Source organism: Balaenoptera ricei, chromosome 17, assembly GCF_028023285.1.
Source record: "Balaenoptera ricei isolate mBalRic1 chromosome 17, mBalRic1.hap2, whole genome shotgun sequence".
Taxonomy (NCBI): Eukaryota; Metazoa; Chordata; class Mammalia; order Artiodactyla; family Balaenopteridae; genus Balaenoptera; species Balaenoptera ricei.
In genome coordinates, this window is record NC_082655.1 from 60,189,104 (window position 1) to 60,407,021 (window position 217,918).

General features: G+C 34.9%; 2 protein-coding genes and 1 long non-coding RNA gene across 5 annotated transcripts; 1 reads left to right on the forward strand and 2 right to left on the reverse strand.

Annotated features, from left to right (window-relative positions):
* Positions 1-22,037: 22,037 nt before the first annotated feature.
* On the reverse strand, positions 22,038-93,613 carry LOC132351871 (uncharacterized). Its single transcript, XR_009498507.1, has 3 exons — positions 93,504-93,613; positions 27,002-27,177; positions 22,038-22,804 (listed from the first exon to the last, which is right to left on the reverse strand). It is a non-coding gene; the product is annotated as an uncharacterized LOC132351871 (long non-coding RNA).
* On the forward strand, positions 48,698-99,342 carry IL7 (interleukin 7). 2 transcript variants are annotated; one of them, XM_059901951.1, is made up of 5 exons: positions 48,698-49,358; positions 54,803-54,942; positions 92,687-92,767; positions 93,860-93,991; positions 98,540-99,342. In XM_059901951.1, the coding sequence occupies exons 1-5, from the start codon at positions 49,349-49,351 to the stop codon at positions 98,657-98,659; spliced, it is 483 nt and encodes a 160-aa protein (XP_059757934.1). In that variant the 5' UTR covers positions 48,698-49,348; the 3' UTR covers positions 98,660-99,342. The 2 variants fall into 2 exon arrangements, with proteins under 2 accessions (XP_059757934.1, XP_059757933.1); XM_059901950.1 differs by lacking the exon at positions 93,860-93,991.
* Positions 99,343-115,138: 15,796 nt separating this feature from the next.
* On the reverse strand, positions 115,139-172,286 carry ZC2HC1A (zinc finger C2HC-type containing 1A). 2 transcript variants are annotated; one of them, XM_059901955.1, is made up of 10 exons: positions 172,210-172,286; positions 157,107-157,180; positions 154,872-154,988; positions 150,080-150,221; positions 147,807-147,955; positions 136,064-136,163; positions 135,337-135,436; positions 125,661-125,777; positions 121,937-122,044; positions 115,139-115,516 (listed from the first exon to the last, which is right to left on the reverse strand). In XM_059901955.1, exons 1-10 carry the CDS (start codon positions 172,223-172,225, stop codon positions 115,351-115,353), a joined length of 1,089 nt encoding a protein of 362 aa, XP_059757938.1. In that variant the 5' UTR covers positions 172,226-172,286; the 3' UTR covers positions 115,139-115,350. The 2 variants fall into 2 exon arrangements, with proteins under 2 accessions (XP_059757938.1, XP_059757939.1); XM_059901956.1 differs by lacking the exon at positions 125,661-125,777.
* Positions 172,287-217,918: the final 45,632 nt, after the last annotated feature.

The window sequence follows — 217,918 nt, forward strand, 5'->3', positions numbered from 1 at the left end:
TCACAGCTTTCAGAGGAACCAACCCTACCAACATCTTGATTTTAGACTTTTTGCCTTTGGAACAGTGAGACAATTCACTTCTATCATTTAAGCCACCCGGTTTGTAGTACTTTGTTATGGAAGCTCTAGCAAACTAACAGTCATTTTAAGAGATAGTCTCTATTTCTGCAGGTTGCATAAATTCATCCCAAAGAAAGGAACAGTTTGAAGAGTCAGGCCACCTAGATTACTATATGACTTCAGGAAAGCCACTTCAATTTTTGGGGCACCAATTTCTTCATCTTCAGAGGAGCCATGATGCCTCAACTACCTACAATTTGTTAAGTTTTGAGGACGAATGAAGACATTGTATTCAAAAGTTCTCTAAAGAATGTGAAGCAATCTGACAAGAATACGTTTTTCTGCTATAAAAAAAAAATAGACAAAGTTGCATCTATTTTACTTCTAACAGTTTAATACAAGCATATTAAACAGATAATGGGAAAAATTAGAATAGAGTCATTTTAAGCGTTATTACTTTCACAATTGTACATTTAAAAAGTGGAAGGAAATGTAGGAAGTCTTCAATTCGCAATGGCAAGAAAACCTAAGTTTATAATACCACTTGCTTTAATGTTTAGTTATTTTCTTCTGATCTGTTAGGATTACTGTCCCCCTTATTTCTTAAAACTTTTCCATTTTACCTAGTGAGAGTTGAATAATCTAGTGATTAATAAGAATCAACATTTAAAGAACCTGGAAGTACCCTGTTACATTATCTTATATCAAAATACATTATAACACTTTCAAGATAGAAATATCCCTCCACATTACCTCTAGCTTGGAGCTTTTTATGGTAACTTTGAATAACTATGAATGCCATAGATTGGATTTCAGCTTCATAAAACTGATGCGTGTACACAGGCTTGCTCTCTTTTGGGTCATGTTCTTGATCTAATTTAACTGTTATTACTGACCAGTGACATGCTTTTACTGGTGTAATACTAGATCAGAAGGCATCTCATCTCCATGCTGGATAAAGATTCAATTACTGAGTCTGTTACACTTGACTTTGTGGAACTTGCCTGAGAGATTTTTGTGGGAGATTGCTTTGTGGCAACTCCCTAAAAATCCACAGTGAAACTTGAGCTTGGAAAGGGGCTTTCTGCTACATCTTTGCAAAGCCTCAGATAAATAAAATGCAGTTTCACTGTTCGATAAGTTAAACTTAACAGGATTCCAAGTATTGTTCAAATATGTCCTTTTTTGAGGAGGTTTTTATTATAACTATGTTCATTGCGCTTTTTAAGTTAAAGAGATAAATTCAATTTCATTTTTTAATTAATTTAAAAACAAACTACAAACCTAACACACATCCTTAGAATGATCAAACTATTTCCAGTTTTTTCTAAATAATAAATCCATTTAGTATTAAGTTCACTAGTAGCACTTAAAAAATGATCTATATCCAGCATCATAAAAATAGCTCTTCTTGTATTTTCTCCTTATTATTTCTCTGTTAGGTAATTGAACCAAATATCTAATAGCACTGTTGACAGACTTGCCAGAACAGTTGTTTTGTTATAACTTTCCTCATACTCATAGACCCTCCACACAGCTGCTATGCAGTGTGCCGAAAAGTTAGCCCTTCATGTTTCCTTATATAAACAGGTAATTTGACTTCCCTCATACATATTCTTAAGTTTACCAATATATTCCTCTCACTAAATTGGGCATTTCTTAATGTATGCACTATTGTATTTGTTATACAATGGAATAAATGATATCCAACATATATCTCTTGTATCCATATATTTGTGTGATTATTTGATTGTCTTCTCCACTAGACTGTAAGATCATGGAGAACATAAAATTTTCTTTTTTGCTTGCTCTGTAATTTCACTATGTAGTGCACTGCCTGGCACATTATAGATACTTAAAAACATGTTTGATCAATAAACAAAAGTTGAATTCAGGTACACATTCCTAAATTCTAAATTCTAAATGTGATACCAAACATTAGAATCATCATCCCATTGACATTTCATTCCTTCACATGGAAAAGCTAATTGGCCAACATAATTTTATACAGTCACTTTGCTGTATCATCTATTTTAGTGCTGGTTTGTTGGTATTGATACAGTATGCATCATATGACCCGGCATATGCATACAACTGATGAAAATGACAACAACTTCATAATCAACAGAGGAAATACAATTCTGTATCCAGGAATCATTTTCCCAGAATGATTCAATATTCAGAGCTTCTAAAATCCCCTTCCTCTTGCTCCCAAACATTCTCTATTTTCTCCATCGTATACAGAAAAACTCTTCCTGTAAAAAAAGAGATTAGCTGTTTTAGACAACCAACACCCAACTGCATTTTCTCTTTGATAATGAAAAGAACTCAAATTGTACTGAAAAAAAAAAAAAGAAATCAATAGAAAGTAGCATCATATAGGAAGCATTTTCCTTAGGGATAGATGCTAACACAATTTGTGTAGTCTAGAAACCTCGAGGGTCCTATTTCCTAGGAAGGACAAACATTACCCACATATTATATTTTTTTAATCATGTATCTCTGGTCTTTTTCTTTTAATAATCATTTTATATTGTTTGTGGATTCTGTATATCAGAAATTGGGAAAGGGCTCAGTGGGGATGCCTTAACTCAGTTCCGCGATGTCTGGAGCCTTAACTGGGAAGACTCAAAGCCTGGGGGTGACTATATGTGGCTGGAATCATTTGAAGCCTCGTTCATTCTTATGTCTTGTGGTTAATGCTAGCTGTCAGCTGAGACCTCAGCTGGGGCTCTATATTACCTGAGGTCCCTCCAAGTAACTGTGTGGGTTTATTTATAGCATGGTGACAGCATGAGTTGAAAGAGCAGGTATCCTCAAAGCACAAGGCAGAATGCATAGCACTTTTATAATCTAGCCTCAGAAGTCATAAAGAGTCACTTCTACTATACTCTGCTGGTTGAGATAGTCACACAGGTCCACCTGGGTTCATGGTAAGTGAGCATAAACCTAAAGCTAAATGAAAGAAATGACAAGGTCATATTATAAGAAGAACGTCTGGGATGGGGATATTTCTGTGGTCATTACTGGAAAATACAATCTGTCACAGCATCACTACTCTGACTTTGGTATTTACCATTTTCATATATTTTTACAATTTTAGTATATATGCATGTGGAAATGAAAATATAATATTATATTTCAAGCTATCTGAGGTTTTTTCCTCAATTTTGTCTTTAAAATTGATCCAGATTGATATATGTAGCTCTAGTTCTTTTAACTTCAGTACAATAACCTTTTGTATAAGAATACCACAATTTGTTTGTTCCTACTCCTGCTTCTCTGGTCTTTTAAAGGCCCAGCAAAAGTGAATTTTCAGCACTCTGCCTGCAATGATGTCATGGCTCTCAATATGTTCGTTATAAGTTGGTGTAACATATTAACAGAAGGAAACAAAATAAAAATCGAAACAGGTTTATTTTCAAAAGTCCAGGTGAATGTTTAATTTATGTGTTCAATCTAAAAGATTTTTTTTTTTAGGTTTTAAAATGTAATGCTTGTAATGTCATTTTAAAATGACAATATGCTCACTGAATGAATGAATGAATCAATGGGCCAATAAATGTCCTGATGATTAGCCAAGCAGTCAATGAATTCAAGACCCTCCATTATCTGGAGACACACTTCCTGACCTGACATCACATTTCTTCCTCCTTCTGCTGACATCGGTGCCTCCTTTGGAATGTCTTCCATCCCAATTTCTGTCAGTTGCAAACCTTTCCATTCTTCAAGCTGCCTCAGAAAGTCAGTCTGGCAAAGTGACAAAGGCTCAGGCTCCAGATTCAGACAAATCAAGTTTTAAATATATACCTGCTCAGCCACTTTTAGACACTATGAGCTTGATCAAGTTTTCTAAAGTTCGTTTTTTTATCTATGAAATACAGATAATAATCGTATTAACCTGATAGGTTTATTTTAAAAATTAAAAGACCTAATATATGAAAAATGCCTATCATGTGGTAGGTTTTCAATAGATATTAATTTAAAAAGTTCTTCTTTGGCATTTCCTTCATGATACCTTCCTTGAGCACCATGTCCCTGTAGTATAGTGAAGTAGTTCCCATGATTTTTTGTTCCTTAGAATCATCTGGAGGATTTTTAAAACTCCAAATCGCTGGCTGTGTCTCAGAACAATTAGTCAAAGGACAGTCCCTGGGGGTGGGAAAGAAGAATTTTTAGTTTTTGAAGTTCACTAGGTGATTCCAATGTGCAGACAAACTTGGGAAATATGGCAATAGTGTCTACCCAATCTGCCTGATCATAAGAATCATTTGGAATATTAATTTAAAAAGTAAAAGAGCCTCCACTCCAGACCTAAGAATCTTAATCTCCAAGGCAGAGACACAGGACTCTTTACTTTTAATGTGTCATAGGTAAATCTCATTATCAGGCAGGTATGGAAACAAGCTATTGGTATGTTAGATGTACTTCTATATTAGAGTCTCTTAATAATTTATATTATTAATCTCTTTTTCAGTGCAAGGACAGTGCCTCTCTTAACTTTGTTTCTTAACGTAGAGCTTACATATATTGGGTGTGTGATAAATGTTCTGAGTTGAACTGAATTAAGAATCATCAAAGTCGAGTAATTATTATAAGCCCAGCTCTGAACTGAAACATTTCCAATTTGTATTAAAAATTGAAGGTGGACAATTAGTATCCAAAGTACAAACAGTTGTCTATAATCTGACAAGTGTTGGCATTAGTCGCAGCTTTGCCACTATCCAGCTTCAGGAACTTGGAAAGTTACATAACTTCTCTGGGTCTCAGTTTCCTTCTATGTATAATGCTGTATATATGCATATGGACGATAAGCTCTCAAAGTTCGCTCCTATTGAATACCAAACTAAGTCCAAATTTTATTCAGGATGCATGAGGAGAAACTGAAGCTACTATTTCCCTGTTTTAAGCTGCTTCTCTTAATTATTCTTCCTGGAAACAATTCCATCACTTTTCTGTAACCAAACATTCTTTCACATTTTAGTTTGCTTTTTAGTATCTACAAATGAAGTGTGCTTAGAGCCTCGATGCCCCTGCCCTTCCCACAGGGACGACAGCCTCCATCGTTACACTCTGCCATCGACACATATGCCTACATTTATTTTCATTCTGAGGCTTCTCTCTCACTGTCTGGTTTGTGAATTATGTGTCTGCTTTCTGTTTCCTGCCAGAGTGTTCACTCCTCACCAGTCAGCCACTTTTCATCAGTAGAGACACACAGTCCTCACCCTCATTGGTAATCCTCTCACTATACCAAATGAAAAACGTATTTATTTTTGTTCCTGTATTTAACCCCATCTCTTTTCACTTTTCTGTGAATCTGGCTTTAAGATTAAGATGACCAGATTAAGAGAACAGTTATGGAATGTTTATTCTCTGGTCTTCCTATTCACAGATTATAACAGAATCACCTTCAGAAAAGATAGAATAATTAGCTATTAACTGCCAATTTATTTCTCATGAATTATATGGAATAAAAATAGTTTGATATTGAAATACACTTGATCTCAATAAACTTAAATGACTGTAATACCACTCATAAGTATAATAAGTATAAGTATAATATTTATAGTTAACTGATATAACTAAAATTGTTACTGTTTCTATTATTTAAAAATATTATGTGCTTAAAGATGATTAATTTTTAACATTTAGGACAAAATGGATATTAAAGGAAATAATAATAACCAAAATATAAATAATATCTGATGTCAAAATATTTTTAAAAGAAAAATAATATAGGACTACAATCATAGTGCCTGTCTCTTGAATAAGAGCATGCTTGTTTTCAGTACTGTCTTTTAGGAGATGTGATTGAAAAAGCTATCAAAAGAGGAGTTAAATTTTTATTACTAAATCTAATCTCACATTGGGACCAACACCTGTTTCATTTTGTCAATTGATGACCTAAATGATAGGTACAGGTCAAATGTCCCTGATCATTCTGTAGGTCATTCAACTACCCACAGTCACAGTGAGTCATACAGCTTACAGAACAGATGGAGGTATTTTATGGTGATCCTGCTTCTGTATCTGGATGAAACTAGCAGTGAGATTTTTCAGGAAGATATCTGTAATCATTGCCCTAAGTTTGAACAAATCAATAAATCTCTGTTCAATGCTAGTAAATAGTACAGATGAAAAAGTAGAAGATGAAGAAGAGCAAAGAATAACTGTCATTTCAATTTTTAAATGCATTTTGAGGACTGGTCATACAGGGATGGCTGCTGAAGATACACAGATAACTGGCATATCAGACAGATGGTTTTAATAAACTTTAGGACTATAATCCAATTGAGTCCTGTTCCCATATCCACTGAGCGCTGGTCCTCAGGATAATCACTTTGAACAGATCCACAATATTCTCCATAACTGCCATTGTTCAAAACAGTTTTGAAATACTTCTTTAGGCAGAGATATGTATCTTCCATATGACCGAATGACTTGCTTGTGATGGGCCCTAATTTTTTCACTGTCTTTGGTATATAGATTGTTAGCATATACGCATGCATAGCAAAATGGTTACGAACATGGAATCTGAATTAAAAACACCTGGGTTTAAATCCCAGCCCTACTAATTCCTACCTGTAAGACTTTGAATAAGTTACTTAACCCATCTATACATAGATTTCCTTTTCTCTAACTCTACACATAATTTATTGAGAGATTGTGAGGATTAAACATATACAGGTGAATATGTGTGTATACTATAGACATGCATATATGACAGGCTAAATAAGTATTTGCTACTACTACTACTATTATTATTATTAAATAATTAAAGAACATCCTTCTCTTGATATTTTATTTCTCTGAAGTTATTTTACTTTTCACTTTGTAAATAATACTTTTAACCATGTCAAGTATATTTTCAAAATACTGCAAGATTTACTAGAAATACGTTTAATATAACCATTTCAATAAAAATTTTGACATGGTAATCTGAGTATGGTGAATAGTATTATTATGTCTTAATTCTTCCATTTGTTTTAGAATAAATTTGTAATGGCTTTAATTTTTATATAAATTTAGGATAAAATATTTATATGATATTTAATCTTCCTATGTAAGTCCATAGCCTGTCTCTCCATTTTCAAGCCTTCTTTTAAATAATACTCACTAACATTTTTATCGTTTAATTCATATTGTTATTTATAAGCATTTTACATTTTTGTTGTGATTTATTATGAACGGAATTATAGTTTTCCATCATATTTTCCAGCAGGTAATCGCTGATGTCTTAGGTTGGCTCCCCCAAAAGCAGATGCTGAAACAAGGGTTCATAGGCAAGTAATTTATTAAGAAAGTGTTCACATGGAAAACTAGCCAGGGAGTGGGGGGAAGGAGATAGGGAAGGGGTAAAAGTCCAGCAAGGATACAAACTCAGATTAAGTCCTGAATAAAGTACCTTCAAGTTGATCCCACAGGGAACTGTGATGTGTAAGCGAAGACCCATGGCAAGGAAGCTATTGCTTTCATATGCCCAGACATGTCAGTCTATGGTAATTGGACACACGCAGGAAATATACATTCCCAGACACTTCTTCGTGTTCACTCAGGCAATGTAAGGCACAAGTAGCCTTAAGGCAATTATACAAATACTATATAATGGTCACCAATGCTGGCTATTGGAAACAAAAGCACACTAAGGCCATGGCACATAAAAATAGTAAAAAGAGGATCCAAGAAGATCTTGGCAAAGTACCAAAATTGTCCACTTTGGTCCCAGCCTTGCCCTTCTCATGTCTACTCCTATCACACAATTAAGTTCACTCCATCCCGTAAAAGATTCTTCAAAATGATGGCTGGTCAAAATTTCTGAGGAAAAAATACTTAGAAAAAACCTCAATATCTGGAAGAGTAGCTGCAATTGCAGTTATACCTGATGAAGTTTAAATAATGCAGTTATTTCCAAAGACCCATCACCTTCTGTACAAGCTAGGAGGAAGAGATAAATGGGAATGTGAACAGCATCACTACCCTGCATCTTTCAAGCCTTTCACCTTGGCACTCACTTCTGCAATTCCCTGCAGGGATGCAGTGCTGCTTTCAGTTAAATATCCTGGCAGGGAGGGAAAGTTCAGAGGCTTCCACTTACCCTTCCTACCATAATAACCCTCACTTCCTGGATCAGGGGACCACTGCAGAGATTCTGCCAGATGCCAAGTGTGTCTGCCAGAGGTCAATTACGCATTTAGGAATGGGAGAAATAACAACCAGGTGAGTGTGTGGACTTTATTGGGCACTTGGTGATTCAAACTTGGAACATAATTTATTACCTGATTATTTATAAACCCCACGTTGGTATTCTGAGTCCCCAAGGATTAGTGTCAATCCCCAAGAGTTTAGATATTTCACTTTCTCTAATGCACAATTACTGTAGTAATTGGTCTCAGATCTCTTTTGACAAGGTTGGATGAAAGATAAGCGGTAGATTTCTACTGGTAGTGTTTCAGGGGACCCAAAACTCTCCTTCAATCAAAAAGCGCTTGGTCTGTGAACTGCCTTCAGTCTGGAATTAAGGGAGAACACGTGATTTTCCACTGTAGTGAGTCAAATCATAAATTTGGCACACTACTTGGAATTTTTCTTGTTCTACATCAAGTAATGTTTTGCTGGTCTGCATTTACTTTGTTTTTAGGGACATGAAATTGATTATCACCTGCAAAAGATTTCTGTGGATTAAAACTTCAGTGCGTATGTATATTACACTAATATGCCCACTTAGTCTCTGGCAGTTAAATGTTGCATTATTCTCATGAGGAACGCAACTCAATGATGCCATCTTCCAACATTATACCTGGTCTATCAAAGACATTCCCATATTTTAACGATATGGATGTTCCACTCACCTATGTAATTTCTCAGTGACTTAGTGAAGGGAGTGTCTTTTGGGCCCTTTCAGAAAAAGCAATGTGGGAAGGACTGGTTGCACATGATAAATCCATTCCAACTTGCCTATTTCCCTAAGCCCTCGGATTTTATCTCTATATTGTACCAAGGAAGTGCTGATATTTCAACTTCACTGAGTAACCTCTGCATCAAATTTTTACTCAACCAACCAGGGTAAAGTGTTAGAGCCCCTTCCACCTGCCACAACCAACACATTACATTCAAACTCACTTGTAGGTGCACCATAATTTGACTTTATCCATTCATAAACATTTTGCAATTCATTTTGGAGTACAAAATATTTCCTCCCAGGTCACTTTAAGCATAACCCCTTGGACCATAATGAGAATAGACCCTAGTTACAAGATGGTTGAGGTAAATCTTGAGAAAAAAAGAGGTGTTCCATATAAGATAACTGTACTGGGAAACGTTATTAAAGAATCTTTCATAAGAGAAGGCTAATCTCCTCAAACACAGAAGTGAGGGCTGCTTCCACTAGCAAAGAAACTTCAGAGTGTTCAGATGTTCAACATTCTTAACATTAACCAAGTCTTTCCAAATGGTCTATTCCAAGTTTCAGGGTCTATTCCTTCCCGACGGATGCCCTGATTTTCATATGAGAGACTTGATGAGGCTGTGAATTTACCTTCTGTAACCCATACAATTAAATTTTCTTTCTGATTTTTCAGAGGGATTATCATAGAACTTTAGGAAGTAAGGTATAATGTTTAGATTCACTATAGAAATTCTTTGGCTCTCCAAATGTGACTTGGCTGAAAGTCACATGACTTGAGATTTTAAAGATCTGAGAGACATCATTTTTTTTCTGAAAGTGCCTCATTGCACTGAGGAACAGCCATCTCACTCCAAGTGTTTTTGGTTATCACCGGAGCCGTAACAGTTAGAAGCAGCAGCCGCTTCAGTTCTCCAAACATGTGCTTCCCTGGATACTTTATCACAATCAACCGTAAATGATAAGTTTGTTAGTCATGATGTCACTAGATGCCATGAATTATTTGGATCCCATTTCCTTTTGGTAAGGATCTCAGCACTAAATTCAAAGTTAGTTCAAAGAGAAAACTGAACCAAGTCCTAAAGCAGGGGTCCTTAACCCCTGGGCCACGGACCGCTACCGTTCCTGTTAGGAACCAGCCTGCACAGCAAGAGGTGAGCAGCGGGCAAGTAAGTGAAGCTTCATCTGTATTTACAGCCGCTCCCCATCGCTTGCGTCACCGCCTGAGCTCTGCCTCCTGTCAGATCAGCAGTGGCATTAGATTATCATAGGAGCGGGAACCCTACTGTGAACTGCGCATGCAAGGGATCTAGGTTTCGCGCTCCTTATGAGAATCTAATGCCTGATGATCTGAGGTGGAGCTGAGGCGGTGATGCTAGCGCTGGGGAGTGGCTGCAAATACAGATTATCATTAGCAGAGAGGTTTGACTGCACAGAGACCATAATAAATCAACTGCTTGCAGACTCATATCAAGACCCTATCAGTGAGTGGCCAGTGACAATTACATTGCATCTGGTGGCAGGCGTTATAGTGGCAAGTGAGTTGATGTACTTCAATTGTACAGCTGCATCTGGTGACAGGCTTTAAGTCAGAATCCGACACTTATTTTAGTCCGTGCGTGGCCCACCTATTATTTTATTTACCATTTCCATCCACGCCTCTTTCCCACACACTTGACTCAGTCACAGTTTCGGTAAGCCCACGAGCTAACCCTAGCCAAAATGAGTTAAAAAGCAATCATCGCTGGAGAGCTTCTTTGAAAATGGAGAAAGACCCAGTGATGAGACAACAGAAGACTCTAAGACTGCCAACAAAAAGAAAGCTGCATTTAAAAGAAAATACCAAGAGTCCTACTTAAATTACGGGTTCATTGCAACAGGTGATTCACATTCCCCAGGCCTGCTTTGTATAATATGTGGCGATCTGCTATCCAGTGAAGCCATGAAACCTTCAAAACTGCTCCACCACATGGAGACCAAACACTCTACATTAAAAGACAAGGCTTTGGAATTTTTCAAAAGAAAAAAATGTGAACACGAAGAACAGAAGCAATTATTGAAGGTCACCTCTTCATCAAATGTGTCTGCACTGAGAGCATCATTCTTAGTGGCTAACCGCATTGCTAAAGCTAAGAAGACCTTTCCTATTGGGGAAGAGTTGATCCTGCCTGCTGCTGAGGACATTTGTCATGAACTTTTATGAGAGGCTGCAGTTCAAAAGGGGGCACATGTTTCTCTTTCAGCTAGCACCATAACTAGATGAATTGATGAAACAACAGAGGATATTGAGGCACAATTGTTAGAGAGGATTAATGAGTCACTGTGGTACGCAATCCAGGTTGACGAGTCTACCAGTGTGGACAAGAAGGCAACAATGCTTGTTTTTGTGTGATATATTTTTCAGGAGGATGTGCATGAGGATATGTTATGTGCACTTTTGTTGCCAACCAACACCACAGATGCAGAACTATTCAAGTCTTTGAATGAATACATATCAGGGAACCTGAATTGGTCATTTTGGTTCAGCATATGCACGGACGGAGTGGCTGCCATGACCGGACGTCTTTCTGGTTTCACTACTCGGGTCAAAGAGGTCGCTTCTGAATGTGAGTCTACGCACTGGGTCATCCATACAGAAATGCTGGCTAGCCGAAAAATGTCACCTGAACTTAACAACATTTTGCAGGATGTGATTAAATTTATCAACCACATTAAAGTACATGCCCTTAACTCACATCTGCTCGTGCAGCTCTGTGAGGAGATGGACGCAGAGCACACACGTCTTCTCTTATACAAAGAAGTGAGATGGCTTTCTAAAGGTAGATCACTGGCCAGAGTTTTTGAGTTACGAGAGCGGCGCCAGAGATTTCTGTTAGAAAAACAGTCACCACTGGCAGCACATTTCAGTGACACAGAATGGGTCACAAAACTTGCTTACTTCTGTGACATATTCAACCTGCTCAATGAACTCAATCTGTCACTTCAGGGGAGAATGACAGCTGTGTTCAAGTCAGCAGATAAAGTGGCTGCATTCAAATCCAAACTGGAATTATGGGGGCAAAGAGTGAACATTAGGAATTTTGACATGTTTCAAACATTAGCAGAGATTTTGAAAGAGACTGAGCCAGGGCCTTCTTTCTCCCAGCTGGTGCATGATCACCTATCTCAGCTTTCAAAAGAGATTGAGCATTACTTCCCGTCCACAAAAGACCCCTGAACTGGGAAGGAATGGATCCACGACCCATTTGTGAATAAGCCAGGTGAATCGACTTTGTCCGTGCTAGAAGAGGATCCACTGCTTGAGATCGCAAATGACGGTGGCCTTAAAAGTATGTCTGAGACAACTTCAGATCTCCATACCTTCTGGATTAAAGTCAGGGCGGAATATCCTGAGATTGCCACAAAAGTACTGAAAAGACTGTTTCCATTTCCAACATCCTATCTTTGTGAAACAGGGTTTTCTGCAGCGACAACAACCAAAACGAGATTACGGAGTAGACTGGACCTAAGCAACACACTTCGGGTGTCACTGCCTCCCATCACCCCTGGATGGAACCATCTAGTTGTAGGAAAACAAGCTCAGGGCTCCCACTGATTCTGCATTATGGTGAGTTGTATAATTATTTCATTATATATTACAATGTAATAATAATAGAAATAAAGTGCACAATAAATGTAATGTGCTTGAATCATTCCGAAACCATCCTCCCTGCCCCCAGTCTGTGGAAGAATCATCTTCCACGAAACCGGTCCCTGGTTCCAAAAAGGTTGGGGACCGCTGTCATACAGTATTTGTCTTTCTTTGTCTGACTTATATGACTTAGCATAATAATGCTCTCCAAGTCCAATGTTGTTGCAAATGGCGAAATTTCATTCTTTTTTATGCTGACTAGTATTCCACTGTGTGTGTGTGTGTGTGTGTGTGTGTATACCACATCTTTTTATCCATTCATCTGTTGATGGACAGTTAGTTTGCTTCCATATCTTGACAATTGTAAATAATGCTCCTATGAACACTGGGATGCATGTGTTTTTTTCAAATTAGTGCTTTTGGTTTTTTGGATATATACCCAGAAATGGAATTACTGGGTCATATGGTAGTTCTATTTCTAGTTTTTTGAGAAACCTCCTTACTATTTTCCCCAGTGGCTGCACAAATTTACATTCCCACCAACAGTGTAAAAGGGTTCCCTTTTCTCCACATCCTCACCAATATTTGTTATTTGTGTTCTTTTTGATGATAGCCATTCTGACAGGTGTGAGGTGTTAGCTCATTGTAGTTTTGATTTGCTTTTCCCTGACGATTGGCAATGTTGAGCAGCTTTTCATGTGCCTGTTGGCCACTGCATTTCCTCTTTGGAAAAATGTCTATTTGGTTCTTCTTCTTTTTTTTTTAAACATCTTTTTTGGAGTATAATTGCTTTACAATATTGTGTTAGTTTCTGTTTTATAACAAAGTGAATCAGTTATACATATACATATATCCCCATATCTCCTCCCTCTTGCGTCTCCCTCCCACCCTCACTATCCTACCCCTCTAGGTGGTCACAAAGCACCGAGCTGATCTCCTTGTGCTATGCAGCTGCTTCCCACTAGCTATCGGTTTTATATTTGGTAGTGTATATATGTCCATGCTACTCTCTCACTTTGTCCCAGCTTACCCTTCCCCCTCCCTGTGTCCTCAAGTCCATTCTCTAGTAGGTCTGCGTCTTTATTCCCATCCTGCCCCTAGGTTCTTCATGACCATCTTTTTTTTTAATCGGGTTTTTTTGTTTTTTTGTTTTTTTTGATGTTGAGTTCTATCAGCTGTTTAAATATGCGGCTATTAACCCCTTATCGGTCATATCATTTGCAAATATTTTATCCCATTCAGTGGGTTGTCCTTTCATTTGTAAAGAGCCCTTTACCTTTGGTGATCTCTGAGGAAACTCTGATGCATTTAGGTATTGATATCATCTTCCTTTTACCTGTTTAAGGTTCATTTATGCTTCTTGAATACAAAGATTCATGTCTTTAATCAATTATAGAAAATCTTAAGCTTTATCTCTTTAAATAGATCCTGTCCTTCACTGGTTCAATTCTCTTCTAAAATTCCTATTGGTTTGAGTAAATGTTTCATGACAAATATGTTTGATTAGCTTTTTCATTACAAGTTTTTTGTTTGTTTGTTTCCTTCTAAAACATGTTTGTTCTTTTTATTATTTGTGCTTCTTTCTTACATTTTCTATATTGCAGTTGTTCTCATTCACTATGGCTAATTTCCTTGTGTTTTAATTTTAATTGTGAATTTATATTCGGTGGACTTTTTCTGTGAAATTTCACCTGGCCTGGGATAAGGCATCCTTCTTCAGAGGACAAACGTTTTTTCTTAGAGCATATGTGCAACATCTTATTTCATGCTGTTTTATTTTGTCCATTTTTCTGTTTTTTTTACTTGTCTTTTGCTATGTATATTATGTTTTGTTTGCTTTTGAATCAACTTAAGTTCAGTTCTCAGCTTGTGGTTCCCTAAAACACAGGAGTTGTGTAAATTTGAACTCCAAACCAATGTGGTCACGCATTCTCAGTGGAGACATTTTTGCTCATGTTTTGCCCACTGAAAGTAATGGCCAAAACAAATAATCTAGTCTTCTACCTTTGCTCACAAGAAACATTTCTTTTTTGTTGTTTTTAGTTTGTTTTGTTTTATTTTTTCCATCTAATCTTTTACTAATGATACTTTAACCCTTTTTTTGCATTTTTATTTATTTATTTAAATTTTTATTTTATATTGGAGTATAGTTGATTAACAATGTAGTGTTAGTTTCAGTTGTACATCAAAGTGATTCTGTTATACATATACATGTATCTATTCTTTTTCAAATTCTTTCCCCATTTAGGTTATTACAGAATATTGAGCAGAGTTCCTTGTGCTATACATTAGGTCCTTGTTGGATATCTGCTTTAAATATAGCAGTGTGTACATGTCAATCCCAAACTCCTTTTTCAGTTTAGGTTCAAGGCCTTGTCTCCTGAGAGAGCTTCTTGGTTTTCTGGAACTATTCTGCAGGAAAGTTATGGATTTCCTAATCAGTTTTCTAACTATTTTTTACCTCTAGGGATTTCCTTCCATTATAGTGAACACATTAAAAATGATTTGTTACATTTCATCCACATAGAAGTGTACATTGTAGTGAAGCTTTTCAGGGTATGTCTTTTCATTATTGACAAAAATACAAGTGCTGAAATTTTCTCTTTAACTTCCTCTTTAATAAAGAGCTCCTTAAAGGATAATTTTAAATTTCTACACAGTAGTGAATATTATTGTTTAATTTTGAGATTTATTGAAGGATTATTCTTTTTTTTTATTATTAATTAATTTATTTATTTTTGGCTGTGTTGGGCCTTCGTTTCTGTGCGAGGGCTTTCTCTAGTTGTGGCAAGCGGGGGCCACTCTTCATCGCGGTGCGCGGGCCTCTCACTATCGCAGCCTCTCTTGTTGCAGAGCACAGGCTCCAAACACGCAGGCTCAGTAGTTGTGGCTCACGGGCCCAGTTGTTCCGCGGCATGTGGGATCTTCCCAGACCAGGGCTCGAACCCGTGTCCCCTGCATTAGCAGGCAGATTCTCAACCATTGCGCCACCAGGGAAGCCCCCTGAAGGATTATTCTTAAACAGTGGTCCCCAATCCCCAGGCTGTGAACCGGTACTGGTCTGAGGCCTGTTAGGAACTGGGCTTCACAGCAGGAAGTGAGCAGAGGGCGAGCAAGCAAAGCTTCACCTGCCGCTCCCCATCGCTTGCATTTCCGCCTGGACCATCCCCCCTCCCCCTGCCCCCAGTCCGTGGAAAAATTGTCTTCTACGAAACTGGTCCCTGGTGCCAAAAATGTTGGGGACCACTGATCTAAAATATTACCCAACTGGGGAATTTATCGGGATTTCTTGTGTGGTTTAGTGTATCATCAATTTGATAAATGTTGTAAGGAAAATGAAAAGGATGAAATATCTTTAAAGGAAGAAATGTCGGCTATCAGTCTAATAATTAAATCTACTAATTAGACTGCTCTATGTCTTTATTTTATGTCTTATCACTTGTCAAAAATTGAAAGTGGTCATAACATGTCCCAAAGCCATTGCACTGTCTTATTTTCTTCCCATTTCCTCTAGCAGTTTCTGCTTTGTATATGTTAATACCATGTTATTTGCTGCTTAGATTTTGATTCTATCATATCTTCAATGTGAATAGTAGCTTTTGTCTTTCTTCCATTTACTGTTTTTGTTTTGGAATTATGTCTCAGCGGCTATTCATAGTCTCACTCTATAGTCTATAGAGTCATAGTCTCTACTCTCTAATCTATTATTATAAATAATAGACTTTGTTTGCTGAATATACCTTTGCCCATCCTTTTATTGTTTACTTTTTCTATTATTTTGTTTTGGGTTCTCTTTTCTGCATATTTATATATTTTGGAGTGACCAAATTTTAATCTTTGTGTTTTAATAGTGAGTTTGAACTTTTTTTCATTTATGGTTGTATATGAAATATTTAGTCATATGCGCATCACTGTGTTTCATGCTCTGTTTATTTCGTGTTTTCTTTCTGTTCCCTTTTCACTTGTCTTTCTCTATACAGATATTTTCTTTGCTTAGTTTCTGTAGTGATTTAGACACCACCCTATTTTTATGTTTCTACTAATTACTTAAAAATTAACATTTAAAAAAAATGTATTGTAATATATATATATATATTTAAATTTTTCTACATTAGTGTAGAAGTGCCATCCACTGACTTCCTCCTATGAAAGATAAGAAACCTAGCAGGCTTTACTTCCCCTCCTCCTGCCATCAACCCCACCCCACTGCCTAGTTTTAGTAAAAGATAATCTGGATTCTGAGGTTCAATTTGGTATTAATGCATGATATGTATCTTCCCTTAATTTTTTTTTGTATTTACATGAATTTTTACAGCTGTTGATTAAAAAAAAAAAAAAAAAAACAATGTTTGAATAGTTTCAATGCTTACTGGCTGACGTTTTATACCACAACTTCCTCATTTTTGTGATCTCTATTTTAATTAATCTCTTGTTTGGTGAATTTCTTTTTTTTCAGAAGTGAATGTTGGCAGCCTATTTTCTGAGAGTTTGCATATGAGAAAAGAACTTTCTGTTGCCAAAGCACATGACCAATAATCTGGCTGAGTACAGGATTTTTCAGTGGCAACATTGTCCCTCAAAAAAACTATTCCTCCTTTTTTTTCCCAGACATTTAGCGATGGAGGGTTAATTCTTATGTCCTGATGGGTTTTTATTTTGATCTTTTAAAAATATATATTAGGTCACAGATCCAGTTGTCCTTAGAGAAAAAGCAAGATAATCAGCTCCCTGCATAGTTCAAGCAGGGCCTTTGCCTCTCTACCATTCTTCCCTGCCATCTTTGCCTGCAAAAGAAACAAGCCCTGACAGGATACAGCTTACCGTTTGCCTAGCTGCTCACATCAGAGATGCTTGGCCACACTGGGGTCCATCTATGTCAGGAGCCAACCTCCATGCTGTCAACTCTCTGCTTGGTTTGAACTGTCCATGCCAGGAGCAAATTCTGCAGCTCTCTAATTCTACTGGTGGAACCCAAAACCATATGTTTGAAAAAGAGAAAAGTAATTCAAGTGTAACGCTACAAGTCTACTTTGCCTCCATCATTCACCTCTTGATTTAGATAATAAAAATTATTTTACTTCCTATCCTCATCTTTCCATATTCATGTATTTCTGTCCAACAATTTCTCTTCATAAGAAGAGATGTACGGCCCAACCTCTTAATTCTTGATATTACCAACACAAAACAAAAACTCCGTGGCATAAAAGTCGATCATATATATCCATGGAATACATGCTGAATGGCCCTGCTTTGACTTTTACTGAACTGCACTTGATTTCCTATGCCATCTGCCTTTGTGAAGGATATTAAAGGAAATCATCTTATGAAACTTGTAAGTGTACTCACTGTAGGATATTTGTGAAATAGTGTTCATTACATTGCACAGTAAGGCTGTCAACTGTAAGTTCAGCCTTAACCTAGGTTTTAAAACATACCCTTTCCTTAAGCAGGGACATTTCTAATCTTGTTCTCATGGTATATCTTCATCTCTAAAATTAAGCTTTTGTCTTGCAGCTCAGTTTCAGTAACTTTATTCTGCCCTAGTAAGGCTGTATCTTTTCTACCAGGTCTTTGTGCTGCCTTGTCCTTATCAGTCTGCCTAAGTATTAGAGCGCTGCCCTGAAACTCCACGCCCTGTGATAGGATGAAGTCTATCTGGTGCTAGATAGACTGCCCTGACATAAACTCTTCCAACACATAGTTCTCAGCCTACTATTCTCCATCAACGCTTGGCCATTGATCATACATTTCCTCAGAGCCTTCTCATTTCCTTCCAATTGCCTACTTTAGAGGCTTTCCAAAAAACCCTGCCACACCTCAGTGGCCTATGTGGTCCTAAGAACCTACATTCCTAAATTCAATCTGTCCTACCATCCACCAAGCCCCCAGTTTTAGCATAATACTTCTTTTTCACCAGAACTAAGTCAGTTCTCAAGGCTTTATCTGGAATTGCCTGTAGATGCCAAAGTCTTCTGTGAAGGCAATAAATATTTGCACTGTGACTAACTGAACATGCCATAATGTATGAGTGGAGGTTTGTAGGACACATTCCCAGTCATTTGATACTGAAATTCAGTTCTTTCAAAGTAAGATGGAGTCTCCTCCACACCACATAGTTTTACCCCTTTTTTGTATGTAAATAATTCATGTGTCCTTTGGCATGTTTTTCATTTTTTCTCTAGTCATCCTGACAAAAGAAACCATGAATAGTTATTCCTCCACCACTGAGTAGCACAAAGAAGAGAGAAACACACAAGTATCTCCATTTGTTTTGCATGCATCTAAGTAAACCTTAACAGTGTTTCTACAAGGCTTTCCAATAAGTAGAAATTCATTATCAATATATTGGCAATTTTTATTAAGTCAAGAAATGGCTACAAAAGCCAGAAGAAGAGGTTTTATAATATGTGCATTCAATTTTTTTCCTGGAAAAGGTTTTGATACTAAAATATTAAAACTAATAATGATAAGAAAAAAAATCCAGAGGAAGAAATTTTTCAGAAATTCTGTCTCAATAATCTCTTTTGAAAGTATGGATTGAAAAGTTCTAATTTGAATCTGATAAATCAAACAACAAAACTAACTAAACCTTTTAACAGACAAGTGTTTCTTTTCTGTGATACTCATTTTATCTCCTTGAATCTTTATGTGGGTTGTCTGAGCTTTTCTGATGACTTTGCACATCGTTATTTCTATTTATCAGTGAGAATTTATTACGTGCCTATTATAGCCTAACTTTTCCCAAGCATTTCACATGTGCTCTCTCACTATATCTCATATCAGACCTCCAAGACAAGATCATCATCACCATTTCATAGATGAGAAAACTGAGACCAGACAGCTCCAGAATGTATTTCATGTCCAATGAACTTCTAATACAAGCATTCTGGGTGGACAGGGAAAAAGAGACCCAATTGTTAATATGAAAATGTTGACCTAGCGCATAGTGATGCTATGAAAAAACACATATGTGTTTTATTTAAACAAATTCCACTGCCAGGCACTGTTCTATTTTAAAATAAATATCCATAATGAACAAATATTAACTCATTTAATCCTCAGAACAGCATGATAAGTACTGTTATTATCTCCATTTTACAGATGAGAAAACTGAGGCACAGAAATATTATTACATGTTTAAGATAATTCAGTAAGAGGTGACGCAAAATTTCAGATCCTAGCAGTCAGGCTTCAGTGTCCATGCTCATCACCATCATGCTAAAAAGTAAAGTTAAGACAGCATAGGCAAGTCTGTATAGAGCAATAACCAGTAATGCTATACTTCTTCATAATGCTTTCCACAGATTTGAGATTTTTTTACTTTTGCATATAGTTTATCTCATTGCAAATAACAATGCTTTATGCCCTTTGCTCAGGTTTTTAGAAAGTATAGTAAAGGATAAAAATCAATGACTGGCAAGGGAAGTTAAAATGTTCATGGCCTTTCTCCCTTGGGAAGAATATTTTCTAAGAATGTATTATTTGGGGGATTAGAACATCTGAGTGAAACATATTCATAGAATTATTAAATTTGAAATGCAAAGTGTAAAAAAGGGAACACTAACCAGAAGTATTTTTCTGCAGAAAAATTTTATCACCCTAGCTTCAAACCTTAAGTTCATACATCTTTAGCATTAATGAAGAGTTGTTTTTTTTTAAATAAGTAAAATAAACACCATCTCATGTGATGTACTATTAAAGGTGGCACCAGAAAACACATTTGAAAATTTATTCTTTTCATTTTTCTACATTTTTGTAGCTCCCTGCTTGTCCTTGGGAATTTGTTTCTTTAAACACTTGATCTGTCGGCGTCTGCCCCCTGCGGTAAGCCAAGGAGACAGCAGCCTTAAGTGTATTTCAGTTCAGGTTACAGAATGTGTGTAATTGAGGACCCCAGTCCTTCAGCACAAAATCAGCCCTGTGGCTTTTTAAGCTGTGGCAGAGCCAGTGGAGGACAAGGGGAGGTGAACACAGCACTCAGGATGCCCCATGCTTCTGAAGGAGCTAGAATATTGCAGGGCCTGACTGGGATATATTTCCTGGGCACCTGTGACTACAGCTGTGAAAACACTGGCCCAGGGGATAATCATTGTGGGTGAAAGAGCTTATTACTTTCTTGGGAGTCTGGGAGACCTTATGTATTTAATACTTTATTCACAAATAGTGTTTTAATTACCTAGTTCAAATGCGGAGTTATGCTAACATCAAATAGAATACCTTTTTTGTCCAAAATGCTAATATTGAGGCAGTGTCTTTGTTAACACTTGTTGATACATTGAATATATTTGTAAGCAGCCTGGAGAGAATAAGAGGTTAAAGGAGATGAGGAAGGAAGAATATATCAATGCTGACTCTGAATGAATATATTTCACCGCTATTCAGTGTTTGTAACTTATTTTTTGATTGAGACAACATTCTAGTTACGGTGGTGAAATTGACTTCAACTCAGAAATGGGAATTAAAATACCTGATTCTAATTAAGCATGATGGGAAGAAGCAGGCCAGCTTGCAGCCTTGGGAAGCAATGGAAGGCAATATACCAACCAACGCAGCTAAGAGTCCTGGATGCAACCCCAGGTCTCTCACTCATCTGCTTCATGGCCTCAGGTAATCTGCTTAACCTCTGTGCACAACAATTGCTGTGGCCATGAAGTAGGGCTGATGAAGTTAGTATGTGAGAAAACTCTGAGAAGCTTTAAAGTCAGGTACAGAGGCAATAGAGAAATGCCACGGTGCTCCCAGGAAGTGCCCCTCCCAAGAATTGTCCTACTACAAGATACTTGGCAAGCGGCAGGAAAATGTGACTCAGAGGCTTGCTTACGAGATGCTTGACATTTGAAAGAGAGGTTTTTCTGGGAGATCCAAGACCATTCCTTCCTGGAGAGAACCAGTGTGGTTGGCCTGCTCTGCCTGCAGGAAACATTTGCATAATTTCCTCTCCCAATCCACACCCGCATAATATTTGTGGAAAAAAATACGTAGAACACTTGATTCTCCTAGGGGAAAAAAATCCATAGCCTATTATTTAATAACTGTTAATTAAAATGATGTGGAATCTCTAGTAGAACGAGGTTTTAGGTTCTTGATGTACCAAAGACCCAATAAGTGAGTCCACATGCCGTAACACACAGCTGTTAGAATTGTTTATTTTCAACCATAAAAGATATAAAATTTACTACTTACTTATTTTAAGTAGATTTGGGGACTCCCTCTGGTGGTTAAATAAAATATTATTTTTATATTAGTAAAACTAAACAAATAAAAAGAAAAAAATGGTAGCTTCTACATAAAAGACCTTCTTGTAGAATATGAAAGTTCTTTGATTTTTAAGACACGACACCCATTAAGGTATGGTGATGATGAGGAAGATTTTATTCAGCTCTGACTTGGGTTGATTGCCACAATCACAGATAAAAACAATCTGGCAAAAACAAGTAGAAAAGGCAAAGCAAACTATAAATTTTAAAAAATGCATAAAATTCAGAAATGAACAAAATTCTAGAAAGCAATATGGAAATTGAAAAAACATTAAAACATTCTGGGGTTCACAAACAGTACCAAAAATTCCAAAGTGCTTAAATATCAACAAATGCAGCATCAACAACAATAAAGATACTAATAACACTTTCATCGTTACAGCCAAAATGTTGTCTCTACAACTTTATTATTTTGTCCAAGTTTTTCTGTCCCCAGTTTTGTTTTGTCCCAGAGTCAAACTGATCATTGCTTTACTAATGAAGTCATCATTTGAAAGTCTGTTTGATAGATGGATTTATTTCTCTCTCATTCTTTACTAGTCCTCATAAAAGAACGGGATTTGTTTTTCAGCTTTTCCTTAGCTCCTCTCTCCTTTCCTCTGATCAGGGATGGAATATTATTACCGTTATCAGTGTCCTTTAGAAAGTGGAGTGAGCTCCCTAACTGCTTGCAGGATCATGGGGCGGTGGAGCTAAAAACTCCCTTCTGCTGAAGTTATAGGGAGCATCAATTTTCTACCATTGTCAAGGTTCTTTATCAAATACATTTTCTTGGCTGATGACATAAATAGCACTTAACATGGTGGCATGTGGGTGTTCTGGAAGTAGAGATGGAAATGAGACAGTGGGTCTTATTTCTGGAAAATTTTCCAAGAATATCAAGAATACCTCCTCCTCCCAATTATCGCAGTCTTCACCAAATTCTTCATGCTTATTTTTTCAAATGACCTGCTAAGGGACACCATAAAAAGAACAAGTTACATTAATCTCCTCCTCCTTTGTACCTGATTGAAATGAATTTTTATTATTGTACTTTAAGAACTAAAAGCAGTTTTTTCAGAGAGAAGTGGTCTCAAATATAGAAGAATAAACTCATTTTTTCAGGTTTATAAGATCAGCTTTAAAATTTTGAGCATTCTCAGAAATCATCAAACACTCCCATGTGAGGAAAACATATTTGCCCCTCATTTCTGAGTTCGTATATATTTACATAACTATACCTGTACATCCATCTTTATGTAGCCCAGGTCACTTCTAGGGCAAACACAGCAAAAAGGGAAGAAGGAATATCTGTCTCACCAGGTCACATTACCCCGGATCCCTCCTGCCCTGGAGAAATCTACTGAGCTATAAACGAGAAATATGAGAAGAATCTTAAGAATGAATTTCAGAGCTAAACTGAGGCTGAGAACCACTCCTGAGATGGAAAGCTGGCAAACATTTAAGGAGGCAGCCACAGGCAGCAAAGACCACCCTCCAAATGGATATTTTCATCCCTTCTCTCAGCCTCTAACTGCAGTGTTACATTCCCAAGTATGATGCCCCAGGACACTTGTAGAGCAATGTTCTAAGGGAGAAAAAATACATTCAAAATCAATTGAGTTGGGAAATGTTTCATGTTATATGATTGGAATGAATAAGAAGAAGAAGAGGAAGGACGGGGGGGAAGAAATGTTCAGTCAGTAAAATATATATAATATATAAATAATTTTTTTACTGAATCTAAAAAAGAGAGAGAGAGAATGAAAGGGAGAAAAAGAGGCTTGGGGCTAGGAGGATTCCTTTACATTCCACTTTCCTACAAATGTATGTGGGTGAAATGGGTAGACACAGGAAGTACCATGGCCACAGTATGAAAGCATGGCACTCCCCACTGTAAACACCAGCCTATAAACATTGCATGGAACTAGTATCCTACAGAGCATACTTTGGGGAAAACTTCACAACAGAATCATAAAAATGTCATAGATAAGTGAAAAACTAATAAGAGGATTATGTATATATTATATATATATATATATATAAAATATATACATAAAGATTTCCCCAAAGTTTTACTATCCAGGTTCTTGTACCCAATTTATAATTCTTATGTGTCTTTGAAATTGCCTATTCATAGTTCACTAGATCTTAACCCTGGCTGCATATCATAATCACCTGGGGAGCTTTTAAAAAATCACTAGGCAATTAAAAAAAGAAATTACCTAGTGACTCTGGTAATAATGTTCCAGGATGACTAATATATTTAGAAGTACCCAGATAGTCAAGTTGCAACCCCAACATAAACAGTCAAAAGACACCGCCTTTCCTTTTGGTTACAGCTCCTTGATTTTCTTCCTCTTCTTGCCCAATGTTGTTTTTGAGGAAACATCACCATTTCCCTCCTTTACTAAGAGCTGGTTCAAAGGGGCAAGAGTAGTGGTGACAAAAGAAGTAAAAACAAGGAGAGGCAGGAGGGACCCACCTGCTCTTCTGGACTAACCTCCTTCCCACACTGCCATGGTTCTAAGCCCTCATGTGAGTCCTCCCATAATTCTTATATGCAACTTCAGTTTCTTGGTCAGTCCTTAGAGTAAGCAGAATAAGGTACCCCAGTGATACGTTTCTTAACCCTGAAATTCCCTGGGAAAAGCCTAATGTACACAGATACATTAGAAAACTAACAGCCTCTGTCCTTCAATTTGACCGGGTCTTGTCTTCAAGACACTTTTCTATAGGGGCTCCACCATGACTTCTGGACTTAGGGATTGTGGGTTCCAAACAGAGATGCCTGGAAGCATTTGCAGCATTGGTCTTTGATCTCCCCAAGCATAGGACCCAGTTGTCTCCTGAAATGCTGATTCCCTAGTCTGGCCTGTTCTTCTACCTAATTTTCTTGCTTTCCCTCTAGGACTTGAAGACTTTCCTGGACTCCTGGTCATGTCGCTGAGTTCTGCGACCTATGTAATTCTTTTCAGGCCCTTCCTTTGTGTGCCCAAACCAAGGCTTGGTTCTCTAGGAAAGGCACATGCCACGAGGTCTCCACCTTTCCATAGGACTGTAGAGCTTGGTATACGTACCTCCAGAGTTAGAACTGAGATAGATTCATCACCGTCTCACTGCCCTCCACTGAGCCAACCCCAATAGCAAGATAAGTGTCCCTGAACCCAGCTCTGGCTCACTTTGCAGCTCTCAACAAAACCTCAACAGGCCTAACACCTTTTAGAATATACCTGCATCCAAGCGTATGACTTTAACCTCTCTACCCCAAAAACATTGAGAGCAAGTGTAAGAAAAACATTCTGTAAACTGTAAAACCCCATGCACATTATGTATTAACACCAATTAGCTTTGCATTTCCATTAATACCGCAGTAATGTCAGAGATATTTTGTATTAAATAGGATCTGTGAGTCTTCTTGAGATGCTGAATGCCATGATGAGGGTTGTTTCTATGAACAACATGCATTGAATTCAAAAGCATCCACTGGCATATTTGGATCCCCAAAATCAGTAGCCCTTGGTAGACATAGGTAAAATGTGCTTTGTTGGCAGTTTCCAAAAGGAATCTTGAATGATCAGACACAGATTTTTACTGTATCTAAAAGAATACGTGCCAGTCAAGATAATAAAGGGTAATTCAGTGTGGAGAACTGGCACATAAAAGTCTACGTGGCTTTGCATTTCTGGCACTGTCTGCAGGAGGGTGTGCCCTGATGACATCTGCCCAAAAGGGGTTGTGCTGTGTCACAACTTTATATACTGCAGCACCAATATGCAGGCACAATGCACTTATTCTTGATGTTAGATGACCTTAGGTTAGTGGATGGGCAGAATCAGTCTGCCCTTAATCATAAAACCTGCTGCATTGAAACCAAGTAGAAAAGTCACTGTGCCCTTTCCCTTTAAGTGCTAAGGATGGCTTCTCCTCACTGGATACGTGTGCTCAGCATCTATTTTCCAATAAGTTTTGATTTCATCTGCTCTGACCATTAGTTCCAGTCAGTTTATAACTCTTCCCCTATATAAAATCTTTAACCCAAAAAGAAAAATCTAGGATGGCAAAGTGCCGTCATGGTTTCTGTTAACATCACCTTATGCACATAAAAATTCTCCTTAAGGGGCTTCCCTGGTGGCGCAGTGGTTGAGAATCTGCCTGCCAATTCAGGGGACACGGGTTCGAGCCCTGGTCCAGGAAGATCCCACATGCCGCGGAGCAACTGGGCCCGTGAGCCACAATTACTGAGCCTGCGCGTCTGGAGCCTGTGCTCTGCAACAAGAGAGGCCGCGATAGTGAGAGGCCCGCGCACCGCGATGAAGAGTGGCCCCCGCTTGCCACAACTAGAGAAAGCCCTCGCACAGAAACGAAGACACAACACAGCCATAAATAAATAAATAAATAAACCCAAAGTTAAAAAAATTCTCCTTAAAATATTCATACTTCACTCACAGCAAAATTGTGGTAGCCAAGCAAGTGCCTTCATCCCATGTTGTTCACAGAAATATTTGAATAAGCTTTGGACTTTCTCTCAAATCACGTTTCTTTCAAGAGCTCTTAAACTCAGTCAACACCAAGTGATTCATTCTCTACTATCCAGCCTCGTGGGATTAAATCCATGTCTCAGCAACATTTCAAGTCACCACATCATGCACTTTGGAAACTGTTCTTAATTTACCAAAATGATGAATGTCCACTATGCCAAGGCCCAGGGTCTTCTGCTTCAGTTCGCAATCTTTATGTGCTATCCCCACATGCTACATAACAACGGCAGAGACAGTCCATCCCCAGGGCAATTCCCACAAGATTGGCGAGAACACTTTCCCTTTTTCTCCCACTTGAAAAATCATGTCAGAAATCAAATGAATGACAATGATGTTATTTTCAGTATAACCTGGAGGACAGTATATTTTGTCTTTAAAAAGAAAACTGTATAATATCACACACTTGGATATATTAAGAACTTGCAACATATTTCACAATGAAGCTCAACACGTCTGTGTATTACAACAGCACGTTTGAAAAGTGCTGGTCCGTAGATTTCATTATCGGGCAATCGGATTTTTATAGCACTTTACATGCATTGCTTCATTCAGTTTTCACAATATTACTGTAAAGTGGGAGATGAACATATTATTTCCTTCATATTAAAAGTTCCTTTTATATACATACCAGAGAGCATGAGTCAAGTATGCAGTTCTGTGGTGCGTATCAGGGGCATTTAAGCATCTGCTGCATGAACAGAGGGAGGGAGGGAGCAGAGAAGGAGGGGGAATGAAGGGTGTTTTATGATGAAGTTGGCAAGGCTCGCATATGAAAGGCTTTTCCTTTATTCTTAACTTCTTCACCTGCAATTAGGAAAAGATGCTGTTATACCAGTGTTTTACATAATCTGTTCTTCAAATTTATTTTTCCTCTGTGATGATTTATAGAAAAAAAGGTACTGAATTCAAATAAGTTCTGGGAAACTCTGCGTATTATGTCTGTCCTATACACTCACAATGCCCTTTTGCATGTTAAAGGTGCTAAAAGTCCTTCAGTAAAAAATTTTTTAATTGTTTAATTTTGTTTCACTTGTGTTATTAACATTTATTTGATCATGAAAAACTTTTCTCCTTTAACTCCTATTAACATGATGTAGAACTGGGTTCCAAAGAACACACTTTGAGAACTGCTGCATAAGGAGTTAATTGTCTCATGGTTCAAATAACCAAGTGCCTTATGGATGTTTTACTCACTCATTTTTATTTGAAAGAAAAAAATGGACAATTCCTTAGGAGAACCTCTTATAAAGGCCTCCCCTTGGAAACTGACAGATATAACCAAAAAGAAATAAAAATGAGAAAGAAAATGTTTATCAGTTCTGAAACCAGTAAATACTGCCAATGATACAGTTTCACAAATCTTTGGCAGGAATTACTACCAGGTACAGTAAATTTTAATCATTGTGAAGAAAAACATCAAAGGTTGATGAGCAACTTCTCTTCCTGAAAAGGTGCAGTTTTCAGAGAAGTAACTAAAGCAAATTCTGCCAGTTCTCACTAATAGAGAGTAAATGCAGAACAGGACTGGAAACAGAGGAGACCTTGCAAGAAACAGATTTCTGCCCTAGAATGTCCCTGCCCCAAGGCTAAGCAAATGCAGAAAAATAACAGCCACTCCTTAGCATATTGTTATTGTTTATTTAATGATAACACTCTTTTTAAAAGTAACATATTTCTCCAACATGGCAATGGGGAAGAGATTCTCATCATCTAGAGACTCTAGAAGCAAGGGTGAGTAATTTTTACAGATGCAAATGTGGTTATGCAAGAAACAGGAAAAAAAAAAAAACAACATGGCCTCACCAAACTAAAAGCCCTTAGGCCCTGTAACTTTTCTCCATCCTGACTTCTTACCTCTTAGTTTTCTTGGGCTCCTGGAACAAAATACTACAGACTGAGTGGCTTAAACCACAGACATTTATTTTCTCAGAGTCTGGAAGCTGGAAATCTAAGATCAGGGTGCTGGCATAGTGGGTATCACAAATGTTCTCTTCCTGCCTCACAGATGGTCACCTTCTCACTGTGTGCTCACATGGCCTTTCCTTGGTGTGTATGCTTTCTCCTCCTCTTCTCATAGGGGCACTAATTTCATCATGAGGGTCCCACCCTCATGACCATATCAAAACCTAATCACCTCCCAAAAACCCACCTCCAAATACGACCCACATTGGGAGTTCAACATATGAATTTTGAGGTAAGACAAGCATTCAGTCCATAACACTTGCCCAGCTACCATAGGTGAACAATCCAAAGTCAAAGAACTACTCCTTCATACCCTTAATGTAAAACATACACAAAATCCACCCCCAACCCCCCACCACCAATCCACACACACTGGAACTCACACAACTCACTAGAAGTGAAGTTTGTTGCATTTTTCCCCATCACATATAGAGAGCAAAACATTCAGAAATAAAGATTTCTAACAAAAGAACACATCACGACAACGGTCTGGCCATGGAAATCAAAACAGTGTTATCAAGCATGTGAATCCAGTTGCCAACTTACAGGAAATGCAGAAGATAAAGAAATATGGTGATATGTAAAAAACTTTATACATCTAATTCCTTGGGTTCTTCAAGATATTTATTATGATGGAACAAAAGGGAAAGAGAGAGAATGTGTAGATTTAAAAAACACTTTAAAAGTAATATAAAGTTTTAAAAAGTGGGCCTACACTCTTGGATGATAAAATCATAAAGAAAAGCAGGGAAGTACTTCTTATAAAAGTCAGGATAGTGGGTACTTTTGGAAGGAGAGGAGACATGATTAAGATGGGACAATAAGATAAATAAGTCCTGGGATGTAATGTACAGGATGGTGACTACAGGTAATAATACTGTATTGTATATTTGCAAGTTGCTAAGAGGGTAGATCTTAAAAATTCACATCACAAGAATAAAAAAAAAAAAAAATTGTAACTATACGAGGTGATGGATGTTACCTAAACTTATCATCGTAATTATTCTACAATATATACATATATCAAATCAATTTTTTGTACACCTAAAACTAATACAATGTTATATGTCAGTTATATCTCAATAAAAAATAAGATTCAAAAACAACAAAATGAAAACAGGAAAATGAAGGGGCTTCTTGCATGGCTACTAAAATTCTATTTCTTGACCTAAGTAATGGTTATAAGATAATTCATTTTATTTCAGTTATGTAAGATAGGTAAGTTCTTGAGATCTTTACTGCATAGTGCCTATAGCTAATTTCATATTCATATTAGTTTTGTATACTTAAACCTTGCTAAGAGGGTAGATCTTATGTTAAGTGCTCTTACCACAGATAAATAAATAAGTAAACATAATAATAAATGAGGTAGGAGGAAACTTTGATAGGTAATGGATATGTTTATGGCCTTAAAGGTGGTGATAGTTTCACGAGTGTCTACTTATCCCCAAACTCATTAAATTGTATGCATTAATTATGTACAGATTTTTTATGTCAACAATACCTTAATAAAGTGGTTTTAAAAATTATTCTGTTTACAATCATTCATTAATCTCTGCATTCCTTTTTTGCTTTCTTTGTGGTTTATTTTACAATAAAATAGTTTAAAAATGTGACAGAAAGCACAGCATGCAAAACATAGACTAACATATTCTTTGCAAACAGATTAACTCCAGAAACAAGATGAATTTTTAAAGAGGAACTATAGTCTTAAGAGAATTATAAATATACGAAATAATATAAACTATTGTCTACAGGTAATTCCCCACCTTTTCAAGTTCCCAGAGAAGTTATTAAATTTATATAGGCATAGGTATTCAACCCTATGATTATAAGTTTGAAAATCTATTTGAAAGAAATTCTTCCCAGAAAATAAGTGAAGTAAGTTGTCTCAAAACAAATCAAGAACAAAATAAAGCACTGATGAAGCTATTATACAACAACAAAGAATGTATTACAAAAGAATTCTTTCAGATTTCAAGGAAAAGTTTACTTCTATGAGCACAAAGAAAGAAGGAAAGCTTCACTTTATGTAAAGTTAATTTAACCCTGAAACAAAACCTGGCCAAAATAGTGATAATAAAATCACAGTCGCATGTCAATAAAAATTCAACAGCAAAAATTGTTAATAAAATGTTAATATTTTTAATCCATTGCTGATTGAAATTCTACTATTATATGACTAGAATGAGAATTCTACTATTCTCATTCCCAGAGTATAAGAATGATTTAATACTAGAAGTCTTGTTAATATAATTTCTCTCTAAAAAAAAAAAATGATGAAGGGAAAAACACTCTGTAATCATAATAGGTGCCAAAAAGTCATCAAACTCTTATTTTACACTTTGAAAAATTCTTAATAAAGATCTTTAACATGATTTAAAAAAAAAACTCACTAACAGAACTTTTTACTCTCAACACTGCTATTAATACTGTTCTAGAAATGACATATTGTTCTAGAAATAGCAAAGGAATTGTTAAAAATGTTTTCTAAGAATATGAAATATAATTTCATAATAATTGAAAGGACTCCTTACATAGTAGGGGCTCAGAATTTGTTAAATCGTTTTATTTGCAGATAAAAAATTGACATATGTGCACTGCCATGTGTAAAACAGATACCTAGTGGGAACCTGCTAGATAATGCAGGGAGCTCAGCTCAGTGTTCTGTGGTGGCCTAGATGGATGGGATTGCGGGGAGAGTTGTCCAAGGGAGGGACTATATGTATGCATATATCTGCTTCACTTCGTTGTACAGCAGAAACTAACACAACGTTGTAAAGCAACTATACCCCAATTAAAAAAAAAAAAGTTTCTACATGAAGAAAACAAAATATTGACTAAAATGACTTAAGAGAGTTTCACAAAGGCATCCAGTTACAAAATTAATATTTTTAAATGTAACTTTCCTATATCAGTAAATAACTACTTTAAAGAAAATAAACATACTCCAATCAAAATAGCTACTGTTATTCAATAGCCTTATAGACATCAAATGTTAATAGTGAGAGATGGGATTACATGTGCTTTTTTTCCACTCCTTTGTTAGTTTTCTATGCTGCTTTTAAAAGAGACATGTATTAATTTTATTATCAAAAAACTAAAGATCTATTTTCTTTAAAAATTGAAGAAACATATCAACAAATTTTACCTTTGTATTTTAATAGATGATACTTTTAAAAGGAGTCTTTAGTAAAGACTCACTTGGTAGAATTATTTTTTAGTACTAGAAGAGTTTTTAGAAGGTGTCTAACTCAAGCTCTCATTTTCAAACTGGAAATTTAGGGCCTCACAGTTTACAAGGTTTGTTTCAGGTTTCTAGTCAATGACAAAGGCAGGATTAAAACCCAAGACTTCTGGTTTCGAGTCCATATTTCCTTTACTTTTACCTAATTTCTCTTATCCATTTCACTCACATTATATTAAGAATAATGTCTTGGCTATTAATGGTCTTTGTTGAATTGGATTTAGATTTTAGAGTATTAATAAAACACTTCTTTCAACTCACACTGATACTTTGAGCTTGGAGCCAAGATTTATCAGTGGAAATTTAGAGATTCAGTCTAGCCTGGTATCAAAAATTCTTGCAGGTGTGTTTTCTCATTTGACACTGACCATTCTGCCACAGCCATGAGATATTTATTTTCTGCTGTCCATAAAAACTAAAAATGGGAAAACGTTCCCCTTTCCAGTGGCTTCTCTGCCCCCTGCTCTCCTTTCTACCCATCTAAGAACAGAAACAGATAAAGGTGACATATCTATTCACAAAAATACATGTCCTCCTTGCCCGTTTGTGAAAACTCTTTAAACAGAATTAAAGGTTTTGTGGCCAGATGCTAGATATTGTTTTATTAACAAAGTGGTTGTACTAATTTATAATCATGTTTTCATGATTCCAATCTACAGACTTGATTCAGAAACATATTCTTCTTGTAAATCTAGTCTTAAATCCTAGCATAGCTAAACATAGCCACCATGGTCAACATTAATTATTAATAAAATAGGGTAATAAGTTACAAGTTGCAAATCATTAGTACCTAGGACCATAAGTAAATCACAAGAGTGCAGGCAGTATGGGTTAGACTAGGAAAGGATGAGTAATTACAGGTCTAATAATCAGGAAGCAGAGGCAGATGAGGAGAGAGGCTAGGGATCCAGCAGTTTCTGACTAACTTTACAGTATGTACCAAATTGCTCTGTACTTATAGGATGAGAAGGACACCTCCCACCTACCTGTACTTCTGCATTATGATTATATAATCCGCTCTTCTACATGACTTTTTTTCATAAATATCTCCCTCCATATGCACCCAAAACACCTCTCCTGTCATCACTCTCAACTCATGGTTGTGCTTCCTCCTTTGCTGAAAAGACTGAAAAAATCAGAAGGCACCCTCACAGGCTACCACCATCATATTTGCCATAGTAACTACCCTCCTATGCTCTGTTTTCCTATTTTTATAGGTGAACTGCCTGCATCCTTATCTAAGACAACCTCTTAGTTAGCCACTAGGTCATATCCAGCCCAGCTATTCAAGGATACAGCGCCTCAAATCTCTCTTCTACTTGCAACATCAATTTCTCACTCTATACCAAATCATTTCCATCAGCGTTCAAGCACTTTGTTATTTCTTCCATACTAAATTAAAAAAAAAAAAAGAACACACACATTCAACTCTCTTGACCCCATCTCTCCATTCAGATTCTACCCCACCACTCTGCTCCTTGTGTATGCTATCCAGCCCCTGTTCCTTTCCTTCTCTGGCCTTTTCCACTCCATGGAACGACATTCAGATCAGGGTCTCCACTGACCCCCATGTTACTAAATCCCCTGATCAACTCTCAATTTTCATCTTATTTGATCAACTAGAAGCATTTAAAGTGGTTCTATACTTGGCTTTCAAGACATGCTCTTGAGAAAAGGGTACCCTCCTACACTGTTGGTGGGAATGTAAGTTGGTTCCACCACTACAGAGAACAGTGTGGAGATTCCTCAAAAAACTAAAAATAGAGTTGCCATATGATCCAGACAACTTCCACTCCTGGGCATGTATCTGGACAAAACTCTAATTCGAAAAGATGTACGCACCCTTATGTTCACAGCAGCACTATTTACAACAGCCAAGACATGGAAGCGACCAAAATGTGTGTCAACAGATGAACGGATAAAGAAGATTTGATATATTACTCAGCCATAAAAAAGAATGAAATAATGCCATTTGCAGCTACATGGATGGACCTAGAGATTATCATACTAAGCAAAGTAAGTCAGCAAGAGAAAGACAAATACCATACGATATCACTTACATGTAGAGTCTAAAATATGACTCCAATGAACTTATCTAAGAAACAGAAACAGACTCACAGACATAGAGAAGAGACTTGTGGTTGCCAAGGGGCAGAGGGGATTGGTGGAGGGTTAGATTGGGAATTTGGGACAAGCAGATGCAAACTATTATATATAGAATGGATAAACAAGGTCCTACTGTATAGCACAGGGAACTATATTCAATATCCTGTAATGAACCTTAATGGAAAGGAATATGAAAAAGAATATATATATATATATATATATATATATATATATATATATATATTTATATATATAAAACTGAATCACTTTGCTATACACCAGAAACTAACATAACATTGTAAATCACCTATACTTCAAAAAAAAAAAAAAAAACAAGACATGCTCCTGATTTTCTTCCCCCTCAATGGTTATTCCTACTCTGTTTCTTTTACAGCCCTTCCTCTTCTCTCAGACCTTTTAATTCTTAAGAGCCTCACACTCAGTCCTTTAACCTCACCGCCTTGGTGATTTTATCCTCATTCATGGCTTTCAGTAACACCCTGTAATGGGCAACACTCAAATCTATATCTGCAGCTCACAATTTTCCCCTGAACTACATATTCATATATCTAAGGTTCTAAAGTGACATTCAGAATTGAGATTAACATATCCACAACAGAGCCTTTCTTCTCTCCCAAATGATGCTCCCACTTTCCAACCCAGTTAATGGAATTGCCACTTATTCAGGTCCTCAGATCAAAATCTTTAGGCTTATCTTGATTCCTCTCTTTGCTTCACACCCTACATCCAATCCGTTAACACATTCTGATGACTCAACCTTCAGATTATATATAGGACCTAACCTCTCCCTAAAACTCTCACTATTGTCACCCTGGACTGTCACTAACTTCTTGCACCTGACTTACAACATCTTCCAAACTGGTTTTCCTGCTTTCATGCTTAAGCCAGTCCAGTCTGTTTCTCAATAAGGCAGCCAGAGTATCATTTTAAAATGTAAGTCGTATCCTATCACTCTTCTGCTTAAAACCCTGCATAGAAAATAAATATCTCCCCACTTAAGAGCAAAAGCTAAATTCTTAATATTGCCTACAAAGCCCCACACATCTGGTCCCACCATGCCTCTCTGACCTCCTCATTGCTTCCCCTTGGTCCTTCTGCTTCAGCTACAATGGATTCCCTGGTGTTCCTGGAAGAAATGAGGAACACTTTTACCTCAGGGCCTTTTCACCTGCTGTTCTCACAGCTTACATATACAATCTGTTCACAAATTCTGATAACTCTACATTCAAATTAACTCTAGAAGCTGATCTCTTCTTAACACAAAAGTGTTCTCACATATTCCCCCCAAATATCTATAGGGCTCAATCTGCTCAGAATTAGGCCTACCCTCATTGCAACCCCTAACTCTTTGGATATTCCCAAACCCTCTTACTTTCTTTATTTTTTTCATTGTACTTAGAATCTTCTTACATAGCACGCAACTTATTTATTATATTTTATTTTCTCTCCCCACCTACCAGAATGAAAGCTCTGTAAGGGCAGGATATTTGTTGTTTTGTTCACTGCTTTATTTATTTTTTTTTTTAACTTTTTATTTTATATTGGAGTATAATTGATTAACAATGTTGTGATAGTTTCAGGCGTACAGCAAAGTGATTCAGTTATACATTTTCCCACTCTATTCATACTATTCAGAACTATACCTGGCACATAGTAAACAAATAGACAATTAAGTGAGTGAATGAATGAATCTAATTGAGTAGCTCATTACCACGATGGGATTTACAAGAAGGATTTGTGCTGTCAGAATACCCTGTTACTAATATCAAAAATAATATCTTACATTTGTTTAGCATTTTATTTATTGTTTGTATAAAGTTTTTGTACCATAGGTCTTTACACTCTTACAGTTAGCAAAATGGTTTTCTAGAGAAATCGGTACTGAATTTAAGGCTGATGCAATCAACAAGATATTTCCAAATAGCTGAATCTTTGTTGAAACCCAAGCTTGGTTTGTGATACCCCAGGATTCGGGAGCTATGATATTTCCACCCGACTTTCCTCAGATCCTCAGATTGTTAACTGATCCCATTCTTTCCTTTTGATTGTCACAGTATATTTTAAATTTATTTAATAAAACATGTAGCTCAAGGTATCATAATTTAATCTGTAAGCCCACCTGCTCTGTGACCTCTGGTACAGATAACTCGCCTGGAGAGGTACTTGGAGGCTACAAGTATAAACTGCCCCAAGGTAATTTCCCACACAACACTGGAAGTATTTAGACCATCTGCTGACTTTGGGTAGACATGTTGCAACTAAATTTTTATGTTAAAACAAGTATCAATTTGTGCTAAAAGATGATAATCATTTCTGATTTGTGGAATATACAAACCTGTCTTCAAAGATATCAAATTGGAGAAATGAGACCAGATTATTAAAAGAACTGATCTGTGTCTTGAGAAGCTTAGAAATTTGACCCTGTCAATATTTGGAAGACCTGTTTTTAATGCACAAAAACATCACTGATGCATGTGTTTAGTTTGGGTTTGTTTTCCCCTCTTCCAGATGTTAAAATACAAGGGATTTCAAAAGAACAATAACTATAAAACAAATGCCAATATTTTTCAGTTCTCTCTAATACTAAACCAAAAGACCAGTTCTATGGAGAGTTCCAATTGCAATTTCCTGGGGAATTATAATGGACAAGAGTATTTTAACCTGGCACTGTAGGACCTGATGTTTCTACAAATGCAGAAAACTGGTAACATGGCTGTTATTATCAGCTCTCTGTGTTGGTGGTACTAAAAAGATTCATCTTCCTTTTCTCTTAGAACCATTGTAAACCAGAGCCACCAAAAATTCTTTGCAAGATGTCAGACTAAGACAGGGTAGAGGATCCATCTTATGAAAGGTAAAACCCACTACTAAAGCAAAAGACTGTAGACCAACCTGGGAAAAAACCTGACTCTGGCCTGGCTGCATCTGGTTAGGTACTCTCTCTCTCTCTTTCACACACACACACACACACACACACATACACCTTTATCCCACCACCATCACTCAGACACATTTCTGATTGCAGTTTGTAGAATCTCGGTCTTGTAGGCTCTTACACATCTCATGGTTCTGATCAGAACTTTTTGTTAAGGGAGGAGCATCTACAGGTTCTTGGTTAGAGAACCGAGTATTACTCCAGCCTAGTATAAATCTTAGAACACATGACATGCAACTGCAAAAAAAACAGTGAGATAATTTTTCACTCTCTATACCGTGATTATCTCCAAGTATAGTGAAAGTTCCCACGATTGTAAATTACTGGACTGTTTTGCCTACACAACTGAGAAAAAAAACAAGGGTGTTTCCCATTAGCCTGGCAAAATGCTTCTCAGCCCTCAATCTATATTTTACTATTGCGTAGAAGGCTGAATTACTAAGTGAAAAAGTAAAGTGCTAACTACACAGGTACCGAGGAAGAGAGTTGCTTCCTGTCTAGTTCCAGACTGCTTGCATCACTGAATCAGGCATTTCCCCTCATGACTGGAAATGTCTCTGCTTCCTGCCTGTCCTCCTTTGATGTGCTCTGCATCCCTGGAGTAGACAGACCTTCAGTGAAGTGTTAAATGACCAAGTCATCCTGAATGTGCTGAATGGATATTTAATGTCATGAGGATGTTAAGAAATAATTCAAAAGCACACCCTCAAACTGTCTTTTTAATTTAGAAAGGAGAGCAAAGTGTTTTAAGATGCATGTATTTATTACAAAGCTATATCCCTACCCAACACCATGCATAAACAAAAATTACAGTAAATTACATTTCATGTTTTAAAAATAGGAATTAATTAAACTAGAGAAATGGGTGAAGGTGGTCAGAAGATACAAACTTCCAGTTATAAAATAAATCATTCCTGGGGATGTAATGTACAGCATGATGACTATAGCTAACAATACTGTTTTGTATGTCTGAAAGTTTCTAAGACAGTAGATCTTAAAAGTTCTCATCAAAAGATGAAAACTCTAATTCAAAAAGATACATGCACCCCAATGTTTATAGCAGCACTATTTATAATAGCCAAGACATAGAAGCAACCTAAGTGTCCATTGACAGATGAATGGATAAAGAAGATGTAGTTTATAAATATACAATGGAATAGTACTCATCCATAAAAGAGAATGAAATAATGCCATTTGCAGCAACGTGGATGGATGTAGAGATTGTCATACTAAATGAAGTAAGTCAGAAAGAGAAAGACAAATATCACATGATATCACTTATATGTGGAATCTAAAATATGACACAAATGAACTTATCTACGAAACAGAAACAGACTCACGGACATAGAGAACAGACTTGTGTTTGCCAAAGGGGAGAGGTGGGGGGAGGGATTAATTAGGAGTTTGGGATTAACAGTTACACACTATTGCATATAAAATAGATAAACAATAAGGACCTACTGTATAGTACGGGGAACTATATTTGATATCTTGTAATAAACTATGATGGAAAGGAATCTGAAAAAGAATATAGATATTATATATATATATATATATAAAACTCAATCACTTTGCTGTACACCTGAAACTAACAAACATTGCAAATCAGCCATACTTCAATTAAAAGAAAGTTCTCATCACAAGAAAAATATTTGTAACTATGTGTAGTGATGGACTAAACTTATTGTGGTAATTATATTTCGATATGTACATGTATCAGATCAGTACACCTAAAACTAATATACTTTTATATGTAAATTATAGCTCAATTAAAAATAAATAAAACTGAAGAAAAATCAATCTATCAAATTTCAGATAGCCTTTCTCATCTTAAAATGAGGAAAAGAAATTTTCAAAGATTTATAGATTACTCTATATATATTTTAACACTTTTGAAGGTGAAAATACATTATAAAGTCAAAAGGCAATTAATAAACTGGCAAAACTATTTCAGTATAAATGACATAAAAAGGTTGATGTCTATGTTAATGTATAACATATAAAGATGTCTTATAAATCAATGTGAATAGCCTAGTAGAAAAATAGGCAAAGGACATGAAGAGGAATTTTACCAAAGAACTAAATAAATACTAGGTTATGATGTGGCACTTTATTAATCTCCAAATCTCAGTAATTTAGCACAAGAAAATTGATTTCTCATTCGTGTGACAAGTTTATCACAGATTGGGGGGGAGCTCTGTTTCACATAGTCACTTAGGGATCTAGCCTAAAGAAGGTCCCACCAATTTACAGCTGTTCCATTTGAAACCTGTGCCCTTCTTAGCCAACAAAGAAGTATGAGAAGAGGGAAGAGAATCACCTGTAATCTTTTCTCTGCCTTGGCCCAGAAGTAACACAGGTCACACTTTTGCTCCCAACTTCCTTGGCTAGTACTAATAATGTACCTTTCCAATTCCAGCACTGCTGTCTCTGCCAGCCTCTCAAATTGGCAAAGGTTAAGAAAAAAGAAGAAAGAGGGAAGGAGGGAAGGAAGGAAGGTAAGAAAAAGAAAGACAGGAAAAAAGAAAGAAGGAATCTGTGTTGATCAAGGTATTTCTTGTCAAAACAGCAGTGTGAGCAAAGGGAACGAGACATGAAAGTGTATGACATATTTGGAATTCTGCAAGGTCTTTAGCTGGGAGAGAAAGGACAGCAAGAAATAGGTTGGGAGGCAAAGAGAGGCCATCTGATAAAGGACCTTACAAAATTTAGGCTTCACTCTGAAGGGATTACTGATGACTTTTAAGCAGAAAGTGCTATGATCAAATATGTATTTTGAAAAATTGCTCTGGTTGCTGTAAAAAAAAATGGAGGTGGAAAAACTGGAGACTGAGATCAAGGAAGACACTGTGGCAGGGACTAATAAAAGTATAAATTAAAAATTAAGAATATCCACTATATAACACATTTGAGGATACCTATTAACTTAACTCAGGAGGGGGAGATCATATTCCCATGTCAATTTCATACAAAAACTAAGCATTATAAACCAACTTAATTAACCAAGCTACAAGATTTACAGTTAATCTTACAGCTGGTACAAGAAGTTGCAAAATCATTTCCCCAACTGTTCATACCACCAAGATCTTATCATTGTGAATTTTTTTGGATACTGTGCTCTCCTTCAGGTTACTGTAATGAAATGGGTTCTAATAAGCTCCAGACTCCAGAAAGCCAGCTACCTTCAACAGTATGCCTTCTCTCCTTCCAAAACCCAGAGGCTACATGCAAACCTTTCTCTGATTTCACAAAGGGAGGAGGGTTCTTAGTGTCATCTTCTTGCAGTAAACTTTTGTCTTCTATGGGGCATGTTCATTTTTTCTCTCTATAGAATTACTCCAAAGTCCCTTTGATATCTTTTGCCTTTCTTTCTCTATCATCTCTTCAACTGATTCAATATACCACTTGCGAGAGAGTAAATCGTAGGAGTTAAGGACACAGACTAAAGTCAGACGGTCTGAATTCAAATACTAGTGCCACCATCTAATTCCTCCATGACCTTGAGCTGGCTACTTAGCCTCTCCATATAGCCTCAGTTCCTTCTAAAATGAGGATAATAATAATGCCTATTTGTGGATCCATACACTTAGCACTTTTTTTTTTTCACTTAGCACTTTGACTTTGTAGTTGTTCTCAGTAAGAAGCAGAGTCTATTCCCCTCCTTTTGAACTTGGACTAGTGTTTTGATTTGCTTTGTCTAATAGAATATTAGAAAGTGATTGTGTGCAGTGTAAACTTAGGTTACAAGAAGCATTGCATGCGTCCACTCTTTCTCTTGGAATCTTGGTGTGGCCATGGGAATACTCCTAGGTTAGCCTTTTGAAAAATCAGAGACCACATAGAAAAGAGCCAGGTTGTCCTATCTAAGGCCATCCTAGACCCACAACTCCCATTCCAACTTGACAGCTGACTGCAGACAAATGAGCAAACAAAGCCAAGGTCTTTTGAGCTTAGTCCAGATCAGCAGAAACAGTGACTTGTAAAAAACAATGCGTTGCTATTGTTGTAAATTGTTTTACATTTTTAAGTTTTTGAGTGGTTTGTCATACAATATTATTGTTGCAATAGACAACTGATACGCTGTCTCATAGTGTTGAGGTTTAAATGAGTTGATACATGTCAAGTATTTAAAACAATGGTTGACATTTAGTAAGTCTTATATAAATGTTGATTTTATTATTATTTGTAGTAGTAATAGTAGTAGTAGAGAAATGGGACTTGGATTGGAAAGACAGATCTAAGAACAAGAATAAAGGTGGCTACAGAAAACATGACAATAGATGGGGCTCATAGAAAGCATTTAAAAACCTAATTTCATCTGCTTTTTAAAACTTGGTAGATTGAAAAGTGCCTTTATTTTTGCCAAGTCTAGAAACATTCCCAAAATTAAAGGAATAAAAAATTGTAAAATTCCACAAAGACAATGAGAACAAGAGGTTAGCAAATGAAAAAAGTTACATCAATTAGAAGAGAACAGGTTCTTCTTAGCAAAAATTCTTTCATCAGATTCTATGCATGGAAGGCGGCGGTAAGAAGTGTGGCTAACAGAGAAGCATTGGAGACAAATGTCTGTGCAACTTAGTTTGATTCCAGTCCCACAACCCTACCAAGCAAAGAAAGACTACTACTATTTCCACCCATCTCCCCAGCCCCTCATAGGAGTTTGAAGATAATTTTCTTGGGGAACAGGACCTAAGGGACTGAACTTTGAACAATAAGCAAAGTAGAAGGAGGTACTATGGTAAAGAGAAGAGATGAAGAAATCTGCATGCTTAAAAGAGTAGATCTCCAGACCCCTCCTTTCCACCTTAGCATTTGTAGATAGCTTTACACTAACTACCCTCTTCTAAGAGATAAGAAGACTTTTCTCTGCTTTTAGCAAGAGACACCATGAACAAAACAAAACAAAACAAAAAAAGAGGGGAGAAAAACTCAAGTGTAAATAATGCAGGTAAAAACCGGACATTTAAATCTCTCTGTCTCACAGCATAAAAGAAAATATTGCAACCACAAATCAAGACTAGGTTTCTATACAAAAAAAAAAAAAAAAAAAATAGGGAGAATCAGAGAATAAGAACTCAAAATGGAGGCTCTAATTAGTCACTCACTACTTTAAACTAAGACACCAAAAAAGTGTACCCTTATTGTAAACAGGCATTGTAAGTAACACAACCTTTGATAGACTTATATAGCCAAGCTTTTCGTCATTGGGATGGTCCAAGAAATCTCATACCTGGAACTCAGATTAAGATGATCCCAGACTGGAAGTGCCTTCAGTTGCCTGACAAAAGAGAACAAAAGTCCTTTCTAGGGGATGATATTCATCATTCTGGACTTCAAATTATTCTTACAAATGAGGTTTCTAAAACAATGTCTAGCACACAATGTGATGTGCCATAGCCAGACACACAAAGAAATAAGACCCCATGAGTGAAAATAAGCAGAAAAACAGGAGATAGAAACATACCCACAAATACTTGATATTCTACCCTTATCATAAACAACTAGTGGAGGTATAAGAAGACTACAAAGCATACGTGCTTACTCTATTCAATAAAAAAATAAAAGACCAAGCTTAAATATTTCAGCAGGCACTATAAACTATAAAAAGTGGCACAGCACATTAAAAAAGAACCAAATATAAAATCAAGAACAGAAGAACATAATAAATTTGGAAAGGAATTTCTATGGGATTTATCGTTTGATTAGACAATATTAAAGAAAAAATTAGTAAACTAGAAGAAAGATTTGAAGAAACTAAACAGTGTGAAGCACTGAAAGACAAAGGGATGAAAAATATGGAGGAAATGGTAAGAGATTTTGAGAGTATAATGATAAAGTATAACATCTCAGAAGTAGAATATAGAGAACATGGCAGAGAAAATATTTGAAGAAATAAGATCTAAGATTTTCTAGAACTGATAAAAGATAGCAACGCACAATCAAGAAGCTTCAAAAATCTAAAACAGGATAAACAAAAAGAAATCCATATCTGGAAACACCGTAGTAAAACTTTATAAAAATTAACACCAATAGGCAAAATTTTTAGAGTCATAGGGAAAGGGACAGATTATTTTCAGAATAGCAACGTATCCTATTACCAGCAACTCTACATGCCTGAGTAAGTTTTACAATGTATATCCTCAATAAGCAGATCTCTAAAATAGACCTAAATACCACCTGTGAGGTAGGCCATTCCATTGTTGGATAGCTCTAAATGTTAAAAAGTGCTTTCTTTCGCTAAGCCATTATCTGACAACTTGTGCCCAATGGTGTACTGGTAAATGATACATTTTTAGTATTTGCTGGTTTCTGTGGCAGAAGTACTCTCACCATGGCTTGTTTCAGGCAAACAATGGGATGTCACTGAATGCAGAGCTGAGAAGAGATGCTTGTCATCAGCTCTCCCAGGCCAGTAGGAGCCAGTACTGGAACATTCTTGATTGTACTCCTGATTATGTCTTTTCTTGTCAAGGTGAAATATGCCTAATTCTTTAATTATTTCCCTGATGTAGTCAATTATCTGTAGAATATTCATTCATTCAATGGTTATTTATTAAGAACTTACTATTTGCCAGGAAAGGTTCTAGGAACTAAGTATACATCAGTGAACCAAAAAAATGTCTTCATGGAGCTTATGTTATAGTGAGAAGAAAAAGATGAACAAACAAGGAAACATGCAATCTGTCAAATGTTGATAAATGACATGGAGAAAAATATATGGGAATATGGTAGGGGGAATTGCTATTTTATAAGGGGGAAGACCTCACAGATAAAAGACCATCATATATTTCTTCTCTACTCTCACTCTTTGCCATAATACTATTGATTAATTCGAGAGCAAAACAGTTGGCATGAAGAAAGTTGAATTTATGAAAACTTTAAGACGAGCTTACATAGAGTATGTAATAATAATTATAATAAATAATAATACATAGAGTATTATTTTTGTCTGTTTTGTGCACTGAAATATCCCACACAACTAGAACAGTGATTGGCACGTAGTATTACTTGATAACTATGTGCTGAATTTTTAAAAAAGGGTTATTTAGGGTTGAGAGAGACTTGAGCACATTTGTGTGCTGACCTTGACTATTTCTAGGAAGATACAATGATTTCTTCAAACAATGCAGTGGAGTATTATATATTTCTTGAGTAACATGCCCTGTGAAATGGCGGCTCTATGCTTTGATTTGCTTGTTTGTTTTACTATGTTAGCAGTTCTCCCTAATATTTAACAGGTTTTCTAACCATGTCTTCCTCATTAGATTTTTTTTTTTTTTTTTTTTTTTTTGGCTGATCTGTCTTAACTAAGACATTGTTTTTGCCAGTGAAATGTAATATTTTCTATTTCTTGTTATTTCCCTCTTTTCAAAATGATATTCTGTGTCATTTTCATTCTCTGAGATTTCTAAACTTCTATTCAGATTAGAAAAGGAAGGCTCCTTTGATTCTAACTCTAAACTAACCCATACTATAACTTTTTTTATCCTAAAGTAAGCTTGTGAAATTAGGACTGTTTACCAAATACAAATATGTCCTTAATATATTAAGCTATTTCAATTTATGTTTTAAGTTTTCAGTATATATATTTTCATTTTGTAATACATGCTCTAAGTGGCCTACAATGAGACCTAATAAAAAAATAGGACAAAAAAATGGCTGTTGTGTGTACTGGTACATTGGTCATTTAAGAATGATCCTCTGAAACTAGCAGTTTTTGCAAGCATTCTCCAATAACCGCCAGATTTAAATCAGTGACTTTAAAGTAAAATCTAAAAACAAACAAAACAAAACAAAATTGAGGATTTTCAGTAGCCACAAAGATCACTATCAGAAAGAAAAAAAAAAAGATTAGAGGCCCAAAGAAATTTTGGGAAGTTGAATCTAGAAAAGTGATGGAGTTGATCAAATTCGTACTTTGCTGGTGTTATTGTTATAGTTGCTTTGTGTTAATCCTGAGTGAGACTACCATCTTTATGACTAGTTTTATCGAGGTCTTTTGAGGCCCTTGAGAAATATTTGTTTTGCTGACGTAAATTTGACTTAATACAATTCTTTCTTTTCTTTCTCCTGATAAATCTTTATCAAACATTAAACTGTAAAAGGAAATTAACCTAAAGGCAAACCTGTTCTTACAAGTAAATCTCCTTGGCAGTTCTCTTTCGGTACTTTTCCTTTTATGTAGGTGCAGCTAATTCAATATACCATTTCAGTAAATGGAATTAACTGGACCTCCGATTGCCAACAACACATCCATTAGTGTACAAACAGATTGGATAATGCAAACTACATAAGCTACAGCTGTTCCTTCTGAAAGGCAATTTGGGCAGTATTTTTCTCTTAGACTAGCCAAAACTCAATCCAGAAGTAGACAAGTGAGTGCCCTAGAGAACGTTTCAATAAGGAACATAAAATTAGCCATAGCGGATTTATAGTGGATTCTGATTATTTAGAATTACAGAATTTAAGGAATGAAATGAAAGCAGAGGGGACATAAGGGGAAAAAAATAAATCTGCTGTCTTGGGTTTCTCGGTTCCAACCTTTCCTACTCTTCAGAAAAACCCAGTTTTAGCCATTAATATATAAATATGTTCTAGTACCTCTCATACATGAAAACAGAAACTTCTATTATGCTTTACATGCTTTTCAAACCATTATCTGATTCCTTTCATCTTCACCAGACATCTTAAAAAGCTGTCTCCTCTCACTTTCTTTGCATCTTCCCTTAACGTCCCAGAAACTGGAATATTGCGTCTAACTACACTGTTCTTCTCAAATTGTTGTCATGAGGACCACAGACAATCTCTACTATGCCAAACTCAGTGGGCACACTTTTCAAACTTCATTTTGTTCAATCTCTTTGTGACATCTGGAAATACTGACTACTTAATCTGTTTTGAAATTCTATCTCTCTTTGCTTTCTGGGATGCTAATTCCTCTCCTACTTCACGGCCTATTATTTGTCAGTTTGTTAGTTGGCACCAAATTCTCCATCTACCCTTAATGCCCATGTCTCAAGATTCCTCCTGGCACTGACTGTCTCTCTTTTCTCTCTTTGAAGTTGCAGGTTGGATGATTTCATTCATTTCCATGGCTCAAGCAATCATGGATATGCTGACATACACATTTCCAGCAGTTCCTGATATTTTGATGGGGCCATTTTGATTCAGCCTTCGGAAGAAACCTTTCTATTTTCACTCTTGCAATGCTTGAAACTGGTAGTCACATCCTATCCCTGGGCTGCATCCCATGAAATTAAATATGTTTCATTGTTAAACTCAAATCAATCATATAATACTTAAACATTACAGTTTCTAGAAAACAACAGAATGCCCAAATCCTTTTATGAAACCAAGAAAATCGGACAAAAATGGCCCTGGTTCAGTCGAATATAATATGAAGAACAAACACACCAATTATGAATATAATTGCAAACTTCTAAGTAAAATATTAACAACTTGAATTTAGCATTATGGTAAATTTGTGGTTTATTCAGGAATGCAACAACAAAAAAACATTACCATGTAAATAGATGCTAGGTAGTCAGTTGACAAAATTTAAAATTCATCCTCAAGCTTAGGCTTGAAAATCAAACATATCTGATTTAGAATTATAGGTTATTCACTTATAGCTATCTTTCCATTGGATGTAAATTAACGTATTTTGGAGGCTAGTTCCACTAATTTTTAAAATTAGTCTAGACTGCCTTAACCCTCTGGTTTGAAATACATCTCAAACTTTCCTTTACATAATATTCTTTATCCTTGAAATTACATGTTTAACATCTGTTTTCTCCACCAGACTGAAAGCACCTTGAAGACATGCCTTGCTATTCACCATGTGTAGCTTAGTATGTGTGAGTATGCATGACCAATTATAGAATTTGTGGGGTCCAATGCAAAGTGAAAATGAGAGTCTCCTTGTCTAAAAATAATTAAGAATTTCAAGACAGTGACTGCAGAGCATTAAATCAAACCCAGAGCCCTTTCTAAGCACAGGCCCCATGTGTTCTACACAGAACACATGCCCATGAAGAAGTCCTTCGTGTGTGTGTGTGTGTGTGTGTGTGTGTGTGTGTGTGTGTGTGTGTTTGAAATACGTTGAATATTATGCCTGGAAAATTAAGTTATAGGAACTTCAGAAAAATCTCTATAGACAGAATGATATCTAGCATTCAGATTTCAGACTACAAAGAATGGTCATATTAAGTTGGGTAAAAATACTACAGATAATTATCAAGAAAAGATTTTCAGGTTACCCATAATGAACTATTTAGATTGAAGATTGCAGAACATTTAAAAAGACATTAGTTAATCTTTAACAATTCTCTCTTTAAGTTGACATTCATATTGCTTTATTTCCATTTTTTTTCAGTACATTGTACTAATCATTCTGAAAATGTTGTCTTCCTTCTTAATGTTTATTGGTTATAATTCATAAACTTTATATACTACTTTGTTTACATATTGGCTTTTCTGCACAATTCTTGTGTCTATGAGTGAACATAATGGTAACCACTCCATTTCTGTATTACAAAACATTGGCATATAAAAATTCATAAAACATTTCTTTTTTCCTTATCTGTCTTATGAAAAATAATGTTCAGTTTATCAAAATATCAAACGCGCATTTAAGACAACATTTGGATTTTTTTTTCAAATGGTATTAATTCTGTCATAGAAGAAAATAACTTGATGTAGTTAGAATGTGCCAATTTTCATATAACAATAAAAATGCCAAATGCTTTATGAATATTGTCTTCCGAGTGATTCTCCACGTTTGGGGTCAGAGTCCAGTGTGGAATTTACATCTCCTCTCCTGGAGCTCTGAATAATTTCCGTTCATGCTCCCCAAAAGTTCAGTTATGCACAAGCCCTTGTTCAACCATGTTTTATGGTGATTGCATGAAAAAGGAAGATGGATTTCCTGTTGAGCAAGTTATTGGTGGATGATCTTTTATCTGTCCCTGAGAAGTTAAAAAAATAAAAAAAACCTGCAGGCTGTGTGCAATTACATACCTCAATGCTGCTGTCAGGCATTTTAAATAAATCAATAGCCAAGCTAGTTGTGTTTAGTTACAGCATTCATTTTTACCAGTTACTCCAGCCTCCTGTTTCTCTACTCCCCACCTCCAGGCTAGGTTCCATTTTCTTTTCCTCTTTTCTTTGTTCACACTATAGCAGAATCTGGAATGTTCACATGGCCAAGTTAACTGACCTGTTTGGGTCTCAATTCAGAATTCACGAACTCCAGAAACTTTCCCTGAGGTCCCCATACTGGGGCAAAGGCACATTCACATGATATGTGACCCTGTCTCTCTCCTGGCATCAATGTCTGTATTGTTCACAGGACTTCTAATACAGGGGTTCCAAGTGCAGACTTTAGAGCTGGTTTACAGCAGGTTTGTGTCCCAACTCTGTTACTAACCAGCAGAGTGAATCTGGCAGATACTTAAGGAAGTCTCAGTTCCTACATCTGTGAAGCGCAGATAACAAAATTGTCTACCACATAGAAAATTTTGCTTGAGATGACATACATAAAAGACTTAGCACAATACTAGTACAGAGCAAATGTTAGATAAATGATAGCCATAATACTATTATCACTGTTATTACTTTACATTACCCACCTTCATTTAAGCAGGATTTCTGCAGAATATCAGAAATCAAACGAAAACAGAAAATACCTAAATAATTCAGACCTAGAAAAAAAAATTAACTCTTCTGTAACAGACAGTCAAGATGGATAAATTGATTTATTAGCCAATTCAGATAAATGCACACGAGGCAGTCATTGGTACCATCTATTGTCAGTCTCCACTTTCTCCACCTAATTTGGGCTTTGATTTTCAGGTCCAAAGATAGCACTTACCAGATTAGGTGGACACACCGGGTTATTTTTCTTGGAAGTCTCACCTGGGCAGGTGCATGTACAAAAGACAGAGAGGAAGGAGACTAGAGAGGTTAGAGAGGCTGAGGGCGTGGCCCGTGGCCCTCTTAATCATTCTTTACTTCCTTTTTTTTTTTTAATTTTACACAAGACGACTGACTTGGCGTCGTCCACCACCACATCCGCGGCAAGAACTGCGACGCCTCCTCCCTGGCGTCCGCTTGCAATAGCCCAGTTTTCGCCCTACACCTTTGTGGCTTCTGTGGACACATTAGCAACCGATGCTTTTAGATCCTAGTCGCCCGCCTTTGCCAAGGCGGCTTAGAGGTCATCTGGAAAGTCTTTGCCTCGAATCGCCCCCATTCAGAAGGCCAACTCATTCCTTCTGCGGTGCTTTGGGACTCCGCGCCCTCCTCTGGTCCTGGTCCAGGAAGCGCTAGGGGAGGACGCAGGTGACCAGGAGAAGGAGGCGTGCGGGGAGGAGAAGGTGCCCCAGTGATTAACTACTCAGAGATCGAACCTGCAGACCAAGCGCAAAGTAGAAACTGAAAGTACACTGTCGGCTGATCCTACGGAAGTTATGGGAAAGGCGAAGCGCAGAGCCGGGCGGTGGTGTGTGCCGCCCCCCTTGGGATGGATGAAACAGCAGGCGCGGCGTGGGTAGGAGGAACCAGCTGCAGAGACGGCCCTAGCCGGCACGGACTCCCGGCAACTCCGCGGAAGACCAGGGTCCTGGGAGTGACTATGGGCGGTGAGAGCTTGCTCCTGCTGCAGTTGCGGTCATCATGACCACGCCCGCCTCCCGCAGACCATGTTCCATGGTAAGCGCTCCTCTCCCGGGCGCATAAATTCGCGCGCCCGGCATGCCAGGGGACTCTGGGACATGCTGCGGGGCCCCGCGCCCAGGCGCGTCCGGGAACAGCCCGGCCTTGCACTTTGGACCTGCGGAGAGCCTTGGCTCTGCCCCTGGGCAGCCGGCAGCCTCACCCGAGTACTCTGGCCCATCGCCACTTGCACCTGGGGCTGCTGAGCCTGGCGGGCTGCGTGGGAGAAGCAGTCCCCGACGCCTGCTTTCTGTCCCGAGACCGGGCGCTGCAGCCTCCGAGCCGCTCAGCGGTGGCAGCCCGCGCCCAGGTCCCAATGCTCTCCGTCAGTCTCCCCTGGCCAGCGCTGCCCGCTGTCAACCCGGCGCCCAGCCCACCCTCCCCGGGCTCCTGGTCGCGCCACGGTACTCACAGGCGCCCCGGGATCGGCGAGGATCTGGGCTCTTGCAGCTCCAACTCCTTAGAGAAGCGAAAGCGAAGCTCCCACGGGACACGCTTTTAAACCTCAAGGGGACAGGTCTCTGGAAAACCCCGTTTTCCCTCATTGAGGCTGGGAGTTTCCAACTGGGGCTGTACCTTGTGTCTTTTGCTGGGAACCCAAGTGCTCGGGCTGGCACTGAGAAAGGCCAGTTTCGGGTTTTGGTTTCTTTCCTATATGGGTACTCCTGGACGGAAGCAGGATTAACAGGCATAATTCTAAATTCTAGACCCTTGCCGAGATTTAATCTATTTTATTTGTGCGAAATACGGACTTAAAATGGACAAGGGCAGAGTTGAGGCGAGCTGGATTCCCGTTGGCAGCCATATGGCCAAGGTAAAGGGTCCAGAAGTTGACTGGAAGAAAGAAGGGGGAAAGAGATGTGAGTGGAGAGGATCTGAGGAGGGAAATTCTACTGTTTTATAGTAAATACTTCCTTAAGCAAAAGGAGACGGGTGGGGGAGGGTGCCAGAATAGGCAGCAGATTGTTCTTGTGTTTGATGCCTGGTCTGTGCCCTTTCCTGGCGGCACCGTTAGATCAAAAGAGCCCTATCCCCACTCACAGGTATTAAAGCATCAAAAATTGACATAGTCAAGAAGTACCTGATCAGTAGCAAAGTAAAGGGGGGGTGGGGAGCGGGTAGAAGATTTGTAATGGGCGTCCTCCAGAAGTTTAATATAGAATTAGAAATTAGGTATATCCCTGTTTTCCTTACAATGCCCATGGATCTCCTGCAATTGCTTTTTCCTGGGCCACTCCCAGTTCTAATCTTTCCATCACCTCTGATCTAGAGTGGAGAGGTAAAACAAGAAATGGAAGCTAAGGTGCCCATTATGAACAAGGAACCTCTATTTCCTGAAGTATATCTATACTAATCATGCGTCATAAGTTATCAGCAACCAAAATATTAGAATTCTAAACTCCTAATAATAATAATTATGAGTGATTTTGATAATTTTTTTTTCCAGTAGATTTCACTGGAAGCTTAAGGATAGGGTTACTTTTTGTCCTTTTACTTTGCCACTTCTTTTGGGAGTTGAAGTAGTTGAGGACCTACTATGTGGTCCTCAACTGTGCTATCTAGTTTCGATAATTTAATCATATTTGAGGACCCAAAAAGGGAACAGTAATAAAAACAGAGAACTGAGAAAGATTAAAAAGCCTGAACAAGTATAAAGGAGGGTTACACAGGGTACCACATTAGTGTTGCAACACCTTAAGCAAAAATGGAAAATGTTATTTTGTAGGACCAACTTACATGTTGATGTCACACACGTGATGTGAGATTGCTTTTCTGGCCTCATCTCTGACACATAACCTAATGCAATAAAGCAAATAATCCGTGTCTTTTTTCCTGAAATAGGAGTACGTGATGCCGTGTTTCAGGAACTGGCCAAGGAAGCGCTGTAGTGAGGTTCATCTGGAGGAAGATGGACTTTTGTACATTTCCCTTGACTACACACATGCAGTTATTTTTATAGGAAGCAGTGCAGCTCAGTGGCTAAAAGCTTACTTTCTAGACTCTTGGATTTGAATCATGCCTCTTACAAGACATATTTTATATGGGGGAAAAATGTTTGGGCCCCGATTCTCCATCTGCAAAAATGTTAGTGATTGGTAGTACTTATCTCAAGAAACGGTTATGGTATTAAATGAAATATTGTAGGTAGTATTATAGGATGGCTTCAGAAATGTCTTTAACTGTTGTTTATCATGAGACTTGTGGATAGAATTTATAATCCAATCTTAATATGTTTGTGGAATGTATTAGAATTCTTTATGCGAGCATAATCACATTCAATTTTGTAACCTTAAAAAGCTGATTTTCATATAACATATGGTTATTGCCTACTGTTTATTAACTTTTTCTTTTTTACTCACTTACTTGTGCCAATTGTTCATATTAAAGCCAAGTCTTATATATTCAGATAATGTCTTTCATTCCATCCTGAATGTCTTTTGACCATTTCTTTAAAATCCCAGTGAAAATAGGTCTATGTAATGTCTATAATAGACAATCAGTAAACACTGATTGGTCTTAAACACTAATGAAAGATTGGATTTGAAGGACTGTTGAAACTAATTTGTTCATGTTCACTTTGACCCCATAACTTAAGCATCTGAGGATTAAATGTATTATTTGGCTTAATTTAAAAACCAACAAGAATTTTTTTTAGACAGCCATCATTCTGGTTTAACCAAATTCCCTACTGAAAACAAATTCTCCAGTTTCAATCCCTTCCGGAAATCTGAAGAAAATTCCACAAGCCCGAGCTTGCCTTGCATTATTCTTTATGGTTTGTCTTTTTTGTAACCTAAGGGAAAGTTCAAGGTGGGGGGAAGGAATGGGTATCTATGTATAATCTAAAACAAAACAAAAATAAAAGCAGAGTCTTTTTCTATTGTGACAACAATGTCAAAAGCAGGCTCAAACTAGGCAATACTAATATGTTACTGTCTATGTGGTGTGGAGAAAAGACTTCAATTGCAGACCAAACTGTAAGTCATTAATGAGAAAGCTGGGAACCTCTGAGATGTGGGTTTGAAGCCCTGGGTGTGTCTGCAACATTGTTGGTCAGGCGATTTCAAATCTAAAGAGTTATTGTATTTGGATGGCTAGGTAGATTCTTAGAATTAAGGTGCTTGAGAGTTGAAAGCGACATTAAGAGATCATTTAGTCTAAAGTGAAGCTTTTAAGAGGCTCTGTCCTTCAGTCAGTCACACAACTCATTGGCATACCAACAAAAAACCCCACGTCTTCCTCTGTACTTTGCATTGCCCTAGTCTATCTGGGGCTAGCCTATTTAACAACGAAGATGGCAACCAAAGACATGCTTTACAGATAAGGCAAATATTGTTTTAGAATTGAGAAACTAGTTACTCAAAAAAGACTGAATTTTCCACTAAGCCATCATTTGAAAGCATTGACAAAATGCCATCAAATGAATAAATGGGTGGATGTGAATTTTGGGAGCACTAATTACTGAAATTTGGAGTGAAGAGGGCAAAACAACTAGTGCTCATAGAAAATAAAACCACCTCCTTTATTAAAACATAAAATGTGGACCTTTGAAATGACGTTTATGTATAATAGTAAAAATGTCTCTTTTTCATTCTAATATTTAATTACTTTGTTATATTTCTTTTAAAGCTCATTTCAAGTTATATGCTGTATAAATTTTCCTCACCATCTACTCCTCGCAAAGTATCCCTGCTGGACATCTGTAAGGTGACAGAGAAAGTAAAACGTTTGGCTCTATGCAATCTATACAATCTATACAAAGCTAGGACTCAGTAAATAATTAGCAATGGACCATTGTTTGAGAATCTTCAGGATGAAGGGACTGTGGTAGAAGAAAGAGAGGTAGGGCTGTATAATAGTACATGGAAGTGGTTTTCATTCAGAAGACCAAAGTGATGACATGTTATCAGAAGATAATGGGCATTTCTGATCAAATCCTGGTGAAGCAACCAGCTCAGGTTAGGATCCAGACCTGGCACCTTACTATTTATGTTTTATAAAAAGATTAACTAGCAGGTAGGACCCTTTTGATCCTTAGATAGTAAGTATAAGGCACTGAACAGTGCTTGGTACATGACAGGTACTCAATTAAAGGTAACTAGCATCACCATCATTATTAATCTCCACAGTGAATTCTTGCTCATCATGCATATAGAAATTTAGTGGCAGAGCTATGAATAGACTCCACATCTCATTTTGTTTCTCTTACCTTGTTAAGTGTCAGTGACATATGAAGATTAGATGTAGGATTCCTGTTTGTTCCCCTATCTGCTGCCCAGCCTACATTCTCTATTGTAAAAATATAGGTCACTAATGGCACATAATTTACTGGGGAGAGCTACTAATTTTTATATGACAGATAATGATGGAATAGATGAGAATGTTATGGGAAATTTATGATATATTTGACAGTTTTTAGGTTGTTGACACAATATTAGTTCCTTGGGTTCCAAGGAGTATTGTTTGTAATCTTAATCAGGAGAAGGCATACATGCGAAATATCTTGCACTCAACAAGAACAGTTAATGTTCACTGGGGAAAATCACAGGAAATATATTGTCAACAATATTCGAGGGTTTACAGAAACATGCAAACAAGACACTCCAACAGGCTTATGAAGAAATAAAGTCAGTCCCTATAAAACCAGATTTTAATGCCTCAGGGTATCACTGGCTTTCTATCAGTGTATTACTACTGCCCACAATGATACCATTTATAATTTCATTCCTTTTGATTAACAGTTGCCCCTAAATGAGAAGACTTATTTAAAAACAGATATAAATCATTAGTTAACAGGGTATGAATTTATTTATTGGGTTTTCCTAACATGTCAAGAAGCTAAACAGGGCTGTGTTTGAAGAGAATGTGGGTCTCTGGACATTTAGAAAAAGAAGATACTGAAAAGATAAGGAGTCTCATAATATAAATATCAACTTTGTCACAGTTCTGAGGAGGGTAAGCCTTCTAGGATCCATCATTAAAAAGAAAGAATATAATCACAGTGCCGTACCATGCAGATAAACTTCCTGCAATGTTGTTTCCAGGAAGCAGCTGGACACTTGAACAACCATCAAGTTTTACATAAATATACAATCACGTGCCATAGATCATAAAATTTCAAAAATGTATAATTGTTAACCTGTAGTTTACCTGTTTTTCTGTTGATGAAGCAAAGAGATTTTGCTGTCATCACACTTGTTCTGCACATTCCCAAAGACTTATATCTGAATAAAAAGTGAAAGAAACCTAGACTCTAAAATATTGCCTTTCTTTTGTAGTTATATAATATTGAACTTTAGAGTTCTTCCTACACTATGTAAAACCAAGATACATTTTAAAAATTATTAGAAATAAGTGGTCAGGCCAATTGAAATACCACCATCAAATGATATAATATGACTTATGGCATTTAGCTTATTCTTACTTACTGTTGAATTTAGTTTCTTTTAGGTATATCTTTGGAATTCCTCCCCTGATCCTTGTTCTGTTGCCAGTAGCATCATTTGATTGTGATATTGAAGGTAAAGACGGCGGAGCCTATCAGAATGTTCTAATGGTCAACATCAATGATTTGGTATGTGTTTGTTTTCCTCACGTTTTAACTCATTGGGAAAATTTGAAATATACTGTTGCTATGCAGCTTTTTATTATAATATTTATTTATCTTCCTTGAAATAGGCTGCTAACAATATTTCTTTTTAAGTTGGCATTATTATATCCTGTAATAAGAATTCTTTCCTAGACATCAGACTCCCACAGCTGTCCTCCTCAATCCTAGTTCCCTTCACTACCAAAATTTTTCTGAACATAATTTAGCATAATTATCTGCATTTCCTCACCTCCCATTGATGGTCCCTGTAAAAACATATTAGGAGAAGGAAAATAACAGAATATAATGTTTAAAAATTATCATGAAAAAGTTGTATACTTATTTTATCTGAAAGTGTGTACATGCATATCCTTAGGTATTTTTATACGTATGTGTATATATATATAAAATTTGCTGTTTTTTTTTTTACTTACTATGGACTTTTTAAATAATAGCTATTATTCTTTAGAGTAGTTTTAGGTTTACAGAAAAGTTGAGGAAAAAGTAGAGAATTCCCATATACCCACTTTCCTTCTACACAATTTCCCCTAGTGTTAACATCTGGCATTTGTGAGCTACATTAGTTACAATTGATGAACCAATATTGATACATTGTTATTAACTAAGTTCCGTAGTTGACATTAGGGTTTACTTTTTGTGCAGCACAGTTCTATGGGTTTTGACAAACGCATAAGGTTGTGGATCCACCATTATAGTATAATACAGAATAGTTGCACTGCCCTTAAAAATTGCCTGTGTTCCACTGATTCATCCCTCCCTCCCTGCCTCTGAACCCATGGCAACCACTGATCTGTTATGGTCTCTGTGGTTAGCCTTTCTAGAATGTCATATAGTTGGAGTCATGCAGTATGTAGCTTTTTTAGACTGGATTCTTTCACTTAGCAACGTGTATTTAAGGTTCTTCCATGACTTTTTGTGGCTCGATGGCTCATTTCTTTTTATTTTTAAATAAAATTCCATTGAATGGATGTACTACAGTTTGTTTATCCATTCACTGATTAAAGGATATGTCTTGGTTGCTTCTAATTTTTGGCAGTCATGAATAAAGCTTCTGTAAACATTCATGTGCAGGGTTTTGTGTGGACATACGTTTTCAACTCATTTGGATAAATTCCTAGGAGAATGATTGCTGGATCATATGGTAAGACTATGTTTAGCTTTGTATTAAACTGCCATACTGTCTTCCAAAGTGTACCATTTTGCATTCTCACCAGCAATGAATGAGAACTCCTGACATTTGGTGTTGTCAGTGTTTTAAGTTCTAGCCATTCTAATAGGTGTGTCTTGGTACCTCATTGTAGTCTTAATTAGCAATTCCCTAATGTCATATGATGTTGAACATCTTTTCATATACTATTGCCATCTATATATCTTCTTTGGTGGGTCTGAACTCACATCTTACCTATCTTAACAATATTGAATCTTACTATCCATGATCATGGAATATCTTTCTATTTATTTAATTTTTTAATTTCTTTCATCGGAATTTTGTACTTTTCCTTGTGTTGATCTTGTTAGTATTTTGTTAGAGTTATATCTAAGTATTTTGTACTTTTGGTACTTTTGTAAACGGTGTTGTGTTTTGAATTTCAAATTCCAATTATTTATTGCAGGTATATAGGAGAGCAATTGACTTTTGTATATTAACCTTGTATCCTGAAACTTTTCTATAATTGCTTTTTAGTTCCAGGAGGTGGTATTGTTGTTGTTGTTGGTTCTTCGGGATTTTCAACATAGACAAATAAGTCATCTACCAAAATTAATTTTTTTACAGTTTAAGAGCTGTATTAAAATAATGGGATGTGTTGTTTTAACAGTGACCAGTACTTGAAACCCCAAATGACAAAGGAAAACCCTCTCAAATGTTCATAAGATGGGAGGAAATTGTCTAACCTTTCCCCTCCTTCCACTCTACTGTCTTCTCCTCATACTCATAGAGAAGCGGCATGACACCTTGGGAAATTCAATGTTATACCTCTTGGAGGGATATGGGAAACTCAAGATGATATGTATTGAACATTGTATCACAGAGAACTGCTGATTTTGTCCACTGACAAAAAAAAAAAAAAAGTGCTCACTACATGGTAATTGCCCCCATTTTATATTTCATTAATTGGGGCATTTTTTTGCATTAAATTATGCTACTAAATTAATCATTTTGAGTTAAGATAATGTTTTTTACTTGTTACTTACTCTTATTACCTTCATTTCACAGAGGAAAAATCTGAGACCCAGGGCCACCCAGTTAAGTGACAGAGCCAAGATCTGAGCCTCTGCTGTTAACCAGCACACTCTCCTGCCTTCCAGTAGCAATCTCTCTGCCAGTTTATTCATTCAGCAAACATTTATGTGGAGCCTTTTACGTGCCAGTTATTATGGAAAACTCTTTTTTGTGCTGGGGTGGTGGAGGTGTGGCAGTAGACACAAAGGTGGACCAGATACAGACCCTTCTTTTAAGAAGCTTACATTTGGTGATGGTTAAGTCTTGGTGTGAAGAATGCAAGTTGTAGCTTGAAAAGGAGTGGCTGCCATACTCTCATTTCAGACAGACTGGTTGTGAGTCAGATTTGGAAACAAAGAGATATAAACTGTGTTCTAGGAGGAGTTGAATAGATCAGCTTGACGCTAGGAGATAAACCATATTGTGGGATAGTGTGCTGATCTCCAGACTTTTTTAGACAGTACACCCTTTAGTAAAACTATCTTGAGCCTGAACTTCCAATACACATTAGCATTTATTTATATGTCATAGCATTTTCATAGTAATTTTGCACACATTAGTAATGATAAATACCAAATAATGAAAATTTACAGAAGATGAGGAAAAAATGTAGATAGAGTTCCTAAAAATTTTCCTCCCATACTTGCAGTGGATTGTCCATTGTGGACTCCACTTTGAAAAGACTGCTGACATAGTGGAAGACACAAGTGGATATATGTTATAACAAGATTGTCAGTGGTCTTGATGTGATGGTATTTAGACAACCAAAAGTCAATAGTGATTTGATCATAAAAGTAACATTGAATTACAATGCAAATTTTGAGCATTTACTATGTGCAATGTGAGCCATTAAAAAATAAGATAGTCCTTGTTCTTCTATAATTTATGAGGATAAGGTATACACATGTCACTATAATACGAAATGATAATAGCAGTGCATTAGAAAACAGCTTCATACACATTATTTTATTTGAGCTTCATAATATCTCTGTGAGGTGATAATAATAATAACAACTAACACAGATTCAGGGTTTACTATGTGCCAGAACTGCTCTGACTACTTTCCATGTAATAATTATATAATTCTTATGATAATTCTATGTAATGAGGAAACTGAGACCTGTACCACATAGCTGGCAAGTGGCAAGGCTGGAATTCAAACCCAAGCAATCTGGTTCCAGAAAAAGCCCTCATTATTATGAGGCAAAGCAGATAATAGCCCTGGTTTTTTGTTTGTTTGGTTTTTTGTTTTTTGAGGGAAAACACAAGATAGTTATGATGATAACATAATGAAAGAAGAGTATCAGGGACACTAGATGGTGACTGAACTGGTTGAATTGTAGGGAAGGTGATGGAGAGCTGCACAGATGTTCTGAATACTGTTAAAATCATCCAGAGCAGGTCAATAAGGTAGAATTGAGTTGTAGAAGTAAGAACATAGAAATGATGGGAACTATTACATAGAGTCCAAATAGGGCCCAGGGTAAGGGTGAGACTCATTTTTCTACCTAGCTCAGAGGGAATGGGAGGGTCATAATAAATAACAAAGGTCCTTTTTCTATATGGTCTACTAAATAAGGAATTCAGATTCCTAGAACTGGGATGACTAGGTTGAATAGAATCAGCACTTTAAGCTTCTTAATACATATTACCAAATTATTTTCCAGAAAGGACCCATCAGTTTACAGTTCTTACAACAATATATGAGAGCATCATTTTTGTCAGCAGTGAGTATTTTTATTTTTGATAATATCTGCCAGGGTAATGGAAAAATAACCTTTTGTTTTGATTTACATTTCTTTGACTGCTAGTGACATTGACTGGTTTTTTTTCAACATGTATTCATCGTTTATGTTTTCTGTGTTTATTTTGCATTGAGCTAAAATTCAATGTACTCTCTAAAGTGTACAATTTAGTGACTTTTAGTATATTCACAAGCTGTGCAATCATCACCATTATCTACTTCCAGAACATTTTCATCACCTCAAAGAGTGATAAAACCATTTGCTATAGCTTTCCATTCCTCATCACCAGACCCTGGTAGCTACTAATCTACTTTCTGTTTCTATGGATCTGCCTTTTCTAGGTGATTCATACAAATGGAATCATACCATATAGAGCCTTTTGTACTGGACTTCTTTCACTGAGCGTAATGTTTTCAAGATTCACCCATATTATAGCATGAATCAGTACCTCATTTCTTCTTATAGATCAATAATCTGTTGAATGGATATACCACATTTCTGTTTATCCATTCATCAATTGAATGGATAAGTTGTTTCCACTCTTTAGTTATTACAAGTAATGCTTCTTCAAATGTTAGTTGTACAAGTTTTTGTGGAATACTCTTTGATATACACCTACAAGTGGAATTGCTGGGTCACATGGTAACTCTATTTTTAACTTTTGAGGAAATGCCAAACTATTTCCAAAGTGACTGCACCATTTTACACTCACACCATCAGTGTATGAGGGTTCCAATTCCCCCTCACTGAAACTTGTTGTCTGACTTTTTTACTCTAGTCATCCTAGTGGGTGTGAAGTGGTATCTCACTTTTCCTTTGATTTACATTTCCCTGATGACTGATGATGTCAAGCATCTTTTCAATATTGACCATTCTTCCTGGCCATTTGTGTATCTTCTTTGAAGAAATTTTTTTTTTCAAATACATTGCTCACTTTTAAATTGGGTCATCTTTTTATTGTTTGGTTGTGAGAGTTTTTTATATATTCTGGATACCAGACCTTTATCAGATGTACAATTTGCAAATATTTTTTCCCATTCTCTGTGTTTCTTTTCACTTTCGTTATGGTGTCCTTTAAAGCACAAAAGTTGATTTTGATGAAGTCCAATTTATTTATTTTTTCTTTTTTTGTTAATGCTTTTGGTGTCATATTTAAGAAACTATTGCCTATTCCAAGGTCACAAAGATTTACACTTACATTTTTTCTAAGAGTTTTATAGCTTTAGTTCATATTTAGGTCTTTGATCTATTTTTAGTTAATCTTTGTACGTGATATGAGATAGGGGTCCAAGTTCATTTTTTTCCAGTTGTTCCTGCACCTTTTGTTGAAAAGACTATTTCCCCCCTTTGAATTGTCTTGGCACCTTTATTGAAAATCAATTGTACCAAAATGTATGTGTATATTTTTAGATTTCCAATTCCATTCCATTGTCTATATGCCCATCCTTTTGTCAGTACGACACAGTCTTGATCACTGTAGCTCAGTAGTTAGTTTTAAAATTGGAAGTGTGATTCTTCCAACTATGTTCTTTTTTAAGATTGTTTTGGCCCTTATGGTTCTTCATCACTTATATTAAATCAATTGTTGATATTTATTCTACTTAGGGATTCTGTTGTTAAACAGCTTTAGAATTTAAATGCAGTGCAAAACTCTGGTGATGCCATTCCTCTGTGCAATAATTATACCACATAACTCCACACACCTGTAATCATGGCCGAGTCAGTGGCATGGACAGAGGCAATGACAGTGGACAAGGTGGAGACCAGCTTAAGGATATCTTCTCCCTTATAGCCCTCAAGATCCTTTGCCATTCTCTTATTGACTTTTATTGATATTCCCATCATTTGGTTGGAGCTTATTATATACTAAGTATGATACGACTGTCATATTTGATGAAAACATTTTCCAGTTTATCATTTACTTTTTATCTTGTTTTTTTGATATACAGATTTTATTTTATGTAGCCACATCTATAAAGTAGAATTACATATAAAATAGGGCACAATGTAGGCATCAAAATGGGAGCTGCCATTTCCCTTTTTAGGGAGGAGGTCAGTCAAGACTTCATAGAACACATGAATATTTTTTGTCTTGACTTTTTTTTCAAAGACAACTTTTTAGAGCAGTTTTAGGTTTACAACAAAATTGAGAGAAAGGTACATATTTCTTATGTACCCATGCTCCCACGCATGCATAGCCACCCCTATTATCAACATCACTCACTTTTTTATGAAGTACATATTTTATGAAGGATGCACCTACATTGACTTATCATAATCACCCAAAGTCCACAGTTTTCCCTTAGGGTTCACTCTTGTACATTCTATGGATTTGGAGAAAGTATAATGTCATATATCCATCATTGTATTGTAATATCATACAGAGTATTTTCACTTCTCTAAAAGTCCTTTTATGCTCTGCGTATTTATCTTTCCATTCCCCCCAACCTCTGGCAACCACTGACCTTTATATTGTCTCATTGTTTTGCCTTTTCCAGCTTTATGCCTCCTTTTCCAATCTGTATACCTTTTATTTCCTTGCCTTATTGCATTAACAAGGACTTATTGCATTAGCAAGTACTTCCAGTACAGTTTTGAAAAGGAGTGGTGTGAGGGGATATCCTTGCTTTCTACCTGATCTTAGTGGGAAAACTTCGAGTTCCTCACCATTAAGTAAGATGTTAGCTGTAGTTTTTTTGCATAGTCTTTATCAAGGTGAGGAAGTTCCCTCTTTTCCTAGTTTGTTGAGAGTTTTTTTTCATGAATGGGTGTTAGATTTTGTCAAATGCTTTTTCTGCATCAAATGATAAGATCATGTGATTTTTTTTTAAAAACTATGTTGATGTGGTGGATTAAATTAATTGATTTTCCAATGTTGAATCAGCCTTGCATGCTGCGAATAAATCCCCTTTGGTTTTGGTGTATAATTCTTTTTGTATTTTACAGGATTGGATATGCTAATATTTTATTGAGGATTTTTACATCTATGTTGATGAGAGATATTGGCCTGTAGTTTTCTTTTCTTGTCATGTCTTAATCTGATTTTGCTATTAAAGTAATGGTAGCCTCATAGAGTGAGTTAGAAAGTGTTCCCTCTACTTCTATCCTCTGAAAGAGATTGTAGAAATTTGGTCTAATTTCTTTCTTAAATGTTTGTTAGAATTCACCAGTGAACCCATCTGGACCTGGTGCTTTCTGTTTTGGAAGGTTATTAATTACTGATTCAATTTCTTCAATAGCTATAGGCCTATTCAGATCATCTATTTCTTCTTGTGAATTTTGGTCACAAATAATTCTTGAATCTTGAAATGCATGTAGGTTTTGCCAAATGGAGCAGAACAGGGTTGGGGGGCTCCCCCAGGAAGGGGATAGATCACCTTGCAAATGAATGTAAATAAGAAAGCAACTGCATGGTGTGGTTGGGTTATAGGATACAAGAAGAGAACCAAATCCTCAGAGGAAGCCTGGACCACTGAGTGCTGGGCCTATTATACAAAGGAGTTTGGATATTTTATCTAAGCACTAGGAAGTCACTGAGGAATTTGGAGGGGAATAAAAGGCACTGAATATAACCACCACAAGAATAGAAATCTTTGTTCTTTGTGTTCACTGCTGTACCCTGAAGGGTTAGAAGTCTCAATAAATATTTGATGAATGAATGAAGAATGAAATAACATCATCAGATTTTTATCTTATAACTGTTTTCTGGCAACCACGTAGATAATTTGTGGGTTAGGATGGAAAGCAAGGAGACAGTGGGAAACAACTTCAGTGATTTAAGTGTAAGTCATTGATGGTTGTAGACTAAGGCAGTGATTCATAACTTTAGGGTCTTTCAGATGAACTGAAAGCCTTGTTAAAACACAAATTTCTGGGCCCTACTCCCAGAGACTCCTATTTTTGAGGAATTTTGGCGATCTGGGAATTCCACTGGATAACTTCACGTATGTCCTTGATGCATATGGAAAGAATTCATAAACTTAAAGGAAAAATTAGAATAGTACGCTGATTTTAATCTGATACCTAAATTCTATTGCATCAAATCTGCAAAGTCATATATTACGCTCTGGGGGTATCAGCTGCTATGAGGTTTCTTTGTTTTTTTCAGTATTTAGCTCAACCACAGTAAGAAAAGCTACACAATAAATTCAATTAGCCATTATTTTAAAGTTATCCATTTTATTTTAGAATCCATGATTAAACATCTATTTTAAGGATAAATAAAGCAATCTTTTGCAGCATGGAAAAATATATTTTCATTGATAGCCTTGATTAGATTTCTTTTCAGTGAAATAGCATTGCAGTGCAGTGTAAAGGACACTGAGTGAAGGATCAGAAGACCTAATTTGTTACTAGCTTTGTTATTAGCAAGCACTGTGATCTTGGATAGCTCATTTAACCTCTTTGGTACTTTTCAATCCCCTATAAAATGTGAAAATTGAATTATCTCTGGGGTCCATTGTAGTGCTCAAATTTTTTGAGACAGGGAAAAAAAATCATGTTTTATTTTCTTCTTCCTCTTCCTCCCTTCCTTCATTACTGGCCTTAAATTGATTATTTTCCTCCTTTTATAAATATTTATCAATCTTCCACTACGTGGAATGCTCTGTGTCAAACATTATGCCTCTAAGTTAATAATAATAATAATAATAAAAATTAATAATAAGCTATCTGTTGCCAATAGATATATAATCAAGGACTGGAGTGAAATTTATTCAAAAATAATTATCTTATAAAGCAACAAATAAACCATATTTGTAGAAGAAAAGACTATTCTTTCCCCCATTGATTAGTCCTAGCACCTTGTCAAAAATCAATCAGTTAAATGTAGATGTATGGGTTTATTTCCAGACTCTTCAATTCTATTCCATTCATATACATATTTATCCTGTACCAGTACCAGAGTTTTATTATCATTGCTTTGGATTAAATTTTGAAAGCAGAAAGTGTGAATCCTTCTGGTTTGTTCTTTTTCAAGATTGTTTTGGCTGTTTCAGTCCCTTGCAATTCCATAAGACTTTTAGAATCATCTCTTTAATTTCTCAGAAGTAGTCAGCTGGGATTCTGCTAAGGATTTTGTTGCCCCTATAGATCAATTTGATGGGTATTGTCTTTTTAACAATGCATAACAATGCTTCTTATCCATGAATATAGGATATTTTCCCATTTATTTAGATCTTCTTTAATTTCTTTCAACAATGTTTTGTAGTTTCCAGACTGTAAGCTTTGAACTTATTTTGTTAAATTTATTCCTAAATATTTTATGTGGCTCTGATGCTATTGCAAATAAGATTGTTCTCTTAACTTCCTTTTAAAATTGTCTGTGATTCTTAACTCTGTACTCCTTGTATACTTACCTAAGTCTGTGTCTTAGTTCCCCATGCAAGTCTCTAAGTATCTTAAGGACAGTTTACATCTGATTCATCTTTGTATCCCACAGAATGCTCAGCACAATACGATGCACGTTGTAGTTTTTCATGTAAATAATAATATGAATTGTGATAATGTATAATAAATAACTTATGAATTGTAAATTGACACCATAAGTTGATGGAAACCCAGAACTTGTTTCAAATAGGCTAAGAAGTCTTTTTTTGTTGAACATCTGTTTGTTTAGAAATTTGTTATGAATCAAATGTCAGGTACTTTTCTGATATCCAATATGAGCTGGTTTTAGATGTTATACAACATTATTTTATCCATAAAAAATCGTTTTGCCTAAATATGACTCATATGATTGAATGATGTAACTCTTAGTCACCAGAACAGAGTCTGGTAAAAATAATAAAGGCTGCTAAAGATGGCCAAATACTTTCTAGGAATAATACAGCCTAATTGCAGGCATATAAAGGGCTGTCCTTTAAGTTATTAAATTATAAAATCTAATGACTAATAGGTTATAATTGGCTTTTATCATTTCTAATATCTTTAATTCTGTCTCTATCTCTATTCCAGGGGCCCTCACAGATTTAAATTCCATACATAGCTCTCAAATACCCTCAAGTCTATACCTCTTTTGTGAACTTTAAAACCATTCAAGTCAAATACCAATTAGAAATCTCTACCCAGATGTATGTAGCACAATGGAAGACTGATTATCATCACTTTTAGCCTGTCCCTCCTTCTACATTCTCTGTCTTAGGGAACAACATTTGCCCAATCATTTAGTCATCAAAGCCTGGACTCACTCTTTTTTTTTTTTTTTTTTTTTTAATAATAATGCTTTTTGCATTGTTTTAACTTTGGGTTTATTTATTTATTTATTTATTTATGGCTGTGTTGGGTCTTCGTTTCTGTGTGAGGGCTTTCTCTAGTTGCTGCAGGCGGGGGCCACTCTTCATCGCGGTGCGCGGGCCTCTCACTATCGCGGCCTCTCTTGTTGCAGAGCACAGGCTCCAGACGCGCAGGCTCAGTAATTGTGGCTCACGGGCCTAGATGCTCCGCGGCATGTGGGATTTTCCCAGACCAGGGCTCGAACCCGTGTTCCCTGCATTGGCAGGCAGATTCTCAACCACTGCGCCACCAGGGAAGACCTGCACTCACTCTTGATACCTTTGCTCCTTCATCTCATCCATCACCAAATCCTACAGAGTAGTATGTCTCCTTAACACCTGTATAAGTAATTCACTCTGTTGACTTCCACTAGCTTAGTCTTAGTTCAGGCAATCATCAAATTTCACTGAAACCACTTCTATAGACATCAGTAAGCCCCAGCTGATTTCCCTGTCACCTGAGTGCATCTGTCCTCTTTACTGGCACTTGAGTTATCTTTCCAAAATTAAATCTAATACTCTTTCTCTCTCCTTTTCAAAAACTTTTTAATTCTTTAAAGTCTCTCTCCCCTAATACCTGTTGATCTTGCATTTGATTGGTTTGTTAACAGAGGCAACTAAGAAAATAAATGATCAAATTCTAGTCGAATATTACTTTAGAAATACGTCTAGTATGTTTAAATAGCTGTAATTAACAGAGAAAAGATTTAAATTGACTAAATAAAGACTAAATTAGTTCTCTATTAAACAAGTTATGCTAGAAGATAAACCAAATTTCCTGTGTATATAATTTAGCAGCACAACTGAATCAGTTACAATTTAACAAGAGAAGTAACCTTTTAAGAGGTAAGTCTTTTTGTTCTATTAATGACTTTTTTCTTTTTATGATATTGGAACTTCTTGGAACCATTCTATTTATTTCTTTAACATCTTTATTGGTGTATAATTGCTTTACAATGGTGTGTTAGTTTCTGCTGTATAACAAAGTGAATCAGCTATATGTATACATATATCCCCATATCCCCTCCCTCTTGCATCTCCCTATCACCCTCCCTATCCCACCTTTGTAGGTGGTCACAAAGCACTGAGCTGATGTCCCTGGGCTATGCAGCTGCTTCCCATTAGCTATCTATTTTACATTTGGTAGTGTATATATGTCAGTGCTACTCTCTCACTTTGTCCCAGCTTACCCTTCCCCCTCCCCATGTCCTCAAGTCCATTCTCTATGTCTGCAGTCTTTATTCCTGTCCTGCCCCTAGGTTCTTCAGAACCTTTTTTATTTTTATTTTTTTAGATTCCATATATATGTGTTAGCATATGGTGTTTGTTTTTCTCTTTCTGACTTACTTCACTCTGTATGATAGACTCTAGGTCCATCCACCTCACTACAAATAACTCAATTTCATTTCTTTTTATGGCTGAGTAATATTCCATTATATATATGTGCCACATCTTCTTTATCCATTCATCTGTCAGTGAACACTTAGGTTGTTTCCATGTCCTGCCTATTGTAAATAGTGCTGCAATGAACATTGTGGTACATGACTCTTTTTGAATTATGGTTTTCTCAGGGTATATGCCCAGTAGTGGGATTGCTGGGTCATGTGGTAGATCTATCTTTGATAAAGGAAGCAAGAATATACAATGGAGAAAAGACAGCATCTTCAATAAGTGGTACTGGGAAAACTGGGCAGCTACATGTAAAAGAATGAAATTAGAATACTTCCTAACACCATACAAAAAAATAAACTCAAAATGGATTAAAGACCTAAATGTAAGATCAGACACTATAAAACTCTTAGAGGAAAACATAGGAAGAACACTCTATGACATAAATCACAACAAGATCCTTTTTGATCCACTTCCTAGAGAAATGGAAATAAAAACAAAAATAAACAAATGGGACCTAATGTAACTTAAAAGTTTTTGCACAGCAAAGGAAACCATAAACAAGATGAAAAGACAACCCTCAGAATGGGAGAAAATAATGGCAAATGAAGCAACTGACAAAGGATTAATCTCCAAAATATACAAGTAGCTCATGCAGCTCAATACCAAAAAAACAAACAACCCAATCCAAAAATGGGCAGAAGACCTAAGTAGACATTTCTCCAAAGAAGATATACAGATTGCCAACAAACACATGAAAGGACGCTCAACATCACTAGTCATTAGAGAAATGCAAATCAAAACTACAAGGAGGTATCACCTCACACTGGTCAGAATGGCCATCATCAAAAAATCTACAAACAATGAATGCTGGAGAGGGTGTGGAGAAAAGGGAACCCTCTTGCACTGTTGGTGGGAATGTAAACTGATACAGCCACTATGGAGAACAGTATGGAGGGTCCTTAAAAAACTAAAAATTAATGACCTTTTAAAGTTGCAAAAATGAAATAAAAATACACCAGTTAAAAGACAGAGACTCTCTGAGTGGATAAAAAAAATGAGACCCAATTATATGTTGTCTACAAGAAACCCACTTTAAATATAAAGACACATAAAGATTAAAAGTGAAAAGATGGAGAATGATATGTCATGTTAACCTTAATCAAAAGAAAGCTGAAGTAGCTATATTCATTTCAGACAAAGCTGACTTCAGAGCAAGGAAGACTCTCAGGAATAAACAGGGGAATTACATAATAATAAAGAGGTCAATTCTCTAAGAAAACATAACAATTCTTAATGTGATTGTGCCTAACAACTGCATTGAAATCTTGGGAGCAAAAACTGATAAAATGCAAGAAGAAATAGATAAAACCACTGTTATAATTGGAGATTTCAACACTCCTCTAGCAGTAATTGACAGATTCAGCAGACAGAAAATCAGTAAGGATGTAATTGAACTAAAAAACACTGTAAATTAACCAGACCTACTTGACATTTGTAAAATAATTAATTCAACAACTACACGATACACACTTTGTGCAAGTTTACGTGGAATTTTCAATAGGGTTGAACACATTCTGAGTCACAAAATATACCTTAACAAGTTTTTAAAAAACAGAAGTCATGCAAACTATGCTCTCAAACCAAAATGTAATTAAACTAGAAATCAACAACAGAAAAATAGATGGAAAATTCCAAAATATTTGGAGATTAAAAAACACACTTTTAGATAACATATGGATCAAAGAAGAAGTCTGAAGAGAAATTTTAAAATATTTTGAACTAAATGAAAATAAAATACATATTAACAAAATGTGTGTAACACAGTAAAAGCAGTGGCTAGAGCATTGAATGCATATATTAGAAAAGAAGAAAGATGTAAGTTAATTCTCTAAGATTCCATATTAGGCAAATGGAAAAAAGAGAGCAAATTAAAACTAAATTAATCATTCAGATGACATGATACTATACATAGAGAATCCTAAAGATGCTACCAGAAAACTAGTAGAGCTAATCAATGAATTTGGTAAAGTAGCAGGATACAAAATTAATGCACAGAGATCACATGCTTTCCTATACACAATGATGAAAAATCTGAAAGAGAAATTAAGGAAACACTCCCATTTACCATTGCAATGAAAAGAAAAAAATACCTAGGAATAAACCTACCAAGGGAGATGAAAGACCTGTATGCAGAAAACTATAAGACACTGATGAAAGTAATTAAAGATGATACAAACAGGTGGAGAGATATATCATGTTCTTGGATCGGAAGAATCAATACTGTGAAAATGACTCTACTACCCAAAGCAATCTACAGTTTCAATGCAATCCCTATCAAACTACCAATGGCACTTTTTACAGAACTAGAACAAAAACTTTCACAATTTGTATGGAAACGCAAAAGACCCCGAATAGCCAAAGCAATCTTGAGAAAGAAAAATGGAGCTGGAGAAATCAGGCTCCCTGATTTCAGATGATACTACAAAGCTACAGTAGTCAAGAGAGTATGGTACTGGCACAAAAACAGAAATATAGATCAATGGAACAGGATAGAAAGCCAAGAGATAAACCCATGCACATATGATCACCTTATTTTTGATAAAGGAGGCAAGAATATACAATGGAGAAAAGACAGCCTCTTCAATAAGTGGTGCTGGGAAAACTGGACAGCTACATGTAAAAGAATGAAATTAGAACACTCCCTAACACCATACACAAAAATGAACTCAAAATGGATTAAAGACTTAAATGTAAGGCCAGACACTATAAAATTCTTAGAGGAAAACATAGGCAGAACACTCTACGACATAAACCACAGCAAGATCCTTTTGACCCACCTCCTAGAGAAATGGAAATAAAAACAAAAATAAACAAATGGGACCTAATGTAACTTAAAAGCTTTTGCACAGCAAAGGAAACCATTAACAAGACGAAAAGACAACCCTCAAAATGGGAGAAAATATTTGCAATTGAAGTAACTGGCAAAGGATTTTTCTTCAAAATTTACAAGCAGCTCATGTAGCTCAATATCAAAAATACAAACAACCCAATCCAAAAATGGGCAGAAGACCTAAGTAGACATTTCTCCAAAGAAGATATACAGATTGCCAACAGACACATGAAAGGATGCTCAACATCACTAATCATTAGAGAAATGCAAATCAAAACTACAATGAGGTATCACCTCACACCAGTCAGAATGGCCATCATCAAAAATCTAGAAACAATAAATGCTGAGAAAACCATAATTCAAAAAGAGTCATGTACCACAATGTTCATTGCAGCTCTATTTACAATAGCCAGGACATGGAAGCGACCTAAGTGTCCATCAACAGATGAATGGATAAAGAAGATGTGGCACATATATACATGGAATATTACTCAGCCATAAAAAGAAACGAAATTGAGTTATTTGTAGTGAGGTGGATGGACTTAGAGACTGTCACACAGAGTGAAGTAAGCCAGAAAGAGAAAAATAAATACTGTATGCTAACACATATATATGGAATCTAAAAAAGAAAAAAAAAATGGTCATGAAGAACCTAGGGGCAAGATGGGAATAAAGACGCAGACCTACTAGAGAACGGACTTGAGGATACGGGGAGGGGAAAGGGTAAGCTGGGACGAAGTGAGAGCGTGGCATGGACATATATACACTACCAAATGTAAAATAGATAGCTAGTGGGAAGCAGCCGCATAGCACAGGTAGATCAGCTCAGTGCTTTGTGACCACCTAGAGGTGTGGGATAGGGAGGGTGGGAGGGAGACACAAGAGGGAGGAGATATGGGAATATATGTATATGTATAGCTGATTCACTTTGTTATAAAGCAGAAACTAACACACCATTGTAAAGCAATTATACTCCAATAAAGATGTTAAAAAAAATAATAATAAAAAAATAAATAAATGTTGGAGAGGGTGTGGAGAAAAGCGAACACTCTTGCACTGTTGGTGGGAATGTAAATTGATACAGCCACTATGGAGAACATTATGGAGGTTCCTTAAAAAACTAAAAATAGAACTACCATACGACCCAGCAATCCCACTACTGGGTATATACCCTGAGAAAACCATAATTCAAAAAGAGTCATGTACCACAATGTTCATTGAAGCTCTATTTACAATAGCCAGAACATGGAAGCAACCTAAGTGTCCACTGACAGATGAATGGATAAAGAAGATGTGGCACATATATACAATGGAATATTACTCAGCCATAAAAAAGAAACGAAATTGAGTTATTTGTAGTGAGGTTGACGGACCTAAAGTCTGTCATACAGAGTTAAGTAAGTCAGAAAGAGAAAAACAAATACCACATGCTAACACAGATATATGGAATCAAAAAAAAAAAATGGTTCTGAAGAACCTAGGGACAGAACAGGAATAAAAACACAGACGTAGAGAATGGACTTGAGGACACAGGGAGGGGGAAGGGTAAGCTGGGATGAAGTGAGAGAGTGGCATGAACATATATACACTACCAAATGTGAAATAGCTAGCTAGTGGAAAGCAGCTGCATAGCACAGGGACATCAGCTCAGTGCTTTGTGACCACCTAGAGGGGTGGGATAGGGAGGATGGGAGGGAGATGCAAGAGGGAGGAGATATGGGAATATATGTATAAGTATAGCTGATTCACTTTGTTATAAAGCAGAAACTAACACACCATTGTAAAGCAATTATACTCCAATAAAGATGTTTAAAAAAAGCCTAAATTAATCAGAAGAAAAGCATTAACAAAATTTAGAGAACAAATTGAAAACAAAAAATTAATAGAGAAACTCATTGAAACTGATATCTGGTTCTTTGAAAGATGAATAAAATTGGTAAACTGCTCTCCAGCCAGGCTCACCAAGAAAATAAGAAAGAAGACAAATTACTAACATTAGAAATAAGATGGGTCATTACTACTAATTCCATAGATATTAAAAGAATAATAAAGGAATATTACTGTGATGGTTAATTTTATGGGTCAACTTGGCTTGGCTATGGTATCAGTTGCTTGGTCAAACACCAGCCCATATGTTGCTGTGAAGGTATATTTTAGATGATATTAACATTTAAATCTATAGACCATGAAGAAAACAGGTTAAGTTACCTTCATGATGTGGATGATCCTCATTTGTTATGGACTAAATGCCTGTATTATTCCCAAAATTCATATATTGAAGCCCTAAACTCAACTGTGATGGTATTAGGTTGGGACTTCAGGAGGTAATTTTAGATGAGGTCATGAAAGTAGGATACTCATGATGGGATTAGTGCCCTTATAAGAAGTGGAAGAGACACCAGAGCTTCCTCTCTCCATCATGTGAGGACATAGTGAGAAGATGGTCCTCTGCAAGCCAGGAAGATTCTCACCAGGAACCAACTTGACTGGCACCTTGATCTTGGACTCTCCAGCCTCCAGAACTGTGAGAAATAAATATCTATTGTTTAAGCCACCTAGTCTGTGGTATTTTGTTATAGCAACCTGAGCAGACTAAGACATCATTCAGTCTCTTGAAGACTGTACGAGTAAAGACTGTGTTCTCCCAAGGAAGAAGGAATTCTGCCTCCAGATTGCCTTCAGATACAAGATTCCAACATCAACTTCCCTGGACCGCCAGCCTACTGACCTATCCCACGAATTTTGAACTTCCCAGTCCCCCAAATCACATGACCTAATTACTTAAATATATATATATATATATACACCCTATTGGTTCTGTTTTTCTAGAGAACCTTGCCTAATGAATTATGAACAATTCTATGTCCACAAATTTGATAATTTAGATGAATGAACCAATTCCTTAAAAGACACAGTGACCAAAACTCACACATGAAGAAATAGATGATCTGGATAGGTCTATTTTCTTTATTAGAGAAATTGAATCAACAATTAATAATTTTCCAAAACACAAAATTCCAGGTTCAGATGGTCTCACTGGTGAATTCTACCAAACATTTAGGGAAGAAAGTATACCAACTCTCTACAAACTCTTGTAGAAGTAAAAACAGAGAGAATATTTACTAACTCATTCTATGAGGCCAGCATCACCCTAATACCAAAACCTGATGATGACATTACATGGTAGGAAATCTCCAGATGAATATTTCCATGAACATAGGTGGGAAAAAAACTCAACAAAATATTAGCAAATTAATTCCAACAGTGTATTAATTATGCATCATGACTAACTGGAATTTATTCCAGGTATGCAAGGTTGGTTCCATAACTGAAAATCAGTTAATTTAATCAATTAATCAATAACATCAACAGGCTAAAAAGAAAAATCATGTAAATAAATGCAGAAAAAGGATTTTACAGAATCCAACAGGGATTCATTATAAACACTTGCAGCAAACTAGGAATAGAGAGTAATTTATGCAACCTGGTAAAATTTATTTACAAAACACCTACAGCCAACACCATACTTAATTGTAAGAAACTAGATGCTTTCCTTTAAGACTAAGAACAAGTTAATGATGTAACCCTCTCACCACTCGTATCAACATTATTTGAGAAATATAGCTAATCTAATTAAATGAGAAAAAGAAGTAAAATACATACAGAAGAAATAACAAAGTTTTCTGTTTCTAGATGACATGATTGTCTTGATAAAAAAAAACCCAAAAGAATCAACAAAAGAACTCCTGGAACTAATAAGCAATTATAGAAAGGTACAGTTACAAGATACAAGGTTAATTACAAAAGACTATTGCTTTCTATATACCAGTAATGAACAATTGTCATTTGAAATTCAAAACACAACACCATTTACATTAGCATGAAAATGAAGTAATCAGGTAAAAATAAGTACAATAACAAAATAAGTACTATATATATATGAGTAAAACAATAAAACTCTGATGAAAGAAATAAAAAAGAACTAAGTAAATAGATATTCCATATTTATCAATAGTAAGACTCACTATTGTTAAGATGTCAATTCTTCCCAACTGTCATGCTAATGTTCATAGAGGTTTTATTTATTTATAATTGCCAAACATGGAAACAACCAAGATGCCCTTCAACAGGTAAATGGATAAACAAATGTGGTATATCCATTCAGTGGAATATAATCAGTGATAAAAAGAAATGAACTATCAAGCCACAGAAGGACATGGTGGTATCTCAAATGCATATTGTGCAAAAGAATCCAGTGTTAAAGGGCTACCTGCTGTGTGATTCCAACTATATGACATTCTAGAAATGACAAAACTATGGAGACAGTAAAAAGATTAACGGTTCCAGGGATTGAGAAGGGAGGGAGGAAGGAAAGAATAGGTGCTGCACAGGAGAATTTTAGAGCAGTGAAACTGTTCAGTATGACACTTTCATGGTGAACATATGGCATACATTTGTCAACACCCATAGAACTTTACAGCGCAAAGAGTGAACCCAAATGTAAACAATGAACTTAAGTTAATAATAATGTAACAATATTGATTCATGAATTGTAACAAAGCCGCCAATAATGCAAGACATCAATAATAGAGGAAACTGTGGATGGAGGGGAGGGGATATATGTGAACTTTGTCCTTTTTTTAGGTAAACAAGGTCCTCTGCATAACACAGGGAACTATATTCAATATCCTGTAATAAACCATAATGGAAAAGAGTATGAAAAGGTATAAGGTATATATATGAATCACTTTGCTGTACACCAGAAACTAACACAGCATTGTAAATCAACTATACTTCAATTTAAAAAGAAAGTACAGTTTATTTCTTTTACCAAAAGATGCAAAATACAATAATTAATTAAAAATAAAAGAAGACTAGTAATACTTATTTTATGGTGACGTAAATTCTACAAGTCCAATATGCTTTTTTATGCACAACTGGTTGCTAAGGAGGAAATAATTACATTTCCATAGATAGTTTCCTGGGCAGAATGAGACTAAGAACCCAACCTCTTATTTTTTGAGGTCCCATGATAGTCTTTATGAAAGAGTGAATTGCTCCTGACTGATATTCACTGACAGGGTGAATTCATCATGAGAGAAAGGAAGGAATACTGACTGGTCACCTGGACTCAACGCCAAGTTCAAGTTATCTGTTGGGAAAAGTTTACTCTGGAAAAGAGTGTAAGGATTGGCATCACTTTCAGATTCAAGAACCCTGACATTGCAGATCTCTTTGGAGACAATGCTGGGCATATAAGTATGAATTAGATAATTATAAATTTGGGACTCAGACCTGTGCACCGTTGGAGCTTGTACAGGTATCTGGACCAGCAAGAACATCAAACTATGTTACACTGGTTTTCTGTGTTGATACCTTTTTAGCTGCAACAAAAATTTGAAAAAAACAAAAACAAAAACAGGAAAAGCATAAACCAAAAGCTGTGAATGGATCAGATAATCTTGTTTTCTCTAGATGGCATTTGGAAAGAAACTTAGTTTGTTCTCACTGAACAAACTCTGTATTCTTGGACAATTCAGGAGACCAAAGAGATTTCTACAAATTTAGCAAGTGGAGATAGAACTAGTTTAATTGGAAAAATTGAAAAGATATGACATCATGAGTACTCTCAATCTGCTGAAGTATGTCATACCTATTTTGATGGCATATCATGCTCTTTTTAAAACTACTCATTACAGCAAAGAAATGATATAACATAGATTCTGACCTTCATAATGGACTTTAACATACTATTCTAATGATTACACAATAGAGTCTAAAGGTATATGTATCCCTGTCATTCATAAAGTAAAATTTACTGGTAGGGTAAGATGACAGATGGAAGCACATTAAAATGAGCTAAAATTGGGTACCTAAAACCTTACAAAAGTGTAAAGTAGAGAATCAAACTAAGTAAAAGACACTTTATGCAAAAAAGTCATTGAAAGCTGGCAGCCTGAGAGTGAGAAAAATCTTTCAAGAACCCACATGACTAACAGCATCTCCTAAAATGACACCCCTCCAAAAATAATAATATAGGTAGTGTAGTGAGTTGAGTGGTGGCACCCCAAATGATATGTTCACCTAGAACCTGTGAATGTGACCTGATGTGGAAAAAAGGTCTGTTCAGATATAGTTAATTTAAGAATCTCCAGATGAGATAGTCCTGGATTAGGTGGGTCCTAAATCCAATGACAAGCGTCCTTGGAAATGAAGAACAGGGGAAAAGAGTCAAAGAGGAAAAGGCCATGTGAAGACAGAGGCAGAAATCGGAGTTAGGCAGTTACAAGCTAAGGAACCCCAGCAGTCTCCTAAAGCTAGGAGAGAGGCATGGAATTCTGTCAACACTTTGATTTCAAACTTTGGCTTCCAGAACTGTGAGAGAATAAATTTCTATTGTTTTAAGCCACCCAATTTGCGGACATTTGTTATGGCAGTCATAGAAAACTTATATAGATGGTAACAAAAGTGGGTAAAATTCTGAAAAAGATCTCAGTAGCACTCCACCTTGGAGAGAGGCAGTGGACATGTCTGCTGGAGAGAGGCAAGTGAAGTGGGCAGATGACCCCTGAATATCATAGTCTCTGTCAAAAGCAAAACACTTCACTCTTAATTGGAAGGAAATCTTGAAGACCAAGTGACCACTCTCTCACCAAGAAAGGCAGCTCATCAAACCCCACAATGAACTTAAAAAAATAAATTATTAAAAAGGGGCACAGTCCTTGTTCACCAATACAACTGACCATAACTTTGCCTTCTTGCATCCCCCTGCTTTACTACCACCCTCACCCCTATCCATCCACCCTGTGTTCCCAGGCTTCATAAGAGCAGATAGAAGAGACAATACCATGTTCTCATTTAGAAGTGCTGAGAAAAGACAATGTTGTCTGGTAGGTGAGAAGAGCTTCATGAGATAAGGAGTAGAGAATAAATATTAGCACAGAGTTGGCCACTGTAAATTTCAGATGAAAACAACAGGGCAACTGTATAGAAATATCAGGGACAGTAATAAGGCAATTTATAGATAAATGTTCCTACAAAAGATAACCCTCAAATGGAAAAGTAAAATAATCTGTGACAGGGGAAAATTTTCCTCCAAATGACTGAAACAATGGAATTAACAAAGGGGAATATCATATACTATTTAAAAATTAATATAAAATGCTTGCCAGTACATTATATCATGGTAGCATGACTGAACTTCAAGATAAAAGAATAATTCAAGCGTTCAGGTAGAAATGTCATGTCATCCTGGGGCAGGAGGGGGCGGTGATCAGAGTGGCTTCAGATTTTCCACACCTAAATACAAAAGATAATGGAATAATGGCCACAAAATTCCGAGGGAAATACAATGTGACTTGAAGAATTTTATACCTAGCCAAGTTATTGCTTAAGTATAAAGTGCATGGGTAGAAAATTATGCAGCCATGTCAGAATGTAGGGGACAGAGCACTCATGAGCCTTTTCTTAAAGAAAAAGAAAAAAAACTACTACAGTAGCCACAAAATCCAACCAACTAAAAGAAAAATGCAGACTCTGCGGTGAAAGGTGAATTGATGAGCATAAAATTCACTTCCTTCTAGAAATGAGAGTGGCCTCTCCTCTCCCTGCAATGTCTTATATTTTCATTTTCCTCATGCCTCTTGCTACTATCTGAAATTTTCTTATTTGTGAGGGCAGAGACTCTCTTGTTAATCACTATCCCCCAGCATCTAGAATATTACCTAGCACAGAGTAGACGCCTCAAAAACAGTTATTGACTGAATGAATGAATGCACATACTTTACTATATTTCTATAAAAAATTTGAAATGTCATTTTTAAATTATAGTGTAAAGATGTTAATGTACATGAGTGACATTGTAAAATTTATTACATGACTTATAGTTTTTACCATATTGGCTATACTCATGACTTCTTACCACTCTTGGTTTATGTGCTACCAATACACGCACATGTAACTTACCTAATGTCTTGCTTATTGTTGCTGGACCAGGCATTGTTTACAGTTTTGCTTTCAGAATAAAGCACTCCCTTGTGACTCCGCACGATAGTTTGGTTTACCATGCTTGGTTATATTGCTTTGCTTGACATTTTTCTTCAGTAAATCTCTATCTTTGTTCTACCTGTGACCATCCCACTTCAGCTCACCAGAATCTTTAAATAGATTCAGTCTAGTACTTGGCCACTCATTTTCTCTCATTCATAAAATCCTATGAGTCCTATAGTTGGACCATGATATATAAAGTTCAGGCAAGTAGTAAGGCAGTTAGAGAATAGAGTATACAAGCACTGGTGATTAGAATTTTATATTTGGCACATTTGTTAATTGCTGATTGCCGTGCTTATGACATAATATGTAACCATTACTGCATATTAACCTTAAGACTGATGAGTGATTAAAATCTCCTAAAATTATCATTGTGCATACGTTGACAGATTTGCAATGAGTTTTTCTAGATCTCTGTAAAATCTTAACTTCTGTTCCTTAATAGTTCAGTAAGCATTTATTAAGCATCTGCCAATTATAATCTGCCAATTCAAAGATGTATGATATGGACTCTCTCTAAGAACTCTAGTGACTGGAGAATTACAATTTTAATAGGACTTTGAAAAATGGGTAGGTCTTAAGGAAGTAAGATTGGAGTCCAGGTTTTAATGCAATTTTTTATGCATCTACAAAATGTCTTCTAGTCATTACATGCAAGTTGTTAATTTTTTTCAGTTATACATATATAGATAGAGATATAGATATATATCTCTCTATACATTCCTTTTCAGATTCTTTTCCATTATAGGTTATTACAAGATATTGAGTATAGTTCCCGGTGCTATACAGTAGGTCCTTGTTGGTTATCTATTTTATATATAGTAGTGTGTATATGTTAATCCCAAACTCCTAATTTATCTCTCCTCCCCTCCCCCCATCCCCTTTGGTAACCATAAGTTTGTTTTCTATGTCTGTGAGTATATTTCTGTTTTGTAAATAAGTTCATTTGTATCATTTTTAAAGATTCCACGTATAAGTGATATCATGTGATATTTGTCTTGTCTGACTTCACTTAATATGATAATCTCTAGGTCCATCCCTGTTGCTGCAGATGGAATTATTTCATTCTTTTTTATGGCTGAATGATATTCCATTCTATATATATACTACATCTTCTTTATCCATTCATCTGTTGATGGACATTTAGGTTGTTTCCATGCCTTGGCTATTGTAAATAGTGCTACTATGAACACTGGGGTGCATGTATCTTTTCGAATTAAGAGTTTTCTCTGGATACATGCCCAGGAGTGGCTGGATCATATGGTAGTTCTATTTTTAGTTTTTTCAGAAGCCTCCATACTGTTCTCCTCAGTGGCTACACCAATTTACATTCCCACCAACAGTATAGGAGGGTTCCCTTTTCTCCACACTCTCTTCAGCATTTATTATTTGTGGACTTTTTAATGGTGGCCATTCTGACTGGTGTGAGGTGATACCTCATTGTGGTTTCGATTTGCATTTCTCTAATAATTAGTGAAATTGATCATCTTTTCATGTGCCTGTTGGCCACCTGTATGTCTTCTTTAGAGAAATGTCTTTTTAGATCTTCTGCCCATTTTTTGATTGGGTTGTTTGTTTTTTGATATTAAGCTATATGAGCTGTTTGTATATTTTGGAAATTAATCCCTTGCTGGTAAGCTGTTAGATATTGAACATGAGTATAAAAAAGACCAGTCTATGAGACAAAGTCCCAGTCCTGTAAGATCACAGTTTTGAAGGAAAGACAAACTTTTAAATAAAGAATTACAACACAATGGGATAATACTGATATTAAAGATAAAAATATTTAGAGACAGAAACTTATTAAGTATGGGAGCTGGGGAGTTGTCTTTAACGGTCAATGGCCTATGTGGCTTGAGCTTTGGTTGAGATGTGAGTGTATAAAGTTTGGAAGTTAGGCTGTGATCAGATCTTGGAAGGCCTTGTGTGGCAACCTGAGGAATGTGAACTTGATTTTCTAGGACTAGGTAATAGGGAGCCATTGATGGCTTTTTAAACTTCATAATGGTAGAATTAGATCTGGGATATAGAAAGATAATTCATATGGCTCATATAAAATAAATTAGAGATGAGAAACATTCAGAAAGATGGTTATTTCAGTATTCAGAGTTTACATATGACAGTGGATGTCCTCTGAAAGTTTGGGAATGTGTGACTATTGATACTGTCAATCAAGCAGTGACTTTTTGATTTTATGAAGATACAATGGAAAACTTAAAGACTGATAAAATGTAGTTCTTGCACCAGAAACAAGTAAATAAAAAGTAGTAAATACTAAATGAGTGGATGGAGTTCTTAGAGCAAAGTTCCCAAAAGGAGTAGTGGGACTGAAATAGCCCCCAGCAGCTGGAGAGAAAAAGAGGAGACTATAAATTGCTTGATTTATCAGGGTGAAATTCTACTGAACTTCAAACTTATGCATGATGATTTTGCATCTATAGAACTTAGAAGTAAATCATTAATAACTGTGATTTCAAATTTTTATTTATCCATGAAATTTTTTTTTCAAATGACCCCTACATAGAACTCCAATGAGGCCCTGAACCTTGACTATTATGCATCATCTCATGCCTATTTATAAGGGCCCCCCAAGTCATCCTGTGGAACCCCAGGATTACCTGGGGTAATCCTGTGTGAAAACTACTGCTCAAGTTCAATGAACTCAGTTTTACAGATGAGGAAATTCAAGGAGAGGCTACCATATGTCAGCATGGTGTTATAGGTCTACTGGTCTGGAATGAAAATGTTTGGGCCAGAGTCCCAGCTTTGCCACTTTGGCTTTGAGACTTTGGACAAGTCAGTTAACTGCTGTTGTGCCTGACTTTTCTAATTCATAAGATTAGAAATTTGGCTTGCATAATCTCTGAAGTCCATTACTGAAAAATTATTTAATATAAATAGTGGAAATGTTAAGATGTAGTTATCCACACCTCAGTTTCAGTGTTCTTCCCATTGCACTGATGTAGGACTACAGTCTATTTAGAAGAAACAGAGAATGGATGCCCTGTATGAAACTTTTATATATGTCTCATAATAACATTCCTACACATCCAGAGTAGATATGCACAACTTCTTGATCTGTGGCACTACACCAGCTATAGGTGAATATTCTGCCAGGTTTCAGTAATTATTCAGTGTTTCTATTTGACATGAACATTGATATCTAGGGAAATCTGCCAATTGCTGAATAATACCAGTCCTGGAACACTGTTTCTTATCCCCAAGCTTACCTAGCCACACCTTGATTAACACAAATGAATAAAATATCAAGTTATGTATCTAAGGTGTGTTGGTAACACTGAAAAGGCATCCCATACATATAGCAAATATATTCACTTCCAGAAAAGACATGCAAGGCATATACAATTTTACACAAGATAAAGAATGGGTTTAAAACTAAGATTTATTCATTAAATCTTAGTTTTCGTGGTATCCCCCTTTGTTTCGTATTCATAACACTATAAGAGCTTCTAATGAATTTTGCTGGCTGATTGGCTTTTAATTTTTTTTATTGAAGTACAGTTGATTTACAGTGTTGTGTTAGTTTCTGGTGTACAGCAAAGCAATTCCATTATACATATATATATTTTTCCCATATTCTTTTTCACTACAGGTTATTGTGAGATATTGAATATATTCTCTATGCTATATAGTAGGATCTTGTTTTTTATCTATTTTATATATAGTATTTTGTATGACTGACTTTTTTATAATTGTGCCTTATCAAAGAAATTCTATAGAGGTATTTTCACAAGTTGAAATTCACATTAACAAATTTTCTAACTTTTCTGCATAAAAAAGCATATTATTTTGACACACTATATTTGATAATATAGTCATTTTCAATGTTATTTTTGGACTGGTGTTTTTTGCTTTTATTCCTGGCCTGTTCTCTACAGAACGACCATCAATATTAATCGTTAAAGCACTTAACTTTCTATTTCTGCTATTGTTTATGTACTATGAAGACACACAATATAAAACATACTATTTTATGAATGTAAATTAAATGAGAAGCAAAATGACAATAAACTTCATTAGAATTGCTTTACTTTGGTTACTCTTGGTTATAGGAAGGACTGGAAATAACATAATCACACTTTGGTAGCCTCAGAGCTTTGATTAATTAACTTATAGTTGTTAATTAATAGTACTGTATATTCACCTTAGAATTTTAGCATAAAATTTAGTAGGAAACATTTTAGCTATTAAATTACTGTATTAAATATCTCCCCCATTTCTTGAATATCAGAGCATAGTTAGTCATAAAAAAGAATAAATGCTAAAGCCAACAATATACCAAAATTAAAAAACAAATGAAAAGGAGCATAAAGAAATAGTAAAGAATATCTGATAATAAATATGAATTATTTTAATCTCTGAACTTAAAACCAATTGTATAAAAAATATGCATTATGTAAGAAATACACCTGAAATGAAACATAGGAAGTTTTCAAAAATTCCTTATATAAAATGTAGAAACTGATCAGTAAAAGACAGACAACCTAAGAAAATTGTTAAGAACAGGCTATTCATAGAAAAGGAAATGCAAACTGTCAATTAACATGAAATGATGCTCATTCTCTAGTAGTCATGGAAATGCAAATTTAAGCTATAATGAGGCACAAATTTTCACATATCTGGATTGGTAAAATTGTGAAAGGCTTATGACATTTGGTGCTGACAAAGATGTGACAAAATGGGTTCCCTTATTTGCTGGTGGAAGCATGAATCATTTTTACTGAACGTAATAATTTTTAAATGAATATACCATTTCCTTCAGCAAGTCTCAATTATGGGAACCAATTCTACAAAAATGCAAACATTAATATAAAAGGAGATAATGTACACATACAAATATATACACACACATACACATACAAAGATGTCTATTGTAGCATTGTTTGTTGGAGCAAATATTGACTTTTTTCATCAATAAGTGTTGAATAAACCTTGGAATACACTTAGTGTAGAATATTATGTAGTTATTTTTAAAAGCTGTTCTAGATATGTTTGACGTAGAATGATGATCATAATATAAAGTGAAAATAATACATAACAAGTTGAAGAGTAATGAATATATTATGATCCTATATTTTTAAATGGTAAAGGAAAGTGCCTTCATAATGCCTAAATATGCATGTATATATGTGAATTTTGTATGCATGTATGTACATTACACATATGCATAGGTTTTTTGAGCAAGAAGGGTATTCTTATCAAACTGCTAATATGAATCACCTCAGGTAGGTGATTCTAGTGGGGGCAGTGGAGAAAAATTTTAAGGTTTTCATTATATATCTCAGTATTGTTTGAATAGTGATAAGCAAGCAATACATATGACATTAAAATATTTTTATGTTCAAAATAATTTAAAAAGTTAAAAGATAGGAAAACCATATCATGCAAACCAAAATCAAAACACCACAGTACAAATAGGGTGAGAAAATACATTATTGCCCAAACTGAAACACTTTTAAGAGTGCAAGGGGAGCTACAAACAGGTTGTAATTCTGGTATAATCCAGAATGATCCCAGAAAACTGGGAATTATGTCTTGGGGATGTAATGTACAGCACAGTGACTACAGTTAATAATACTGTATTGTATATTTTGAAAATAGCTAATAGAGTAAACCTCAAAAGTTCTCATCACAAGATAAAAATTGTAACTATGTGTAGTGATGGATGTTAACTAAACTTATCGAACTAGACTGATTGTGGTGATCATTTTGCAATGTATAAAGATATCAAATTATTGTTGAACACCTGAAACAAATGTTATATGTCAATTATGTCTCAATTTTTAAAATGTCTGAGGTTTGATATAGCTAAGGCAGGAATCTATGGTTTCAATGTATGCTGGGCCACTTTATGGGACCCTAGGTGGCAAGAGAATGTTACACTCCTATCTCATTATTCACCTTGTCTAGGTAAAATCACCTCTGGCTGGAAGACTGATATTAAATTATATTTAAAAACATTTAAGTTCTTAAGAAATCAGTCACTGTGGATGTAAGGCTAATCACAAATGCAGTCATTAAATGATAGAATGTTAATCTTCTATTGATTCCCCACCTGTCTGTATGAACAACCTTAGTAAACAAGTCCTCTCCTTGCCTCTCCATATAAGTTTTAGAATCAGGTTGTTGATATCACAAAATAACTTGCTGAGATTTTTGAGATTATGATAAATCTGTAGGTCAAGTTGGGATAACATCTTGACAACGTTGAGTCTTCCAATCCATGAACATGGACTATCTTTCCATTTATATAGGTCTCCTTTGATCTTTCACTAGAGTTGTGTAGTTTTCCTCATAAAGATCGTGTACATATTTTGTTACATTTATACCTAAGTACTCTAAACAGTGTTGTGTTTTTAATTTCAAATTCCATTTGTTCATTGCTGGTATAGAAGAAAACTATTAACTTTTGTCTAATTTTGTATACTGCAACCTCGCATAATCATTTATTAGTTCCAGGAGGTTTTTTGTTTTGTTTTGTTTTGTTTTTCTGTTGATTCTTTAGGATTGTCTGCATAAATTACAATGTCATCTACTAAAAAAGACAGTTATATTTCATCCTTCCTAATTTGTATATCTTTTTTTTTTCCTTTTCTTGTCATATTGAATCACCTAGGTTTTTTCATATAATGTTGATAAGCAATGGTGAGAGGGACATATTTGCCTTGTTCTGATCATAGGAAAGTTCTGAGATTCTCACCATTAACTATGCTATTAGCTATAGGATTTTGTAGATGCTCTTTATCAAACTGGGGAAGTTCCCCTCTAGTCCTTGTTTACAGAGAGGATTTTTTGTGTTTTGGGGTTTTTTTTTGTAATGAATGCATGTTGGATTTTGTCAACTGGTTTTTCTGCATCTATTAATTTGATCATGTGATTTTTCTTCTTTATCCTCTTAAAGTGATAGATTACATTCTTTGATTTTTTTGAATGTTGAACCAGTCTTACATATATGGGTAAATATCACTTGGTTATGGTGTATAATTATTTTATACATTGTTGGATTCAATTTCTTATATTTTGTTGAGGATTTTTGCGTCTATTTTCACAAGATATATTGATCTGTGGTTTTCTTTTCTTGTACTGTCTTCATTTGGTTTTGGTATTAGGGTAAGCCTGGTCTCATAGAACAAGATAGGAAGTATTCCCTCTGCTTCTCTCTTCTGGAAGAGATTATAGAGAATAGCTATGATTTCTCCCTTAAGAGTTTGATAGAAATAATCAGTGAACCCATCTGGGCCTGGTGCTTCTGTTTTGTAAGCTTATTGACAATTGATTGAATTGCTTTAATAGATATAGGCCTATTCAGATTGCCTATTTCTTGGTAAATTTTGGCAGATTGTGTCTTTTAAGGAATTGGTCAATTTCATCTAGATTATCAATTATCATCTAGAGTATCTATTATCCTTGTTAATGTTCATGGGATCTGTAATGATGTCCCCTCTTTCATTTTTGATATTAGGAAATTTGTGTCTTTTTTTTTTTTTTCTTAGTTAATCTGGCTAAGGTTTATCAATTTTATTTATATTTCCAAAGGAGAAGTTTTTTGTTTTGTTGAGTTTATTGATATCCTGTTTTCAATTTAATTGATCTCTGCTTTAACTTTTATTATTACTTTTTTTTTTATCTTTTGCTTACTTTGGATTTAATTTTCTCTTCTTTTGTAGTTTCCTAAGGTGGAAGCTTAGATTATTGATTTTAGATACTTTCCTTATTTAACACATGCAGTCAATACTATACATTTCCCTCTAAGCACTGCTTTCACTGAATCCCACAGATTTCAATGTTATATTTTTATTTATTTCAAATATTTTAAAATTTCTCTTGAAATTTCTTCTTCAATCCACATATAACTTCAAAGTGTATTGTTTAATCTCCAAATACTTTGGGATGTCCCAGCTGTCTTTCTGTTATTGATTTCTAATTTGATTCTATTGTGATCTAATAGCAGACATTACATGATTTCTATTCTTTTAAACTTGTTAAGATTCAATTTATGGCCCATAATTTGCTCTCTTTTGGAGGATATTCCATGTGTTCTTGAGAAAACTATGTAATCTGCTGTTGGTGGATGAAATATGAAGTTGTCTATGCATGCCACCTATATAGAGTTAACTGATTGTGCTGTCAAGTTCAACTATGTCCTTACTGATTTTCTGCCTGCTGGATCTGTCCATTTATGATAGAAAGATATTAAAGTTTTCAACTATAATAGTGGATTCATCTATTTCTCTTAGTATTCTATCAGTTTTCCCTCATGTATTTAGACTCTTTGCTGTTAGCTGCGTACCCATTAAGAATTGTCATATCTTCTTGGACAGTTGTCTCCATTATCATTATGTATTGTCCATTTCATTCTGATAACCTTCCTTGCTCTGAAGTTGGCTCTGTTTAAAATTCATATAGCTACGCTGCTTTCATTTCATTAATGTTAGCATTGTATATATTTCTTCATTTTACTTTTAATCTATACGTGTCTTTATATTAAAAGTAGGTTTTTTATAGACAATATATAATTAGGTTGTGTTTTTTGACCCACTCTGACAATCTCTGTCTTTTAACTGGTGTATTTAGACTGTTGACATTTTAAAGTGATTATTGATATAGTTGGACCAATATTTACCATATGTTTTTTACTGTTTTCTATTTGTTGCTCTTATTCTTTGTTCCTATTTTTGTCTTCACACTTTATTTGTCTTTTATGGTTGTGACATTTTATATGATTCCATTTCTGTCCTTTCTTAGCATAACAATTATACTTCTTTTTAAACTTTTATTAGTGGTTGCCCTAGAGTTTGGTATGTATATTTGCAATTAATCAAAGTCCACTTTGAAATAACTCTGTGCCACTTCACAAGTAGTACAAGTACCTTAAAAATAACAAAATATTCCTAGTTCCTCTTTTCTTTCCTCCTGTCCCTCATATCACTGCTTCATTGATTTCACTTATATATAAGCATGCATTTTATATATATGTGTGTATATATGTATATATATAATCAAATTAGATATAGTCAAATGCATTGTTGTCATTATTATTTTAATCAAAGTGTTAGACCAATTCAGAATAAGAAAATAAAAGTTTTTATTTTTTTCTTCATTTATTCATCCTCTCATGCTCCTCCTTTTTCTACGTAGCTCTGAGTTTCTGATCTGTATCATTTTTCTTCTCTCTAAAGACCTTTTTTTTAACATTCCTTTCATGGCAGTTCTACTGGCAACAAATTACCTCAATTTTTGTTTGAGAAAGTCTTTATTTCTTTTTCCCCTTTGAAGGCTAATTTCTCAGGGTACAGAACTCTAGGTTGGTGGGTTTTTTCTCTCAACATTTTAAATATTTCACTTCACTTTTTTCTTGTTTGAATAATTTCAGAAGAGAAATTGGATGCAATTTTTATCTTTGCTTTTTTGTAAGTAAGTTTCCCCCCCTGACCCCCGTGGCTTATTTCAAAATGTTTTCTTTATCTTTGATTTTCTAAAGTTTGAATATGATACGCCTAAGTATATGATTTGGGGCATTTATCCTGCTTGGTGTTCTGTGAGCTTTCTGGATGTGTGGTTTGATGTCTGGCATTGATTTGGGAAAAATTCTCAGCCATTATTGCTTCAAATATTGCTTCTGTTCCTTTCTCTCTTTCTTCTGATATTCTTGCTATGCATATGTTACACATTTTGTAGTTGTCCACAGTCTTAGATATTCTGTTCGATTTTTTCCCCTGGTATTTTTTCTTTTTTCTTTTCAGTTTTGGAAGTTCTATTGTCATATGCTCAAGCTCAGAGATTCTTTCCTCAGCCATGTCTAATTTAATAAAGAGCCCATAATTCTATTACAGTGCTTTTTATCTCTAGCATTTCTTTTTGATTCTTTCTTAGAATTTCCATCTCTCTGTTTACATTACCCATTTTTTCCTGCATATTTTCCCACTAAAGGCCATAGCATAATAATAATATTTTTTAAAATTCCCAGTCAGATAATTTCAACATCACTGCTGTATCTATCTCTGGTTCTGATGCTTGCTCTGTCTCTTCAAATTGTGTTTTGTGCCTTTTAGTATTCTTTGTAATTTTTTGTTGGAAGGTGGACATGATGTTCTGCATAAATAAACCTGTGGTAAATGGGCTTTTAGTAATATAGTGATAAGGTGTGGGGAGATGGGAAGCTTTTTATAGTCCTTTGATTAGGTCTCAGTCTTTTGATGAGTCTGTGCCCCTGGACTGTAAACTTTACCAGTGCCTCAATACCTCCCCACTTAGGTGAGAAAGGATGTCTAGCAAGGACTGGAGTTTGGTATTTCCCTTACCCCAGATAGGTTAGGCTCTGATAAAATTCCAGTAGGTTAGGTTCTCCTAAGGGGAGGCCTTGTTAAGAATAACATAACACTCTGGCATATTTCAAAATCAATGCTTTTTCCCTCTCTCTGCGAGAAGCACATGGGGATTTTTCTCATATTCACTGTGAGGACCTCATAGAACTCCTGTAAGTAAAGATCAGAAAAAGTGTGAGCAAAGGGGGACCTCCAGTGATAGGTCCCCTTGGAATTTTAACTCTAAGACTTGTCCATTCTGAGCTTCCAGTAATTCATCAATTACAGTTCAGGTTTTTCTATCCCAGCACTGGTTCACATGGAGGTTTCTGCTCCTGGGTTTCTGGTTCTGTAAATTGTAATTATTGTATCAGCTGTCTGTTTCTCCAATATTTGGGGAGGCAGTTTATCCTGTGACCTCACTTCTCTGACAGATATAAGAAGAGTTGCTGATTCTTCCATTTGTTCAGCATTTTACTTGTTGTTATGATGGAACGGTGACTTCTAAGCTCCTTACCTCCCAGACTGGAAACTGGAAGTCCTACACACACTGTATTTTCATTCTAATATTCTTTGATTTATATAGTATTTAATTAAGTGATCTAATTAAATAATAAGTATCTTAGTGTTAAGGAATTGACTTAGTAAATATGCACCTCAAATTGTGAATGCAAAAACACATGAGTATATCAGAAACTGGAGTTGGGAGTCTTTGGTATACTGTGGGCATTAGTCAATATGTTTTACAGAAGGAGAAGAATATTGATTATCCCAGCAAGTCAAATGAAGATTAATTAATCAAGTCTTATACATATGTTCATGTTTGTGCATATGCATATACATTTGAATATATGCTTATATATAACACCTTTTTCTTTTGAAAGATTTTTATTATAAGCATGTTTTATCATAAGCATATGCTCTTGCTTATAAATATTATCTCAAAACAAATATCATATCTGCTTAATACTTCATTTTACCATCTATTTTCAGCTGTTTTTCTAATTTAATTTTGTTTTCTTTATGTGAATAGATTTTGTACAAGACAACTTACTTGACCTTTCGGTTGGCATTGTACATTATGGAACACCACCTTCTTAAAACAGTCTATTCCCCAGGTTTTCTAACTTTCTGGCTACTTTATGTATGTTCTTGGATCTCTGAATGTCAACTCAAACTTCATCTGTTTAAAACCAAACATATTTTATTCACACCACCTCTACTACTATTCCCTATCTCAGTGAATGGCAACACAGTATATCCTGCTGCACACACCAGAAACCCAGGAATCAGCCCTGGTCTGTCAATCTTCCTTAACTTTAACTCTCAAATAATGTTATATTTGCTTTCTAAATATTTCTCAAGTCTATTCACCTATCTCTACATTCTTTCCCACCAACCAGTCCAATAAACCATTATCTCAAGCACTATGTACTAGCCTCCTAAAGATTCACACACATACTTTCTTGAACCCTTCCAAACCATTTACCATGCTGCTATTAATATGATGTTTGAAAAAGGCATTTAGTCATTAATTATTGATTTTAGGATCAAGACAAAGCTCCTTAACATGTCCTTAAGCCCCAGCATAATTTAGTTTCCTCCAGATCTCTTTCGTATGAAACCGGTGATTTCTCTTGCTTTCTCAGCTATGTACCGGCTTTCCCTTGTTCTCTTTCATCCAGCAGCCTATCTGCCATTATTCCCTCCCACTTAACTGAAGCCATACATGCTGTTTTCTACATCTTTAATCCTCCTCTATTTTCTTTTTCTCTAGTTTACTCATGCTTCAGATCTCAGTTGAAGTGTTCCTTTCTTAGGGAAGGCTTTACTGAGGTTCCTAAGTAAAATCCTTCTTTATAGGCTTTATGGTAGCATATACTTTTTATTCATGACAATTATTAATTTGAGATTTGATTGTGATTATTGGATTGATGTCTGTCTTTACCAGCAGACAGTAAATTTCTTGAAGGAAGGAACCCTCTGTGATTTTGATCACAGTTCTCTCTCCACTACTATATGGCACATGGTAGATGTTCGACAAGTATTTGATTGAAGAATAAATGAATGACTTTTAATTTAAGCAAGGAATTAACTACCAATTCTTACAATAATCTGGTAAGCTACCTAATGGTAAAATTTGTAACATTTGAAATAGGATTCCAAGAACAATACAGACCTTTTTAATTTTCATACAGGCTACAGATTTCATTAAAAATAAGTTTCACTTTTCAAAAGGTCCTCCAAATGAGTCTTTATATGCCATAAGACTTTGGGCCGTGAGTGTGCTGTGATAGTGATAATCAGAAATGAAAAATATTTCTGTAGGGACCAAGTTCATTTACAAAGAATAGTAAGACACGAGACTGAATCTTTCTTCTTCATATCAAAACCCCAATCCTCAGGCCCAGACCTACAAAATAGAAGGAGAATAGAAAGGAGACAGCTATCAGTAATGTAGCTGCCAATGAGAATCATTTATGGGCAGTAAATAGACATTAGTTCTCTTAGAGCACATGTGACCATGAGTGCCCCACTAGAACAGGCATATGGAAGACATGTTGGAGAAAACCACACAAAATTGAATCTTAAAAAATCAAAGATAAATATATAAAAGAAAAAAGTGAAATAGAAAATCAACTGTGTATATAATTAGTGTTTCTGGGTAAGGGGCTGCTGTGCATGCATTAGAAAAAAATTTAAAGATAGAAGAAAACTATGCTAAAATGAAAGAAGATGGAATTCTACAAATCGAAAGAACATTAGGTATTTTAGGAACAACTTATGTAACATAATTTTTTTAACTGGAAAATACTGAGTTCACAGTCAATGTGATCTTGGCTTGTCTCTTGTTTCTTTCATATTCATAATAAATATGAAGAAATATTCAAATATGTCAAGATGCCTGTAAGAAACTATTACTGATAAAGTAATTCTACTATTTGTTAAATCAAAAGATGGATATATAAGGTTCTTTCCAACTCCATGATTCTACATATCTTAGTCTGAGCCATCCTTCTCACAGGGCTTAAATGGAAACAATTTCAGAAAGCAACTGTAGTTGGCACTCATGTATGCTCATGTTGAATCTGTTCATAAAATGCACTAAAGTCAACTAGTCAACTATAATTGTGACTTTTATAGGAGTCAACCTTTTAAGTGAACCTTTTAAGTGAAAATTTTATCTACTGCTGTACACATTTGGCAAACAAATTACCTGGTATAAAAACATACTTTCTGTATCTGCCAAAAATGAGTTTTGTTAAATACCTGGAGCAATGGCTTAACCAATATGGCTTTTCAAATATTCGTGTGTCAAGCAATTTGTTAAAATGCTCCAAGAAATAGGTACTAGTTCATATAATATTTTTGGTAAATTGGAAAACATCATACAGATTAGCTGCACATTTATCTTCTTTTTTTGATGGATGGCATGGCAAAAATGAAAAGCATGTTTTATCAGAGAGAAATGTATACATGATTTATTGTCCTTCTTAGGGTTAAATGCAAGTCAATAGGAAAATGATTTAACAGGCAAACATTAATTTTCCACTATCTTTTCAGGAATATGTATAATGGCAACATGAGGATAGTTATAGAAAAATATATCTATTTGCACTTGAGATATTTGCGGTATGACTGGGATGTTTGGCACTAACAAATCTTCTGTTTACATAAGCATACTTTTACAAATATAAGAAGCGATGTACAAGTGTCCAAGGATGCATCATCTGCCCTTTACATCAAATGGCATAAGAAAATGGGACTGTGTTTTCTTGTCTCTTTTCCCCTATCAAGCTTGGCAGAGGACTTTGCCCATTGGCCTGTAGTAAGTGTTGAATGGTGAAATGAATGATTATGGGTTCAGGCTGTAATTCCTATAGGTAAAACAGATACATTTAAAGTCAGGATAAATCCAAAGACCATTTATGCTTTTCAATGGTGAGAAGAGTAATGCATATTTTTCTGAGAGGCAGATGAAGATTAGAAGCCCATGATTACATCCTGCCATTACTCCACTTTTTATCTGTTCCTTAGTTGACAACACATAGGCTAAGATTGATTGAAGTCCTTCTAGAAACTCTGATAGCATGGAATGGCTAGTTTGCTGGACAGAGCTAGTCCAATCCTGTGCATAAAGAATCTGAATCCTTAGGAAATTCTTCCTAATATGTCAAGTACATTCTTGATTCAGCTAATCCCCACCTTCTAATACTACATTCCTTAGAAAAGGAAAATGAGAATGTGCCAGTCTGCCTTCCCCCCTCTTACATGACAATGACAATGCACATATTCAATCTCACTTTTTTCTCAGCAAAATTCTACCTCAAACATCCCCAGCTGGATTATTTAAAATGCTGCAGAATGAATTTCAACTTTACTTACTGTCAAGAGGCTTTCCCTTCATTCTAAAGTAAATTCCCTTTGTCGCTGTTTGATAGTGGCAGGAAATTGGACCAAATAACCTCTTAAATGCATCTTAACTTCATGATTTCAAAATTTATAGTACGTTGTCTATGTAGTATAACTTCTAAAATAGGTACTTTTATTTCCTCAAAAAAGCCAGTTTCTCTCAATGATTTCTGAGATTAACCTATGGAGTCTGGGGGAAGCTCTAAATACGTGAGGGTTTGTGTATATACTTGTTTATTCTTCAACTATAGACAACTATTCTTCCTGCCTAGTCAGCTAAGTCAGACTAAAGTTATTTTCCTTAAAGCGCACATATAAATACCAAGTATTATAACATTGTTATTTTTATAATTACTACATGCTAGAAAGGTCCCCAGTTTAACCATATTATTTTATATTTATTACAGGACAGCATGATAGACTTTGATAGCAATTGCCTGAATAACGAACCTAACTTTTTTAAAAAACATTCATGTGATGATAATAAGGTAATGATAATTATTTGGAGTTTATATGTCATTCAAGCTTGGTTTCATAGAAGCTTATATTTTTTGTATCTCTGTTAATTATATTGATTATATTAATAACACAGTCTTTTGGCTTTAACCCGACAATTCCCATTGATATGTTAAGTTATACTATGGTCTTTTATACTTTTATTTTATAAATAGCCCTATGCTTATTTGATAAATATTCCTTTTAATTTTAGCATTTCATTTTCACCTTGAAAATACTAGAAGAACTGCTGAATTCAAAGACACATATCTCTTATTTCCGAAATTTTTATGCAGGAAAATGCTTGTCAGAGTGACTGCTTGCACACACACACACACACACACACACACACACACACACAAGTAATGGGAGTAATTTAGTTGTAGGCATTTTGGAATTTTTTCTTTCAATATTTGCTTATCTTCAAACCACTACCATTTCTATTTGGTATAATATTACAATCTACAGAACTTCCAACACAAATTTGTGTCATCTGTTTCTGCAGAAACTAGTGTGCTATTCAATAGACTTTTTTAAAACTCACAATACCTGAGTTAACCTCATGGCATTTAAGAGTATATCCATAAATTCTTTTTTTTTTAAATTTCTTACATTAAATATATGAAAAACTTGTTTTAGGTGAATAGGCCCTTTATTTTCTTATTGCCAGCTATTCGTCCATAGCTCAAAAAGGGCAAAAATAATAACAATAAGAAAAATCGCACATACCTTTCACTATTGTTGCTTCCAGAAGCCCTCTCCTTTAGTTTCCTTGTTTAAAATTGAATAAACTTGTTATATGTTCACTCATAAGCAAGAAGATCACACATAGCAAAGAAAAGAGACTTTTAAAAATCAGATAATCATTAAACTGGGTTCTAGGCACTTTAGGCTGTCACCTGGGAGCTAAACAGTTTCAGTCTAGTGGCTCTTCAGTCATGCGATTAACTGGAATAGAAGAAAACTGGGGTGGAGGTGGGGTGTTACTTAGCAATACAGTTCTGGCCTTAGCCTCCTTAGGAAAGGCTATCACTTCTTAATATTTTATTTGAAACACAGCCCTTCTGATGTTTTTTCTGTAATAGGAAGCTTCGTTTTTATATCGTGCTGCTCGAAAGTTGAAGCAATTCCTTAAAATGAATATCAGTGATGATTTCAATCTTCACCTATCAACAGTTTCACAGGGCACATTAACACTGTTGAACTGCACCAGCAAGGTAAGCTGAGGACTGTTTGAACAAAAATGTAAACAACTCCAGTGATAAGATACTATCATTCTCTGATGATCAAGTCTGTTAGCATAGAAATCTAAGTGCTTATAAGAAAATTGAAATACATTTACTCAATTCTAGAAGAGGAAAGCCTCAACTTGTAAAGTACCTATTAATCTCTTGGCTAGGGCAAATAAATCATTTTTAAAAAGGTACTAAAAATAAATGAAAGCAACATTGTAAGTCAACTATACTTCAATTAAAAAAAGAAAATAAATAAATGAAAGAAAATAATAAATTTTATTGCCATAATAACTTTCAAGGAGGCTAGTGTAATAAGTTGGGTGAGGAATGGTAAATTTTTATTTCTAAAATGTCTTAATAATTTTAATCCATATATGTACACACTTATAAGAACTCATAGCCAATAAAATGGGTAATCAAATGTATTTAACAAATATATTTGTATGTAAAAATTGGGCATATTTATGTCCAACAATTTTCAAGTTTTTTGCCTCAGTAATTTTGATAAGTATAGGGCTAAGTTTTTCCTACTTCTCTGCTAGTGGTCATGAAATGTAAACAATAAAACAAAATTTGGAAAACATTATCTTGACACTAGACAACAGTTTCTTCACCTGCAAAGTGGAGAAAAATATAGTACCTACATTATAGGATGTGAAAATGACATAATATAGAGTGCTTAGTACTAAAAAGTTTCAATAAATGTTTTATAATTACTATTATTATTATTATTTTTACTCCCTCCTCAGGAATTTTACCAGCTGCCACATAAAGCCAAAAAATATTTCTTATAATTTTTAAAAGAAAATTTTAACATTTTTATGATAGAAAAAGGATTGTGTGTGTTTTTAATTTTTAATACTAGTAGTTGCCCACAGAAGGGAAAATGGTAAGATTGTCCTTGAGCCCTACTGACAGTGATGAAAATATATGTTGGACCGTATAAGTTGGTTGGACCACTTCATTTATCATTACATTATCTACTTGATGCAAGCCAGTGCCCTCTTGGTGTTGTGGATTTGCCAAGCTTATTTCCAATCTTGTCCCCTTACTAATGTTAGTTCCTTATATGGAATTTCTACTGTTCTCTTTTCTGAAAATCTGATCTCTCTTGTTCTATGCATCCTTCAAGGCCAAGCTTAAGATTCATGAAGACTTTACATTCTAGCCTACCATCTCTTAATCCTTATTTATAGTGATTTAAAGTACAGTCAGCCTTTCATATCCATGGGTTCTGCATCCTCAGATTCAACCAACTGTGGATCAAAAATATTCGAAAAAAAATCTCTAGAAAGTTCCAAGAAGCAAAACTCGAATTTGTCAAGCCACATCGACAACTATTGACACAGCATTTATTTTGTGTTTACAACTATTTACATAGCATTTACATTGTATTAGGTATTGTAAGTAATTTAGAGATGATTTAAAGTATACAGGAGCATGTGCCTGGTTATATGCAAATTCAGCGCTATTTTATATAAGGGACTTGAGCATCCATCCTTGGATTTTGGTATCCACCGGGGTCCTGTAACCAATCCCCCACAAATACAGAGGGACTACTGTACTATCTAATGCAGGAATAGCAAGTTCGTTTCATGTTGCTTACACATCCAGTTGCTTAGTAATGGCTTATGCTGAGTATAAGCTTCAAGTCAGGGCTTAACTGAAAAGACTGCAGAGCAAACTAGCGATATCACCTCTTGGCCTAGAAAGGGTTAAAGGTTATAGGTATGCTGTATATTTGCAATTCTTTCTCTCATGTGTTGAGCTTTGCATTGATTACCATATTCCAAAATCAACTAATTGTAGAAAAAGAAAATACACAAATAATTTAAATCTTGAAATTAAATAAAATTATGTTACAAAATTAACCTGCTACAATCCACATTTTTCTTGAAATGAGAAGGCAAGATGTTAAAGATGGTCAGCTATATTGAATTTTCTTCGTGAGTTAGGCATGCTACAGGCTTTTTATAGTTATTTCATTTTGCTTCTGTTGGGTAAAGCTGAATAAAATTTATGGTAAGGATTTAACAACTTAATGCTAATGTTATTTTCATGTTGATTAAAATTCTACTTTTGTCTCTGTTAGTATACTCTTCTATATTAGTTTTTCATACCTCACAGCAATTAACACAGTGCTGGGCATATTTGCAAAATTATGAATCCAGGTTATTCAGAAGACTAACCTCTCTTTTTTCTCCCTTTTCTCTGATATTCTATTTCTAAATGAAATTAGTATTCTGCCATACTAACAATAAATAATTTAAAGTAGATATTCAAATAGATTAGATGAGCTGAGCGTAATATGAAAATTAGCAATTACATTAATGGAAGGAGTAATAAAGGATTAATAATCAATATTGTAAATATGACTTGGTTTTTAAGGGTAAAGGAAGAAAACCAACTTCCCTGGGTGAAGCCCAACCCACTAAGAATTTGGTAAGAGTGATTGTATAGTTTTCTTTTCTTATCAGCTTTTTACTCAACTTAATTCCTTAATATTTCTCTTTGAATTGTTTCCTTTTATATGCTCGATTTTGAAAATATTCATTATAATGTTGGTAAAAGGAGAAGGGAGGTACCCCTTAGACATTGGATCCCTTTAAACTGCATTTTTAAAAATCACTATTTTAAAATTAAAGAAGCTAGGGGAAATGTCAGAGCATTGATTTTTTAAAAAGAAACAAAATTAAAACCTCAGTAGGTAACAGCAAAGGAAATGAACAATATAGGAGAAAATAAACTAGACAACAAGATACAAAGAAAAAAAGTTACTATAGTAAAGAAATACATATTAAAAATGAGAACCCATTTTATACCTATTTTATTAGTATAGATTGTACAGTATATACTGTATATGTATAATAGTATTTGAATAGTCTATATTTATATATATTTATACATTCTATTAGATTATTACACAAAATTATATAACAATGTAGAAAATATGAATGAAAAAGTCAGAATATTTAATTAAATCTGATTATACATTACAATGATATAAATATTAACTAGGATGAGACATAGAAAAATGAACACACCTGGTTCATGAGAGTGATAGATTCCTTTTTCACACTTCCGTTATGTAATTTGACCACTATATATATATATATATATATATATATATATATATATATATATATATATATATATATATATGGAAATTCCTTATTCCTCCTAGAGAAGCAGGGTGAGTCTGCATACCCTGGGACTCAGGAAACCCTAGGAATTCCACCTGAAGTGGAATAGTTGAAATGAATAACTGAGCAACATAAATAAATACATTGAGGGCCTCTGGCTAAGGGAATTTAGAAAGAAAGTTTAGAAAAAGGAGATAACATCTGTGTTCCCAGGATTACAGAGGCAAAATCATGGTTCTTTGTTTTTTTGTCTTTTTAATGAATGTTCAGTCTTGATCTTTGAGGAAAAGTCATGAAATATTCACATCTATGTATTTCAAACCTGCTTAGTCACATAAACTTCAATTTGTACTTTTTAAAGATGTCCTGGGACCCTCATTAAAGAGAAGAATATGACAAATTCTCCTTCATATTTATCTTTGAAATCTGTCCTCTAATCTTTTAAATGCATTATTTAAAGGGTATGTGTTACTGTCACTAAATATATAGCTAAAAGAGATCTGAATGTGACTAAACTAAAAATAGGACAAACAAGCTCAAGACCCAATCATTATACTTACTTGATGTGTGACTATGGCAGCTTATTTATCCTCTTTACATCTCAGTTGCCTCAAATGTGAAAGGTGAAATCATCAATTTCATAATTATTAAGTAGATAAAATGAAATACTGTATGTATAGCACTGAGCACAATATCCAACCTAGAAAACACCCAATAATTGGTTGTTATCTAAATGAAGAAATTACTCAACCCTGTACTAATCCACTTCCCAGAGACTCGCGGAAATATAACTGAGTATATGCACAGCTACTCTCTTATATGTCTTTTCTGTGTGAGGTATCTCTTTCTCCACTTTCTGTAGGTTGTACAGGTAGCCCTTTTTAAGATTTTTGTCAGGGACTGAAAACTAGCTTATAAGCCAGGCATCCTCCATACTCTAGGGAAGGCTAGGGAACAAGCTTAACCAGGTATATCCTTATTAATCATCTTTGACAAAATAAACTGAATATTTTCAGTATTAATTATTCCTTCCATAAAAGCATTTTTTCCATTGTAAAAAACTCAATTGAATAATGTACAAACCTTTCTCACAGAAGTTTAAATAGCACTCTTTATGTCCACTGTTGCAGTGGTGAGAATGACATCCACCGAACAGCTCTTTAATTAATCCTAAACCTTAAACCATAACAACCTTGACTTTCCTACACATCAATGATCACAATTATGGTTAGAAACCATAGTTTTAAAAAATATCATTCAAGATTCTTTTTAATTAAACCAAATTTTTAGTATAACCTAGCATAATGGATATTAAAGATTAAATATTTTAAAATGTGTATTTTTATAAAAATGTGAACTTAAAAACTTTTTTTATATATTTCTCTAGGAAGAGAATAAGTCTTTAAAGGAACAGAAAAAACAGAATGACCTGTGTTTCCTAAAGATACTACTACAAAAGATAAAAACTTGCTGGAATAAAATTTTGAGGGGCGCTAAAGAACATTGAAAAATACGGAGTGGCAATATAAAAACTTAAGAGCTTTATTTGTATCCTCCAAGAATCTATCTGCTTATGCAATTTTCCAGGGTAGAATGCCTTCTGGAAGTTACTGAATGCATCCTGGTAAAAACGGATTACAGCAATTGAGAAATCCTTACTGCAGTACTAGAAGATGGACATAAACAGTGGAAACCAAACGCTGCAATCAACAAACTATTTCACATGCATGAGGATATATATCAATCGGTATTAATTCTGAACTGATTTTTGTAAGACAATCCATGTAAGATATTAGTTGTAATAATACTTTTTAAACCTGTTTAAAATTTTCAGAAGACATATAAATTCTGTGAAATGTATAAAGTTTACAAGGATTAAAAATTAACATTTCATTATTACCAAAATAATTTTATGGCCCACTATGCATCAGCATACTGCAATGAGAGTGGAAATTGTTGTCATCTGTGCTGGAAATGTTTCAGAGTTACAGTGAGATATGGATAAGGCCCATGAGAACAAGAGTCATACAGCTTACAGGAGCAGTAGCATAAAGGAGTCCAAGATAATTGAGAGATGTAATTAAACATGAATGTATAACATAGTGCCTTTAATAAATGATATAACAGATGTTTTAAAATGAGGATAGAGAATAATTTCACAAAATAGAAAGTCATCTGTTCTAAGGATGCTAAACCATAGTACTGAGTTACTTTTGTCATTTATATGTAATAAAATTTGTCTAAATGAGTTTGCAATTTGAGAAGTATATTTTTAAGAGAATAATATATGTTGGCTTTTTAATTAATGGAATGTATATATTTAATTTTGACACTCTATCTGTATATAAAAATATTTTCATACAGTATTACAATTTACTTTGGATAACATTTCTCCTTTGATAATAAATGACCTATGTATTAACACTGTCAGATTCACTTAATGAATCCCAATAGGAGTTTTGTTTGTTTGTTTTTTGGCTGTACCATGTGGCTTGCAGGATCTTAGGTCCCCAAGTAGGGATCGAACCTGGGCCCCCTGCAGTGGAAGTGTGGAGTCCTAACCACTGGACCGCCCAGGAATTCCCCCAACAGAATTTTTTAAGATCAAGATTTTTAATACTATACCACTATTTGATTTCTCACTTTCACTGAAATATAACCTTTAATCTCTTATTATTGAGAATGTACATGAGACCGGGACCGCCAAACTATACAAGAACAGGAACACTACTTTACTTCCTATGTTAAATTTTAGTCTTTTTAAAGAAACTTTTGTATATACCAGATGCAGCTTAGAAAGGTTTGCCAACAGTCTTCACTTACTTATGAAGGGAACTGAAACCACTATTCTAGGCAAGCCAAGAGTTCTAAAACAGCCACCACGGCCTCATCACCACCTGGTTAAGAGCTGACTGGCTTTATTTGATCTACTGACGATACTCAGGTGCCATCCTCAATGTGTGGAGGTAAGACCTTCCTCTCAGTTCGTGTCTGTCTCTCTGCATCTCTTTCTCACTCTCCCCAACCTATATGGAGTTTCTTCCTCACTGGTGCAGATAGCTGTATAGAATTGTACAGACTATTGTATAGAATTCACTGTTTACCCCATTAATGAGGTGTTGACCCAACTATGTTTTTTGTTTGGTTTTCATTATTAACTCCAGAAAAGGGAGTTTACTAATACTTCTCAGGAGCAAATGATTCTTCACCAAGCTTTTTCTTCAGATGGACTTTTCAAAGTAGGCTATTATTCCTTCCACCACTAAACAGGTCAACTATGTGGTACATTTCCACCCTGATGAACTGGTGCTATTGGTAAACCATCAGCTATGAAATGGTGAAATTTTAAATTTCTAAAGGGAAACTTAAAACTGTTCTTTAAGATGTTTCCTTGAAGGCTGTCTATAATGTTCCCAACAGTGTTGAAAAAATGCTGAGATTGTGGCAAAATAAGGAACAATATTTTAAAATGCTTTATTAAAATTTTCTTCCATTTTAACCTTTGACCTTGATTTTTATCATTTGTTTATGATAGAATTGAATTTTACAGAAAATTCACACTCAAAAATTTTTATTCAGCATGGTGTGTCAAATGCTTGGAAAAAAATATCCAGGCTTTTATGGTTATATTTCCCTTCTATGTTTCCTAGCTACTAGCAAGGTAAGTAAAGACAAGGTAGGTTGGTTAATAATGATCTTGGATACTATATTTTTTTATTATTTCTATCCCCCAATTAGACTTGTTTTATCTCAATGAACATTTTCTTTCAAATATGTATGTGGATGCTTTCAATCAGCATTTTCTAAAGTTTGTCTCAAGAAACCCTAAAACTTATTGATTCTTAAAAATAATGACAATAATAATAATAATAATAATAATAATTAAAACCCCAGAGAATTCTGAGTTCTGAGGTCAGATAATTTTCTCTTGGTGACTCATAATGCATGTAATTTAAAACCCTGTAAACTCATAAAGCTTTTTTAAAAAAAGTTTAACACTAACATAGCATTTCCAAAATTTGACTACAGAACACTTTTATGTAAAAACCATTAACCTATCACACTTTGAGGACTATTGCTTTATACAAAGGAACTCTGTTAAAAGTCTTTTAAAATAAGCTTTAAAGGGATCTGCTGAAGGAAATACTCCTTTCAGGATTAAGATAGTTCTTAACAACTAGAAGTTCTTACAACTAGTTCTTACAACTAGTTCTAGTTCTTACAACTAGAAGTGTTTCTTTTCTTTAAGCCATTCTTTCATTGACAGCCAGTTTAAGGACATCTCATCAAATATACTGTAAATATTTCTCTAGAAACACACATTTCTACTCTACAGTCTGTATAGTACTCTGTCCATGCAATCTTCATATCTTTAGTCATTATGTTCTTACTGCTTAGAAAGTTCTTCCAAATTCTATGCAGATCCTGCTCAAACTTCAAGGGGCATCTTAATTCCTTTCTTCTCAATTGCTGTGACTTCCATGGTAGTTGTAGATAAGGGATAAACTTGTTTTATTGTGCTTCGCTTTATTGTGCTTCACAGATACTGGGTTTTTTACAGATTGAAAATGTGTGGCAACCCTGTGTCAAACAAGTTTATCTGTACCATTTTTTGCGACAGAATTTGCTCACTTCACATCTCTGGTTACATTTTGGTGAATCTCGCAATATTTCAAACTTTTTTATTATTATTATATGTTATGGTAATCTGTGATTTCTGACGTTACTATTGTAAAAAGATTATGACTCACTGAAAGCTCAGGTGATGCTTAGCATTTTTTATCAATAAAGTATTTAATTAAGGTATGTACATTGTTTTTTTTTTTTAGACACAATGCTATTGAGCACTTTTTAGACTACAGGATAGTGTAAACATAATTTTTACATGCACTGGGAAACCAAAAACATTTATGTGACTCGCTTTATTGCAGTGGTCTGGAACTGAACATGCAATATGTCAATAGTCTGCCTCTAATGCTAATATTTCCTCCTTTAGTTGCCCGTAGAACTTAATTGCCTGCATTGTGCATTATTATTTGATCATATTCCTCTTACTACTTTATCTTAAATACAATTATTATTAATTTTTCTATTCACAGTTGTTTAAAATGTTTTCTCTCCCCTGAAAGAATGTATGACCTTTTGTTTCCTTCAGCACTTAATGGATAAAGCCACACATATGGTAGTTAATAAAGATGAATTGTAAATTAATTAATAAAACCTATTTAAATAATCCAGAAAATACATTTCTACAATATAATTACTTAAAGATAGATAAGGGCCATAAAACATAACTAATTTAAATGAACATGGCCTCTCAACTTCATCTTCTCACAATCTCAATGGAACTTTCTTTGATTTCTAAACGTTATTAGTTGTGAAACATCTTTCAGTCTTGATTCTGACCTAATAGGAAATCTTTTAGAATAAGAGAAAAAAAATAGGTAGATATATTGATAATTGCCAATTCCAACAGTTTTTAATGTCTAAATATCAAAATATATGTATTCATCTAGATCCACAAAATTAGTATTTGAGAAAGATGCAAAAATGGTTATTTTCATTTAGGAATAAACTGGGGTTTGTTTTTCTACCTCTCCATACAAAATGGTAAGAAAGAAGTACACTTTTCTGTATAAGAAATTTTCTAAGTGGGGGATTGGTTAGTGTTTTTTAAGATACTATCCTGAAGGTGAATTAATTTTCTATCACATTTAAAATGAAGAAAATGTAGACAAGTGGCAAAATTCACAATTTAAGTTTTGTTACTCTTGCATGCTGATTTATTCCTTTTCTTTCAAGACTCATTCTAAGGGTCCCATCCTTTCTGAAGTCTTTTCACACCTTCCCAGGTGGGGTTGACGATTCCTTTGTTTGTGTCTCTACTGCTAAGCTCAGCAAATAACTCAATCACCAGATGCTACCATGTGGAAAATGGACATGTGTTTGCCAATTTCCATCTTTGATGCTTATCACAAATTTTCTTATGTCTGAAATAATCTGGTTCCAACAGGAGCATTTTACTTAAAAATTTAATTAAACAGAAGAAAATCTAATAAATTGTCCTGGAAGTGGTCCAAATACTATCACAAATAAAAGGAGTTTAGTTTGCAGAGCATCCCATATGGTGAGATAAAAGCCTTCTAGTAGAACCAGAAAGATCTGACAGAAAAGTACAAAACAACAGTTATTTACTCTGTCATCTCCTTGCCTTCTTCCCAACAGAAAGTCTTTTGCTGTGAAAAATCTTAAATGTGTAGACCAATACATCTTTCTGCTTAGGAAAGAGTTTCACTCAGGGGAAATTACTAGGGTTGGGACTAATATATTCAGAGCCAATGGGTCTAAAGAAGAAGCTCCAACTTTTGAATACTGACCACTTAACAGGAAGATGCAACACAAATACAGATAATTCATTCACTCAACAAAGACTTGTTAAGCATCTAATGTGATAGTTCTGATCCTATTGGTACAATAGAGTCTGTGCTTTCATGAAGCATATATTCTAGGAGAGGAAACAGTAAACAATAAATAAACACAATTACTACAGAAAACAAGTTCTAATGGAAAAGAAAAAAAAAAACAGACTGGTGGAAAGAGGTGGTATTTTAGGTTAGATAATCAAAGAAGACCCCCTTTTAAGAGAAGACTTTTGAAAATATTTTCTTAGTCTCAAAAATTTTAGCATTTAATACATGACTGGCAATATTTACACATTTAATAAATTTCATTGAAGGATTCAAGTCATTTTGCAACAGAAATCAAAACAGAATGCTTCAACTATAGTACATGATGCTGTCATAGAAATAAATTATGAAATTACCAAATGTTTGACTTTGAAGTAGTCTGCTACCCTAAAGTAGTGATACACAAGCTTTACTTTTTAGTTTGAAATAATTTCAGATGCATAGAAGAGATACAAAAAGAGTACAGCATGTTCCCATATCCCCTTTACCAAGTTTCCTCTAATGCTAATATCTTACAAAACCATAGTACATTTATCCAAACTGAAACATTAGCATTGTTTGTTGTGGGTGTGGTTGTGCTGTACATTGTGGGATGTTTAGCAGCATCCCTGGTCTCTACTCACTTGACACCAACAGCATCCTCCGCCAAGCAGTGACAATCACAAATGTCTCTAGCCATTGCTGAACTGTCTCAGAGAGACAGTTGAAACCACTGTCCTAAAAGTTTTTAGAGTCATATGTTTTACAGTTAGGTCTATGACTCATTTTGAGTTATTTTTTTTTTTTATTGGAGTGTAGTTGTTTTACAATATTGTGTTAGTTTATACTGTACAGCAAAGTGAATCAGCTATACGTAGACATATATCCCCTCTTTTGGATTTCCTTATCATTTAAGTCACCGCAGAGCACTGAGTTCCCTGTGCTATATAGTAGGTTCTCATTAGTCATCAATTTTATACATAGTATCTATAGTATATATATGTCAATCCCAATCTCCCAGTTCATCCCACACCCTCTTCCCCCTTAGTATCCATACATTTGTTCTCTACATCTGTGTCTCTATTTCTGCTTTGTAAATAAAATCATCTATACCAAATTTTTCAGATTCCACATATATGCGTTAATATATGATATTTGTTTTTCTCTTTCTGACTTACTTCACTCTGTATGAATATAAGGTGTGTATTAAGGTTCATTTTTTTGCATATGGACAATCATTTGCCATTTGTTGAAAAGACTATACTTTATCAACTGAATTACTTTTGTGCTTTTGTAAATTTCAGTTGACTGTTTTTGTGTGGATTGAGTTATGGATGTTCTATTCTGTTCCAGTGATCTAAATGTCTATTTTTTCTACAAAACCACACTGACTTGATTACTATGGCCTTATAATATCTAGAAATTGGGTTGAATGAGTCCTCCAAGTTTTTCTTTTTCAGAATTGTTTTGGCTATTCTAGTTATTTTGCCTTTCCATATACATTTTAGGATCAGGCTGTCAAACCACAAACTCCACCACCCCCCCAAAAAAAAACCCAAAAACTTAATGGAATTTTGATTGAGATTGCATTGAGTCAACTGGGGAGAACTGACATCTATGCTATGTTTATTCTTTGAATTAATAAACACAGTATATATATCCTTAGATTTTTGTGTTCTTTCATCAGTGCTTTATAGTTTTCAGCATACACACATTTTGTTACATTTATGCATAACTTTGTGTGTGTGTGTGTGTGCGTGCCTGCATGCTATTGTATTTAAAATTCAAATCCCTATTGTTTATTGCTGCTATATAGGATTAACTGAGTTTTGTATATTGTCCTTGGATCCTATGACCTTGTTAGAACTAAACTTATAAGTTCTAGGTTTTTTTGGTAGATTCCTTGAGATTTTCTACATAGAAAATCATGTCATCTGTAAATAGAAGTCATGTGTTCCATGAATGTAGAAACTTCTAAAATCTCACTTTTTAAATTCTTAATTTACCTTCAGCATAACCCCACCAGCCAAGATTTTGTCAAGCTTTACTTTTTGAGGTATTATGAAAGAGATACAATGAATTTGCTTTTTTAAACTATACGTTACTCCACTCCATCATCAGAAAATTTGGATACGTATTTCCCAGAGGTTTGTCTCTTTACTGCCATTGAGAATCTTGGCACCAGATTAATACTAATAAAGAGTTATTAACACATTTTCTACATAAAATATTTCACTTCAGTTTTCAAATTTGCTAGTTTGAAGACTATTACAAATATAAACAAATACTTGTTTTCCAAACATGTCAGTCATTCCCTGGCATATCCACGCCTCCTGTAAGGGAGTAGTCTACACCACCCATGACTTCTGCTAAGTGACTCTGTTCTTAACCACGTGAACTCATGCCTCTATCCCTACTAATGGGAAGAAGGTATAGGGCATCTGCTCAAAGTACAACTAATTGGTAGACTGGGTAATGATCTGTGATGTATGTCACATAGCTTGAGAAGAGGAACTAGTTCAGGTGCTCTGTTCCAGAAATTTGAGCCACAATCCTAAATAAATTTGCCCAAAGTTAAGTCTGAAATAGCACGTTTTAAGGTTTTATTAAGTTGGGCATTGGCAAGCTAAGGAATGGGAGAACAAGAAAGGTACATAGTAGTGAGTGAAGAAGATAGGCAATTAGAGAATGGACAGATGAGCTAAGAGAAGCATAGAGGCTGGCAGATGGACCAATACTTAGAGCTTCCTCAGGACCTAATGACTTTCCAGTTTTAGCCCACATGCATCTTTTATTAACCCTCCCTCCTGCTTTTCAAGGTATCTTAGAAGGATCTCTGTTCCACACATTTGAAGGTTATGTTGAGATTATTTTACATTGATGAATGAGGAAATAGGAATGAAATATAAGTTTATGAATATTAGGTACTATATTAAGAAGGTAAAATTAATGACTAAACTTTGCCTCCCTAAGTAAGACAAAATAGCTGAGTCAATAACAAATAGGGCTTCATTTCTAGTGAGTGGAAACCTGTGAAATGAAGAAGCAGCTCATTTTGTGTTACACTCAAGTGGGGTTGGAAAGTTTCAGTTTGTTTCAACTCTAAATTGTATCACGTAATGCTTTCACGAAAGCTGAGTGTTAAGAGAACTTAATTTAATCGATACACATGGACATTTTAGGATAGAATGGGTGACGACTATTTTCGTTTGCCTTTTATTTCTCATTCATTTAGGGGCCAAAGAACACATATTCAGAGTATATGTTTAAGGCAGATCACATCACTCCCTATTCCTATCTTACTCTGAGTAAGCCAAAATCATTTTGGTGGCCTCTACAGCATGAACAATCTGGCTACCTTAAATTTCTAATCTTCTGTTCCTTGCTCACACCATTCCACATTTCCAGGGGTCCTACCTCAGAGCCTTTGTTCTTTTTTATCTTCTGCATGAAATACTCTTTTCTCTCTTGTCCACCTGCATGCTTCAAGATATTAAATACTCTTAACAGAAAGCACTTAAAATTAGGGGGAACGATCCAACAAACAATTCAACGCAGTAAGCAAAAAGGGCAAACAGTAAGGGCTCACCCCTCTTGAAGTTGTGGGCTCAAATGTCACTTTCTCAGTCATCATCCTTCAACACCCTACTTAAAACTGCAACTCATGTCCACTCTCCCTCCTATCTCATTCTAACCACCTCTTCCCCGCTTCATTTTTCTCCATAGCACTCATCACATTCTAATGCAACATATATTTATTGATTTAGCTTCTTTATTTTCAATCTTCCTCCACTAGAATGTAAACTTCAAAAGGTCAGGGACTTTTGACTGTTTTGTTCACTGCCCCTAGAATAGTGCCTGGCACATAATAGGAATTAAATAAATATTTGAGGAACATATAACATGTACATATATCCAAAATTATATAATAAGCAATTTATATCATTTATTGCGAACCTGTTAAGTGTCAGACCTTGTGGCAAAGATTTTATACACATTACTGATAATCCTAAAATTAGCCCTGCCAGATGGATATAATTACATTAACTTAAAGTACATTTCTTAAAATTCAGTTTGTGATTATCTAACACCACGCTTGGGATGAGGAAAGGTGTCTTAACTCAGTACATTGAAGAGACCTGCTGTAGAATATGGTTTTAAGCACTTTTCAAACGGGAAGCACAAGGTCATAACAAATTCTACCTTTGAAAAGTTTTTTAGTTCAAATAACAGATACCAGTCTACTTAGTTTAAGCAAAAAAGAATTTATTAAAAGCTATTGGGTAACTCACAGAATCTCTGGAAGAGCCCGCTAATCAAGTCTGGCAGTTGTTCAGCCAGAAACAATGCCCAAATCATAATGAAAGACTACTCCAGTGGAGGACAATCAGCTGAAGTGCCACCATGGGGACATGTGACTTTAAATTTTCAAGTTAAAAGTAAAACAACTTTAAATCATTTAGCATTTGGACTGAGATCTGAAGCTCTGGACTCACATTTTAGTGCTGCTGTCACAGATATTGTGTATACAAATGTAAAGAGAAAGATTCCCAATTGCCTTTGAAAAAGCATCATTTAGCACTGATATTTTAATAACCCATTCCCTTTAATGCATTTGATGTCATTTGACTTCTTCAGATGAATCAGTGTGTTCTTCCTGCTTTTCCCCTTGGCATAGTCACTGGTTCAGAGTTAAAGAGTAACAAGTCACATCTTGCAATAAGGGTGCCATTTCTTGACTCTGCCACAGTTCCCTTCAAAGCCCAGTGTCTCCCCACCATCCTCAATAGTAAAAGATGCTATACAGCGTCTGCATTACTTGTTTCAGAATCTGAGTCTGGTCGGTAGTTCCCAAGTCACATGACTACTCCCTAGCCACAAGAAAGGATGGAAAACTAAACTCTGACTACAATTTTGAAGCAGTGGGATTCAATACAGCAAACTCACCAAACACAGGATTTTCAAAAGATGCTGTCCATAAACAGGGAAAATGCCCATTACAGATAGTAAGAACATTTAGGTTTAAAATTAGATCAAGATAATTTTTCACTACTATGTTTTGAGCAGTGTTTAACTTCTAGTATTGTTCAAAGTTTTCTACTTAAATTATAGTAAAATATCTAAGGCAGTGAGTGATAAGTGCCCCTCCTCCTCATATCAGCTTTCTGGTAATGGCATCACTGAGAAACAATCTTTCTAGAAATACTTGAGGGAGAATCATAACACTGTTTATCAAAAGCAAAGACCATGAGAATACAGTGCCTCACGAAGGATACAGAGGTGATCTAGCAGACGTGTTGCGTATTCAAATGGTGTTTTGATTTTGTCTGTAGTAAGAAATAAATTGAAAAACAAACCTATTGTTTTAAATTTTCAATTTAACAGTTAGAATAGCATGTTTCCAAAGAGAATCACCCTTGAAGAATAAGTGTTCAAAATAAAGAATTTCTGATGTTTCTTGTGAGGTACATATGAGTTTTCCCTATAAGGACTCTTAAGTTTGGGAAATTAGTAAAAATGGAAAGCTATTTTTAAAACGTTCTGGTTTTTCAAGTATTCTTCTTAATTAAAATAACGAGAAGATAACTAAAAAAATCTTTAAAGTTTTAAAGTATAGTAGGTATGTGAAAATAGATGTGAATGTTTCAAATACACACACACACACACACATACACACACGCGCACACACACACCCATATACATACATGCACACATACACACATATACACACACATACACACACAGATATACACACATATACACACACATATACACACACAGATATACCCACATATACACACACATACACATATATACAAACACATACACACACAGATATACACACATATACACACACATATACACACACAGATATACCCACATATACACACACATACACACATATACAAACACACACACAGATATACACACATATACACACACACATACACACATATACAAACACACACACATACACATATACAAACACACACACGCACACACATACAAATACACACACGCACACACACACACATACACACACACACACACAACAGGCACATACACACATACACACGTGCACACAGAGACACGCACATACACACACATACACACACACATACACACACACATACACACACACATACACACACACATACACCAACAGGCACATACACACATATGCACACACACATACACACACACATACACACGCACACGCACACATACAAGCACACACAGATATACACACATATACACGTACATACACATACACGCACACACATACACACACACACATACACGCACATACACACACATACACGCACATATATTTTTTGCTCCCACAGCTCAACACAATGGCAAAAAACAAAAAAAAGAATAAACCTCTAAAATATATAGACAAGGTTTCATTTTTACTTTATGCTCTATAAATTAAAAATTCACTTGTATTCCTTGGACTCTTCAAATCACAGGTGATAAACAGTTAAGGGAGGGAGGGCTATATGAGAATATAATACGAATAAAATTCAAGAAAAATTATCATATTAATATTATACATAGAGTTGACACAAACCACTTTCAGCAACAGAGGTATCAGAAACAAACTAGCTTAACTATATTACAAGGGCTATCATCTACATTTGTGAATGTCGGAAAACAAATGAAGATGAGGTAGTGATTTTAAATAAACGATTATCACATACAAGTGATTCTGAAAAACACAACCCTCTTCATTTTTTAAAGATTAAAAAAGTATTACATATTCATTTAAAAATTGACAATACAAAAAATATAAAGAATATGTAACATCACAAATACTTAGTAGAAACAAGGAAAATATGATGAGGAATATATTTCAAGCCTTTTTATTTGTGCAATCTTTTATATAGCTGGAATCATTTTTACACACATTCCCTATTTTAGGCTATTTGTCCTAATAATAAAACATAACCTCATCATGCCATTAAAAATTATTTGAAAGTGATTTATTAACTTACTAAATTAATTTTTATCGCTACAAATAGTAGTACTATTAAATGTATTCTGCATAAATATTTTTCTTTAGATTACTCCTTCAAGAAGAAATACATCTTAGAAATAAAATTACTGGGGTATGAGGTATGTGTATTTTAAAGGCTTTTAAAGTAAATTTAGTCAACTTCTTCAAAAAGTATCAATTTATATCTCCGCCATCAGTAGGTAAGGACATTTATCTTAATGCCCCAGACGGTTTTCAGTTTTATTATAATTTAAGATCACTGATTTGATGAGTGAAAATCAGCATTTCATTGTCAAGTATAATCTACTCACCACTACTGGCAGCCTCCTATCCCCGGCCTTACTGTTGCAGATTCAAAATAGGCATAGAAACGGAGCAAAGAGAGGGAAAAAAAAAAAGGACAGTGAAAGTGAAAGTGAAGAGTTACGTGAGATAAGATTGAACAGCTGGAATGGTCAGTAACTTTTACTCAACACTGATTTTCCTCAGTCCTCAGGACAGTCCATGTACTTCACATTTTACAGCTCTGACAAACCCCACCACACACATATCCTTCTCCACTGCCACTTGCCTTTTCCCCACTAAAAGGTGGTGCAGCTCTCACTTATATTCTACCAAGTTTTCTCCTAAGCACTGGGACAAGGAAGGAAAAAAAAAGAAAATAGGAAATGGTGAACTGTATGACTTGTGATAAGAAGCTTCAACACTTAATAAAGCATTTTATTGGTACTTTTACAAGGAAAAGTTCCATTAAGATGAATCCTTTCACAACATTGTAAATCAACTATACTTCAATTTTAAAAAATCCTTCTTTTTGTCCTAAGTTGTAATTGTCTGTTTATATAACAGCTTTTCCAAATACTTCAGGACACGGACTAAATCACATTTTACTTATATCTCTTGATTCTTAGCATTTCATAGATTTAAGAACATGTAAAGCATTTTTTTAACCGTTTGGAAAGGTTTAGCTTTGTGCATCTTACATTAGTTGGTCTAACCACTTATTTAGCTCCTATCTAAATCGATGTCACTTGCGTATGTTAGATATAATGTTAAGGCTAGCTGACTGAAGGAAAAAAAAATCCCCATCTTAAAGGAGATTGTAACTGCTTTACAATTAAGATGAAATGTTAAAGTAATAGTACAAGAATTACTTGGTAATGTGCATAAGTAATATGTTTGAGATGCATAATTTTGCTAACAAAATTATGTGAGGTGTTAATATGAAATATTTCTATCAAAAACTGCCAGGCTGGTGCCCAAAATGAGCTACACTAGGTTTCCTAAAAACAAACAAACAAACAAAAAGCATATAGGATATTAAAATCATGACAAAATAAACAGCAAAAAACTACATCTTATAAATCTCTGTAATTTCACATTATCAAAAAAAAAATCATACTTATTGCTGAGAGGCCTTCAAGTAGTAACTGGAGGCTGGCAATATAAATTATCCAAAAGCACCCTCTAGTGGCAAAAAAGCAATTCACATATAAAAGCAAAATTGTATAGAAATAATGAATTATCATGACAATAATATTTAACTAAAAATTTTCTAAATGAAAATAAAAATGAGTGTGGCTACCATAAACTTTGTTTCAATGATTCTCCACTGCTCTACGCAATAACATAGTCAGCTGGAAAAATCAACCTATCATAGTACTAAAAATACACTGACCATTAAAAACACGAAAATATACTTAGCATATAAAAATACATATATCTGCAATGCTAATAAAGACATAAGAGTTCTGCTGACTTTCTGTAGCTATGTACCTATTCTATTATTTTTTCATTCCCTGAGCTTCTACTCATGGTAGAAAGTGCCCACCTCTAGCCTAAGGAAAATTGAGTGCAAATTAAACATGTCTAATCTGATCATATTTTCACTAGAGACAGCTCCTGTTTAAAATTTTAAATATGATGATCTAAATCACTAAGTATTCATCACAAATACTTTCTGCCATTGAACTGTATATTACCTAATTAGAAATATACATAATGTTTCCTATCAACCTTGATTTCCCTAATGTTTTCAACTGCTAAATTTTATTGGCTATGAAGAGAATGTTTCTATGCCTTAAAAATCTTGTGAAGAAACATATTTATAATGCTTTGAAGTTATAAAACACTTCAATTCAATAAAATGGTAATAATTCCTTTAAAAGCTGACAGCACAAAAAAACTGCCAATGAAAACTCTTTTCTCATTAAAAAGTCTATATTCTGACTTCAAACATTTTCTTTATGTTTCAGTACATTCTTATCTTTCTACCTGTTTCTGGATAAAAGATAAGACATCAATGAATACCAATTGGCATTTTTTTGCTTCATGTCTTTATTGAATAGATTCAAAAATGAAGACATTATTTGTAATTAAAAAAACAGTGAACAAGAGACAACAGCAGCCATAATAATCTTACTTTTCTAAGCTAATAACTTTCAGAATATTACATAAGCAATTTTTACATTTTTAATTTATGCTTACAATCATCTTTTTATCCTACCACAATGGAAAATACTTGTGAAAATAAATAAAAATAAAATAAATGATGCATAGATCAAGGAAAATTTCTTAAAAACTGAACTATTGCACAACAATTCAACATGAGAATAATATATGCAAGTAATATAAAAATGCATTTAAATACATTGCATCATGTTTCATTTCATAAATATATTTCACCTACTTACTGTTTATAATAATCTCTGGGTTCTGGAATTAGATGATTTCTTACCAACCCATTTCCATGTAGTACATTATAACATTTACTTGCCACAGTAAAATTCAGTGAGAAACAAGCATGTGCCACTTTAAGCTCATTCACCTATCCCTTCCTTGGGCAGACAAAAAATGTGATGTTTAAAAATATATTTGAAAGAAGACAGTGCTCAATTCTAGATCAAGACAAGAGTTTGAAGTTCTTCTTCATATGATTTATAATAATTAGAAGAACAAACTATTGAAATGGAATCCTAATATGTACATTATTCTAAATTTATTACAGCTTATTCTAGTTGATGGAATAAGCTGCAATAAATTTTTTTGACTTTTGACCCTTCCTTTTGACCAGTATGATTGAATAAAGGCAACCAGAAAAAAAATTAATAGAAAGAAACTATAAGGTAAATAATTCCCATTACTACTAAGTTATCCCCTGCCCAAATGAAAAAAACAAAAAAAAAACCCCAAAACAAAAAAACTAATGAATAAAATTATAAAGTATATGTATAAATAAATTTCAGAGAAAGTTATAAGCCACAAATTTCTACACTGATCCTTACAACTGAACAGAATCATAAATAAGAAGTTAGAAATTGCCTATAAAAGATCTGCTTGTACCTTTATAATAAGATCAAGGCTCTGTTAGGTTTGATTCGACAAACTACTACTGAATTACTGAATATGGCTGCACAAGCAATCAAAGATGTCTACTACTAAATACTATGTTACACTGAAAGTGACAATGATTAAAAGCGGTATTTTAGTCAAAGTTAAAGAGGAAGTATAATTACATTTTTGTGAATGTTTAATTACATAATAAATCAGCTATCCATTAAAGCAATGCATTTTCAGTGGCTTTTTATTGTGATGTGAATGGTGATTCAGTGCTAAACACTAGAAAGGAAATATGAGTAGGAAAAATTAGATGTTCTCTTAACCTACCCATAACTACATATAACTACACTTCAAGTGACTAAAATTCAAATCCGTTTAAACCTGCATGCCCTGCACTAATGATTAATTATTGAAGTTACTGTCTATTAGGTGAGATGGTTTGTTTTAAAATCCATTAATACGATTTCTTCTAAATCAAGTACATAGATATAAATGCAAGATTTTGCAAGGAATTTTTTGCATCTTCTATTAAATAATTAATATGCAAACTTTGCAAAAATGAAGTAGCAAATTAAAACTACTGTTCAGACATGAGTTTATGGAAAAGAAAGAAAAAAAGTGAAATTTGAAGACAATTAGCAGTAGAAAGAATATATGTTCAACTAATACACACTGAGTTAAAAAATCATTCAGCTATACCTAGAATAAGATACATCTGTATTTTCAGCCTTGTGTCTCTGAAAACAAAAATTGCATAATTACATTTTAAAGAACTGAGTAAAGATCTCTAAATTATATAATCAATAATACACCAAGTAAAGGGCAACAGAGACCATAGGGGTTTTTTTCCCCTCTCTTTTTAAAAAACATTTATAAAATTAATTATTAAAGAGCTCTACAGGAAAATGACCTCACCTAACTAACTGTAACTAAAAATATTCTCTTCAGTTCCAAAATTCCAAGCATCCCATCCTAAATGATACTATCTGAAAATAGGCACCAATAATAAAAATGTTTATTCTGAATTTTTGCTCAAAGTAATGATCATCCTAAAGCTTAAAGGGCTAAGCACTAGTGTTTGAGAGTTTGTGGAGGTATGCTTAATGTGCTTTAACAACAACAGAAAAGTAATACCTAAGTTAATGATTCCACTTGAAATTATTTTCTGACTGATAAGTGAATATCTCCTTGTGTGGCACAGTTTAGGTTGTCAGGTATTTATTATATACAGTATATGTACACACACATATATACACACACACATTACACAGCCAAAGGATTATGCTCCAAAAACTGTTGAAAAAAGTATTATGAATGATTTTAGCACAAAATCACTAGAGGAAGTGCTCTAGATGTCCAAGCAGCAACAGTCATAAAATTCTGGACTTAGCTCTTTTTCTTTTTGGATTCTGTTCACAGAACCATTCTTCGAACGCCACATTCACAGCAGAACTTTGCCCATTCTACAGGGTATTTAGTCCCACACTCATGGCAGAATTTTGGTAAGTGTACCACTGAATTTCCTTCAATGCCTTTAATGTTTCCACCATTAAGTGAAGAGACATAGTCTCCATCTGGCCTGGAGAGGTACAGAAAGAAAGTAGAAACACAAAGTTCATGTCAGTAGTTTTCAATCTGTAAGCTTTGGGAAACAGAACATAATATTAAGTGTAACTAAAAGCTTGCTTAATCTCATTGTTAATATTCTTCTAGTTCAGATTAAACAAAATCCATGGGGTCTTTTTCTAACCACTACATCATGATCCATTGTTCTATCTGTCTACCCTTGAATCAGTATCACACTAATTACTATAGCTTCATAAATCATTCATGCATTATTCTTTAACTTGTCCTGGCTAATGTTAGGCTTTTGTTCTTTCATATGAAAAGAACATGTCAGGATTCATAAACTTTGTTTGAAAATTGCACAGAATTTATACACTGATTTAGGAGAGAAGAGATAGCTTTATAATATTGAATTTTCTATTTTATAAAGAAGGTATATTTCTACTTAGGTTTTAACATCTTTGAAGTTTTGTAATTTTCTCCATCAAAATTAAACTTCTTGCTTGGTTTTTAAATTGATTCCTAAATACCTTGAGTGTGTGTGTGTGTGTGTGTGTGTGTGTGTGTGTGTGTGTGTATTTCTAAAGACTGCATTTTCTGTTTGTTGCTGATAAACAGACTGCAATAACTTTCAATATAATGATAACAAAACCAGCAAATTTATAAAAGACTTCATTATTATTTATTCATTGTCTTTTTTTGGGTATTCTATATATAACCATAATATATATGTAAATGTAACAGTTTTGTGTCCTTATTTCCATGTCTTGTAATTTTAATTTTGTTTTTACTACACTAGCTAGATTAAAATAGAAATTATAGCCGACATTCTTGTGTTATTTCTGCTTTTATAGAAAATGCTTCTTACATGCCACCACTAAATATGAAGAGTGATGTAGGGTTCTAGTAAATCTAGCGTTCTTGTCAATTTAATGACATTCCCTTCTATTCCCAATTTTCTAAGAGCTTTTTTTAAAAAATCAAAAATAGGTGGTAAATCATATATTATTATTTGATGAATATTTTTTAATCCTTTCATCTGTTGATGTGAAAAATTATATTAATAGACTTTCTAATGTTAAATCAATCATTTTCTGTGATGAATCTACAGTGTCATGAATTTCACATCTGTGGCTTGGGTTTGATAAATTTCTTGGAGATTTTTATGTGTATTTTCAAGTTTATAAGTAAGCTTGATCATAATTTTGCATTCTCTCATTAGTCTGGATATCAAGATTTCACTAACCTTTGAAAAGAAGTTGAAGAATGTTGTTTTTCACCTCACTCCCCTGGAAAAGTTTGGTAGAACTTACTATATAAAACTATCATGAGCCCATTTTGTGTGTGTGTGTGTGTGTGTGTGGGTGTGTACTGTATGTGTGTACGTGCACTCGTGTAGTGAGGAAGCAAGCATAGTTTAATTACTGATCCAATTTCTTTAATGATTATAGTTTCTAGTTCATTTGAAATCAGTTTTCAAAAGTTATATTTTTCTAGGAAATTGTGCATTTTATCTGTTTCAAGTTACTGGCAAAAAGTTGTTCTTATAATTTTAAATCTCTGCTGCATCTGTGGTTGCATTCCTCTTTTCATTCTGCATATTATTTGTACCGTCTCTCCTTTTTTGTTGATCCATCTTGAGAAGTTTGATTTATCATTTTAAATCAACCAACTTTCTCGTTTTATGGGTCTTCATCATGTATTATTCATTCACTTATTCATTTAAAAATATTTACTGGGAGCCTAGTTTATGTAAAGTACTCCTCTTGATCCTAGAGTTAAGAGCAGTAACAAAACAGATAAAAATCCCTGTGCCTAGGGAGCTTAGTTTTATGGAGAAGACAAGAAACAACATAAATAACATATATAGCATGTCAGCTAGAAAGCAATAAAGCAAAGAGGACATGGTACAGGGTGGCAGAGATTGGTCAGAGCCATTAGGATTGCAGTAGACGGGATGAAGAATGAAAGAGTTTGGAGCATGTTGTGAAACAAAGTAAATTAGAACAAAGGGCCTGACAAAATTCAACCTGATGACAGCAGGTTGATGAGAATTTGAATTAATTAAAGGTGAAGTACCACACAGAATCCTGAAGCTCCCTCTCTACCTCCTGCCAGCAAAGATACAGAAGCCAAGATTCGGATCTACTGGTCTAATCAGGATCTCTAGCAGTTGGTAAGCACCATCTGGGAGGAAGCTCCTATTTGACCACCAGTTTTTTTTCCTTAATGCTCTCCATTATAATCTTTTTATTTCATTAATTTCTGTTTTATCTTTATTATTTCATGTACTCACTATTAGTTTAGATTTACTTAATTAGTGATTTCTTCACCAGTCCGCCTTGCAAAATTCCTCCTCTTCTGGACACTTTACTCTTTCCCAAGGTACTGGCTTTGAATGTTCTTTTAGTCACGGTCTATAGCTGGTAAATTTTCTCAATATTTTTTGTCTGAAAATAGCTTTATTTCATTTTCATTCTTGGACTGACAGTATAGCTCAGTGGTTCACAAAGTGATGTCCTTAATCTGGCAGCATCAGCATCACGTGAGAATTTACCATAAATGCAAACCTGTGCCCCACTCCAGACCCACTGAATCTGAAATCCTCAGGTGGGGACAACGAGCTGTGTTGAAATTCGTGCTCCAGGGGATTCTGATGCACATTAAAGCTCGAGAACCACTGGTTCAGCTGGTGAACAATCAAAGGTCCACAGTTATTTTCCCTCAGCACCCTGAATGTGTCCATCGATTCCACTGTCTTTTGGCTCCAAGTGTTGCAAGTGAGCTCTGTACTAGCTGGGTGATCCTCACGTTGTCTAAGTAACGTCTTTTCTCTGTGGCTGCTTTTAAGACCTTCTCATGGTCTGTCTTCCCAAGTTTCATTACAATGCATCTACATGTTGTTTTCATTTTATTTGTCCTGCTTGGGATTGTTGTTCTTTGATTATGAAAACTCATGTTTTTCATTAATTCTGGATTATTTTCAGGTATAAACTATTCAAATGTTGCCTCTCACTCACTCTAGTTTCTTCTTTTGACCTCTGACTCAACAAATCTTAGACCTTATTTTACCACCTATGATTTTTAATCTCTCTCACGCCTTCCTTCTCTCTTAGGACTACACTCTAGATAATGTCTTTGAATCTTTCCTCTAGTTCACTCCTCTCTTCTTCAGCTGAGTCTAATCTACAATTTAAACACCATCTTTTGAGGGGTTTTTTCCCTTATATTGAGTTGTTTGGTTCTTTTGTAAAGATGCTCTAATCTTTTTTTGATAGTATATTATCACTGTCAATGACTTCAATTCCCTGCCTTATTTCCTTATATACTTGAAACTGACTTATTTTATAAGTCATAATTATGATGATTTCAGTATCATAAGTCATGGGCACATGTGTTCGTTTTTTTGCTCTCATTCATGACTGATTCCTTGTTTCCTTGTACAGTTTGAAATTTCCATGTGTGTTCTGTAATTCAGAATTGCAAGCTCGTGTTTGTTTACCTGTGAGAATCAGGAGGCCTGGGTTAACAGCATTTCACACCAGAGATGATTCTTTTTGCTTTTGCTTTTACAAGCTCCGAGGAAGCTCTTAAACCAAGAGTATCTAAGTTATTTTTTCAGTTAAGAATTTCTTAGAATATGCAGATGTTGTGCTTTCAAACCTTAAACTCATGGGAAGGTGCGCCTATAGTTATGAATTATCGGTGGGAATTCTCACATCCCTCTGAGCCATGGCTGAGAGAGACAAGTTTCCTTGGAGTCTCTTATTCCTGGGTGGTAAAAAAAAATTTTTTTTTCCTAGTCCATCCTTTCACTGAGAGATAACCCTTTGAATACTGTGAGAGAAGGGTTAACATACTCTTTCTCCTTTTCTGTGGACATATTTGACCTTGGGATAACTTCCTAGCTCTGTTTAATGAAAACCCAACATAGGTGAAATGCCAGCTGTGTTTCTAGGCAACGGTGCTTATAAGCAGTCCACTGAAACTGGATATCTCCCTCAGGATAACCTGGAAGCTATGCCTATGCAACTGTTATATGAGATACTGGTTCCCTTTGGGGACAAAGGATTTCTCATTAAACTGTCCCTACACTCACCTATGAGAACTTATTCTCTCACACCTAAGCTGTCAGCTAGACAGCCAAGGAAGACGAGCTCCAGGACCGCTGCAAAGGCTCCCATGAAAGACAAACACCTGACACTGCCCCGTTATTATCCTATATTTCTGTAAACAATTCCAGTGACAAATGTAATATACTGTCATATAAGTATCTCCGGCTGAGTCTAAGAAGACTCCTTACTGAACCTTTCAGGAGTCTTGGCTTAGAGCAAGAGGCACGGCAGGACGGGTAAGGAAAAGTTGTTTTTAACACTCCATTTTGTACAATTCCAAGAAGTCAACTCCTCTCTCCCACAATGACCTTAAAACCCAAGTCTCTACATAGTGAAGATCACTGAAAACCTCAAATGTAGCTGCAGTGTCACAGTTAATTTATAATTTGACCTCTAGCTTCCTTTATATTTTTGTTCTGTAGAAGTTTCCCTTACTTTTCTGAGAGCTAAGCTATACATTCAGAAAGATACTTTTTCTTTTTTATCCAGCATTTCTAGGTGTTTTGGGTGGGAGGGGTTGTCCTGGAAATGTAGTCTATCACACTGCCAGAAAAGTAAATCTCTGAGAATTCTCTATCTGTTATGGTTATAATTATTTCTGTCTGGGACGGGGGTAGAGTATAAGTCAAGTGAGTAAGGCTCAGGCCTTCCTATCATATATAAAGCTTTAAAAAGTAAAAAAAAGAATAAGCCAAACATTTTTTAATGTGATTTTTGCTCCTGCCTGTTGACAGTTCTTTTGTCCACCTCTTTGGAAAGATAAAATGATCCTTTTATTCAAGCATATGTATTTATATTAAGTTTTCCATTTTATAAGAACGTTAATCTTATACTCAGCATTGATTCAAAACACATGGTTCCACACATATACAACAACATAGTACAACCACACTCCAGGACTCTAAGAAACATAAGTTCACTTCTTTGATATTTAACATGTATTAAAACCTCAGGTGAGACAAACAATATTTATTAAAGAATCTAGCTGAAAAGACAGCAACTCATCAATTCCTCTACGGTCCTCATCTTATGCATAGGCATCACTCTTAGAACTTTCCAAATGGCAGATGCCCAGATCCCACTCTCCAAATTAAAGAAATCAAAATCTCAGGGAGGGACCCTGATGTGTTCATTTTCATAAAGCTCCACAGATGCTTCTTTTTAATGGGTAACCAGGATGGAGAGCTAGCATCTTAGATACTTGAAAATCTATCCCCGGATTAAATCTGAATAATGACTATGTATATTTTACATACTTACAACAAAAGCAGACAATATATACAGTTACACATAACACACCCATATCACAATTGGTTTTGGTGAATCACAGGATGTCATGTTACAGGCCTGCATTGAGGGCATCTTAAAAAAAACACCCTATGAAATCCACTGCCATATTTAGTATGGATTCAGTAGGGATGTTAATTAAGAAGTTAACAATTAAGTTATCCAGTGTCTCCTTACGAGAAATCAAAGGAGAACTTCTGAGGTCTCAGAACTAGTTGTACTTTCACAGAGAAAGTGATTTATTTTTCTGTTTTAGACATCATGAATCATGTAACTACTCCTATCCTCTCCTGTACTTTGGCTCCTAAAACAAAGTTCAAACTCCACTTTGTGGCCCAGGGCTAGTCCATCTACAGGGTCTCATGACACACATTTTGTGGACTAACCCCATTCCTTTTTCCACTGTATCTTTTAATTCTCGTCTTTCCTTTTCCTATTCTTCCTTCCTTTAAAAAAAAATGCTGTATCTCACTATACATCATGGCCTTCTGTACCTTTCCTTAAAACTTTCTGGAATAAATTGGGATACATATAAAAAATAAATATTTATAACTGAAATGATTTCATTATATGCTTAAAAACAATGAATGTCGGAGCTGTACAAATACTGGGACAGATTAGAAAGGGAAGTACATAGATAATCACAATCTCAGCAGGAGAATTTAAATGTATTAAAATGCTGCTGAAAATTATAATAGCAGTGGTGTAAAGGGTCTATTATTCAATTTCTAGAGGTAAAAATAAGCATGTTGCAGTTAAAATTAAGACATAAAAAACAAATGCATCCAGTGTAACTGAACAAACATCCTTGAGTATTTACCATAAAAATTATAACTATAAGGTATAAGAAAACATTATTTATGCCCAAACTATTTCTTTAGTGTATAACATAAAAGCCAAATTAAATCATATAGCAAAGGAAAAATTAGATTTTCTATAAATAGCCTGATAGAAATTTTTGTATATGGTCCTTGGAAAACAGCATATACTCATTTCTATTTTAGTTATTAGACTATCAGAGCTAAACATACCTGGCCACGTAGCTCTCAGTATACGTTTTTCTTTTGCTTGCAAGCATACTTGAGGCAGGATTCCTAGCCAAACTAGGTGGTGTGGAATTTCGAGGTTTGATGTTAGCTCTAGAAGAGAGAAACAGATGGCATAATGAAAAACCTACTGAATAGTAAGCATTTCTTTCTCGAATTGCTTATTTACATGATTAGAAAAATAATTAGGTACATATATACAATGGAATATTACTCAGCCATAAAAAGGAATGAAATTGGGTCTTCTGTAGGATGTGGCTGGACCTAGAGTCTGTCATACAGAGTGAAGTAAGCCAGAAAGAAAACAAATACCATACATTAATGCATACATGTGGAATCCAGAAAAATGGTACAGATGAACTTATATGTAGGGCAGGAATGCAGACGTAGAGAATGGACATGTGGACACAGGGGGCAGGGGAGGGTGGGACGAATTGGGAGATTAGGTTTGACATAAATATACTACCAGGTGTAAAATAGATAGCTAGTGGGAACCTGCTGTATAGCACAGGGAGTTCAGCTCGGTGCTCTGTGATGACCTAGATGAGGGTGTTGGAGGGGGTGGTAGGAGGGAGGTCCAAGAGGGAGGGGATATAGGTATACATATAGCTGATTCACTTCATTGTACAGCAGAAACTAACACAACATTGTAAAGCAATTATACTCCAATAAAAAATAATAATAATTAGAAGCTGTAGAGAGGTAAATTCAAAAGATTAAAATCCAAATGATTATTTCAAACCTGAAATCCTTAATACTAAGGATAAACCAAAGCACTCTGCATTTACTAACATTATCTTGATGGTACATAAAATCATTTGACATATGTATATATTCTTTAGATGAAATTTATAAGTTAATCATTCTAAAAGGTTTCAAATTTTTTAAAGTTGAAATCTATAGCTCCCTCAAAATAGAGATGTGTTTCGTTAAGTGTCTATGAATAACTGTTAAATAATAATGTTAAAAGCATATGAGATGTGGTTAAAAAAATCAGCTAACCATTTTAAAAGGATAATATTCTATTTACAAAAGTCTGCTGTTGGAAAGAGCAACTAAAATAAGTGGGTTAATATAAAGATTTAATTTCACCAACTATACAGCCTGGGCTACCTGTTACCAGTAAAGAAGAAGTTTTGGTTGGATCATAACTGAATTCCCTTTCTGAAACTTTCAGAATCAAAGAAAGCTTGTAAACTATATGAGGTAATAATGGTAAAAGTATAGGCTTTGGAATTCAGATGAATCTGGATTCAAACTCCAACTGCTTCTGAACAACTCTGTGGTAGTGGCAACCTCTCCAAGTTCCCTCATTTATAAAATATGACCATCATCGCTTATCTTACAGAAAGTTAGATATATAAATTGTAATTTTTATAAACATTTAGCATAGTTGATGGTGATGATGGTAATACTACTATTACTACTATGGCTATTGCTACTACAAATTAACATTTATATAACAGTGCTTACTACGTTTGGTATAGCTACATTTCTAATTGCCTTCATATAAAACTTATTTAATCTTCATAATAATCCTATGAAGTAGGAAGGATTAATAATTCCATCTTACAAAGGAGGCAACTGAGGCAAAGAGTAATTTACCCAAGGTGACATACACAGTCAGTATGTTGCAGAACCAGGGGTAAGATGTTCAATAAAGTGTTAGTTCCCTCCCACTCTTTAGCAATTTAGTCAAATCTTTTCATTTCAGAGATAAGCAATGTTGTGTTATATGATCAAGTAGGATACTTTAAAAAATGCCTTTATATTAGAAGTTCTCAAACTGGCTGAAATTCTTCCTTTTCTACTTATACAGCAAAGTTGGAGAGAGTCTCCCAAAATTTTAAAGGGCTATCTCCAAAATACATGCAGGAAATAACAACATCTACTATTTTTCAAATGCCCATTACATGCCAAATATGATACCAGGTACTATACATACTCTGCTTCTTTAATCTTCACAAAAATCTCAGAAGATATTATTCCCATTTTAAAGCTGAAGAAACTCATATTCAGAGAGATTAAGTAAAGTGCAAAGCTATTACATGGCCAGAGTGTTTGAACTTGAATTTAGGTGGGTCTTATTACAAATCTTATATTCAATATCCAAGTCCATCCATGAGGTGTATTCTACTCTACTTTTATACAGCCCCTCTAGGGATGTTGTAGAACTATCACATGCCTTTTTAGGAACTCAACCTCTGAAAATTCATTGCCAAAGGATGGCAATTCCTCCAAGTAATAAGAGTTATAAGAGAATCAGGAAGGACACATTTCTTTTTTTGCAGGCTCTAGAATAAAGTCTTGTTAGAAATCCTATCACCTTCATATAATATGTACATGAGATATATAGATAATGCAAACAAACCCATGCATATACACACACAACTTCATTATCAAGAGTTATTCAAATAATTAGAAAATTTTAAAAATTAGAGGAAAATATAAGGTTATCAACTACAGAAAAATATAAGGTTATCAACTACAGCTGCCATTATTCAATGCCAATTGTGTACTTTTAGTTAACATCTATGAAGTAGAATCAGAATGTTGAGAACCATTCTTAAGAGACTGGAGAACTAGAACCATTCTGAGCAGTACTTAAAACATGTTACCCCAGTCTCACATGGTCAACACATTTTTCTTCCTGGCTAGAGTCTGAAAAGTGCTACCCATATTATGTATCTATAGTCTGCCTGCTGTAGTTCAAGCAATAATAAAGAAGGTTTAATTTTGGAACTGCACTTAATCTACCTCACTGCTAATCACTGTTTCTTTGAGATCTGCTTCAGAGGGTACAGAGAGCTGGAGTACAAAGAAAAAGGCTCAGGGCGAAAATTCTTCCTTCTAGGATTTATCACTAACTACTTAAAAATAAAACATGATGGCTGCTAATGTATCAAAGACTTTTCCCATCTTTGCTTTATTGTATATCTAGGTAAATTTATTATAATCTAGTGTTAAGAGAATGTTGTAGCGGGCCTTAGTTTAAAATTCAACTAAGTAAACTCTATTTAACAACATATTTTTCAATGTTAATAAGTAGTTTAACTTATGAGACCCTAAGTTCATCATTTTAAGATGAGAGGGCTAGACTTGGTTTGGGGGCCCAAACTAGTAAACCCTGAAGGCCTGTGCGGGAGAGCTCCAAGACTGCCACTGCCACTCTTGCCTCACTCCTCAGTCTGCTAGGCCAGTACACAGAGGGGAGTGTGCTTGGCAGTGTCATAACCTTTTCCCTGTTTTACGTGGAATTTGTAACCATCTAACAAAAAGACTGAGGATCCCTGGATTGAATGCTTTCTAAGATTTCTTTTTTTTCCAGCTTTTTTATCATCTGCTTAACTAAAAGATAATCTAACAATGTTATATATGATGTAATATTCCCCATATTCTTCTTTAAAAAATGTTACTCCTAAAAAAGAGCTTCATAAAAATAACAATTATTGAAGGTGACTCCTATTTCAACCCCCTAAAAATTAAAATTTAATGGAATAAAATGAAAGCTCTAAAAACAGATTTAGGACAATAGAAATGTTCATCAAAAATCAAAGTGTGATAAATCCTAGAAGAGGATTGGCTTAAAAATGATTAAAATAAACAAAATTTTAAGTATAGGAATGTACAAATTTACAGTATTCCATTACATAAAGCCTTTAAGGAAATATCTGAAAATGATGAATCAAACTGAGTTACAAATACTTACTTGTAAATGGGTAATAACTCATGTCTTTTGATGGCACTGTCTGATTTTGTATCACTGTCATGCAACCTTTGCACATGTCTTCCAGTTCGAAGTGGAGGGCCTAACTTGTCCATCTTACTATTAAAATATATAAATAAAGGTGTACCCATAAGGAGAATGCTACTGCTTGTTTCTTTATATTAAAAAAAAAATTTTTTAAGACATTATTCTGGTTCATCAGAAATCCAACCCCCAAGCTCTTAATTATCTGCCAGGGTAAGGACTAATGTCAAAAAAGAATCCTCAGACAGTTCATACAATGTCCATTATTAGATATGAATATTCTGACTATGCAGGCCACCCTGCCAGTTTTGATAAACATCCTAACAAATCCCATACTTATACACAGCAGGGCAATGGAATCAATAAAAAAAAACTTAAGAAGGATTTGTTTCAAATAAAATTCGTGAAGCCAGAGATGAACTGAAAGTTGTTAGTCTGGTAAATAAAGACAGATTTGACGTTTGTTCTTGTGGAGCTCACAAATAATCTAATTTTCCCCTTCCTTGAATCATAGACCCTTTCTCTGTCTTCTTCTTTATTATTTTATTTTATGATTTCCCCTACCTTTAAAAATTCCAAATATAAAATAATGAATCAAATAATGTATTTTTATCTTTATCCCTATCTGACTTTCTAACAAAGAATGACTATTTCTAAAATTTATCCAGAGAAATGTAAAACATGATCCTATGAAAATGTAGATGGCAATTCTAAAAATCACATGTAAAAATGTTAAGTGGCCATGCCATCTGAAGCTTACTAATTTTTTTTTTAACCAGAAGTATAAAGGATTTCCAGCTAGTGAATAACAGAAAAACTACAGGTTTGCAAAGAACTCATTGTTTTACATCAACCAAATTATATTATCACCAACCAATATCCATTCATAGTAGGGAGCAGGGAAAATTAAATTAGGAAACTAGAACTATCTTAAATGACTACTGAATGACATATCACTGCTTGATAACTTAAAAAGTACAGTTTATTTTAAAGGGATTTTTTTTTTTTTTTTTTTACTCATTTAAACCCTGAGCACCTATTATGTATCAGGCACTGTGCTAAATTCTGGGGATATTGTGGCAAATAAGACACACCTGATGCTTTGTTCTTACTAAGGAGTTTAGTGTCTAAAAAGAATTTGTTCATTCCTCTAGATAATAAGGGTCTCTAAGGAAGGACACATTTTGTCTACTTTCTGTTCCTTCAGTATCCTATACATAGCAGGCATTTTGTTGTAAAAGGTGATATTAGTATTTTGCTGGTGGTGATACTTAAATTAGGTGTTTACATCATATTCCTAAAAACATTTTAAAGAATTTTTTAGATGCCTCCATTAAATATATGTATATATATCAAAATTTCTAAAATTTCCAAGACATTAGTCTCAGAACATTAATTCTGAGACTCAAGTCTCAGAATATTAATTTTATGGGCTTTATTTGTGAGAGATTACTGGAAAATTCACGTATTTAGAATTTTAATTAAGAAATCAGATTTTTCTTTAAATTACTTGATAACAATCAAAACATTATTGTTCCAAACAGTGTTTATCTCACAAAAGGCATCTGTGGATTTGGAAAAAGAAATAAAAGATCTTTCTTCCTCAGAAAAAAGTTATTGCAATTAAAATTTTAAAATTTAGAAACATTTAAAAAATGGATACCTCTAACATGATAAGAACTATTAAAATCTTATGTATGATAAAACAAAGGAGATGAGTACAATCTAATAAAAATCTAAAGGTAATTATCTAGTGGGAGTATTACATATTTTCCATATGTGAAAAAACTGCTAGTATTTTCAGATTTTAAAAACATAATTAAAAGGCAGTTCCAATGATGATTTTACCATACCACATACCTGTGTTATGAAATTCAACTCAACTGATATATCTACCTATGTATATGTATGTGTGTGTTCAAATGTTACTTAGGCTAAATGTTAGTATATGTTGTATGAAGCTCAAATCACTTAAACTTATGTTCCAGTAAAATGTGCTACTGTTATGCTATGTTATTATCAAGGTCTAACCGTACAAAAATAAAATTTAAAAATTTCATAATGTAATCAAAATTACATGATACATAAATTTATATATAATGTATTTTCTATAATTTTTAATAAATATAATTTTATATAAATGAATTTATATATTTAAGTGTTTTTACATATAAATTTTGCTTACATATATATTTTAAATACCATGAAATAATAGTCAATGTTGGGGTAATTAAATAAATTTTAAAATTATCCTGGGACCTAATTAAACTTAAAGGCTTTTGCACAGCAAAAGAAACCATCAACAAAACAAAAAGACAACCAACTGAATGGCAGAAAATATTTGCAAGTAGTACGACCCTTAAGGGGTTAATATCCAAAATATAAACGGCTCATACAACTCAACATCAAAAAAACAAACAAAAGACCTGAATAGACACTTTTCCAAAGATGACCTACAGATGGCCAACAGGCACATGAAAAGATGATCATTGTTAATGATCAGAGAAATGCAAATCAAAACCACAATGAGCTATCAAAACTTACACCTGTCAGAAAGGCTACCATCAAAATGACCGCAAATAACAAATGTTGGTGAGGATGTGGAAAAAAGGAAACCCTTGTACACTATTGGTGAAAATGCAAACTGGTGCAGCTATTGTGGAAAACGGTAAGGAGGTTTCTCAAAAAACTAAAAATAGAACTACCATATGGTCCAGTAATTCCACTCCTGGGTACAGATCCAAAAAATGACTAATTCAAAAGGATACACGCACCCAATATTCATAGTTGCATTATTTACAATTGCCAAGATATGGAAGCAACCTAAGTGTCCATCAACAGATGAATGGATAAAGAAGATGATATATACATATATATGTACATATATACACACACACACATATGTATTGAGTACACACACACACACACACACACACACACACACCCCAGAATACTATACAGCCTTAAAAAGAAATGAAATTTTGCCATTTGCAACAACATGGGTGGACTTGGAGGGTATTATTATGCTAAGTGAACGTTAAGTCAGAGAGAGAAAGACAAATACTGTATGGTATCACTTATATGTGGAATCTAAAAAATAAAATAAACTAATGAATATAACAAAAAAGAAACAGACTCACAGATATAGAGAACAAGCTAGTGGTTACCAGTGTGGAGACAGAAGGAGGGAGAGACAGATTGGGGCAAGAGATTAAGAGGTTCAAACTACCATATATAAAATAAACAGGCTACAAGGATATATTGAACAATACAAGGAATATAGCCAATATTTTATAAGAACTATAAATGGATTATAACCTTAAAAACTGTGAATCACTATGTTGTACACCTGAAACATATAATATTGTACATCAACCATACTTCAATAAAAAATTTAAAAGGTAAAATCATCAGTTTATGAAAGAAGACCTTTCAAATACTTAAATCGTTCCCTAAACTGACTCGGATCCAGACCATTTACCATCTTCATATTTATTTTAGTGAACAAGAACACTTCTTTGCTCATGTCTCCTTTTCTATTAAACCCCTTCTTTTCTATCCCTATACCTTCAGTAGCACTAAAGATAAGTCAAAGCAGGAACAAGATAAAGGGATATTTGAAAAGAAACTGAAATCTTTGCAAAAGTAGTGACATATTTTCAAAAGGAATTTAAAGTTTTAAACCCAACTGATTGCTTTCTGGTCAAAGTTTCTTCTCTATGTCTTTCTTGGTCTTGCACACCATCAGTAACTGACTTAAGAAAGTGAATAAAACAAGTAAAGGAACCAGGAGTTCTCTATTACATGTTTTGGCCTGCCCTCAGGGGCCTTAGATGTTTCAAGTTATGAAAAAAAAAAAATCACCTTTGTTGATTTTAATACTGAATTTATACATCTATCTACATCGGGGGTTACTTTGATAATAAATTTTGAAAAAGTACAATGAGAAGTCTACTTTATAATGTATTTTTACATTATTTACAAAGTTTGAGAAATTTCAATTTGATAGTAATAATTATGGACTATCAATATCAATGTTTTTAGAGTGCCTCTATGCTATTTTTCTTTTAAAGGGTCCAATTCAGTAATGACAGTGACACACCCAAGATCTGAAAGAAATTAAGGCAGGAATAAACAAATCCATTCAGCCGTAAAAGAAATCTTGCTACTGCTAAGGAAAAAAAGGAAGGTATTTTGAAGCCAAGCAAGCACATCTACACAGTGTAAATTTGGTGCAGAATAAGCAATTCTACACATAACGTAGAATCCCATACGAAATTCAAGGATATGTCCTTAAACTGGCACCTAGATTTGGTCAGAATCAACATGAAAGTGTATTTTTAATCCCTTATTGTTCTTTCAATTCAACCACAGAAATGTGTTTTAAAAGTTTTTTTTTTAAAAACCCTTTGGTTCACGGGAACACTAATCTTTGGCCTAACTTCCTAGATATTCCACATGACTTAAAAACAGTTCCATCCTTGGGAATAAATGAAGAATCCTTAAAACCCATACCTTCAAATTATAAATATCTAATTCCTATAACTCACTCATTCAGAAAAAAAGGGAGTGGCAAACTTTTCCTGTAAAAAGCCAGACAGTAAATATTTTAGGCTTTGTAAGCCACACCATCTCTGTCACACTCAACTTTGTCACTGTAGCATGAATGCAGCCACAGACAATATATAAACAATTGGGTGTGGCCATGTTCCAATAAAAACAATTGTTGGGCAGGATTTGACCCTCGGGCCATAGTTCAAAAAGATCACCTGTTCCAAAATATCAAAATTCCATACATGAGAGCATGCCAGTATTTTAAGATTTTGAAAATCTAAATGAAAGGCAGATTTCAATGAGGATCTTTAGAATTTTACTATAAAGAGTTATGATAAATATCACTAGATTATCCCGTATTCCTAGACAAAAACACTTAACTTTTTGTCAAGCTAATACATTTCTATAGATGATAAACTCTTCAATTTTGACCTAGACTTTTTAAAAGGACTATCTCTAGTTGCATGTAACTGCTATGATATGATTAGTATATCTAGAAAGGAACAATACTTTGGCAGGCTTTCCAAATATTCATAGCTGAATGAGCATTTTAAAAAATATTTGGCAACATTATCAATCTATTTCTAATTTGAGACGAACTTTAACCTAGGGAAGGTCCTTGTTTATTGTTGATACCATTAGAATGAACCCTTAGAAAATAAGCCACTCAGTCCTGTACGACTGTAACAAAGCAGAATAGATAAAATAAAAAAATGATGTCTGAAATAATTTGGGGAAAAAATTTATCAAGTGGTATTTTGTATCTTTGTAGACATCTATAGCTCTGATACTTTGAGGCACTCAAAGTTTTGAAATTTGTCATAAAATTAATGACAAATTAATTTTAATCCTAAACTCATCAATCCTATACAGATAATGTAGTATCTTAATTCCATGGCAAAGTGAGCTTCCCTAGTCCAACAGCCTAAATCATTGTTATCCACAAAAGAAGCCAAACTCTGAAATTCTAGGTTGTGGCATTTCTAGATGAATAATAAAAGAGAAATTCAGAAAAATCTAAATAATGATCCACACAAACCACACACATCAAAAGATTGGCTTATAAGAAAAGCCTGCTTCCGCTCATACAAAAATATACTTAAAAACTAGACATTTATTTCTCACTTTTGTTAACATAAAGTATGAGAAACCAATTTCTTTTTTTTAATTAAAAAATGCTCCTTACATGCATTCTGTTTCTCTAGTTTTACCACATCTATTACATTATATCTCCAAAGTAAACTCCTGTTTTTCAGAGTAACTGAACAGAAGTAAATCTTTGAAATCTGATACTTTAGCTATTGATAATTATAGGCTGAAGTATTCAGTTAAGCTAGTAATTAACCATTAAGAAAACACAATTCTCAAGGCATGACTATGTAAACTCTCTGACACAATTCAAGCGTGGCAATATTTATTTAAAAGCTCTGTGTTTCATCATACGTCTAAAATCTCTAGGAGTAAAGAAAATCATCTTTTAGCTAAGAAAAAAATTTTCTATCAGGGGTATGTTTTGCTTAAATAAAAATTCTGTTTAAATTAGTCAACCCACAGGTTGTCTAGAATTATCAAACATATGAGAATTTTTCCAAGTAAAAAGATAAACTTTTCTGTGGTATGACTCCAATATATGCTAAACATTACAGACCACTGATATGTATGATTAAAGCTGACCAAAATAAAGATTATATATACCAGGCTCTAAATAATCAAGCCACTAAAATGACTCATTTTACTAATCTCAGAAGATGCTCAACTGCTTGAACATCACAGCTTGTCAGATGTCTTAATTCTACCTTTACTCAATCCTGAATTATCTGTGTCAATAAAAGTAATTATTGTCATACAAACCTCTAGTAATTTTCTTACCACTACCAGACCATGATTCTGTGATGGGTCAAAAAATTGACAAATGAGGAATTTATTGATTCACTATTTTTTTCATATATTCACCAAAAATTTGTGTGCCTATATGCCAAGCATTATACTATTCACATTTTGTAGTTTTATCTGTAAGCAAAGCAGACACAGGGCTTTGCTATCACAGAGTTTATAATCTAGTAAGGGAAAGAGACAAATCATTACCTCAATAATCTAAAAAAAATAACCAGTTGTGCCACTAAATAGTCGTGAAGGATTCTATTCAATATAGTAATACAGTAATGTTCCAGTTAATACAGTAATATATTGGTCAGAAGCACACATCACTACTCTCCTTCCAGTAGTTGGAAACAACGCCTTTAACACATAAGGATCATATATAAAATTGGGATTTAAACAGTTATGTTTGACAGTTTAATATAATATGGGACCACCAAAAATTTTAATCCTTTATAGCGTTGTAGCAGTGCATAACATAAAATTCTTGTGCCTAAAGCCTTTGCTTGTTAGTAAAAACATTTTCTCCTAAAGATCAATAAATGTTGGTCAGATTTTCATAGATCAGTTGTGAAGGTGTAAGCTGAGTCACAGAAAGTTGTCAGAGCGAGACGGAGAAAAGAGATATGCACAAAGTCATATAGGTATTTAGGGGCAAAGTACGATCTAGAAGCCTAGCTTTCTAATCCAAAGTCAGTAACCCTTTTCATTTTACCAGCCAGCTTCACATGTCCTCTTTTAAAAACACAGTGTCATCGGATGAATGGATAAAGAAGATGTGGCACATATATACAATGGAACATTACTCAGCCATAAAAAGAAACGAAATGGAGTTATTTGTAGTGAGGTGGATGGAGTTAGAGTCTGTCATACAGAGTGAAGTAAGTCAGAAAGAGAAAAACAAATACAGTACGCTAACACATATATATGGAATCTAAGGAAAAAAAAATAAATAAAAGGTCATGAAGAACCTAGTGGCAAGACAGGAATAAAGACACAGACCTACTAGAGAATGGACTTGAGGATATGGAGAGGGGGAGGGGTAAGATGTGACAGGGTGAGAGAGTGGCATAGACATATATACACTACCAAATGTAAAATAGATAGCTAGTGGGAAGCAGCCACATAGCACAGGGAGATCAGCTCGGTGCTTTGTGACCACCTAGAGGGGTGGGATAGGGAGGGTGGGAGGGAGGGAGACGGCAAGAGAGAAGAGATATGGGAACATATGTATATGTATAACTGATTCACTTTGTTATAAAGCAGAAACTAACACACCACTGTAAAGCAATTATACTCCAATAAAGATGTTAAAAAATTTTAAAAATAAAAATAAATAAATAAATAAATAAATAAATAAAAACACAGTGTCAGTACAACTTAATAGTGTCAACTCTTAAAATTACCAGTATGATAGGAAAGGTACTAAAAAAATACCAGCCTTTAATTCATAATCAACTAAATGAAACTACTGTTTGTAAAGTTAAAACATATTGCTATGTCTATACTTTAGTTAAATATCCAGTGGGTCAACTCAGCAGAGAAGCAAAACAAACAAACAAAAAAAATCGATCAGTTTTTTTTAGCACTGGAAGATGAGAACTTTTTACTTTTCAACCACCTGTTCTGATAACCTGTCTCTTAAGGATAGCCTGTCTCTTCTTTCTGGAAGCACAACAAAGAGGAAAGACATTTAACTAATCAGATCTTGTTCTTTTTCTACAATAATTACATTAAACTCTTTTTAGGTCTTACACTTTCTATGTAGTCCAAATTAGGAAACAAAAGGCAGTTAGTCTCTATTGATAGATACCATCATATATATTTCCTACATAAAAAACAAAGTGAGAACCTAGGTCTGAAAATAATGTATGCTATGTTTCCTAAATCAACTTTATCAGTATCTGTAAAGATAAAGAATAAGGCCGCATTCTAATAATCATATGGCAATTCCTTAATTTTCTAGTTTATCAAAATGGAAAGTGAGTTTCTACTGGAATAGAAAGACTTCTATTAAAAACTCTAGTGTTATCAACAAATTTTCCCAGATTAAAATAATTGTTGAAAGCTTAATTATGCTACTTTATTAAAAGCCATGTATATAAAACCATAGAAAGATAAAACGTATTTTAAAATTATTAAATTTTTATAGCTTCTATCAAAGTATACATGGAGTTTGTATCCTACATACTTCTCCTATAATAGCAGGATCATCTTTTTAAATTTATATATATTTTATGATTGTATAATATCCTTTTGTAGATTTTCACAATTTGCTATTCAAACAAAGCTAGACATTTAGGTGATTTTATTTTTTTTTACTTTATAATAAAAACATGAAAAGAGGGCTTCCCTGATGGCGCAGTGGTTAGGAATCCGCCTACCAATGCAGGGGACACGGGTTCGTGCCCCGGTCCGGGAAGATCCCACATGCCACGGAGCGGCTAGGTCCGTGAGCCACACCTACTGAGCCTGCGCGTCTGGAGCCTGTGCTCCGCAACGGAAGAGGCCGCAACAGTGAGAGGCCCGCGCACCGCGATGAAGAGTGACCCCCTCTCGCCGCAACTGGAGAAAGCCCTTGCACAGAAACTAAGACCCAACACAGCCAAAAATAAAAATATATAAATAAATTAACTAAAAAAAAAAAGTAAAGATTGATGAGATAAAACTAAAGAAGTAAAGTTAGAATTTAAAAAAAAAACATGAAAAGAGACTAATGTTTACTGCCAAAGAGACTCCAATTTGTATCCTGCTTCCAACTCTTAACAGCTGTGTAGCTTTGAGTGAATTACTCTGCTTCTCTGATCCTCTCATCCTATGGCAGTGGGTAGTTTTAATAAAAATAATGTAAAATGTCTAGCACAGTGCCTGATACATGCTTAAAAAATAATGATTATAAAAATCTACCATATTTGAAGTGATTTCCTTAGACTAGATTCCCAGAAGTAAAATTATTCAATCGAAGATATGAATGTTTTTAAGACTCTTGATAAATGCCACCAGATTTTCTTCCTAACTGGTTATACTAATTTAGATTCTCAATAGCAGTGTGTGAGCTCCTGACGAGCAATATGTTAAAAGACAAACTTAGAAATTAAGATTAATGAAAAAGCCAATTACCTAAACAAAATAAAACCTTAGTATCGTGTGTGTATATATTTATGTATGTATCACTAATAAATTAAATTCAATGTAGACTTACCCTACATGAGGGACTGCTATCCCTTTATGGGAGGGAGACAAGGTCTGAAGTTTGTTTCCCAAAGAGCTGCTAACTGAAGACACTTTACCTGAAGGAACACCTTATAATAAAAAAGGGTATTAGTTTTAATGACAGTCTGAAAAACAAAAATCACATAAAACAGAGCTTCTGACAAGGAAAACAATGCTTTAGTGGCAATAAATCTTTGTGGCAAAAGAACAAAATGAGTTATCAAATAAGAAAAAAAAATTAAATAAAATTTCCAGGGAACAACGTATACATCCTTCATTTATAATTTCTGTATTTCTTTCTTACAATTTATATACAAATAAAGATACACTTCAGTAATCAATATTTTCTTCAAACCATTAAATATTTGTCTATTAAGGATAACTGTCAAGTTCAGAGAGGGATAGGTAGAAACGAGGGGAAAAACACTGTGGTCAAAGAATCAAGAAAAGAACTTGGTTGACTATTCTCAAGAGATGATATATCACAACAACAATGAGGGTAGACATATAGCTAAAAAAAAAAAAAAAGGACTATAAAATATCTAAAGTAGAAGCTACTGGAAGTTACTTTATTTCTAACCCAAAATAATTACTTATCCTCCACATCTCATCCTAATTATAAATCTATTTTGAATAATCCAGAATACTATATTCATTTCCTTCTGTACCAACACTGTTAAAAAAAAAAAATCAAGTTATTTTATGGATCTCATTACCTACAACAGTTTTGCTAGTGCCACTTGGTTGTGGTAATCGTGAAGATCCTGATGAGGTGGTTCCAGGAGAATTTGACTTTTTAAGTGCAGGAGGCTTATACTAAAATAATGAAAATAAAATATTTGATCAACATCACTCTTTGATTATGGATTGTAAACCAGTGTTTCAAAAGCATACATTACCTTAAATGAGCAATCTTTTTATTAGTTACTGAATTATCCAAATTTAGAAAGTGTAGGTTAAAATATATCGCCTCACAGAGAGGTCTCCCAAAATATGTTTCTTCTCAAAACTGGAGTACTAAAAGTTTGGCTCAGATGTTGTACTGCTAAAATAAACTAAGAGCAACTTTTCCCAGTTCAAAGAAAATAAAATGGATGAAATGGAAAAATATTTCCTCAATGTTAAGATTTTAAATGCCAACCATAGTAACAGAAAAACTTCAAAATGCCCAATGATGCTCACTCAGTGGTGTAGCTTTAACGGTCAAGAGTTTTACATGTTCCTGGGTATGGTTTTATATTTCATATATATAATCCAGTCATATTTCTTACTGATAAAAATTCATAAGAGTACCTATCAGTCTGAACAAGTTTTACAATAGCTGCTTAATGGATTATTGCCCCAATGTGGAGAGAAAGAGCTAATTCTGGCTTTATTAACCTCACCAGACCATGTTAGATGAATGGAATGTGGGCTGAGAAAGACAGGGTATTTTAGCTTATCTCGTTTATTCTCATTTTTTCTCTATTCTCTAGAGATATCACCATTAATTTTATTTTACTGTCTCTTACTTGAGCCAAATTTTGCTCTGTTACTGAATTTAAAAGAATCTTATTGAACACCCACTCCCACAGAAAGAAGTGAATTTGCCCAGGGTTACAACCCAACTTAACAACAAAATAGGAATTAAGACTCATGCCACCTTAGTTCTAGCCCTATACTCCAACTATAAGGTGATTACTGTGCTTGCATGTATGTGTACTTGAGCCCAATGCATTATTTAGATTGCTTTGGACTTAATGAGAAAAATTGGTTTTAAACCTAATTTTCAAAAATCAAATCATATTTATAACCTATAATCAGTATAAAATTTAAGATGTGCTACTAATGAAAACTGCTAAGCACAAATTTTGAAGTCAAATATTATCTCTCTTCAAAATTCAGTATTTGACCTTTTACAAAAACAAATCTTGGTAAAATGGTCTCTCTCTCTCACACACACACACACACACACACACACACAAATAACACGGACATTTGGCAGTATAATGCCAGAAACTGCAATTTCTTAAGCACTTGGCAACTAGAAAACCTCCGATAACTGTCTGTCAAATGAACAAATGACTAGGAGACTTTGGAGATGAGCCATATAAATATACTGTTTCTTTGAAAACCTAAGGGGTATTTCTGGTTAGTGTCAGTCTCTCCTACTAAAATACCAATGCTAATGAAGACATTAGGCAAGATTTTAAAACTAACAATATGGAAAAAAAGACCTAACAAAGACTTGTCAAAATATTAGAGGCATGTCTACTAAAAATAGGGTCAATAAAATTGGATTAAGAAACAGGATTGGTGACCCACTCATATTGTGCTAATTACCAAAAACAGAGCAAAATGATTAGTATTAATAAAAGATACTGGTATAGCATATTACACATTGAGAGGTCAAATATTTAGGCAGGAAGGGCCCTGGCAGCATTATATACCAGTACTAGAAATTTTTATTCACATATTAGGAATTACTATTATTAACTTAATGGCTTACAAACAGAAAAAGGCAGAATATTCCTTTCAAAAGGTGCTTTGCTTTTCCCCTCTGTAGAGACCTCCTACTATTTTACTCAATTTTTTGGTCAGATCTTCTGAGATGACCAGAACCTAGCCCAACTTTATCTATCTCCTATAATATTTCCTATTACTTTCAACCTAAACTAGTCACGTTAGATTCCTTACTGAATCCTCATACTACTCGGAATGCCTCTTGTTTAAAACATATTCACCTGTCTCTCAGTAACTTGCTGTTCCCCTGACCTAGATAATATGACTCCTTCCTTACTGACCTGTATTTTATCTATTCTACAACATCAAGCTGAAATTCTACTGGTAGGCTTTCAGGATGACTCTAGCTAGCAACAATTTTGTATAAATTTACTTTAATGATCAAAAGAACAAACTCTGATTTTATAGTTATACTCAATACATATTTCATTCATCATATAAGTATTTGTTAGGTGATTATTTCATGTGTTTTTATACAGATCACAAATCTAGTAAATTTTGTTAGTAAAATATTCATATTTACGAAGACTTTTTATTGAAATTGGAAAAAGCTTAAAGAACGTGGAGGATGTTCATTTCTGATAAAATGGTAAAAGGTACTATTTGTACCAACCCTTCAACTAAAAAATTTAAAATGCTCAGGAAAGTATAAAAAATCATTTTAAAAGCACTGAATGTCAGATGAGAGGAAAAAGAACTTCCAGGCCAACACCATGTGAGATTGTAACAGGGTCTGGCCATCACATGGATTTGTTTTATGATTATGCATTACTAGATGGTACAGCAAACTAAAGCCAGTAATTTAATTTAATGTGTCTCCAGACTGGTAGATACCTGGAAGAAACAAGTACAAATTTTCTCTGAAAAAGGCACTTCATAAGATCAATCCTCGTGAATAACATTTTAAGCACAACAGCAGAAAATGGTCAATAATAATTACAAACATAATGATATAAGGAACCACAAATGAAAAAAGAAAGCAAGAACATATCCATAAAGGTCACATGACATAACAATTATCAGACACATAACATAAAACAATTATGCTTACTACATTCAAAGATATAAAAGACGACTTTGAAAATATCAACAGGGAATTGGAAACTATAAAAAGTAACATAGAAAGTTAGAAAAATAGTCAACTTGAAGAAATTAAAAATACAATAACAGATTACAAATTCAGTGGTGGAGAAATGAAGCAGCTGTATAATCCTCCTATAGATAATGATTTTAAAAAGAGGATTTAAAAAAAGGATTTTAAGAGATTGGAAATCATCCAAAACCAGTCCTTCTGGAAACTGTGTATCTCTGGGTTTAATTTCAGGAAACGAGAAAGAGAAGGGAAGCGGAAGGGAAGGGGAAAGGGGAGACAAGGAAAGGAAAATGAAAACAGGAAAGCATGACCCATATTCAGCAAAAAAATCAACAGAAACTGACTTCATGTGGGCACAGGTGTGTAAGAATTTGTAATTAAGAATTTCAAAACAGTTATTATAAATATGTTCAAAAAGTAAAGGAACATATACACAAGAATTAAAGGGAAATACGGTAACAGTGAATGAACATATAGGGAATCTCAACAGAGAAATGAAGGTAAAATATAGGCATTTTTTCAGATAACCAAAAACACAGAATTCATTGCCAGCAGATCTGTACTATTAGAAGGCTAAAGAAACTTATTCGGGCTGAAGGAAAATGGCAAAATTGGCAACACAGATTTATAAAAAGAAAGGTCTGGAAATGATAATGTATGAGTAAATATAAAATGCAGAGTATATACATGTATGCATAAATATATATATAGTGTGTGCCTATATACGTATAAATATATGTTCACATATTATTTTCTCCTAATTTCTTTAAAAGACAGATTTTAAAGCAGTAAGTATAACACTTATAACAATACACATCAAGAGTATTGATGGCTTTATAATGTCTACAGAGTTTTACATATACACAACAACAGCACTAAGATTGGTGAGAGGCATATAAACATATCAACAGACAGGGTTAAGTTAAAGATGCATTTTGTTATTCCTAGAGTAACGATTTTACAAAATACAGAGACTTATGGCTAGAAAGCCAATAGAGAAAATAAAATGTCTTTTACTAAAACAAGAGAGGCAAGGAAGAAGTAACAGAGGAATAAAAACAAAAATAAAAAAAGACAATATAGAAAATAGCAACATAGCAGACCTAAACACAACATATCAATGATTACATTAAGTGTAAATGCCAAAACACTTCAACAAACAGGTTGAGGTTGTCAGATGGATTAAAGAAAATTACAGGCTGTCTACAGGAGATGCAAATCCACAAATTTAAGTTAAAGAATAGAAAGAAAATTAGGATAATTAAGCTGAAACAGTGATGTTATCGATGAAACAAATTTCAACACAAGGAATGTTGCTAAAGACAAAAAGGGACACTCCATATGATAAAAGAATCAATAAATACAGAAGATATTACATTTATAAATGTAAAACACATTTAATAATAAGAGAAATTCAAAATACTTAAGCAAAAACTGGCAAAATTAACGAGAGATAGAAAAGCTCACAATCATAAAGATTTTAACACATTTCTCTTAGTAACTGATGGAATAAAAAGGCAAAAGAACATGGAAGATCTGAATGAAGCTACCAGCCACCTTACCTGACTGACATTTATAAAACTTTATACCCAACAACTGCAGAATACACTCTGCTTTTCATATGCCACAGAACATTCATTAAAAGAGACCACATGCTAGGCAATTAAACAAATCCCAATAAGATAAAAATCTTACCAAGTACATTCTCAGACCACAACAGAATTAAAACAACAACAACAAAACATCTAGAACAGCTCCAAACACAGTTGGCCCTCTGTATCCATGGGTTCTATATCCACTGGTTCCACGTTTACAGGTTCCGAATCCATGGATTCAACCAACCACAGGTCAAAAAAAATTCCAAAAAGTTCCAAAAAGCAAAACTTGAATTTGCCACATGCATACAACTATTTACATATCATTTATACTGTATTTACAACTATTTACATAGCATTTACATTGTATTAGATATTATAAGTAATCTAGAGATGATCTGATTAAAATACGTGGGAAGGATGTAGGTTATATACAAACACTATGCAATTTTATAGAAGGGACTTATCCTTGGTGGGGCAGGGAGTGTGGGGTGGGGTTCCTGGAACCAATCCTCCAAGGATACCAAGGGATGACTGTATCTGGAAGTAAATGACTCATATTTGACTAGACTTTGAGTAAAAGAAGTCACAAATTTAAAAATGTTTTGAACTGAATAAAAAAAAACAAACACATTATTAAGATTTTTGAGATGTAGCTAAAGCAATGCTAGAGCAATAAAACCAAAAGCTGTTTCTTTGAAAAGATGTAATGAAATTGATAAATCTCTAAACAGAATAATCAAGGGAAAAAAACTAATCAGAGGGAAAAAAAGAGAATACAAAATACCTCTATTAGGAATGAAAAAGAGGATATCACTACAAATTTCTACATTAAGAAGTTAACACCTTCGGTCAATAAATCCAATTACACAAATTACTTAAGAGATACAAATTGCCCAAACTGACACCAAGAAGAAATGAAAATCTGAACAGCTTTATATCTACCCAAGAAAATGAGGTAGATGAAAAGCTCTGGAAAAAAAAGAAAAACCCATACCTAGATGGCTTCACTGGTGAGTTTTAGCAAACATACACAATAGGAATAATACCAATACTGTAAAAGTCTACAAAAAAAGAATTTACAAAAACTCTTTCAGGAAATGGAGGAGGAAATAACTGCAAATCCGTATGATGCTAGCATTACCCTGATACCAAGACCAGCTAAAGACATCAAAAGAAGAGAACTACACACCAATATTTCTCACAAGCATAGAGGCAATGATTCTAAATTTTAGCATATCAAATCCAATAATTTATAAAAAGGGCAATAATTCTTAACAAAATAGAATTTATTCATGGAATGCAAAGTTGGTTTAATATCTGAAAATAAATAAGTGCAATTCATCACATTAACAGGGTAAGACAAAAATTATGTTATTTCAATAGATAAAGAGCATTCGACAGAATGCAAAATGCATTCTTGGTTTAAAAAATAACTCTCAGCAATTAGAAAAGAACTTTCTCAGCCTGACAAAGGGAATCAACAAAAATCCACAGCAACATCATACTCAATGGTGAAAAACTGGTTTTCACCTAAAAACAGAAGAAGGCAACTCTCTCACTCTCACAATTTTTACTCAACATTGGACTGAAAATTCTAGCTAGTGCAATAAATTATTACAGGGCAAAAAAGGGATACAAATTGAAGAGGAGGTAGTAAAACTGTCCTTATTTACAGATGACATGATTGTGTACATAGAAAAACCCTATGATATCTACAATAAGCTATTATAATTAATAAGTGAATTTAGCAAAATAGTAGGGTGCAAGATTAGAAACAACGTCAAGATCAAACAAGATAAGGAAAACACTCTTGAAATAAATTTTTTTTTTCATCATAAGAAAAAAAATTCAATAATCGTGTATGGTGATGGATGTTAACTAGACTTATTGTGGTGATCACTTTGTAATATAAACAAATATTGAGTCATTAGGTTGTACACCTGAAACTAATATAATGTTCTACATCAATTATATTCAATTAAAAAAAAGAACACCTAAATAAGCAAGAAATATAACAAATTCATGGACTGGACAATTCAATATTAAGATGTCAATTTTCCCCAAATGACTTATATATTTAATGTAATTTCAATCAAGCACTAGTAGACTTTTTTTGTAGAAATTAGCAGAACAATTCTAAAATTTATATAAAATGTGAACAACCTAGAATAACCAAAGTAATTTTAAAAAGAAAAAACAAGTTGAAGAATTTAGACTACATGATTTTAAGACTTATATGGTATAATATTTAGTATGGCAATAGTGTGGTATTGATAAAAGGACATACAGATCAATGGAACAGAACAGTATGTCCTGAAATAGACCTAAAAATATACATTCAACTGATGATCAAACAAGGTGCTTAAGCCAATTCATTGGGTAAAGAAGTCTTTTCAACAAATGATGCCGAAACAACAGATTATCCATATAGAAAAAAATTAACAATTGCCCTTTACTTCACATCATACAAATATTAGCTTGAAATAATCCACAGATCTAAATGTAAGAGCTAAAACTATAAAATTTCTAGAAGACAAAGGAGAAAAATCTTTGCAAGCTTGGAAAGGGTAAAGATTCCTTAGAACCAAGAAGAAAAAAAAATCATAAAAGAAATAATTTATAAATTAGACTTTATCAAATTTTTAAGCGTTTGCTTTTCAAAAGCCATCCTTAAAAAAAAAAGCCAAGACACAGAAGGGAAGAAAATATTGTTAATATACATTTGAGAAAAGACTGAGAATATTTAACACGTGCTTTCATTCATAAGAGAACCTAGGGCTTCCCTGGTGGCGCAGTGGTTGAGAATCTGCCTGCTAATGCAGGGAACATGGGTTCCAGCCCTGGTCTGGGAGGATCCCACATGCCGCGGAGCGGCTGGGCCCGTGAGCCACAATTACTGAGCCTGCGTGTCTGGAGACTGTGCTCCGCAACAAGAGAGGCCGCGATAGTGAGAGGCCCGCGCACAGCGATGAAGAGTGGCCCCCACTTGCCACAACTAGTGAAAGCCCTCGCACAGAAACGAAGACCCAACATAGCCATAAATTAAAAATAAATAAATTAAAAAAAAAAAAATAAGAGAACCTAAAAAAAGGACAAAAAAACCTTCCAGATACTTCACAAAAGACACAAATGACCAATAAGAACACAAAATGATACTAAAACTAATTGGTTTTCAAAGAAATGTAAATTAAAATCACAACAATACACCACCATACAAGCACTACAACAGCTAAAATGAAAAAGATTGATAATATTGAGTCTGGGAAAACCTAAGACAGTGAAGATATAAACTCAATCCCAGCTGATTCAATGCAATCCTAATCAAAAATTTAATAAAGGTGTGTATGTATGTGCACATGTGTGCAATGACCTTAAAAAGATAATTTCAAATTTATGTGAAAATGCAAAGGACCAAAATTAGCTAAAACAACCTTAAAAAACAGAAGGTAGAAGAAAAAGTTCTACCAGATATCAAGATTTAAAGCTAAGAACAAAGCCAGAGGTATCATGCTCCCTGCCTTCAGACTATAATATAAAGCTACAGTAATCAAAATACCATGGTACTGGCACAAAAATAAGACACCTAGATCAATGGAACAGAATAGAAAGCCCAGAAATAAACCCATGCACCTATGGTCAATTAATCTACAACAGGGAAGCAAGAATATACAAGGGAGAAAAGACAGTCTGTTTAATTAAGTGGTGCTGAGAAAATTGGATGGCTACATATAAAAGAAGGAGATTATAACATTTCCTCAAACCATATACAAAGATAAACTCAGAATGGATTAAGGACCTAAATGTAAGACCAGAAACCATAAAATTCCTAGAAAACAGGCAGAACACTCTTTGACATAAGTCATAGCAATATTTTTTTTAGATCTGCCTACTAAGGCAAAGGAAATAAATGAAAAAATAAGTGAATGGGACCTAATTAAACCTAAGAGCTTTTGCACAGCCGAGGGAAACCACTGACAAAACAAAAAGACAACCTACTGAGTGGGAGAAAATCATTTGCAAATGATGTGACTGATAAGGGATTAACATCCAACATTTATAAACAGCTCATACAACTCAACATGAAGAAAACAAACAACCCAAGTAAAAAATGGGCAGAAGACCTAAATAGACATTTTTCCAAAGAAGACAGAGATGACCAACAGACACATGAAAAAATGCTCAACACTGCTAATTATCAGAGAAATGCAAATCAAAACTACAATGAGGTATCACCTCACTCTGGTCAGAATGGCTATCATCAAAAAGTCTACAAATAATAAATGCTGGAGAGAGTGTGGAGAAAAAGGAAACCTCCTACACTGCTGGTGGGAATGTAAATTGGTAGAGCCACTATGGAGAACAGTATGGAGGTTCCTTAAAAAACTAAAAATAGAGTTACCATGTGATCCTGCAATCCCACTCCTGGGCATATATCTGGAAAAGACGAAAACTAATTCGAAAAGATACATGCACCCCAATGTTCACTGAAGCACTATTTACAATAGCCAAGACATGGAAGCAACCTAAATGTCCACCAACAGATGAATGGATAAAGAAGATGTGGTATCTATATATATATATACATATATATATATACACACACACAATGAAATATTACTCATCCATAAAAAGGAATTAAATATTGCCACTTGCAGCAACATAAATGGACCTAGAGAATATCACAGTAAGTGAAGTCAGAGAAAGACAAATACTGTATGATATCACTTATATGTGGAATCTAAAAAAAACAAACTAGTGAGTATAACAAAAAAGCAGACTCACACATATAGAGAACAAACTAGTGGTTACCAGTGGAGTGAGAGAAGGCAGGAGGGGCAAAATAGACATAAGGGATTAAGAGATACAAACTACTATGTATAAAATAAATAAGCAATAGGATATATTGTACAGCACAGGGAAATAGAGCCATTATTATGTAATAAATTTAAATGAAGTATAATCTGTAAAAATACTGAATCACTATGCTATATACCTGAAACTAATGTAATATTATAAAACCCACTATACTTCAATTAAAAAAAAAATTTCATAAAGCTATAATAAATAAAAAATTATTGTGGTCTGGGGACTATATAAAAAGGCAAAAATTGATTATATGTAAAGTCAAAATAGTGACTACTTCATGGGTGTTGGGGGCTAGAAGTGAGAGAACATTACATTCTGGGAGTGAAACACTAGTGGAGGCTTTTGTAAGACTAACAATATTCTATTTCTCAACTTTCTTGTGGTTATGCATGTATTTATGTTTTGTGCTTTTTTTTCTATGTGTATAATTTACAAAAAAAATAACGGGAAAATTGTAAGAAAAAATTAGAATAAAAGTGTTGTAAAAAATAAGAGCTTAGAGATAAATATTTAAAATGTTAACTATGTTGATAACTTTTAAAATATATATATTTTTCAAATTTTCCATAAAGAATAGGAATCCCTTTAATAATCAGAAAAAAATTTATTAAAAATTGCACATCATCTTTCCAGACTTAAAACTTCATTACTTTAGAATAAGTAGGGTAAGAATCAATCAGAATACTGATTTGGAAATCAGAATATGATTTCCTATCAGAATATGATTAGGAAAATTCCTAAATCATAAAATACTTATCGTATTGCTTTAAACTCATAAGGTAACTCAGCCTAGCCTAATCTGATGAAAGAGTACTGCAGGATCTAAATTATGCATGAGTTATTTCAAAATAATTTGTTTTAAAAATAACAAGACATGTAATTTAGCATACATTAGATGATATTTTTGGTTTGCTATGTCTTCATGGGTCTACTCTAATACAACCATGCCTGAATTTGATAAAATTCCTAGTGAAGAAGAATTATGAGAGCTTAACTGAACGGTAGAACTTCTTGTTTTTACCTATAGAAACCTGACCTTCACTGTGTTTGTATCATTATTTTGATTAGAGCAGGGTCAAAAAGTGGGCTGTAATCAGGCCAGATTACAGTTGCTAAATATGACAAGGAAGCATTTAAGCATGTTTAGGAAAAGTACTCTACTTAGTTTACTGATGTAGATTCAGTACCGGGTACAGTGTCTGGTTCAAAGAGAGTACTCAAAAACTTCTTGAATGAATACAGATGAGAAAATATGGGGTCAGACTGAAATAAATATATATGACTAGGCATGGTATCAGAACTGATATAATTTAAGGTGGGAACTTAAAAACTACTTGGATTTTACATTTACGAATCATTTGGCACCAAGTTGCTGGAATACACACATTCTATTGTATTTCCTTTGCTCTACTATTTTATTCTTAAAACAAAACAAAATCCTATTGATGTTCTTAACTGTTCAAAAGATATACATTGTTTGCCATCTGTTTTGGAAATTCTTCTAAATGAGTTTTCTTCGCTATTCTTTCCCCACAATGATGATAGTAATAATGATATGCTCCATTTCCAATAATATTAACAAAAATTCAATAGGAGGATTCTCTCAAGGAGGTCTCAATTGCAATGTGGTCTTTTAATCCAATATTTTATTCATAAGTAACAAAAAAACAGATTTGATTATTTACTGTTTGCTAAGTTTACAGTACTAAAAAAAAAAGTTTACAAATGAAAGCTTTGTGAAAAATAAAATTTGCTTAAAAGTATGATGTTGTCAAAGTTTTTATGTAACAATATGCTCAAAGAAAAACAACAGTAGTGTAAAAATAAATTTAATATAACAAAATCCTTATATGGTTTATGGTTCTCTAAGTGCTTTCACACACATCATTTCATTTGCTTCTCACTATAGTTATGTAGATTACCAGTTCACAGATGAAGAAATGAATGCTTACATACATTAATGTCATTTGCCTAAAAGTTCAAAAGTAGAAGTCTGGATGTGACCCCATGTTTTCATTTCCTCAAATGTGTTACTCATATATAACATGGAAACATTCACAACTTACATGATTTTCAAATGTGGATTTTTATTGCCATTTTCTCACTCATCTAACCCCTCTAGTTTCCTCTGAATCTGCTGCATCTATTTTAAACTAATTTTCTCCCTTTTTTCCTAATACCTCTTTAAATCTGTATATTTTTAAGTCTTTACTAACTCAAGTCCACTTCAAATTTTCTTCTCAACTAGCCATTCAAATTTCTTACTAAATCCCTGAACAGTAATACATAAATTTTAGCAGGTGAGGAAACTGTAGTTAAATGTTCTGTAAAGAATAAACACAAAACGGTGAACTTAAAGTCATTTTCTCATTTATTTGTAGAAATGACTACAATGATTACCTGTGTCCGAGAAGTCGATTTTCCTTTGGTATCAGTAGGAAATTTGCCTTTATTACTAATACGTGCTGCCTGTTCTTTACAGAAATTTATATGTCTATCAGCTGCATTTTCATTAAATCTCCTCTGGCAATATGGACACTGAATATAATCTAAAACAGAAAAACGCAACATAATACTTGAAATGGGACATAAAGAGTTATAAGTTTTATGAACAGTAACTCAAGACATATAACATAAATAACAATTGCTAAGCAAAAACTCTCATTTTCTTATAACCACCCAACCTGACTTATCTAAACTTAGTAAAGACATTTAAGAAAAAAGCATGCTAGTATATGATAAACTACAATTTTCTCCCAGCTTAGAATTTGAGGGGAAAAAAAAGATAAATCGTCCCTACATAAAAATGAATAAGTAAAGGAAAAATGTTAATTATTTTTTGCTTCTATATTACCATATGTTTTCATCACAAATATATATTTTCATAAGGTAGACTAGGTTAAGTAGTTAATAACACATTACATTAAATAAAAATTTACATAAAATTTTAAAATTTGGGCTCATCTGTTAAAATCTTTCATTTCAATTAGAGGAAAGCTGTCAAGAAATAGTTTAATAGACTTTATACAGTTTTATTTTCTCTTAGAGATCCCAACAGATGGAATAAGTAATAAAAATATATCTCCTTAACATAATTAATTCAAATTTAAGAAACAGCAAATGTTGCAGATTATATATTCTCCCCAAATGCAATATATAGTACAAACAAAACTTCTTACAAAATAAATCTTAAAGTTATCCCAGAAAGAACCAAATTTTATAGCACTGTGAAAGATTTCAACTCTATGAGATACAGAGAAGAAATAAATATAACAACTTAGCAGTGTCAAAAAAAATCTTCAATTTATTTCAACAGGTTTACTTTTTGAGATGGAGTTTGCCCTTTAGAATTTAACACTCATCTGAACCTCAGAAATTTGTCCTGCTAACTAGTGAAATAGGTCTAAAATCTCTAATAACAAAGAAGTTGTTCTGTCAGGACTAAGCGATCAAAAAATTTCTGAAGTCCAAATTATCCTGAAGAACTGCCCCCTGCCGCCCCCACTCTGACTTATGTAAACATGAGAAATATAGCTGTGTTGAATAAGATGCAATATACAAATACCTCTAAAACAAAGAGAGAATTCAACTTCATGGGGAAAATTAAGGTAGAAATAGAAGACACGCAAACCCAAACGGAACATTCCAGAAATACTCATAGCATTAAAGTTAATTACTAAGACTCAAACAGGAGTTGGCAAACAAGGGCCCATGGGCCAAATCCAGCCTGCCTGCGGCATGTTTCTGGAACACAGCCACATTCATTCATTTACATATTTTCTGTGGCTGATTTCTTGCAACAGTGGCAGAGTTGAGGAGTTGAAACAGAGACCTTATGGACTGCAAAACCTAAGATATTAACTATTGGTCCTTTATAGAAATTGTTTATCAACCTCTCCTCTACAATAAAATGTTATAAAGGATCATACCTAACTTTCTCTTTACTAAGAAATTAATCCCAACTTAGAATACTAACACAATTTTAATGCAGCTAACTTGTTATATTAAAATAACTACCTCTTGAGGCTACTCCATTAACCACTGTCAAAATGTCAACGGTGCTATTTTAAATCTTTCATTATCTCAATTATCTCATATTTGGTTGCCAGCATCTTGCCTTGCTTTTGGGAACAATAAACAAAAAACTTTTACCCACCCAATGAAGAAAATATAAAAATACATGAATTTAGGGCATAATCTAGGTATATCCATCTATATGGTGGTTACCCCACTAGAACAATACATTTTTAGAAGCAAAATTATGATTTTTTTTCCCTTCCCAGATTAGAAGATACCAAAGAACCAGGCAACATAATTATCTGAATCTTACTGAATGACTATATTACAATCGACATTATCCATGATTAAAATATTTCCTGGAATATTAACATTTAATAGTTACTACAATAATTTTTAAATGATATTAAATGCTTTATAAAGTATTGAGATAAAAAGATAATGTATTTCTATGTTCAACACTGATGTGTCTTTATAAGCCTAAATGCCTGGATTTTCACCATTATTTTATAGGAAAACTTTTAAAGATCATGCTTCATTAGGTTCAATTATTATAAGTTAACTTTAATAATATCTTAAAATTTATAAGAAATCTATCAATACTATTGATATTTTCTTCCCACATGAACAATTTCTGTGAACAATATGACATATACCAGGATCATAAGAAGGTGGAGGAGGGGGAGGAAGTTTGCCACCCTCTTTAAGGGCCTGACCAAGGCCTTTAGCTGCTCTTATGGTGGCTATGAACTCTTCATGCTTTCTTCTCCAATTAGATGGCTTCTTTGGTGGTTCAGGCTGCCAACAAATTAAAAAGACAAACAAAAAACAGTTTCAAAACAATTTTTAATAAATTAAAATAAAACTCAAGAAAATGCCATATTATTTTAAATGTTCCCTCATCAGGAGTCCTTAAATGATCTCCCTCTCAAATTTATAATTTTAAAAAGAAACTTTAGGCAACTAAATTATATGCAATTTTTAAAATACAATTGTAATTGTGACAGACACAGCTAAATTGCCTCCTGTAGGTGTTACAAACACTTAAGCCACCACTAAGAGTGTATTTCCTTATTTTCCCATAGTTTCTCCAACATAGTATGATACTAAACTTCTTTTTTTTTTAACTGATTAGAGAGGTGAAAAATAGTTCTCTCTGTGATTTTAACTGCCTTTTTTCCTATAATGAGCGAGAGCGAACATCTTTTCATATCATAAAGAATCATTTGTATTGTCTTTTCTGTGAACTGTTTATAAGCCTGGTCAACGTATCTATTGGGTTATTGGCCTTTTTTTTTTTTTTTTAACAATTTCTAGTAATTCTTTATAGGAGACTAACCCCACCCCTCCCCCACAATACATCTCTTTTAACCTTGTTTAAGGGTCTTCCGATATGCAGAATTATTTTTAAATGTAGTTTAACTTACTTTTTCTTTTATAGTCTCCAGATTTGCAGTCAGTTAGCAAGGCCCAACCTCACACCAAGGTAAAATAAAATTTTTTCATGTTGCTACCTAGAACCATTCTTAAATCGTTTATTCATTTGGAATTTATCCTGATTTATGACATATGGACTCTATTTTCTGTTTTTTTAACATGGCTATGTGGTTATCTCACCATCCTTTATTAACTTTTCTCCCCAGTGAATTGAGAGAACACCTTTATCATATTCTCTTTGGCATTTGGGTCTATTTCTGAATTCTCTGTTGTACTGTTCTGACTATATGTGTGTCAGTACCCGTGTTTTAAATATTGAGATTTTATAATAATATTTTAATATCCACTAAGGTAACCCTACTTTATTCTGCTTTTCTTTCAATCTTTTCTGGTTATTCTTATATGTGTATTTTTCCATATGAACTTTAGATTCAGCTTGTCTATTTTTTTAAACTACATTTTAACTGGAAAAATTAAACGTTACATTCATAAACAACTTAAGGAACTTAAGTACTCTATTTTGCTAAGTCTACCTATCCAAGAATGAGATATATTTCCATTTGAAGAAGTGTTCGTTCGTGTCTTTCAGTGGTTTTTTAAAGTAGTCTTTGTGGAAGTCTTGCACCTTCATTATTATAAGGTTTACTCCTAAATATTTTATATTTTGTGTTGTTCTTTTATAAGGGTCTTTTAATCATTTTTATATTTCAAGGAGTTGTTTGTTGAAATATGAAACCTGATAATTTCTGTATATTAACATTACATCTCATTACTTCACTGATTTCTCTTAATGTTTGTAGTAATTTTTCAGTTGATCCTCTTCGGTTTTCCAGGTATATCATCACCTAATAATGATAGTTTTACCCCCTCTTTTCCAATTCCTATGCATCTAATTTCTTGTTATTATTTAACTCTATTGACTAGCACTTACTGTATTGGTTGGAGCTTAATCTTGTTCCTGACTTTAATGGAACTACCTCTAAGTATCTTTCCATTAAACATAATGCTGGCTTGTGTGCTACAAAGAAATTTATTTTGTCATAATGTTGAAATATCTGATTATTCCTATTATGTCTTTGTTTATTAAATCAAGAATATTATGTTGAGCCAACAAAATCAAAAGATTGTTCTTCAAAAACACTAATAAGGCAAGACTAATCTAGAAAAAAAGAGAAAACAAAAATTACCAAGGAATGGAAAACACTTCTTACAAACATGAGAAAGAAAAGAAGATATTATAAAATAACTTTATGGTAATACATGTGACATTTAAGATGAAATGGATAATATCCTTGACAAACACCACAAAACAGATACCAGAAACAGAAAAATTATATTAGTCTTATATTTATTTTTTTTATTTTTTAAAATGAACCTATTATTAAAAGACCCACAAAGAAAGCTCCTGGCCCAGATGCCTTTACTGTTGAGTACTTGCAGACATTTAAGGAAGAAACAGCACCAATCTTTTAAAAACTCTTTCAAAAATAGAAAACAAGAGAACAACCTTCCAACTAGTCCTATGAGAGCAACAAAACTGATGAAAAGAAAAATCACAGGCCACCTTTCTCATGAATATAGATGCAAAAATCTTAACTAAATGAAAGCAGATTTAGATGTTTGAGATGACTGACTCTTTAGAGTTTCTTACTTTATAGTGAGATTCCTGATCACAACATTCATCTGCTCCATAGTGAGTATTACTAATTTTTGCTGCTCTCGTCTACCTTTTCTTCTCAAAGTATTATTATATATATTATTATATTAATGCTTAGCTAATGCTTTTTATTACCCATCATTGAATGAGTTAGGTTTTCCAGGTACAGCTATTTACAAGAGGTTCTGGGAGAAAGGAGCAGCCCAGGGTAGCTTTCTAGGCTACACAAAACAGTTCTCTTCTCTGATGTACCAGATACAGATACAAATAAGGCTTCTGTGTGTGATTACACAGACATTCCTCTTCTGCTTCTCTAAAACAGTATGTGTCCAGGAGGCCTGCTGCTGCCATCCATACTTCCCTCAGTTCTTACACTAACCACTTGCAAAATAGGACACAGCCCTTTTAAAGTGGGCCCCTCACCTTCAGAAAGGGTATTTTCTTTTCCATTAGTGCTTTCTGAGAGCCTCTGCTCAGGCCTCTTCAACTCTCTGTGCCTCTTCTCCCCACTTCCTCCCTCCTGGCTTTTGTCCAATTTCAGCCAGGCTCATTCCAGTTTCGGCTCATTCCAAGTTCCTGCAGCTCACCCCAGTTACTGCCTTGGCTGCGATAAACAAGAGATATATACTTCCAGATAAGACTCCTCATCTTTAAGGAGTCACCTTTAAGGGTGAGTAGACCCTTCACCTTTAAGGTGGCAGGGTCCCAGATTCTGGGCCACGGGCTCCCCAGCAACTTCCTGCCCTTCCTCTATGGGTAGCTTCTCCTGGATCTCACTTGTTCTGGGCAGCTCTAACACATATTTTGTAGTCCCTGGATTATGCCTGCCTTTCTGCAAAAATGGAGCTTGTATTTGCTTTGCTCCGCTCTGCTTGTGACTTTGTAGGAGTTCCTTGATACAAGTAAAGATACTGAGAACTACACCATGATGTTCAAAACCTTCTAACACACTGCTTCTCCAAGCAACATGCATATGACTCACCCAAAGATTTTGTTAAAATGCACGTTCTAATTCAGTATGCTGGGTGGGACCTGAGATTCTGCATTTCTAACAAGTTTCCAAATACTGCTGATGTAACTGCTCTATGGACCACACTTTAAGGAGCAAGAAAACAAAACTACTTAATGTAAAGTAATGGTTTTTACTTTACTTTTTCCTAAAGATTAATTTTTTTAAGCATAGAAACCTCTTCCCTTAAAGAAACAAGATAAATAACATTTACTGAGAGATCACCATGGATAAACTTAATTCCCCTAATAATTCCACAAGATAGATACTACCACTAATACCTCCATTTTACAGACAAACAGAAGTATAGATTAAGTAACTCACCCAACACAACAAAGTAGCAGAGCCAGGGTTAAATCCAGGCGGTCAGAATCTTGAGCCAGCTTTCAAACCCACTATGCTATACCAAGATTTAATTAATTTATCTAAGCTAATTAAAGCTAATACAATCATACATCTGGCAGGTTACCAAGAAAAACTTTAAATAATAATTTATGTACCTTATTCAAGCTTCTCCATCCTTCCCTTAAATATTCATAAACTGAAAAACAAAGATGAACTGGCTTTTCTGTTATCAAAGGATTTTATTAGTAAGATTAATTGCCCCATAGGGAAATGTTTTCCTGTACCACTGGGAAAAGTTATTACCACTGAAAGTAGTTTGTTTCAAAAACCTATTTAAATCAGGTACTCAAATTTTGACTATTACACTGAAATAACTCTTTAAAACTATGTCGGACAAAGCATTTATGTGATTTATTCTTAGCAAATAACATATCATGACAGGTGGTATTAAGGAGAGATTAGCATAGGAGAGTCATTGCTTTTAGTTACAAAGAAGAAAATAAGCTGACAATGACCATATGTGAACAATTGAGCAACAGATAAAACTTTTCCCCAGAAAGCATAATAAGATGATAAATGCTGACAAATCAATCAGTCAAGATAATATTTATTATGCTAAGATGTTTGTAACTAACAGCTTTCCTTTTGTATACTACAGGGATCACACTACTGGTAATAGTGTAACATATTGAGACATAAACCTAATTATAGCTGAAGTAATTAATGACTCACAATGAACCTACGAGGACTTCTCAGTTATTTCCAGCCTATAGCTAAGCAATTGGCTCTCCAATGCTACAAAAACCTCCCTGTAATAGTTGGACAGTACTTTGGTCTCCCTTTTGTTGAAATTCAAAATAAACAAGTTTCTGATCACTTCTAAACTGAGAACATGACACAGAATTCTACTTATTCTTCAATCTTAGTATAACAGATTATTATAATTTTTTCATTACACGTAGCAGCAAGGTTCATACTGTTCACAAGGTCATATAATTACCCTAGGTTTAAGAGGCTTTACTGTTGGAATATCAGTTCCTTCAGCTCTTTGCCTGCTTGAATCAAAAGTCTTCCGTTTTTTAGTGGCAGTTTTCTGGCAAATAGGTCCATGTTTTTTCTGTCAAGATGAGGAAATACAACATGTCATTTCCTTTTTACAAAAAGACTATAAAACTTTAAATTGTTATTTGAGACCAGTTTAAAAACCTGAAAGGTGAAATAAATAATAATCCATAAATAAGAAATGTTTTAGCTAAAATTGTTAAAAAATATAGGTAACGCATGTTACAAATTATCTTTCTCACAACAAGAAAGTATCGATAAGTACCCTCCCAAAATTTTTTTTAAAGTTATTTAATAGTCTCCTGGTTTTTACACTAAGAATAAGGAAACTAATGTAAGCAAGTCAAAGCTACTGAAGTGGGGAAAAAGTTATCTTTATTACTAAATACTTGAAAATAGATACTAGAAAAAGGAATGTAAATGGAAAACACATTAGCATTAGGATTACAAAAGCTAACATAATAATAATAGTTGGGATTACTCAAGTTAACAAAATAGTAGTTTGTTAACATAGAATATAGGACAAGGTGGTCAGGTTTGTGTCCTTACTCCACTATCATCCCTTCCCCCTCTCTGCAACTCAAATTTTCCACCTTTTTTTTTACCAAGGATTTTTCTTGTGCTACCTAGTGTTCCACTCCTACAGTTTTTGGGTGGGGGGATGGGGGTTTGTTGTTGCTGTTGCTGTTTTAATATGGCTGCCAGCTCATTCAGTCATTCATATATTCATTTTAAAGACATTACAATGGAAGCTCTCTTAACTGACCTCTAATTAACATACTGGATAAATAATAATTCTCCTTCCCCTAAATAAAACATGTTGACTAATAACACAGAGGATACTAAATGTCCTTTTTTTCTTTTGTATTTTGATAAACAATGAACAAGTCCGAACTGTTAAACATTATCTGGGAAAATAGGAACCTCAGAACTGGCTGATTCAATGTTATGGAGCCTCTAATATTTTCAATACACAACTGTTTTACATACTTGTTTTTGGATATCGTTCTGACAAACAAACACAGTAACTGTAACTATTAGAATAAAATCTCTTAAATATTAAAAAAAAAAAAAAAAAGGATGGCTAACAGGCGACTTTCTAGAGATGTCTATTCTCACATTGCGCTGTATATGTCAAAAGTATGTAGTGCCTGTTCCCAAAACTGATGTATACAAATTGTAGTTGTTATCGTGATTATATCATTTAATTAAATATTAAATAAATACATAAATGAGGGCCAAAAAAAGACAAATTTTTCCCTGTGAAAACTCAGCTTAATGCTTTGAAAATGGTTTGAAAAATAGTTAATTAATAACAACAAAAAAATTGATGAATTAAGCGTGGGCAAGATTTAAGAAAGAAAGCTGTTAATATTTAAGAGGAGTCTGCAGTCAGATGGACATTGTGGGTCATTAATTCCTCACTGCTTTAAAGAAAAACTGGAAACAATGAGAGGATGCAAAATAAAATGGAGCAAAACTCTAATCAGCAGACCCATTTTCAAAGAAAAATCTTTATTCCACATCAAAATATTAATAAATACATATTTATATTTGAAGTTACATAAGGCATATTGACTTTCTTATTCTCTATTTAGCTAAAGATTTTATATTAAAATCAGTTAAATGTGCTTCTACTTGTATATACTAAGCATCTAAAGAATGCATAATATATTTTAGGTGCACTTTTAACTAAAATACTTTTTCCTTTGGAATATTTCAAACATACATAAGAATGGACAGAATAGTGTAATTAGCTCCATTTACTCATCCCTGCCTCAACAATTACCAACATTTTACCAATCTTGTTTCATCTATCCCAGCCCCAGAACTTTTTCCTGAAGTTTAAAGAAAATCCCAGACATCATAGCCTTCTTCTTCTTTAAATACATTATTTCTAACAGTATTTCTAAGAGTTTATTTTGGTTTTATTTTTGTTAATAGTCCCACAAAGGGAGAAACACTTTAATAGTTTAACAGAGAGTAGTTTTGAAGACCAATCAAACTCTGCAGGAAAGAGAGCACTCTGGAAGAATGACAAAGATGGAACTGATACTCTTGAGCAATGAATACTAGCCAGTATCTCTTTAAATTATTCCAAAGGTTCTTTCCATTGTCCTGAAGTATTAAACAATTAAAGATGTACCAAACTCCAAAGGAAAAAGGTACTCACTAATGCCACTGCAAAGAATGTTCTTCCACAAATCTTGCAAGGTAACAATTCTCCAACTTGGACACTTCCATTTGCTAAAATCGAAAAGAATGTAGTCAATATACTCAGTGGCTCAAATTGTGAAACCTCCAAATTTTAATGTCTTCACTTAGTTTCATATGTAAGCTGTCAGTTCTTGTGAAAAATGTCGTGTCATTTTGAAATAAGTAACATCATCAATTAAAATGGGCAGAAGACAAAGTTATCAGTGGTCAAAAAGGCAAATGCCAAATACAGAATTCATAATTTAAGGAGAACCAAATTGATAATGTTGGAAATATCTGGTTTTCTTCTATTTTAACCAAATCAATTTGTCATAAGTCTCTTAATTTATAGGCTGTCTCTACTGTAAATTACTGAAGTTTAAAAACCAAATTTATCTGAAGGTTAAATACATTATTTATCTTCAAAGCATTAAAAAATAACATTGGTGGCTAGTGGAATGGAGAAGATGAGTAGGAAAACCCTGAGCTCACCTCCTTCCATGGACACAACAAAATTACAACTATTTACAGAGCAACTATCATGATGAGAACAACCTAAAGACTAGCAGAAAAGATCTTCCACAACTAAAGATATAAAGAAGGATCCACAGTGAGACAAGAGAGGCAGAGACATGGTACAGTCAAGACCCACACCCCCAGGTAGGCTACCCACAAACATGAGGATAATCACAATTGCAGAGGTTTTCCCCAAGGAGCAAGGGGTCCAAGTCCCATTTTGGACTCCCCAACCCGGGGGGTCCTGCAATGAGAAGATGAGACCCAGGGGGCTTACTTTCGGGAGACCCAGAGGGCTGTGGGGAATAAAGACTCCATTGTTAGAGGGCACATAGAAAATTTACATGCTTCAAGACCCAGGGCAGAAGCAGTCATTTTAAACTGGCCTGGGTCAGACACACATGCTGATCTTGGAGAGCATCCCAGAGAGGAGGAGGCATGTGGGACTCACCCTGGAGACACAGACCCTGATGACAGCCATTTTTTTGGAGCTCATTCTACCATGAGGAATGCTCGTGCTGGCAAGAAACATTATGGAGTACTCCCTCTAGCTTTGTAGTGCAAGGACCCAGCCCTACCCACCAGCCAGTCTGCAACAGTCCTTGGGACCCACAGGCCAAGCAGCTAACTGTGGGGGCACAGCTTCACCCAACAGTAGGCTGGCAATGACTATAGGCACTTTGATTCCCCCAGCCACCCAGGGACCCAGCCCTGCCACTAGAGAACCCAGGACCCAGCTCCACCCACCAGAGGGCTGGCACTAACTCCAGAACCTGGCCTCACCCACCAATGGGCAGGCACCAATCACTGGATTCCCTTGGCCCCAGTGCTGCCGATCAGTGGACAGACCATCTGTGAGACACCTTCAGCCAGCCACACCAGGATCCAGCTCTGCCCACCAGTGGACCAGCACTAGCCTTGGGACCCCTAGGCCTTCACAATCAGCCACCTTGTGACCTGGCCCTACCTACCAGCAGCTGTCAGCATCCACAAAGGCAGAGCCTGGCAACCAATCAGACCAGGGGCCATCCATGCCTACTAGACCACAAATAGAAATCAGCCCACCACAACAGAAGGGCCATGAAACCCACATAGGGGACATTCCTGGAACATAAAGCTCTGGTGACCAAAGGGAAGTGAGCTGCTGGGATGCACAGGACCTTTCCTATAAAAGACCACTTCAACAAGATCAAGAAATGTAACCAACCTACCAAATACACAGAAATAAAAACAGCAAGTTAGGCAAATGAGGTGACAGAAGAATTTGTTCCAAAAAAAGGAATAAGATAAAACACCAGAAGAATTAAGTGAAGTGGAACTAAGAAACTTACCCAATAAAGAGTTCAAGGTAATGATCATAAAAATGCTCAAAGAACTTGGGAGAAGAATGGAAAAACACAGTAAGAAGTTTAACAAAGAGTTATAAAATATAAAGAAGAACAAAACAGAGCTGAAGACAACAATAAGTGAAATAAAAACATACTACAAGGAATCAACAGTAGATTAGATGATACGGAGGAATGGATTCAGCAAGCTGGAAGACAGTAGTAGAAATCACTCAAGCTGAAGAGAAAAAAAAAGAGTTTAAAAAATGAGGACAGTTCAAGGGACCTTTGAGACAACACTAAGCATACTAACATTTGCATTATAGGGGTTCCAAAAGGAAAAGGGGAGGCAGAGAACATATTTGAAGACATAATGGCTGAAAACTTCCCTAACCTGGGAAAGGAAACAGATATACAAGTCCAAGAAGCACAGACAGTTTCAAACAGGATCTACCCAAAACCGACCACACCAAAAAAACATCGTAATTAAAATGGCTAAAATTAAAGACAGAGTATTAAAAGCAGCAAGGGAAAAGCAACTAGTTACATACAAGGGAACTTCCGTAAGACTACTAGCTGACTTTTCAGTAGAAACCCTGCAGAGCAGAAGAGAATATCATGATACATTTAAAGTGATGAAAGGAAAAAAACCTACAACCAAGAATACTCTACCCAGCAAAGCTATCATTCAGAAAGATAAGATAAAGAGTCTTGCAGACAAGCAAAAGCTAAAAAGGGGCTTCCCTGGTGGCACAATGGTTAAGAATCCACCTGCCAATGCAGGGGACATGGGTTTGAGCCCTCGTCCAGTAAGATCCCACATGCCGCGGAGCAACTAAGCCCGTGTGCCACAACAGCTGAGTCTGTGCTCTAGAGCCCGCAAGCCACAACTACTGAAGCCCGTGCACCTAGAGCCCATGCTCTGCAACAAGAGAAGCCACCGCAATGAGAAGCCCGCACACCACAAATAAGAGTAGCCCCCGCTCACCATGACTAGAGAAAAGCCCGCACGCAGCAAGACCCAACGCAGCCAAAAATAAAATAAATAAAATAAAATAAATAAATTTTAAATATTAAAAGCTAAAAAAGTTCAGTACCACAAAACCAGCTTTACAAGAAATGAAAAGGCACTTCTCTAAGTGAAAAAGGAAAAGCCACAACTAGAAATATGAAAGTTATGAAAGGAAAAATCTCATTGGTAAAAGCAAATACACTGTAAAGGTAGTAGACCAACCACTTATAAAGCTAGTAGAAAGGTTAAAAGACAAAACTAGTAAAACCTTCTATACACAAAATAAGTAGTTAAGAAATACCCAAAAGATGTAGACTATGATGTCAAAAACATTAAACATAGAAGGGGAGTAAAAACTCAGGGTTCTTAAAATACATTCAAACTTAGGAGGACATCACATCAACTTAAAATAATCACATATATATTGATTGCTATATATAAACCTCCTGGTAACCAAGTTAAAAATCTATAACAGATACAAACACAAAAAACTGAAAGAAATCTAAACATAATATTAAAGACAGTCATCAAATCACAAGGAATGAGAGCAAAAGAAGAAGAAAGGAATAACAACAACAACAAAACTACAAACTAAACTTGAAAACAATTAACAAAATGGCAATAAGTACATACCTATCAACAATTACACTTAAAGTGTATATGGACACAGAGTGCTCCAATCAAAAGACACAGGGTGGCTCAATGGATACAAAAACAAGACCTGTATATATGCTAATCAAGAGATTCAGTCCAGATCTAAAGGAACACACAGACTGAAAGTGAGGGAATGGACAAAGGTATTCCATGCAAATGGAAATTTTAAAAAAAACCAAGGTAGGGCTTCCCTGGTGGCGCAGTGGTTGAGAGTCTGCCTGCTAATGCAGGGGACACGGGTTCGAGCCCTGGTCTGGGAGGATCCCACATGCCGCGGAGCAACTAGGCCCATGAGCCGCAACTACTGAGCCTGCGCGTCTGGAGCCTGTGCTCCGCAACAAGAGAGGCCACGATAGTGAGAGGCCCGCGCGCCGCAATGAAGAGTGGCCCCCACTTGCCGCAACTAGAGAAAGCCCTTGCACAGAAACGAAGACCCAACACAGCCAAAAAGATAAAATAAATAAATAAAAAAAAAAAAAAAAAAAAAAAAAACCAAGGTAGCAATACTTATATTGGACAAAGTAGACTTTAAAACAATGACTGTAACAAGAGACAAAGTAGGACTTTACCTAATAATAAAGGGATCAATCCAAGAAAAAGCTATAACGATTGTAAATATATATGCACTCAACATAGATGCACCTAAAGACATAAAGCAAATATTAACAAACAAAAAGGGAGAAATGGACAGCAACACAATAACAGTAGGGGACTTTAACACCCCACTTACATCAATGAACAGATCATCCAGAGAGAAAATCAATACGGAAACACTAGCCCTAAACAACACATTAGACCAAATGGTCTTAATAAATATAGAATATTCCATCCAAAATCATCAGAATACACATTCTTTTCAAGTGCACATGGAACATTCTCCAGTAGATCACACGGCAGGCCACAAAACAAGTCTCAGTGAATTTGAGAAGATTGAAATCATATCAAGAAACTTTTCAGGCACATGCTATGAGACCAGAAATCAACTACAATTTGAGAAGATTGAAATCATATCAAGAAACTTTTCAGGCACATGCTATGAGACCAGAAATCAACTACAAGGAAAAAAAACTGCAAAAAAACCCATAAACATGTGGAACTAAACAACCAACGGGTCACTGAAGAAATCAAAGAAGAAATCAAAAAAATAACTGGAGACAAATGAAAATGAAAAACTCAATGAACCAAAATCTATAGGTTTCAGCAAAAGCAGTTCTAAGAGGGAAGTTTATAGCAATACAAACCTACCTCAGGAAACAGGAAAAATCTCAAACAAACAACCTATCCTTATACCTAAAGGAACTAGAGAAAGAAGAACAAACAAAACTCAAATTTAGTAGAAGAAATCATAAAGAATATAGCAGAAATAAATAAAATAGAGACTAAAAATAATAGAAAATGTCAATTAAAATAAGACCTGGTTCCTTGAAAAGCTAAACAAAATTGATAATGCTTCAGCTAAACTCATCAAGAAAAAAAAGAGAGCGCTCAAATTAAAAAAAAATCAGAAATGGAAGTGGAGAAGTTACACTTAACACCATGCAAATACAAAGGATCATAAGAGATTACCATGAACAATTATATGCCAATAAAATGGACAAGTTAGAAGATATGGACAAATTCCTAGAAATATACAATACCCCAAGACTGAATCAGTGCTCATCCAGAGAGGAATGGATAAAGAAAATGACAACACTTGCGGGCACACGCACACACACATGCACACACAAATACTACTCAGCCCTAAAAAATGAAATCTTATCATTTGTGACAAAATGGATGGAACTAGAGGGTATTATGCTACGTGAAGTAAGACAGAGAAAGACAAATACTGTATAATTTCACTTATATGTGGAATCTAAAAAACAAATGAACAAACTTAAAACAGAAACACAGTCATAGACACAGAGAACAAACAGGTAGTTGCCAAGGGAGAGGGGTTGGGGGGGGAGGAAATAGGTGAGGGAGATTAAGACAAACAAACTTCCAGTTACAAAATAAATGAGTCACAGGTATGAAATGTACAGTGTGGAAAATATAGTAAATAATACCTTTGTATGGTGACAGATGATAACTAGACTTACCATGGTGATCATTTTGAAATGTAGAGAAGCATCGAATTACTAAATTGTGTACCAGGAACAAAAATAGTTTTGTAGTCAAATATACTTCCTAAACAAACTCATAGAAAAAGAGATCAGATTTGTGGCTACCTGGGTGGGGAGGATGGGAAACTGGATGAACATCATCAAAAGGTACAAATTTCCAGTAATGAGATAAACAAGTACTAGAGATGTAATGTACAATATGATAACGATAATTAACACTGTTCTATGTTGTATATAAAGTTAAGAGATTGGATCCTAGGAGTTTCTCATCACAAGGAAAAAAAAAAGTTTTTTTCCCTTTATCTGTATAAGATGATGGATGTTCACTAAATTTATTGTGGTAAACATTTCATGACATATATAAATCAAATCAGTATGCTGTACACCTTACACAGTGCTCTATGTCAATTATATATATAAAACTGGAAGAAAAAAATAAGATAAAAACAGGTGCTACAATTTGGGATGATGAAAACGTTCTGGGAATGGATAGTGATGATAGTTGCACAACAATGTGAATGTACTTATTACCACTGAATTGTACACTTAAGAATGGTTAAAAAGGTGAATTTTATGTTATGTCTATTTTTCCACAATACAACATTTTTTTAAACTAAAAAAAAAAAAAAGTAAGAAATAACCCTGGAGATCAGTGAGGTGGCTCCCTGATATGGTTAGGGAGTCTAGAATAAAAAGAATGTTGTCCTCCCCAACAACAGAATTATTAGGCTTTAAGGAAAAGATTACCTAGTTACTACGCATTATGTGACTTGTTCATTATTTTATAAATATAATATTATGTTAAGATTCACTGGACCAACAAATTGAGATAATCTGACCTTATGGGCACAACTGACTAAACAAGGAAGAAGTGGCTGCAACTTTTACAAAATCAGAAGTTAATGCATCTATCATGTACTTGCACATAACAAATTTCATCACATATACACACACAGAAACTACATTCTTTGGGATCCTACATAACTAAGTCAATTTGTCATTTTATTATCTAGCCAAACATCACACCTAATTTATTTCCATACCTGTAATTTTCATAAAAATGACAAAAATGATATCCTTGTATCTTCTGCTGAATTTCTGTTAAAATTCTTTTATCATATGAAAGGCGAGTAAAAAAACATTTTCTTTTAGAAGTAACAAACTCATGAAAAAAGTACGATTATGGACTTCATGTAATGTGTTGTTCCAAGGCATTTAGTGAGTCCACAGAAAACTTATCAGGAGAATCAAAAAAGACATTGGTGGGAACGCAATCAAACAGTAACAGAAGAACTGTTTTGTTCTCTCATTCTCCAAGTACTCTACTGCACTGTTTCAGTGGTAGATAGATGGAGCCCAAAGTCTGTATGGTGGTGGGTAAGCTGTGAACACTACAAAAGCAAAACAAGATTTGCCTGATTCGTCCTTTCCAATAGCAAAGACGAGGTTATTTAGGGAGAGAGAGCAAAGCAACTTCATTTATCTGGATCACTTAATTCCATTAACTATCCAAAAAGTTGAAGCAGTTGCTGGATGGAGTCCATTAGGTATATGAAGATTAATGTCTTCGTAACGACTGTCAAAGTGATACCACATACTGCATAATCTATTAGGCTTGCCTATTTATAGTTTTCATGTCTTCCTTTAAATTCCAAACAATAATTTAAAAATTTATTCATATGAAATGTTGAAAAGTACCACTATGTTACTTGCTTAAAAGTATATTTCAGTATTTCCTTGTTAAATAGATAACAAAGCGAAATCTTATAAAGAAGTAACTATTGAGAAAAATCAATTCAACACATGGAAATAATGTGTGTCTACTTGAGTACCTACTATCAATACTTGCCAAGCATGTACCAAGTAACAGTGACAGAAGGGTGGAGTCACACAATCTTTGCTTCATAAAGCCAACAGTCTACATGATTTACTTCTTCACTATATCTAAGAGCCAAATCATCTTCCTTTTTTTTTTAATACAAAAGCTTAAAACTTAATATAACAGCAACTAGAATACTAACATAAAATAAAATCCAACTCCTGGGATTAATTCCTACAAGTCATCAAACATGTTCAGATTGTCTTTAAAGGAAAAGAAAATTATTATAGCTACAAGGCATAAAAAAGAGAAAACAGCATTAAAGAGAAAACATTTAAAAACAATTATCACAAAAAAATTTTTTGTAAGTTATTACTTTATTCAAAATAAAATAAATAAATTTACAGTTTCCTCTTATAGAGTATAGGCCTATAATCCACAAAATATGTCATGTGTGTTGGTATCAGCATCCCCTGAAAAGAACTTCTACTAACAGGTAACAATAAGCAGCTTAGGGTTTAGAGTCACACCACCACATTTTGTTCTAATGGCATTCATTAAAAGACATGAGAGTGTAGTAGAAAAGGCACTGGAATTTGTCTCATACTATCTAAATTCACGTCCCAGCTCTGTCACTTAGAGCTATGACTTGCTGGGCAAGATATTTAACCTAAGGTTCACATTCCTCTTGTATAAAATAAGAAAGTTAGATTAAATGAACTATGTGGCCCGCTTCTACCTCTATTATGCCATAATAAATACAGCATATTTATTTAATAAAATCTACCTTAAGACCACATTAATAAGAAAAGTAAATGATGATAAGACACCTCCCTTACTGATGTTATATTAAAAAAAAAAAAAAAGTTGGTCACATACAAGAAGGATTAAACCAATTGACCAATTGTGGACGGTAGAATGAATGTTTCAGGTAATGCAGGATGCTGAGGAAATCACTTCCACTTGTCTGTATACAGAACTGAGAATCTGCGAGGACCTATAGCAAAGAACATGATGTCTCTCTCCTTGTTGGCGAAGTTTTCACTATATGAACTACAAGAAAATGTATGACTAATCATACAGGTGGCCTTAAGTTTAACATCTATTAAATGAAGATAACATCCGCTCAATCCACCTTAAAATTTAACAGGATCAACTGAGATGTTATATATAAAAATGTTTCACAACCAATGAAATAAAAAATACTACTCTCCAGGGCATGCAGGCAAACTCCACTACTTTCTCCTGAGTGGCGAATGCTAGAGAATTGTGCGGCTTATAAAAATACAGTAGAGAGAGATGAAATTCACTGTAGAAAGAAGCACTCAAATTGCTGGACAGAACCAAGTGAATAAGTATTTAATATTCTAAAACTTTAAAGAAGCCAACCTCTCCTTACAAAATTTATCCTGTACATACTGTTGATTCTGTTATGAGTTACTGTATTGAGTAATTTCAAAATCTGCATGATAATAAGACTTAAAATGGTATCTTTACATAATACTATTATACAGGTGATGTGAAATAATATGCTCTTATCTAAAATAGTTATGACATTCTAAAATGTATATATTTAAGAAATAGTAGAGAACATTTCCAAAAGAAAAATCTTGTAAATCAAGAACAATTCTGGGCTCTGGGTTTCATGTCTATTCCTTCACCACTGGTCACTGCTTATCTGAAACCAACCTTTAAAACTCAACAAACCTCTCTTTTGAAGTACACGGCACCTGTTTTACTACTTTGCTCCTACAATCTTTTTTTAAAACCGAATTACTTCCAGGTCAACAATCTCTAATATCTCACAAGATATTCCTTTTCAGCTCATCCTAGATTTCAATGTTTCAACATTCATGCTTAACCTACTCAGCACACAACCTGCACCCTCCACTCCACTTTAGTGACCTGCACTCCAGTTCAGCAAAAACAACCACTGCTAAAACAACTTAGAAAGATCCACCTCTGGACTCTTAAAATACACAAGCTCCCTCTGGAACCACAGGCTTCTACCATCTACCTCTAAATCACTTTCTTGATCTCAGAGTGACTTGCATTTTCTTGATAGCTCATTCCTGACTGCACTTCCCTTCCTATCCAGTCTGAACCTGACTAGTCATTTCCACTACTTCTACTAATCACCCTCAAATCCTTTGCTCATGGTCAAATGTTTGGAAAATGCTAAATTAAACAAACAGGTTTTCTTAGAACAGAACTTCCTAAGTCTTAAAAAAAAAAAAAAAAAAAAGACAGAGAAAGATTTAGTATGCTGTTATTTCCCCAACAGAAATCCTTTCTGCCCCTAAAAGGTATTTAGGACTGATGCCCCGAGTATCATATTTTTTGAAACACTGGCTTACATTTACTGACTAGCTCCTCTCTACCTCTCATTCTCCCCCTATCTGAACTGCAGGCAAGCTTTATCAGGACTAAACACTATATTAAAATAGACCCATTTGTTGATTCAACAAGTATTTATTGAGCACCTAGCATGAGACAGGAACTGTTCTAGGAGTTAGGCAAACAGTGATAAAAAAACAAAGACCCTGATCTTATGGAGCTTCTATTCTTTAGACAAAAAAAACAAAAAATAAATGACTTTTTTCACTACCTGACATTTTATATATTTTGCTATGTGTGTGTTTGAGAAGTGGGTAAGATCAGTGAAAGCTTCTTTAATAAGGAGGCATTATGTGCTCTAGAGCCTGCGAGTCACAACTATTGAGCCCGCTTGCCACAACTACTGGCGCCGGTGCGCCTAGAGCCCGTGCTCCGCAACAAGAGAAGCCACCGCAATGAGAAGCCCGCGCACCACAACGAAGAGCAGCCCCCACTCACCGCAACTAGGGAAAGTCCGCGAGCAGCAACGAAGACCCAAAGCAGCCAAAAATAAAATAAATAAATAAATTTATTTTAAAAAAATTATATGTACTTTGTTTCCTACCAACTCAGAGTGTGCATTTTTGTATGACTATAAAACATGGAGAAACTGATGGTGTATTTGACCACAAAGAAAACTTTTTAAAACTTTTTGAAAGGTAGACTACTCATAGAACACACAAAATTAGAAGTAAATAAAAACTAATGACTAAAAACATCTTAACAAAAAAAAAAATCTTAACATTTTGGAACTTAAGGAACACTCTCATAAATAACCTCTGAATCAGAGAGAAATTTTAAACTGAAATTACATACTGTCTAGAAAGCATGGAAAGAACACTTCACATTTAATACTTTATATTACACCAACTGAGTTTATATTCAGGGAACAATGCATAGACTCAAATTCCTTCATGTTTGAAGAAATTTGAAAATAAAGTAATTTAGACTCACTGTTTAAAAAAAAAAAAATGAGGCATTAGAGTAAAGACCTTAAGAAACAGAGGCAACTAACTGATCGCTGTTAATCTATTAATTGTCAAACTGAAAGCCCTCTTTTGAATCCTCACCTTACTGGACCTTTCTACATCATGAGGCTCTGCTGATCAATCCCTTCTACCTTTAAAGTCCTTTCTCTCTTGGCTTCAATGGTATTTCTCTCTCCTAAGCCCAAGTGTTTCAGATTTCACAACTAAGCAGAGTTTGACCTAGTTAGTACTTAGATCTCCAGGAATACCAGGTGCTATAGGCTTTTTCTAGCATATTCATTACTCAATAAATATTTGTTCTCCCCCAATTCCCTTTCTTGACAATTTTAAACCTTTTTAAAGACTGTTCCCCACTCCAACTTCCTTTCTTGCTCAACCCTAAAGCATCAGTCCCTCACAAGTTTTTTTCTTTGTTTTGTTAAATATAGCTTTCCTGGGCAAACGCATCCATTTGCTGTCACTTATATGCTGATGACTACTAAACTAAAAACTCCAGACAGATATTTACAAGTAGCTATAAAACTTTTCCACCAGATATGCCCCAAGTACCATACAAACACAACACTTCTAAAGCCAAAATCATTACCTCATCTTCCAAACTTGTTTTTCTCTTGGTTAAAGATCTTAATGTTAACTCTAAGTCCAAGCTAGAAAGCTGCTTTATCTTTGATTCCTTTTCCCTCTCACTTCGAGCAGTTCTATTTCATCTTTCCATCTCAGAAATGTCTTCTAAATCTATATCCCTTTTAATTTCTGCTACTTTTGCCTTAGTTCAAATCCTTATCACATATATATATTTCCAGCCTCTCCCTTCTCCAATCTATCCTGCTGCCATAATTATCTAGTGAGACTGCCCACAGTCCCTTCCAAGCCTGCTACGTTTTACCTATACTGAACCACTCTCAAGGTCCTAACACATGTCCTGTGATTTTATCCATCCAATAAACAAGTACAGGAGGGGGCCTCCTATGTACTAGGCAGCTTGCCAAATGCTTTATATATGTTTTCATCATTAAATTCTTAATATAGTTCAGGTAGACTGGTATTTACTAGCTCCATTTTTTATAGCTGAGGAAACTGAGGTTCAGATTAACCAAATCACAGAGCTAAAAAAAAAACAAAACAAACAAAGCAAGAATCCAAACACAGACCTGTCCAATACACTGACTATTAAAATAACCTAGCAACAGATTCAGCACACACACAAAAAATGAATCTAGATAAATTAATAAAGATGAAGAATTATTCAGTTAAACCATTACTTAGATTAGGGAAAAACAAAACAAAAAACCCTAATGGGACACCATGGCTGTCTTCAACTATATCAAGAGCTACATTAGAAAAGAGCAATCAGACTTCTAATCAAGTTTTAGAGGGCAGTACACTAAGATCTACTAATTTTAGCAGTCCAAAAGAGGAATAGGCAGCCTGATCTGTCATATTTGTTAATTACCGCTTATCAAGATATTATGAAAGGAATGAAAATAATATGGATAAAATCTGCTTAGGGTTTGTCATCTCTCCATTTTACAGATGAAAAGCTTGTGAGAGACTGAACTCTCCCAAATCCAGAAATACTTCTATTGCCTTTAGACATACCTATAGGGCACGAGCTTTAGGTGAAAAGGAATTAAAGGCTTTACTCTAATTGCACACACAATGCAGAAGTGCTCAGATACAGAGTATACAAAATCATGAGCAATAATTTATATTAGATTTTGAAATACAGTGTTCAACCTAACAGCTCAACTCCTGACAATCCAGGAAATATAAAAGTCCCAGAAAGACCAAAAATAATGTAAGCGATATATGATCTACAAGCAAGTAATTTTAAAAATAAAGAGTATGATAATCTTCAATAAAATTTTTCAGGGGTCCGTATATTTTCTGGTTTTACAATCAAGATTAGTCTGCTAACTGGCTTCAACTAAAAACATGGGTCTAATGCCAAGCAGTACAATACTTGCTCAATTACTATGATATATATTAAGCAAACTCTTAAAGATTTTCTACTGGATGCTGTAATATAATGTTCATGAGACATCTTCAAAGTGCTAGGTTTTAATTTCCAATAGGGAAAAACTATCTTAACTATCACTGTACCAATGTATCACTGTTTATTAAACGAAGGCATAGATGAATGAATTAATGAATGGTAACCTTGAGACTCAAAGTTCATCTTTATAAAGTATGACCTAACAAGGACTAATTTTAAAAAAGGAGTAAAAGAAAGGCACTAACTTCAACAAAAGACTCTTACAGCTTTTATTTTACTAAAATAAAAAATTTTATTTCATTACTATTTGAAGTTTCGAATATTCAACTGTTTTGGCCTACAAGAATAATTTCATATATTTTAACCTAATTCATTACAATTAAACACATCATAGTTAATGACAGCAACTTATTTTGTTTAAAAAAAAAATGAGTAAAGAACAAGTACTGTTTAACATGAAACATCACAAGGTGGCCCCCTAAAACACGCCCACGATAACATACCATATTATACTAGAATTCATGTTTTCCTCCACCCATGTAATTGAGTATTATAATAGGTTTTCATTATATTTTAAAAGCATCCTTGGTAAGATTTCAATAGTAATGTCTTAGCACTGCTAAAATATAAGATTCCCTAAAACGTAGGCTCAATAAGAGCAGGGCTTTGAATTTTTATTTTTTTCTGCATCCCCAGAGCCTCTCAGAGACAAAGTCATTTATCTAACAAGAAATATTTATTGAATACCTACGCTGTGTCAGACACTGTTTTAGATGCTTAGAATACATAAATGCAAAATCAGAAGATCTTTGCCTCAATTATAAATGTTGAATAAAATAATAGAAATCTGCAGAAAAACAACTATTCTAAAGCACTTTATGTATATTATAATTTCATGAGAATTCCAGGACCCATGATCCTACCCACTATGCTATAATACCACGTTTGAAAATTTATTTTAAAAAAAAAAAGTGCCTCCAGGAGTTCTCTAAACAAAATTATCTTGAGTAAGGAATACTTTCATTACAATTCCTATTTCATGGAAACTTGAGTGATCTGCCTAAAATTAAGCAAAGAACAAGAACTTCATTTGTCGTAGTACACTGCAGCAGCTCACAAGTGGAAAATCATCAGAATTCTTGATTATCTATCATCCTCAAGGTGTTTACTATGAGAGCTTCGCCTAGGAGCAAAAGCATGAAATACTATCATACTCATTACCGCATTTGTATTTTGGTGACCCTAGGTCACTGCAGACAGTCATCAGTTATTACTTTTCCTTTCATAACACAACCTGAAACAATTTACTCTCTAGCATGCAACAATACACAGGACTCAATGCCTCTGTTTATTAATTCCACCTGAATCTATGTAAAGTAAGAGGAGGAAAAAAATCAAGGCTAAATCAAGACAACGGGATCTGTCAATTCTGCAGGCTTATTCTTCATCAGAAAGATTGACCACAATTTGAAAAGGAATTTTGACACTGCTGTTGCTAATGCTAGCTGGGTTTTCTTCCCCCCTTTGTTGTTTCTAGGCGAATGTTGTATTACACAAGATAAAATGGGTAAAGAGAACAGAGAAGTGAAAGAATTGGGAACAAAGCAAAATCTGGAGTCGTGGTTACAGCACAAAGATAAACCTAAAGATAACGAATCAATGCTGGCTCTTCCTTACAGAGTCCTCGTGAATAAACCCTTAAATCCTGCGGTTAATCTATTGTCCCGGCTCTAAAGCTGATCAGTGACACTTCCTTGGGAGATGCTCTTGGCATCCCTCTCACAGAAGATGCTGTAGAAATGGAAAAATGGTTACCTAGGGAAACCAAGGGAAGTGGCCAAGAAAATTATCAGAAGCTCGAGGTTGGAGACACACCACGGGCCTCCAGCAAAGGCTGGCGGTGGGGAGACGGTAGACATTAACGGAGAGTCCACTTTGCAAGGAAAATAAAATCTGGCCGGAGGCTGTGATTACCAACAGGACCCTCAGGGAGTCAGGCAAGACCAGAAAATGGTAGGAAGGGATTTGCAGGCGTTTACCAGAGACAGCAACAGGCCCGGGGTGGGGAAGCATCAGGTGAAGACCGTCTGAGGAGGGGCAGCCTGAGGATCATTAGCTCGACCGCTTTGGGGCTGCAGGACGCCCGCCTGTTCCCCGGGCCTCCGAGGAGCGGCGGGGTCCACCTCTCCGGACCTGCCCTGGCCTCCCCGGTACCGAGGTTCAGGGCAGCCCCTCGTGACAGCCACCCCACCCCCAGACGCCCGGCCCGCATCCCTTCACCTCCTCACCTTCCAGTGACTCCATGGCGCCACCGCCTCGAGCTCCGCCAGACTCCTCCAACAGCGCGCCGCCGCCGCCGCCGCCGCCGCCGCCGCCGCCGCCGCCGCCGCCGCCGCCGCCGCCGCCGCCGCCGCCGCCGCCGCCGCCGCCGCCGCCGCCGCCGCCGCCGCGCAGCTCGGGCTGTAGCAACCCGGCCGCGCCTCCCACCCGCTAATATTCCGAGCGTCCATTGGTCCGGAGCTGAACGGGCGGAGCTCCGGGGGGCGGGGCCTCGGGGTGAAGTGCCTCCAGCTGCCGCTGCACAGCTGCTTCCCGGCTCTAGGCTTTCGTGGTAGTCCTCCGAGTAATCCTAGAGCGGTTCGGTTTGCATCCTGCCGTCCAACGGCGCCTTTGTTCGATTCCCGCCTTGTTTTCCTCACGCCTTATCCTCCTGTTCAGAATATCTCAGCACCTCAGGGTTCCCGTCCGCAGTCCCTCAGTCAGTGCAGTTCTGAATTCCCGTCTGTCCCTCTCTGAGGACTTGAGGCAAACAAACAGAGCCCACGTCCTACACACTCCTGAGCCGCACCCTCTCCGTTACCCGCTACTGTCACACTTTACCTGAGTGTATTCCCTAGACTTTATCTTCACACACAGATTTATGAGCTAAGGGACCTTTTTCCTACAGAAACCATGCTTTCTAACTGGGATTGTAGAACTGAGATTCCTCTCAGTACTTAGAAACAATTTCCTCAGCATGAAAGCTTGGGCCAAAAAGAGGTGAAAGCCAGCCCTCCCTTCATCTTCAGCTACTCTTGGCCTCCCCTGGCCCCAGATTTGAGCATTCTTGAACTAAAGTAGAATGCAGGTCTCGCAGCTGATGAGGTAACATCAAAACTATGCTTGATCAGGGAGTTTAAGGCGGGAACGAACCTATACAGGACAGAAGGAGGCCTGTTTCCGTGAAAACCTCTTGGGGATGAAGGTAACTTCAAAACTAACTAAAACCTCTGCTTAACAGTCTAACACATTTCACCAGAACTAAATGTCTTTGGAAATTTGATTTTAGCAGTGATAAGCCATATCGTCGGGTAACTCCAGTATACCTCTCGGCAAGTTATCAGTATTACTGTAATTTCCATAACAAATCTTATATTAATTTTCTTATTAAGCTGTTCAGTTACAAAGTTTTGACATTATATCTAACTTTGTCTACTGTTAGAAGTAGGTATCTTACGAACCAGTAGCCTTTATGAAGCGAGAGTTCTGCTCTCCAGTCCAATGATGGCATTTTAAACAAGTAAACAAGCGCTCGAGGGTCTCACCATCTCTTATTGGGAAGATGATCTAAGTATATTTGAATGTGGTGCAGTCCATCTCTTATATGGAATCATGAGACAGTCCTGTCTCAAGCCCTCCCCTACCCCTGGTTCTGCCCTGGCTCTTTTGTTCCTCTGAGATCTGAGATCCTAGGCCTAATGGGCCAGCCCACAGCCTTTCCTGCCACTTAGTCACCCTGGACTGAGTGTGGAAAGGTCCTTTCTCCTTGGTGCTGCTAAGGCTGAAGTGAGACTCGTGGGGGCATTGAAGTGCTTTAAAAGAGCACTAAGAATGAAAAAAGCACACTTGGAAGAAAAACCAAAAATAAAGAAACAATTTACTTTACAAATCACAAATTCTTGAAGTCAAGCCAAAAAATGGAGTTGGCTGATACACACCCTATTGGGCATAAATGCTATAGTAACAGCAAAAACAATAATAATAACAGTAACAATTTTAAAAAATCATATTAGGCATGTTTTAGGTCCTTTTCATATATTCACTTATTTAATCTTCAAAACAGCTCTACCAAGTAGATACTATAATTTTCATTTTTGAGAATTAAAGTATTCAATTTCTAGATGTCTCAGAGAGATTAACTTTTTTGCTAATATTTTATACTCTTAGTGAATGGTAGCTTGGATTTAAACTCTAGTCTGTCTGAATACCTATGACAATTTCATGGGACTCCTCACATTGCTTTCTAATTATCTTAAATGTAAATCCAAATATTCAGATTCATTGTTTAAGGTGTATTTGTGTAGGCATTACTACTGTGAATCTTAATTCTTTAAAATGTGCCTGTCAATCTCTAAAGGTAATGGTCTCTCCACACTTTCATGCTCCAGCTACCCTGGCTTCTTCAGCTTTTCCTGGTCCTGATCCCTGGGTGAAGAGGACAATTTCTTACTGCCTTCCTAAGTTCCTTCCTCTATGTCTTACATGCCTGGCCTGAGAGTCTCTCTGGTCTTGATGCTCTCCTCTGTCTTTTCTTCCTCTTGATCTATTCCATTTTTCTGATGCATTCATTCAACAAATATTTGTTGAGTACCTACTATGTTTCAGGCCCATTTCATTACTATCCAGTTACTAAAATGAATGAAGCTCAGTTTCTTCTTTATGTTCCTAAGCTTTTATCTGTTCATAATTTTCTTTTGCTCTCCAGTGATCTTTTTAGCTAATGGTAACATTCATAGAGGAATATGAATTAGAGATCTGCCCACCTCCCTATCATACAAAAAAGAAAGGAAAGGTTCAGAGATGTTTACTGACTCGATCCAGATTAAAAAACTACCAAGTAGCTGAAATAGATATTGCACGCTTGTCTGATTACATCATATCCCTGATTCTTTACACTCTGCAATACTTTCCCTTCAACCACCATTCCCTGGAGCCCATCCACATCTCATTTGCACCTTCCAAAGGGCTGAGCAAGCTGCTTATATCTTCTTGTTTCAAAGCTCCAACCTCCTGTTGGGTCTTACACAAAGATCAATTTCCCTTTCAGAGACATTCTTTGGCCCTCATTCAAATCATTTTCAGAACACAGCTAAATGAGATTCTGAATCTCAGTGAAAAACCAACTCATTTTCTAAACCCACTCTGTAAGGTATTTTTTTTTCCCTCCACAGTCTCCAGGGGACTGACCCACCACAATTTAATACATAAAAATTTATTTATACATTTGGCAATCATAACAAAAATTACAGTTTTCATCAAAAACAAAAGAGACATATTTTCCTTAAAAATGGGGAGAAGGGGCCGAACAAGTGTTCTAGACTGAGGAACCATATTCTGAGTTAAGTCTTATTAGTTTTATTTTGTAGATTGAAGCAAAACAAAATCTTTAAGTGTTCAGGGACAAAATAGTGATAGTCCTGAACAAGGAAACACACTAAGAAAAGGAAAAAGAGAGGATCCTAAAGCAAACTTCATTGCCTTCATGGATTGGAGGATTACTCCGTTCACAGTGTGATAGTGATTATTCTACCTCTTTCTCCTCTAGTTCCAGAAAGAACTCCCAATTCCTTAAGGAGCCTCTATTCTCCTCCACTTTCAAAACTAATTCCCAGCTGCAAAAGGATGAATTTCTTAAACCTTCAATTATGATCCCATCTATCTGTCTCTTGCCACCACAATTCCAAATCTCAGATGAAAATCTATTAGTTCAAATACTTATTGAGATACTCCTACATATGTAATACTGTTCTAGGCACAACAAGGAGCTCCAAAGTAGTCTCTTTGGTCTCTAGGAAGTTAACATCTAGTAAAGGAAGCCTGGGCAAGACATAATACAGAACAATAGAGGACAATATATTCAATGGATTATTAAGTCTTAGATGTTGTGGTACAGCTTATAAGAGTAATTGGTTTTAAATAAATATTCATTTAGAGATTCACCTATGCTGCTGTATATAACACTAGTTTATTGCTTCCGAATGCTGAAAAGTATTTTACCATATGCATACACCACAGTTTATTTTCTCATTCCTGCAGTGAAGGGCACCCAGCTGCCTCTAACCGGCTGGTACAATGAACATCTTTGTGACTGTCCCCTTATGAACCTGGGCTCAAGTTCCTCTGGGTTGCATCCGTGGAATGGATTACTGGGCCATATTCATTTCCAGTAAGTATGCCCAGACCGTTCTCTGCAACGTCTGTACACTGCCATCAGCAGTGTGTAAGACTGCCCATCTTCCTATATCTCATTAATACCTGGCTTAGCTCTAATTTTTGCCAATCTGCTGGGAATCACGAGTTGGGAATCTCTTCATAAACTTGCTAATTCAGATTTGCCTTTCAATGAATTGCCTAGTTTTATCCATATTTTATATTGTGATCTCATCTTTTTGTTATGGATTTTTAAATTCCTTGTATATTCTAGATATTAACTTCTTGCTGATTTTGATTAGTTTAAAAATATTTTTCTAGTTTGTCAAATATCTGATAACTTTGTCTATGATGCCTGTCATTGCATAGAAATCCTTAACTTTAATTTTGTCAAGTCCATCAATATATTTTCTTTCTGAATTGTGCATTTGATTTTTTATTAAAGTTCTCTTCACCTTTAGATTATGAGGGTATTTGTTTACGTTTTTCTGTTAGTGAAGCCAAACCAAATCCTAAGAAAATGGAGACAATTTAGATTCAAACTGGAGAGGACAACAAAAACATTTTTTTCTAGTGTCTTTTATGTTATGGGGTAACTCTAAAAATTCAGATAAGAACCAATGCCCAGAATGTTTTGAGACGTTGTGAATTTCAGCTTTATCCAATTTTGCCTATTGTCGCCAGGAAAGCAAAATGTTTTTAGGTGCTCCTTTTCCCACCTGGAGGAAGAAAAACAGAAAAAAAAAAGTGAAAAATATTGAGTCCTTCCCCCTTGCTTTATTATTACTCATAGCAGCTTCTCACAGGCTTTAAAAGAGTTTCCTTTAAAATGCTGTATAGTATTGCAAATAAATATTATATAACGTTGATGACGATGTCATCACCATTATAAATCACCTAAATGAATACCTTGGCACTTCTTTATGATTTTAAAAGCCTTATGGCTCTGTTTCTTAAAACAAGTATTAGATACTATAGTTTTTGCAGCTACCTTTTAATGGAAACAGTTATATAAGAATTCACCCTATAAACACATGCGAATTACTAATATAATTGATTACTTGGTTTTGCCTAAAGAACTAACAGGTAAAAATGAAAAACTAAAGCTCTAATTTCCATCATGGATACACATGTTATTAGAATTATCTGCCATTAACTATTTATACAAATGCCCACATTTGCAATCCTGTCTTTCTAGAAAAGTTGCTTTTTACAGTTTTACAATGAAAGTATATTATTCTATTTACTTACTTGCTACTTAGAATGCATACCAAAAGTGTAAGTTTGGTATATTGTTGATCTACTTTTGTCATATGAATCCAACAATTGTTTGCTTGCTGTTTCCAAGAAACAGAGTTGCTTAAGCCTATTCACATTTATGTTTCTTAGCAGCTGACAGATAATCAACAAAACAGAAATAAGAATCTCCTCTGGCTCTGTTTTCAAAACATAATAAAATGTATATTTTCATAAGAAAGAGAAATTACATATAATAAAATATTAGTATTCATAGGAATTTAATTTACATATAATTCAAGGAACAGCAGTTTTCAGAGCATTTGAATACTATAAAAGACCGAATGGATGTCAGTAAGGATTCAGAGAGTTCAGAGGATTCAGAGAGTTCTTAACACCTTTGCAGTGCATCTGTTATTATTATGAACATCAGTGGCCCTTTGTAGTGAAGGTTATTGTTGCCCTGTTCTCACATCTCCTTTACACTGGAAGGTGCATCCAGCCCCACTTGTTAATAATGTTGGCTGATAATCCATAGCTACTTCCTTCCCCTGAAAGGTTATGGCCTCATCATTAGGGAGCAGCCCACAGCCAGTGACTGACTGACTCTGGGGTACAACAGGCTAACCTTTGACTCGAGGTGGGCTGAGGCCAGTCTTCAGATAAGACCACATCCTTTCTTACCTTTCTTCTTCCCTGCTGTCCTACCTGCTTCCTTCACTCAAGAGGAGTCATCTCTAACAAATCGCTGCCTCAAGAATCTCCCTCTCAGTCCTTGCTTATAGGGAACCTGACCTAAGATCCCTTTGTAGATAAATAGTAATGCCAATTTAATGACCTAGTGCTATTATTAAAAGTTACTGCATCCCATGCCCAGTAGTAATTGAGTTGATAAGAGCTATATAGAATACCAACTATTTATTCAGTGCTTTTGATAATTCTCTACATTTTTGTAGGACGTTGTTTTAGAGAAACTTGGTTGAATATTTCAATCAATGGTATTCAGTACATACTTGCTAAATGAGTGAATAGATATGAGTGAATGGTGTGGTCTTCAAAACAGTTCTTTTAGGTAGGCAGAGAGGTTTTATTTAACACATAATGGTTATGGTTAATATGTTACTGTGAAGACCATTTCCCATATAGTTTCATGGGATCCTCATAACCTACCTTTGAGGTAGGTGTTATTCTTTCCATTTTTATGTCAAAGAAACTGAAATTCCATAAGAGTAAGTGACTTTTTCAAAGTTATAGTGTGTGAGTAAGTGGCAGGGTTAGAATATGTAAATATATTCTCTAAATTGAGATCCATCTACTGTAGCATAACTGATTTTTCTAAGTAATGACACTGAGTCTGATGAGAATGACAAAAGGGAAAGCATTGGATTCCTGTTCTGTCTCAGATCATGAAAGAGAGGACTCATAAACTGTCCATGGAATGAAATAAATGGGAATGAAGTAAATGGAAGCCATCTGAATTATTCTTTATTTCCTTCAATGACAGAATCTACATCTGATGGTTAGTTTTACGTGTCAATTTGGCTAGGTCAAAAATTACTCTAGATATTTCTGTGAAGGTGTTTTCTAGATGAAATTAACATTTAAATTGGTGATCTTTGAGTAAAGCAGATTGCTCTCCATAATGTGGGTGGGCTTCATCCAATCAGTTGAAGGCTTACCTCCCCTAAGAAGGAATTCTGTCAGCAGAGTGCCTTTGGACTCAAACTGAAATTCTACCCTGGGTCTCCAGCCTAAGGACCTACAGATTTTGACCTTTACAAGCTTATACAACCACAGAAGCCAATTGCTTAAAATCAATCAAGCTCTCTCTCTTTCTCTTTCTCCCTTGATATAGATATAGATATAGATATAGATATAGATAGGTTCTATTTCTCTGGAGAACCCTGATTAATACACTATGCTTACCCAGGTAGTTGGGTAACCAACATCTGGAAAGCAGCAAAGTAAAGCCAAGAATATTCTCTGAAAGAATTCAAATCTTTATATAACCTTTGCCCTTATTCAGATACCCCATTGGCTGCTTCCAGTTGTCAGAGTTCTCCTTTGTTCCCATCCTCTTTTCAGAGGTAGATATTTCATCTCTTTGTGTCTCAATTTGGACACCATAGAAAGAAGCAAACTATGGCCCAATTTAAAAAAAATAAACCTATAAAATATCTTAATCTTCCTCCACAACTTTACTCTAGAAAGACCCAGAAAGATTTATTAAAAGATTGCCCAACATGGATGGTTGGTTAGCTAAACCACGGACTAGAACCCAGGTCTTCTGACTTCTGGCCCTTTGCCCTTCAGGCTGTAACTTTGTGTCTCTTTTTATACAAATTATTACATAGTTCAGTTCTAGGCACTGTAAGCATAAAAGCCTGTGACTTCAAGGAACTTAAATTCTAGTTCATTGAGCAAGAACATGTGAAGAATATAATAATAATAATAAATGACTAATAGCAAATAACATATTGGATATAATTTAAGGGATAAATGAAGGCTATAGAAAATATGTACTAAATAGTCAAAGTAGAGCGATTATTTCAGGCTGAGTTTCTAGGGAACGATTAATGAAGAAGAATGGATACTGAGAATGGAAACCCTACAGAAGTTTACAACCTAGATGGGGTTAATAAGATATAAAAAATTGCTAGGAATATATGCTCACACACAGAACACGAACAATGCTGGAATGAAAAGTTTAGGTCAAAAAGGCAGAGGAGTTATAGGGAAGAAATATTCATATGGTTTGGAATTGGAAAATGGATTGTAGTTAATAGATTTTGTATCTGTTCTTTTAAGATGTGTAGGATTATGACAGATATTTTGGGTAGGGAGTTGATCACAGGATGAACCAAGGCCAGAAAAGCAGGAATGATAAGGGCAAGTTCAGAGGACAGTGAGAACATGGTGAAGATGGAAAATTAATTAGACAGGTATTTAGTGAGCATTTATTATATGTGGGAAATTTAAATTGGGCCCAGATTACAGAGGATCATGAGTGCTAGGGTTTTGGATTAAAATTTATTTTATAGACAGTGAAGGCTCTTCAGCCTTGATGATTTTTGAACAGGATGAAACATTTTTTTAAAGTATAATTTAAGATGACTATCTCTGGTAGAGACAGTGAGTGGAGTGATCTTTTGGAAGGACACTGAAATGACCCAAGCCTAACATGATGATGGTTTAGCTTATTGTTGGTAACAGAGTTGGTAGATCCAAGGGTGTGGTTTTATAATATTTGATATTATCATTCTCCAGGACACAAGTTTATGAATCTTCCCTTGTCAATTACTCCAGCCACCAGTGGGTTACATTAAGTAGATTATCCATGAAAAATAGTAACAAAATGTAAAGCACTTTATTATCGGTTCAATAACTCCATTGTAGAACTATTGGTGGGACTCCACAGTATAAGCATTGTATTAGTCAACTCAGGCTGCCACAACAAAATACCATAGTTGGGGTAGGTACTATGGAAAAAAGAAACTTATTTTCTCACAGTTCTGGAGGCTGGAGTCAGAGATCAGAGTGGTTGCAGGGTTGAGTTCTGGTGAATACACTTTTCATGGCTTGCAGACACCAGCTTCTTGTTGTGTTCTTACATGGCAGAAACAAAAAGATCTCTCTCTCTCCTCCCTTCTTATAAGGCCACCAGTAATATTGGGGTAGGGCCGCACTCTTACGACTTCATTTAACCTTAATTACCTCCCAAAGGTCCTACATCCAAATATAGTCACATTTTGGGGGGTTAGGGCTCCAACATGTGAATTTGGGGGTGGGGGAGGGACACAATTCAGTCTATAGCAGCATTTTTTTCGATATACTAGTAAAAAATTAAAATGTGACATACAAGGTGCATGGCACTGTAATTTACAATGACTAGAATAAAATGGCTATAATAATTGAAGATTAACCATAACTCCATGACTTTCTGACAGTTAAGGTTACCTCAACTTAGAAGAAATAAACCGAGTTACAAGATCTCTTTATCAGATATTAAGAAGTATTGTGACTCTTCAGGAAACTGTCTCCTAAAATTGAATTATAAAACAATTTATGGTAGGACATGAGAATTGAAGGCAAATTAGAAAATAAAGATGACTAGTTTGGAGGATTAAAAGGATGGAAATTCTAATGGAAGGAAAGGGAAATTGGCAGAGAAGTTCACTGGAAACAAAAGTATGCATTTGGTAATTTATAATGATAAGATATTTTACAAAACGAAAAATAAAGCTAAATATGGTATTTTCAATAATACACGAGATATAGTTGTCAAAGTAACACTTTAGTTTGTGTTGCTGTTTAGAAGTGAATTGTTAAAGTCATGTTTTTTACAAATGTTTCTGTGGCAAGATATGAAGCAGTAAAAGTTTTGGTGCTTATTAACAAGTCAAACCATTTGTATCAGGGAAATTATAAAATAAAGATAATGAGGTCTTACTGAGTTAATTATCACAAGATTGGTGGGTAAATTTCACCACCTTTCTACAACATGAGAGTCAACCTTAAGCGAACAAACAAACATTTACAAAGATATCCTGGTAGTACCAATGTAGCCAAGACATTTAAAATAAAGTACAATTTATTTTGAAATTTAAAATGAAGTTTAAATATTTACAAATGGACCTTAGAAATGCAAAAATGAAAAGGGACATTTTGCTTTTGTTGGGATTTTAAAAATTTGTTTCCTTTACACAGAATGAAGCATCTTCACAGCAAACACTTTATAGTGTTTCCTTAGGGACAAAAACAGAAAGAAATTTCAAAATTACTTCTTGTGCTCCAACTGAATAATGAGCACTTTGCCCACTAATTCTGTGAAGTCTGGCTAAAAGTTGCAGCAGCATCACAGTGTTTACACAGCTTTAGAACAGAATTGACCTATTTGAAGACAACCTGTCCTTTGGAGATTTATTTAAATTGAACACTCTTTTCTGTGGGAAGGCCAAGATTTTTGCCAATTTATAGATTTTATATTTTCTTGGTCATATCTGACTCCAACGACATAGTTCTGCTGAATTATTAACTTTATCCCTGGCGCTGGGTCTCTTCCCCATGCTCCATGGTGATCACTTTGTGGAAATCAGACTCTTTTCCTTGAATCCCTGTATGCCATTCCCATAAATATCTGCATGTACAATATAGTGGATTTATGATAACCCAGTCTAAAGAATAATACACTGAATTAATCCCTAATTTATCCGTCTTCCCGCCTCCCCTTTGGTAACCATACATTTTTTTTCTATGTCTGTGATCCTATTTCTGTTTTGTAAATAAGTTTATTTGTATCCTTTTTTTTTTTTTAGATTCCTCATATAAGCAATATATATTTGTCTTTTTCTGGCTTAGGTCACTTAGTATGATAATCTGAGTTTGGGATTAAAAAATACACACTACTATATATAAAACAGATAACCAACAAGTACCTTTTGTATAGTACAGGGAACTATACTCAATATCTTGTAATAACCTATAATGGAAGAGAATGTAAAAAAAGAATATACATATATTTATATATATGTATAACTGAATGACTTTACTATATACCTGAAACTAATGCAACATCATAAATCAACTTCAATAAAACTTTTTTTTAATTTCCAGAAAACCCTAAAAAAAAGAAAGAATAATACACTGAAATCACAAGTTTTTGTCACTAAACTTAGAAACTAAAATATTAAAGATATAGTTGAAGACTCTTCTACAAGTCTCTCCAATTTAGATACAAAGTAGCTATTAAATTTTGGTTTTAAATAACAATTTTTAACAAACTTTTTTAACAGGTGAAATTAAAATAGATATCTGAGCCTGACCATAAATTAATAGCATTTTTTATCATTGGAAATTTCTATTTTAAATCAAATCACTTCTTCAAATTTTAAAAATGAAAAGATAAGTATCTACTCTTTATTGTTTTAGATGTATATCTGGATAGAACTTTCAAAATATCCAGATGATTTACAGGACTTTTCACATCTCAGTGTAATGGTTCACTCTTAAACAGCAGTGTCATCTAATTAATTTTACATTAACTTGTAGGAGTATGGGGTATAAAATTGAATGAAATATAATACCATGTTTCCAAGTAAAAGGATAAACACAATAGAAGGCACAGTAATATGGCAAAGTTTAATAAATTTTATGAATTGTAGGGCACTAAAAATCTTTAATTGATAGAATTAGATATGAATACCATTGAAAATAATAGGATTTAGAAAAACTTATAAACAGATTGAGTCAAATGTTTTCTCTAGGGAAAGATAAGTTGAATTCACTTTTTTTCTCTTCTCTAAATTGTCTTTACTGTTTCTCAATTTCTCAAGGCAGAAATTTTATTTGGCTGCTCGCTAGATATCAGCTTTCAGCGTAACTTTGTACTTATATTAAAGAACATTACTTGAAATTTCAGAAGGTAGTAAAATCAGTGACCATTCCTGGAAAATATTTTCTAGCTGACACTCAACAGTGTCAGAGTTGAGTATTTACAACAGAGATTGCATGGCCCGCAAAGCCTAAAATATTTACTACCTGGCTCTTTAAGAAAAAGTTTGCCAATCTACCCCTGCACCACAAACCTGGATTTGCACCCTTCGTTTCCTTGAAAAATAGAGTGAGCTCCTCTGAGGCACCCATTTCACACTTACAAGATATGGGTAATAGTAGCTAATTCATGAATTATTATGTAGATTAAATGTGGAAGTTCAGGTGAAGCACTTAGTACATAGTAGGTATTAATAAATGTTAGCCGGAATTATGAACTTGAATCAAGCCACACTTTGTTCTGTATTATCTCATAGATTTGTCTATAGATACTTCAATCATTAGCCAACACAATTCATAATCTTCACTAATGTTATAAGTAATAAGTTGTTAACCTGTGTGGAATGTTTTAAAACAAAAAAAGTCATATTCATTCATAAAATTTAATATAACATACATAATCATCTTTCTTACCAAGTAGCTTTATTCTGATTTAAAACACTTTGAAGAGCCTCCAGTACTGGTTAAGATAGAGTAAGTATATCCCACCCTGTCCCTCCCACTGAATGCAACTAAAATCCCTGGACTGAAGGTATGGAACTGCTATCTGAAATATACGGCAGAGGGGAGATTAGAGAAGAAAGGTACTACTTGGTATATGAGCAATTTGGCAGGGGGTTTCCTTGTTTGTTTGTTTTTTAACCTCCTGACCTGAGCTTGAAGGCAGCCCAAATGTCAGAAGTGCATACCAGCATGGACCAAAAAAAGAACAAAGAGAAGCACTATCTTTCTGGTTTGAGAAGTGAGAAGGGGAACCGTCATGGAATAGAGAGAGTGGGGGCACTTTACTTTCTTATTTTTACTGGTATTTTTTCTGTCTTAGCCCTGCCATCAGGTAAGCTCCAGTCCTGAAACTACAGTTCCATGGTGGCAGGGCAGTCGCAGGGGCCAGGAAAGCACTTATACCTCTCAAGGAGAGACTCCTTCTCTCTGACTAGAGGGACAGTGGTTGAAAGAGTATGGAGAAAATCCCCATTGCTTTTGTTTTTTTTCTCTGTATCCACTTGCCACTTGGCTCTGGAGGCCAACTTAGCCACTGGAAGTGGATGATAGAGTGGGGAGACTGAAGTCAAAATTACTCAACATAAAAAACATGAGAAGGGCTTCCCTGGTGGTGCAGTGGTTAAGAATCTGCCTGCCAATGCAAGGGACATGGGTTCAAGCCCTGGTCTGGGAAGATCCCACGTGCCACGGAGCAACTAAGATCCCACGTGCCATGCGCCACAACTACTGAGCCTGTATGCTAGAGCCCATGAGCCACAACTACTGAGCCCATGTGCCACAACTACTGAAGTCCATGCACCTAGAGCCCGTGCTCCGCAACAAGAGGAGCCACAACTTTGAGAAGCCCACGCACTGCAAGGAAGAGTAGCTCCCACTCACCACAACCAGAGAAGAGCCCGTGTGCAGCAACAAAGTCCCAACACAGCCATAAAACATAAATGAATAAAATAAAATAATAAAACAAATTTTTTTTAAAAAAACAAACAAAACAAAACATGGGGACATTTTGAGAAATTACAAGGGACAACTCACTCAACAGACAATAACTCTGAGAGGAACTAGATGCTGAAAATAATTGAAGACTTTAAAGCAGCTGTTAAACTATGTCCTGAGAAATAAGGAAAAGCACTGTTGAAAAGAAAGAATAGAAAATCACAGGAAAGAAATAGAAACTATAGAAAAGAATCAAATGGACATTGTAGAAGAGACAAAGAAAATAAATCATAATCAAACCACTGAAAACCAGGCAAAGAAAGAATCTTGAAAACAGCCAGAGAAAAAGATGAACTACTGATTTAAATGACTATGGATTTTTCATTAGAAACCGTGGATGTCATAAGGCAGTAGAAAAACAATTATAAAGTGCTAAAGAAATGATGTATCAACTTAAAATTCCACATCCAGCAGAAATATTCTTATTCAAGAACAAAGGAAAAATAACAACATTCATAAATGAAGGAAAACTAGGAGAATTTATGGACAACAGACCTGCTCTAAAAGAGATGCTAAAGGAAATAATATCAGAGGGAAAGCTGGAAGGTCAGGAATGCAGGAAAAGTAACAGATGTGGTAAAGGTCTGGGTGAATATAATAATTTTCTCCTCTTAATTTCTTTAAAATATATACGATGATTAAGAACAAAAATTGTGGGGCTTCCCTGGTGGCGCAGTGGTTGAGAATCTGCTTGCCAATGCAGGGGACACGGGTTTGAGCCCTGGTCTGGGAAGATCCCACATGCCGCGGAGCAACTAGGCCCGTGAGCCACAATTACTGAGCCTGCGCGTCTGGAGCCTGTGCTCTGCAACAAGAGAGGCCGCGATAATGAGAGGCCCATGCACCACGATGAAGAGTGGACCCCACTTGCCACAACTAGAGAAAGCCCTCGCACAGAAACGAAGACCCAACACAACCATAAATAAATAAATAAATAAAAATTAAAATTAAAAAAAAACTTTAAAAAAAAAAGAACAAAAATTGTGATGGGGTTTTCAGTGTTTGTAGATATGATATAAATGACAATCACAACATAAAGGGGAGAGGATAAAGGTATCTCTACAGTGGTAAGGTTTCTACATTCCACTTGAAAGTGGTAAAATATTAAATTTAAGTAGAATGTAAAAAGCTAAGTATTTACATTATTATGCCTAGAACAACAACTGAAATAACTGAACAAATGATTATAGTCAAAACTCAATAAATAAAATGGACTGCTAAAAAATATTCAAATAATCCAAAAGAGAACAGGAAATGAAAAAGACAAACAAACAACAGAGGAGTCAAACATAGAACAAATAATAAAATGGTGGACATAAATACAAACATATCATAATTACATTAAGTGTAAATGGTTTCAACAAACACTTAAAATATAGACTTATAATCAGTAAAAAAGAGAACCAACTATATACTGCTTATAAGAAATCCACTTTAAATAGAATGATGGTAGTTTAAAAGGATGGGAAAAGATAAACCATGAAAACACTAATCACATGAAAACTTGAGTATTATACTGACAACAGGCAAAGTAGACTTCACAGCAAGGAAAACTACAAAAAAATGAGTGACATTATATAATTAATCAAAGGGTCAGTTCATCAAGAACACACAATAATTAGATTATGTCACTAACAGAAGACCTTCAAAATGCATGAAGCAAATACTGATAAAACTGAAAGGAGAAATAGAGATATTCAAAATTGGAGTTGGAGATTTCAGCTTTCTTCTCCTGTTAATTAATAGGACAGGTAGAAAAAGCAATCATCAAGAATGTTAAAAAGTTGAGCAATCGGGATTCCCTGGTGGTGCAGTGGTTGAGAATCTGCCTGCCAATGCAGGGGACATGAGTTCGAGCCCTGGTCTGGGAAGATCCCACATGCCGCGGAGCAACTAGGCCCGTGGGCCACAGCTGCTGAGCCCGCGCGTCTGGAGCCTGTGCTCTGCAATAAGAGAGGCCGCGATGGTGAGAGGCCCGTGCACCGCGATGAAGAGTGGACCCCGCTTGCCGCAACTGGAGAAAGCCCTTGCACAGAAACGAAGACCCAACACAGACAAAAATAAATAAATTAAAAAAAAAAAAAAGTTGAGCAATCAGTTGAGCCAATCAGCTGGAACTAATTGACATTTGTAGATACTCCACTCAAGAACAGCAGAAATAAAAATTCTTTTCAAGGCAAGTGGGGCATTTTCCACAATATATGAAAACATTAAGAAACTTGAAAGAATTGAAATCATCGAAGTATATCTCTGCCATAATGAGATTAAATTAGAAATTAATTTTTTAAAAAAGATATATGGAAACACTTCCCCGTAGTTGGAAATTAAACAATACATTTCTGAATACCCATGGGGCAAATGCAAAATCAAACTACAGTGAGATACCACAACACAATATTACACATTTCTTAGAATGGCTAAAAGAATAATTAACCGACACTACTAAGGACTGGAATGGAAAGAAAGCAACTGGAAAGTCTCCTGTTTTGTTGATATGAATGCAAAGTGCTACAGCCACTCTGAAAAAGTTAGGTAGTTAACTTATAATGTTAAATATAAATTTAACCATTTGACACTAGCAATCCCACTCCAAAGTATTTATCCTAAATAAATGAAAAACTTTGTTCATACAAAATCCTGCACGTGAATTTTGTAGCAGTTTTATTCATAATTTCCAAAAGCTGGAAACAACTCAAAAGTTTCGACAGTTAAAATAGATAAACAAACTGTTGATATCCCAATAAAATGGAATACTACTCAGCAATATAAAAGAATAACTATTGATACACTCAACAATGTGACTGTATCTCAAAGGCATTAGGCTGAGTGAGAGAAGCCCGTCTTAAAATGTTGCATTCTATTTATTTCATTTTATATAGAAAAGTTAAGTCTACAGAAACAGAAAATGCATTAGTGGTTGCTCGCCAGTAACAGTTGGGGGGCAGAGTGTGTAACTATAAAGAGGTGGAAAAAGGGAGTACTTTGTGGTGATGGAAATATTCTGTATTCTGATAGTTATGGTGGTTACATGACTCTATACATCTGTTAAACCACAATGAACTGTATACCAAACAAAAAAAAGTTTGACTGCATGTAAATTTTTAAAAATTATGACAGCAAACCAAAATGCCAGTTTGTAATTTCTTTATTTACTTCATTAATTAGAATAGCAAAAACTAGGAAGCAGGCAAAGATTAGGTCAAAGATGAACTTGTGGCTTCTTCAAGCAGCATAACAGACCAAGTTGGTTGACCATTTGACAAAATGTTGAAATTAAGAATGCATTTTTATATAGATCAGTGGAACAGGATAGAAAGCCCAGAGATAAACCCATGCACCTATGGTCACCTAATCTTTGCCAAAGGAGGCAAGAATATACAATGGAGAAAAGACCAGTCTCTTCAATAAGTGGTGTTGGGAAAACTGGACAGCTACATGTAAAAGAATGAAATTAGAACACTCCCTAACACCATACACAAAAATAAACTCGAAATGGATTAAAGACCTAAATGTAAGACCAGACACTCTAAAGCTCTTAGAGGAAAACATAGGCAGAACACTCTTTTGCAGCAAGATCTTTTTGACCCACCTCCTAGAGTAATACAAATAAAAACAAAAATAAACAAATGGGACCTAGTTAAACTTAAAAGCTTTTGTACAGCAAAGGAAACCATAAACAAGACGAAAAGGCAACCCTCAGAATGGGAGAAAATATTTGCAAATGAAGCAACTGAAAAGGGATTAATCTCCAAAATATACAAACAGCTCATGCAGCTCAATAACAAAAACAAACAAACAACCCAATTAAAAAATGGGCAGAAGACCTAAATAGTCATTTCTCCAAAGAAGACATATAGATAGCCAACAAACACATGAAAAGATGCTCAACATCACTAATTATTAGAGAAATGCAAATCAGAACTACACTGAGGTATCACCTCACACTGGTCAGAATGGCCATCATCAAAAAATCTACAAACAATAAATGCTGGAGAGGGTGTGGATAAAAGGGAACCCTCTTACACTGTTGGTGGGAATGTAAATTGATACCACCACTATGGAGAACAGTATGGAGATTCCTTAAAAAACTAAAAGTAGAACTACCATATGACTCAACAATCCCACTCCTGGGCATATACCCTGAGAAAACCATAATTCAAAAAGATGTATGCACCCCAATGTTCATTGCAGCACTATTTACAATAGCTAGGACCTGGAAGCAACCTAAATGTCTATCAACAGAGAAATGGATAAAAAAGATGTGATACATATATACAATGGAATATTACTCGGCCATAAAAAGGAATGAAATAGTGCCATTTGCAGAGACATGGATGGACCTAGAGACTGTCATACAGAGTGAAGTAAGTCAGAAAGAGAAAAACAAATGTCGTATATTAGCACATATATGTGGAATGTAGAAAAATGGTATAGATGAACTTACTTGCAAAGCAGAAATAGAGACACAGATGTAGAGAACAAATGTATAGATACCAAGGGGGTATGTGGGGGTGGGTGTAATAGATTGGGAGGTTGGGATTGACATATATACACTACTATGTATGAAATAGATAACTAATGAGAACAGACTGTATAGCACCGGGAACTCTACTCAGTGCTCTGTGGTGACCTAAATGGGAATGGAAATCCAAAGAAGACAGGATATATGTATACGTATGGCTGATTCACTTTGCTGGACAGCGGAAACTAACACAACATTGTAAAACAACTATACTCCAATTAAAAAAAAAAAGAATGAATTTTTAAAATGGTTGAAGAAACAAACCATGTGAATAACTTCTACTTGATAAAATTTTCTCTCTAGTGGTTACATTTAGGGGTGTCTTGGTATATATTCTTTTCTACTACAACTCAAATATTTTATAAAAAATTTAGTAAAAATTTCTTATAAGTGCAAGGTTCCTCCTGTAGTAGTTTGGACTTGACTTTTTAAAAATGTTTGCCAAGATGTTCAACATTAATGATCCTGTTTCTTTTGAATTCCAGTAAGTCTAGTCCAAGTTTTATTACTAACTAGCCATGTAATCCTTGAACAAATCATTGAACAATCTCTGCCTTCAGTTTCTTCCTTCATAAAATAAAAATGTTAACTATAGGATCCGTGTCATCGGAAAACATCACATTTTGTGATTCTAGCAGTATTCTGTAGCCATTTATGGAAGGAATAGCTCTGCTAGGCTTTGGTCCAACCAAAAACATCTTGTTGAAGACTTACCGAGATATTGCCTGTTTTATTGCTACATTGGGCAGTATAAAGCCATTCTCAAGTATTATTAGTAACACCTTGACTCTGAGCCAAATTGTTAAGGTTGGGCATATTATCTATAAAAGGCTATTTTGATTAATTGCTAAGTCTCTGGAGAAGGACAGATCCATATTAGCATCATAATCTTATCTCCTATCATCAAATGACTTTTGACAACGTCATCAGTTTCTGTTTCTCCACCTGTAAGTAGAGGTGGTAATAGTATTCAAAAGGTTGTGGTGAAGAGTAAATCAAACAATACATGAACATACCTAACAGAATGGCTGGCACATAATAATTCATTATTACTAGACTCATGTAAACTCCAATTTCTGTTTTTTCTTGAAATTAAACAGTACTCTGTATTTCCAGCACACAGGGCTGAAAAGCATAGGATCAAAGGCTCATCAGGTAACACATGTACCACCACCTCTACACTTGTGGGAGGAGGGGGCCAGAACAAATATATCTGTTAGAAATGTGATGGAATTGAGAGAAAAATCAGGTGAAGAAGTCAACACCTTAAATTGTGAGTTAAATCACAATTTTACCTGTTGTATGTCACCAACAGTGAACATAAAAATATAACCAAAGAAAATCTAGGAGCACTTTGGAAAACTCAACTGTCACTGACACTTCAATTAGGCTATCTCTATCCAACTGCAAAATTTTTCATTACTTATGTTACTGAGTCCAAGCTTATACTGCTCGCCACACAACAGGCCAATATTGAGATAGGGCTGTATATTTCAGGCTATAGGCAACATTCTTTTACAACAGTGCAGAGCCAGCATGACTAAGCACAGGCAATAGAGCAAGCACAAAGGTTAGAGCTAAAGGATTAGATCCAATATGGAGTCAGGTTTGTTCTTCTCTGCGACACTCAGTACACACATTTCTTACCTAAATCTTTTAGTTTTCCAGCTATAATCATTTTTGTATTCTTTCTTGGTTAACTGTGAAGATTTGAAAGGAAGTCCTTCTGTATCCATTTCCTAGGGCTGCTGTAAAAATATTATTACAAACTAGGTGACTTAAAACAACAGAAATTTAATTTCCTCCCCTCTCCTTCTCTCTCCTCTTCTCCCATCTCCTCCCATCAACTACTCTAGCTCATTTTCATCTTCAAGGATAGAGACCATGTTTTTATATTCTACTTCAATCCCTCATTGAATCCAGCATAGTGCCAAGCCTTAAGTGTGGGTTTCTAATCATTACAATTCTATTCTATGATTTCAAAAAATTTTGTCATATTACATTGTGTCCAAAGTCCTTGAAATGGTATATTTTGAGGAACCTGTGAGGGAAAATTTGAAAGCTAAGGGAGGAGGAAATGATATATACGATATATACGAGAGGAGGGATGGTATATAACAGTAACTAATCTGTCTGTGAGACAATGGTAGGAGTACTGTGAAAATGATGCATTTTGTCCAACCCACTCATCAAGATGCAGAGTTTCTCATGTAATAGTAATTCTACATTTATTGAGCCAGAGCTTGGTGCCAGGCATACTGCTTAATGCATCGTACACAGTATCTCAGCTAACCCACTGAGCAATCCCATGAGTGAGGAACACTTTATTCTCCCAACTGTGGCTTAGAGAGGTTAACTAGTTTTCTGAAGGTCACACAATTAGCAAATGACCAAGCTTGATTTCAAATCTCAGTAGTTTGACTCTAGAAGCACATTCTATCTGGAAAATAAGAGGATGGCATTGGCTTGCTTATTTATAATAGCCTGTTTCATGGTTCAAAAACTGGGAGAATTGACGAGTACGTACTTTTTTTTTAAGCACACCTCTTTCTGTCATCACTGATTTAAATAATAAATATCCGTTCCATTTTTGTAAATAAAAGATTTCTTTATTGTATAGTTGCTCATTGTTTCAGAAATGTCAATAGATAATTTAATTTATATTTTCCCAAATTTCTTAATAAGCTTCAGACCTTTGAGACTTGAAACTATTAACACTATTTCTTTTTAAAGACATAATTTTTCTATTTGTGATTATTAATATACTTTTTATTAAAGTTTCTCAAGATAAACTTCAGTCAAAATTAGAATAAAACAAAAATTCATCTGTATGCCAACCAATTGATTTTCTCAAAACAGATTGTTTATTATCGTTTATTATCTTTATGTTAGCACATAATTTTTCAAATGCTAGGAAATGTTCCTAAGCCTCATTGTTTTCATGTTACAAATTTTATTTTCAAACTTGTAGTTAATTTAAGTAATACATAAACCTAGAGGGAATAAAAAATCCACTTCTAGTGTAGTAAACAATTCGTAGTTCACATTTGACGTTTATTCAGATTTTAAGATGATTGCAAATGTTTAATCGAATGCTTTAAGACTAAACAAAATGGGGGATTTGGAAGTACTTAAACCTCTTGTGACTAACTTGTATTGGATTCAGTTTTGTTCAAACGTTTCTAGTAACTTGGAAAATCTTCAGAAATACCAATAAATTAATTTATAGTGAAACATTTATACAACGTTAATATTATGTAAATAATGTTATTAACCAGAGCAAGAGAAGAAAAGGAAATGATGCTTGGTCACCCCCTAGTGGTTTTTCATTAGGGTTTAGCTAGGAGAAACTGCACTAGTATGGGAACTACACAAAAAGAAATTATATGTGTATTCACATGTATATATAAATATGTATGTAAATTTATATATATATGTAAAATAGTTACAACTGTTGGGGCCATTTTATTATATTGTCTGCATCATATTCTGAGATGTAAGTAAATGACTGTAGAAATAGATAATTTAAAAAGAGATTCTCAAAAAATAATTAAAATTTTTCTTTTGGAAAATAAAACATATTTAAATAGCTATTAGTGGCAATGACATAATATTAGTCTAAAGTTACAATTATTATAGGGTGTTTAATTTACTTTCTTTATTAACAAATTAATATATTCAGGAATTATCTGTTATATTTTAATAATGTAACCAGAGTTGATAACGCCATTATTTACTGGATCTGCTGATTTTTCATGCTTTTTTTTTATGAATAAATACATTTTCAGTATCATTTTATACACGTGTAAAATTTGAATTTCACATATCTTATTTCTGATCAAGATATAAAACATGGCTAAAGTAAATTTTTAGGCTTCAAAAATGAAGTAAAAACTGTAGGTTGGACCATGTGTCTACTTATTTTAATTATTATTACTATTGTTTCTAGGATGCAGTGCCTACATTTATCTGTCACTTTATAGTTTCTGGTAGGCATTTATGATTGGCAGTTAAGAGAAAGGTTTGATTTTTGAATCCTGTTTTTGCTACTTAGCAATATGATTTGCACAAATAACAGTACTATATCTCTCTATGTCTGTGTTCTCATTTGTGAAACAGAAATACATTTCTCTATTGAGAAATAGGTATAGATGTTAGGGAAAAACCCAAATGAACCTTTTGGCCAACCCAATATAATAAAGATCAAGTATTTTGTAGTTACCAAGTGCTCAAGTGGTAATATTAAGATTTTTTTTCCTGAATGTATTTCTATCCATATTAGCATGAGCTTAGTTTTTTTTTTTTTTTTCTAAGCAAAGAGTTTTGTTTCGTTCCTTAGAATTCTTTAATTTTTTGATTTTCATTTTTAATTAGCATTGTTTAGCCTGTGCCCAGAAAGAACAATGAAAGATACTTATAAAGTGAATAACTTGTGTTCTGCTATGATTTAGAGTTTCTAAGGTCTGTAAAAGTACTCTGTTGTTTCAGAATCTGAGAACTTTCTGTGAAATGGAGATTTGATTTTTTAAAAAAAAGAGTACTTGAAGGAAGAATGAAGGATTATAGATGTTAGGAAAGTGTGGTAGAAATAGTATGCAACCTTTGGCAATATTTGTAATAGAAGAAGGAAAGTGAGAAAGTTACTTAGATGCTATAGTTACAGCATTATTGTATTCATTATTTTTTACTTTAGAACAAAAAAAATTGGAGCCTGGTATTAACAAGACTATAGGTAGATCTTAGAAATATATTTCATACTTTACTTTTAGTATAGAAATCCAATGGTGGTACAGAAGGTATTTAAGAAGTGTTCTTTAAAACTTTACATATGCCTAGTTCTCAGGGTTATGTGAAGAGTAATCATAAGGTCAACATAGTTGCTGAGTTAACAGAGCTCTAGGCATTCCCATTTCTGACGGTCTGTAGGACGTTTACTCTGGAGTATCCTATCATGATCTTAAACAAAATATACTTAAAACTAAATGCATCAAAATCTCCCAAAAGTCTTTCTCTTTTCAGAGCTTCCCCAATTTCTGTCAGTTATTAGTACCATTCTTCAAGGCTAGAGGCCACAATCAACTTCAATCTGTTCTTTTATTCCTGGTGGTAAAACTATTTTGAAAATAAAATTTCAAATCTGTGAAAGGTTTTGATTATGTATTTTTAAAGTCACACTTGACATAAACTTGCATTTATAACAAGAAGACCATTTGATTCAGAAAATATGTGTAACTGATCCTATATGTGAGATGGTTATTAATGATAATTCAAATTTCTAAGTAAATCAATTTGAATTACTACTAGGAAGCACAGTAACTAGCAGTAAAATTCATGCTGGGAAAGGAAAGTTGCTTTTTCTACCTGGAAAGTCAAAGTTACTGAGTTAAAATTTTAAACATAAAAATCCTAATTATGTTTCCACAATCCCTTTATCTCGACACGTGGAGGAAAACCAGGAGGCAGTATCTTTTAGAATAATATGACAAATTTAAAGCTTGTCCTCCCTACTAAAGTTTTCTTCTCTCTCTTAATGATACATGCCATAAGTGTGGCTCTGAGGATAGTTTTAAAAACATACCAGAAAAATTGAGTGGTTCTGGGAGGGTTCAATACTGAAAAGCCTAAGCAAGAGAAAGAAACAAAATTCAAGAGCTATGTTGCTAAAAGCTGACATAGGTAAAAGGACACACATTATACCTTATAGGAGACTATGATAAGAATAATAATGTCAAATTATATTTCATTGATTATTATTTAAATGTTTTGCTTTATCCATAATATATTTGGATAAAAATAGTTATAATGTTTTTGTCATTATGTACAAGATGTGAAGGTAATCTGGTCCCTGTTGCTCCATCTTGGTCAAAAGTGAGGTCTGTACTAACAATTTGATTTAGAGAATATGTAATAAAATTTATGGACCAATGTGATAAATAGAGGTTTATTGATCTAGATTTAGAATAATAGGTAGTGAAGAGGCCCTTCTTATTTGTTTAATGTATAGTCAATGCACATGAATATTCCTTGCAGTGTCCAGAACTCATCTATTCCCATTCATGTTACAGAACCGTCTCACCATGTATCTTATTATCAAGTGTGTCATTCTTGGTTAATATCGTAACCCCCATCACAGTAAAAAGGTAGTGTTACAGTGCCATGGCTTTTGTAAGCTGTTTGTATTGGGAAAAATATCTTTTTGCTACTATGCTTTGAAATATGATTTTAAAAGTTTGTTGTATCATCACTTATGTTGTGCACCATCCATCATGCTGCCTGTGATTGAATATTGACTTCCAGTATCTCTCCCAAAGGATGTTAATGTGCTTCGTTGATCATGCTACAATATAACTTACAAAATTGGAGTATACAGGAAAATACGAACCAATTCATTTTCTGTTCATGTTAAATTTACTGTTTTAAATTTCATAATATATACGAAGCACCATGTCTTCCAACCAGGTCTTCCCTTGAACTTTTTAGACCGAAATCATTGCATTTCTATAATACGATCTCTTTTAATATTGAACATACCTCTGCCTTCTGCACACCACGACCAGTGGTGAATATGTTCAGATTGAGAAGAGCATTCTCATTTGCACACGCACAAAAAGTCCCATCCTTCCTCTGTCAGGATTTAAGAGCAAGCATGATGTCACACATTGGTCAGAAACAAGAGAAGACATCAAAATTAGTAGAAAGTTTTTTTACTTCAGTCTATATGTTGTAGTCAAAAAAGCATGTATAAAGATGAGTCAAAAATTTTGAAGCAATAGAAATTGAAACAACTAAACTCTATTAGATCAGTAAATGTTAAAAATGTCATATATATGTGTGTATGTATATATGTATATATATATATATATACATATATATATATATATATATATATACACACCAAGCAGTATGCTAAGAGATTTTTCTTTCCAGCAGAAAGAATACAAAATTAGATTTTACAGCTGCTGCCCTCAAAGGAACTTACAATTTGGAAGATGGATGTATACACAAATGCACAAAGTAATAAACAAACACATGCTAACAGTAGGAAGTTGAGGGAAGAGAGGAGGGGGTTTTGGTTGGGGTATTTTTTTCCTAATATGCTTTAGACCATCAAAGCGAGATATATCTACTACAAAAATATGAATTCTTCACAAATCAGGAATAGATCATCAACTGGATATCATGTTGGTTTCCTATTGCCAAAATTATTGCACTATTATTGTATATTTAAGTGTCCTCCCTGGATTCCTTGTAATAGGGCCTGAGTTTGTTGTGGAGACACTGGGGACATTGAGTTGAAGAAATGATAGCAATAGATGCTGCGAAATATAAACCTGATGCTTATGCAACCGTTACACCAAGGGTAGAAGTATCTGTTTCATTCCTTTCTGTGGAGCATGTACAAGAATATTTCTAACAAAGTGAACTGAATTTGAGTGTGCAGTAGGCCATTTATAGTTGATAGCTTTGGAAGGAAGAACTAATCTCTATACATCTTAGTCTCCTCCTAGATTCAATACTCAAGGCTGCTATGAGGACCAGGTACAGAGACCTTTAGCATATACTGGCCTCTCCTGCTTCCTTACTTTTAAAATTATCCATTTGTAGCACACTTATTTTCTTAAAGTTGTCCTTGATATTTCATTTTAGCCTGATTTTTATCTGCATAATATTAGGGGCTAAGAAGGAGAACATACCCCATAATTTGTCTAGCAATACTCATTGTATGGCTCTTTTTATAGTCTACTAGTCTACCAAAATAATCTGTGACAATTTCAGAGCAATGTGACAGGGTACGTTCAACCACAATTGAAATCAAAATAATTGCCTCAAACCTGTAATATTTTATCCCGTATCATCAGGATAGTAAATCTTTGGAGGCAACTGTAGATAAGAGTTTATTTCCAAGGGACATATTCTCCGTGGATTTGTAACTGAAACTTTCACTAAACCCTATATTATTCTCAATCATATGCTTTTTTGTTATTTTTTTATGAAATAAATGTGGTCATTCTCAACCAAAATTTGGAAAGAATAATAATGTTATTCTTTAAAGTAAGCAGTTTTCTATCCGCAAAGCAAATAGCCTATCCTAATAGGCAAACTGGGACTTCAGGGGCCATTTGGTATATTGCCTCACAGACAAAGATAACTGCAGGACAGCCAGGAGACAAATTTAAATTCTGTTAAGAATAGCAGGAAGTATTTTGGTTCTCAGCAGGATAGCACCACTTGTGGTTTTGTTAAGTACAAAAGACAAGTCAGCTCAACTCTGGATTCTGTGTGTGAATGGAAACAACTCCCTTCTGTCCTAGTTCTTCACTGGAGTGCTGACATGTGCGGTGCTTGAAAATTCAGATCATTTTATTGGAATCAGCCAGAGTTTACCCTGGCATTTGAAAAGAAGAAACTATTTCAATAGTACAGTAGCATCCATTTTCATGTTAGCAGAAGGCATATAATAATATTCAGATGTGAGATTTGTTGGCTATGTTGCTATTATGGTAACAGAAGTACAGTGTGGTAGGAGAAGAGAAAGAAAGCACGTTACATTTAGCCGTTACATTTCTTAAACCTGGCAGAAGTGGTAGATAAGAACAATTAAGAGATATTATCCCTGTATTAAAATTCTAGAATGTAGAGAATTTATGAATCTCAGATTAAAATTCTTAATGCATTTCACTAGTACTCCATAAATTTGAACCTTTCAAAGTCCGTGACTGTGGATGTGTGTCTTTCAACTACTTTTGGTTCTATTTATGTCGGCTGCCATGGGCACAAATGCTGTGCAGTGAAAAATCAAGTGGAAAATGGAGGTTTAATTGGCAGTTAAGACACGAATAAACCTTTATTGAGCGCTGCTGACTGACAAATGCACAACCTAAAAGTTGAGAATTAATGTTTTATTCGGTGGACTTACCGAGGACTTAAGCCTGGGATACAGGCTCTCAGATAGCTCTGAGAGACTGTTCTGAAGACTTAAGGGAGGAGTCAGGATATACAGGAGTTTTTGCAAAAAAAAAAAACAAAAAAAAAAAACCTAGACATCTCAAGCTAATGAATTTAGTGCTTTTCTATGTACGGGAAGATGCAAGAGTCTGAGCTTATTGAAATTAATCTTTTGATATGCACCTTAATTATCTAAGGCCAGTATCCTGTTTTCCTCCATCCTGAATTCCCTCAGGGTGCACTTTTGCGGGTGACTGCAGAGGCTGATGTCTTGGTGGCAGGAAACCTGTTTTTTCCCTCAGGGTGTACCACAAGAGGCAGCTGAAGTGGTTGATGCCTTGATGGCCTCAACATCCTTTGCTTACTGAAATGGCAGGCGACATTCTTTGTCCGCAGCACCCAAGAAGGGTCAAACAATTTATATTCAATCAGGTTAGGGTTAAGGCCAATGATACTAAGTAGAATTGTGTACTCTAGAATCCTATTAGGGAAAGAAGTTGTTTGAATGTTGGGGTCAGACGTGTTTGTGGTGAGAGTGGTCCCTTCAGTTTCACCATTTCTATTTGGTTTTACGTGAATCGCTGGTTCGTTGTTGTTGCTCTTGTTTTATTTTGTTTTGTTTTATTCAAATCTTGTATGTTTCACTTATGTCTCAAGTTAGATTTCCCACAGACCAGATACTATATTTAATGTCTTGAGGAAATGCATTCTTTCTGACGTCATATTAACTTTAGGAGGAATTTGTTCTGAGGGCCTATGTATAAGGAACATTGCTCAGTGTTTTCAACTGTGATTTTGGACAAAAATAGAGAAATATTTTTATTGTGGGTGAATTCTTATACTGTTCTCTCAGTGCTGAGAGTTTAAGGACAAATACTAACTCTGAGAGGGTATTGTTTGTTAAGTGGGAAATTGAGTAATGTGGTTCAAGTGTATTGCATATTGAATATTTAATTTCACACACAGCCAAAGCTTTTAGGTCATAAGGAGTGACTATTTCAGTGAGGCCATGAAGCTGCCTCTCCTCTATGCCTTATTTTCAAGGAGGGTTTTATCAGACCTTACATCATAATTTCATATTATTTATATCTTGTGAAATTGAAACACCAGTATTTTGTGGAGTTTGAAATGGGAGTTTTAGTTTTTCAAAACGAGGACCCCTGGAAGTGATGTCTGGACATTGGAATCTTCCTCAGAATTGAGGGTGGGTGGAACTTCTTTACTTCATCGAGATATGCTTCAGGTCTGACTCAAGAAGGCCCAACATGTCTCTCAGATAATTGCTTAGGCTAACTCATGGATAACTGTGAATTTTCTAAAATTCAATAAAATCCTTGCCAGACTTAGCAGAAAATTAAGATTTCACGACAAACCATTCTCACTTAAAGATATTGATCCAAAATTTCTTTTTAAAAGTATTAGCAAACAGAATCTATTCACATTAAAAAATAATAAACCATGACCAAGTGGGATTTGTTACAGGGAAGTAAGGAGGAGGCAATATTAGAAAACCATAAATTGAAACCTATCAATTTAAACGCCCAATGGAGAAAAATAATATCAATACTATCATCTTCTTAGACTGAGAAAACCATGAAATGCCAATTTGTGTTAAAAAAAAAAACTGAAATAAATAAGAATTGATGGCTACCTCCTTAACATGATAAGGTAAAGGTGTGTATGTATGTGTATATATATATATATATATATATATATATATATATATATATATATACACACACACACACACACGCATATGTACATACATATATGTATATATTCAACAAATATACATATATACACGTATATATTCAAAAACCTGTATCTTACTTAATGGGAAAGTGAGAGTGTAAGAAAGAAAAGAGTGGTATGAGATATTTAAAGTGTTGGAAGAACAAATACTAACCTAGAATTCTATATCAAGTGATATTATCCTTCAAAAATCAATGACAAAGACTTTCTCAGAAAAACAGTAGCTAAAGGAGTTCAAAGAGAAAGAAAATGATAAAAGTCAAAAACTTGGATCTACATAAAGAAAGGAAGAACATGAGGAAGAGAAGGAATAAGTGATGGTAAAAGAAAATCTTTTGCTTTTCTTATTCTCAATGAGTTATTTTCCTTTACTTATTTTTATTTATTTAATAAATACATGTATTTATATTATCTTTTACTTATATTCTTATTGTTAAGAATTATTTTACTTTTCTTATTTTTAATAGGTAACTGCTTCAAGTAATAGCAACAATTTTTGGGTGATTATAGCATATGAATAAATGAAATGAATGACAACAATGTTATAAGGGAGGGGAGAGAAGAATTATAAATACTCAATTATGCATGATTTGGACTTTACTAAAAATAAAGATTTCTGTTCTGTGAAAGGCACAGTTAAGAGAAGGGAAAGAAGCCAAATATTGGGGAAAATATTTGCAAAACACCTGTCTAATAAAGGACTTCTGTCCCAAATATAGAAAGAACTCTTAAAACAAAAATTAGAAAACAACCAATCCAACTAGAAAACGGGCAATAAATCTGAATAGACACCTCACCAAGGAAGATATACAGATAGTAAATTAGCATATAAAAAGATGCTCAAAATTATTTGTTATTAGGGAATTGCAACTTATGAGGAAGTTGAGATAGTACTACACACCTATTAGAATGACAACATTTCATAAAACTTATAACACCAAATGCTGATGAGGACACAGAACACCAGGAACTCTCATTCATTGCTGGTGGGAAGGCAAAATGTTACAAACATTTTGGAAGACAGTTTGGCAATTTCTTATAAACCTAAACATAGTCTTGTATGTTTAGCCATATAATCTAGTGATTATGATTTTAGGTGTCTACCAACTTGAGGTGAAAATTTTTGTCCACACAAAAACCTGCACAGAAATATTTACAAGAGTTTCATTCATGATTGCCTAAGCTGGAAGTCACCAAGATGACTTTCAGTGAGTGAATGGATAAACAAACTCTGGATACAATGGCATATTACTCAGCTATAAAAAGAAATGAGCTACCAAGTCATGAAAAGACACGGATAACTGCATAGTGCTTAAATGCATATTGCTAAATGAAAGAAGACAGTATGAAAATGCTATGTATCAATACTATACTATATAATTCCAGTTATGTGTCATTCTGGAAAAGGCAAAACTATAGATACAGTAAAAACTTAAGTGGTTGCTTGGGATTCAGGGCTGGGACTTGATGAATAGGTGAAGCACAGGTGATTTTTAGAGTGGCAAAACTATTCTATATGATATTGCAATAATGCATATATAACACCATGCATTTGTAAAAACCCATAGAACTTTACAGCACAAAGTTTGAGCTTTAATGTATGCAAATTTAAAAAATATTATTGCAAATTGAGGAGACTATAGTAGCAACGTGCACATTTAGCAACCAGATCTTAGTTTCTAATCCCCTTCTCCAATAAAAGAGCCAGGGCTTCTTGGAGAAATGGCCGATTCTGAGACTGGGCAGGAAATATACAAAATATCCCAGGATCATCTTATACTCCCAGAAAGTAAGTAAGCGCTAAAAAAAAAAAATCCACATTGGTGGGAATAGGGCAAAGGGGCACAAGAGCCAACAGAGAGAATCCCCGGTGACCAAAGCTGGAACTATTTGAGTAATAAACTAAATAGTATTGTTTTGCGTTATGTATCATATATTGTATTATTTAGAATATAACCCAAAATATAAAATAAATATATATGGTCCATGAATGCTGAATAAATAAATAAATGGGGGAAAAGAGACAAAACTCCATGCAGAATTCCAAATAAATTATACAGACACTCTAGCCCTAAAGGAGAGGATACATCACTCTCCACTCTTTAGCGTGGGCTGTGCATGATGATCACACATCTTCTTTCTAAAGATCATACATCTTCTTTCTAAAGGGTACAGTATGGAAAGGGAAAAGAATAAAAATAACTTTTCAAAGGAGAAACCTGGCAAAAAGAACTTCTGCCAGGAAATCAAAGTCAACATCAACATGACATCAAATATATAGCATGTTGCTAATATGTATCTTTGATATGATGTAATGAAAATGGCACTTTACCTTTGTGATCTTCTTCCTCAAAACCCAGAACCTGAGTCTAATCCTGAGAAAAACGTCAGACTAATTTCAACTGAGGGATATTTTACAAAATACCTGACCAGTACTCATCAAAATTAAGTCATTAAAAACACGGATAAGTCTGAAAAACTGCCACAAGCTAGAAGAGCCTAAGGAGACCTGACAATATATATACATAATGTGGTATCCTGAATAAAATCCCAGAACAGAGAAAGGGCTTTAGGTAAAAACTACGAAATATGAATAATATATGGACTTTAGTTATTAATAATATATCAATATTTGTTTCGCAATTCTAACAAATATGCCATAATAGTGTAAGATGTTAATAATAAGGGAAACTGTTCCAGTTTTGTACGGGGACTCTGTACTATCTGCTCAATCTGCAAATTTAAAACTGTTCTAAATAATAAAGGCTATTAATTTAAAAAGGAACTTCAAGAGACTTCTCAATAATTACAATATATAGACCTATTATGAATTCAGATTCAAACTAACAATAGAGTCATTTTGTGAGATAATTGTAAACTGGAACAGTGACTAAATATTTGATAAGAAGACGTTATTCTTTTTCTTTAGTTGCAATAATGCTACTGTAATAATATATAAGACAGTCTTTATATTTTAGAAATGCAAACTGAAGTATTTCAAATTAAAACTATATGATGTCTGGACCTTCCTCAAAATAATCCAGTTGGGTTGTAGAGTGTGGGAGTGTAGGTGAGACCAGATTCCCCAAGAATTGATAATGTTGAACCTGGGTAATGACTAGATAGGAGTTCATCATACTACTTTTTACTTAATATATATTTAAATATTTCTATTAACATTTTTTAAAATTAAAGTTTATATTAAAGAGCTTCATGAGTAAATGAATATTTGCCCTTATATGTCAAATATATTATTTCTTCTCATGAATTCATTGTTCTTCAATTGTATAAGAGGGCATTCTTCTATGATAATGCAATCCTTTTATGTTTCAAAACAATAGCTAAAAAAAAAGACAAAAAATTCCAATAGTGTTTAACAAAATATTTTACGTACAAGTCAGTTCAGTGATTTGGGTTCAGTTAAGTTATTATGTTTATTACTTATGTTTAAATGATAGCCATTCTATTCTTTCCCTTTTGCAGACCAGCACTAATCAAAGGAACATTGTGAGATATGTAGAATAAATCATAAATATTTTCTTTTCCAACTAAACCCTCATATTGGAAAAAAAAAGTGATTAGGTGCTTAATTAGTCTTGTGTTGATTTATCTAACAATTTCAGAATTACAGATATTTACAAATTAATCTTAGCAGCTAAGATTGTCTTTTGAAACATGCTCCTTCTATTCAAAAATTATTCTTTATCATGAGCTTATAAGTATTTAAGTTAAATATTTATTAATGACATGACATACAACATATTTTACTATTATTTCTACTGAGGCAACATTTCAAAAATTGACTCAGATTTTGTTAAATCATAGTTTTAAAAATAACCTCAGTATATTTTTATTTTGACAAAATCTCCTGCATTTCTAATGTATAGTTTTAGTAAGCAATGCTATGTTCCTGTCAAGCCAGGTTTGATACTTCCCAAAGGGTTTTATTCTATTGCCAAGTAAAGGAACTTAACCAAACAAAGAAGCATACATTTCTCTGGCCATCTCTGATTGACACAAGAGACCTTACCTCAGGAGAATGTATATAAAGAATATTCCACTTGGTTAACGGTAACAAAGGGAAATCATACTGTAACCTTAGGACTGTGAGGCTTAGGGGAAGATATTTGTGACAAATGTATTAGAATTACCAGGCAAACATTTTAGTTTGATCAAAACTAGTTTCCTGAGGACTCAAATTTATGTGCATATATTTATGGTTTACAAGCCAGTTGAGTGAACAGGGGGAATTGTGCTCCACAATGTCCTTGAAAGGCACTCATGTCCTTGGCTGCCACTGCTGGCTTTTTCCCTTCTTGGTACCAAGCTGATCCACCATTGCTTTCCAGAGTGAGTAGCTTTTTAAACAAAATTCTAAAACAGAATCTCTTTGCTGTATTTTAAGAGACACAGGCTATTTTTTCTTTTAGAACCGCATATGGCCACCAGGAGGCAGAAATCTATTGCTTATTATTTATCAATATTTACAGAAATATGATTAGAAAATAGAAATATAGAAAAATATAAAGGTATATTTTTATTTTACCCTTGAGATAGATGAATGATGATTTAATTATTATTAAATAACTTGATTTTCCTATCTGAGAAACGTGTCTTATTTAACACAAATATTTATTCAAGGACAATTATAGAAAACATTTGATTAATCAGAATGTCTATTATATAGAACTTGCTTAGGATTAAGAGGAGAATTCTTTTTATTTAAAAATTATTTACAACAATAAAAATTTAAAAGTCAGCTCTGCTGGTTTAGTAAATAACTTCATATCCCCTGTATATGCTGGCTGAGATTTTGAGGGCTTCGGGTCCATTTTGTTTTTAAATCAACAAAAAATACTTCTTTAGTATGTATGAATGATGTGTGAGTGTTATATCAATATTACAATTAATACTGTATGCTGGAAATAGGTATTTATTAAAGATAGCTTTCATGATATATCTAACTAGAGGAAGAGGAGTCTCAGTCTAGAAACTGGGATAGGAGAAAAAGTCTGTAGATGAAAAGGGAGAATTTTTGGGGTAGTGTCTCATCTCTCTTTAGAGGACCTCATGAGTAATGGGAGGACCTCATGAGTAATAGGAGGGCCTGGAGATCTTGAACTGAAGTTAACTAGATTGAAAATAAGAAACCTTCCTTTAATAAATCAATTATTTTTTTCTCTCAGTTTTTTTTTTTTTTTAATTTTATTTATTTATTTATGGCTGTGTTGGGTCCTCGTTTCTGTGCAAGGGCTTTCTCTAGTTGCGGCAAGCGGGGGCCACTCTTCATCGCGGTGCGCAGGCCTCTCACTATCGCGGCCCCTCTTGTTGCGGAGCACAGGCTCCAGACGCGCAGGCTCAGTAATTGTGGCTCACGGGCCCAGCTGCTCCGCGGCATGTGGGATCTTCCCAGACCAGGGCTCGAACCCGTGTCCCCTGCATTGGCAGGCAGATTCTCAACCACTGCGCCACCAGGGAAGACCCAATTAATTTATACTCTCTCTGTTTTTCCTCTTTTTGATTTCCTTGGTGTTTATCAGACTCTTTGCCTGGTCTCAGTTTTACCAAGGCGAACCAAGAGAAAGGAATTTTGTCTGCACTTAAATCAGAAGGCTAAAAAGAAAACAACTCTCAGAGGTGCCAGTAAGAAATCAACGTCATCAAATGATTGAGCCTGTCCAATGATTCCCCCTGTCCTCCTAGTGTCAGTCCCTGATGGCTTCGTGTTTTATTTCATTATGAGTACTTATGTTCAAATTTTGCCCCTCAAAGTTTGACTTTCCTATAGTAGACTAGGGTAAATGTTCTAAGTATTTCACTTGCTAGCATCCAACTGAACTGGGTTTTATTCGTCTGTAAGCTTCACATGGTTGGAGATCATCCCTATGGTTAAACCATTGTATAGAAAGCATCCTGAAAGTACCTCTCACGTAGAAGGGACTTATTAATCTTTGTTCAGTAAGTGAATAAGTAAAACCTCTGTGCTATTGGATAGCACTACCCATAAAGAAGCAAAAGCCATTTAACTCTTCTCTCTGAGTTATCTAAGACTATAAATACATATTTCATAAAACAACACAACAACAATATTAGTAACTAATATTTATACTGAATTCCAGGCACTGTTTTCGGTGCCTTATATGTATTAACTAATTTCAACCTTTTAACATTCTTCTTATCTACTATTATTCAACATCCCTAAGAGATGCTATTATTACTTCCTTTTGCAGACAAGAAACTGATACCCAGAGTGGTTAAGGAAATTGGGCAAAATCATACATTTACTTAGTAAGAAGTCTAGGTTCTGGGTCCATGCTATTAAAATCAGTCTCTCCTTTGTATATTTGCCAAGTGTTTCCTAAAATTGTCAGTCACTGGGAGTTCCACTGAATGGACAAATGAAAACTCAAGGTGTCTCTCTGATATTTGGGGAACTTGTGAAATTTCTGACTTCTGGTGGTGGTGGCAGTTGGTATCCTCTACCACCTCTCCCATAGTTGGTAAATGACTCATTGGAAATTTGTAGTGATAGAGGTGAAAATTACTCTTGCCACCAGTGTCAGTTATGCATTCCTCCCCATCACTTTTCCTTATGCCCCTCTCCATCCCCAGGACCTAGGGCTTATCTCCATACTTCCAGCTAACTTTATGTTGATCCTAGAAGCTTAGGTATGGAGCTCCTTTCCTTTTTTCTTTCTCCCACATGAAGTTAGGTAGTGGCTAAAGAGTGCAGAAAGAGCTAGGCAGAGGGATTGAGGGAAAAAGCTAGGGTTGGGAGGATGGAAAATGGCAAGCAATTAATTAGGTACTCCTGAGATTATAAGAATCGTGAAGCGATAAAACAGAGGAAAGTAGTGATAAGTGAGTAGGAGGAGAGGAATGTGGAGAGACAAAATGTAAGTGAAGAAGCTTAAGTGAGAAACTGGTGGAATGAGGCAGGTGGGCCGAGTAGGATGGAGTCAAAGAGGAAGACAGCTGTGTTAGGATATTGTCAGATTGAACCATGAAGGGAGGAACAGATGGTCATGTTTTCCTATTTTCAGCTGCAAATGCTGTCTTTGCAAAGTCAGACTCATTCAAAATATTCTTGTATGGGCTGGAAGCACAACAAGGCACTGTTCTGAGAGCAGGGAAAAAAAACCAACACTGTGAAGCAATTGTGATTCCAACAAGTAGCAGGCTGAATACTGCTGGGTGTTTAACACATCAAGAAGTTGTTTACTCAGGATTCACTGTAGCATGGGACTCAAGGATGCAGTCCACTTTCATGTTTGCTCAAGTTGGCTGGAGTTAGGAAATGTCTTCATTGAGTTTTTTGTTTGTTTTTTTCTGGATTAAGCCAATGAGGGAACACCTGTGGAACACACAAAATTTGAATTTTCTTAGAAATGTATTTTAAATCTCTTGAATCTGCAGAAGATAAATGACTAGGAAAACAAATGCTGTTTCCAAAGAATTGAATTTATAGGACCAGAGGGTGTGTATAGTAATGAGAAGGGCTGGAGCAAAAGTTTGGGGAATTAAGTACCAAGGAAAAGGTTGTAAGCCTGCTGGGACTTAAGCCTGTTCAGTAGGAAATTGAAATCACTGTTACAGGCTTCACAAAGTTGCTGTCCATTTGATCTGTTGATGATCAGGGAGGTGAAACTCAGGTGAGAAAATAGGTGGATCATCCAGGAAAGGAGGGGAGAAGAGCAAATGCCGAGTATCATGCAACTTAGAAGAGCTGAGCAGACACGGAGCTGGTGGTTCAGGACTGAATGGAAACTGGACCTGCATGGACCAGGGAATACAGTGGTTTGAAGGACCTGTGTTTTCTCGGGTAGAGATCCTCTAGGACAGGGGTCCCCAACCACCGGGCCGAGGACCAGTACTGGTCTGTGGCCAGGGCCGCACAGCAGGAGGTGAGCAGTGGGCAAGAAAACGAAGCTTCATTTGCCGCTCCCCATAGCTCCCCATCGCTCGCATTACCACCTGAACTATCCCCTCCTCTTATCCCCACCCCCCAACCCTCGGCGCCGCTATCCATGGAAAAATTATCTTCCACCAAAATGGTCCCTGGTGCCAGAAGGGCTGGGGACTGCTGCTCTAGAAGACAGATGGGTTAGCACAAGGTTTATTATTTCTGGGCTACAAGTTGACCTGACAAACCCCAGGCTAGAACCCTGCAGAAGAGCAACCTGTATTAGGTGATGGTTCTATAAGAGCAGATGTGGATTCACCATTTTATCAGTCTCATGAGATGTAACACTTTGCAGGGCATGGTGACTAGAAGGGAACCTGACTGGGGTTTCTCAGGTGTTGGAATGTTCCGATCCTTGATCTGGATGCTGGTTACCTGAGTGTGATCATTTAATAAAAATCCATACAACTGCACACTTATGTGCACTTTTTTTTTACTACTTAATTTTATTCAACAAAGTTAAAAGAATATTGATGCCTGGGCATTACCTTGCAATAAAATCAAAATCGAAGGAGATAGGGCCACATTCTTAATATGTTTTAAAAGTTTTCCAGGTGATTCTGACAAGAAGCCAGATTTGAGAATCACTGAGAAAGAACTATACACATATAGGCACACTCTATTCCCCTATGTCCCCAAAGTGAATCCTTTCTCTGCGTAATCCTTGGAAAGCAGAATAGGGTATATAATTTGTGATGTGCAATATGGTAGTCAGACCACTTGAAATGTAGCTAGACTGACTTGAGATATGTGTATAAAACAGACACTGGATTTTGAAGAATTGGCACCAAAACAAAATGAAAAAAGAATGTATCATTGATTTTTATATTGATTACGTATTAATGGACATATTTTTAGATATACTGGTTTATCTTACTGCTTTCTTTTTATTTTTTAATGTGGCTACTAGAAAATGTTAAATTGCATGTTTGGCTTGTATTATTGTTCTATTAGACAGCTCTGGTATAGTTTGGAAAACAAACATGGGAAATGTCAGAGAAGATAGACATAGGTTTCAGTCTTGGCTTTACAACACAAAAGCTGCGTGGTCTTGGACAAGACACTTGACCTCTCTGAGCCTTATGTTGCTAATTTATAAGGAAATAGTATACTCATATTTCAGAGTAATTGTGAGAAATGGGGTTAATATAATCAAGCATCCAACACATGTTTGGAACATGATAGCTATTATTACCCTGAGAGAAGATCGAGTCTTCTCCCCCCTTCCTATGGTGCTAAAAGACATTTTTTCCCTCACACTTGCACCACATGTTGTCAGCTGAGAGATATAGTGTCTATAGAAACTGAGGGGTACATCAGGGCATGAGTAGAAATCATCGATAAAGGACAGCAGCAGCTGCTTTGCCAGGCAGGATTCTTTGCCAGGATGCACGCATCTTTCCTGCTTCTCATTTTTCTTCTGACGTCTGTTTTTTTCAGCTGCTGGATTCTTAACCTTGGTATAAGTCCTTGTGTCTGCTTTCATCTTGAAGCCCTTAGCCTGCCTTTAAAAACTTAACTCTCACTTTCAAAATTCTTCTGTTTCTATGTTAGGCCCTTTGGCATGGACCCCAACTGTTTCTCAGGGTCTTTGTGCCTGAGACATGCCCGAATGCCCACACTCTTCCCTATGAGTGATCCCTTGGAGCTTGGTCTGCCAGCTGCTGAGGAGCTGTCAGACACACCCATGAGTTCTCAGTGACTTTCATAATCTTCTGGGTCTCCCAGGTTCCCTTCCTTAGGGTCTCAGATTTCTACTCCTCCACCTGGCTTGGTGTCTCTCCTCAGAATGTGCTCTAGCTAATTTGTATAACTTTTAAAATATATGACCCCGTGTTTTCCTACCTCTGTACCTCAGTTTATGTCATTTTGTTTTCTATGTAGAATGTCTAATATCTCTTTCTTCAATGAATAAATATATCAATAGGCGAATTCTAGCAAACATTTAGAAAAGAGCTAACACCGATCCTTCTCAAACTTTTCCAAAAAATTGCAGAGGGAGAAACACTCCCAAATTCATTCTATGAAGCCACCATCACCCTGATACCAAAACCAGAAAAAGATATCACAAAAAAAGAAAATTATAGACCAATATCACTGATGAACATAGATGCAAAAATCCTGAACAAAATACTAGCAAACAGAATCCAATAACACATTAAAAGAATCATACACCATGATCAAGTGGGATTTATCCCAGGGATGTAAGAATTCTTCAAAACAAGCAAATCAATCAATGTGATACACCACATTAACAAATTAAGGAATAAAAACCATATGATCATCTCAATAGATACAAAAAAAGCTTTTGACAAAATTTAATACCCATTTATGATAAAAATTCTCCAGAAAATGGTCATAGAGGGAACCAACCTCAACATAATAAAGGCCATATATGACAAACCCACAGCAAGCATCATACTCAATGGTGAAAAACTGAAAGCATTTCCACTAAGACCAGGAACAAGACAAGGATGTCCACTCTCGTCACCTTTGTTCAACATAGTTTTGGAAGTCCTAGCCATGGCAATCAAGGAAGAAAAGGAAATAAAAGGAATCCAAATTGGAAAAGAAGAAGTAAAATTGTCACTGTTTGCAGATGACATGGTACTATACATAGAAAATCCTAAAGATGCCACCAGAAAACTACTAAACTAAACAATGAATTTGGTAAGGTGGCAGGATACAAAATTAATGCACAGAAATCTCTGGCATTCCTATACACCAACAACGAAAAATCAGAAAGAGAAATTAAGGAAACAATCCCATTTACCATCGCAACAAAAAGAATAAAATACCTAGGAATAAACCCGCCTAAGGAGTCAAAAGACTTGTACTCAGAAAATTATAAAACACTGATGAAAGAAATCAGAGATGACATAAACAGATGGAGAAATATACCATGTCCTTGGGTTGGAAGAATCAATATTGTGAAAATGACTATACTACCCAAAGCAATCTACAGATTCAATGCAATACCTATCAAACTACCAATGGCATTCTTCACAAAATTAAAACAAAAAATTTTACACTTTGTATGGAAACACAAAAGACCCCAAATAGCCAAAGCAATCTTGAGAAAGAAAAACGGAGTTGGAGGAATCAGGCTCCCCAACTTCAAACTATACCACAAAGCTACGGTAATCAAGACAGTATGGTACTGGCACAAAAACAGAAATATAGATCAATGGAACAGGATAGAAAGCCCAGAGATAAACCCACGCACATATGGTCACCTAATCTTTGACAAAGGAGGCAAGAACATACAATGGAGAAAAGACAGCCTCTTCAATTAGTGGTGCTGGGAAAACTGGACAGCTACATGTAAAAGAATGAAATTAGAACACTACCTAACATCATACACAAAACTAAACTCCAAATGGATTAAAGACCTAAATGTAAGACCAGACACTATAAAACTCCTAGAGGAAAACATGGGAAAAACACTCTTTGACATAAACCACAGCAAGATCTTCTTTGACCCACCTCCTAGAGTAATGGAAATGAAAACAAAAATAAACAAATAGGACTTAATTAAACCTAAAAGCTTTTGCACAGCAAAGGAAAGCATAAACAAGACAAAAAGACAACCCTCAGAATGTGAGAAAATATTTGCAAATGAAACAACAGACAAAGGATTAATCTCCAAAATATATAAACAGCTCATGGAGCTCAGTATCAAAAAAACAAACAATCCAATTAAAAAGTGGGCAGAAGACCTAAACAGACATTTCATCAAGGAAGACATACAGATGGCCAAGAGGCACATGAAAAGATGCTCAACATCACTAATTATTAGAGAAATGCTAATCAAAACTACAATGAGGTATCACCTCACGCTGGTCAGAATGGCCATTATCAAAAAATCTAGAAACAATAAATGCTGGAAAGGGTGTGGTGAAAAGGGAACCCTCCTGCACTGTTGGTGGGAATTTAATTTGATACAACCACTATGGAGAACAGTATGGAGGTTCCTTAAAAAACTACAAATAGAACTACCATAGGACCCAGCAATCCCACTACTGGGCATATACCCTGAGAAAACCATAATTCAAAAAGAGACATGTACCACAGTGTTCATTGCAGCACTATTTACAATAGCCAGTACATGGAACCAACCTAAATGTCCAATGAGGGATGAATGGATAAAGAAGATATGGCACATATATACAATGGAATATTACTCAGCCATAAAAAGAAACAAAATTGAGTTTTTTCTAGTGAGGTGGATGGACCTAGAATCTGTCATACAGAGTGAAGTAAGTCAGAAAGAGAAAAACAATACTGTATGCAAACACATATATATGGAATCTAAAAAAAAAAAAAAAAAAAGGTACCGATGAACCTAGTTGCAGGGCAGGAATAAAGATTTAGACATAGAGAATGGACTTGAGGACACGGGGTGGGAGGGAGAAGCTGGAGCAAAGTGAGAGTAGCATCGACATATATACACTACTGAATGTAAAATAGTTAGCTAGTGGGAAGCAGCAGCATAGCACAGGGAAATCAGCTCGGTGCTTTGTGATGACCTAGAGGGGTGGGATAGGGAGGATAGGAGGGAGGCTCAAGAAGGAGGGGATATGGGGACATAGATATGCATATGGCTGATTCACTTTGGTGTACAACAGAAACTAACACAGCATTGTGAAGCAATTATACTCCAATAAAGATCTGTTACAAAAAAAATCATTCCAGTGTTCCCCATGATCTTTCCTATTGAGTGACATTTCTCCCCAAGAATCTATAAGGGATATTCCATGTTCATCTATTATTACTCATTATACTTAGATAGTTATAGATATGTATGTACTTGGCTTACCATTACTATTATAAATGAGTACAGTTTAATAAACCTTAGGGTCCCATGTGGCCCTGTCTTTGTATGGAGCCACATTCAAAAGAAGTATCATCCAAAAACCAGAAATAATTGAAAAGTATTCCCAATATTTACATGTATCTCTTTGAGAATATTAAAGAATATCTAATTAACAACCTATAAGAATGCTCTTTTCTGTCCTTCTGTCCACACTGCATTGATACAGTTCTCTGTTTCTTCATTGAAGCCTCTTACTTGTCAAACCCCAAAAAATTGCTTTTGGAAACTCAGTTTCATAGCTTTTTCTAATCCTCTAATTCTTAGCTCTTCATTATACAAATTGACTTAAAAATGCTAGCTTGATAATTTTTTTGTCTGCTTCAATCATTAACTGTTTTACCCCCCAATAAAGAACAACTGTGGTCCTGTTTCTTCATGAAAAAATTCTCCTTTTTCCTCTTATCACTCTAACCTGTGTCTAGATCTATTCTCCCACTTTTGTGTTACAAAGGCCTGGGAGTCAGCTGAGCAAAAAATAAATTCTCATTAGACAGTGGAATAGAAGAAAAGTTCCTTATAACAAGGAATGGAGTGGTGATGGGGAAGGCTGGGAATACTGATAGAAAAACTATGGGTACCATCATATATTTCAGTTTCTATTGGTCAAAGATTTTGTGGTCTTTTTAAAAAATTTTACTCCTTACTGCACCTAACACAGAGACTTAAACTTACTAAAAGCTCATTAAATACTTCCTAAATAAATGTGATGACTTACCGAATTTTATTTAGGACCATCTGGGAAAGCAGGTTCTGTTTAAGTTGTCACTCCCTAGCTATAGCTATTTTTACATAACTTTTTGCTCTTAAAATTCACAGTTATGTATTGTTTTATGGATTTCAAAAAGCATGTGGGATAAAAGAAAACTTAGAAATTTAACGGGACAGTCATAATAGTCACACCATCCTACTCAAGTGAAATGTGTAAAATGAATCATGGCAGCCAAAGTGCAAACATGTGTTCTGTTAAAAATTACCTACACCATTACCTTGGCCACCTTCTTATTTCTTGGTTTCAGAGTCAAAAAAGTACATAATACTTCTTTAGTCCTGTTAGGTTTCCAGTGTTAATTTGATTACTACTATTTTTCTGTTTTTTTCAATTGATACAATATTCAGGAAAAAGAATTTAAGGTCATATATATATATATACATATATATATATATATATGTATATATATATATATATGTATATATATATATATATACACACATATATCAGCAAGAAACATGTTTTTATATACTCAAAGAAAGCATATATCAATGTGCTTTCTTTGAGTATATAAAAGCATGTTTCTTTTATTATTTCCCCCTTTTTTTCTATGAAGTCCTGCTGTTGAAGTTCATCATATTCTTATCAGAACTCCCATTTCTTTAGGCTATTACTGTATATTAGAGTACATTTCTGTAAAGAATACTCTTAGAAACTCCAGTGTACCCTTGTTTAAGGCCCACAAACATCTCCCCAGAGATCTTCCTCTCTGGCTAATGTTTTACTTAGGCCAGGAGATTAAGATACAACCTCCTTTTTTGGCTAATAAAAATTCCAGCAAACTGAAGGGAATTCATACTACAGAATGCCAATAAATACCAAGGTCACTACTTAACTAAATGACATACTCTGACTTGCTCATTTATTTCTATATTGTACCATTAAACAGCTCATCTTCATTAAGTTGTATCAAATCTTCGTGTGTATGAGTGTAAATGTGCAGCACAGAGTTTGAGGATCAAATTTAAAGATAGTTTATTGCACACACTAGGAAAAAAAGTGATAGAAATCAAGTGTTTATCTCCTGTAATGCAATATTATGTAGCTTTTACTATTTTCAAACATTAACTTTATCTCTGAATTGCATTTCCCCCTAATAGATCTGTGTGTAAACCTCTCAACTATATTGTGAGCTTCGGGGGGCAGACATTTATTTATTAATATTTGTTGAGTATCTAATAGACAACAAGGATACAAAGATAAATAAAGGAGGGCTGCTACCCTCAAGGAACTCATATTCTAGTTGGAGAAATACACATGAAAACAAATTGCTATGGTCTAGTGAGATATGTTTGCAGACCAAGTGTTAGGGGAGCAAAGTATATAGAACAGTTAATTTCCCAGGATGGGGTTTGGGAATGGGGATGCAAGTCCAAAAGGCTCTATAAAAAAGGGTGAAGTGAGGCATAGTGTGAAAGGATCAATGACAATTTGCCAACAAGCATGAAGAAGGACATCTTAGGAAAAGGAAAACAGCTACACAGAGCAAGGAGTTATATAAAAATAAAATATGGCACTTATACCAAAAAGTGTTGTCTGGCTAAATTTAAGGATTTTTTTAAATTAGAGGAGTGAAACCATCAGACTTATGTGTTAGAAAGATACTTCTGGTTGCAAGATGGATAGAAAGGGTGTCAGACAAGGTAGGCCATTGCTCAGACATTATATTAGATAAGAGATGATTTAAAGGGTTGAAGTGTAGACAAAAAGAAGTGGGAAGTTTCAAGAAGTAGTTAAAATTAGAATTGATGGACTGAAAAAAATTGGAGGAAGAAGAGTTAAGAGAAGTCTGAGAATTTTGATTTAAGGTTGCTGAGGAACCAGTATTACCATTATATGAGATCTGTAGCATATGAAGGAAAGCAGGTGTGGGAATGGTCTCATATACTGGATTTAGCGTCCGAATGTTGAATTTTAAGACTCTTTTGGGAAATCCATGTTGAGTTATCCAATAGGTCAGGTGATTAGGAAAATCCCTGGGCCTGGGATATGGGATTCATCATGGTAAATATGGTGATTGATGGTGTTGGAGTGGAAGAGGAGTGAAGAGTGGGATTGGAGAAGAGGAAAAAGGATGGAATTCCAGGGAGGTAGTGGGGACATAGAGAAGGAAGAACTAGTCAAGGAGAGTGAGGAGTTGCCAGAGAGAAAAGGACAAAAGATAACTAAATTTAAAACACCTGGAAAAAATAATGAAGGCAAATGAAACATCTCAAAAAAAAAAAAAATTCCACGGTAAGATTAAATGCCATACATAGGGTAGGCTAATAAAATATATATAAACTATCCATTATATTTCATCACTTGGATTGATATATTTATCTAGGTCTAATTCAGAGAATTAGAGTGGGACTGGGTACAAAGATGTTAAGTGTTTTTGCTTGTATGTGGCTGCTGTTTAGAGGAACTGGTAATATCACTGACAGTCATCCCAGGGTATAATGAAACAGAGAACTCTAAAACATCACAAGATAATCTTGCCCATCCCTGGATGTATGGGCCCTAGGTTAGTGCCTATACATGTAACAACCACTCCTATGAAGAAGTGAACACTGTAGGATCTGGGAATGTAGCAAAGAAACATTATGGGGAGAATGTGGTCAGAGAGAAAGGACACATACATACGTAATGGAAGATATGAACCTAGAGGAGAAAACAGACTTTTTCTTGGGATATGTAGATTCCATCCTTAAGAAGGCTTTTATTATGCAACTATACTGTTCCATACTAATATCAATCAAAATTATAAAATCATTAACTTTGATTTTAGGTGAAGCTTGAGATCTCTGTAACATCATCATTTTAACTTCCACATTGGCCAGGGATTCAGTGACAATTACTGAGAATCCAGGAGCTACTAAAGATGTCATTGGTAATGAAAAAAATTTAGCTGGAAGTCAAATTGCAAAAGGATAAGAAATAAGGAGAAGCATGAAAACAGGGAGCGTAGATTGTTATTTTGGGAAACAAGTAGTGAAGGAAAGAGGGGAACTTGAGAACTTGAGCACATTTGCGGAAAAGGGTAAAGTCAGTGAAGAGGAAAGGATAATTAACAGATCTCCTGTTAAGGTCAGAAAGAAAATGGTTTAAAAACCTCAGATGAAGGAATAATCTTAGACAGGAAGAGGAAAACTTCCTCTGTCCCCAGGGACATGAAAAAAGTAGCTGTGCAGCACTTATGTCTAAACTGAGGTTGTAAACAATGAATAAACATTGTTATAAACTTTTTACAGTCATCCAGAGGACAAGCAAAGAGAGATGGTTTGGTTGATTTTGATCGGACAAGAGTGTGAGAAAGACGAGAAAGCAAGGAAATTGAAAGCACTGAAGAGAAAGATTAACAGGGATTCCAGACTGAGAAGAGAGCTGCTGAGAAAATATCCATCTTGTTATGGTCAGGAAGTAAATGTGGTGCAAATTAGAAAGATAATGGGTGATAGTCAGGTGTTTTTTTAATTTTGACTTCACAATGAGAGATGGCCAGGACCCCAAATTCCTATATCCTGGAATAGACAGATGCAAAACATTTACAAGAAGAGACATGAGAGGCTAATGCAAACTGGTGGCACTGTTTGCTAGTATTTTGTCCCAAATCCCTATGTAGCGTTTTATCCTCATGACCTGAGTAAGAAGAACTTAAAGATCTACATCCTTTTTTGTCTCTTTGGCTTGAGTCCTTCCCTGGATCCAGGCTGAGT

What these genes read in the sequence shown, in the direction of transcription:
- IL7 (XM_059901951.1), top strand. An exon ending in ATTCATGTGATGATAATAAG is followed by an intron (nt 92,768 to 93,859) that starts GTAATGATAATT and finishes TTTCTGTAATAG; the next exon opens with GAAGCTTCGTTTTTATATCG. An exon ending in TGTTGAACTGCACCAGCAAG is followed by an intron (nt 93,992 to 98,539) that starts GTAAGCTGAGGA and finishes ATATTTCTCTAG; the next exon opens with GAAGAGAATAAGTCTTTAAA.
- ZC2HC1A (XM_059901955.1), bottom strand. An exon ending in TAAAGCCTCTTAAACCTAGG is followed by an intron (nt 150,222 to 154,871) that starts GTAATTATATGA and finishes ATTTGTTGGCAG; the next exon opens with CCTGAACCACCAAAGAAGCC. An exon ending in TCCACCTTCTTATGATCCTG is followed by an intron (nt 147,956 to 150,079) that starts GTATATGTCATA and finishes TTTCTGTTTTAG; the next exon opens with ATTATATTCAGTGTCCATAT.